The 276,198-nt window shown below is 50.8% G+C and overlaps 21 protein-coding genes across 32 annotated transcripts; 5 read left to right on the forward strand and 16 right to left on the reverse strand.

Annotated features, from left to right (window-relative positions):
- Positions 1–24,201: 24,201 nt before the first annotated feature.
- On the reverse strand, positions 24,202–26,488 carry MAFA (MAF bZIP transcription factor A). The gene has a single exon (XM_038129818.1). It carries the CDS (start codon positions 26,449–26,451, stop codon positions 25,585–25,587), a length of 867 nt encoding a protein of 288 aa, XP_037985746.1. The 5' UTR covers positions 26,452–26,488; the 3' UTR covers positions 24,202–25,584.
- Positions 26,457–27,448, forward strand: LOC119698180 (translation initiation factor IF-2-like). Of its 2 annotated transcripts, none has more exons than XM_038129820.1 (2): positions 26,457–26,742; positions 26,910–27,448. In XM_038129820.1, exons 1-2 carry the CDS (start codon positions 26,460–26,462, stop codon positions 27,431–27,433), a joined length of 807 nt encoding a protein of 268 aa, XP_037985748.1. In that variant the 5' UTR covers positions 26,457–26,459; the 3' UTR covers positions 27,434–27,448. The 2 variants fall into 2 exon arrangements, with proteins under 2 accessions (XP_037985748.1, XP_037985747.1); XM_038129819.1 differs by having other exon boundaries at positions 26,866–27,437.
- Positions 27,449–30,314: 2,866 nt separating this feature from the next.
- On the reverse strand, positions 30,315–157,925 carry ZC3H3 (zinc finger CCCH-type containing 3). 2 transcript variants are annotated; one of them, XM_038127143.1, is made up of 13 exons: positions 157,771–157,925; positions 154,326–155,634; positions 152,483–152,676; positions 107,398–107,548; positions 72,648–72,841; positions 61,942–62,023; positions 60,251–60,406; positions 58,503–58,572; positions 53,588–53,719; positions 41,484–41,662; positions 39,746–39,954; positions 31,709–31,783; positions 30,315–31,564 (listed from the first exon to the last, which is right to left on the reverse strand). In XM_038127143.1, the coding sequence occupies exons 1-13, from the start codon at positions 157,814–157,816 to the stop codon at positions 31,533–31,535; spliced, it is 2,829 nt and encodes a 942-aa protein (XP_037983071.1). In that variant the 5' UTR covers positions 157,817–157,925; the 3' UTR covers positions 30,315–31,532. The 2 variants fall into 2 exon arrangements, with proteins under 2 accessions (XP_037983071.1, XP_037983072.1); XM_038127144.1 differs by lacking the exons at positions 30,315–31,564; positions 31,709–31,783 and adding an exon at positions 32,195–37,003.
- A 9,446-nt stretch (positions 157,926–167,371) lies between these two features.
- LOC119697887 (1-phosphatidylinositol 4,5-bisphosphate phosphodiesterase gamma-1-like) lies at positions 167,372–186,063 on the forward strand. The gene is made up of 32 exons (XM_038129254.1): positions 167,372–167,920; positions 173,477–173,626; positions 173,736–173,829; positions 173,936–173,983; positions 174,717–174,801; positions 174,932–175,012; positions 175,104–175,138; positions 175,574–175,646; positions 175,741–175,842; positions 175,923–176,041; positions 176,118–176,203; positions 176,391–176,511; positions 176,602–176,770; positions 176,962–177,081; positions 177,260–177,367; positions 177,462–177,649; positions 177,837–178,037; positions 178,157–178,276; positions 178,548–178,731; positions 179,002–179,079; positions 180,229–180,332; positions 180,537–180,633; positions 181,580–181,646; positions 181,934–182,097; positions 182,213–182,309; positions 182,415–182,639; positions 183,261–183,409; positions 183,608–183,722; positions 183,840–184,001; positions 184,614–184,702; positions 184,803–184,987; positions 185,068–186,063. Exons 1-32 carry the CDS (start codon positions 167,701–167,703, stop codon positions 185,117–185,119), a joined length of 3,888 nt encoding a protein of 1,295 aa, XP_037985182.1. The 5' UTR covers positions 167,372–167,700; the 3' UTR covers positions 185,120–186,063.
- Positions 186,064–188,770: 2,707 nt separating this feature from the next.
- On the forward strand, positions 188,771–200,921 carry LOC119698025 (ubiquitin carboxyl-terminal hydrolase CYLD-like). Of its 3 annotated transcripts, none has more exons than XM_038129474.1 (15): positions 188,771–188,819; positions 190,760–191,226; positions 191,308–191,592; positions 191,804–191,873; positions 192,514–192,734; positions 193,252–193,405; positions 193,746–193,884; positions 194,495–194,605; positions 195,003–195,094; positions 195,828–195,894; positions 196,907–197,039; positions 197,299–197,407; positions 197,556–197,674; positions 198,225–198,444; positions 199,185–200,921. In XM_038129474.1, exons 2-15 carry the CDS (start codon positions 190,771–190,773, stop codon positions 199,367–199,369), a joined length of 2,361 nt encoding a protein of 786 aa, XP_037985402.1. In that variant the 5' UTR covers positions 188,771–188,819; positions 190,760–190,770; the 3' UTR covers positions 199,370–200,921. The 3 variants fall into 3 exon arrangements, with proteins under 3 accessions (XP_037985402.1, XP_037985404.1, XP_037985403.1); XM_038129476.1 differs by having other exon boundaries at positions 188,777–188,819; positions 190,755–191,226; XM_038129475.1 differs by lacking the exon at positions 188,771–188,819 and adding an exon at positions 188,887–188,987.
- A 242-nt stretch (positions 200,922–201,163) lies between these two features.
- On the reverse strand, positions 201,164–207,850 carry NAPRT (nicotinate phosphoribosyltransferase). Of its 2 annotated transcripts, none has more exons than XM_038129478.1 (13): positions 207,630–207,850; positions 206,597–206,679; positions 205,980–206,062; positions 205,387–205,517; positions 205,194–205,309; positions 204,350–204,543; positions 204,048–204,188; positions 203,812–203,896; positions 203,602–203,682; positions 202,637–202,739; positions 202,402–202,559; positions 202,115–202,222; positions 201,164–201,997 (listed from the first exon to the last, which is right to left on the reverse strand). In XM_038129478.1, exons 1-13 carry the CDS (start codon positions 207,814–207,816, stop codon positions 201,938–201,940), a joined length of 1,530 nt encoding a protein of 509 aa, XP_037985406.1. In that variant the 5' UTR covers positions 207,817–207,850; the 3' UTR covers positions 201,164–201,937. The 2 variants fall into 2 exon arrangements, with proteins under 2 accessions (XP_037985406.1, XP_037985405.1); XM_038129477.1 differs by having other exon boundaries at positions 206,552–206,679.
- A 1,183-nt stretch (positions 207,851–209,033) lies between these two features.
- EEF1D (eukaryotic translation elongation factor 1 delta) lies at positions 209,034–224,296 on the reverse strand. 6 transcript variants are annotated; one of them, XM_038129033.1, is made up of 11 exons: positions 224,190–224,277; positions 221,200–221,210; positions 218,576–219,717; positions 216,753–216,876; positions 215,029–215,100; positions 211,883–211,951; positions 210,663–210,759; positions 210,466–210,569; positions 210,022–210,258; positions 209,247–209,441; positions 209,034–209,135 (listed from the first exon to the last, which is right to left on the reverse strand). In XM_038129033.1, exons 3-11 carry the CDS (start codon positions 219,715–219,717, stop codon positions 209,097–209,099), a joined length of 2,079 nt encoding a protein of 692 aa, XP_037984961.1. In that variant the 5' UTR covers positions 221,200–221,210; positions 224,190–224,277; the 3' UTR covers positions 209,034–209,096. The 6 variants fall into 6 exon arrangements, with proteins under 6 accessions (XP_037984961.1, XP_037984962.1, XP_037984959.1 ...); XM_038129034.1 differs by lacking the exons at positions 211,883–211,951; positions 218,576–219,717; positions 221,200–221,210 and having other exon boundaries at positions 224,190–224,296; XM_038129031.1 differs by lacking the exons at positions 215,029–215,100; positions 221,200–221,210; positions 224,190–224,277.
- A 261-nt stretch (positions 224,297–224,557) lies between these two features.
- Positions 224,558–227,804, forward strand: TIGD5 (tigger transposable element derived 5). Its single transcript, XM_038129541.1, has one exon. The coding sequence runs from the start codon at positions 225,010–225,012 to the stop codon at positions 226,762–226,764; it is 1,755 nt and encodes a 584-aa protein (XP_037985469.1). The 5' UTR covers positions 224,558–225,009; the 3' UTR covers positions 226,765–227,804.
- A 1,186-nt stretch (positions 227,805–228,990) lies between these two features.
- Positions 228,991–232,463, reverse strand: PYCR3 (pyrroline-5-carboxylate reductase 3). Of its 2 annotated transcripts, none has more exons than XM_038129543.1 (6): positions 232,326–232,463; positions 231,411–231,475; positions 230,973–231,152; positions 229,779–229,931; positions 229,595–229,687; positions 228,991–229,344 (listed from the first exon to the last, which is right to left on the reverse strand). In XM_038129543.1, exons 1-6 carry the CDS (start codon positions 232,405–232,407, stop codon positions 229,162–229,164), a joined length of 756 nt encoding a protein of 251 aa, XP_037985471.1. In that variant the 5' UTR covers positions 232,408–232,463; the 3' UTR covers positions 228,991–229,161. The 2 variants fall into 2 exon arrangements, with proteins under 2 accessions (XP_037985471.1, XP_037985470.1); XM_038129542.1 differs by having other exon boundaries at positions 229,779–229,991; positions 232,326–232,462.
- A 553-nt stretch (positions 232,464–233,016) lies between these two features.
- On the forward strand, positions 233,017–235,924 carry LOC119698268 (protein brambleberry-like). The gene is made up of 8 exons (XM_038129994.1): positions 233,017–233,282; positions 233,433–233,517; positions 233,597–233,944; positions 234,022–234,192; positions 234,278–234,377; positions 234,952–235,321; positions 235,599–235,669; positions 235,779–235,924. The coding sequence occupies exons 2-8, from the start codon at positions 233,454–233,456 to the stop codon at positions 235,903–235,905; spliced, it is 1,251 nt and encodes a 416-aa protein (XP_037985922.1). The 5' UTR covers positions 233,017–233,282; positions 233,433–233,453; the 3' UTR covers positions 235,906–235,924.
- Positions 235,925–236,013: 89 nt separating this feature from the next.
- On the reverse strand, positions 236,014–241,468 carry GFUS (GDP-L-fucose synthase). Its single transcript, XM_038129995.1, has 11 exons — positions 241,212–241,468; positions 240,219–240,368; positions 239,188–239,302; positions 238,853–238,981; positions 238,703–238,776; positions 238,374–238,507; positions 238,190–238,254; positions 237,950–238,016; positions 237,799–237,878; positions 237,569–237,668; positions 236,014–236,548 (listed from the first exon to the last, which is right to left on the reverse strand). Exons 1-11 carry the CDS (start codon positions 241,451–241,453, stop codon positions 236,493–236,495), a joined length of 1,212 nt encoding a protein of 403 aa, XP_037985923.1. The 5' UTR covers positions 241,454–241,468; the 3' UTR covers positions 236,014–236,492.
- Positions 241,469–245,459: 3,991 nt separating this feature from the next.
- Positions 245,460–245,808, reverse strand: LOC119697973 (feather beta keratin-like). The gene has a single exon (XM_038129394.1). It carries the CDS (start codon positions 245,806–245,808, stop codon positions 245,500–245,502), a length of 309 nt encoding a protein of 102 aa, XP_037985322.1. The 3' UTR covers positions 245,460–245,499.
- Positions 245,809–248,567: 2,759 nt separating this feature from the next.
- On the reverse strand, positions 248,568–248,876 carry LOC119697853 (feather beta keratin-like). The gene has a single exon (XM_038129191.1). It carries the CDS (start codon positions 248,874–248,876, stop codon positions 248,568–248,570), a length of 309 nt encoding a protein of 102 aa, XP_037985119.1.
- A 2,877-nt stretch (positions 248,877–251,753) lies between these two features.
- On the reverse strand, positions 251,754–252,088 carry LOC119697957 (feather beta keratin-like). The gene has a single exon (XM_038129367.1). The coding sequence runs from the start codon at positions 252,060–252,062 to the stop codon at positions 251,754–251,756; it is 309 nt and encodes a 102-aa protein (XP_037985295.1). The 5' UTR covers positions 252,063–252,088.
- A 2,736-nt stretch (positions 252,089–254,824) lies between these two features.
- Positions 254,825–255,133, reverse strand: LOC119697668 (feather beta keratin-like). Its single transcript, XM_038128708.1, has one exon. It carries the CDS (start codon positions 255,131–255,133, stop codon positions 254,825–254,827), a length of 309 nt encoding a protein of 102 aa, XP_037984636.1.
- A 2,967-nt stretch (positions 255,134–258,100) lies between these two features.
- LOC119697774 (feather beta keratin-like) lies at positions 258,101–258,675 on the reverse strand. Its single transcript, XM_038128997.1, has 2 exons — positions 258,615–258,675; positions 258,101–258,424 (listed from the first exon to the last, which is right to left on the reverse strand). Exon 2 carries the CDS (start codon positions 258,407–258,409, stop codon positions 258,101–258,103), a length of 309 nt encoding a protein of 102 aa, XP_037984925.1. The 5' UTR covers positions 258,410–258,424; positions 258,615–258,675.
- Positions 258,676–261,133: 2,458 nt separating this feature from the next.
- Positions 261,134–261,442, reverse strand: LOC119697664 (feather beta keratin-like). The gene has a single exon (XM_038128697.1). The coding sequence runs from the start codon at positions 261,440–261,442 to the stop codon at positions 261,134–261,136; it is 309 nt and encodes a 102-aa protein (XP_037984625.1).
- A 2,648-nt stretch (positions 261,443–264,090) lies between these two features.
- On the reverse strand, positions 264,091–264,459 carry LOC119697832 (feather beta keratin-like). Its single transcript, XM_038129147.1, has one exon. The coding sequence runs from the start codon at positions 264,457–264,459 to the stop codon at positions 264,151–264,153; it is 309 nt and encodes a 102-aa protein (XP_037985075.1). The 3' UTR covers positions 264,091–264,150.
- Positions 264,460–267,171: 2,712 nt separating this feature from the next.
- On the reverse strand, positions 267,172–267,480 carry LOC119698031 (feather beta keratin-like). The gene has a single exon (XM_038129485.1). It carries the CDS (start codon positions 267,478–267,480, stop codon positions 267,172–267,174), a length of 309 nt encoding a protein of 102 aa, XP_037985413.1.
- A 3,382-nt stretch (positions 267,481–270,862) lies between these two features.
- Positions 270,863–271,171, reverse strand: LOC119697803 (feather beta keratin-like). Its single transcript, XM_038129087.1, has one exon. The coding sequence runs from the start codon at positions 271,169–271,171 to the stop codon at positions 270,863–270,865; it is 309 nt and encodes a 102-aa protein (XP_037985015.1).
- Positions 271,172–273,880: 2,709 nt separating this feature from the next.
- LOC119697865 (feather beta keratin-like) lies at positions 273,881–274,189 on the reverse strand. The gene has a single exon (XM_038129208.1). The coding sequence runs from the start codon at positions 274,187–274,189 to the stop codon at positions 273,881–273,883; it is 309 nt and encodes a 102-aa protein (XP_037985136.1).
- Between the last annotated feature and the right edge of the window lie 2,009 nt (positions 274,190–276,198).

Genomic DNA, 276,198 nt, shown 5'->3' on the forward strand with positions numbered 1-276,198 from the left:
CCAGGTTGGACAGGGCTTGGAGCAGCCTGGCATGCTGGAAGATGTTCCCTGTGGCAGGGGGTTGGAATAAGGTGTTCTTCAAAGTCCTTTCCTACCCAAACCATTCCATGATTTTAAGGTTTCCCCTTTTGCTACGTTGTCCACTGACAAGGATCTTCCCATCCCACCCTGAAATAAATTCCCTGTGGATCTGAATCTCATCGTCTGAGGCCATCAGACTTTCTTGAATCCTTTAAACCCTGGAAATTTTTGCCATCATTTCTTCTGGCTGGGAAGGTGGGATAAGAACTTCCAGAGGGGTTTTGGCAGTGGGATTGATCCACATAGAAATCAGCAGACATTTCAGATATCCCAGAATGCCCACGGAACTGGGCTCTGGGGTGAGGCTGGATGAGAACCAGGGAGGCAGGGAGACAACTTCTAGCAAGAGCAGGTGGTTGAGGGAAAAGGATTTTGGTCTGGGTCCAACCCATATCCCTGACCTTTAAACTCGTCCCTTTCCAGGGATGCCTGGCCCCTCTCCATGGAGGGGAATTCTCCTTCCATGCAGAACAGGGTGATTTGAAAGAGAAGCCCCGTGCTGGTGTTCAGTGAGATTGCCGCCAGCTCCTGGTGGGATGCACCAGCCCTTATGGGATGGGGAAAATCTTCCTTTGCTTTGTGTAGAGAAACTGAGGCAGGAGATAATTTTCCATTTCCCACATCCACATTTTCCTGCCAGGTGAAACTTCAGGCAGCAAAATCCTCCCTAGAAGAGGTTGTGCCCCAACAGAGCGGGAGGAGTGGGAAACCATTCCCAGGATGGCTCTTGGGGAGAGGTCTTGGAATTGCAGAGGACACGAAACACCAGGTCCCGCTCTGTGGATGTGACCTCAATCTTCTGGCTCCAAATCCCGAAATGCAACTTAATAGGAGCTATTTCTGCCCCTAAGCACCAGTAACTTAAAACTGGACCCTGGGCTGGCTCAGGCCCTGATCCCTGCCAGGTTTTCCCAGCCTTCCACAGATCCCACTCAATGAGTGCTCCCAGGAAAAGAGTTTAAGTCCCATCTTCGATGGGCACAGAATCATGGAATGGTTTGGATTGGAGAGGACCTTCAAGACCATCCAGTCCAATGCCCTGCCATGGGCAGGGACACCTTTCCCCAGACCAGGTCACTCCAAGCCCCATCCAGCCTGGCCTTAGACATTCCAGGGATGGGACAGCCACAGCTTCTCTGGGAATTCTTTTCCAGCCCCTCAACACCCTCACAGGGAAATATTCCTTCCCAATATCCCATCTATCCCTGCCCTCTGGCAGTGGGAAGCCATTCCCCCTCATATCATTCCATGTCCCAAGTCCCTCTCCACCTCTCTTGGAGCCCCTTTAGGCCCTGGAAGGGCTCCAAATTCTCCTTGGAGCCTTTCCTTCTCCATATGAACACCTCCAGCTCTCCCAGCCCGGCTCTGGAGCAGAGGGGCTCCAGCATTTGAAGCTTCTCCATGGATTCCTCTGGATCTGCTCCAGCCACTGTGATGTGGGATCCCAGGGCTGGATGCAGCTCTGCAGGTGGGGTCTCACCTGAGCGGGGCAGAGGGACAGAATCCTTGCCTGTCACTGGACACCAATTTCAGCTGGACATTAATCCAAAACAGACACATCCTGGAACAGGACTCCTGCCTCTCCCATACCGAGAATTGCAGCTTGGTAGGAAACTCCCCATCCCTGGAATTGCCCATGGCCAGGTTGGGTGGGGCTTGGAACAACCTGGGGTGGTGGAAGGTGTCCCTGCCCACGGCAGAGGGTTGGAACGAGGGAGTTGGAGCATGATTCCATGATTCCATGAAGCAGAGCAGTGCAGGGAGGAGACTGGGACTCCTTTGACCTGGAAAGATCCCTGGAACATCCCCCCTGTGGGCTCCAGCCCATTCCAACAGCCTGACTCCGCTACCCTTGGAATTAGAGGATGCAGTTGACCCTGGAAGACAAGAAGAAAAACATCCCAGAAAAGCACCAGCTGTGTTGGAAGCAGCTTCCTAAATCAATTTCAGGAAGAATATCCTCATGGAAGGGGTTGTCAACCATTGGAATGAGCTGCCCAGGGAGGTGGTGGAGTCCCCATCCCTGAAGGAATTCAAAATCCATGTGGATGTGGCTCTGGGGGACATGGTCAGTGGTGGCCTTAGCAGGGCTGGGGGAATGGTTGGAATCAGTCTTTTCCAACCTAAATAAATCCATGTTTCCCTGACTTCTGACCGGATGAACCTGAATTCCAGATCCATAAATCCTGGTGGAGACTCAGGAGTAAAAAGCTCTTCACTGCTGCGTTTTTGAGATGAGAAAATGGAGAGCAGAACAACAGAAAAGTCTCGGTGTCACTCAAAGTTCTTTTATTCTGCATCAAAGCAAAGCAGGGGATTTTTGGAGATTGCACTGTCAACACAAAAAATTATGGGGAGCATTTTTCTTCCTTTTATAATTATTTTCTTCCCTTTGCCCCTCCTTTGCTGATGGAGAGAAGAAGGAAGGTTGTTTTTCCTTGTTCTGGGGGACAAAGAATTAAAAAAAAGAAAACAAAGGACAGGTACAGAGACAATCCCTGGCAGTGTTCAAAGGACAAAGTTGCTTTTTTGTTTGGGATTTTGCACAGAAATTCTTCCCTTTCACCAGCAGAACTCAAATCCAGGAGCTTCCCTGGCTGCTGCTGGGATTGACTCCAAAGGCAGGTACTGCCTGATGTGCCCTGGACTGCACTGAACCTGTATTTTTTATGAAATCATGGAATGGTTTGGGTTGGAAAGGACCTTAAAGATCATCCAGTCCAACCCCCTGCCATGGGCAGGGACACATTCCAGCAGACCAAGTTGCTCCAAGCCCCATCCAACCCGGCCTTGGGAACTTCCAGGGATGGGGACAGCCACAGCTGCTCTGGGAATTCCATACCAGGGCCTCACCACCCTCCCAGGGAAGAATGTCTTCCCAATATCCCATCTAACCCTGCCCTCTGGCAGTGGGAAGCCATTCCCCCTGTGCTGTCACTCCATCCCTTGTAAAAAACTTCTTTCCGTATTTTTTGCCACCTCCTTTGGGTCCCGGAAGGCCAGAATTAGGTCACCCCAAAGCTTCTCTTCTCCAGGCTGAACAAACCCAACTCTCCCAGTTTTCCCTTCCGATCACCTTGGTGTCTCCTCTGGACTCGCTCCAACAGCTCCATGTCCTTCCTGTGCTGGGGAATCCAGAGCTGGAGGCAGCATTCCAGGTGGGATCTCACCAGAGAGGAGCAGAGGGGCCCAATCCCCTCCCTGTTTTTGCACGAGGATGTGTTGGGAATTCTCCTCTGAGGAGCCATTCCAAGGACTTAGGAGAGGCTCCCCTGGAGGTCCCATGAAGAGAGGAGAGCTGTGGCAGGATGAGCGCAAAAAGACAAAATTTTTTAATTACAAACTCCCCGCTCCTCACTGGGGTAGCTGTGATGAACAAATTCCACCCTTTTATTTTGTTAACAATGCGCATCCTCATCCTGAGAAATTCAAAGCCAGAACTCGGATCCCTGTCAGGCTGCACCTGACTCATCCTGGAGCTGTGGGAATCTGGCTCTGTGCTGGCATCTGGGCTTGATAAAACTTCTCTCAGAGTAGAACCAAGTCTCCAAAATTCAGATGCAAAGCTTCACCAGCGGATGCTGGAGGTGCAACTCATTAACGAAGCGGGTAATTAGCGGTGGCAAGAAGGAGGCAGCGCTTTAATTTCTATCCCTGCAGCTTTTGAGGATGTTGCTGTTCATGGGATGGTCCTGAGGAGCCAGGAATGGGTTCAAGGGAAAGCCCATGTTGAGGGAAAATGACACAAAGAAATGATTGCATGGAATCATGGAACATCCTGAGCTGGAAGAGACTCACAGTGATCATCCAGACCAATTCCTGGCCTCCAGGACATCCCAAAAACCCCACGCTGTGCCTGGGGGCCTTGTCCAAACACTCCTTGAACTCCATCAGGCTTAGGATCGTGATCACTGCCCTGAGGAGCCAATTCCAGTGTCCAACCACCATCTGGGCAAAGACATTTTCCTAATACCGAGCCTAAACCTCCCCTGACCCAGCTTAGACTCAGAGCCGCTTAGTGAAATGTCCATCACTCGGTGGGGTTTCACTAAAATCACCCAAATCAGCATCATTCATGCAAAATTTTGGGTGACTTGAGGTGTCCTACAAACCTGGGGTGAAGATTTTGATAGCAATTCTGATCTCTCAAAGTAAAGCATGTGAGAATTTAGCGCCTAAAGCTGAGCAAAAATCCAGTTCTGTGTCCAAACTCCAGGCTCATGCCCAAGCCTCTCCATGAGGGGACACTCCAGCACATCCAGATGTTCATCCAAAGCCACCTTTTTGGCCCTGGAATTATGGAATGAGACTCATTAAAGAGGGAATTCATTCCATAAACCCATTCCGTAAGCTTGGAAAGCCAGGACAAGGTGGAATGACTTCACAGTGCCAGAGGGCAGGGAGAGATGGGATATTGGGAAGGAACTCTTCCCTGTGAGGGTGGGGAGGGGCTGGGATGGAATTCCTAGAGAAGCTGTGGCTGCCTGATCCCTGGAATTGTCCAAGGCCACATTGGACAGGGTTTGGAACCATGTCAGGGGGTTGGACCTGGATGATCTTGAAGGTCTCTTCCAACCCAAACCATTCCATGATTCTGTGGTTGGATGGAGGGATGGATGGATGGATGGATGGATGGATGGATGGATGGACGGACGGACGGACAGGAGGATGAACAGTCACATGGAAAGATGAGTGGATTTTATACTTTGCAAAGTATAAAATACCAGGAATAATTCCCCTTCTCAAAGATCCCACCAGACAAACTCCATTAGAAAGGGTCATTGTCCCACATCGTTGGTGCATTTAAAATGACAGCCAGGCTGCTTGACGGGGTCCAAACTGTTCCCACATTTTATCCAGGAGCTCCCATTCCCACCCAGCAGCCCTAGGGAGCTCTGCCACTGCCCCTGAGTTCAGGTTACGCCTGGGATGCCACACCCCTGAGTGGAGAGGGTCCACATCACCTCTCCAAGGATATCTGTGGAGCAGGAGAACACCTTGGGGAGTCACTCCAGCTTCTCTTGGAGTCATCTGGGAGAAGCAGGAATTTTCAAGTGTGATTCATCTGCTTTCCTGCAGACATCAAAGTTCACAGGAGATGAATTGACCCTCCAGCAGGGACTGCTTTTCTCTTTGGAAGCAGAGGCAGCCACGATGAGCACAGAAATCAGCTTTTGGAGGGATGATTCCCTCCTGGAATCTCCTTTTTTAAAAAGAACCAGTCACTGAAAACACTCATCGCTTTGAAAATCCCCCAGGAGAAGAAGCCATTAAATTTCATTGTCACCCCTGTTCGCACACAACTTTCCTTCAGACCCTGGAAAACTCATCTCCAGAGGAGATCCTGCCTAGGAGAGGAGTTTTGTCACCTCCCCCTCTCCCACCAGGTCTTCATGTGGGGAAGAAAAGTGTCCCAGCTCCATGGCAAAGGGATTGAATCCCGAATTTTTGCTGGCAAATGACATTTATCGAAGCCCCTACTTCCCTTCCTGGATCTGGATCAAAACCCAGCAGCACCTGAACTCCCATCTCCTGCATCCCAAGCTGACAGCATCACCGAAATCCCACCTCTCTCCTCCCTGGAGTGATGCTCGCCCCAACAGGAGACAGGAGATAATCCTCCCCAAATTATTCACGGTGGCAGGAGCTGGGAAGAGCAGGCGGGAGGAAACAAGGGAAGGAGAGAAGGGAAAAACACAGACGACAAGCTTGTCACTTGACTTCTTAAGCAAAAGCCACCAAACCGTGCAGTCAGGCACCGAGTCGGGTTTCTCCCAATTAAATTTAACAAGTGACGCCCCTGAATCTTTCATGAGCATTCAGAAATTTTAGCCCATCTGTCTTCACGCTCCCACACGACTCTGGCTCCTGCTCCCGCTTTTAAACGCCCCGAGCCTCCAGCGATCAAGCCCTGCCCGTTCGTCCCGCACCGACGGCACCCGGGGGACTTCAAACCCGGCTCGGGAGGTGGAGGTGGCCGCGTAGCCGGGCTGGAGGTGGCCAAAAAAGGAGCCACCGGCCCGGCACGACTCGCCCGATGCTGCCGCGCCATCCTCGGGGGAGGAGTCGCTGCATCCCCCGCGCGCGCGATTGTCACTTTAATTATCTGTCGCCCCGCGTCGCGCCGGCAGGGTCCCCATCCTGAGTCAGGCTTCAGAGTGGCTCCCGGGTCTCGGCGTGTTTTGTGTGCAGCGGCGGCTGCTTTCAATTAAAGCTCCGAGGTACCTGAAAGAGGCTCGTGGATGCCGGCGGGGGCGAGCGCCGAGACGGGGAGAGGAGGGGAGTGGAGGGAGGGAGGGAGGCAGGGAGGGAGGAAGGAGGATGCTCCCGGGTTAACCCGGGGGGCAGCAAGGCTGGAAATGCTGGCGTGGGATGGTGGAAGCCGTGGGGACCTCATCCCCACGGGACAGGGAGAAACATCAGCGTGTTTGGTCCCAGGATGTTTTTTCGGGGTGGAAGATCAGTGCTGCGGCTGCCACGGGCCGCCCCATCCTGCTGCTTCAGCAGCAGCGTGATGCCACCAGCACAAGGCTGGCAGATGTGGCGCCAGAGCTTCTTGATCCTGAGATAAAGGGATTGGGAGCCCGTGGGGAGTCCTCTGGGATTGCAACCGCAGCGTCCTGGCCTCGCCTCACCCCTTGTGGGTCTGTGAAGCAATCCCAGAATTGTAGAGTGGATTGGGTTGGAAGGGACCTTAAAGGCAATCCAGTTCCAACTCCCCTGCGTGGGATATGGGAAGGGATGAATGTGGTGCCAGCAGGTGACAGAGCAGGATCCAAACCAGCAGGTGGAAGTGGCTCCAGGATTTGGGACACAACTGGTTGTTATCTGCATCTTCCTGTTGCCGCATGTTGGATTCACATTCTCTGGGCCATAAGCAGCCACTGGACCCCTCAGAGCTACCATTCTGATTTTTTCATGAGTGTTTTGGTCAGCTATTGCTGTCCTTGTCACACTTGGAGTGACAGCACCTGGCCTTCCCCTGGAGTGCTCCGTGCAGCACTGCAGGCAGGGCAGGACAGGTTCCTTGTCACCAGCAGGCAGTTTCCTAAACATTTTACAATTTAAATTGGATTCACAGCACATGTTCACAGTCTGAATCCACCTTGGTTATTTCTGGATTGTGTTTTTATTGCCAGACTCCATAATTGGAGCTTTCACTCCTGGTTTTGTTCAGCACAGGAGCTGCTGGACCAGGGGATGGTTTCTATGCCCAAGCAAAGCAATGTTCCTAGGAATGTGGGTCATTTCCCAGGTGGAAGGAGGTGTGATGGGAGCAGCTTTTCCCTCAGAGGAGAGACCCCTGCCAGCTCTGCCAGCTCTAGGTTTGATTAGAAATAAATTCCTTCCCAGACTGGGGTGGCTACTGGATTATTTCCAGTCATGGTGAGCCCATATCCAGAGGTGTTGCACCAACATCCCTTTCCCTGTTCCTCCAGCTCTGCACAGCTTTCCAAACCCTCTGGCAAACCCACTGCAAACCCATCACGTCTCACCTGAGGCCTCACAGTTCCTTTCCCTCCTCTCTTACAGAGAATCCATCTTTCCTGCTTGTCCAGAGGAGGCACAAACCTTCTCATCCCGAATTTCCCCCAGCTCTGGGGTTGAACCATCCAGTCCCCGTTCCCAGCCTTCCACTTTGACACAAGCTCTACTTCCTGATCCCTTTAGTGGCAGGAGCTGCCTGCCGGGAAGCAAATACATGAGCACCTCTGCTGTCCCACAGGGAATGAGACAATCCTGGCTTCCAGCTCCTGCACAGCTTGGGAAAGGCGACGCCAGGCCTCGGGAGGACGCAGCCTCGCAGGCGTCGAGACACGAAACCGCCTGATGTGTTCCAGGGGAATTCCTGAGCCAGGACAATCCTCCTCGGGCACAGTTTCCCTTTGTTTGCATCCTGCCCGATCATTCAACTGCTGTTCCTGCCTCTTGTCCTGCCCTGGGGGCTGCCAGGATCCAAAGGCTCGGAAAAATCCCTTCCAGATAAGCACCGACCTGCAGGGACCTGGGTAGGCAGACAGCTGGGAAGGCAGATGGAAAAAACGGTCTCGTGTGCCTGGAGGGCAGAAATCCCCCTGGGGAAAGGGGGATGATTAGGCTGCACTAACGAGAAGCAAAAGGTAGAGATTTCACAGAGTTTTCTCCATTGGCAGGGAGCTTTTCCCAGAGGATCTCCATGAAAACCCCACAACAGCAGCATTTCCATGCCAGCCACCTCGAGGGGACAATCCCGCCAGCCCTACTGGGGACGGAGCAGGTGATTTAATGGCTCTTTTAGCATTTCCCAGCTCTCAGTTTCTCCTCCTCAAAGCTGAGCTCATGTTCAGGGACCAGGCTCCGGCTCCAAGTCCCATCCCAAGCCGGCAGCACTCGGGGCTCCTTTCTCCAGAGTGATGGAGAAGGCAAAAATCCAGCCTTTGAGTAAGGAGAGGGATTAAGAAGTTTCCCCAAGCTCAGCTTGTTCTGTGATGCCCCACGGAATTTCTTTGTGCTGCCTCCTGCCACCAGCAGTTGCTGCACTGAATATTCCTGAAGATTTTGCGGACACAGCCTTTTCTGAGGATACAGCCTGATTCCATCCTCATTCTTGGAGTCCCTTGTGGGAATAAGCAAGGTCCTGGAGCCCTTTTTTGCTCAGTGGGGATGAGAAACCAGCTCTGGCTGCACTGGATCTTAAGGCTCTGCCCCACAGTTTTGAATTCCTGACCTTCTCATTCCCAGTCCTCAATCCTTCTCAGTCCAGGATAAGGACATGGGCACTTCAAGTCCAGACAACTCTTTAATCCAAGAGTTATCTTGCTATCCCTGATGGAAAGAAATCCATGTTCCTCAACCCACATCTCCTCCAGCTCCTCTGAAAGAGCCCGTGGGAAGCCTCATCAGGGAGCAGAACCCTTAAAATTCCCAGTAGGAAAAAAAAAAAAGGAGGGGTTTTTCAGACTGGCACCCCTGGATCCACAGCCAACAGTTTTCCACATCTTGTAGGAGTTTTTATCCACCAGGAATTCACATTCCCTTAAACCAGTCCTTCAGGTCATCTCCAGTGACCTCATGGAAGCAGTGAGCCACAAAGATGCTCCGAGAGCTCAGGTGTGGTGGGTCAGCCATGGATCCAGAGCTGTCCTGATGGTCCAGAGAGATCCAAAGGTTTGGTGTTTCTCCCAGTGATGGGTGGGATCTGTTGGGGGTGAGATTTCCCTGTGGTGGGGGTCCTGTGGATAGAGATGCCATGGGAATGCTGCGACCTTCTGAAGGAGGTTTGCAGGGCCATCAGAGCTCGGGAATGTCACCGGAGCAGTCACACCCTTGAGGTCGGTGCTGGAGGAGGTTTGGGCTGTGGGAGTTTAAACAGCAGGGAAACACGAGAATTCCTTGGGGGAGAGGAAGAGGAAGAGTAAATGTTGGCAGGGAAGCGAGAAGAGCAGGGTGATGAGGAAAATGGAGGATTGAAACCTTTGAAATCCATTTTTTTCCAGACTCTTTTAGCGATTAGTGCTCAGGGCCGAGGCCACTGCTCTGGCTGCATCTCCATCCTGATTATTTCATAAGGCAAAAGCACCTGGAATGCCCTGGAATGGTGGTTAAAGGGGCTCTGAAGCATTAACACTGATGAGAGCTTGGTCTTAATTAATTCTTTATTATTCTCTCGCAGGCCAGCAGTGGGTTCGGAGCGCCGGCCAAGAGGGAGCCGAGGTCATTCCAGAGCCAAGGAGAATGACGCGCCGGACAAATCCCTGGAGCCACAGCAGTGTTCACGTGGAGGAAACATCTCCAGCAGTTGGGGAATTGTTTCCTTCCTCCTCCTCCTCCTCCCTCCACCTCTCTGCTGAGGTTGCCAGGAGGGGCTGTTCCATCCCAATATCCCATCCAACCCTGCCCTCTGGCAGTGGGAAGCCATTCCCTCTTTTCCTTCCATTCCAAGCCTCATCTGCAGCTCTCTTGGAGCTCTTTAAAGCACTGGAAGGGGCTCTGGAGCCTTCTCTTCTCCAGGCTGGACATTCCCAGCTCTCCCAGCCTGGCTCCACAGCAGAGGAGCTCCAGCCCTTGGAGCATCTTCATGGTCTCAAAAATTCCTTTTTGTGGAAGTTTTAGGGGCCCTTAGGAGCTACATGGCTCATTTTTGGGGTGGAGGTGGTTTTAACCCCCATGCTTCCCTCTCCGGCACAGTGGAGCAGAACCAGCTGCTGATCCTATATCCCATATTCCTTGTTCCCACTCCACAGCAAAGATCACCCAAACTGGATCCAAACAAAACCAGGAAAAGGAGCAGGAGAGGAGCTGCTGAGTGCTCACTGTGATGTAAAATCGGCCGTGGCTGCGTAGGCAAAACTCATCCCACAGAAAAGATGCGCATCAGGGAAGCAGAGCTGCCCCTGGACACTGCCCGTGTTCTGGGGGGAGGATTCACATCAAGTCCTTTCTAGAGGAAACTGCCAGCCTTGACAGGTGACAGCTTTGACCTCCCCTGACAATTGCCCCAATTTGCTCAGCTCTTTGCTTTATGGACTCTGGCCAGGTTTGTTTTAATTTTTTTTCCTTTTTTTTTTTTTTTCTTAAATATTTTCATGGCTATTTTTATTTTAGTTCTTTTTTTTTTTTGAATTTAGCTCCATTAGAGTGATGACCCTGATGGCTTTTTAGACACACACCACTTGTGTCACCACGTGGTGCAGAGAAGACTCCAGTACAAAAAGTGGCCGCTTTTAAAACCACCAGCAAATATTCCAGTCCCTCCACCTCTGTTTTCCTCACAATCCAGGCTAAAAATTTGATATTTCAGCTGTGGTGGCTAAAGACGCCTTGGGGGTTTATCTCTTACCATTTTATTTGCTTATCAGGAGATCTGCCTTGTTTTTCACTTCCATAGATTTTTTTTTTAATTTCCTAGAAACTCTGGTGATGAAAAAAAAAAAAACCATATAAATAATAAAAAATAATAGATATAAAACAATATAAAATCTGTTTAAACTGCAACTTTCTTGATGCGGCGCTTAAGAGCTGATCCACTTTTCTGCATCCTCTGATGAATTTTTTGGGAGCAGATCAAAAAGGTTGAGATTGAGTGCTCCCGATAGCCTTGGGTGCCAAACAAGTTGGGAGAGAAATACACACCTCCCAGATGCTGGAAAAACATCCAGGCTGCCTTTGAAAGTGATGAATTTTTTTTTCCCTGCTTTTCCATATCCTCATGGATTTATTCCTTCTCGCTCTTGGAAGTGGTGACAAAACTGTAGGGAATGGGCTTTTCTCCGTGGGCTGGAGGAGTTGTGAGGACTGAGGGACAAGAGGAGCTTGGTGGGGACATGTGGTGGCCAACAGCTCACTGTCATCCATCCATCATGGAATCATGGAACGACTTAGGTTGGAAAAGCCCTTCAAGCCCTCCAAGCTCTGCCAAGGTCACCACTGACCATGATCCCAAGTGCCACATCCACATGGATGTTAAATCCCTCCTGGGATGGTGATGCCACGGCCCTGAGCAGCTGTGCCAAGGCTGGACAGTGCTTCCCATGAGGAAATTTTCCCTGATATCCAGCCTAGACCTGCCCTGACACCGCCTGAGACCGTTTCTGTCCCTTGTTCCCTGGGAGCGGAGCCCAATCCCCACCTGGCTCCACCCTCCTTTTCAGGAGAGGGAGAAGGTCCCTCCTGAACCTCCTTTTCTCCAGCTCCAGCTCCCTCAGCCACTCCTGGTGCTCCAGACCCTCCCCAGCTCCTTCTCTGGACATGCTCCAACCCCTCGACACCTCCCTGATGCCCAGATCCTCAGATCTCCCTCCCTGGAAAGACTTCTGCCCCAAATCCTGCTCCAATATTCCCCACTCTGCTGGTGCCCTCAAGTCTGTCCCAAACATCCCAGGAGGATTTGCTGCTGGCAGTGCAAATTTCCTCATTTTTAAGTGCTTAAAACTCTTCCCAAAGCCCCAAAATTTCCTGTTGCTCTGGCTTTGCCCATAGGGCTGTGCTGCCAACCTATCCAAGCATCTTCCAATGTTCCACCCCCATCCCAACCCCATTCCACCCACAACTGGTATTCCAAATTCCCAAAGGTGTGATAATTCCCTATGATATCTCCCAGCAGAGCATCCAGCATTTCAATGGCCACAAAATCTTTTTTTTTTCAGCCCAAATTCACCCAAACCTGCCCCATCTGGCCCTTCTGCCTGTAGGATTTCAGGCTCGCCAGGGATTTTTCCATGGGGATCTGTGTGGGGGAAAGGGGGATGTGTGGAGGATTCCTCCCGTGGCTTGGGAAGGGTTAAGGCTTGGAAGCTGGAAGATGCCACCGAAGGAGACCAGTGACCCACTAACAGCCCTTTGCATCCTGAATAATTCCCAGTCTCAGGTTTCTGGTGAATCCCAGGGGAAGGGAGAGATTGGGGGGGGAAAATGCTGACACTGAGGAAAAATGAAAAATAACAACAAAAAGGACCAAAAAAAAATAATCAAAGAGAATAAATCAGAGCTGATTACACCGGGACACAAAGGGATCGCAGGAGAGAGAGAATTCCCCCCCTTCCCTGCACCTTAGCTGCTTCCAACCCCTGTGGAGAGCCCGTGTCCATGGAGAAGGGAGCACAATGCAAAAACAAAATGAGTGGGGCCAGCAAGGATTGAGCAAATCCCTCTCCAGATCCCGTTTTCCCACCTGCCCCTAACCACAACTGCTGTTAGGATGTCAGGGAAAGCATGTTGGAGATCTAGGTGATGGAAAATAGGGGTGAAAGAACAGGCACATGTTGGTCCTTGCCTCAAAAATCTCTTGGAAAACGTAATATGACCCTCAGGAATCACCAATCCACCCCACACATCCCTATTAGCAGGGAAACTGAGGCACTGGGACAATTTATTCTCCAAGAATGGGATCAGAGGTTCTCAGCGGGAGAAGATGCTCCTCCAGCCTTCCCACTGTTCCCACCGAGGCTAAACACTGCCTTAGGGCAATTTATTATCCTATTTATCCGCGTGACAGGCCTCATCCAGCTTCCGGATGAGGAATGTGGGATGTCAGGAGTGGCACATGGGATCCCACGCTTGGAAGGGAGGTCCCCATCCAAACGGGTTTCCCATATTCCATAACACCTTATTCCCTTCTTCCGAGCATCATAGGGAGGGTTTGGGACCAGGATGATGCTGCTCGGTCCAGAATGTTCTCCCTGATGGAAACAACATCCAAAGGTGCTCCAAGAGCACCAAGGAGAAGGGATAGGGATGAAGCTGCATGGAGAGGGGTGCCAGGACAGCACCGCTAGGATTGGGGAATTGACAGCACCTCCCCTCTTCCCTGCTCATCCATGGGAGGGGACACATCTGTCCCCACAGCCCCAAAAGCTCCTGGGGACGAGGAGCATTCCCAGCCGGCAGCGCGGGAGCCACCGGAGCTGATTTCCCAGGGCGCAGGCACAGCTGCGAGCGCCGGGAAGCTGCCAAAGTCCAAGGGAAAAAAAATCCTGATTAATATCGTCCTCCGGTGGATCCCGCGCTGCAGATGTGCGGCCTGCTGACTCGGCAGCTCCCAGCAAGGAGACCTGGAGCCGGGAAAACCGACGGGAGCGAGTGTGTGTGTGTGTGCACGGATCCGAGTGTCACAATGCTCCTGGGGGACAACAAAGCGCAGGGGCAAGGCAAGGATGTTGCCCTCCCGTCCCATAAATTCCCATAAGGCAAAGAGTTGTTCCATCCTCTACTGTTCAGTGGCACTCACCGTTTTGGCAACAGCATCCCGACCTCAGCTCCCTGTGGAAAGGCCTGGGATAAGCTGCCTGTGGGCTCAGGCAGGTGGCAATGAAGCCGCTTAATCAGCTCCTGAGCTGGACACTGTCCTGATAAGCACAAAGGCTTTTATTCCAAGTATTTTCTTTTTGAATTTTATTTTAGGAAAGGCTGAAACTCCTGGCACTCATCCACAATAACACTGGACAGCTGCGGGATAATCCACACTCATATTACCCATTCCTAATTAAACCGGAGAGCCTCCTTCCCTGCTGAGGTGACCCATTGGAAATTAATCAGTGGGGGACCAATACCAGAGCGGGAATCAGGGAGAAAGACGTTGCCTTCCCTGATTAGACAGGGAGGAAAAGTCTCCTAGAAAACAGGAATCGACTGCCGTGCGCTGGCCCGGCACGTCATCGATCCGTGTGGTCGCATTTAGGAATTCTAATGAGCTTCCACGGAGGCAAAAGGAAATAATTTGTGTAAGAAAATGGGGTGTTATTTCTAGGAAGAGGTGGTTCAACACCAGCTCAGAAATTTCATCTCTACGGTGGTCGGGTGCTGGCAGGAGGTGTGGTGACCAGGAAGGAAGGTGATGGTCCATGGACACAGGGCTGAATTCCCAGCTGGAGATGGGATTTGGGAAGGCTGCCTGGTGCAGAGCCTATGGGCTGCTCTGACAGGACATGGAGGGGCCAAGCAGGACACACAACTTTCCCAAAAAGGGAAATGTGGGGGAAAACCTCCATCTGAGGCTCCATCCTTCCCATCCAGCCACCTCCATCCCATTACCCGTTCCTCCCACAGCCCACCCGCCTCCCGCTGCTCATCCCTCCAACCCAAACTCCTAAATTCCATTGCCTATTCCTACACCACAACCACTTCCATCCATCCATCTATCCACCCATCCACCCATCCATCCATCCATCCATCCATCCATCCATCCATCCATCCATCGCAGAACAACCAACCCCAGCCCTTTGCCCATCCCTCCAACTCAACCACATTCATCCCTACCACTGCCCATCCCTTCTCGTAAATCTTCCATCCCAAAGCCCATCCCTCCCATCCAACCACCTCCATCCCTCCCATCCAACCACCTCCATCCCAAAACCTATCCCTCCCATCCAAGCACCTCCATCCCACTGCCCATCCCTCCCATCCAACCACCTCCATCCCAAAACCTATCCCTCCCATCCAACCACCTCCATCCCTCCCATCCAACCACCTCCATCCCAAAGCCCATCCAACCACCTCCATCCCACTGCCCATCCCTCCCATCCAACCACCTCCATCCCAAAACCTATCCCTCCCATCCAACCACCTCCATCCCAAAACCTATCCCTCCCATCCAACCACCTCCATCCCAAAACCTATCCCTCCCATCCAACCACCTCCATCCCTCCCATCCAACCACCTCCATCCCACTGCCCATCCCTCCCATCCAACCACCTCCATCCCAAAACCTATCCCTCCCATCCAACCACCTCCATCCCTCCCATCCAACCACCTCCATCCCAAAGCCCATCCAACCACCTCCATCCCACTGCCCATCCCTCCCATCCAACCACCTCCATCCCAAAACCTATCCCTCCCATTCAACCACCTCCATCCCAAAACCTATCCCTCCCATTCAACCACCTCCATCCATCCCTCCCATCCAACCACCTCCATCCTTCCCACCCAACCACCTCCATCCCAAAGCCCATCCCTCCCATCCAACCACTGTCACTATAGGACACGAAATGAACGGCACGTACAACACAAACATGTGTTGTTTTCAAGGTGAAGAAAAAAGGGGACGTTTATTTTCTGACTGTAACATTTATAGTTTTCTAAAAGTGACAGTGGATTGGAGGGTGACAGTGCCCCCTCTCCAATGGCACTAAACAAACCAACAATCCATCAAATTTCTCCTCTTCTATAAAAGAATTCAAGACAAGAAATCATTCACGAAAAGTGTGTGAGAAAGTTCGTTACAAAAATACAAACATCAAAAAGCTTAGAAAATAAAAAATCAGGGTGACAAACCACCTCCATCCCTCCCATCCAACCACCTCCATCCCAAATCCCATTTCTCCTTGTGATTCCTGAAGGGCCCAGCCCACACAGCGGGGCCACCACGTGCCCCCTCCCAGTCCCACCACCCACCTTCTACAGAGCACAGGAGAGGAGCACCAGGGGGACGAGGCGCCAGATGTGTCCAGCTGTTGCACAACTGGGCTCATGCATCTTTAACCACTGCCCCAAACTCTGCCGGCTGAGCATTGATGACGAGAGAGAAGGAAGCCAGAGTGGGGTTTCCGTAGCCTCCCCAGGACCTCCACACCTGTCTTCCAGCACGGATGGCTCCATGAATATTTCATCCCTGACCTTGTGCCTTTGGCAGCTTTTGCTTGGTTTTCATTGCAGTTTTTTTTCCCCCTCCTCCTCTGCTCTCCGTCCGATGCTTCCCCATCCTGCACTAACGACCCATCCCAGGAGATCCCTGGGACCCCTGCGCTGCTTCCTGAAATATTTATGGAGCAGGAACCTCTGACCAGAGAGGCAACTTTGTAGTGCCAGCATGAGCATGGCCCCCACACGTGGAGTGGTGGAGGATCCTTCCCTCTTCTCCTTCCTCAGCCTGTCCCAGAAGAGGGAATATGAGGAGCCATCCCCAGCAAGAACATTTTTAGGGATAACATCAAATGAGCTCCTAAATGCAATTAAAAATTAGCTCCCAAGCATCTCCTCTGTGCCCTTGGAGTGAGACAAGAGGAGGGGAGGGGAGAAATAAGCAGCAGAGCCTTTTTTTTTAGGGATTATGGATAATCAGAAAGAAAAAGTATTTTAATTTTGGTTAATTCCCTCTTTTTCCCAGTGGCAATGCTGTCCCTCTGTTGAGGCAGAACCTCAGTGGTCACCACACTCTCCAGGGATGGAAGACCTTGATCAGGTCACCTGGGGCCTTTTTCCTCTCTGTGGTCGTGGCTTGTGTCTCCTTTCCCAAATCCAACAATTTCTGGTGTGCTCTGGAGCTGCTCTGGATCATCACCTTCCCAAAAATGAGCCGAGCCCAGGCTGGGTCCTCCTCTTCCCACTATTCCAGGATTTCTTGCCGGTATCCCAGCCAGGAGCAGGAAAAGAGCAAAACTCTCCCCATTCCTTTCCCAGAGCAAGCAGAGGGGGCAAATCCCAACCCCACGGCTTCCCACCCCTCTGGGCAGCTGGAGAACATCGACCCACCTGAGCAACACGGCCCTTCCTTAAAACTTAATCAGCAGCCGATGAATTTTTCACGAGGACAAACAGGCCAGGTAGACGGGGTCCATCTTTTATTCATGAGCAGCTGGGGAGGGAAGGCTGTGGGCAGGGAGATGCAGGCTCAGTCAGGTCGTGGACATCTCCCAGAGAAGTTCTTAGGGCCAAGAACTCCATGGTGCCGGCTCCAGGGATGAGGCAGCAGGGAAACCCCAGGGAAGCAGCGTGGAGTGGGATGATCCCAAGGCTGGGGTGCACTGGAAAAACTCCTGCCAGCGCAGGAAGAAACCCAACCCAAAGCTTCAAATTTGGGCTAAAGCTGAGCCAAAAATTTGCCTGGATTTTCATGGGGATAGGTTTTGGACTATTTTTGGGCTTGCTGGGGAATGTGGTCACAGGTGCTCCCAGCGCTTTCCCCACTCCACTAATCATGTCCACATCAGGGAGCCCATGGTGTTTGCCGCGTTCTTGGAAGAACATCCCTTAAATCCAAACCCTGCTCTGAGTCAAGCAAGATGGAGCAACACTGACCAGGACCATATCCTGACCTTCCTGCTAAGCAAAAAACTCTCCCGTGTCCAACCTTGGAACAGTCCCTAAATCCCATTTCCAGCCCATCCCCAAACCCATTTTGCATCCAAAGTCCAGGCAGGGCAGGAATCACGTGCTGGTCTTACCTGGTTCCATCCACATGTAACAGCCATGAATCCCTCTGTAATAACAAGTTTAATTAAACACAGCCCGGCCACAAAGCCTGGCCTGACATTTAACTGGCACCTGAGAAGATGCTAACGAGAAAGACGTTAATTATCCAGCTTATTAGATGTCCGCATTATTAACATAACCCTGACGGAATTAACTTGATACAAACTATCCCACAAATATTAATTGCCTCAAACTTCCTCGTAACTCGGAGGTATTAATAAGGCAGTAATTATGTATGGATTGGAGAGCTGGAAGTTAATGACGTGGCAATTTGATTTGTCTCGGAGAAACGCGATAAACCCAAGGAAGTGTTCTCCGAACAATCAATGGATATTTAATTAACGGACAGGACCTGTCGGCATAAATCGGAATTAAACGCCCGCGACGTCTCATTCCAAGCGTTATGACAAAGGTTCCCAAGATGTGGCAGCATGGAATGGGTCTCTCCCATGCTGACACTGCTGGCGACATCATCTCCAGTCTCCATTCCATCCAATGCATGAGGTTCCGCATAAAATTGTTGGAATGGCTTGGGTTGGGATGGACCTCAAAGATCCTCTCGTTCCAACCACACTGCCACGGGCAGGGATGCCTTCCACCAGATCAGGTTGCTCCAATCGCATCCAATCTGGCTTTGGAAACTTCCAGGGATGGGGAATCCATCGCCTCTCTGGGAAACCTTTTCTTCTTCTTCCTCTCTGGTCCAAGGAATCCTCGAGCTGCACAGAGTTGATGAGAGAGGAGCACTCCCATCCCCCTCTGCTGTTTATCCTCACTCCCACCTCCATCCCAATCCCAGATCCACAAACACATCCCCACCAGGTGCCCTTCAGCAATGGTCACTTGGGAAAAGGGTTAAAGTCTCAAAGATCTGAGGTTTCCCACTGCCAGAGGGCAGGGTTAGATGGGATATTGGGAAGGAATTCCTGGCTGGAAGGGTGGGGCAGCCCTGGCACAGGTTGCCCAGAGAAGCTGTGGCTGTCCCCATCCCTGGAAGTGTCCAAGGCCAGGTTGGACACGGCTTGGAGCAACCTGGAATAGTGGAACATGTCCTTGCCCACAGCAGGGGGTGGAACTGGATGACCTTTAAGTTCCCTCCCAACCCAAAACATTCCATGATTCCACGCCCAGGCCATTCTTTTGAATCCACACACCACGGCCAAAGTGAAAACTCCAAATAAATCTCCATCCATGCCTCAAATCTGTCCTGACGCCAGCAGGTTTTTCCTCCCACCCAGCTGATGGAAGTGGTTGCAACACTCTCTCCTGTTGTGTTGCACCCTCACGGGGATGGGCTTCACACCTCTGGAAGTGGGCCCTGACTCTATGGTGAGGAAGATGATGGTCCAGTGCCATCATTTCCATAAATTTCAACTGCTCCAGCAACCAGACAGGCAGGATGAGCCCCACGAGAGCAGGGAATGAGCCGGTACTTTGGCACAGCCCTCCCAGAAGGAGTTGGCAGCACATTCCCTTCGCATTCCCAGCCTCCTTCCCCCTCTCTTCCAACCTCTCTTCCCTTCCCTTTATGTAAATGGAAAATAACAATTAGTTTATTTTTGCTTGTGCAAATTACAGCTCCCAGGGAGCCGCCAGCTGCCAGGGCTGTGCCGGAGCCGCGCTCCAGCCTCGGCCTTTTCCATGAATAAATAACCTGGTGGGGGTGGGAAGATGCTCCCTCTGCTTTCCCTCCACTCTCATCCATGGAAAGGAGGGATTGGAGGGGGGTTAAAACATGGGGAACCTCTGGGGTTTATGGTGTGGGTAATTAAACACTGAGCTGATGATTTAATTGGGAGCTTGGCAAGGAGGGATACAGAGTTGTGGGGATGGAGAGGGGAACAAGGGCATTCCCAGGCATTGGGGATGGCGACTCCAAGGAAAGCTGCACTTCCCAGACAGCTGAGATAGCAAAGGGCATTGGCTGGCAGGATCTGATCAGGTCTGGATCTGAGGACTGACGCTGTCCTGGAATGTTTCCCACTTGGCAGTGAGCTGTTCTCCCAGCACAAACATGGATGTGCATCCTGCATCCCACAGCTTGCATCCCGTATCCCACCTGCTTTATCCCACCACCTGCACACACACATGGAGTGATGGGTATGAGTTGGATTTCCTGGGATTTGCTGGTGTTGCATCCTCGGTGGAGTTTATCCAGTCAGGGAAGGGTGGGCTGGGCAGTGCCAGGCTCCTTCTGGGTCCTCACGATCCAGAGCTTCCCTTTCCTCCTGGATCAAGGGGCAGTGACAACCAGCACACAGCCTGCTGCAGGGAGCATCCCATATCCACATTCCATATCCCATCTCCTACGACCCATATCCTGCATCCCAATTCTCATGTCCTTCATCCCACATCCCGCATCCCACATCCAATATTCTCCATCCTCGCATCCTGTACCCTATATCCCGTCTGCATCTCACACCCAAATGATAAATCCTGTATCCTTGCATCCTGCATCCCATATCCTTCATCCCAATACCTGCATCCCACACCCAATGTCCTGTATCCTCACACCTGGCATCCCTCATCCTAAATCCTGCATCCTACTTCCCCCATCCCAGCTCCTGCATCCCATATCCTGAGTGCCACTACCTCCGTCCCACATCCAATGTCCTGTATCCTTGTATCCCCTTCATCCCACATCCAAAGTCCTGTATCTGTGCATCCTGCATCCCGCCTCCTGTATCCCATATCCCTCCTCCTGCATCCCACACCCATATTCTGCATCCAACTACCTGCATCCCAATTCCAGCAGCAGCAGCAGCACCCCTGTGTGATGCAAACCCACCCAAACCCAAGGAATTTGGAATAAAATCCCAGCTGTGGTGCTGTACATGTTTTGCAGGGGGGTTTTCCATGTCCTGGATTTCAGGAAGGACCTCATTTCATGCTGAGTTTAGGGATGACATCAGTGGAACTGGGATGCGCTGGCTGGGGGGAAGGCAGAGAGCTGGAAAAATTCCAGCCTTCAGGATGAGCTGTGCAGCGCCAAAGCCATGATCCCGTGGCAGAGCTCTGTTCTATCAAGGTGATAAATGGGGATAAATTTATTTTATATAAATATATTTTTATATAACACGGGCAGGGTGGTGTTTGTGTCCTAGGGATGCGGGAATATTGAGGAGGCAGGCAGATACAGAGCATGGAAAGGAGGGAATGTGCAAAAATCCAACTCTGGCTGAGACAGAATATAAAGATCCACTCAAGCCAAAAAAATTCCGGCTCCAAACCGAGCCCAGGCTCTGCTCACAGTGGCTCAGCCCTGAGCTCAGAGCCAAATCCAAGATTTTCTTTTGTCCAGGATTAAATTGGCTGAGATTCGAATTAATTCCTGCTTTTTAAGTGAACATTACTCCAAATTCCTCCATGCCCAGCAGCCCAACCTGCTTCCACCCCAGGACTGAACTCCAGGACTGGAGTTCTCACCTTATGGGGATGTCAGGATTTGTGGAGATGTCGGGATTTGTGCGAACACCGGAGGAGTTTTGGGACAAACCTGTGAGGTGGGAGCATCAATAACTGAGGAGGAAGGCACGAGGGACGCTTTGGAGATGCCGCATTGATTGTCTTCTTGTGGTTTTCCATCTGATTCCAGAGATCCCGGCAATTCCTGCTTGGAAATGACATGGAACACCCTGCACCGCTTCAAGGGGACTTTGCCAGGGGCTGTGATCAATCCCGAGCATCCATGGATAAGGTGCTCCAGGGTACTGTGTTTTTGGAGGTGAACACCCCCCAGAATCACTCCTCTGCCCCGTGGAAAACCCACGGGCTGGGAAGCTGGAGGAATTCCAGCCATTTCCCCGCTCAGCAATGCCCACTGAGCCAGCAAGTAAAGCTTGGAAATGGGGTTAAGGAGCTCTGCAGGAGGGGGACAGGAAGAGGACCCCCAGGGCTTGTCCCCATCCCAAGTGCCAGGCAGCCCTTGGAGCATCCTTTTGGATTGAGACGCTGTTTCCACCCCTGGGAAAGGCTGAGGATGGAGCTGAGGATGCCCAGGATGAGCAGCAGGACTGCAGCTCCTCACAGGAGGGACAGAGTGGCGTCCTGAGGTCCTGCTGCAACCCCCAAAAAGCAGCAGGAAGATGGAGAAAGAGGCTCCAGCCCCACTCAGAGATCAGGGAAAAATGAAGGAAAAGCTTTGAAACCAGGTCAGAGTGACCCCAAACGCCACACGTCCTCCTGCAGCAGACGCGGTGGCACCTGCGGATGTCCGCAGTCCTGCGGCACACGGGTGACACACCACCCTGTCCCGCCACATCCCCATCCCAAAACATGGGCCAACACACTTGGAATGCACACACATGATCCTGCAAATATTGCAGCATCCCAAAAAAAGCTGCAAACCCAAGCAGGGACCACCCAGACACCCCCCAGAGCCCAGGGTGCAGGGGGGGGCTCAGCCCCAAAAAGGAGACGAGTCATAAACCAGCCAAATTTAGGCTTGAACTAATTTAGTTTTTATTATTTATTCAGCAAAGCCAAATCCCAGAAAGCCAGGAGCTTCAGGAGCACGGAGAAAGTCAGGATGGTGGGGCAGAAGGGTGCAATTCCACCCTCAAATATCCCAAAAAAAACTGTGGGATGGGGTCCCCCTCCCCCATGGAGGACCAACATTAATGGGTGGTAGCAACACCCTGTGTCCTGCTCCAGCTATTAGGGGATTTCAAGGAGGATTTGGGAAAAAAAAAAAATCAGTGGGGAACTAAAAAAATAAATCACAGTGGCGCACAGAACTGGGGATCCCTTCGGGATAAAGAGGAAGGGATAATACCAGGATTGCCAAAATAATCTGGGATCTTTCCCAGGTTGTTGCACCCCGAAATGAAACCAAAAGGAGAGGGCAAAGGGGAAAATTGAGAATCCTAAATTGCTGTCTTCGCTCTGCCATGGAAGTGGGGAAAAGATTCCGGAGCAGGAGACGATCGCGGTCACCTCACGGGCACCGCGCTGTGTCCTGGGGTGACACCCCATGGGACAGCGCTCCCACAAAACCCCACACAGACCCCAAAGTCAGCTCTGCTTTTCCCTGTGCAGCTGGGAAAAGGGGCAGTGACCCCCAGGAAGTGCCAACAGGGAATGTGGATCCAGGAGAGAAAGATCCAGGAGTGAGGATTGAGACAGCGGGGACTGAGATCCCCCAGCCTGGTTCGGGGAAGGTACCAGCCCCAAATACCTTTTCCTCCCCAAATTCTTATTTGATCATGACCCGGCAGCTGGATGTGTTCCCCCCCAAAAAATATATGCCAAGAGAAAGGGATATGGGGAGGAAAATTAGGGAATTACCCACCAGGAAGCTGTGATTCACCTCCAAAAATTTCGGGGACGCAATGTCCCACGAGCAGCCGCACGGGTTAATTTTATTTAGAGCCAGGTTTGCAAAGTTTCCCTGGATCTAAATAAATACAGGAATAAGGGGTGAATCCCCCACCTTTCAAATCCCCCTTTTTGTCCAGCCCTGGGACAAATGTGCATCCCAGCTCCCATCCCAAAATCCAAGTCCGATACTGAGCCGAGCTCAGGCTGCTCAAAAATCCTCTGGTCACACAGTAAGACACCAAAAAGCCAGAAAAAGATGAAGAAAAAGGGGAGTGAGGTGTGGGGGTGCAGAAAAGGCAAGACCAGAGGGTTGTGGAGTTGCAGGCACCCCAAAAATCCAAGGAAAAGCCATGGGGTTACACGAGCACAGCGGAGATTTATGGAAGCGGCAGGAGGGAACACGCCACAGCTTGGGGACCTGCCACGGCTGAGCTTGGGCAAAAACATAGGACAGAAAATATGCCTAAATATTTAAAAAGCACATAAAATTCCCCAAAAAATACGTTGTACCAAGGGTTGCGTTGGAATTTGTCCCGCTGAGTCCGGGAAAAGCTGCAGCCGCACTTGGGGTTTGTGGCAAAGGGAGAAACAACCTTAAAAGCAGTCCCAAAAATCCACAAAATCTCAGTAAAATACCAGCCCAAAAGCTTGGATTAGGGGAGGTGTGGGCTTGGTTTGTTAAGGGGTCCTTTTTTAATTAAAAATTCAAGCGGGAGAAGCCGAAAGAGGAAAGAAAAATGGTTTATTACCACTGAAAATCAAGCCAGCGGCTCATCGGGACGGTGTCGGACAAGCTGGAACCAAACGGGATCCGGTGACTTTCCAGCAGCTGCGGGGATGAAGGTCTCCAGGACCCTCCAGCCGGGAAAGAAAACCAAAAACACCCAGAACCCGGCTGAAAAAAAACCAAAACAAAAACAAAACAAAAAACAAAAGGCAGGAAAAGTGAAAAGCCAGAGTTCAATGAGGCAGAGGCGACGCTCAACACAGGATTTATCTCAGCGGGAGCTTGGGGAAGGTTTTGCATCAGCACCGGGAATCAAAGGGATAATAAACAACCCCCAAAACAAAACCCCGATGATGCGGGACCCCCCCCCCCCCCCCCAAAAAAAAGTTGAGAGAAAACCCGACCCAGGCTCTAGTTGAATATAAGTTTTTATCTTGATGCAACATCATTAAAACCGTCACAAATCGAAACAACAGGTCGTTAAAAACGCTTCGCACGATCAGTCCCTAAAATGCACCAGGCTCCCAAGCTCGCTTTGTCCGCAGGACCCTTTTGTTCACCCCCCCTCCCCAAAATTTGTTTTTTTAAATTTTTTTCTCCTTTTTTAAATAAGCAACTCGTTTTAAAAAAAACAAACAAACAAACAAACCCGCCCCGCTCCTCCGCGCAGGATCGGTCCCGCTTTCGCTCCAACGATTGCACGAATTCTTAATCCTTTTTTTTTTTTTCCTCTTGTTTCCACAACAAATAATGTGCATTTTCTTGCCGTCTGGTATTTTTTTTTCCTTTTTCTCCAAACATCGAGGTTAAAATAAGATTTTTCCGTTTCCCGAGGGTTAATAAATAAATCTGGTGCATAGTGAGATAGCAGCCAACCGTTTGCAGTCCATATATTACTATATTGCCTTTCAGGTCACCCTAAAATTGTTACCTCTTCCCCTCCCGCCCCTCCCCACTATTTTTAAGAGCATAGATAATTTTAAATCTCTATAAAACAGTATTATTTCACCCAATCGATTCCTGTATATAGTGCATTCGGCTTCTTCCCAACATCGTTAAATTAACTCGGATATTATTTGCATGCTATTACATACAAACTTTTAAGACTCGTGTAATTTTTTTTTCTCTTTTCTAAAGGATTTTAGGGTTTTTTTGTTGCTTTTTCATTTTTTTTTTGTTCGTTTTCTTTTTCTCGTAAATCACCAAGCAAAATATAGGCTCAAGGAAAAAAAAAAAAAAAAAAAAAAAAAAAAAAAGAAAGGAAAAAAAAAAGGCAAAAAACGAACTAATATTCTACATATTTACAAGGGTGAATAAGTTAAATGTGGCTCAGGTTTGCCGGCCGGGAATGGGGGGTGGGCGGAGGGGGCCGGGCAGGGCGCAGCGCTGCCGGGGACCCCCCCGGCCGACCCGTGGGGATCCCTCGAAGAATAAAAATCCCAGTGGAGGGGAAAACCCGCAGGAAAAGGTGGGGAGAAGCCACCTGGATGGCGCTGATGCTCCCGGGAAGGGGGGCGGGTGGCCGTACACGTCCCGCATGCAGGGCTGCCCCCCCACTCCCCCACCCCGGGACCCCCCACCCCGAGTCCCGATGGGTGGGTGCGTGGTGGGAGGGAAGGAGTTCAACTTCCCCTCCCCAAAATTTCAGTGGAGACTTCATAATATTAATTTTTTTTCTTTTTTTTTTTTTTTTTTTTTTTTTTTCTCTTTTTAAATATAAGCGGCGGGTTTGCTCTCCCCGCATGAGGACAAAAACCAAAAAAGGGGATCCCACCCCATCCCACCAGCCCGGCTCACATGAAGAAGTCAGCGGTGGCTTTCGGGGCGGCGGATGGGGAGGGCTCCCGCGGGAAGCCCCGGCCGGCCAACTTCTCATATTTTTCTTTGTACAGATCCCTTTCCTTGGCCAAGCGGGTCACCTCCTGCTTGAGCTGCTCCACCTGGCTCTGCAGTTGGCATTTCTCGTTCTCCAAGATGTGCCGCTGCTGGACCCGCTTGTAGCGGCAGGACTGAGCGTAGCCCCGGTTCTTCAAGGTCCTCCTCTTCTGCTTGAGGCGGATCACCTCCTCTTTGCTGAAGCCCCGCAGCTGCCGGTTCAGCTCCCGCACGGACATACTCACGAGCTGATCGTCGGAGAACCGATCCTCCAGGCGTAGGTGGTGATGATGATGATGGTGGTGGCCGGGATGGTGATGGGCGGCCGGCGGCAGCTCCTCACCCCCGAAGGGCTGGGGTCGGAAGGGCTCGTACCCTTGGTGGTGGTGATGATGATGGTGAGGGGCACCGATCAACGCCTCCACCGCGTCCTCCGGCGTCAGGTTGAGAGCTTCGGGGTTGAGGTGATGCTGGTAACCCGACATCCAGTACAGCTCCTCCAGCTGCTGTTTGGAGCCCAGGGAAGCGGCCGTGGTAGCCGGGGGGCCGGGGGCCGGTTGCCCACCGGGGCTGGGAGCGCAGAAGCTGGGCGAGGAAGGCACGGAGGAGCAGGGCGTGCTGAGCGGGGTGGACGACAGGGAGCCGGCGGGCAGACGGTGGCACAGCCGCTCCGCCTCCGCCGGCTCCTTCTTCACCTCGAACTTCATCAGGTCGAAATCGTTCACGTACTCGATGGCGAGGGGGCTCGTGGGCAGCTCCGCGCTCATGGCCAGCTCCGAGGCCATCTCAGTCCATGGAGGGACCGGGGGGGGAGCCCCCGGGCACCGCCGCTCACCGAGGGTCCCGCGGGCTCCGGGAGCCTCCTCCGAGCGGGCTCCGGCGCAAGCGGCTGCCCAGACCGGGCTCCGGGACCCTCCGATGGGGCTTTGCCGGGCTCCTGGAACTCCCGACGGGACTTTGCGGTCGGATTCAGCCGGGCTACGGGACCTTCAAACGGAGCTCTGCAGTGGCGTTCAGCAGGGCTCCGGGACGCTCCGACCGGGATCCGCTGCGGGGCTCCGCCGGGCTCCGGGACGCTCCGATAGGACTTTGAGAGGAGGTTTAGCGGCGTCCGAGGTGCGGCTCTGCTGCGGGGCTCAGCCGGGCTCCGGGACCCTCCGCCGGGGATCTGCTGCGGGGCTCAGCCGGGCTCCGGGACCCTCCGCCGGGGCTCTGCTGCGGGGCTCAGCCGGGCTCCGGGACCCTCCGCCGGGGCTCTGCTGCGGGGCTCAGCCGGGCTCCGGGACCCTCCGCCGGGACTTTGCGCTGCGGTTCAGCCGGGCTCCGGGACGGGGCTCCGGGACCCCCAGCCGGGGCTCCGCTGAGGGCTGCGGGGCAGCCACCTCTCTCCGTCGGGGCTCGGCTCCGCTCCGCAGCCGGGCTCCGCTGCTGCGCTCCGGGACCCTCCTCCGAGCGCCACGGCTCTGCGCTCGGGCCGGGCGGGCTCCGCCGCTGCCTGCGGCCGGTTCCCAATGGCGAGGAGCGGGCAGCGCCCTGCCCGCCCCTTCCTGCCTCCCCTGGCACCTGCCCCGGCCCCACCTCCCCGGGCTCCGAGCCTTCTCCTGCCTCCTCCTCCTCCCGCCGGGACACGGCGCCCTGGGGGCGGGGGCCGCTCCCCTGCCCGCCCCTACCCGTGACCGGCGCCGCCGCCGCCGGGAGCTCAATGGAACTCGCCGCTTTTTATACGGGGAAAACGAGGCACGGCCCCGCCTGCTGAGGCGAGGCTAAGCGCTTCCAGCCTATCGGCACCCCGAGATCCCGCTTGGATTTTCATATCCCCATGGCAACGCCCCCGGGGCAGCTGTCAATCTCTAGAGGCGGGGAACGGTCCGGGTACCCCCTGGACCCTCTCGGCCCCCGCATCCCGACGTGGCGCTTCAGCTCCCACCCTCCGCCCCGAACTGAGTGTGGAGAGAGGAGAAACATCCTAGAAGTGCTGGTTTCCTACTGCCCAAAAAGGGGAAATATCCAAAAAGGAGTTACTGAGCCTAAACCGGGTTTGGTGCCGCCTCGCTGAAGGACCACAGCGGCGGAATGCAGCCCCTTCCTCACCTCAGGAGCACCCCAGGATCCTTCCCGGCGCACTTCCATCCTTGAAGAAAGACAAATAAATATGATTTTGAGGATTTTTCGGGATTTTCCAGCGTCAGGCCGCAGCCACGTGCACCTCTGTACTCCAGTGCTGCCTCTGGTTTCGGAGGTGGCATCGCACCTAGCGCAGGTGACATCCACACCTGACACATGAACGGGAGTGTCACCAGATGGAGGACCAGGACTGCCAGCCCAGCACCTGGAAAAGGTGCCCCTGGCACCCAGAGGCAGCAGGTCAGGGTTTTTTTGGGGTGCTCATGCCCCCCCTGCATGAGGCCCTGGTTGGGATGTGGCTGTGCTGCTCCATCCGCAACCCCATGGCTGCTGCGGCCTGGGAGGAGCAGGACTGGGAAACTGAGGCACGGGGCAGTTGCCACAGAGTGGTCCCACCTAATCCCGAGAGATGAGCAGGTTCACCCCACAGAGGCTGGCAACACCCACCCCCTCACCCCCTGGGGGTCCAGGATTGTCTCTGTCACCCGCAGGATGCATCCTGGGTCCCTCTGCATCCCACCCTACTGTGTCCCACTGGCAGCTCCTCGGGATGTGGGGGGTGACATTCCCCTCATCCCGTCAAGGGCTGCTTGGGGACTTGGGGACAGGGGACACTGCTCTCCATGGCTGCTAACTGACCCTTTGGATATAGGGTCAAACAAATGCAAAAAAGACATTTTTTGAGGATGAAAACCTTTATCCCACTGCAACTCCAGCAATTAAAATCCCACATTATTGCTTATGCTGGATCTGGCCTCTGGGGAGGGTCCATCTTTCTGCTGCTAATTGGGTCAGGGCAGAGGGGGCATTTATTCCCCTTGGGAAGGGTCATGGATGCAGGCAAAGCCCTAAACATGACCCTTATTCCCTGGTGATCCTGGATGTTATCCCATATTGGACACAGATAGCCCACTTTGGAGTCCCCAGACTTGGGCATGACTTGAGGGAGGGGGCAAAGAAGCGGACAACAAAAAAGCTTTTTTGTGTGGTGGTTTTAACCCTTTTTGCCTTCTTGTGTCACCCTAAATCCATCATCATCCCATCTGTGTAGCAGGATACTGGGATCCTGCACTGGGAAAAGATGGGGCACCACCTCCTTTCCCCTGGCACCACAATCCTCCCTAGAGCTGCTCCACCCTGGGGGCACCTGGCCCCCACCAGCAGCTGCCACCCAAGCTGGGACAGGAGCCACCAAGGGATTAGGGCCGGGCCGGGCTCCAATGGGGCCGTGGCTCCCCAGCGACACCCCCGGGGTATTTTTAGGAAATGCCCGTGGCATGTCCCCAACCCTCCCCGCCACGCCAGGCCCGTCAGCTAAGTTTACTCACAGGCGGTCAAGTGACATAACCAGGTTGGTGGCCTCGGCATGGTGGCAGGATGGCGTCACCTTTCACTTTTAGAGCTCGTGTGCCCCATCCACTCCTTGGAGCAGGGCCGGGTGCCCACCTGGGCCTGGCTCAGTTTCCCTGGATGGCACACGGCTCCCAGTTGGGGTGTTGTTGGCTTGGGGACAGTGACCTCACCCCACGGGAGGGTGGTGTCCACCACGATGCACCCCACGGAGAGAGGGTGGCACCACCTTGGTGATGCTCCAGCAGCACCTGCCCCACAACCCAGTGTTGCTGCAGGGTCAGGAATTTTGGAGCAGAGGGGGGAAATCATATGGAGAGGCTGGGAGGAGGAGGAGGAGGAGGAGGAGAAGGTGGAGAAGGAGGAGGGCAGGGAACAGCCACCCCGATGACAGGCAGGAAACTGATCCCGGCGGGTGACGTTCACCCGGCACCTGCTTCCCCGGCAGGGGACCAAGAGCGGTGCCAGCAGCACCCGCCGCAGGAAGGATTTTCCGGGAAATGTTTATGGAGCCCTCCAGAAACTCCAGCCTGTGCCAAGCTCCCAGTCGTGGCACCCCCAGGGAATGTCCTTGGCGGGTCCCCGAGCGCAAGAGCACACCCCTGTCTTCACAGCGAGGATGGATAAATCCCACTGGAACCCTCTGCCGAGGAACTGAGGAGGTTGGAGACAGAGGGAGAACCCACCGGAGTTCAGTGACACCTCTCCAGGGGCCGCCTTTATCCCTGCTTGGAAATTAATCACCCCCAAGCAGAGCTTTAACGACAGCCGGCTGGAAATTCCAATCCTCCCCGGGAAGGGAGCAGCGGTGCCGGTGGGCACGGCTCGGAGAGGAGAGGAGCCGCTCATTGCTTCGTTTAATTAGTGCAGCACAAGGATTATCCTCGTTAGGGATCCAGGGAAAACCAAAGCTCCTGGCCACCACTGGACATCCCTGAGGATTCACAACAGCACCAGCTCCTCCAGGGTGGTTTTTAGGGAATTTAGTTAGGTTTTTTTTTTTTAGGATACCACCACGTGAAGAATCATTGTTTCTGGGTGAAAAGTTTTAATAATTAAAAAAACCAAGGATTTAGGGATCAGAGTGACTCCTCCACTGGATTTGGATGGATATTTGATGGGATGTTCATGCACTGCTGAAAAAAGAGGAAAGCCACAGGGAAGCTTCTCCATCCCAGGGGAGGAAACTCTTTTATTTACATATCAAAACACAGGAGTTAACAAAAAACATTTTCATATCAACAAAAAACACAACGCTTTTATTAAAAATCAACTCGTTGGACACACCCTAGGGCACAAGTGACATCCCAGGGTGAGGATCTGCTGTGCCTGGGGGATGTTGTGGATTTGGGATGGTGACAAAAACCCTCCATGGGGGTCACTTGGTAAAGGGAACCCCCCCTGTGGGGACCTGTTTGGGGGATGAAGCCACCGCCCATTGGCATTTCCTACCCTATCTCTGATCACATCTTGATCCTGCATTCCCAGGGAACCCTAGTTCTTCCCAAATCCCTCTGATTCCTTTTCCCTACAGGATTTTGCCTGAGGGGCTGTGGATGAGCAAATCCCACAAATCGCGTCTGTGTGGGGGAACAGCAACTGCCACGCCAAGGGATTCCTTGGGAATTAACTGTACCTATGGATGCGAAACCCCATTGTTCCAGTGTTCCTTCACTCTGTTCCTGCTTGGATTTGGGGAGTCCCCAAAAACCCCCAAACCCTGGAGAGTTGGCTTGGCTTTCCCAATGGAGTCCAAACCCCTGCTGGGATAGGGAAAGGAGGGGGTCGGGTGCAACTGGGCCATGGGAGACCCCAAAATGCAGATTGTGATCTCAGCACCACTCCCAACGCATTTCCATGAGGGATGCTCTCAGCTCCAGGAAATCTCCTCCCAAAAGCAAGGGGATGGAGCGGGATGGCCTCTTGGAATGGTGGGATCAGGGCTGTGGGAGCTTTACACCCATTACATCCCAGCACAGTGACTTGTCCCTAATCCATCCAGACCTGGATGTGGGAATGTCACCTGACGGCATTAAACCATCTCAGGTCCCCCTATCCAGTGGCTGGGACAGCACCGGAGGATGGATGGGGATGGGAAGCTCTTCCCAGCCCCACAAGCATCCAAGGAACTGGCAGGACTTGCCTTCAACAAACCAGCTGAAAAGGTCATTTATTGGTCAATTCAAAGATTCCAAACAAAGCTGCTTCCCTGCAGGAATGAGCGGTGCATTCCCACGCTGCCACACGACTCCGTGTCCCAGTGACATCCCGGAAAAGCGAGAGGAGGAGGGGGGGATGCCATGTCTGGACATGGCATCCTGAGGTAGGTGCCAGGTGGTTCCCTGGCTCTCCAGTTCCTGAGCGGGTCGGCTGCCACAGGATTGGGATGGACTCACAGCCGGGGCTTGATCTGCAGCCGTTTCCCTGGAGGGAAGGAAGGGAATGGTGATGGTGGGAAGAGCTGGATATTCCCAGGCTTGTCCTTGCCTGGTCATGGGAGGGGGTTAAACCACTGGGAAATCAGGAATGTGGGTGGTTCTCCACCCTGGTAACACCCACTGGACTCACCTCTGCCACCCACAGGGGAGTTCTCGGAATCCTGCAGGGATGCCCTTGGGAACATTCTCCTCCTTTTGGTGTTGCCTGGGAAGGAAAGGAAGAAAAGAGGAGAAAGTCATTGAGGTTGGCTCAGGTCACCGTGGGAATACCCTGGAATACAGGTGTAGGTGTGCCCTAGGCTCCTCTTCTGCTTCACATCCCCCTTGGCCTTGTCAAGGATGGAGGTGGCTCATTCCCCAAATCCCTGAGCATCCTCAGCTCCCTACAAGTGGCACTCAGAGGTCGCTTCCCACCATGGAGCAGCAAATCTGCTGCAAAATTCTGAAGTTATGGGTGAAAAAGAGAATTAAAAAGGATCCAAACCTTCCCACTGGTGAACATCAGAACCTGCTTTGGTGCTGGGATGGAGCCGGGAAGAGCTGAGCACCAGCAGTCATCCCCCCAAGCATTCCCAGCATCCATTTAGGATGCTCCAAGTAATGCCTTCCACTTGCCGGAACACAGTTCTTCCTCCAAAGAGGCTTCTGGATGCTCATGCTGAGCCAAAACACCATGAAGTGCCTCTGGGAGGTGACCACCTTGTAGGACAAGTCCAGCATCGTCCCACGGACCAAGGTGGACAGAGTGAAATCCTTCTCCATTCCAACCACAATGCTGGGAGTAGCTTCCTGCAGGTTCTCCTGTTTCCCCTCTCCAAAGAGTTTGGAGAGGTGTTTGTGGGCATCCACGTACCAGAGTGATGAGTGGGAAGGAAAGTGGTGGCCACTTGGCCACCAAGATGAGGGTGAAAAAAATTGGAGGTTTCCTAGAGCAAAAAGGACCCACAGGTTTAGTGGGAAAAGTTCCCTTTCTCTTGGGATTAATGGAGGTGGAAAAGGTCACGGAGAAGGTGGAGGGAATCCAGCCCAAACCCCCTCCAGATGTTCTGTTGCCCGTGCTCCTGCAAAATCCTGCATGGCACTTCCCAAACAATGAACCCAACCTGGAGGTGGGACCAAGGACACCTTCGAGCAGCCCTGAGAGCCCAAAGGAGGAAATTTTTTGGGGCAGGGGGAGCAGGACAGGTGAGGACCCAACAACGGGGAGTCTCCAAGAGTTTTCCTTCACTTTCCAACTTGGATAAACAAACTTGCTGGGAGTCGAAGTCGCGCTGGCAGTGATTCATCGCTCTGGAGTTAATTTATGGAAAATAAAGAGGGCTCATTTAGCACCTTTCCACCCTTAATACAACTCCCATACATCAGCAGGATGCACGGCAGACACGGCGGATCTGGATATTCCTCACCGGCAACGCAGCCGAATCCGGCTGGGATTTGGGAACGGTGACCTGGAGCAAAACACCCTCGCGCCCCCACCCTCCTAATTTTTCCCTTTGGCATCCAGCCAAGTGGTTTTTCCAGCCTGGGATCTGTGAATCCCAGCCTGGTTGCTGGAATGAGGGTCCGGAGCTGCTGGTTGTCACCTCAAGGGGTCAAAATCAGCAGCTCCACATTCCTGCCCCGTGGTGTGAGTTCAGTAGGAATGGTGGGAATGGCTCAATTCCCTTTGGATGAGCCAGGGAAAACTTTCTTAGTTGATATCCATGAGGCAGCTCAAAGCAGGTGTGATTACGGAAGTAGAAATATGGATTCATTTTTTGGGGAGAAAAAGAAAAAAGGTGATTTTTAAATCAACCTCAATTAACTTCCTGACTTTGGGAGAGCGTGCATGGGGCCAAGATACTTCCAGAGCATCCATGCTTGATTTCCAACAGATTCCTCGAAAAATCAAGGCAGGAAGGAGAAAATAAACTCAAAATAGGTCATGAGAGAGCAAAACTTGTTCCGTTTTTCCCACTGGATGGAAGGAAATGGAGGAAGGATGGCACAGCCAAGGGGTGAACACCACATCCCAAAAACCCCCCTGGAGGGAAAACCTGGATCAAACGGGGGTGTCACTCCACCCAACCCTGGCAAAGGAAAAGATATTTTTCCAGTTTTGTGCTTGGGAGATCCTGCAAATGGCGTGATCAATCTTGGGTCGCATCTCCAGCTCCTTCACTCTCTCCCCCCGCCGCCTTTCCCGGCATTCCGGGAGCGGCGCAATCCATCTTCCGAGGAACCAGGTATATAATTTCTAGTTAGCGAAAGCAACCCCTTTTTCATTCCAAAGATTGAACAGCTTCCGAAGGACAAGAACCGAGGCCGGATCACGAGCTTTCCATCGAAACCCAGGCGGTTTTCGCTGAGCTTGTCAGGCTCGCCGGAGAATTAGGACTTTCCAGCACTCTTCCTCCTGATGGAAATCAACATTTATTTTGCCTAAGCCTAAGAAGGTGTCAGGCAGACGGAGAAACTTGCCACTCTTCTCTAGGAAAAAAGAGGGGAAAGAAGGAAATCTAATAGAAATATATTATCAAGTCTGAGGAGTGGACAGTGCAGTAAATCACACTTCAGGTGGCACCATTAGATTTTTCAATAAAACCTGGTTTTCCCCCAGCCGGAGCCGAGCGGCTCCAGCTGCATCCAACAGGGAAGTTAAAACCAAATTTGTTGCATCCAGATGCTGATCCGAGGGGGACTGGAAGAGATTTCAAGGTGGGGAATCCTCTCGGATGAAGGGTGAAAGGAGGTGGGTCTGGGCCTGGGCCCCAAATCCTCTCCCTGCTCATCATTCCTGATCCATGAGGGATTAAGAAATTGGATTTGTCCACAAGGTGGGGAGGTGGAAGGCAGCTGGAGATGCCCCACACGAGGGGTGAAGATTCCCAAACCCCAAATCAGCGAGATACAGGGAAAGATAACTCCCTTGCAGCTTTCTAAACTTTACCATCCAGCAGGAGAAAAGCTGGAATTCTGTTGGTTTCCTTTCCTCAACAACCTCTGGCCTGATGGAATGTTTGGTCTCCGTCGTTCTCCTGATGCCACCAAAGGGTTTCATCCTGTCCTGCATCTTCCTCCAGGAAGGTTCAGAACACTGAGATGTATCCCAGAATTTCCCTGCAGGATGCTCAAGGTTGAACGCCATGAGGAGAAATTCCCTCCAAACACACTTTCCCTACTTATTCCCAAAATAAAAATATCCCTTAACCCTTTCCAGGACACCTTAGGGGAGTCCAGAGGCTGAATCTGCCTTGGAAAGGTCTTTTACTTTTGTTGCCAAAGTGCTCCTGGAGAAACCTGAGCTGGGAGATGCTTTTTAAATATTATTATTATTATTACTACTACTATTATTAAATAAAAATCAACAACAAAAGATGGGGTGTCAAGCCCAGCAGCAAGGGCTACATCCCAGAATTTTCCACCAATGTTTTTTCATATGGAAAAAGCATATGGGGAGGGTTGGATCTCCTTGGCTCCATCCTGCACTAAATCCATGCGGTGACAACCTGCACTAGAAACTCATCCTGCTGCTCTTCCACCCAAACCTTCTGCCACAGGCGGATGAGACCCTAAAAACTGAGTCTCAATGTACCTATCCCTCAAGCAGGACAACACGGATCCATCAAATTTCTCCATGGAAAAGGCTGTCAGGTATTGGAAGGGGCTGTCCAGGGAGGTTTGGAGTCCCCATCCCTGGAGGTGTCCAAGGAATGACAGGATGTGGCACTCAGGGCTCTGGTCTGGTGACAAGGTGGGGATTGGTCACAGGTTGGACTTGATGATCTTGGAGGTCTTTCCCAACCTTAATGATTCTGTGATCCTTCCATCTCCATCCCCTACATCCACCAGACACCTTTGGGCTTGGGATATCTTCAGCCTTTGGGGTGCCACAGATGACCCAGGTGCTGCTGGAGGCTGGGTTTGGATCTCCTCATGTCCTGGTGGCTCTGAGAAGCTCCAAAAGTCAGAATCATCACTGTGAATTAATTTCCTGATTGAAAAGTGTCCCATTTAGGACCTGCTAGGTCTCACTCCTTTGCCAGGATTGAATTTTTTTCTTCCATATTGATTGTTTTGCCCATTTTTTCATGGAATACTAAAATGGTTTGTATTGGAAGGGACCTTAAGGACCAATTCCCATGGGCAGGGATGTCTTCCACTAGTCTGGGTCGCTCCAAGCCTCATCCAAGCTGGCCTTGAACACTTCCAGGGATGGGGCATCCACAACTTCTCTGGAAAACCTGTGTCAAGGCCTCACCACCCTGGAGATGTTTGTGACCACACAGAGAAATCAATTCCCTCTATTTTATCCCCATTGCTTCCTCCCAAGAGGAACAAACTGCACCAAGTCCTGCTGGAGTCAAAGCTGATGCCAGCTCCTGTTATCCCAGGACAACCCCCTTGTGTCCAAACCTTCCATCCCCAACCACGCAGATGCTTCATGGAAAGCTCCAAGGCATCTTCTGCCACCGACTTGACTGATCAAAGGCTTGGCTGCCTCACCTGGCTACCAAAAAAAGTTCTGGAGCAAGGATCTGCTGGCAGAAGAAGCACTGAAGGAGATGCTGAAGGCGATGAAGATCCCATGGGACCCAAACCTGACTGGCCATATCCACACGGAGGGTGGCAGCACTGCTAAATTAAATTGAGGTTGTCCTGTGCAGGATGAGGAGTTGGACTTGAGAGTCCCTTCTAAATTGGGACACTCTCCAATTCTCGGATTCCTGGAGCTGGGAATGGTTGGATCAAGACCCGCCACCAAGGCAGCAGTGACAGTGGCAGTTCCGTGCCCTGTTGGGGTCATCTCTCAACCACGGCGAGAAAAGAGGCGAAAATCCACATTCCCAAACTTATCCCTCCAGAAGCAGGAGCCGTAAACAAACCCAGAAGCCGCCGCCGCACCTCCCTGAATTCCTTGGAAGCCGAGGCGGTTGAGCGTGCTCAGCGGAGCCGTTAAAAAAGACTGGAGCGAGCATCTTCCATTAACGTTACGACCGTGAAATATGACAATAAAATGACGGCCGTATGGTCCCAAATTTGCAGCCCGCCGAGCTGCTCGGGGTTTATCGTCACTCAAACGTGCAGAGAGCTGTAAAATGTTTACAGAAAGGGTCGTTTGCGGCTATAAAATCCTCTTTTCTCTCCTAAACAAGGCTGAGCGGAGCCATTTACAAAGCCCGCAATGTTCATCGGGGGAGAGGGGAACATCTGTTCTCTCCAGGAGTTTGCAGTGATCTTCTCGAACAAATTAACTAAAATGGGTGCTTTCTAATTAAATTAGCACTCGATTGGAATGGTTTGCATTGGTGCAATTAGCGCGGGGAGGCCAGTTAGGCTCCAGCACAGGCGATTTAACTGGAAGGTGAAATATGGAAAAGCCCATTACCTGGAAAACAGGAGTCGGATGGGTAGGGAAGCCTGTTCTCCCTCTGGCTCCATGCTCCTGGGTGGATAACACAAGGTGAAGGATGGGATGCCACCAAAGCCACTCTTCCCATTTGGGATGCTCAGCTGGGAGCAGTTGGCTGTCCCCGTGCTGCACGGATTGGCTTGTTGGAGGATGCTTGGAAAGCACCAGCGCCCTCAAATTACAGAATCCCGAAATCATTTAGGTTGGAAAAGACCTCCGAGATCAACCTTTACCCAATCACTAGCTTGTCAACAAATCACTCTTCCAACCCCAATTTCCAGGCTCCTCTGGAGGGCTGGGAACACGACAATGGCTCTGCTCCATGCACACAGAACACATCCCTCCTTTCCAGTCCCCTTTCCCTATATCCTGAACCCAGACCCCCACTGAGACCCTGCAAGCTCACGCTGTTGCCCACGCTGGTCCTTAAAGGTCATCTCCAAACTCCCTCCCTGCCCCTCCCGTGTTTTCCCTCGCTCCTCTTGCATTTCCCAGGATTAAAAGGGCATTTTCTCCAATTGCGACCATTTAACCAAGGAATTCATCCCATTCCTTAATAACAACCTGTCCTCCTCCTTATTTACCACCCCAATAATTTGTGTGTCAACTTCAGGCTGCACAAGCACAAACCCAACGTTATCGCTGGCACAGCTCCCCAGATCCCACCCCCAAATTCCACCACAGACTCCAGCTATTTCCTAGAGGAAAACAGCTACACAAGGACTCATCCTGACCACCTCCTCAGCTCCAAACTCAATCTCAGGATCACCAAATATTCCGAAGGAATACAGGAATATTGGAAGGGATCCACAAGGGTCATGGAGTCCAGTCCAAGTGATGTGGCCACCAGAAAGCATTTGGTCCTTTAGAAGCATCAATCCCATGTCCTCTTGGGATGGTGGCTAGGGCTCCTCTTATCCCATTGGATTTGGGGGTTCCCGGGTGGTGGGATTAAGATGAGACCCAAGGATGGGCAAACCCATGGAGCAACATTCCCATGTCCAGACTCGGCACTCCACCACTTTGGCAGGGAAATTGCTTCATCATCAGATGATTTTACAGCCATCTGCAATTCCTGCCTGGTTTTCCTTTCCTACGGATCCTCCAGCACCTGTTTTCCCAGTTCCATGAGCCTCCCTGGGCAAAAGAGCACAGAGAGATGAGTGCCCTGACCTCGTACCTGCCAGCCTCACCCAGCCTTCCTGATGACATTCCCAAATGAACCAGCTCCTCCTCCTCATCCTCCCACCCAAAATGCCTGGAAATCATCCTCCCTTGGATGCACACACTAGAATTAAGAGGAAAAGAATGCTCTTGCTCCTGAGTAACTCCCAGCTGCCAAGTGTATTCCAAGGTACTTCAACAGTCTTCTTGTCCATGAATTAATTGTTCCAACTTCATCATGGAGACAAAAATCCCAGTTAAGTTGCTGCTTTGGGAACACTTCCTGAGATCAAAAGGGAGTTGAACCAGGGCCAAGGAAAAGGAAGAAGGGGCGAAGAAATCCCTGGAAAGGGAAGCTGAGTGTTTCACTCCGTGTTGTGGAGAGGAACATTCCCAGCTGGAATGGTCCCTTCCCTGTGTCCACCACGCCGTGGTTCAACAGCACCCGCGCTCATCTGTGACTTCGGGAATATGTTGCTAATCCTGGGAATTCTCTTTCCGACAGCGTTAAGGCATCTCAGCCCTCCCTGGCTTGAAGCAGCTGAGCCAGGCACAGCCCCACAGATCCTTATGGGTGATCCTGTAAATGCTTCAGCTTGGCTTTTGCAATGGAATTCATCCCTTATCCCAGTGGGATCCTGCTACGGCTGCACGGAAAGCAGGGATCAAAGATGGGAAAGGCTCACACTGAGCCAAATATTGCGCCAACAGAGCTGGCAACAGGAATTTCATCATTACTCCCAACAAAATATTGTGACTTTGTACCCATTCCTGGATGGTACTCTGGAGATGAGGCTGTGCATCCCTCTGGAGAAGGATGGGAGAGGAAAAGTGAAGTGTGGAACATCATCCACCCAAAAAACTCCCATTCAGAGCTAGGAAGAACCAGGCACAATCCTGGCCTCACCATCTCCATCACCTCTGCTCCTGGGGGTACATCCCTGGAGCACCTCAAAATCCCGTACCTTTACGGATTTCCCCATGGAAGAGCTGAAAGAGGAGAGAAGGAACCAAGGAGAACACTGGAGAAGCAGAAGCTGCTTGCTCTCACGTGTCAGTATTCCTAAAAGGTCCTGCTCATCCTAAACCGCATTTCCCAAAATTTTACTGACTTCCAAAGTGGATAATCCCAGACTAACAGCTCTTCCTTCAAATTTCCAACCTGCAAACACTCCACCCCACCTCCCACTGGAATGTTTTTATTGGAAAGCTTCCAAGCTATTTCCTGCTGGGAAACAGGTGTGATGGATGGTCCAGAGGTTCTCCAGAGGCAGAGTATCCTTGCATCCCACTAAACACCTTCTCTAAAGGGCAGCGATGTGATTCTACCATGGAAATGAGACTGTATTCATCCTTGGATAATTTACAGGATAAGGAAGGAGTTGATAAAATAAGGGGACCAAGTCCTGACACACAATTTTGGGAACAGACACAAGGATTTGTGCCCAGATGGGAATCCTGACTGCCATCCCAGTTTGGACTCCCAGTCTTAACTGGTTTGGTGACTCGCAAAGAACATGGATCCCATCAAAACCCATGGAGAACAGCAGAGAATAACTTTTTTTTTCTTGGAAAACCACAGCAGCTCCAAGAGGAGGACGTGATTCCTACCCGGTTCATCCTCTGGCTCGTCCTCATCCCTCTCTTCTTTGCAGCCCAGGGAACCAGGAGATTCCGGGGATCGGAGGGAGATGAAGGATGGCAGCTTTTGCAGGCAGCTGCTTGGCTTGGGCTCCTCCTCTTTCCAAAACTTCACCTCTTGCTCTGCACTGGAGGGTCCGGGAACTTCCCCATCATCCTGGAGCTGAGCTGGATCATTCCTGCAGGAATGGGAAAAATAATAAGGAAAAGTAAAACAATCCCCCTTGGCAATGCTGGACAGGGCATCATATGCAATGGAAGAGGCTTGGAGCTCCCCTCCAAGGCCATGCTGTATCCCCAATATCCCTGGAGCCAACACGGATTCAGCTGGAGTTTCTCCCTCCCCAGCTGGATTCCCTGTCCTGCACTTCCCTGCAAGGTTCCCAGCTCCTCAGATCCTTGTGGAGGTGCTCGGCTCCCGTTTGTGATCAAGCAGAGGGAAGGGAACATGGAAGGCGTGGGGAGTTGGGATGGCTTGGAGGTGTCCTGCTGGGCTTGGCTCATTCCCAGCCCTGCCACTCTCTTCCAAGCTAACTTGACACTCCAGCTCCTTTGACATCTCCCATGACGGTGCCAATAAAGGAAAAAAAACCCTCTGGAGCAGCTTCCAAGCTGGGGCGTGCTCCCTTCCCAGCGCAGGACGCCAGGAGCCTCCCAACCAGCCAGGCCTGCACTCATTCCTCCTTCCCTAAAAAGAGCAAGGAGCTATTTTACACCTCGTTCACACCGGGAACGTGAGCTGGGTGTCATTCCAAGGCTCTTCTGTCACCAGGGATAAGTTCGGAGAACCCGCGGAGCTGCTCGTCCCCCTCTGCTACCTTACAAGGCAGGGCCAGGATGAGGCCCAGGCCCAAACCATGGAGGATTCCAGGAGCATGGACCAGCCTGGCAAAGCTCCCAGGTCCCTCCCTTTTCATCCCACCTTCACTCCCACCTCCCGCTGCAAAAAGCCATGGAGAAGTCACGCACCCAAATCGATCCTTCCTCATCCCACTGAGCAGGACTTGGAGATTTCCATTTGGCTTTAGTTTTAATTCCATTGGGATGTTGCTGTCCTGCATGCAGGACTTGAGAGTGAGGGCAGAGGATGCGCCAAGCTCAGTAAAATCCATCTCCCTGTGAGGATGAGGATGGACTCATCCATCATCAGCCTGTGGTTCCATCCCGGCACCCAAAAACATCAGGGAGAGCTCAGAGAGCTTCCAAAGATTAACCAAGGGCCCAGTCCAGCATCAAACTTCTCCAAAGCCTCTTATCTCTCTGTCCATCCCCATTGCTGATTCTCCAGCCCCTCCATCCCATGGAGAGGGCTCAGCTCTGCTCTCCAACATGGATATAAGGAAGAGGGATGATGTTTTCCAGTTTCCCACATAACTATGGATAACCTGGACCGACTTTCAGCAGCGGAATCTCCATCAGGACTCCTCCATCTCCAAGAGTAAGGTCTATAAAAGCCTCGAAATTACCTGGAGGTGCTAAACCTCTGGATGGCAGATTCCTAAGGGTGAATCCACTCTTTCCTCTCTATCAGCTCTTCCTCGAGCATGGACGCTGCCCATCCCAGAGGTGGCTCCATCAGGAAACACCACCGTGACCCACACCAACACAAAATAAACCAGGATACAGACGGAACACGCCTGGAAGAGGAAACATCTGGAGCAGGTTGGGAGGAAAACTGTTAAATGAAGCAAAATTAACTCTTTCCTACCTGCCTGATGCCTCCTGGGTCCGTCTCCACTTGGAAGGGGGGTTGTTGTGGTCTCCGTCACCTCCAACCTGCTGTGGGTGACGTCTCTTCTGAGGGTGCAGGAGTTTGCAGCGGGCACCCTTGGGGCAGACACCTTTCTTGGCAAAGTCGGGACAAACCAGTGTGTGCTTTTTCTTGCACTGCCAAGGAAAGAGGAAGCAGAGTTGGAAAAGGCAGGGAAAACCCGTGGGAGCACGGGAATCCACACTTGAGCTCCTTCAGGTGGCACCAGAACCTTATTAAAGGGAGAGAGGGATGTGTTGGTGCTTCCTTCTCCGCATCAAAACAATATTCCAAGAAAAAAATACTACTAAAAATAACATTTTGGTCTGGTACATTCCATACCTGCCCAGGGTTTGACAAGTGCTTGATTTTATGGATTCAAACCACCAAAGCCTTAACAGCAGTGATTTACCCCTGGAGAAGTCCCAAGGAGGTTATTTGGGCTGGAGAAGCTGGTTTTGGAGACCACACAGGGTTTTGTTGTCCCGGACATGCTTGGGACTTGGGAAAGAGCAGGGAACAGCCAGAACAAAATCCTTTTAGGACTTATTTTGGGATTGCTGCCTGAACCAGCCTTCTGAGGAAGATGGATGAGGGCTGGAGCTCAACCTGCTCATCGCAAGGCTTGGTTGATGCTCTCCCATCCAGGGAAGCTCACTGTGGCCATGGAATGGGGCTGTTTAAACAACAGCATTGAAATGTTTATCCCCAAAAATGCTCCTGCACTCCCAGCTCTGGATTTTGGCAGCTCCCAGCAGCCACCAGTGGTTCTGGTGGGAACGAGGTGTCATCAGTGTCCCAGAGCTTCCCCACAAGGTCTTCTGCTGGGAAATGGCACTTTTTGGCAGTGGGAAAGGCAGGAAGAGAGGCAGGCAGGGAAGAGGAGATGCCTTCAGCTAGGATTTCTATCTGGGTTCTTGGGAATGAAGGTGGGAGGAAGGAAAAAGAACAGCCTTTCTCTAATCTCTGTTCCTAGCAATCCAGAGAGCTCATTCCAGCATATCCCAAGGGATGAAGGGTGGGAGCAAGTCCTGGACCCCTCTTAGTCCCATGTGGACCCACTCCCACCCAGGATGTTCCATCCCAACCAGTTTGGCTTTTGCATCACATTGTGACATCCATGGAGAGACAGCCCAACACACGTGGCACAACCAAAAATTCCCAACTCCAACATCCATCCTCTTGTTGACCTTCTCCAGGAGAAATGTGTGTCCTTCCACACTCGGATGCCCACGCATCCCATTCCTCCGTGCTATACACACTAAAATTTTGGGGAAAATGAGATAAATCCATAGGGAAAGAAACACGGGGAGCGTTTCAGCACCACCATTCTGGCCCGTTTATAAAAATCCACCTTGCCGACAACGGGGGATGGAGGTCAGGTCCTGCCCTTTTAATGCAACTTTACTTTGGAGACACGGGAGCAGCTCCTCGTGCTGACCTTTGGGATTAAGCGGGATCCCTGCCGAGCTCTCTCCTTGAAAAGCAGAAGGATTCGGCAGCTCCGTCGCCTGGGGCTGAGCGCCGAACTCAGCGGCGGAGCAAGGAGCTCGTGTGCTGGAGGCTGGGGATGGTGCTGAGCAGCAGGAGGGCTGGGATCCACATGGATACATGGATATGGGCTCGATGGGGGCGACAGCTCAGTGACAGTGCTGCTTTTCCATAAAAAAAACATTTAAAAGTCCAATTCCTGTGATTTTGCACCTCTTACTTCAAGGAGCTGGAATGGGAAGTAACTCTACAACCAACAGGCAACCTGGAAGTAGAGTCAGGTCTGAACAGTGCCTGGCTTTGCCATTACCCCCAAATCCTGTGTTTTATAGGAACATGGAATCATGGAATGCTTTGGGTTGGAAGGGACTTAGAAATCATCTCATTCCAACCTACTGCCATGGGCAGGGATTCCCTTCCACTATCCCAGGCTGCTCCAAGCCCCACCCAACCTGGCCTTGGGCACTTCCAGGGATGGGGCAACCACAGTTTCTCTGGACAACCTGTGCCAGGGCCTCATCACCCTCACTGAGAAGGATTTCTTCCCAATATCCCATCTAACCACGCCTTCTGGCAGTGGGAAATAATTTCCCCTTTTCCTGGTACTCCATCCCTTGTCCAAAGTCACTCTCCAGCTCTCTTGGAGCCCCTTTAGACACTGGGAGAGCCTCTAAGGTCCCCCTGGAACCTTCTTGTCTCTAGGCTGGACATTCCCAGCTCTCCCAGCCTGGCTCCACAAGATATTTTCTTCATTTTCTCATTTTACCTGCAGACAGGATACATCCTGGACCAAAGAAAAACACTTGGAAAAGGCAGTGACCAGACAGAAATTCAAACACAGGAATTTCTCCCAAAATATCAGCAAGCAGAAAAGCAAATCCCTCAACCTGATAACTTCTTTTAAAATAAATGGGACAAAATTAGGGAGGAGAAAAAAATAAAGGAACAGCCCATTAGGGATTGAAGACTGGGATGAATGCATGGTCAGACCTTGCAAGCCCACCTGGAAGGGACAATCCCAGTGGAGCACAAGATTGTGGGAATGGACCTTGATGCCAGGTCCTGGTCTGACCATCCCCAGTTCCCGGAATCACAGAATATCCTGAGTTGAAAGGGACTCCCAGGGATCAAGTCCAAATTCTGTCTCTGCCCTGGATGATCCCTGAAAAGGATGTGAAATCCTCTTCTGTAAAGGAGTTTCCAGCACAAAATCCACTTGGAAAGGAGAAGAGCAGGAAAAAAAGAGCCCTGACCTCAAAAAGCCACATGGACGCATCACTGCTACATCGAGGAATTATGCTATTTTGGGAAAAGGCCAAGAAACGTGGCTGTTCCTTCCCAGTAAGGCACCGATTACGGGGTGGGACAGTGCCATGATCCCGACTGGGCACCGGGATCGGGATGTGCCACCTCCCCAGTGCTCCACCCAGCCCCAACCTCCAAGTGAATCCTTGGAGCAGCCCATGTTTATTGGCTCCACGGTAAAAAGATACTTAATAAAGAAAACAAACCGTGTGCGGCTAATCCTGGGGCCGCGTCCCCAGCTCGGGTTTCTAATGGCTTTTCCACACCGTTCCCAGCGCTCCAGCCCTTCTTCCGCAACGCCCCGTCCATCCTCGTTGTCCCACAGCTGGGATGGTGAGGCTGGAATTGCCTCTGGAGGCTGGAAAAGCCCCTTCTGTTTATTTACAGTAGCTCTCCTGCTCCTGCCAGATCCAATGCGCTGGGGCTGGGTTTCCACAGGGAATTTTGCTGCCGGCCACGCGTCAGCTGGGGTGAAGCCGAGCGGGGCTGTGGGGTGGTGCTGGGGGCCATCTGATCCCTGCCACCTGTCGGGGTGGCTAATTATACCCCCCCGGGACCCCCGCCAGACCACAGGTTGGGCCATAAAAAGGGAAAAAACTCTGGTCCCTTCCACCAGAGAGATGAGAAAACCCCAGAGAATCCCTAAAAAGCCACAGGGAGGAATCTCACCCCACTCCGGCTCCTCGCCAACATCCCCATGGGCATGTCCCAATCCCAGTCTCCCCGCTGTGGGGTTCCCCCCACAGCCTATCCAGCAACAGTGCCCAGGCTTGGGATGGTGCCCAGCTGGCAGATCCTGTGTCCAGGACTCCTCCTTGGCTGCCAGGGCAGCTTTGGGTGAAATTCCAGGTGCTGTCAAGGATCCACAAGGCCTTAAATGGTCCAAAGGGGCCCAACATGCTCCAGGAGCGAGACAGGGATGAGGAGGTTTGCAGGGCCCAGCCTTCTTTAGCACGAAGCTGGCAAATGAGGAGGCAGCAACTGGTGGAAAGTCCTGGCTCAGTCTTGGGAATGATGTTAATGAACATTTTCCATGAATAAGCTTGGCAGGAGGGGATGGAGGGTGGGAGGAAGGTGAAGCTGGGTCACTGGGCCAACCAACAACCAACCCACTGACCGTATGGGGTGGGGAGGAGAGATCCCACCCAGACTCACATTCCTGGCTCCTGGGCAGCAGTTTGGCCAGGCTGAACTTCTCAAGTATCTCCAGGCTTAATCTCACCCCCTGCTCCTTTCCCAGTGCTGCAGGACAGCAGGTGACAAGGGCTGGACTTGGATGATCCTTGTGGGTCCCTTCCAACTCAGAATATTCAGTGATTCTGCGAAGAGATGACGAAGTGCTGAAGCACTCTTCCCATCTCCTTGGGACCTATGTCCATCCCTCTATCCCATCATGATGGACACAAATCCCACCAACCAGACCTTCAGGGGAAGGGGAACATTAAAATCCCCAAAACTCAGCTGCCTCAACTCCAAGTGCTTCCTACTTTTTTAAGCCCTCCTGAGCATCCATGCAGCTTTTGCCGAAGCTATTCCAGGTATCCCTATGGCCAAGCAGCGGGATTAACGGACTGGATGGATGTCAGGCTGTTTTAATGTCCTTCTAAGTGGCTGTTGGGAAGTGATGGCTGGAGGTGCTGGAGCTGTTTTGACGCCACTCTGAAGTGACAGCCAGTAAATGGCTTTTTTCCGATTGCTTTTTTATAATTGGGTGCAGATGGAAACAGCCTTTAAAACAAAAAAATCCCGGCTCCCTGTCATTAAAACCTGGAGGACAATACATCCGAACATCATCCAGACTGGAATAATGATGTAGAAATTTAACCGATGTGGTTATCCAAAGGAATTTGCTCCAAAACAAGTTTCTGCCCTCAAAACAGTTTGCCCAGCAAAATGCCTGCAGCAAAGGGATGACTCCTGATGGTCATCTCCAAATGATCAGAGGAATTTGGGATCTAAAAGTTCTCCAGAATCCACTGCAAATCCATAAACCCTCTCACTTGGTATTTTCAGGAAATAAAACAATATTTGAGCTAAAATACCTCTCAAGCTGGAGTAAGACCAGGATGCTGTTTCAAAAATCATTGGGAAAATCATACTTAAGAAGCAGGAAAGGAGATGGGAGGGAATCCCTGCTCATGGCAAAAGGTTGGAATTGGATGGTCTTTAAGGCCTCTTCCAACCCAAATCAGTCTGCAATCCCAGGATTCTGTGGAACAACAGCAATACCCACTTGGTGTCATCTGCAAACTTGCCAAGGGGGCATCCAATCCCATTATGTCGTTAATAAAAGGCATTAATTAGATTGGTCCCAGTACAGATCCCTGAGGACACCACCTGTCACTGGTTTCCACTGGAAATTGAGTCACTGACTTTTTGGACACCCAGAAGGTGAATTCTGAACCTGGCATTCATCCTTTAGTGGCAATGCCTATGGAATTCAACCATCCCCTGCACTGCTTTGAGGAACCCCTCAAAATTTCCATCAGGGACCTCCACAATCCCAGCCATCCCACACGAAAGCCACAACAGAGCCACTTTCACGTGGTCTACCCATGGATGGTAATTCCCAACCCCCAAATCATCACCGCTGGGTGTGGAGAGAGGCAGACACCCACTGGACACTTCCAACAGCATCATTTCCATGAGGAATCATGGGGTTCCACCACATGCCTGGTTCCAGGTAGCTCAGGGCACCACCAATGGGATCCTGGGGTGCCTTAGGAAGAGCAAGTTGAGGGAGGTGATGCTGCCCCTCTCCTCAGCGCAGATGGGGCACATCTGGAGTGCTCTGTCGAGTGCTGGAGACATGGAACTCCTGGAGCAGGTCCAGAGGATGACAACGAGGATGATGAAGGGACTGGAACATCTCTGCCAAGGAAAGGCTGAGGGAGCTGGGGCTGTTCAGCCTTGAAAGGAGACACAGCTAAGAGGGGACCTCATCCCTGTCTGTCCCTGTCTGCAGGGAGGGCTCCGAGCATGGACCAGGCTCTGCTCTGAGGGGCCCAGCAACAGCACAAGAGGAACAGGGAGGAACTGATCCCAGGAAATTCCACCTGGACATGAGGCAGAACTTCTTCCCTGTGCAGTGACCAAGCCCTGAACAGAGATCAGAGAGGGTGGGAGTCTCCCTCACTGGAGATATTCCAGAACCTTCTGGACACAATCCATGTGCTCTGGGATGTCCCTGCTGGAACAGGGAGCTTGGACCAAATGCCCCATAGTGGTCGCTTCCAACCTGAGCCATCCCAGGGTGATCCTGGGAATCACCCACTGCTCACAGGAAGTGGGGATTTTCTGACAGAGAACAGATCAGATCAAGGGGAGTTTCCAGACAAGAAGCAAAACCCCAGTCTGCTGGGTTTTGTGTTCATCTCTACAGAAGTTCAAGATGAAATCAGGAAGTCTCTGCCTCATCACTACACTCCCACTTCAGAGCTGTGATTCTGTGGCTGCTCTTCTCCCAAACTTCCCAATTTTCACATTTTGTGCCCCACCTCCTTCTACAAAGATATTAAAGTGTAAGAAAGAGGAAATCTCAGCCTGGGATTTATCTTGGTGCTGTTATCAACAATCCCAGGCTATTAAGCAGTTCCAGTGAATCCTGATAAGCCCCATCTTTAACGCAAGGATCAGAATTCCGTTGGAGATGCTACAGTTAAATTAAAGGAGCAATAAGAACCCTCATTATCCCATTACAAACCATGAGATACAACTGGAAACCCACAAGATTTCCATAGAGATACGAGGATAGGATTGACCATGGAAGAATCCTGATCAGTTTTAAACCTCTTCTGAAGGCTACAAAGTGCTTCCAATGGGAAGATCCCATCTGGGATTTGTCATTAATTATCAGCAGCATTCAATGCCCAGAGGATGTGGACAAGGACTCAAGATCCCCAGCAAACCAATGGGATGAACCTGGAGAGATTTCAGCCAGCTCAAATCCATCCTTGACACTACTGATGACCTTATAAACAGCCTCACTACCAATCCTACACATACTTTATTTTAAATAAAAATTCCGCTGCTCATCAGTTTGGTGACTGAAGATTTCTGCTACACATTATGGGGGAAAAAAATCCCAAATCAAGCTCAAAGAAAACATCTGTCAGCCAGAGCCAAAATTAAGGATAAATAAAATTAAGTTGCTTTTGTAGTTGATTTTCATACAGCTGCAGTGGACTGTAAAAGAGCTATCAAAGGCAGAGCTCTCCATCAGCTATTTCCAAATTATTACAGAATCAGGGAATTGTTTAGGTGGGAAAATCCTGTTCCTCCAGCACTGCCAAGGCCACCACTAAGTCATGTCCACAAGTGCCACTTCCACAGGGCTGTTAAACCCCTCCAGGAATGAGGATTCCACAACTTGCCAGGTCAGCCTGTGCCAGGGCTGGACAACCTTTTGTGCAAGAGTTCCTCAAGGAAAAGCCAAGTTGGTTGGGAGTCAAGCTGGGATCAAAGGAGGGGAAAAAAAGACCCAGAAACACCAAGACCTGATGGCTATGAGGAAAGAAAAATGCTGGTTGAACCAGAAAAGTCAGCTGAGATCAGAAAGCATGAACAGTGTTGAACTTCACCTTTCCACGAAAAAAGATTAAGGAAAACAAGGATCCCAGGCTGCTGCTCTCCATCACTGGATAATTAAGAGAAAACCCCACAGACATTTAAAACTTACTCTTGTAACACAACTCATGTGGTTTTCTCTAAAGAAATATGTTAAATTGAATGTATCAGACACACAAAAACATTATGTTTCTGGTGGGAAATCATTGAACTTCCACCAGAAAAAGAAAAAATAACCAACCAAATACACAAAAAACCACACAAGAACGAGGTTTCAGCTGAGAAAAAATCCCCACATTTTGATTTTTTACAGCAAAATCCAGCAGCTCCCACTGCAAAAAAACACCAAGCTCCACCTGGGGGAGGAAAATTATTCTTCCCAAGGAAGCAGCACTTCCTCAGGCAGTGCCCCTGTCCCATATTTTTTACATAGATAAGGCAGAAATTAGAGCTTTGGTGAAAGCTGTTGGTCCAGTAAAAAGATGGATTTTAGGAATAAGATGAGCTGGGATGAGCGGTCCCAGCACAGCTCAACCCTCCTGCCATTGCAGGTCCCCATGTCAAGCCTCACCATCACAAGGCTGGTTGTGCCAGTTGGGATTCCAGAGGGATGGGAACAGATTCTCCTCTTATCCATGATTTATTCCAGTACATCTCCCCGTGCCTTTCCAGGGAAGCTTCGTTGTTTAATCTCACTGTGTCTCACTGTTTAACAGCTCCCATGAGGGAACAATTTACCCACAGGCTCCCAGGCAGCCGATGGAAACAATCCGGAGAGAGGGATTTAATGCGGCTCTGGCGCTAATGGGCATGGAGTGGGGAAGATTATTTAATACAAAACAATTTTCCAGATGCAGCAATGGAATCATTGAGTGGTTTGAGTTGGAAAGGACCTTAATGATTTCATTTCAAACCCCTGCTGTGGGCAGGGACACCTTCCAGTATTCCAGGTTGCTCCAAGCCCCATCCAACCTGGCCTTGGGCACTTCCAGGGATGGGGCAGCCACAGATTCTCTGGGCAACCTGTGCCAAGGCCTCAGCACCCTCACAGGAAGGAATTCTTCTCAATATCCCATCTAAATCATTCCTTCTTCATATTTTGTGCCTGGAAAGCAAATCCCAAGGAAGATGCTCCTTGGGATCACCTATGGATGAGCTCCCAGCTCCAGGCTCTCGGCCTCACAGAGATCCCAGCCCATGGTTTGCCATCAAATCTGGTTTGGGTTGGAAAGGTCCTTAAAGCCCATCCTGCTCCAACCCCCTGGCATAGGCAGGGACACTTTCCACTATCCCTGGTTGCTCCAAGCCCCGTCCAACCTGGCCTTGGACACTTCCAGGGATGGGCCGTGCACAGCATCTCCATCCAATGTCTCCTCTTGCTTGTCCCTTTCTCTGGGGTCACATCACCACAGACACTTCACTCACTGGTGCTGCCTCATCCCCCACATCCACCAGCCTCATCCCACCCTCTCCTAGAGAATTCCTCCTCCAAGCCCCTGCACAAGGCCCCATATGGGAGGAGGGATGTGGAACCACAGAGGAGCTCTGACTGTAGAGCAGCTCACAAAAACATCTCCGGAAAACCCTGGGAAGAACCTGCAAGAGGCCCCATTTCTCCCTCTCTTCCCACTTCCCTCTTGTGGCTTCCTCCAGTGCAGGTGGCCAAGCCCAGAGGGACCTCCCAGGGTGCCAGGGAAGGGCAGAGAGCTCCAGGAAAATTTGGACCGAGATCTCCAAGGTGAAAATCACTCCATGGCCTTAAGGGACATGTATAACGTTGTGTTTAGGGATGATCCCTTTAGGAAGCACAAATGGTGGAGGGACTTCCCAACCCATGACGATGGAACCTGTAGGAATGCTGGAAACTAAGGCCCTAGCTCCGCCCTTCTGGAAACAGAATCCTGGAATCATTCAGGTTGGAAAAACTCTCCAAAATCATCAGGTCCAACTTTAGATCAATTCATTAATATTGGGGGCAACATTCCCTTTACAAAGGATGTGATCATGGCCTTGTACAGGAGCAGTCCCCTGTCCCCAAGGGTGGATTTAGACCCTCTACAATCCACATTCCTGAAAAGAGGACTTGGGAATGCAAAATTAAAGCTTTCTGACTTAATTTTGAATTCCTGGTGAAGCCAGAGCGGGTCAGTCCTGGCATTATTTGTACAAAGATCAGCTGGAATTACAGTCCATGGAATGGGTCAAAGGTGGATCAACTCGTCCTGAGAATCCTGCAACACAACCTAGGAAGTCCTTAAGAGACAAGGCTGCCAACGACATGTCATAAATTATGGATAATAATGGGCATTTTTGATGGAGGTCTGCTAACAATCAGGAATTTTGTTTGTCTGGGAGGGCACAAAGAGGAAAACGCAACTGGAAGAAGAGCCCAGCGTGCCAAAAATCAGCACAAAATCACCTAAATTCCTAATTATGGACCAGCCTCATCGGAGTTTACCCACCCAGGATGCTCCACCAGAGTCGCACACCTTCGCATTCCGTGCTCTTTGTGCTTCAAACCAACATTGCTCGGACAGGGAAAGGCAGAACGAGGGAAGATTTACTCCCATCCTAAATAATTCACAAGAAAAGGGACTGCGCATCTTTAACAAGCCATCGTTTTATGAAGCAAGGTTAACATTTTTCCTTGATTCAGTAGAATATTATAAACTCTCCGGGGTCCATTTGAGGACTTTCTACTTGGAGCAAAGGCACGGACTCAGCACTTTTTATATTATTTAGAGAATAAAATTAACCCTTAATGGCCCAAGCTGGAATTTCTCCTCCCCAGTTAAATATGGCCCGCTCAGCAATTTCTCCCCATATATAATTACAGGCTGCTATCCATCATCTGGAGGAGAATGCTTTCCCGACATTCCAAAAGTGACGCCGTAAGCACTTTTCCTAATAGAATAAATATTCTAAATATCTCTTTTATATTTTCATTTAAATTGGAATATTTTAAAAATAATTGTCGGGACCCTGCCTGCGTGGTTGGCGCTGCGCTGGAGGGAGGTGGCAGGATGCCTGTGTTTTCCTTCTGAGGGAATGTTTATCCTGCATCAAGTCCCCCTCCACGCACTGCCACAAAAAGTAATTAGGCTTAGACTAATTTATTAGAGCTTCCCTCCGCTACTGCTGATGTCCTGCTTTCCTTAAAACTCTCACTTTTGGCTTTTTTCCCTGGTTTTTGCCTGGTTTTTGCTCTTTGGTGGTTTCTCCTCGGGAAAGGATGGGGAAAAGACCAGATGGGGTTTAGTGGGACTTGACAGTGCTGTGTTCAAAGCTGGGCTCAATGATCTTAGAGGTCTTTTCCAGGCTAAATGATGCTTGGATTCCATCCAGCGTTGTGTTTGGATTCTGGGACAGGCTGGTGGCCACGCTGGTGGGATCTGAGTACCTATGGCTTCTCCTGATGGGCTGTACCTCTGCAAACAAGTGATACCAGGATGGAGAAAAGGAGGAGAAGAGAACTCTGAGACACCTAAAACTCCTCTGGACAGCCTGTGCCAGGGCCTCACCACCCTCACAGGGAAGAATTTCTTCCCAATATCCCATCTATCCCGGCCCTCTGGCAGTGGGAAGCCATTCCCCCTTGTCCTGGCACTCCAGGTCCTTGTCCAAAGTCCCTCTCCAGCTCTCCTGGAGCCCCTTTATCCCCTTAGAAATGGTTCTAATGTCTCCTCAAAGCCTTTCCTTTACCAGGCTGGACATTCCCAGCTCTCCCAGCCTGGCTGCAGAGCAGAGGGGCTCCAGCCCTCGGAGCATCTCTGTGGCCTCCTCTGAACTCACTCCAGCAGCTCCACATCTTCCTTCTTCTGTTGGATCCCGAGCTGGAGGCAGAGGGGTTGAATTCCCCCCCTTCCTGCTGTCCAAGTATGAGCAGAAATCCCATACCATAACCCATAACCCATTTGGAAAACAGCAAAGAGGAGTCAGGGCAGTCACTTGGATTCCCAAGGGAACACCAGCATGGTCCAGCCTCTCCCTTAACCACGACACAGAAAGGTGAGATCCTGTGTGTTCCAAATTCCTTTGGAACAGCAAATGGCAGCTGGCTCCAAGCCCTGGTCCAGGAAAACTGCTCCCACAATTTCCATGTTACATCGGGTACTAAAAGCTCATGGGTGAGGTTGCAACTCTCCCCAGGGTGCACATGAAGTCCATGGAGGACTTCACCCACAGATCCAAACCCCAGGACCTGGAGGTGGCTCCATGAATCCCCCAGACGCAGCTGGATGCTGAGCTGGCTGAGCAAGGCTGGTCTTGCTCCCAAAACTAAGCCACAGGATTTAAGGCTCAAGTTTAAACCCATCACAGAGCCAGAGTGGAAAACAAGCATTAACGCCTATGGATTTTCTGGGTAAAACAGGGAATCCTAAATATTTTCCAACATTTTTCATCTGTTTCAGTGAGGGGTTTTCAGGGCAGGTGCTTCTAGCTCAGACACTGACAACAGGAACACCCCATGGAGGCTCTTACCAGGGAAACACCAGCATATTGATGAGCTGAAGCCTTTGATTTCTTTCCCTTTTTTCCCAACCCAACCACTTGGCCAAAACCCTTTGGAAAAGCACAGGACTGTTGTTCATCACATCCAGGTGCTGGGCAACTTCCAGCTCTTCCCTGTGGTGCTGTAGCTGGTGCAGGACGCTGCTCGTGGCTTTGGCCCGCAACAGCTGGGATAAATCCCTCTTTACCTTTTCTCCCATGGGACAGTATCCTTTGAGGAAATCCTGGCACACTTCTGCCTTCCTGGACACGTAGACATGGCTGTAGGGGCAATTGCTGTTGCTGCAGATCCCCTTCAAATAGTAGGAACACACCGGCATCTGCAAGAGGAGGAGAAATCCATCAGCAATTCCCTAAACCCGTGACTCGGAATCACTGCAACCCCCAGACCTGAAATAAAAGCGTGACAAGCATAAAATAAATAGAAATCTTTTGCCAGCCACCGATCCCAGAGGTGTTTTTAGCTCTTCCATTGGTCTCCTACAAGGCAGCTCCCTATTATTACGTGTTCCCGGTGTTTGGATACGCAGGGAGGGAAGGTGCTTCCCTCAGCATCCTTCAGGAACCAGGAAGAAAACTCCCTCTGGACAGCGTGGGGAAGGGATGGGGAAATGTCATAAATTCTGGGAACACACCTTTTGCAAGGAATGATGCAGTGATGAAGATGGGAACAGCAGCACAGGGAACACACCCAGCCCGGCTGCAACATCCCACAGGGAATTCTCAGAGAGAATCCCTACGTCCCAGAGGAAATTTTGGCCATCACAAAGGCTAAAACAGTATACTGGGAGTGCTTTACATTTGGCTCTTCCGTGGATACAGAGCTGGCTGGAAGGGGGTTTAATTAACGCTCCAAAAGGTGGTTCCTAGAAAGGGGGGAAAAAGCACCTCCGCAAGGATTTTGTTGGGGGCTGCATCATTCCAAGGCATTCTCTTGGAATTCCCCAGGGATGTGATGCCTGTCCCTACACACTGGGGCAGGCAGGGATGCTCCAGGAGGGAGTGAAATGAGGAGGAGAGCAGCTCCTGCCCTGAGCATTGGAGAAGGAGAGCAGTGGGATACACAGAGCAGATCCCTGATCCCGCGCTCCTGCATTCCCGAGTTTCCGCAGCACGACAGCTGACGGGGAAAACTGACGGAGCAAGGATTCTCCTCATCGTCCTCAAAGCACAAACTTCACCTTCTGCCAGCTGTTATCATTAAAAACAAATTACCAGCCTGCTGCCATATTTCAGCATCCTTAACTCACCAGCAATCACAGGCAGCTTCCCACTTCCTGCCCCAAGCAGGCAGCTGCCACCTGGAACATGGGCTTCCCGAATGTCCGGCTCCTCCTGCTCCTACATCCCGAATTTCCTCACTGCTTGGCGTGGTATTGATCTCCCCATTCACCAGTAGCATCCTGGTCCCACCAGTTCAAGCATCCCCAAGTAATATTTATAATCCTGCAATAACCACAGCCGGGGCTATCCAGAAAAATCCCTTATCCCTGAAGGGCACATTAAGGGTTGAACTAAATTGCCTCGCTGGAGGCCGAGAGGAAAGAAAACAAAGGGTGCTTTAAAAGAGGAGAGTTTATTTTTAATTGTCTTTTAACTGCAGACATTAACATAAAGGACAGGGCTCTGGGGCGATCTTTGGCAGTGCTGGTGGTGTGACCGTAAACGATTCCCTTAATGTAGTTTTTGATATAGAGCCCAAATTAGCTCTAATAAAAAGGGATAATAAAGGCAGCTCTCCGACAAAAATAAACTCCTCCTCGCTGTCAAGCCCGAGCCATTATCAAGAGGAAGCAGCGCTCTCATTTCAATTAACCTTGTTTGCACCCCAGCACGTCCACACAAATAACAATAACATTAATTCAAGGCACTGGGGCGCTGCGGCCGCCTTCGACAGCTTTGACTCTCTACAAGCTCTGGAGGCAGCAGCTAAATGAACCCGAAACTCCACGTGAGCCTCCAAATTGCTCACAACTGAGTTTTGAAGCTCTATTAGGGAGAAAAATGCTGATTCTTTCCGAGTTCCTCAAGGGGAAAAGCTGTTGGAACAGCAGTGGGCGGCTTCTTGAGTCCCGGCCTCTCGCAACCTTCGCTTCCTTCAGATTTCCTGGTTTCTCCCCATGGCTGGGATGTTTCAGTGGCTCTGATCCACTGTGGAAAAATTCCCTCTGTGTCACTTCAGCGGGTGCTTTTCATCAAAGGCTCTGCCTGAGTCTCCTGTGGAGCAAAATTCTTTAAACTGTGAGGCCCTGGCACAGGTTGCCCAGAGAAGCTGTGGCTGCCTCACCCCTGGAAGTGCACAAGGCCGGGCTGGACAGGGCCTGGAGCAACCTGGGATAGTGAAAGGTGTTCCTGCCCACGGCAGAAAAAGAAGAACTTTCCCCCTTCCCCAGGCTCTTTCTTCCATCACCAGAGGGTAACGGAAACCACTGGAGTTTGGATCTGCAAAGCTCAGTGACAATCTGGAGCCATCCTCCATCCTGGAGACCATTCCCTGCCTGGAGCAAGGGGTTTGCTGCTCTAGGATGGGGAAAAGCTCCCTGCTGCTGTGACAGCTGAATCCATGCAGTTTTCCATAGAAAACAGTGATTCTTCCCATAGAAAAGGGTGATTATTCCCATTTTTCAGTGGGGACACTGAGGCATGGGAGTGCGCGAAGGCTGAGAAACGGTTCTGTCCTGAAACCAAGAGCCAAGCCCTGCCCTCCTTTGATTCTTCAGCTCCTGGACTGGATATTCCATCCCAGTGAAATCCCACCGAGGTGAGACACACAACAACCTGTGATGAGGAGGTTTTGGGGTGTCCCTCTCCAATAACCACACAGTGAAATCAATGGGACCAATGAAATCAGGAATGCCCAAACCACCACATCATCCCATGGGAAAATATCATGGATCGCATTAAAACCTCAACTCAAACAACCAAAAACCAATGAGGCACAATCCTTCACCTGAGGAAAAGATGGGATTTACTCCAAAAACTCCACAAGCAAAAGGAAAACTGCTTCCTTCCTCTGCTGAGAGCCTCCACCTGCTATTCCCAGCCCTGATAAATGAGGGAAAAGCCACCTTTGCCAAGAACCACTCAGGTTAATGGGGAGCTCCAGGACTTGGAAAGTGAAGTTGCCTCTCACTTTAGGAAGCAGCATTCCCATGGCAATAAATCACCCTGGAACAAGTTTGAACTCCATGGAGGAGGTTGTTTCTCTTCCAGCCCTTGCTGATGACAAGGTGGCAAACAGGGAGACCTTTGAACCACCCTCAGGTTGGTTAATCCTGTGAAAAATAATTCCCCTTCCCAACAGAGCATGGCAGGAAAAATGTGCTCCAAAAGCTTTTCAGAGCCGCTACTGCCTGCTATGATTTTGGTTTGTTAATTAATGATTCATCTTGAGTTTAGGTGATGCTTCATTAGCTCAGGATAAAAGTGAGATGGGCTGAGGTCACTGCATCCCATGGGATCCCCATCCCAGGGATTCTGTCCCCAAAATGCTATTGGCAAACAGCTCCTCGACATGGTCACTCCTTTTAAATTCAGTTTTATTACCACGATATCACTGTTATCCTTCTCAAACTGGTGAGGTTGAGAAGAAACTGCTAAAGGTTGAGTTTTCCATCATTCTCCATTTATTCACCCAAAACAGAGCCCAGAAGCCAAATCTGGAGGTCCTCCTTGAGGGACCAAGTGCTCCTGAAAGGGAAACTGAGGCCACATTTCCACTGGGAATTTAAACATGCCAAGGAATATTCCTGGTAGAGAGACCACAAATTCATCCATATCCAACTATCACATTCTTTGCTGGATAAACCACCAACTGCAATATCTTCTTGGGCGACTCCAATTCCCAAGTTTCAGCTAGGTTTTTTGCCCTGGGACCAAAAAAGACCTCATCACCTCCTGAAATTCCATTTAATTTGGAGTTTATGGCTCTGTGGATGAATTTTAACCCTTTGCCTCAGAGGTGCAGGCAGAGGGTTGCACTTTGCTTACTTGGATGACAAGAAGTAGCTGGCCTCACTAATTACAATAATTTTGGATAAACCAACAGCCAATCCCACTGCAAAGCTTCCTTCATTCTTGGCTTTATTTTTGAAGTATGATGCTGTTACAGGATGAAAAAAAAAAAACAACCTTTTTGCATCTATCAATCCTCATCCCCATTCCTGCTCTGACACACCACGAGCCAGGGAATGCAGCTGTCCCCGTCCCTGTTTTATGTACTTGTGATTAAGTGACTCTGAAGAGAAATCCATGTAAAAAACATCTGGTGCTCCACGTCTCATTCCGAGCGACTTCCCAGATAACTTATGAGCTCCCCACGGACAAGGAACATGCCTCAGGCACCTCAGCTTCCGTGCTGGAGTCTCCAAAGCTACATCCAAGTGGAGATCCCAGCCACTAAACACAGACTGAGGTGCTAAATCATCATCGATAAACCCAAAATAAAAACCCTGGATTATTTTTCCACCTTTTTTTCTTTGTTATAAAACCATGGAACTCCAGATACACCAAGAAGGTGGAAAACAATGAACTCCAGAGTTGTTTTGCCACGGTTTCAACCTGATTTTGCTGCTTGGCATTTTAGAATTGATTCTTACTAATTTATACCTCCAAGTTATGCTTGTTAAAACATCCTCTGACCCCAGCAGAGAGGGATTTCCAGGGAAGTATGATCTTATGGAAGCAGGGAAGGATTAGACACAAGTAAATGAACTTGATGATCTTGCAGGTCTTTTTTAGACCTCTAAGACCTCATAGGTCTTTCCTAGATCTCAACCATAGGGTGGGGAGGCCCTGGCACAGCTTTCCCAGAAAAGCTGTGGATGCCCCATCCCTGGAAAAATTCAAGGCCAGGTTGGATGGGGCTTGGAGCAACCTGGGATAGTGGAAGGAGTCCCTGCCCATGGCAGAGGGGTAGGAATGAGATGATCCTGAAAGTCCCATCCATCCCAAACCGTTCCATGGCTCTGTCACAATTCAGGAGCCTGGAGAGCTCAGCAAGGAAACTCCAAACTCCGTTGGAAGCACTCAAGTGAGGAAGAACCTTCCCACAACCACCCCTTTGCACACAGAGCCACATTCCCGTTGGGAAGTCACACAGACCTTGTCCTTGGACACCTTGTGGGAAAACGGACAGGTCCCATCCGTCTTCTTGCACGTGCCACGGAGAAACCTGGAGATAAAGCAGATGGAGCAGGTTGGACACGAGGCGGGTCACAAAAACCACACAATCGCTGCTGAGCTCATCCATAAACCCATTTCACACCCTAAATTAGTACAGATCCCCCTTGTTGGAAGAGCAGCTGATGATTCCTGATGGATTTTATTCTTTCATCACATTTGGCTGCTCATCAGTGGGCAGAGCAAGGCTTGTATCCCAAAATTCAGACACGATGCTCCCGGAAGGAGAAAAGTCCTTGCTAGAGCCCTGATTATTCCAAGTTGCCAAGAAAAGCTGTGGATTCCCCATCCCTGGAAGTGTTCAAGGCTAGGTGGGACAAGGCTTGGAGCTCGGATAGTGGAAAGTGTCCCTGCCTCTGGCAGAGGGGTGGATTGGATGACCTTGGAGGTCCTTTCCAATCCAAACCATTCCAGGATTCTGCGATCCCATTCCAAGAAATGCTGGATGAAGCTCCAGGTGAAAGTGGCCAATGACCAGGAGGAACAAAGACAGGCTCAGAACAGGAACCAAGATCCCAAAGCACATGAGGATGTCAAGAGTTTTTCTAGGAGTGACTGGTGTGAGACCAGATTAACAAAATTTAAAAATTATAAGGGAAAGCTAAAGAATGGGATTGGAGATAAAGGAGCAAGGATGAGGAGACACAAAACTGGGAGAAATCAGTGTTGTCCTCCAATGATCCTGGGAAATGAGACAGGTTGGAGACCCAAAAGACTTCAAGGAGCACAATTCCTAAGGTAGGCAAGGAGTTATGGGATTTGTTATGGGAAAATGAGTGAGAAGGAGTAAAATCAGTTAAAAAACCAATAAATCACCTTCCCCTCCTCTATTGTCTCCCATTGGGCTTTGAGCAACTTCCAACTGATTCCAGCACAGCAGCAATTTTATGGAAAAAATTACTCCAGAAGTTCATCAGTAGAGTTGGCTCTTCTGCACTTTTTAAATGACTCATAATAGAGTTTAATCAACTCTTGGGCAGGTCTAATGAACTGCTAACACAGATCAGTTCTCCTGGAATAAATCACCGAGTCTCAGAGCTGCACGACGTCACAAGCTGAGGGATTCAAACCTGCTGGACTGATCCAAATGGATCTGAGGGGAATAACCTGGAGTGTGGTCAGGGCAGGGGCTCAAGTCACCCAGCCGAGGAAAGAAGGCTCCAAAGGGACCTTAGAGCCCCTTCCAGTGCCTAAACAGGCTCCAAGAGTGCAGGAGAGGGACTTGGGACAAGGGACATGGGAGAATGGCTTCCCACTGCCAGAGGGATAGATAGGATATGAGGAAGATACTTTTCCCTGTGAGGCTGGTAAGGGACTGGAATGGAATTCCCAGAGAAACTGCGGCTGCCCCATCCCTAAAAGTGTTCCAGGCCCGGATGGAGAGGGCTTGGAGCAACCTGAGATAGTGGAAAGTGTCCCGGCCCGTAGCAGGGGTTTGGAATACAACGATCTTCGATAACCCTTCCAACCAAAACAATTCCATGATTCTCTGGCCTCTTCCTGTCCTCCTCCTTCCAACCCAACAGTGCCGAACCTACACCTGACCAAGAACTCCCATTCCTGTTGTCCTACAGCTGTGTTATCAGTTTGTTTCCCTTAGGAATACCCCACAAGGAAGCACCAAAGCCACCCAATGTCCCAGTTCACCAGGATTCCATGTCCATCCCTACCTGGTGCAGACGGCCACTTTCTCTGGATCATGGATGTAGGGGCAGCTCTCGCCCCGATTGCACTTCCCGAAGCGGTTGTAGTACATACAATATTCCTTCTTTTTCTTCTTCTGCTTGGCTTGACGGATGATGGCCAAGCTCCTCTGCACAGCACGGCTGAGGGAGAAAGAGGGACAAGGTCAGGGAAAATCTCCAGTTCCAACACCACACAACAACATGAAGAAGACACCTCAACATTACCTGAAACCACACAGAAGCCCATCTTTGGAGAGTGAAATATTTGGAAGTTCAGGCTCATAAGCCCTTAAATATTTTCAAATTTTGGCCGATTTTACCCCAAATCATTAAAAATCTGCAAGGTAACACCAAAGTGACCAGTGAGATTCCTTCCCACCACCATAGCTCTGATTCTCTCCGTGGATTTTTTGAGCGTGGAGAGGGTTTCCCACACTTTTGGGGAATATGGAGAGGAAGGAAACATCCTCTCCTTGTGCAGCACAGGATGCCAAGGCTGAACGACTTGGAGGGCTCTTCAGCACATGTCCCACCAGCTGGGCCTGATGCTATTCATCACCTTCAAGTGGGCACCTGCTCACGAACCTTAAAGAACGAGCACCGATGTGATGGCCACAGGAACAAAAAATACCACCAAAGAGCAGAAAAGCTCCTTCTTAATTGCCTGGTCCCACTAGAAGCTGCTTAAGGACTTCACAAGTTGCTTAGCACATGTTTTCCATGAGCTTCCAGGTGGAGAGGGAATTATCCAGCAGCTCTTGGGCTGTGTGGGACCAGGTGGAAGAGGGGAAGTGTTGAGATCTGGGTGAACACAAACCATGGGGGGCTCATCAGATCTCCCCAAGTAGATAATTTGGTGGTGGGGCACAGTCAGCTCTGGTTTGATGAGGACAACAGTGCATTATCCATAAAAAAACACAGGTTCAAGGAACTTATTTTCAGAGGAAATGCACATTTTTACCTCTGTAATTGTTGTTGTCTGCAAGGTCCTGGGTAATCCCAAGCACAAATTTGTTGGAGAATGGATTGAGAGCAGTCCTGAGGAAGACTTGGGGGAGTTGGTGGATGACAAGCTCCACATGATCCAGCCATGGGAGCCCAGAATGTTCTGGGCTCATCCCACAGCATGGGCAGCAGGAGAGAGGGAATTTCTGCCCCTCAGCCCTGCTCAGGTGAGATCCCACCTGTGGAGCTGCCTCCAGCTCTGGGGTACAACAGCAGAGGGATGGGGAGCTACTGGAGCAGATCCAGAGGAGGTCACAGAGATGCTCCAAGGGCTGGAGCCCCTCTGCTCTGGAGCCAGGCTGGGAGAGCTTGGAATGTCCAGCCTGGCTGTCCAAGCAGACCTTAGAGCACCTTCCAGTGCCTAAAGGGGCTCCTAGAGAGCTGGAGAGGGACTTTGGACAAGGACCTGGAGTGCCAGGACAAGGGGGAATGGCTTCCCACTGCCAGAGGGCAGGGATAGATGGGATATTGGGAAGAAATTCTTCTCTGCGAGGGTGGGGAGGCTCTGGCTGAGCTTAAAACCACCTTGAAGTAGAAGCTGTGGAAAAGCAGCAGTCAGAGCTTCACCAAATCATACTCCTGTTCAACAGCTGCTCCTGAAGCTCTTGATTCCCTCCTGAACATAATTCCAAACATGGAGCCCATCATTCCTGCTTCACATGAGTACAGACCTGGCAATGTATCGGCATGTTGAGGATCTGCTCAGGCTTGGTGTAAAGACCCCAGGACTGGGTGTGGAGTGCAATCTCAATGCTGGAGAGAGAGAAAAACATGGATCATTGCTTGGAATCAAGAAATTTTGCAGGAATTCACACAGCCCTCAGTACCTTAGGTCCACAAAAATGATTCGAGGGATGGAGACCCTTGGCTATGAGGAAAATCTGGGAGATCTGGGGGTGTTCAGCCTGGAAAAGAAAAGGCTCCAGGGAGAACTTGGAGCCCCCTCCATTGCCTGAAGGGGCTCCAGGAGAGCTGGAGAGGAACTTTGGACAAGAACCCGGAGTGGCAAACCAGAGGGAATGGTTTCCCACAGCCAGAGGGCAGGGAGAGATGGGATATGGGGAAGAAATTCTTCCCTGTGAGGGTGGGGAGGCCCTGACACAAACTGCCCAGAGAAACTATGGATGCCCCATCCCTGGAAGTGTCCAAGGCCAGGTTGGACAGGGCTTGGAGCAACCTGGAATACTGGAAGGTGTCCTTGCCCCTTGCAGAGGGTTGGAACTGGATGATCTTCAAGCTCCCTCCCAACCCAAACCATTCCATGATTCCATGATCTTATTTAACCCAAGGCATGGAGCTCCCAGAGAACCACGGGACAAAGATGCCCTTCAGGGACTTCCCACCTCTGGAGCAGCCCCAGCAGAAGTGCTCCCTGCCAGCCCCAAACACAGCAGGAATTTTTCCCCTCAGCATTCAAACGTGCCAGAACACTCCTCTAACCAAACCTCATGCTTTCACCATCAATCCAACACATTTCCACGCTTGGCTTGGCCGCTCCCCACAGCTGGACAGGGAAGCCCAGCGCCACTCCCATCCATGCACGCATGGAATCAAATCATCCTTGACCGGTGCAGGGAAGAACGAATGGGAAAGAAAGGCTGGATTTCAGTTTTCCAGGTGGGACGAGAGCAGCTCAGTCACTCACCTGCCAGCCCGGGCGTGTTGGGAAGTTGAGCGAGTGGAATTTGATTGCGCGGCAGCACGAGCTGTCACTCGGCTGCCGGCGTCGGCGAAGCCCCATCTGTTCCCTCTGCACATCAAATTCCATCAACGGGGCATTTCAGCCACCACCGAGATTTTTTTTTTCCCCTGTTTTATTAATTCCTCCTCGTCCCAACTTGTGGGAGCATCTTTTTTTTGTGCTAGAATAAATATTTGCCAACTCTGGGATGCTCTGAAGACGCTGCTGAAGAGTCTTCATCAACAGCAAGGTTGAATTCCCAAACAAAGTGGGGAGAAAGCTCCAAATTAAAATCCATTAGGATAGGGCTGGAGCAACCTCAGCCCTCGGGAGATCTGTATAATATTCCTTAAAGCTACACCAGGAATCAGCTCCTGAGGGCAGCAGACAATCTCTCTAAATATTTAATATTTGGGGATAAAAGTGGATACACAGGGAATAACAAGTTTGGAATCACAGAATTGTGGAATGGTTAGGGCTGGAAGAGCCCTTAAAGGTCATCTTGGCCAGAAAGGAGGAATCACTAATGAGACTGAGGATAAATAAAGGGGTCAACAGCCTCCTGCCAGTGGGTTGGAATTTTTAAGTGGCAATCAATGGAATTATTTTTTGGGGTTATTTTTCCCCAGTTTTCATCTTCTAGTAAGAAGCCATGCAATAACATGATGTGCATCTCCCATTTGAGGAATTAACTCGCATCCCAGAGGGAGTTTAACTACCCAAGAGCTGGTCCCATCCATGACAAAATCCATGGGAGATTCATCCAGGTCTGGCAAAGCACCTGGAGGCTGGCAAAGAAAACCCCCCTCCACATTTTCCCACTTCCTAAGTATTCATCCCGTGTGCAAATCCTCCCCAAACTATTAGAAAATCGCCCATTTATTTCTCCAGGAGGAGCCAAGCCAAGAAAGCTCCATAATTAAACATTTCCCCATCAATTGGGATTTATGGAGAAAACTCAGGCTCTGTCATGAGGGTATTTTTGGAAGCTCTTGCATCATGGAAAAAAAGTTTAAATAAAAGCAAAAGCTTTGTGTACATCCAAGTAACAAGAAGGGGCTGCAGGAGAGGGGATTAGGTGTTCCCGACTTCTCAGAAGGTCCAAGGAGCCTAAATTTGGATTTTTAGGGTGGTTGTCAACTCAGAATTCCCAACTGGTCACTACAGGAGATTTGCATTAATAAATACATTGATAAATATATATTCCTGGCACTGGAGGGTGTATTATTGAATTTGGGGTGAAATTGGGACATCAAAAGACACTGGGAAAGGGGATAAGGGTTAAATTCCAACATCGGGAGCCAAAATTTGCTGCAGTCTGGCCTAAATTAAACAAAAAGCTGAAACGATGCCCGCAGGGCTCAACTTCGGGAGTCTCATTTGGTCCAGACAAAACACTGGGCACATCCCAGTCCCAGATCTGTCCCATTTTTCTCCTCAATCACTTCCCATCCGGGGAGAACATCGGGACACAGCAGTGCTGTCGGATCAGTAGAGCAACTCCCACATCCTTGGCATTGCCCAAGTCCCTCACTATGGAAATTTAAAGTGGTACCACAGCAAATTCCTCCCATGCGCACTCTCCAAGGCAGCAGGAACAGAATGGAGAGGGGGAAAAAAAGCAGGAAAGTTAAGAAGAGCTGCCACAGAGAGCATCAAGAACTGCACACTGAGGGCTTTTGAAGTGATTACACCCAGCACGGCAGCATCAGCCAGGATATTTTCCACCCTGTGGAAGGGACAGGTGGATTTCTCTCCCCCTTTTCCTGATGATTCAGTCGCTTGGAAGAGCATCATCCGTAAGGAAACCCACAGCCCGTGCAAACAGGGCTGCTTCTCTTAATGCATCATCCCAGCCCGACGCTGGCAGCTCCGGCGGCTCCGGTGGCTCGCGGTGAGAAGTGATTGTTGTTCCCAATCCAGCCGGGAGACTCCGCGCGTCTCTCCGGAGAGAGCGGGAGCTGTCATGTTCATTAAATGCATGATTACAGCTATGATTAATAGCGGGGGCTACAGCCTAACTCCTTCTTTTTTTTCCCTGCTCTTAGGGAGGAATCCACAGCCAAGCAGCCCCGTGGTGTTTTCCGCAGCGTTCGGCTCGACGTTTGGAATTCCAGTTTTTGACGGAAAAGGGGGAAAAAAAGGCACAATTTATCCTTGTCAAACAAAAAAAATGCTTAAAACAAGCGGGTTGGATGCTGCACCCCTGCACTAACGATAAGTTTATTAGGACCTTGTCATATCCTTAATCCTAAAACTCAGCTCAAGCGGATCCAGGTCCATCTCCAGCATCCTGGGGTTTTTTTTCCATAACCCCAAAACACAGCCTCAAGGCTCAAGGTCCTTCTCCTCCAGGGAAAGGTTAGCAGAGATTTCCCCTGGCAGCCCAGGAACTGCATTGAGGAGCGACACTCAGTTCTTTCCAGCATTCCTACATGGATATCAGGATGTTCCCATCCAAACCAACACTCCAGCTCAGCACCCCATCACCCAAGAGCCAAACAAACACCTCGAAAACAACATTCCAAATATTCCTTTGGGTTAAAAATTGGCTGCAAATATCACAGTTAATTATCACCTGCTTAATTATTTAGGAGGGACTTTATTGCTCCAAGGCACAGCCCAAGGATCAGGACTTCATCTCATGGAAAGGCCTGTTGGAGCATCTTATCCAATAATTACTTTTTAAATGGTGGAAAAGCTGTGAAAAACTGAAAAAAAAAAGGAGAAATCCAGAAAAGGGAGAAATCCAGAGTTAGGATGAGCCAGGACCAAGGGATGATGGGCAAGAGGGTGAGAACACTGTTAGAATGACGAGTATTGAGTATCAAGCCCATTGCTTCCCATCTACTTCCACAATCCCCAGTCAAGGATAATTTGTGGAAATCTTCCCCATGGAGGGAAAAAAATCAGTAGAAAACTGAAATAGGCAGAAAAAAGGGAAGAAATTCAGAGTTGGGGTGTGGTACGGCCAAGGGATGGGCAAGAGGGGGGGAACATTGTTGGAATGATGACCGTTGAGTAACAATCCCCCTGCTTCCCATCTACTTCCACCATCCCAAGTCAAGGACAATTTATGGAAATCTTACACGCAGAGGGAACCAACCTGGGGTTTGCCTGGTTGGCAACAACAGGCAGGTGATCAGCTCTGCTGGCCAGTGCTCCAAATTTGGGATGAGCACAACAGGGTCATCCCATTTTCTGCTCACCAATCCCATGGTTTTGGAATTGTTCAGTACCTTATCCCTCCTGAGCTCAGTTCTCTGGCTAATTGAGTTCAATTCCTTGGGTTTGGGATTCCTCAATCTCTTATCCCTTTTGAGCTCAATTCTATGGCCCCTTGAATCTCAGTGCCTTGTCTTTGGGATTACTCAATTCCTTATATCCTTGGTCCCTTTCAAGCTCAATCCCTTAGTTTTGGGATTCCTCAATCCCTTGGCCCCTTCCCCCTCAATTCCATGATTTTGGGATTGCTCAATCCTTTTTTATCCCTCAGGTGTCAGTATCACCACACAACCTCTCCTCAGCCTGTTCCCACACGACCTGGAAAAGGCTTCCTTAAACCACACTGGCTCCTTTAATAGTTTCCATTATCATCCCACCTCTCCCACCGCAGCCTCCTTTGGAAAGAGCCGAGCGATTCATTTTCCAAGTCTCTCCTTGGCTTTATTGCTGAACCGAAAGTTTTGAGGCTGCACTTGGGAAAATTTATTTCTTTAATTATTATTCATTTAAGTGGGTTCCGCGGATTTCGAGGATCAGCACTCGCAGCTGCTGGGGGTCATTTATTTCCCTCACCGGACAGCACAAGTCCTCATTCCGGAGAAGACAACAGAAAAAGAAGGGATGAGCTGCCTCTAAACAGGCAGAGATTTTCCCATTTTCCTGCCCAGCTGTCCCCACATTCCATGGGTGTCCCTGAGTCAGGTGGTCACAAGTGTTTTATTAACAAAGCAACTTTAATTAATGAATCAGCTTCAATTAATGAAGCAGCTCCATGTTGTATGAGCAAATGTGGGCCAGGAGCAGGATGTGATCCCTGCAATTCCAGAGTTGAGGAATTGAGCTCATAAAGTGAAAGGGATTGAGCAATCCCAAAGCCAAGACATTGAGATTGAAGGAGCCAAAGGATCGAGCTCCAGAGGGATAAAAGGACTGAACAATCCCAAAATCAAGGGATTGAGAGTGAAGAGGCCAAAGGGACTGAGCTCAAAGGGGCTGAGGGATTGAACAATTCCAAAATCAAGGGATTGAGATAAAAGGGGCCAAGAGATCCCACAATCCCAAAGACAAGGCACTAACGCTGAGGGGGCCATGGAGCTGATCTGAAAAAGATTAAGGGATTGAGGAATCCCAAAAACAAGGGATTGAGTTTAAAGAAATTGAGGGACTGAGCTCAAAGACACAGAACAATTCCACAAACAAGGGATTGAGATTGAAGGGGCCAAGGGATCCTTTAATCCCAAAGACAAGGGAGGCATTGAGATTGAAGGTGTAAAGGAATTGAGCTCAAAAGGGGTAAGGGATTGAAGAACCCCAAAATCATGGGATTGAGATTGAAAGGATTTCCCAATCCCAAAGAAAAAGCCTTGCGATTGAAGGGGCCATGAAACTGAGCTCAAAAGGGGCCAGGGGATTGAGCAACCCCAGAGAGAAAGAACTAATCTGAAAAGAGGAAAGAACTGAGGAATCCCAAAGGCAAAGGATTGGGTAAAAAAGGGGCCATGGGATTGAGATCAAAAGGGGCCAAGGGATCCCGTAATTCCAAAGAAAAAGCACTGAGATTGAGGGAGCCAGGGAAGCGAGGTCAGAAGAGGTAAGGGATTGAGCAATCCCAAAACCAAGGGAATGGCTTCCAAAGAGGACAAGGGATTTAAATCAAGATGGGTAAGGGACAGAGCAAGGCCAAAACTAAGAGAATTGAGACTGAAGTGTCTGAGGGATAAAGCAATCCCAAAACAAGGGACTGATCCTGGAGAAGTCAAGGAATTGAGATCAAAAAGAGGCAAGAGACTGAGCAATCCCAAACCCAAGGAATTCACCTCAAAGGGAGAGAGCACAAAGGGATCCCAGTACCAGCAACACCAAAACCAGTGGAAACCTGAGGAAAGCAACATTCCAAACTTCCCTGCTCTCACACCTTGGTGCATTGCATTGGTCTCTCTCCACTGAAGTCCTCCTTATCCCTCCAGTATGATCCCAACACACTCAAGGTGTGTTGAAGACAGAAGAAATTTCATGATGGTCAAAAAAGAAGCTTGGGATGTTCCCATGGACATGGGGAAAAGACAAAGCCTGGCACACCAGAGCAAATCCTCCCTAATTCCTCTTAAAATTAAAAGCAGAGACAGATGATGGGTGGTGGAAACATTCCAGTCCTGAATCCCTCTTTTCCTTCTGTAAAAAGGAGGGGCTCCGAGGAAGGAGCAGCATTCCCGCAAGCGCTGGGCCAACGGCAGCGCTGAGCATTTCACCATCCTTGAAAAAGCTGGAAGCACATTTCCGTGACATTCAGCACTTCCAAAATTAGTTGGTAAACAGGGAGGCCAGAGAGCACTTTCTTCCAGCTCTGTGGAGATTTCTGAGTGTGAAGCTCGCCCACTGCAGCCCAAATCGTGTTCAGGAGCATCCATCACCTGTCCCCAGCCTGATCCAGGGGAGGAGGGAGCCCAGAGATGCTCCAAGGGATGGAGCCCCTCTGCTCTGGAGCCAGGCTGGGAGAGCTGGGAATGTCCAGATTGGAGCAGAGAAGGCTCTGGGGAGGACTTAGAGCTCCTTCCAGTGCCTAAAAGAGCTCCAGGAGAGCTGGAGAGGGACTTGGGACAAGGGATGGAGGGACAGGACACAGGAAATGGCTTCCCACTGCCAGAGGGCAGGAATAGATGGGATATTGGGAAGAAATCCTTCCCTGTGAGGATGATGAGGCCCTGGCACAGGTTGCCCAGAGAAGCTGAGGTTGTCTCATCCCTGGAAGCATCCAAGGCCAGGTTGTGTGGGGCTTGGATCAACTTGGGATAGTGGAAGGTATCTCTGCCCATGGCAGAGTGTTGGAATGAAGATTATCTTTAAGCTCCTTTTTAACCCAAACTATTCCATGATTCCATGACCTTCCATCTCGCCAGCTGATCACCTTTGCAGCAGAGAGGGGAAACTGAGGCAGGAGGGGATGTTACACAGCAGGATGAAGACAGTAAGTGCATCCGGATGCAGGGAAAATCCCCCCCAGTTCTGGAAGGCTGTTTTAATTAATAATTTACTTCTCTGGGATCAGAGCCACCATCACAATGTGTGGGAGATGCCTCAGCTTGGGAGGACTAAAAACTCCACTGAAGTCTGCACCTTTGGGAGCTCAGCAATCCTGGGTATCTCCAAGGCTCTGGAATCTATGGTCATGGAGAAAATTCGAAAACCCCAATAAATAAAATCACGTTCTTCAATGGGCCGGATGTCACCTCTGGAGTCCCCAAAGCCACCAGCCTTTCTCCAAACAAGAGCTAAAACCTCAGCACGAAGAAATCATGCAGGTGAGGATTTGCCCATGGAAAATTAGCCTGGACATTTGGAAAACCCTGCTGGAGCCAGCCCCAGCTCATGGAGTGCAATTCCTCTCTCTGCAGCGGCGGCGGCTCGTGCAGAGATTGGGGTCAGGGCTGGTTTCCGGACAATGTCAAACCTTAATTTGCTTTCTGCTGCTTTCAATCTTGTATTTCCCCTTCTGTATTTCTTTGTGAAACTCTACATCACCCAGGACCTTTTGCTTCTCCCCCTGATTTCATGGAAATTCCTCAAGAGTCTGGAAAACGCTTTAGCAGCTGGAGAAAGAAATGAAGGAAAGATTCCTTGTGAGCAGAGAAACCTAATTATTCTGCGTGTTTAATTAATTGCCACATAGCCAATGCTTTCCACACCATCCCAATGCCGATTTTCCAAGACTTCTGCAAAGTGAAAAAATACATGGGTGGCGAAATACCAGTTATCCCAAAGGGAAAGAGCCTTTCCATGTGTGATTCCACATCTTTTTCTTGCACAGGGATGAGCACAGAGTGTTTAAGCTCTGGGTTTTCTTCTCCATCCTTCCCCAACTAATTAGTTATGCCACATGCAAGATCCCTATCAGGCTGGAAAGGCAAAAAAAAAAAAGTCTTTTTATTTCTGTATTTTATTTGCAGTTTTCCACTGACACATGTGGAAGGTGCAGAAATCCTTTGGGAGCAGAGCCACACATGGGATGAGAGCAAAATTCTCAGCAGCTGCAAAGGCTGTGGTGATGCTGTGGTTGCTTCAGGGAGCCTTTTATTGTTCAAACTACCTCCAAAAATTTTTCCTGGGATTGCCGTGACACTTTCCTTGTCCCCAAGCCATGTGCCCTCCTCGTCTCTCCAGCCCCAACAAAACCAATTCCAGAAGAGCCATGGAAAACTGCTCTTCCCATTGCTCCTGGTAGCCTCAGGATTGATCCCAATACAGCACAGGGATGCAGAAAGCGCATCCTCAGGATCAAATCTTAAGTCACTAGCAGCATCCATCAATAAATCACTTGGGAATGCTACGATGGTGTGGATGGATCAGCCCCAGCGCCCGGCATCAGATTTTGTACTGTAGAGATAAAACCCCAACCCTATAAATCCTGGGAAAGAGCAGAATTATAACCCACTGGAAGTAAACTCCAAGCTATTAAACTGTCAGGAGCATTTCCCGTCTCTCCGCTATTCCAAACACACGGTGCCTGGCACTGAGAGGGAAAAGGAAAAGCCGTTTTTTTCCATCTTTTAAATAAACTTTGTCAAGTGTTGAAAACACAGAGCGTTGAGCAAACGTTCGCAGCCGATGAGAACACACAAATCTTCCGCCCTGCCAGGCCCAGTTATCCTAAGGCAAGAGGAATCTGTGGAATCCATCCTCGGGAAGGAGGATGAATTATGGGGAGAGATGAAAGATGACATGAAAATACTGATTCACAGCAGTTCCTCGAGTTTTGTGGTTACAAAGCCAGCGTGCTATGTGGAAGGGGGAAAGAGGCAACAGCAAAATAAGGAACACCTTCAAAATAATAATTAGATGGGATTGTATTTATGAGGGAATAACCTTGGAAGGGATATCCCTCCCTAAGTGGGACTAATTAAACTCAATTTTCTGAACTGAGACCTCACTAGAAGATGTGGTTTCAGTGAGAAAGGAAAAATGGGGGCATCACATCTCTTCCATGCCCTGTCACCACAAAAGCCCCCAGGAACCGCCCCCAGAAGCAATTCCAAGGCCTGAATCTGCAGAAATCCTCCCATCATACATTTGGCTTAATCCCTCTTCTAGAAATTTGCCTCTAAGTTGGTGTTTCTCTGCTTGGTCCCAATCCAGTGATGGATATTCATAGCCAGGTTGAATCCATCAGCCTTTGCTGAGTTGCCCAAATGAGACTTTGCTTATTTGTCTATTTCCAGACAAATTTAGAAACTTCCTCGCACTTGGATAATTAAAAAAATTCACCTTCTTGCTGGCAGGCAGGACCTTTTCCACACATGTCCTCCCCAAAAAGAAGTTCATGAAGCTTGTTCTTAAAAAAAAAAAATCTTTAAAATAATGGAGATTTTAGAGCCAAATGAGTCCAGCATTTCATCATCATTGTCCTTGGAAAGTTCTCCCACCAGTTTAAGCCCCTTGGGTTTTGTTTGCTCCACCTGGCAATGGAAAGATCCTTCCTTTGCTTGGCATCTCCAGATCTTCCCCTTCTCCAGTCCTTCCAGCCATCACTTCTCCCCAGGACTCTTCCTAGTGGTCCAACTCTGTCCTGAAATCCATCCCCTGCACCATCCAAAACCAGCCCTGTCCATGTCCTGGGTTTCACCTCCTTTCTTCCCTTCCTGTAGGATATCTTCTGCTTTTTGTGATATCTTCAACGCCTAGAGATGGTGCTTAAGGCAGAACCACCCTCAAGCTGGTTTTGTGCAGCAAATTATCCTGATCCAGAGACTGGAAAATCCCAGTACCAGTAGCAAAGCTCTTGGAAAAAAATCCAAAGTTTTTTTCTACAAACCCCTGAGCTGCTTTATGGCCACTTTTTCTGAGTCTCCAAACTCTGATCCACCTTCTCCAGTTTAACTATCCCTAAAAATTCTCAATAAATAGTTAGGGCGCAAAAATATTTGAGACCAAGAAGAAATTTTTAAAATATTTTAAACACAGTTAAAATCTGCTCTTTTTTAAGAGTCACACTTGAGGCGTCAAACACAGGACATGCTGAAACACAGATTTAATAAAAGCCATGATGTAAAGCTGGGAATTCATCACAAGGGGGGCATCATTCCATGGTTTTCTGCAGAATGATCTTCCCAAATTCTTAGGTCAATATTGAACGTAATTTGATGAGCATCTCAAGCACATTCAACTTTGTGGTGCTGTTTGAAGTTATCCAAGACTTTGCTTGTTAAACCAAGTTTAATGGCGCATCTCCACAAGCCTGAACTAAGTCTGGCTTAAGAAAACCTCCATTCTCCTAAACTTTTAATTTCTCCAACATTATTTCCCCTTCGGAGATACTATAAAGCAAGAACAGCACTTGGCACCATGGGATGTCCACCACCTTCACATCCGGAATTCTATGAGGCCAGAGGACGAATCGCAACCCACAGGCTGGGAATAAACAACTAAAAACCGAATTCAATGGATTTTGGACATGAACTGGGACAAATTCCTGCTCACCTGCTCTGATGGGAGTTTTGGTGCTCAGGTCCCTGGCCCGGACAGGGCTGCTGGAAGTTTTGGAGAGTTTGTTGGCTGACACCCGGTACATGACACCACCGATGCAGCGGAAGCCTTTGTTCCTCCAGCGCTGTTGGACGAGCTGGGATTTGCCACCTTGCAGTGAGGCTCGGGTTTGGTTTAACAATGGGGATCTGCAGGAAAAATAAAGTTAAAGTCAGCTCAAATTTGGGAAAATGTCACAAGGAGGTGTTACTTCATGAGCAAACCATGGGATCGGAGACTCATGGAATGGTTTGGGTTCAAAGGGATCTTCAAGATCATGTCATTCCAACCCCACTTCCAAGGGCAGGGACAGCTTCCTCTAGAATGGAGGGGGTGTATGGAAGAACCAGGGATGTTCTTGCTGTTGATAGAAGAAAAGCTCTGATTCCTCACGACTGACACCAAAAAAATGACCTTCAGGGACTCTACCCCAACTTCTCCCACCCCTGCTTGCAAATCCAGCCCCAGCAGAAACAAGGAAATGTGGATGCAATATCATGAGAGAATCAGCAAGGCGGGACCTTCACTGAGCTTAACCAAGTTTTATGGAGCTCTACAAACTTTGACATCCCTGGAAGTACATCAAAGCCAGGTGGGATGGGACTCTGAGCAACCTGATCCAGTGGGTGGCATCCCTGTCCATGGCAGAGGTTTGGGACTAGATGGTCTTTAAGGTCCGTTCCAACCCAAAACATTCCCTGAGTCTGTATTTTTGGTATTGTTATTCCTATTACAAATCAGATACCACAACTTTAATATTTTTATTCTGCCCCCAAATCTGGCTCTTGGAAGGATTTTCCTCAATCCCTGCATGGGAGAAATCACCCAAGAGCATTTCCATCCCTCACCTGTCACCTGGAACTGACACTGGACCTCAGCAGGGCCTAGAGGGTGGGGCTGAGGACCTGTTCCCACCTCCTTAACTCTCCCTAAATTCACTAACCCTTTATTGAGGCAGCGGGATGGAGATGGATCGGGAATTGTGATCCAGTTACTGTTGCCCATAACATTATTCTGAAGGACCAGTAAGTTCTGAAGTAACACCTGAGCGATAAATGTCACAGAATCCCAAAATCTTTTAGGTCTGAAAAGACCTCCAAGGCTATGAAGTCCAACCTGTGACTGACCACCACTTTGTCAATTAGATCAGAGCACTGAGCGCCATGTCCAGGCATTCCTTCAGCACCTCCAGGGATGGGGACTCCATTCCACCTCGCTGGACAGTTCATCCCAATGTTTACCAACCCTTTCCATGAAGAAATTCCCTCTGATGTCCAAACTGAACCTTCGGCACAGCTTGAGGCCATTTCCTCTCATCCTGTTGCTGGTTGACAGGGAAAAGAGGCCAACCCCCACCTTGCCACATGTCCCAGAGAGGCTCCTCTGTCCCCCAAAATTTTGTCCACTCCATGACCTGGTACTCCCTGCACCATCCCACCTCCCTCCCGACTCACAGCGCAGCCTCCCAGCTCGTTCCTATCCATCCCCCATTATCCAAACAGAGCCACTGCAGCCAAATCAAATCTCCTCCAATATCAGTCGCCTTCCTCATTTAGAGCTAATCCAAACAGTAATTTGTTTATGCAAATTAGAGCTCTAATTTTGTATTAGCCCAAACTATGCTCATAATGCTATTAGCAGAACGTATATAAACCGCGCATTACCGGAGAATATCCGTAAATTAAGATCCCGCTATCCTATCAGCGGAATGCAAACCCCGATGAGCATTTCCTTTAAATGAACATGTGCTCCAAAGAAAAAGAGAGCTGGAAAATGGAATAGTTACATTTCCTAATGCTGAGCGTGACAGCCTATTCATTCCGGAGGGCTGTTGCCACTGGCTACCGAGCTCGGAAAATTTGCTGCCTGATTTTTGTGGAAGGGGATGGGAATTCGATAAATTCCTCGTTTCAGTTCCCCCAGGGTTTCCTCCTCACGGGACTGCTCCGGAGAGGAGCATCACATCCTAGTGACTTGTAAAGGAGTCATGGAGGTGGCATCGTTGGGTGAAGGTGGCGATGGCATGAGGGACACTTGGGTCACTCATGGATCACGCAGCATATCCCAGAAAACTCCAGCAAGGCCAAGGATGCATCCAGCAGTGGCTGCAAGGCCTGAAGAAAGGTCTTGTGGCTGTATCAGGGCCAATAAAAATAATATCAAATATCAAACAGCTGGGAGGGTGACGGAGATGATTCTCACCCTCTACTCTGCTCTTCTGAGATCCCATCTGGAGTTTTGTGTCCAGCTCTGGGGTCCCAGCAGTAGAAGGATGTGGATCTGTTGGAGCAGATCCAGAGGAGGCCATGGAGATGCTCTGAGGGCTGGAGCCCCTTTGCTCTGGAGCCAGACTGGGAGAGCTGGGAATGTCCAGCCTGGAGAAGAGAAGGACCCAGGGAGACCTTGCTGTGCCTAAAGGGACTCCAGGAGAGCTGGAGAGAGACTGTGGAAAAGAGATGGAGTGCCAGGACACAGGGAATGGCTTCCCACTGCCAGAGGGCAGAATCAGATAAGATACTGGGAATTAATTCTTCCCTGGGAGGATGGTGAGGTGCTGGAATGAAGTTCCCAGAAAAGCTGCAGCTGGCCCATCCCTGGAAGTGTCCAAGGCCAAGCTGGACAGGGCTTGGAGCTCTGGGATAGTGGAGGGTGTCCCTGCCCATGGCTTCCATAGAACTGGATGAGCTTTAACCTTCCAACCCAACCCATTCCAGGATTCTAAGAAGGTATCGCAAAACACCACCATGGTTGTGACAAGACCCAATCCCAGCCCCATCCATCTCCTCCTCCTCCCAGAGATACATCCCTGGGAGGACCCCAGGACGCTCCATTCCTGCATTCACAGGCGCTGTAGTGCCAGTGGATTTGGGGCTCCTTTTTTCCCAGCTGAATCAGTCTCTTTAAGGACTTCTGTAATTCCATATATATTCCCTATATGTTATCTCTGGGTAATACATAGAGATATCCACACACGTCTATTTCCATATAGATACACACATAATTGAATATATATACCCCGAGTGTATTGAAATACAAGATCTATATATTATATAGAATAACAAATATTGATGCTTCCATACATAAATCTATATATTATCACCTGTATTCTCTGGGCCTCCTATATCCATCAATTATCTCCAGATATTATTGAATATATGCACTGAATGCATATATTGAATTATATATGTTCAATAACATATAGATATTTTCTATATATATATTCATTAATACTTAGAGATAATTTATATGAGGGCTAGATACCATTTTTATTCTTAGCATTTCATATTATTCATATATTATTGAATTACATTCATTCACTAATATATAGGTAATACATATAATATATAGATATTGTTTTCTATGTATTATACATTTCATATTTTCCTTAACTCTAGTAGAGGGGAGGGAAGAAGTCAGGGCTTCATCCAGCATTCCCCACTCTGGTTTGTAGGGAAAGGCTGGGATGTGACACAGCTCTGGAAGCAATCAGGGCATGGATATACAGATCTACAGATCTATAGATACACTATACATATATAAATATAAAAATAAAAATAAATATAAATATATAAAAACTATTTGCAGACATATATATACACATAGGATAAACATATTTAAATAAATATTTTATGTATTTAAAAGACATTGTATCTATATATCTATATATTATATGTAGATATATTCATATATATTAAAATATTCTATATCTATAGAGATACATTCAATATCTATTGAATATAGATTTACATGAATGCCCTAATAAATTTTATTATCACATAGACACACATATATGAGATAATACGTTAAATGAAACCTTTTTTGGCTCTAATGTCAATAAAACCCAACCCTCCCCAAACCCTGCACAGCCCCAGGGGCTGCTCACACCACCTAAGCCTGACTCACTGGTTTAAGCATCAGTTTAACACCCAGCTGGTTGAATCCCCAAAATCCTCAGGATATTTATTTTCCTGCCTTCCTGCTCTCAGATCACCAAAGTGGTCACACACCTCTCTCTTCTTTAGAATTCTTTAGGGATGGCAAAGCTCCAAAGTGAGGGAGCCTCCAAATGCAGACCTGGTATCAGAACATCCCCACTGAGGCAGGGAGTTGGAACAGGGTGATTTTTAAGGTTCCTTCCAATCCGTTCCACGAATCTATGATTTTTTTCAAGGATTTTGACAAACGACATCAAAACTCATCTCATTCCCCAAAGGGAGTGGGGCTGAACCTCCTCTAATTTAGAGTTGTTGTATTTTTGAGGGAGACAAGTGGCCTCTGGGTGGTCTCCAAGCAAAGCTTCTGCAGGACATCTGCTCAGGCTGCCAAAGTCCCGATGGCCATTGGACTGAAGCCATGGAACCATCCCAGAATTGTTTGGGTTGAAACACATCTTCAAAATCACCAAGTTCCAATCCCCCTCCACGGGCAGGGCCACCTTCCATTAGAACAGGTCACTCCAAGCCCCATTCAACCTGGCCTTGAACACTTTCAGGGATGGGGAGTCCCAACCAGGAGCTCAGTTTGAGCTCACTGGAGGTTTGGCTACCTCCATTTCCAACTTCTGGGTGGTGCAAATGCCCAAGCAGTGATGTCCCCTCATCCTTTTATATATATAAAGTAATACTTATTAGAGTATTTACTGTATTTATTATTAATTATATTAGGCAGGATATTTATTATATTACAGGAGCCTTAAGAAGTTTAAAATTTAAGGGAAATTATGTTTATATGGAAAAACTGCACCCACAGAGAAGAGCAGGGAGGGAACTAAACTTCCCAAACTTCACTTACAGGAACCCTTTATTTCCCCCTGAATCCAAGTTCTAGCTCCTAAGTGCTTGTGTGGCCCCAACACAGCCACCAGTGTGTGTGTCCCCCTCCCTCTTAGTGACATCCAAGCTGGTGGTGGCAGGGAAAAGCCACCGGCGAGGGCACAGAGCCGAACGCCCATCGCTTTTCATCGGCGGCGGGATCCCAGCTCTCCGTGGAATTGTCACCCTAATGGAAAGGACGGCCTTTGGAAATGAACTGTATTGACAAAAGAGGATAAAATTAACGAGATAATAGCCGGGCCAAGGACCTGAAGAATACACTGGGCCCCTCGACACGAGGGCCTTGTAATTCCCTTTCTGCCGCGCATCCCGCGGATCTAAAGAGTCCTCCCGTCCATCCACAAGGCCCCGCTCCGGCAGGAAATTTCATTAACGCTGGAAAATAGGAAAGGTATTAAGCGTGGATAATGAAGGCTAGAGTGTGAACAGTGCCTTAAGATAGTCTTCTTTCTAGCCTTTGTAATGGGAGGCATGAACTTTCCCTTCAAATCCATTTCTAATCCATTTGAAATACTACAGCAAATTATCTCCCCTTCAGCCCAAGAGCGGCCGGCCAATTTACTCCGAATAGAAGTGACAATGCTCCGGAATTTATCGCCATAACCTTGACTACACAAGGTTGAGGGTTGTCTTTCCCCCACCCCTAGGGTGGACAGTGGAAGAAAAATTTTTAATGAAGAGGGGGTGGAGGAACGACATAAAAATGTTTAAAAACGGCAGCGTAGCTGGCGCAGGTTCAACGTCGACTACGGGGAAAATCAGAGCCTGGAGCAACCTAGGCTAGTGGAAGGTGTCCCTTTCCATGGCAGAAGTTTGGACTAAATGATCTCTAAGGTCCCTTCCAACACAAAACATTCCATGATTCTGGAGCATGAGGTTCGGGCTCTTCCAGTGCATCTCTCGAAGCAGCAGCAACTTTGCCTCACTCAGAATATTTCATGCTGCTGCTTAGTAGGTGCTCGTGTTGACCAAGTCTGATTTCCCATGATTAAGCACCACCCAGCTGTGTCCTTCCGAGGATTCCAGAGGCATTTAGGTGGGAAAAGTTCTCCAAGATCATCCATTCCAACCATTCCCTCAGCACTGCCAAGGCCACCACTAAGCCACGTTCCAAAGTGCCACATCCACACAGAGGTTAAATTCCTACCGGGATGGGGATTCCACCACTGCTTTGGGCAGCCTGCCCAACCTTTCCATAAAAAAAGGGTCCCAACATCCAAACTAAACCCCTCGTGGAACAAACTGAGGCTGCTTCCTCTTTTCTTGTCCCTTGTTCCTTGGGAACAGATCCTGAACCCCACCTGGATGCACCATCCTGTCAGGGAGTTGTGGAGAGCCAGAAGGTCCCCCCTGAGCCTCCTTTTCTCCAGGCTGAGCCTCACCAGATCCCTCAGCCACTCCTGGTGCTCCAGGCCTGTCCCCAGCTCCATTCCCTTCTCAGAATGGAGCTCCAAACCTGCTCAGAATGGACTAAAACCAACAAAATTTCAGCCAGGAGCTAGCAAGTCATCCTGGGAAAATAAATTCCCTCTTCAAAGAATCTATATTTAAGATTATTATATTATATATTAATCTAAATAAAAAGAAAAAAAAAGGGGAGATTTCCAAGCCAACACGGAAAACTAAGCTTAAAAACAAGGATGAGTCACTCCAGCCTGCTCATCAACACAAGACCACGTGATCCAAAAACCCCACCCAAACCCCTGAAAAAATTCCCCTATACTTGAAATGTAACATTTTTAGAGTATTTGATGTCTCTAAGTTAAACACAACCCCACGAGCAGAGCAGGAACATCCCAGCGGCGTTTCCAGCCGGCTGAAACGGAGAGGATTTCCTGGCACTGGCGGCGATACAAGTGGCTCTTAAAGAATGGTTTTCTTTTACTACTGGATTTCTTCTTTGGGCTTAGCTTTTTCTTTTTTTTTTTTTTTTAAAGTAATCCTTACATAGTCAGAAATCACATTTGCATGCTGGCATTTGAATCCCGAGGAAAGAGCGGATCATTGCGGGGGCAATGGTTATGGAAAGCAACAGGGAGAGAGGTGAGGAAGGAGGGAACTCGTCTGCCACAAGCCTGGAAGATGGCAATGAAAAATCCTCATTCAGGAGAAAAAAAAACAACAAAAAATCACATTTTCCTCAGTCATTCATCATTCCTTAGCAAACAACACAGGATTTAGGGCTAGAAATGCTCCTCAAACATAGCAGGAATGCTCCAAGGCACCCCTTGGAAGCTTCTCCATCTCCTAGCCTCACCCATTAGATCCCTGAATACCCCAAACCTACAGCTAAAAGCAAGTAATTCCACTAAAATGTTTGATTTATGGGATTTTTATCAACATTAATGTTTTCTCCTTAAAATAACAAAGGTCAAACCTCAAATAAACACTTTCTACATTAAGATTTAATTTACTTAAAGAACCTGGTTGGGATAATTCAAATCATTCAGTCCATTGTTGATGATATTTGAGGTTGGAAAAGTGATTGGAAATTAAAAATAGAAAGGGATATGTCTTTTCCCACATACATCCATAAATACAGAGGATCCATTAGTTTTAAATACACAGTGATGGGCAAAAACACATTAATTTACCCATAAACAATTCCCTCCTTTCAATAATTACTTCTAATTATGAAACAAACACTTAAAAAAAACCCCTATTTTAATTTGGTTCAATTGAATCTGAATTTACATTCAAATGCAGCTTAATGTTAATCTCGAGGAAAAAAAAATAATAATCCAGCCCAGATCTCATTTAGCATTTTCAAAACCTGGGAAAAATTATGAATTTCAATGAGCACCTATTAAGCTCCCTAATTACCTAAATAAAGACGTACCTTCTCAATAAATCCCCCCGACCTGGAAAGGAAAATAGTTGCAAATAAATGTAATGGTTATCAACCAATGAGAACAGAGATTCCTCCACAAAAAAACTCCAAAAATTCAGAAACATGGCATTACACTTGCAATGAAGTGTTGTGGAGGAGATTTTTGTGGTTTTCCCCAGTTTCCACATCCCAGAGAAGGATGTCTCTTGCCAATCCTTATGTAGATCGCATAACTTTTCAAATAATTCCACTTGGAAAGACCCAGATATCAACAAAATATCCTGATCTTGCAGCGGCTTCTCAAAGGGCTGCAAAAGTTACAGGCAACTTTGGGCTCAACTGAGAGGGAACATTCCACAAAATCATGGGATGGTTTGGGTGGGATGGGACCTTCAAGGTCACCCAGTTCCATCCCCTGCCATGAGCAGGGAACACCTTCCACTATCCCAGGTTGTTTCAAGCCCCATCCAACCTGGCCTTGGGCATTTCCAGGGATAGGACAACCACAGCTTCTCTGAGAATTCCATTCCAGCTCCTCCCCACTCTCAGAAAAATTTTTTCCCAATATCCCATCTATCCCTGCCCTCTGGAAGTGGGAAGCCATTCCCTGTGTCCTGTCCCTCCATTCCTTGTCCCAAGTCCCTCTCCAGCCCTCCTGGAGCCCCGTTAGACACTGGAAGGAGCTCCAAGGTCTCCCTGGATTCTTCCCTTCTCCAAGCTGGACATTCCCAGCTCTCCCAGCCTGGTTCCAGAGCAGAGGGGCTCCAGCCCTTGGAGCATCACCGTCACCTCCTCTGAATTTGCTCCAGCAGCTTCCCACTCCTCTGCTGGTTGACCCCAGAGCTGGAGGCAGCTCTGCAGGTGGGATCTGACCTGAGCAGGGTGAAGGGGCTGAAATTCCTCCCCTCCTGCCGCCCACGCTATGGGATGAATCCAGGACACAGAGAATTTTTGGGTTCCAGCACACGTGGATGAAGCACATTCCGTTTTTAACCAACCAACACCCCCAAATCCTTCTCAGGGCTGCTCTCAATCCATTCCCCATCCAGCCTGGGTGTTTCCTTGGGACTGTCCTATCCACTTGCAGGACCATGGCTTTGGCCTTCCCAAGGTTTGCACTGGCCCAGCCTGTAACAGTCCCTCTGGATGCCATCTCTTCCCTCAAATGTCATTATTCCCTCCCACTGGATTTATTGCCATTTTCCTCTGGCAGCCATTCAGCCCCATGCTGCCATTCTGTTCCATCTCTTCATTGTGTCCATGAAAAGCCAGAGCTCTAGAAGGCACTTGGGAGTGCTCCAGCTCCTGCAGGGATCATGGTCCCACTCGAAGCCAGAGAAAGCCCTGAAATCCTGCCAAAACCTTCCAAAAATCACAAGATCCAGTAACACCTCGAGGAGCTCAGAGCAGTGGGAGAAGAGAGCTCTTTTCCCTACTCCTCTTTCCTAAATCCCTACTATTGTTTGTAACCCAATTCATTCCTGCGGGAGATGGAGAGCCAGGATACAAACCCAGCTCCATGTGCCAAGCACGAAAAACAGGGAAAGAATTTGCCTTGTGACTGGCCGTGCCGAAGGATTGGTGTGGCAAGGTAAGGAGGGCAGGGATGGAACTGTCCTGGGAGAGCTGGGAATGTCCAACCTGGTGAAGAGAAGGCTCCAGGGAGACCTCAGAGCCTCTTCCAGAGCCTAATGGCGATCCAAGAGAGCTGGAGAGGGACTTGGGACAAGGGATGGAGTGACAAGGAATGGCTTCTCAGCGCCAGAGGGCAAGGAAATTTGGGATATTGGGAAGGAATTCTTGGCTGTGAGGGTGGGGAGGCCCTGGCACAGGGCCTTCACACAACCTTCTCTGGCACAGGTTGTCCAGAGAAGCTGTGGCTGTCTCATCCCTGGAAGTGTCCAAGGCCAGACTGGACAGGGTTTGGAGCAACCTGGGATAGTGGAAGGTGTCCCTGCCCATGGCAGGGGGTTGGGACCTTCAAGATGCCTTCCAACCTGAACAATTCTTTAAGCTCGTGACAGGGCCTCACCACACTCACAGGGATGAACTTTTCCCCAGTATCCCATCCAATCCTGCCTTCCTTCCTCCACCACTGCCCCGTTCCAGTGCTTGACAACCCTTTCCATGAAGAAATTCTCCCTGATATCCAAACTAAACCTCCCTTGGCACAACTTCAGGTCATTTCCTCTTGTCCTCCCCACTCCCTGACAGCCCAACTCCAAACCACCTCCTTGGTTTCCTTCCAGCCCTGGGCCTGATCCCACCCACAGCAAGCCACGGGAGGATCCTCGGAAACGATTCCAACTTCTCCAGCAAAGTTTGCGCTGTGAAAACACCTCCCTGGAGATGAGACAAAAGCCCCTCTGGAGAAGACAATTTCCCAACATAAAGCTGTTTTCAAGGTAGGTCAAGTCTCAGCCCAAACCCCCCTGCCAAGGTCCCGTTAAACCGCTTAGGCTGAGCCTGAGAATGGAAATGCTGACGGTCCCTAATACTCAGCTTTCCATCCCGCTGCTCTAATGCTGGCGGCGGATCAGTGATTACACCGGGAAGACCGGGAACTATTGTCCCGTTAATTAGATTCCTTTTACCCCCATTAGCTCAGGCGATTGGACAAAGTTCATTAGGGTTTAACTCTGATTAGCTGAAATGGAGCTCGTGGCGCTCCACGCAGGTGTTGCTGGATTCAGTGGCTCTGTTTGGGAAGCTCCAGGACCTGTGTCCACGTGGATTAATCCTTAATCCCTCCCAGACAGTGTCCTACCACCCTCAGTGATGGGCTAAAACCAGAGGGAAAGCGAGAGCAGCTCCTAGACCTTCCCCTGTCCTGGCACAGAAGTGATATTCCTCCCTCTGCTCATCCCTGTAAATCCCATTTCAGAGCTCTGGATGTGCTCCAAGCACTGGAATATCCCAGGAAGGCTAATTGCCGAGGATCATTCCAATGCTGCGTCTGTATCCCGACCCAAACGGTTCCAACTCTGAATATTTATCACAATAATCACTCAGACACAGAGCCAAATCCCACTGGAGGCTTTCCCTTCTGCCTGCTTTCCAAAAATACCTGGGATAATTGCTTTTTCCAAAGATATTTTCCCTTTAAATGCTCCTTTCCTCACACAGGAAACAGCAATAATACTATGAAGAGCCAGAACAGCTGATACATTTTAATTAAAGCAAATATCTCGGACAAGGAGCAGGATTCCATGGAAAAGTAGGAACAGCATGGAAGAGGTTAAGGAGTTCAGTGGCGCTGTGCTAAAGGGAATTATCTGCTGGGAAAACACCAGCTACTGCCTGCCTCTGGAAAACCCCATGCCCACAGCTTGGACTGAGGATGGATACACATCCACAGACGATGCATTTTGAAAACGAAATTTAAATTTGATTAATTAATTAAATTTTAAATTAAATTTAGCTACAAAGGCAGAGAAAACAGTGTATTAATGATTTTTTTTTTCCCTTAATGAATTGGTTTTCCTGACTTTATATTAAACTTAAGGAGTAAATAGGAAATTCAGATGTTGACTCCAAACTTGTTTCTCCAAACTTTAAGCATGTGGTTGTGTACCTGTCTGGTGGTCTCCTTACCATTTACAAGCTGATCCACAAAACAACTGGAACAGCGCTGTCAGGTCTGATTCCTTGGTGTGAATTCTCAGCATCCCTGTAATTCCATGATCCAGTAAATATTTTATATCAACACTGTCTACACCTGGATAAGTATATGGAATCATGGAATCATTTAGGTTGGAAAAGACCTCCAAGATCATCAAGTCCAACCTGTGACTGATCCCAAACTTGTCACCCAGACCAGAGAGCTGAGTGCCACATCCAGGCATTCCTTGAACACCTCCAGGGATGGGGACTCCACCACCTCCATGGGCAGCACATCCCAACACTTTCCATGAGGAAATTCCTCTTGATGTCCATCCTGAACCTCTCCTGGTGTAGTCTGAGGCCATTTCCTCTGGTCCTGTCCCTTGTTCCCTGGGAGCAGATTCCAACCCCCACTGGATCCACTTCATGTCAGGGAGCTGTGCAGAGCCAGCAGGTCCCTCCTGAGCTTCCTTTTCTCCAGGCTCAGCCCTCCCAGCTCCCTCAGGCTCTCCTGGTGCCCCAGATTCTTCCCAGCTCCATTCCCTTCCGTGAACACATTCCAGCCCTTCCATGTCTGTCTTGTGAGGGACCCAAAATTCCCGCCAGGACTGGAGGTGTCCCAGCACTGCCAGAAGAGGGGGATGGACACTTCCCTGGGCCGATGGACACAACATGACTGCTATAAGCCAGGTGCCACTGGCCTCCTTGCCCGCCTGGTCTCAGGTTTAGCCACTGCCACCAGCACCTCCAAGTCCATTTCCATCTCTCCAGCCCTTTATCCACAAGACTGGAGCATTCCATGGGGCTTGATCCAAGTGCTGGATCCAACACTTGGCTTTGTTGACCTTCACACCGCTGGACTCGGCCCATCCACCCAATTTCCATCCACATATAAAATACATAATTATCTATATTTTATAAATGTAGACATGCATAATTAATAAACATGGATCTATAAAAATTTGGATCTGCTTCCAAGAGAAAGAGGAATATAAAAAAAAAAAAAGGTCCAACACTTCTGAGCGCGTCAGTCCATCAGATACTCACCAGGAAGACATAAAGGAACTCAGCTCTGACTCGGAATATATGGAACGGATAAAAATGATTCAAAGGCCCCCATCAAGGGGCAGGGGGTTGGTTCTTTGTCCTAATTGCATCGCCTACATTCCAAAGGATATCGCTCCATTATTAAAGGGTCGGGACCATTTTATGTGCTCGCATCTCTTCAATTGGAATTTGGATCAATGGATGCATTACAAGCTTTGCCTTTAAGAGCCTAATAAACAACAAGATGGAAAGGAAAATTTGCTAGAAGATGACGCTTTTAAAAATCCATTTCCAGGGGAGAAAACGGAACGTGGTGAAGGGGGGTGCGACTGAACCAAAAAGCTGGAAATAAAGTTGAAAAGGTCAGGATAAACCTGAGAAAAAAAGGGAATTCTGTACCTCTGCCCCATTCAGATGAGACCCCTCCTGGAATTCTACATCCAGCCGTGGGGCTAACATCAGGAGAATGGGGAGCTGCTGGAGCAAATCCACAGGAGGCCATGGAGATGCTCCAAGGGATGGAGCCCCTCTGCTCTGGAGCCAGGCTGGGAGAGCTGGGAATGTCCAGCCTGGAGAAAAAAAGGATCCAGGGAGACCTCAGAGCCCCTTCCAGTACCTGAAGAGGCTCCAGGAGAGCTGGAGAGGGACTTGGAACAAAGGATGGAATGCCAGGACACAGGGAATGGCTTCCCACTGCCTGAGAGCAGGGTTAGATGGGATACTGGGAATAAATCCTTTCCTGTGAGGATGGTGAGACCCTGGCACAGGATGCCCAGAGAAGCTGTGGCTGCCCCATCCCTGGAAATGTTCAGGGGTGGGTTGGATGGGGCTTGGAACAACCTGGGATAGTGGAAGGTGTCCCTGCCTGCCCATGGCTGGGGTTTGGAATGGGATGATATTCCCTTCCAACCCAAACTATTCCATGATTTTATAATGTGGATGCTTTGTTGAGATAGATAACAGGCTACTTTTATAAAATAAATATAAATAAATAAGATAATTTATCAGTAGAGAAAATAAATGTGTCTATAAATAAAATAATAAGTAAAATAATAAATAAATTTAAAGCCCTGGCAGCATTTGCACTTCCAAACAGCCCAGAGATGCTTTTAATCAGGGATTGTGGGGGAAAATTTGGGCAAGGGTTGGGTTTTGTAGGATTTTGATGGCTCCATCAAAATTTGGCATATTGTGTTTAACATGTGTCCAAAGAAAAAACAAATTAATTCTTGCTCTCTCATTAAGTCCAAATTAGCCCTTCCCACACCAGACTCATACAGAGCTGTCTCCCTCTGCTGACACCAGACCCAGAGCAATCCCCAAACTCCCAAAAACCTCACAAAAATCTCCAGGACAACCAAAACACGGGGAAAACTTCCTAAATGAACCCAAAACTTGCCTCCAGCTCTCAGTACCGACCCAACCCTCCAGATGGTGGGATGCAACTTCCAAGGTGACTTCCTTGGCATCATCATTCCCCTCTTCCCATTTTCCCATGGAGAAGTGGATGGAAAAGGATTTTTATGATGCCCCAGGGCATCATTACGTGCTCTGGAACCCCTCTCACCAGCAGGCAGGTACCACCAGCACCTCAGTTCCCACTGAGGGTTTGGTCCTCATGAAGCTGCTCAGCCTCCACCCCCACCCCAGGACTCCCAAATTTCTCCATGTGGAGCATCTCCACTCCAATATGTCCACAGAAAATCCTAAATTGTCACCTTCTGAACCAAAGTTGGATCTAACACCTGACTGAAGGGAAAAAAGGAACAACCGACCAGATGAGCTTCTGAATTCATAAACAGTCAACCCCGGCACAAATGGATAAAGCAACAGCTGGAAGAGCTGGGAAGGTTTCTGGCATCCCATGCTACACAAAAACCAGAAAAACACTTTTCCTGGGACTCCTGAAGAGCAGGAGAAGTTGTGAAGTTCACCATTATCCAGAGCGTGGGGAAAAACACGCCCTCACAGCATTTATCCTGAGTTGATTTCCCTGCTTTTCACAGATGGGAAATAAAGGCAAAGCTTCCCCTGGGAAGAACATCACGGACAGCCACAAGCAGGGAATCTGCTGAGGGTTCTCCAGGAGCTGGGAGTTGGCCACCTCACCACATGCCCTGCACAGATTTCCATCCACATCATTAGGAAATGTCTTTTCCCCCCTTATCCAACCCCAAATAATCATCCTAGAAATCCCTGTGACAAGAGGACCATAAAAAACCACATCCCAGGTCGGGACTCCGGAGGGAAGAAATCAAATCCATGACTTCAACATTCTGGATCCCTGTAATCAACTAAACCACTAAAACTGATAAGACCCACTCTGGTGCTGTCCCAAAGATGGGCCATGAGCTGGGAATGGTGTGAATTGTGGGAATTGCTCATCCAACTGTCCACAACGGAGCCAACTGCAATCCAGCTGGACCCAAGACCAGCACCAATCCCATCCCACCGGCAGGGAGAGGACGGAAAGCAGAGCCTGGAGAAGAAGACAGCGAGATGGCCGTAATTTATACTCTCCTGCCTCTACTTTATGGCTTTCTTAATTCGGCTCCTGCTACTATTAATGTAGTTAATGTTGAGATTATATCTATTTTCTGGCGTCAGGCAGTGATTTATCCAAGCCATTTTTCCGGAGCCGGCTCCCACGCTGTTAAATCAAGCGACTGCCAATTAAGTGCTGACTGGGGAAGTGGATGCAATCTTAACAGAGATCTAACCACAAATTAATCCGAGCGTTCAAGTTCGCAAGGCCGAAGCGCTGAACCGTGCCGAGCTGGGAAAACAGAAAACAAAAACAACCCCCAAAACAATGGGAAAAAATAAAATCCACCACTGACTTGGAGAAGGAAAGAAGGAAGTCACCTTTCCCAGTGGGATGGTGCTCATCAGTCAGGCTTTGGGGGAAGGGGGGGGGTCATTGCTTTCAGGCCATAACCCAGCAATGAAAACCAGGCAGCAGGAGGAGCATGGATTGGGAATCCTACAGTGGGTTTGGAAATATCTATTTGGCAGACTAAAAGCGGGAATGGGAGCTCGTTGATCCACCAGCAACTCCAGGTATCCCAGAGTTCATGCCAGATCATGTTGTCTCCAGGTCTGTGGGAGAGTCCAACCACCTACCCAGAGTTAATTTTTGATGTGAAATCATCAGAAAGTCCTGGAATGGTTTGGGTTGCAAGAGACCTCAAAGATCATCTCATTCCACCCCCTCTGCCATGGGCAAAGATACCTTCCACTAGACCAGGTTGCTCTAAGCCTCATCCAACCTGATCCTGTACACTTCCAGGGATGGGACAGCCAAAGCTTCTCTGGACAAATCTCAAATTCCTCTGGATGACCCAGTGCCCCAAGACAGGATGTGCCATGATCAACAACAGCAATGCCCAGAGGTTTTCAGGAGACATCACAAAATATTTGAGGCTGGAAGTCTGGCCCAACCCCCTGCTCAAGCGGAGACATCCAGAACCAGTTGCCAACTACCAGGTCTAGATGATGGCTTTAATCTGGCAGAGGGAAGGATTAGATGGGATTAGGAAGGAATTCTTCTCAGGGAGGGTGGTGAGGCCCTGAAATGGGATTCTCAGAGAAGTTGTGGTTGCCCCATCCTTGAAAGTGTCCAAGGCCAGGTTGGACGGGGCTTGGAGCAACATGGGATAGTGGGAAGTGTCCCTGCCCATGGTAGGGAGTGGAATTCCATGATCTTGAAAGTCCCTTCCCACCCAAATCCTTCTATGGTTTTTAAATACCTTAAGGGGAAGATCTCACACCAAAGCTTGAGAGGTTCTGGGGTTCCCCAGTATCTTGGTGGGACTGGCTAGGCTCCACCACCTCGGATGCATCTGGATACCAGCTCACATTTGCACATCCCTATGCCAGGAAGGTGCTAAAATGCCCATGGAGCATCTCCATGGATGTCACCGTCTGCAGGAGGACACAGCATGACCACGTTCAGGAGGTTCCCCTCAGCAGGTGGCCACCAGGAACCACAGAAATTACTCCAAACCTGTTGTCCTGCTTTCAGAAAGAGGTGAAACAGCTCTGCTCCTCCCCAGCCTGCGACTCGACCATTAGAAATCCTTCTCTGCATCCGTGATTTGCCTTGGGAGCCATAAGGAAGAGCAATACACGACACTGAGAGTGATTATTAATAATGGTGAGGAGTCGTTGAGATAACAGCTCATGATAAGTGGGGAAACGTTTTTATGGTCCTTGAATACTGAGCAGGATTTAAAAAATAATTAAAAATAAAAGAGTAGGACAAATCCAGCCCATACATACAGGGCAGAATGAAAATTCTGAAGATCACAGTGTTACAGCCACCCCAATGGCCAGGGATTAAATCTAAGAACAAGAATAAACAGGTAAAAGGCTGCAGTGTGTCCTGACAGGTGAAAAGGGACCTTTGGGGAGGACGGGAGCAATTCCTGCCAGCTGCAGAAATCCAATCTGAGGGAAACACCATTCGGAGCTCCAATCGTAAATACTCAACCAACGAGGACAAACAACTCTGTGCCTCCATTTCGATAAAAGGAACTTGTCCCTGAAGAAGAGAAGGCTCCAGGAAGAACACAGAGCCCTTCCACTGCTTAAAGGGTCTCTAGGAGAGCTGGAGAGGGACTTTGGACAAGAGATGGAGTGACAGGACACAGGGAATGGCTTCCCACTGCCAGAGGGCAGGGTTGGATGGGATATTGGGAAGAAATGCTCCTCGGTGGCACAATGGGAGTGACCACCTGTCTTGGCAATGCAGAAGGAAAATCTCCAGCTTCCTGCTTTGCCTTGGGAATCCCAATGTGGTTCCTTGGCATATGAGACAACCCACACCACCAGAAGGCAGTGATGGGAATGGGATTATACAATAAACCCCAGCATTTGGCCATGCGTGCTGCAACCCAAAAATTCCCCCATGTCCTGGGCTCATCCCACAGACTGGAAAACAGATGAGGGAAGAATTCTGCCCCTCTGCCCCATTCAGGTGAGGCCCCACCTGCAGAGCTGCCTCCAGCTCTGGGGCCCAACAGCAGAAGGATGTGGAGCTGCCGGAGAGACTCCAGAGAAGGCTGCAGAAATGTTCCAAGGGCTGGAGCCCCTCTGCTCTGGAGCCAGGCTGGGAGAGCTGGGAATGCCCAGCCTGGAGAAAAGAAGGATCAAGAGACACCTCAGAGCCTCTTGCAGTGCCTGAAGAGGCTCCAGGAGAACTGAAGAGGGACGGGGATGGAGGAGCAGGACACAGGGAATGGTTTCCCACTGCCAGAGGGCAGGGATAGATAAAATACTGAGAATAAATTCTTTGCTGTGAGGGTGGTGAGGCCCTGGCACAGGATGCCCAGAGAAGCTGTGGTTGCCCCATCCCTGGAAGTGTTCAAGACCAGGTGGGATGAGGCTGGAAGCAACCTGGGATAGTAGAAGGGAATCCCTGCCCATGGCAGGGGCTTGGAACAAGATGATCTTAAAAAGTCCTTTCCAACCCAGATCATCTGATGATTCCATGATTTTTCAAAGCAATTAAAAAATCCCAAAGTGGTTGAAGTATACACAGGGACTCCAAGGGGATCTGGGGAAGCCTTTACCCAATTTGTGCCAGTCTCCCATGGAAGCTCTGCCCTGCTCCAAAACTCCCAGTGCTTCCCATGAGCTGCGATGCCACACAATTATCTCAGCTTTACACCCAAATTAAGTCCTCAAATACCATCAGGGAATACTTCAAGCAGGACTTCAGAAAGTCCTTATTAATCTTAGCATTAAAATAATACGCATTCATCTCCAGCAAGAGGTGAGCCAGCAACCTGATGAATACATTACACGAAGGTTTTGCATTAAAAAGGATAAATTCCTTGAATTTAGCTGACAAAAACCCACTCACACAAAGGGATTCCAGGTCACCTTCACCACGACATCCTACTGCAACCAATTCGTGAGATTAGCTCTGAACCACTGGGGGAGAAAGAGGCTGATGAGTTTGAATTATGCAGGCAGACTAAAAACTATTGATTATTGCAATGTTTGGTTTACTACCACCCTTAAACCTGGCCTAAAAGCGGTATTTGAACCAGTGTTTAATTACGCAAGTTGGCTCCACAGCAGTGGAGTTTTTAGCTCTTCCTTTTCCAGTTTGAAGCCTCATCCAGGTTCTTTCCGATCACATAACGAGCTATTTTTGGGGAAATCCACCACAGGTTAAGTGCTGCACAAAGCGTAACGTGAAGAACATCTTGGCCCTGAGATGCAGTGTCATAACTCACCCTTGGAACCAGGTCCTCGGCCAAATCCCCTGCTCCACTGACAATGTGCTTTAAATCACATTTTAACATTGATCCAATTAATACAGCTCTTGCTAAACCAGACAATTTCCGAGTCTCCTCCTGAGCACTGCATTCTTGGTTGAGTTTAAAAGTGGTCAAGAAGTTGAGGTCAATCCCAACTCTTCTCTCTTTTCATCTTGATGGCACCTGAAACCACCTGAAGGTGGTTCCTTCCCCAGTAATTAACCCCCAAAAGTGACAATTCTCAACTGAGGGGATGCTCCCTTAGGTATGATTTGTTTTATTTCTTTCAAATCCCATCAGAATATCCTGGATCTGCCCGTGTCCCGCTCTCCATGTCCTCAGGGCAAACAGGTTGGAGAAGGAACTTGTCCTGATTTTCATGATCCTGACCTCTTGTCCTACCAGTGAGGAGATGCCAGGAGGAGCACGGCAAGGAGCTCACACTCCAAAGGGCTCAACAGGAGACAGCGGGGATGGAAAGGTCCAACAATGGGAAGGGAAAACTCCTGAAATGGGCTCATCTATGGATGGGTAACATCCCAAGCCCACAGTCCAACCTCTGCCAGCTCTGGTGGCACCAACTGCATTTTCCCAAAGCTTATTTAACCCTATCCCTACACAGATGAGCTCCAACACCTCCTCACAATGTTGAAGCAACACTTTGTGAGTTGTCCGAGCTGATTCTGTGGGAAGTCTTGCCATGAGAATGCCCAACACAGATGACCTCAAGTGACCACAGCTAACGAGACCCTCCCACCATTGGAATTTCACCCATCTCCCTCTCCCCACACCTCTGATCCTGCTTCTCTCGACTCATGTAAACAGATCTTTGGAGCTCAAGCAACATCCAACAACCCACTGGCAGGAGAAGCTGCTTTGAGCAGCTCCATTTATCCCAGCTGTCATTCCGTCTCTGAAAAATCAGAGGAAGAGACCTCAATGTCTCAAAATGAAAAAAAAATCCCCACATACAAAATCCTTTGAAAGCGGCTCCAAATTAAGAGCTCCATCGAGGCTGTCAAGCCCCTGCGAGCTGAGTCTACAGCACCTTCCCTGGGAAGAGGGAGCTCGGCCCATTTATTTGGATGATGAAAGCAAAGGGATCTAAAAATTGCACTCCTTCGCTAATGAGCAGCCGAAGGGATCCGTAAGCATAATTCCAGAGGCTGGTAATATTTTATATAATCGGCAAGTGGTTTAAATTGAAAAGCCCCAACTGAATCAATATTTACTGCATTGAAACGAAATGAATAGTAATAAGTCACTAAGCTCCCTGTCCTGTTTCATAAAATAAAAAATTATAAAAATGAGCACAGGCGCGGAGCGACCATCGCATCAACTTTTACGGCGCTCGGGGAGTTGTAACCGACTGTTCTCATCAAATCCAAATTGTAAAAAACCTGCCTGAGGAAGCCTCACTTCAGCAGCGCCGACAGGGAAAAAAAAGAGGGGAAAAATAGGAGGCGAGAGTTTCACCAACGCAGGCAAAAAGGCTCCCAAAGCTGGGCAAGCAGAGCATTCTTGGATGCTCCACAAAGTGCTTTCTACTGGATTTCACACAGAGGATTTGCCACAATGCCCAGCCAGATGAATCCCAGCCCCCAGAGGATTCTGCCACAGCTCTGGATGCAGCCAATGCAACCCCTGCCCTCCCTCACGTTTGCAAGGTGGTTGGTGTCACCTGTGCACAGGTGGGAATGATGCAGATCCATGAGGAGCTGCCCACCCTGGGATCAAAAAGAAGGTCCAGGGTAAAATTCGTCGTGCCTAATTCCCTGTGACACAGGGATTAATGTCAAGGATTACAAACAGAGGCAGCACATCTGGTCAATCCTATTGGATTGAAACAGAATGCCCGGAAAGGGTGTGGACTTCCCATCCCTGGAGTGTCCAAAGCCAGGTTGGACAGGGCTTGGAGCACCCTGGGATAGTAGAAGGTGTTCCTGCCCTTGGCAGGAGGTGAAACTGGATGTATTAAGGGGTCCTTCCAACCCAAATCATTCCATGATTCCATGACTCTAATCCCACAACTTCACATGTTGTACAAGGAAGTTCTTTTCCCTTCCTCCTTATTCAGCAGCTTTTTAGTCTTAAAAATCCATGAGTTCAGAAAAACAAGACATTGAGGAGCTGGAGAGTGTTCAGAGAAGGGAATGGAGCTGGGAAAGGGTCTGGAGCACCAGGAAGTGCTGAGGGAGCTGGCGAGGCTCAGCCTGCAGAAAAGGAGTCTCAGGGGGGACCTTCTGGCTCTCCACAATTCCCTGACAGGAGGGTTCAGCCAGGTGGAGCTCAGGATCTGTTCCCAGGGAACAAGAGACAGGACAAGAGGAAATGGCCTCAAAGCTGTCCTAGGAGAGGTTCGGGATGGACATCAGGATGAATTTTTTCATGGAAAGAGTTATCAAGCTCTGGCACAGCTGCCCCCAGCAGGGGTGGAATCACCATTCCTGGAAGGATTTAAAAGCTGTGTGGACATGGCACTTGGGGACATGGTTTAGTGATGACATTGGCAGTGCTGAAGGAATGGTTTGACTCAGTGAGGGCTCACCCAGCCTCAATGATTCTGTGATTCCACACCCTGATTTGAGTTGAAACAGCATTATTTTAGAAGAAGAAAAGACCAGGAATTTGTTAGAGGGAAGGAACAGAAAAACATTCCCTGTGTCTCCCACAACTCCCACAGAGTTCCTTCCCATGACACAAATAATGTTTCCCCCTTGCCCCCTTTTATCCCTGCGTTTAAAAAGGAATTTAAAGCAGCAGAGACATCACCTTCAACACTCCCTGCTTCTCCTTATTGAGCCATAAAACCTTTTCCCATATAAAATATCCTGAACTGGAATAGCTTTGGGATTTCCCTGGAGATTCACCCCTCATTGCCTAGGTTTACATCCTCTTTTCCACACTAGAGGATGGCAGGAACACAGACCTGGATTCACTACCAACAATTCCAGAAGCAATTATTAAATCTCCACTAATTTGGGGGGGGGATTAAAGGAAATTATCTGCAATCAAAATGTTATTTAAGCTCGGAAAACCATTCCTGCTCACGGACAGGTGGCCGCAGGATCCGTGCCAACTTCGGGAATCCCTCTGCTCTTTTTCTCCCACTTTCCCAGCTTTAACAGCTGTGACCTCTCAGACCTCCCCGTATCCTCCTGCAAATCCTCCTTCCAGGCCAGCCTGGAGGGCAGCGGGAGCTGCAGATGCTGCGGAGCCCAACTGGCACCTGGGGATGGATGGATGGATGGACTGGGAACAGGGAAGCTGCCGGATGCAGATGGTCGGCTTTGCCGGTGCCAAGGGCGGTGGCGGATCCAGCCTCATGCTGAAATCCACACAGAGGTGCCAGCATCCAGCTTGGGAAGAGCCAAGGAGAGGCTGGATGGTCCTGCATCATCCACACATTCCCTAATGGAATAAAACCAAGGTTTGGAAGGGAACACAACGGCTTCATCCCAAAGGAAGCTCCGTCAGACAGAGAATTTGGGTGTAGAAAGAGGAAATCTCAGCGCTCTGCTGGGGAGAGACCAGACCTGGTAGGAGGGATATTAGTCGGTATTAACGAGCTAATTCCAATTATTTCCAAGGCAGCAGAAGGAAATAAACACCCAGGGACTGAGAAAGCTGATTACATAATCCCAGAATAATTTGAGTTGGAAGGAACCTTAAAGATCATCTCATTCCAACCCCCTGCCATGGGCAGGGAACCTTCCAGTAGATCTTCCAAACATTATGTAGGTTCTGGATATGAATAAATAATTATTTAGGATTTTTTCTCCATGTTTAGTACAAACAGACACTTACACTCAACAGGAAATTTCATTTACTCAGCCCAAGAGTGAAATTTGACCCATGGGAGAGATGTGCAAATTCCTTCCTTCCTTTCCTTCCTTCCACTGCATAAAGCCCTTTCCAGCTCCTGGAAAACAGATCCTGATGCCCAGTGAAGCTCTCGGGGATCTTATTTAGGATCCCTCTGCAGTTGCCAATCCAGGAGTTTTCTCCAGCTTTTTTAGAGTATTTTATACTTCTTTTTGGGGGGGGATGTTCCCATGCAGGGCCAGGAGTTGGATTTGATGGTCCTTCCAGCTAAGGATATTCCCAGATTTCTCCCACCAGGATGAAACAGATGGATCCATCCTTCGGCCTGAAAGGAGCCTAAATGTTTACTTAACCAGGACAGAATTAATCAGTGGAGAACGATGCTCCAGCACTTGCCAAGTGACCTTTTTTGCCCCCAAAAACCGGATTGCTCATTCCTGAGCTCTGAGACCTGCCCGGGCACAGCCCGGAGCTCAGCCCAGATGCTGGCACCAGTTGGACTCCGCTCAGCGCAGCAGCTCACAGAAAAGTTTAAAGGAATTTATCCCAATTTTATCCCAATTTTATCGGGATAAGAAGTAATTCAGGGAATTTGTGCCTTGTGGAGCTGCCATTCAGCCATGCTCTGCTTCCCTCTTCCTCCTTTTTTGGGTGCTTTTTCTTTTAAATCCCAACTTTCACACTGGAATTGGCACAGGAAAACGTCAGGGTTCGATCTGCTGAAAGCTTGGAGAAGTTATGACCCTTTGTAGGAAAAACCATCTGGGAAAAGGGCGGGGAAAAAGCAGCTCTGCCATTACTAATCTCTTATTAGAGTAGATATTTAGGAATTAAATACATTCCTCACTCCCACAGCTGTCACTGTCAGGTGAAAAAACAGGGAGTGTGTAAATATCCAGCACTGGAAAATATACTCTGAATGGGATGCTGTTAGCAGGCATAATTAACCTTAAAAAAAAACATTTCCAAAGGGTCCAAACCACTTCAAAATGAGTTTTAAATACAGCATGTGGCCAACTTGGAAAACTTTACCCACAGGGAAATTTCATCTGGCCAAGCTACTCCATTGCTGTTGAAGCCTGGGTTAGAAAAGGTGAATAATATCCCACAAAATTTATCTTACTTAAAATTACAGCTGGTGTTTGGGCAATTTGGATGGAGGAAAGGAAAAGCTGAACTTGGAACTTCATGGTCCCATGAGAGATTTAATCCTGGAGTACCTGGGTAGGAATAAATGGATGCCCTGGGACAGAGGGAGCAGCATCAAGAGGGTTAAAGGGTTTTAGAGACAGGCTCCAAATCCCAACAGAACCATGCTCAGTCCCTGGGGGACTCTGAACAAAATGAATCCCAAGACTGGACAAGGAAGGATCAATCCTCTGCTTCTTTCCTGGGGCATCTGTTCTGGCTGCCTGGAGCCCATGCCAGACCCTGAGCACTAATTCCCAAAAAAACACCATTACGGCCATAATTAACACTTTTTATGGAATCATTGAATGGGGGAAGGGGGTGGGAAGGGACCTTCAAGACCATCCAGTTCCACCCCCTGCCATGGGCAGTGACACCTTCCACTATCCCAAGTTGCTCCAAACCCTGTTCAACCAGTTCCAGCCTAGCCTTGGGCACTTCCAGGGATCAGGCAGCCACAGCTTCTCTAGGAATTCCATCCCAGCCCCTCACCACCCTCACAGGGAAGAATTCCTTACCAATATCCCATCTAACCCTGCCCTCTGCCACTGGGAAGCCATTCCCTGTGTCTTATCCCTCAATATCTTGTCCAAATTCCCTCTCCAGCTCTCTTGGAGCCCCTTTAGGCACTGGAAGAGGCTCTGAGGTCTCCCTGGAGCCTTCTCTTCCCCAGGTTGGACACACCCAGGTCTCCCAGCCTGGCTCCAGAGCACTCAGAGAATTTTTGACTTTTTTCCACCATAGGATGGGCAGGACCATCTCCAATCTGGTGTCCCAGCACCTGGAGATGGCACCCAACATTGGAGAAGACCTCTTGAGTTACCCGAGCCCACATTTTCACCTCTCCCACCTGAGTTCCTGCACCAGATGATCCATCCCCGACCCAGAACTGCTGATCCACAGCTGCAAACTCCCAACTTTTAATCCCTCTAAAGCTCCTTGTTAAGGATGTTCTGCTTTTCTCTGACAGCTGCTGGACTCGGAAAACACAGAAAGGCCTCACAAAAGCAGAGGAAAAGAAATCCTGGCTAATGAAAACTGCTCCTGAGCAAATCCTCCTCGAGCCATGCCTGCAGGTGCTCTTAGCCTACTAGAAACACTCAGGAAAACATATTAACCCAAAATTCCTTGGGAATGGAATGGTGGGTGCAGCCAGGCAGGAAGACATTGCCTGGAAACTCATTGAGGAGTGGCACCACTATGTGACACAACAGAGGTGATGACCTCCAGCCCGGTTTTAGTGCCTATGGGATCTTTCCACTTGGTTTGTGCAACCCTGGGGGCTGGGAATGCTTGGGGGGCACCCTGACAGAACTGGGACATGGTTCCTCACCCCAAAACACTCATGAGTCCCCTGCACCTCTCCAAACAAGCATTTCCTGGAATGCAGAGTCTTATTTTTTTATTTCACTTATCATCTCAGCTCATCTTTTTCCATCCTTTGGTTGCAAACTCCATCAGGGTTCCAGAGTCTCCTTGTCCCTGACCCATGGCATCCCAAAAGGAGTGGGGACCCTTCAAAGTAGATCTAGAGAGGCAACCTGGTGCTGAGGATCCGAAATTCACACTGCAAATCAAACACATTACAATAACATCCCTTGCTTTGGTCCAGCCTGGCCTTGACAATCCAAAGTCCACCAGGAGCTGGTGAACATCCTTGGGAATGGTTTCATCTACCAAGGGTTGAGTTTGAACCTCCAAGACTGATCTGTGAAGCCCAGCAACTGAAGATGTCTCACTCAGGAGACCAATTTTGAGACTCTGTCCTGACCCAGGTGAAAATCCCACTGAGGATGCCGCCGATTCCAGTCAGGAACGGTGGCACTGTGTTCTCCGACGGTAATTTTGCACCATCAAATTTGGTTTGGGATGGGGGAAAATGAGACAGCAAGAAGATATTCCAATTATGTTATCCAAGTTATGGACTGGATGACTTCCGGATGATTTACATCCAACTTGGGAATCTTAGAAGGAATTGTTTCACAAAAAAATAGTAAAATTGGAATGGGCTGCCAGGGAGGTGGTGGAATCACCATGCCTGGAGGTGTCCAAGGCAAAATTGGAGGTGGCACTCAGTGCTCTGGTCTGGGTGACAAGGTGGAGATCAGTCTCAGGTTGGACTTGATGATCTTGGGAGGTCTTTTCCAACCTAAATGATCCTGGGATTTTGTGATCTCATGCCAAATGGCACAGCAAATCCAACATCTCATGCAGGAAACCAGTGCCATGTGTGGGGGCTCTCAATGGATTGAGTTGGAAAAGCCTTTCCAGATCATCAAATCCAACACAGCTCCAGCACGGGATGAAGCTGCAAGATTTCCCAGGAAGAAAAGGTCCAGGTTATGGAATGCTGGGCTCCTGAACAAGGATGCTCCAGGCTCCAGGGAACAGCTGATCCAAGATCCACACAACATCCTGCTGAGTAAATAACCCCTCACTGTCCCCGGGATCGGACGTGGCAGTTTTCTTTTTAATGGAATCCATTTGAAACGCGACGACTCCATTAACCAAAATTAAAAAAGGAAAATCCCATTATTCCTAAGGATGTTCATGTGCATTTAGAGCTGGTCATTAACCCCTAAGTCCTGCTTTTATTTTGGTTTCATTACTTCCTCCGAAGTGGAGCTCGATTACTGCGGCTGACCCAGGAGGAGGGAACGGGAGCGCTTCCCCCTACCACTGGCAGCCTGGAATGCTTGGAAAAGCAGGAAAAATCCAACCTCCCAGCATAAGGTTGCCCGGGAACTGGGCAGGACTGGGAAGACTGGGAGGATGGGGGTGGTCAGGGCAGAAAGCAGGAGTGGTGGAGTCCCTGAATCCTGCTGGAAGCTGAACAACTTGGATCTGCTGCTGAGTTTGCCGGGTGGGAAAGCAACCAGCTGGGAGAGATGTTTGGGAGAAGGACGAGGGGGAAAAAAAAATGGAAAAAAATGAAAAGTGGATGAAGAAGGAAAAAAGAAAAGGGGAAAAAAAGAAATGAAGGAAAATATTAAAAAATATTTAAAGGGGAGGAAGGAAATTAGATGATAAAGGAAGAGCAAAAAATTGAAAAGGGAAAAATGAGAAAGAGGGAAAATGGAAAAGAAAGAGAAAGAGAAAGAGAAAGAGAAAGAGAAAGAGAAAGAGAAAGAGAAAGAGAAAGAGAAAGAGAAAGAGAAAGAGAAAGAGAAAGAGAAAGAGAAAGAGAAAGAGAAAGGAAAAAAAAACGGAGGAAGGGGAAAAGGGGAAAAATGAGAAAAGGGGAAAATGGGAAAACAAGAAAGAGAAAGGAAAAAAAAGGAGGAAAGGGGAAAAGGGAAAAAAAAGGAGAAAGAGAAAAAAGAAGAAGGGGAAAAAAGGAAAAAGAAAAAGAAAAGGGAAAAAAGAAAGAAGGAGATTAAATGCAAAAAGAAAAAAGGAAAAGTTAAAAGAGGGAAACAAAGGAAAAAAGGAAATGAAAAACAGGGAGAAGGCAAAAGAACAATGAAAAAGAAAAAAAATGAAAATGAGAAATAGGAAAAAAGGTAAAAAAGGATGGAATTGGAAAAAGAAAAAAGTAAAGAGGAAATAGTAAAAGAAAAAATAAAGCAAAGGAGAAAAAACAAAGGAAAAGGGAAAAACAGAAAGGAAGGCAGGAGATAAAAGGAGTAAAGAAAAAAGGGAATAGGGAAAAAGGAAAAAGGAGAAAAGGAAAGGGGGAAAAGGAAAAGTGAAAAAAGGCAAGAAGGCGAAAAAGGAAGAAGACAAAAAAAGGAAAAGGAAGAAGGCTGAAAATTAAAAGGGGAAAATCTAAAAAAAGGGAAAAGGAAAAAGATGGCAAAAGCAAACAAATTGAAAAGGAAAATAAGGAAAGGAAAAGGGGAAAAGGAAGAAGAAAAAGAAAATAACAAGAAAAAGGGAAAGAGGAAAAAAAGAAAATAAAATAAAAATGGAGAAGAAGAAACAGAAATAAGAAATAAGAAATAAGAAATAAGAAGGAAAGGAAAAGAGAAGAGAGGAGTGACTTTTCCCCAGTATCCGTCTCTCGGGAAGGAGGGGAGCACCAGTAACAGGGAGGATTAATCCCCAGCTTTGCCCCAAAGAGGTGCCATTGTTTTTTTAAAGCCTCTAAACCAGTCCGGAACAGAAACTGGATTATGCTGGGCCAGATGTCAGGGCTGCTCCGAAACAATCCGGGTTGTGCATCTCATCACAGCCTCATTAAAGGGATTAAAAGTATTTCCTATAGAAACAAAAAATATGGATTTCCAAATGGGAGTTACTGTTCCCTCCTGCCTGTAACAGCTCCAATCCCAGCAGATGAATTTCACTTTAATGAGATGTCATTTTGGAGAATGGTTTAACATCCCTTCAAAAAAAATCCGAGGCCTAAAACCTCGTCAAACCACGTCGGGATTATTAAAAGAAAATTTACCACACAGACAAAATAAAATCAAACAAAATAGGAGCCGCCAATTCGCAGAATCCATGACACGGCCGTTTTTAAATGTGATGGAAAAGGCTTTCCAAGTTATCTGCTTAACCACAGGCTTTCTGTTTACTTCTCACTTTCATGTCAAATGAATTTGGGAAGAAAAAAATTGACAGGAACTTTAAGGCCATTCGTCACATTCCGACTCCGTTCGCAGATTAACGCGGCAAAAGCCGGGAAGGCGGAGGGGGGATTTTATCATCTTGATAAAAGGAAATTAACTCCCGGTGTCCCAACCTCTGCCCTCTGCTCATGATTCCCTTGCCTCCATTCGGGAATATCCCAGAGCAATCACCACCCAGAGGTAAAACCCCACTGGAGCATCATCCCAATTAAATAAACAACATAAAAAGCTGCGCTTGAAACCTCCCAAAACTGGGAGACTGAACCACTTGCACTACTTAAAGTAGCATCTGGCTCAGAACATCCGTCCAGTTTGCGCTCCAAACTGGTCTGTGAGAGGTTGGGATCCCACCTCTTGGACACTACAAAGTATAGACTGGTGGAAAAAATAAATGGATCGAGGAGAAAAGACAGCATTTGCTGAGATCTTTAAAATGCCCATCCCTGTCTGCTCACAATATATGGGAACGTCGATTAAAGCCTCTCCCGTCGGAGCGCTCGGCAATTTTCTGCCGTGGAAGCCGACGTTAACAGTTTTCCCTGTTTTCTCTGCAACTTTTGAGATGACACCCCAGAAAATGTAGATTTGCTCCATCCACTGTGAATTACAGCCCCACACTCTGCTCTCTGTTCTCAGCTCCAACCGCTGACCTTCCAGGATCGTGAACAAAGAATCCCGGAACAGTTTGGGTTAGAATGGACATTAAAAACTATCCAGTTCCAACCACGGACAGGGACATCTTCCACTGTCCCAGGTTGCTCCAAGCTCCATCCAGCCTGGCCTGGAATACTTCCAGGGATGGGGTAGTTACAACTTTCCTGGGCAGCTTGTGCCAGGGTCTCATCACCACCCCAATCCAACACTGGGTTGTACAACGAGCAACCAAAGTATTCCAAGCGCTTCCCAACAGCTCCCAGAGGAGTCACAGATGTTGGGTGACCCCATCCCATTTCCTGAATGGATGGACTTCTTAGGGACCCTCAGAGTGCAACCAAAAAGCTCAGAAGTGATGGAATTAGTCTGGTTTAACCCATCACTGTCCATCAGTGGGATTATGGTGGATGACTTGATGCAGACCCTGACTGCCCCAGTCTCCAACACAACAAGAGGAAGATGGAAAGGATGAGAAAGCTTCCCCGGAATTCCCAAGGACATGTTCTCCTCCCCAAAAGAGAGGGGATGTATTGAGTTTTAGCCTTCATTTCATCCATGGCAAGTCAACCACACCGTTCTGTGAGAATGAGTCACAGGAACTGGAATGCATCCAATGGGAAACACAGGACTCTATTCTGTAACCAAGATTCCCATTCTCACTGCGATTCCCATGGATTTAGGGAAAAAGAGTTAATTACACACTACAGCACACCAGGACTGGCACCGGCAGCTCCAACCACTTCGGAATAACATGGAAAATAATCTACCACAGCAGGAAAGCCAAGTGCCCTTCCCCACCACATGATCCTGTTGTCTCAAGGCAATGAAATCACTTCCACAGGGAAACTTGTAACAGCACTCAAGGAATGCCAGAAAAATTGAAAGGAAAATTGGGAAGGCTTCCCTGGGAACGGACAATGGGGGCTGCATGAAATGGACAGTTCCATCCATGGAAGTGTTCAAGGCCAGGCTGGACAGGGATTGGAACAAGCTGGTCTAGTGGAAGGCATCCCTGCCCATGGCAGGGGGATTGGACCAGATGCTCTTCCAAGGTCCCTTCTAAGCCAAACCATTCCATGATTCTCTGAACTGGATCATGAGCTGGGTCAGCCACTTGGCAATTGGCGTCTAAAAGATGTTGTTAAGGGAGCAAAAGAAAATTGCAAACCCAAAACCACCCACTGTGAAGGAAAGGAAGGGATGGGACAAGGAGGCTGGCGTGTCCAAGTGACCTGGAACACAATATCCCAACCTCCTGCAGAGGATGACTGGAAGGGATGGTGGTTCCTCCTCCTCTTCCTCCCCTCCCCTTTCCCAAGAAAGTGGTCCTTGCACCCACCAATGCGGCTGAGCCCCATTTCAAAACCTGCATCACCCACTTTATCTTTCAGCTCGGATCCCTAAAGGCTTCAGATCTTTGAAACCTGGGGGAGAAATCCTTGTCATCACCACATCACAGAATCACTTAGGCTGGAAAAGACCATCAAGTCCAAACTTTGACCAATCGCTACCTTGTCAACCAGACCAGAGTGCTGAGTATCACATCCAGTCATTTCTTGAACACCCCCAGGGATGGTGACAACTGTTTCCATCTTAATCTGTTCAACACGCTCCAGGCCACGGAACAGAACAAAAGAGAAGAAAATGAAAGGAAAAAAGAAAACTAAACTAAACTACACGAGCAAATCCTCTACTGACGAGTTCCTTTCTCCTGAGCTGGCATTTCTCTGACAAATGTTGGATTATCTTGTTCTTTACTTATTTATAGTGCTGGAGGGGTAGGATTCTCCCTCAAGAGGCGCCGCAAAGTTTTCAGGAAGAAATATCAGAGTTTCCCCAGCAGTGCCAGACACAACTCATTATTTGCAGACAGGTGACTTTTGTTTTCCACACTTGCAGCAGGATTTGAGAAGAAAACTCTTCAAAGTGGGTCAGTGTTTCATTCCCCCACTGGGGGTCTATAAGCTCAACTCAACGGGCTCTCTGCTCCCAAAAACATCTTAAAATTGGTTCTGGCTCTCCAGAGGGAGAACTGGAGTCTTCTGAAGGAGTTTATAGAATCCTAGAATATTCTGTGTTGGAAGGGACACACAAGGATCATCTAGTTTAACTCCTGGTCCTGCACAGGACACCGCAAAAATTTCACCCTGTGCCTGAGAGTGTTGTCCAAATGCTCCTTAAGCTCTGAAAGCTTTGGGACCACTTCCCCGGGGATCCAGCTTCTCTGGGAAACCTGTGCAAGGGCCTCACCACCCTCACAGGGAAAAACTTCTTCCTTATATCCAATCTAACACTATTTATTTTCAGTGGGAAGCCATTCCCCCTTGTCCTGTCACTCTGCAAAAATTCCCTCTCCATCTTTCCTGTCAGCCCCTTCAGGCACTGGAAGGCTACATTGAGTTCACCCTGAAGCTTCTATTCTCCAGGCTGAACAATCCCAATTCTCTCAGCCTTTCCTTGTAGGATAGGTGCTCCATTCCTCTGATCATCAACCCCAGAAGTCTTCTGCTGCCTCTAGTCTGTAACACGCGGGCATCCCATTTTTTTGGTAGCCACATCCACATGGACCATGGAAAGATGTTGGAAGCAGGAGAAGCATCACTCGCAAATCTCAGCACAACACTTCATCCACCCCAACTCCTTCACGCCAAATCCCTCGCCCCTTTCCCAGCAGAGGGAGGCTGTGAGGAGAGAGGACATCTCCCTCCAGGATTTTTAAGAGATGATCAACCTCAATGTCACCAGGAGCAACCGAAATTTAAGGCCAGCAAATCGCAGCCCTTGTGAGCTGCGCTCACAGCAAAGCCGCGGGAGATAAGGGGGAGGAGTGAAAAGGAGAATCAATAAATCTTAACCTCATTCACAATGATCTGGAGCTCTTATTAAGTAAATTAATTTAAGTTAATTTAACTCGATCATGACTCCCGATCACAGTGATTTAGTGAGGGGGAAATTGCATTAGGAAAGGCCACACTCACCAGATAGAAGAACGGAAGAAAATTAGATCCACTTAGCAATGTGAATTAATATGGAAATAGCAGGTGTAAATTTCACCTTATCAAGAGAGTGAAAATTATCTTCATAAATTTGGAGAAATAGGCCCCGAGTTGCTTATAAATCTATTTAAAACAAAAATATTACAAAAAGTGGAGTAAAATTAATTTAAAATATACTCCCACCTATCGCCTCGAAGAAAAGTCAGCAGCAGGGCCCAGTTTTATGCAACCCAGCAAGAAGGGGAGGATGGAATTCGTTCCCAAGGGATTGACATCAGATATCTCCAAGCAACTCTCCCTGTCACTCATTTCCCAAAGCCACATCCCTCTTCATCTTAGTCTGGTGATCTGGGGATTTACTGGCAAAAAGAGTGACATCCTGGATGTCCCAGCACAATAAAATCCTGGCACATTACTCCCAGATACCCAAAAACCTGGACTTCATGGGAAGAAATTGCTCCTTGGTGCCAGCTGGGAACCAGCCTGGGAGTAGCACTGGAGGGCAGCACCACCAGTTGACATCCCACTGCTGGCTTAATGGGAAGAGCATATCAAAAATATCAAATTATCATAAAAACATTATAATTATTGAAATGAAAAATAGAAATATTAAAAATAATTGACTAGTCAGTATAAAAAATAAAACTGAGGTGACTAAAGGGTTGTCCCACCGTCTCATCAGAGCTTCTCCTTGTTTTGTGTAAATTTCTAGAAGAAATTTTACACAGAAGAGCAAAGAAAATCAGGAAAAAAGCAGATCCTCGCATCTTGCTTGTGACAGATCCAAGATAGGAACGATGAAGCAAAAAATCCTGTAAAAACTCCAGGAGAAGCATTTGCCATGTGCTTCCTCCAGACAGGCCGGATGATTGATCACCCCCAACGAAGGTAATTGGGAGATGGAGATTTATGGCTTCTTTAAAACATAATTGTTTTAATTTGCTGATGGCATTTTATCAAGATTTGTCTGAAGCAGCTGTAAGATCTAAACTACACCAATTTAATGAAGTCGGAGATTAATACAGAGAAAATGATCCTACAAGTGGGAGCTCCCAGCCAATCGCGGCAGAACGACGTCGTTCCTTGGAAAATCACCGCTGGGCTGAGCAAGAGCCACCACACAGACCCCAGACCTTCCTACTCTGAATTCCATGCTCAAAGCTTATCCCTGCCGTGATTCTCAGCATGGATCCTCCATCCATCAACCATCCAGACCTGGAGTAACAAGGTGTGAGGGAAGAAGCTGAGCCCAACAGCTGGAGGATGTGTTGTTTTCTGTTAATTAAGGCTCAAAGTCACAGAATCATTTGAGTTGGGAGGGACCTTCAACACCATCTTGTTTCAAACTTCTGCCATGGGTAGGGACACTTTCCACTATCCCAAATTGCTCCCAGCCCCATCCAACCTGGCCCTGGACACTTCCAGGGTGGTAAGGCCCCGGCACAGGTTTCCCAGAGAAACGGTGGCTGCCTCATCCCTAGAAGTGTCCAAGGCCAGGTTGGAACAACCTGGGGTAGTGGAAGGTGTCCCTGCCCATGGCAGGGGGATGGAACTCAAGGATCTTAAAGGTCCCTTCCCACTCAAATGTCCTGTGATTCCATGAAACTGCAGGATGATGGAGCAGGCAAAAAATTACATGGCTTGCTTCTGGAAAGGGAAATGCAGGAATTTGGTCCCAAAGATGTGCAAATGGAGGTGGCAGCCCAGAACAAAACCCGTGAATCTCAGGGATGATGCCCAGGTGGGAAAATATCACAAGCAAAAGTGGAATGTGAAGACAAAGGAGGAGGTGGTGCAAGTAAGGTTGACCATGAGCCCAAAAGGATCCCAGTTTCCATACTGGAAGAAGCACTTTGAGACCAGTAGAGCACAGGAGATGAGGAGTTTCTCAACCAAGAGCTTGGAAAATACACAAAATAACTGACCCAACCTTTTTTTACCAATCTCTCTGATTGTCCCATATTTTGCTTCATCACCCTGAACTCTTCCAAAACCAACCCTTGCTTCAGGTACCAATCTGGGAATCCCAAAATTCACTTTTAAAGGGAAATATCAGGCAAAGTCAGGCTTAAAAACAATCACCACAATTTTGGTCCCTCCACAGCTCTACCATAAGAGCCACCAATCCTCAGGGCATTGATGGGGAATGACTTTTGCAGGAAACCACCTGGAGCAGGGAGAACAAAGCTGGAGAAGAGCAGAGCAGACTCTCTTTGCCCAAAATACTGCCCGTGACTCCTGGCATTTCAGTGGGAGGACAAGCAATTCCTGACCTAAAAATAGCCAAAATCTGTATTTTCACCAAACCCATCGCTTCTAATCGCACCTTGTTCTAAAGAATCAATTATTTTAACAACCTTTCTGCTTTACACAAGCTCCAGGTCTTGTCTTGGCCTCTGAGACACTCCATGGAAACATCTCCACCTCTATGGATTTAGGAATATTCCAACTCAAGGTTACAGCACCTTCAGTGCCTTCTCTAGGCAGTGACAAAATATTTCTGGATGTTTCACCCATCCAGATAATTGGAAATAAAAGAGTTTGGGACAGCACCTACATCCTAGTGGAAGTCTGGAGCATTCAACATGCTCCCCTTCATCACCAACATCCACACGTTTATTCATCCTCTTTTCAGCTTATTTAACTGCTCCATGGAAACAATTAATTCCAAGAGGGAATACATAGGAAGCCAAAGGCATAAGCTGTTGGCGCCAGCTCAGGATAACACAATTCCTAATATGATTTTACACTTTAAGTCAATAAACTCAGAGTAGACCAAACAAAGAGAGAAATTAAACAGTGAAGATGCAACACAAAAACACGGAGCCAACATGAGACCTCCCATGGCTCCCACATACCAGCTGCATTCCAGGGATGGCAGAATTACCTGGATGCCACAGGGCGCCTGGTTTTCCAGGTGGGAACGGGGCTGGTGAAGGATGATAAGGCTGGAGACACCACATTCTTCTTCACGATCCTGTAGCGTGTCTTTATCACCTTGTTGGCTGGGGGGCTCCTTACAAAGTGGAAGTTGGATCCTAGGAGAAAAAAACATGGAAAAACAGGCCTGAAATTCAGGTGTGGATGGGCACAGGAGGGATCTCGCTGACATTCTCACAGAAACCCTGGAATTTTTAAGGTTGGAAAAGATCTTTAAGATCGTCAAGTTCAACGGCCATTGGTCCCACATCCAATTTAAGTCATATATGCAACATTTTAGCATCTGGAAAAAGTGGTGAAGTTTCAGGAATGGAACCAGTACGGCTGATGGTAACAGAAAGGTCTTGATGTGCTTGGGACTGGCTTCACCAGCCCATCAGCAAAACACGACCACGGGAATCATGGATTCACCAACAACACCTTGATCCCAACATCCACACTGGAAATAAATGTATGCCTTTAATCCTTGGTATTTTCATAATACTTCTAATCCCCAGAAGTGTTGAAGTCCAGGTTGGACAAGACTTGGAGCAACTTGGGATAACGGAAGGTCCCATCCATGGATAGGAACTGGATGAGCTTTAAGCTCCCTTCTAACCCTCCCAATTCCCAGATTCTCTGTGTTGCAGGATGATCTACATCCCGGGTTATCCTGCAGAATGTTTCATGCAATTAACAGTTCTATGTTTGACTGTGGTTTTCCCCCACAAGCTGTTGTTTGGTTGTTTTTTTTTTCCCAAGCCTTTAGGAATGCACCTAATTGCCCGACTTTTATAACATACAGCTGTAACTGCCCAGATAATTAAAGCTGACACTCCATGCTGAGCCTTGGTCTCTGGGTTTTACAACTGATTTAAAGGGCCGGCTGTTTTTCTTGGAGATCCTCTCATTAAAATTATGGAGAGGTTGGGAGGGGAAAAGTGGGAGCATTATTTCCACTGAAAACGTTCAACTCATCCGCATGTTTATCTCTGTTAGAGGAGGGAGAATAAGGTGGATTCCCAGGTAAACCAGGAAAAATGAGGAAATACATTTTAGACCTGACACCATTCCCTAGAAAGGAGGGAATGGCTCCCCCATCGCCCTGGAACAGTGGCAACATCAATTCACAGCTTTACAGTTTCATACAGGGAATATTTTCCTTCTTGAGCATTCCCAACAAGATGATGACTTGTGTTGGCTTTGGGAGGGATCAGGCAACACAAATTTCCATTCAGAAATTCAGAAAAAAAGTTATAACCCCTGGTGATGGAAAAAGGCAAAAACCAGGCTCTGCCATGACAGAAAAATCACTGGAATTTTTTGTGGTAAAGATGACGCTTGTAACGTTCCGTAATCTGAACCCATGGGATAAATCATGGAACTGAAGGATCTTCTAAGTTCTCTTCCAGCAGAAACCATCTGATGATTCAGTGACTAGAGGAATTGCAGCCACTTTAGAGGTAAGGCACTTCAGAGGTCACTTTAGAGGCGAGGCAAGAAAAGAGAGAGGAAAGAACATGGAAAGCAAACGGGATCTCACTGCTCTTTCCCTGTCTCAGGATTTTTTTTGGTAGCAGATCAAATTCTTCAGTGCAGTGACCAAACCTCTGTGTGGGCTTTTAAAGCCTTTGCAAAGCTGAAGCTCTAATTACAATTAAAATTGCTCCCAAGCACCAGCAAACTTGGAACTTCTTCCTTCAGGGAACTGTATTTAGGACAGGAAAATGGGGACAACAGAAGAACAGAGGTGCTAACCCCTGCAGGAACCAACACCACACACATGATGAAATTCCAGCTATGGTGATGGCGGGACTGACCTGAAATCATGGACTCATGGAATGGTTTGGGTTGGAAGGGACCTTGAAGACCCTCCAGTTCAACCCCCTGCCATGGGCAGGGACATCTTCCACCATCCCAGACTGCTCCAAACCCTGTCCAACCTGGTTTTGGACACATCCAGGGATGGAGCAGCCACAGCTTCTCCGGGTAATGTCTGCCAGGGCCTCGCCACACTTGCAGGGAAGAATTTCTCCCTAGTATCCCACCTAAATCTACCTTCTGTCAGTTTTGTCACCCAGAACATGTGGACACACCCAACCTTGCACGGATAAGAGCACCAACCACGTACCCAAAGCACTTCCACCCCACCAGGGAAGGGATGAGAGCCACAACATACATCCTCCCCAACCAGCAACAGCACAAGTTGCCCCTTTCCCTCCTCCACTCCAACCTCACAGAATAACTAAGCCGGGAATTTACTGAATACATAATTAACATCTTTTTGCCCCCACACAAGCTTGAGCTGCCACCAATCAACCCAGAATTGCATCAAACTCCTGCCTGACAAGAAAGAGAGATCCCAAATCATTGCAGGCGTCCCCCTCCTCCTCCTCCTCCTTCCCCAAAACAGGCTGGCACCTGGTAAACTCTATTCCCAGAGGTAATTGGATGGTGTATTCATTCTGAAGCTGCTCCTTGGAAAGTGCCTGATGCGCGACTCCAGCATTAACCACCTCCTCAAAGAGCCTCTCCGAAGAGCTCCGTTTTCTATTATTACTTGCTAGCTGAGGGGTTTTGTGTAGATAATCATGTTATTTAGACAGGATGTTGGTTTAATTCCCTTCATTACAGTCTCCCAGGGTTGTAATTTTTTCCTCTCCGCGTGATGTATTCCCCGTGGCACATTTCACTCAAATCAAACACTTCACGCTTTTATTACAAACAATACCCCAGCGTCCCCCGTTATCAGCCCGGCGCACACATCCCCACTCCTCGCCGCGATCCAGAGGTCACTTCTAATGACTAATCGATCTCATTAGCTTTCCTAATTAAAAACTTTACTACCGCCATGGAAGACAAACTACAAAAAAACTGCTTGCATCATATTCGAATGGGATATGAGCATCATTTATCAGCCAGGGCCGCGCGCTGCTGAGCTCGGGGCTTTCTGTGGAGCGGCGAATCCCGTGGGCGCCGCTCGCGCCTCCTGTTCCCAGGGAAAAAAAAACCATCCTGGTGTAAACTCCAAATGTAGAATTGTTAAGGTTGGAAAAGACCTCTAAGGTCATCAACCCAGTGCTGCCAAGGCCACCACTAAACCATGTCCCCAAGTGCCACATCCACACGAGCTTTTAAATCCCTCAAGGAATGATGATTCCATCACTTCCCTGGGCAGCCCAAGCATCTCTTCGGTCAAGAAATTTTTCCTAATATCCAAACAAAACTTCCCCTGGTACAACTTACAGCTGTTCCCTCTTGTCCAATGCTGACCTTGAGATGGGGAATTTGTTACCAAAACCTCTTACAAGGGTGCTTCAGGCAGGTAGGATGCAGGAGATACCAGCACACGCATCCCTTAGGAAAGAGGTTGGATGCAAGGGTCCTTAGTTCTGCTCTTATTTTCCTGAGAGAAGTACCAGGAATTGGCCCCCTGGGGAAGTTGAACAAGAAGAGTTCACTCCTGGAATATTTCACCTGGAGAAGGGTCTGGATAAACCTTCTTATAAAGGAGGCTTAAAAGAAAGGTGGGAAATTACTTTGGACAAGGTGATGGGTGACAGGACAAGGGGGAATGGCTTTCCACTGCCAGAGGGCAAGGTTAGATGGAATATTGGGAAGGAATTCTTCCCTGGGAGGGCAGGGAGACCCTGGCACAGGGTGCCCAGAGAAGTTGTGCTCGCCCTATTCATGGATTGGATGAGACTTGGAGCAACCTGGTCTAGTGAAACACGTCACTAAAAACCATGTTGATGTGGCACATGGGGACAGAGTTTAGTGGTGGCCTTGGAAGTGCTGAGTTAACATTTGGACTTCATGATCTCAGAGCTCTTTTCCAACCTTAATGATTATTCCATGATTATGCGATTCTAAATCCATGAGGCAAGAGGAAGATGATGATGCTCAGGATGGATTAGGGAAACCACAATAATGATGGAGTAAATCCTGTTCAGATACTGATGGGAAAAAGGAAGTTAAATAAGCAACGGGAACTTCAGGAGGGCAGATTCCCAAATCCAAGAGATTACTGCTGCTTTAGGAACAGGATATGGGATAGAAAAGCTCCCTGTACGGGCACAGGAATGGGGAAAAGAACTAAATTAAGTCATGACCTGGGTGCCACCAGGTGCCACTGTCAATCCTTGGCCACCACAACCCCTCCGATGTGTCTCCATCAGGGCTCAGCGCCGAGCTGTGCCATTAATCCCGATCGGAGGCAAGACGGGAAGCACTGAGTGACAGGTACATTGATCTTCCAGCACTTGGAAGTGAGATGGGAGCAGGGACGAATGCAAATTGGGGAGCAGAAGCTGAACCTTGGATATGCTGCCAGGATTGTCCCCAGCACCAGGGAAAACCTCAGAGATTAAAGGGATGCAGCAGAACCACCCCAAGGAAAAAAGCAAAGCACAGACCAAAAACCTCTGATAAAACCAAACTGCTCTTTCCAAACAGGCATGAGGGAAAAAAATAAAAGGGTTAAGGACTATTTGGACATGAGTGAAGGAGCTACCAGCATTTCCCAGATCCTGACAGGGGGTAAAAAACTCCCACTTGGAACCCAAAGCAGCTCCAAAATGAACTGAAAATCTCTGCCAAAGCGTTTTCTGGAAGCAAACCCTTCCCAACAGGAAGATTTACCCCTTGCCACGGGATTTTCTCCAGGTCTGGACGATTCAGCCTAACCCAACGTTACCCTCAAATCCCAGAAGGAAGAAGACACTCAACCAGACATCCCAGGTTGCAGCAGGACCATAATACACATCCACTGATGCTCTGGCATGGTATGGGATCCAACCTCCCTGTTTTCAATGGGAAAAGGCATCCCTGACTCAAAACAATTTGCTGCTAGCTTCCATTATGTGGAGCTTGGGGTGACCAACGTCAAGGCATGGAATGAGGCCCCCACATCTGCTCCTTGTAAAATCCCTGCAAGACCATTTCCTAATGGATCTGATCCTTCCACACTGTCTCCCACCTCGTGGATGAAAGGAAGAGGGTGGAGGAGCTTTTCAGGATTTTAGTAAGAAGTTCTGAGGGCAAATTTGGGGGCAGCAGAGGAGTTTGCAGCCAGGAGCAACCTTGAGAGCAGAAGCACCACAGGAAGCTCTGATGGCCAGGATGGATCAGCCTCACTCCCCCTGCAACAGCAGATTACAGGGAATGCGAATCCCAATCACTGCCCTTCACATCAACCGAAAGCCAGGTTGCTCCAAGCCCCACCCAACCTGGCCTTGGACACTTCCAGGAATGGAGCAGCCGTAGTTTCTCTGGGAATTCCATTCCAGCCCCTCACTACCCTCACAGGGAAGAATTATTTCCCAATATCCCACCTGTCCCTGCCCTCTGGAAGTGGGAAGCCATTCCCTCTTGTCCTGTCACTCCATTCACTTGTCCAAAGTCCCTCTCTGGCTCTCCTGGGGCCCCTTCAGGCACTGGAAGGGGCTCTGAGGTCTCCCTGAATCCTTCTCTTCTCCAGTCTCAGACTTCAGCTCATCATGGGGTGCAGAGGTGGGAATACACTCAAACCGCCCGGGGATTATCACCAACACCACCTGCTTCCCTGGATGAGAGAAACTGTGGATGGGAAGGGAAGAGCAGAGGAGGGAAAAACTAAGAAAGATGAAGAGAAGTTGGACTAAAACCAGAATCATGGAATGGTTTGGGTTGGAAGGGACCTTTAACACCATCGAGTTCCAACACTCTGCTGTGCAGAGACACCTTTCACTAGACCAGGTTGCTCCAAGCATATGGAAATGACCTTCAACAGGGATAAAGCCATGGGAATCCCGAATAAAGTTCCACTACCGCTCCTCCACCCAAAAGCAAATGGTTCTGGTATTCCCCATCCCACCACACCTCGATGGCATCACCCCTGAGCCACGCGGCTCCGACACCTTTTGTCCCGGCTGCCAAATTGGCCAAGTCCCTGGAGTCAACAAAAGCTTTGGGATTACTGTAATGCTGTTAGGAATTCAGTGTGAAAGCAGACACCAGTATTAGGGATGATTATCCTGGAGCAGGTTCAATATGTTCCCACAGAATGGCACAGCAAGAGGTTAATTATGTTGCGACTGGAATCAGCTTCCAAAAGGACCATCCTTGGGTTTAAGAGGGGAATTTAATTTTCACACTCATTCAGTTCCCAGCTCTTTCAAGAGCAACGGCTCTTTATGCCAGCGTGTAAATGATGCTTTATGATCACAAACTGCTGCTTAATAGGAAATAAATCCAATTGATCCAAACTGCTTTACCTGGGACCCAGAGCACGACAGCTGCTCCGGATGTCACATTTTGAGAGGACGGGAGAAGGGCAAGATTTGGAGCTGAAACATTTTAGAGAGCTCCAAACCCACAGGAAAATTTGTTTAGCATGGCAACTGCTTTCAGCTGGGAATACTTGGGAAATTAACACCAAATCTGCTTGGCTAATTCCATTATGTCAATCAGACCACAGGAAAAGAGGAAGTTCATGGAATCCACCAGGAGCGAGGCTGCATTGGACACTGGCACTTGGAGATGAACTGTAAGGAAACACTCATTTTATCAGGCAAAGTATTAAATTCATGGAATTGTTTGGCTTGGAAGGGGCCTTTAAGACCACCTTATTCCGAGACCCTCACCACAGGCAGGGACACCTTCCACTAGAACAGGTTGCTCCAAGCCTTGTCCAACCTGGCCTTCAACATTTCCAGGGATGAGGATTCACAACCCCTCTACGCAAATCCACATATCCTGCTCAAATAAATTCTGTGGGTCTGGGTCTGCATCCAAAATTCTGGGGTTTAGGTGAAAAATACAGAATTTTTGTTTCCAGGAAATACAGAGTGGGAAAACATTACCCAGCTTGAAGAGAAGAATTCCAGCAGCAGGAAAGGGAGGGATTCTGCCCCTCTGCTCCACTGGGGTGAGACCCTACCTGGAATTCTACATCCAGCTCTGGGGTCCAACAGCAGAAGGATGTGGGGCTGCTGGAGAAGGTCCAGAGGAGGCCATGGAGATGCTCCAAGGGCTGGAGCCTCTCTGCTCTGGAGACAGCTGGGAATGTCCAGCCTGGAGAAGGGAAGGTTCCAGGCAGACCTTATTAGAGCCTTTTAAAAATCCAAATGTTTAGGAAAGCCCCACAACATCTGGAGATGTCATGGGGGAACAAAGTGATGCCTGAGCTGTTGAGAAGAAAGAAGGGGAGCGAGGAGAAGAGCATCTGGAAAAGCTGGGGATGGCACAGCCAGGAGAAATCCGACAGCAAGGAAACACTGGCAGTGAGCGTGACAGGAGAGAAGCAGAAAGAAAAGCAGCAGACGTGAAAGTCACGGAGCTACAAGAAACTCCCTGGAAAAATGCTGCTGCAAGAGACACTCAGGATCAGCCTCCCAAAAGGCTGAGGACCTGTACTCCCTTTCCAGCCCACTGGTGCAATCCCAACTTCCATCTGCAGCTGGGATGCTGCACAGGATGGATTTTAGTGGATCGGGTTCAGTGGATGTGGTGCCTTTGGGGTTTGGGTGTTCCCAGAATACCACAACATCCAGCATGGAATCATGGAATGGTTTAGGTTGGAAAAGAGCACTAAGATCATTGAGTCAAACTGTTCAGCACTGCCAATGCCACCGCTAAACCATGTCCCCAGGTGCCAAATCCACGCATTTTCTGAATCCTTCTAGGGATGGTAACTCCAACTCTGCCAAGGGAGGCTACTCCAACACTTGACCACTTTTCCATGAAGAATTTTTTCTTCAATGTCCAATCTAAACCTCTCCTGCCACAACTGGAGGTCTTTTCCTCTTGTCCTTTCCCTTGAGCCCGACCCCCATCTGGCTGCACCCTCCTGTCAGGAAGTTGTGCAGAGCCAGAAGGTCCCCCCCGAGCTTCCTTTTCTCCAGGCTGAACCCCTCCAGCACCCTCAGCTGCTCCTGGTGCTCCAGACCCTTCCCATTCTTTGTGGAATACCATCCCTGGAAGTGCTCGAGAATGTGTGGATGTGGCAAATGGGGATGTGGATTAGTGGCAGCCCTGGCAGTGCTGGGGGAACGGATGGGACTCGATGATCTCAGAGGTCTTTCCCAACCAAAGCCATCCCACATTTATCCAAATCCATATCATTTTCCAAAGGGGTCTGGGTCACTTCAGCCCCACCAGACCCTGGCAGCAGGTGATTTGGGAAGCCTTAGAAAATAATGGGAAGAACTGTGCCTTTGACTCAGCGCTACAATTCCAACACCAATATTCCAACTACAACAGAAACACCAGCAAATATTTTGGTTTATTCCCTCCAATCCCAAAATACAGAGAGAGGCAGAGACAGAAGGGTCCAGTAAGGTCTTGATGGGGACAGGAGGACACATCACCAACCTCCCAGTAACCCCAGTAACCCCACCAGCTCTGTCACTTCCTCATCCCCACTGCCAAAAAGCCCCAGGATAGCCCTTCTAAACATCACAGGAGCAGGAAGAGCCTTCCAAGGATGAGGAGACCCCACGTTATCCACCAAGATTGGCAAGAGGAGGTCACACTGAAGGCCCTGAACACCATTTTCCCAGCTCCAGCCTGTGTTAAAGAGCCTGAATGGGTCTCTGGAGCATCGGCCCTTGTTCAAACACAACCCTTATTATTATTATAACAAAAGAGGGTGGTGGGTTTTCCTTCCCCCCTTCCCTCAGCGAATGATTATTAATGTGTTTCCAGGAGCTGGATCCATTCCTCTAAATGAGAGCGGGATGGCAGGAGGAAAGCTGATAAATGCCCTCCTCCCCCCGGCCTCGCGGCAGGAGCTGCCAGGGGTGCTCGTTCTAACAAGCTGCAGATGGAAGACAACTGGAATAACAAAGTATGAATTTTTATGAGTCTAATAAATCACTCCACTTTTCCTGCTCTTGATCGTTTCCAGCACTTCAGACACCAGAAAAACCCTGGCTATAATCAAATGGGTTCAGGGATCTCGTGTTCACGCCTCACCGTGGCACGGGGAGAGGTGGCTCTGCCTCGGGAAACGATGGGAGCGCTCGGCAGGCTGGAATTCCATTTGCATTCATGCTTTAGGATTGACTTCTCTTTTTTTTTAATATATATTTTATTTAAATTTAACAAGGAAAAATTTGAATCTCTTAGGTATTCCCCACCCTCAAAGCCACTTATCCAACAGAAGGCCAGCTTTCAGCTTTCTAAGCATCCACTTAAAAAGAACCTGACCCGACTCTGGCATTCAGCAGAGGAACTTGGATAAACTCAGGGAGATGGGAGGAAAACTTTGCAGGCAGAAGGTTCATTAAGATCTTTTTAATTCTCCTTTCTAAACTTTGATATAAAGCAGGTGATGGACAGGCTCAAAATCCATCCTTACAAGAAACAAAGAGATTCAACTACAAGTTGTAACCACTGAGTAGGTGCACACGGGTTTGCCAAGGGAACTGTTTTCCAGAAAGCCAGAAAAGTATCACATCCATGGAAAGAAAGAACCAGGACATTATTTTCCTTAGCAAAAAACCACTCTTGAAACCTCCTAGATAGAGGAGAATGGAGCTGAAGTCAGACACACCGCAATGGTTCCCTCCCCATGGAATGAGATGAACTTCAAGGTCTCTTCCAACTCAAACCATTCCATGATTCCATGTGCTAAAGAAAAGGAGAACCATTGCCCCACATCAGTCTAGAGTCCCTCAAGATGAAGCACAGCTCCAGGATTTTTGAAATCTGAAATACAAAACACTCCTTATAATCACAGAATCATTAAGGTTGGGCAAGACCTCCAAGATCATCAAGTCCAATTTGTGATCGATCCTCACCTTGTCACCCAGACCAGAGCACTGAGTGCCACATCCAATTATTCCTCGAACACTTCTAGGGATGAGGACTCCACCACCTCCCTGGGCAGCCCTTTCCAATGCTTAACGACCCTTTCCACGATGAAATTTTTCCTGAAATGGAGTTAATGCTGCAGCACTCCCAGTCCCCCAGCGCCCACATTGACAGCGAGCCCCTATCTCAGTATCACAAACCTCAACACTTCACCTCCCTGAAGGAAGGACGCCAAGTTAACAGGGAAACCTGTTGTTTCCATCACCCTTATCCTACCCTAGTCTTTAATCCATCCAATATGTTCTTTTCCCCTGCTTTTCATTTGCTTTTCCAGCACTGTACTGCATCAGGGAGGGAATTCATCTTTGACAAACATTTACCGATTATCAAATCACAACTGCAGCCGCCGACAGGGGCAATAAGTCACTTTAAGCAGCCGCCCGTATTCCAGGCTCAGGAGTTTGGGCAGCTCCTCGATGACAAATCACTCCTGTCAAAGCCGCGTGTTCCCGGCCGCTCCGGAGCCGTGTTCCCTGTTGTTCCACGCTACCTGGTGTTTAATGACAACACTGTCAGACTAAGACGAAGCCGCTGCGCCACCGACTGCCAAAGCCCCATTAGAGGGAAGATTGAGACCCTACTCTTCCCAAACTCACTCAAGCAACACAACCCACGAGTTTTTATAATTACGGCGCGAGAGCCATCGATCCCGCGCTGACATCCAACCTATCCCTATGAAATGGGAGTAGTTTGCTGGCTGACAGTTGCTATAGATTATTGTGGGTGGGTTGGTTGTTTTTTTTCCCCCCTTTTTATCCATCGCTCGGCAAAGCTCGGGATGGATGGGAAGGAAGAAGAGGAAAACGCGTGCGGTCTTTTCAGTGCTGTTTCTATCCCAGCTCTTTCCCTTCAAAGGAACTTCAGAGAATCCCAGAATGGTTTAGGTGGGAAGAGACCTTGAAGATCATCCAGTTCCAAAGCCCTACCACAGGCAGGGACAACTTCCACTATCCCAGGTTGCTCCAAACCCTGTCCAACCTGACCTTGAACACTTTCAGGGATGCGGCAGCCACAGCTTCTCTGGGCAATCTGTGCCAGGGCCTCCCCACACTCCCAAGGAAGAATTCCTTCCTTTTTTCTGCTCTAAATCTCCCCTTTCGGTCAAAACTTTCCCCCTCGAGGAGGAAGAACGTTGCTGTTGCTTTAAAGAAAAGTGTTCATCTGCTTGAAGCTGTTACAGCATCCGTTAAGCTCCTATAAATAAGGAATTTCACAGCCTAAGCTGTGCATGAGCATTAGGGCATGTGGTTGATTTCCTTGGATTGCCCATTTGGGTGATCCAGCTGGATGGGTTTGGCACTCATCCACTTCTCCCACCTCCCTAAAGACCATGGCTTCAGCTGTGCTGGAGGAGAAAGAATCCAACGGCATTCCATACTCAGCATGGGGTTGGATGGCACCAAGAGGCACCCAAACCCTACCCACCACCCCATTCCATGGGCAGAACTTAAGAAATTGACCACTAGGACTTAAATGGGATCAGAGGACCCAAAACCACCATTCCTGCATCAGAGATGGAATTTTCTCAAAGGTCTGATCCTAAAAAACATCCTTTTCAGGATGGGGTGCAGTGAGAGGGAGCTTAAATCATGGAAACACAACGCCAAGACTTTTCCTTAGACTAAATCCACATGGAGGCCAGGGTCACTGAAATTTATGATGCGGAAAACAGGATTACAAGAAGGAAATTCCCACTGGCTACCTGAATGGCTCAGGGGAGCCAATCCTCCTTAGAAAATCCCGAGTAAGCACCAGACTTGGGAATAATTTTGATTCAAGGTCCTCTCAGGCACATGGTGGAATTCATGGGGTGTCCTGTGCAGAGCCAGGAGTTGGAATGGATGGCCTGTGTGGTTCCCTTCCAACTCAGAATATTCCATGATTCCTTTCAGCCATGGTTTTGAAGTATAAAGGTACAAAGATGAGCCCGCATCACTTTTTTAGGAAAAGAAGAAAGCTTTGGCATTGGTGGCTCCTCAGCTCCCGAGGTCAACAACATCATCATAAGGAAAACTCAGACCTCCAAGTCACCCGATTCAAATCAACTCTGCTACATCCAAGGCTGCTAATGAAGAAGGGAACAAAGCAAAGAAAAAATTCCATTTTTGGTGGAAAGCAAATGCTCTTTTTACCCAAAATGTCCATAATCCCATCTCTACCCTCTGATCCAGTGCTTTACATTCAGGTTTCTACTCCTGAATCCCTGAGCATCATCCTGGAGCATGTGCCATCCCATGCTGGAGCATGTTGTGCCTCTCCAACAGCAAGGCTTGAAGCAAATGGCATCTGGCCAAGGCCAGGTTGGATTGGGCTCGGAGCAACCTGTATTCATGGAAGGCGTTCCTGCCCATGGAAGAGGGCTGGAATGAGATGATCTTTGAGGCTCTTTCAACCCAAATCACTTTCCCTCAATCTCTTCCTGTGACTCCAAACCTCCAGGGGCACTTGGATTCTATTCCAACAAAAACTTAATTTTCCAAAGGCTGAGTGATAGGTGAGCAGAGCATTCCCTTTGGGATCACCCAGGGGTGTCAGTGTGAGAGGGGGAAAGAACAACAAATCTCCCTTTTCCAACCCCCCACAGCTAATGAGCTGCTCCAGACACGGGGGGAAATATTTGATAAATTTTCATTTCCTTTCTGAAGCTATCAAATAATCTTTTTATTGACAGCGCTCCAGGGTTTTTCCCATAGTGTCAGGGAAAAGGGCACGTACTCTTGCTTGTTATTAAACCAAATACATATTTTGGTGGGAAAAACGGCTACAATCCACCTCTTCCTCCAAAAAAAATCCTCCAGTTATGAGTGCTGCAGAATTCCCTACATCTCACAAGCCATGTCGGAGCCTGGTTCATGCCCCCTGACCCAGAAGGGATAATGGAGGGAAGATAAACCCAGAATTGTGGAATAGCTGAGGCTGGAAAATACATCCAAGATCAAGTCCAACTGTTAACTCAGCATTGCCACGTTCACCACTAAATTACATTCCCAAGTGCCACATCCACACATTTCTGCATCACTTCCAGGGATGGCGATTCTATCACCATGCTCCAAGGGATGGAGCCCCTCTGCTCTGGAGCCAGGCTGGGAGAGCTGGAAAAGTCTAGCCTGGAGAAGAGAAGGATCCAGGGAAACCTTGGAGCACCTTCCAGTGCCTAAAAGGACTCCAAGAGAGCTGGAGAGGGACTTGGAACAAGGGATGGAGGAACAGGACAAGGGGGAATGGCTTTCCACTGCCAGAGGGCAGGGATAGATGGGATATTGGGAAGGAATTCTCCGTGAGGGTGGTGAGGCACAGGTTTTCCAGAGAATCTGTGGCTGCCTTATTCCTGGAAAAACTCAAGGTCAGGCTGGATGGGGCTTGGAGCACCCTGGGATAGTGGAGGGTGTCCCTGCCCATGGCAGGGGATGGAATGAGATGGTCTTAAAAGATCCCTTCCCACCCAAACCATCCCAGATTCCATGAAGACACAAGGCAAGGGCACCAAGACATTGCCTCAGCACAGCTCCAGCCCCTGGCAACAACAATCACCCAACAAACAACATCCTAAACCGAGAAACAGCTGGATTTTAAAAAGGACCATGGGCTAAATCACTTTGGATTTCCTGCTGGTTCACAGCTTGATGGCTTCTTGTCCAAAGGTCAGAAATTCCCTCTCCGAAATCCCCCTGGAATAGACTCTCTATAAAAAGAACCTCACAGCAAATCCCACGTGCGAACCATAAAGCCGTAATCCCTGGAGCTCCAGGGATTCTGCACATGCCACTGGGAGTGTGAACAGCCAGACTCCCAGGCTGAATCTCAACTGCAGTAATGCCTCCCAAAGTTTTCCCATTGGCTCCCAGAAGATCCATGCACTGGCTATTTCTCAAGACCTCAGGATTTAATCCAGTAGAGCAAAGCTTTCAGGAGGGATTATGACCAAGGAATCAAAGATTTCCAGGATGGCTCAGGAGCTCCACAAAACCAGGCACAAGGTTTTACAAAGTGTCCATATATTTTCTTTTACAATAACCCAAAGCAATCCATGGTCTTGGGGAATTTATGTCCCATGCGCGGGAAAACTTGATCTTATGTAAATGAAGACACATAAATTAAATGACCAAATAAAACCACTGGAAAATTCAAAAGGAGGAATAAAGGAAATCTTGTATCGCACAATTTTAGCACGATGGGGTAGAGAGTTTCCACTGCCAGAGGGCAGGGTTAGATGGGATATTGGGAAAGAATTCTTCCCTGGGAGAGTGGGGAGGGGCTGGGACGGAATTCCCAGAGAAGCTGTGGCTGACCCTGGATCCCTGGAAGAGCTGAAGTCCACGCTGGACATGGGGCTTGGAGCAGGATGTTGTAGAGAGCCAGAAGGTCCTCCCTGAGCCGCCTTTTCTCCAGGCTGAGCCCCCCCCAGCTCCCTCAGCTGCTCCTGGTGCTTCAGACCCTTCCCAGTTCGGCTCCTTTCTCCAAACAACAAGAAACCCGAGGTCTTTCCCATGAGCTCTTCAGAGCCACCAAAGTGACAGAGGAAAGCACCAACCCCCCTCCCCAGCTGCCCCAATTCCCACAGGAGCACATGGAAAAGGCAGCAGGATTTTAGGGAAAGGCAGCAGGGACACCCTATTAACCTTTCTCTCACAGGGTTCCTGACATGTCCACACCGACGCCAGGCCGTCACAACTCACATCCCGTTATTTGGCCAAACTCAAACCATCTCCAAGAAAACAGTTTGGAAAACTCTGTCCCCACAACCCCCCCCCCCCTTCCCTTAACTCCTCGGAGCGCAGCGGCACAAAACGCCTTTCCTAATGTTTCACACTCCGAGAGCTCCTCCAGCCCGTGCTGTAATCCCCACAAAGTGCTTCCCAAAACAGCTGCAGCTCTCCTTAATTAGTCTCCGCGGGCAACGGGCATTAACGATTCAGTCAGATGAACGACTATTTCTGTGTAAACCCCATGCGCTCTCCCTGGAAGTCTCTCCATGCATCCATCAGGAATGGCTCTGTTGAGCAGTCGAGCGCTGACCTTTTGGCCAAACCCTTCTGGAAAAGCCACATTAGGAGGAGGTGACCACCAGTGGCTCCGAGGTGGTGTCTCCATGAGGAAAGCACTGACCAGCTCCAAGGTCAGCGGGAATTCAAACCCACCTGCAGGTCTTGGGAGAGACATGGTCAAGACAAGGAAGCAACTTCCAGCCCCCGAATTTGGTCCACGGTTCATGGATTTGGGATAAACTCTTAAATTACAGCAAGAGCTTGCTGCGTTTGCTCCAGGGCTCCTTTAACAGGAGCTGCATTCCAAGAAACTCAACGTCTTTACTCAGGCAAATGGGGCTCCAGGGTCTGAACAGAAGGGAGCGGGAAGATGTTTATCCCATCAAAGCTTTGTCTTGACTCAGCGATTCCAGGGAAGCCTTCAGCAAAAATAACTCCTTGAGCAGGAGCAGGTTCTGCAATAAAACCCAGCCACCGTGTCCACCTAGTGCCTAATCAGGGACCAGGTTTTAAAAGTAATTATAATAATTAACAGGAGGGGAAAAAAAGCTGAGAACTTGGGAATCAGATGCTCATAGAAAAGATGGGGTGGAGGAGAAAACAGCTGAGCAGGTGGAGATTTTACCACAGGTTTTAAGGTGTTCAAGGCAGAAAATGACTGAATCTCACATTAAAATGTTCCTTGGATAGCTGTGTCTGACAGGGAATAGACTTAAGGGTCAAAGGGATTTGTGCACCAGCCAAAACACCCTCTGGGATTCATAGGATATCCTGAGCTGGAAGGGAACCGCGAGGATTAACGAGTCCAACTCCTGGCCCCACACAGGACATCCCAAAAAATCCCCCTCTGTGCCAGAGAGCCCTTTCCAACGGCTTTGGCAGCCTTGGGGCCATGACCTTTCCCTGGGGATCCTGTCCCAGCACCCCATCACCCTCTGGAGGAGGAACCTTTTCCTGATACCCCACATAAACCTTCCCTGACACATTTCCAGCCATTCCCTCAGGTTGTGGCTGTGGTCACAGAGAGCAGAGATTGGAGCTGCCACTCCTGAGGAAACTCAAGATCCCAATGATTCTTCCCGCAGTCTCCTCTTCTCCAGGTTTTTCCCCTCCAGGCCCTTCATCGTGTGCCTTTGGGACAGCTTTAGATCCCTATTTCTGGGATTACACGTTCCAGCTGTTTTTCTCCAGGAGCTCAACATGTGCTGTCCCCAGTGTCCCCCCAACTCCTCCTCCCACCAGCTCCAGCCCAAGGAATGAGTCTTCCAGAGGGGGCTAAACATCCTCGAGGATAACAAAAGCCAACCAGCTAAGCAAAATCTTCCTCCAAGCTCAGCACAAACCTCAGCAAGAGGCTTCTCCAGGCTGATTTTCTCCTCTTGATGTACCTGTGCACATCCCAGAAGTGGCAGGAAAGTCCCCAGACACCCCTCAGCTCTTAGGGAAAGAAAAGTGCTTCCTTCAGGGTGGTGGCTCCCAGGAATCCACTGAGCCAGTGCCGTGTCTCCGAGCAATTTGAGGCTGGAGAGAGCCAGAGGAGCAGCACACGGCACACCTCCTCTTTTCCTTCGTCTCCAGTTTTTTCCCTTCCTGCTGGGCACAGACATCACACGGGAGGTGCCTGCAGGATCTGCTTCCCGCCCCAAGGAACATGGGGAGGGGCACCCCGGGAGCAGCACCTTCCATCAGAGCTTCATTTGCAGCCAGAGATTTTCCAGCCCCTCCAGGAGCTCCTCTGGATCCAAGGGCGACACAAACACCAAGTGGCGCCGCAGGCTCCCGGGAAGTTCCCAAAGTGGCTCTCAGGTGGGGAAAAATATCCCTATCCTGCTGAAAACTCCAAACTTCTCCATTAACTTGCCTCATCCCAGAATCCCTCTGGATTCCCTCATGGATAACACCATCAATGTCACCAAAACCTCTCTTGGAACGAATCCCAAACCTCCCCCTCGATTAACACAAGTGGACATAAAACAACCCAAACCAACTCGAGGCTGTTTCAAATCATAAACCACCTTTGATTTTTTTTTCCTATCCATAAAACCTGGGACAATACGGAAGCCCAGGAGGATGTTTATCCATAAAGTTGGAGTGGAATATCAATATTTATCTGATGGAAATTTAAAACGAGCCGGGAAGTGATTATTGATAGAGGGATCAGGAATTTTCACCAAACTGAATGAAAGCAATGACAGCACCACTGCCAAAATACACCTTATTCCATAAATACTCTATTCCCAGCTTCCACAAAAGGAAATCCCAGAAACCTGGTGTAGTGGAAAAGGCTGGAATGAGGTGGTCTTTAAGGTCCATTACAAAACCATTCCAAACCATTCTGGGATTCAAAGTATTTACAGCATTTGCAGGGGGAAAAAAAAGGGAGAATGAGGGTGGATTTCCAGGGATAATTTCTGCGGAAAACCTCTGGAATACAAATGGGAGCTGGAGTGGGGGGCTCAGTCTGGAGAAAAGGAGGCTCAGGAGGGACCTTCTCACTCTGCAACTCTCTGACAGGAGGGTGGAGCCAGGTGGGATCAGGATCTGCTCCCAGGGAACAAGGGACAGGATGAGAGGAAACAGCCTCAAGCTGCGCTAGGAGAGGTTTAAGTCGGATATTGGGAAAACTTCTTCATGGAAAAGGTGGTCAGGCACTGGCACAGTTGCCCAGGGCAGTGGCAGAGTCCCCATCCCTGGAAGAATTTAAAATCCCTGTGGATGTGGAACTTGGGGACACAGTCAGTGGCGGCCTTGGAAATACCTGGGCTCCAAAGTTTTTTCCAACCTTAATGATTCCATGATTTATCTCGTGGATTTTGCATTTTGCCACCTGATATTTGCACCTATCTCCACACTGATTTGTCCCTGAGGGCTCCAGCCACCACTTTTCATGGAAGGAAGGAGAAATTCCTTTCTCCATGCAGCTTCCTGGGAGCAACCAAGTGGGAGGATTAGGAAGGAGGGAATCAGGTGGGGAAACTGAGGCAGTGTCCAGGATACTTTGCTGGAAAAGAAAAGGAGACATCAGTGCTGCCCTGACTTCCCAGGATTTCCCTCCCTTCAATTAACACCTGATCCCTTCTCCAGGAATTCAGGAGAGAGGATAAAAGCAGGATGTCAACAAAAGAGCAGCACTTTTCCAGCAGGGGTGCTGGAAATGGTTGGAGTCTCCAAGATAATTGTGTCCATGTGCAGGGTGGGAAAGTGGCTGGAGTCAGGTTTCAGTCCAGCCGTGAATTCCCAAATTATGGGGCTATTAATACATCCCGGGATGCTGGGACACGGCCATGGCATGCCAGCTGTGCCTCTGGATTGGGAACAACTGCGTGCTGGAAGTCTGGACCCAGGACTGTGTGGCCCTTTCCATAAAACCAGACCCAGCCCCAGCACTGATCCCACCGATCATCACTGATCCAGGGATAGCTCTGCCCTCCAATTCCCAAAATTCATCCTTAAAAAGTGGTTAATAATCTGGATCCTTACATGGAATTTCACTAAATCCATGCAGAAAAACCTCAAGCTGAAGTCTAAAAGAGCTTTAGCCCTGGCCACATTCCAAGTGTCTCAGGATCCAGGGACTGCTCTGCTCTCCACTTCCCAAAATTTCATGCTTTGTAAGTGATTAATCTGGATCCTTACATGGAATTTGGGGTTAATTCTGCTGCAAATCCCTGCAGGAAGACCTCAAACTGAGGTTTAAAGGAGCTTTACCCTCTGTCACATCCCAGGTCTCAGATTCCAGGGATCATTCCACCCTTCACATCCAGAGATTCATCCTTAAAAGTTTGGATCATTTTGGATCAAATTTTTACACAAAATATGGGATTAATTCTCCTGCAAATCCCTGTAGGAAAAGCTCAAATTCAGTTTTAAAGGGGTTTTAGACCCTGTCACATCCCAGGTCTCAGATTCCAGGAATTGTTCTCTCTCCATTTAAGAATTGCTTAATCTGGATGATTACATGGAATTTGGGATTAATTCTGATGCAAATCCTGGCAGGGAAGAGCACAATGGGGAATTCTTTGCTCTTCCCTTAGGATACCTCAGAGGAATTTTTTAACACAGCCCTCAACATCCCACTTTCCCTCATTTAAAAGCAAGAAAACCAGGAAGCAGAACGACAAACAGACTCTTCCTGGAGCAGACAGAACGATGAACAGCAAAAACAAGGATAAAACTCAAAAAATTCCCCAAATCACCTTTTTTTTCCTTTCCAAGCTGCTTTAACACTTCCTTGACTGCCCTAAATCCTAAGCAATCTCATTCCCATTCTCCAATCTCTGCTTTAAAAAAAAAAAAAATCGGAATAAACCAATTTTTAATAAACCAAATAAATCAAGGAATTCCTTGATTTATCCAAGTGTTTAAGCCCACTTAAACTCCTGTACCACCAAATTAACGCCCTCAAGAATCCCGGGAACAAGCTCCCGAGATTCCTTTGCATCCCCCCCTTAACTCTTTCCCGAAGGGAGGGAGAGTGAGCAGCGGGAAAAACCGCAAAGGTTGGAGCTCTTTTCCAAGTCTCCTAACGAATTTCCCGGCTCGCCGGGATGACAGATCACCGAAGCTCCAGATGGATTGCTTGGAAAAGTGAGATGGTCGTGTTTGGGCCCCGACGTCAGCACATCCCATCAATCTCCGGGGAGTTCATCCCCACCTGCCCCCCTTCCCTTTTCCAGACTTCATTCCCACTTCATTACTGGATGGAGTGAGCCGGGAGTGTCTGATTTACTGGATACTTCCTGAGCTCCGGGGAAGGCACTGGGAAAATGGGAGCGGAGCTTTGTATTCCCAAAGCAGCACCTGCCCTGTTGATATTCCTTAAAAAGCAGCACAAGGCAGCAGGGAGGAAGGGATTCATCCTACGGAATGATGTGGTTTTCCGCTTCCCTCTTTTTGGGTGGTAAAATCCTGAGAGAAATGCGCTCCCTGGAAGGACAATACATCCCAAAGGGACTGCCCTGCTCCCCTGGGAATCTCCTGCTGATCCCATTCTCCTACACCAAATGCTTGAATGCAAGGACAGCCCAGTTTTCCTGGCTGGACAACACATCCCAAAGGCTCTGCCTTGCTTTTCCAGGAATCTCCTAGAAATACAATTCCCCTAAATCAAACACCAGGAGCCTCAACATGGGAGAGCCCAGTTTTCCTGGCAGGATAATACATCCCAAGGGGTCTGCCCTGTTCCTCTGGGAATCTCCTGGAGATCCACCCTCCTACACCAAACACCAAATGCCTGAATCCACAGGATAGCCCAGTTTTCCCGACTGGACAACAAATCCCAAAGGTTCCGCCCTGCTCCACCAGGAATTTCCTGGAGATCCCACTCTCCCACATGAAATTCCAGGAGCCTCAAGTCACAGGAGGAGCCTGAAAATCTGCAGGAGCAGATTTACCCTGTGGAAACTTTGCAGGACATCACAAAACCCCACCTTAAATCACCACCAGAGCGGATTTACATCATCAATTCAGCCTTTTCCCAAAAAAAAAAAAACCTTTATCCTGATTCCCAGAAAGGAGCTGGACAGCTTTTCCCACTCTTTTCCATAAATCTGTGCCCTCCCTGGATAAGCCCAGCCGTGCTGAAAACGGATTTTTGGCACTCTGTGACATAAAGGTGCTGCTCCTCCCAGCTCCCAGGTAATTTCCTGGTCAGCATCCCTTTATCCCACCATCTGCTGGAATGATTACGAGCTGGAAAAATCCTGACCCAGCAGGAAAAGTGGAGAAGGATGAGGCAGAGGGAAGCAGATGCAGCAGGATCGGGCTGGAGCGGAGTTACAGCACGGAGCATGTGCCTCAACATTCCCCTCTCCGGAACAAAATCCTCTTGGATATGTATAAAAGAGGGGAAAAGAAGGGGAAAAAAATTCCCATCATGAGGATATTTCATGGAAAAATGAGGGTTTGGAGGTTGCTTTTTTATTTTGCACAAGGAATTTTATGTCATAAAAAGGGAATGTTCCCATTTACTCAAATTATAATAGAAGGGAGTTTGGGATTTTTTAAAATCCCAAATTTTTGTCCGTGAAAAGCCAGGAATGCACATCCCATTTTTATCCTTTACAGGGATCCCCTCACTCCTTAATTTGGTCACTCTGGCACAAAGCTCTCTGCCAGAAAATCCAAGACAATCCAGGTCGGCAGGGACCGATCGGAAAAGATGGATTTGATTTTCCAACGGAGCTTTTTGCGCTCTTGTTCTGCTCCAGAGGGTCCGGAGGTGATACCACCCCATTTCCTCCCCTTGTGGAGCAATTAAAGCAGCGATTAATTAATTAATTGTGGCTAAGGACAGGGCGAAAGTTTTGGGAAGGCAGGGAAATGAAATAATCTTATCCAATAAAAATTCCCGGTAAACTCACCGTTCTTGGGAATCAATTACCGAGACAGAAATCGGCTTCGTGTGGGAAACATCCCAGAGGCAGCAAAAAAGCAACACCAGCTCTGTCCCTAAGGCAGGAATCCCACACGGAGTGGGAAAAGGTAATTACAGGAGCACTGGAAAACAGGATTTATTCCCAAAGGGGTTTTTAACAGAGCATCATTTTCTCAGCGTCTTATTCCGCTCTCACTCCCAATAGTTCAGGAATAGTGGGAATGAAGGAGTTAAAAAAAACAACACAGTGTTTAAATTCAATTCTTGCACCTCACAGCTTATCCAGGATATCCCAAATTATCTAGGATTCATGAAGACCTCAGAGGGTTTAACAGAAGAGGAGCTGGGATATGCCTCACTTTATTAGGGATTGAAGGGCAGAATTAGGGATTAAACCCAAATTTACCCTGAAAGCCCCACAAAAATGAAGGCAGGGCACGACTGCCGGGGAAATTCCAAGCAGCTCTGGCCCGGCTATGATTCCTGCTGAACACAGGGATATTTTGCTGCTTCTTGTAACTCTCAGTTCGTTTTTCCCTATGGGAAAAAAATCCTTTCTCCAGGAAAACGGCAGAGGCATCGTGCCCCCTAGAGGGTACCGTGGCAGGTCCTGGTGTCAGATCCTGCTTCTCCATATCCCAACGGGAAAAGACGAAGGGAAAAATCAATTTCTTCCCACAGATTTCCACACCTGTGCCTGAATATGCTTTGTAAAGAATTGGAAAAGAAAGGGAGAAATGCATCCAGGAATTATAAACTTTGCAGTACAAGGCTTCAAATTTTATCCCCCCAAATTTTCCTTTCCAACTGGGAAATTGGTGTAATTAAACCCCAAACCAAGGAATCCAGGGAAAAAAATCTATCCCAAACCAAGGAATACAGGGAAGAGATCCCTTCTTGTTTTGCTGGAGCAACACATACGGAATTAAGCTCTCCAGGCAAGCTGGGCTGAGTCCAGTTATCCCTAAAAATCATCCCAAAAGGATCCGTTTGGGATGTGGTCTTGCTCAAAGCCTCAGGGGGGGTTTATTCACCAACCCATCTCCCATTCCCAAGTCTCTTCCCGCATTTCAACGCTGGGAAAATGCTGAGTCCGACAACACAGCTGTGATTAAACGGGAAAGTGGAAGGGGAAAAACAGGGAAAAGCCAAAAGGAATAGGTTTGAAGCGAGAGAGTGGGAACAGATGGGAGTCAATGAGGCACAGAAATACAAGGAAAAGGCTGCTCCTGCCTCAGGGAGCTGCCAAGGTGAAGGATCCATGCCGGGAAAGGGATAGAAAGGGAATATCCTGACACGGGATAGAGCTTGAGGAGCATCCACAGATGGGGAGGGGGATGTTTGCTCCTCTTTGAATGTATTGTCTGGAAGGGGGGGCTTGGGGAAGGGGGGGGGAGTGTTTTCCTGGTGTAATTTAAGGAGCCAAAAATCCCAGATTTTGCGCAAGGCAGCAGCCCTGGTTTATCCCAAATCCCAAACCATGCTTTCCATGGGGCACAGGAATGTCCTGCTCCACTGTCAGCAACACCTCTGCGACTTCACCAAGCTCTCAGGACACCTTTCCCAGCTGGTTATTCCAAGAAAAACATGGAACTGGGAAGATGAGGACACAGCAAGCTCAAAGAGCTGGGTAGCCTGGAGCTGACATTCCCACAGGGAACAAGATGAGCCTTCCCTCCAGGCTTCCTTCAGCTGACTCCCTCAGGCTGGTTCCAAGATCCCTGGCTCTTAATTAAGCGTGGCTAATCAGACACCTGGAATTATCCAGCCCTGTCGCATTCCCAGCAGGAAAAGGGGAGGGAAAATAAACCCCACTCCACTTGTTTCACCACCAGCCTGAGCTCAGGGACAGCTGCAGATTCTGACCAGGAGCTTCCCATTTGTTTGGGAGCTTTGGCAAAGGTCCAAGGGGGAAAAAAAAGGGAAAAGGGATTTTCAGCTGTGGGTGTGTATTGGAATAACACCTTTGGGAAGTGGCACCTGGGAAGTTTTTGGCACTGCAGGGAGCAAGGTGGCACCAGAGCCAGACTGGAACATCCAGACTCCAAATTACAGGATTATGGAATGGTTTGGGTTGGAAAGGACCTTCAAGATCATGGAATTCCAACCCCTGCCATGGGCAGCAACACCTTCCACTATCCCAGGTTGCTCCAAGCCAAATCCAACTTGGCCTTGGATACTTCTAAGGATGGGGCAGCTTCTCTGGGAATTCCATTCCAGCCTCTCACCAGCTTCCACGGAGGAATTCCCTCCCAATTTCCTATCTAACCCCTGCCTTCTGGCAGTGGGAAGCCATTCCCTGTGTCCTGGCACTGCATTCAATGTGAAAAAAAGAAAAAGGAGCTCTTGGATTGAATACAATGGTGACAAAACTTCCAGGGATTTTCCCCAACACCAGCTGTGCTTTTTGAAGGAGATGCACAGGATCCTGGAGAAGTTGTGGAGTCCCCACATCCCTGGATTTTTTCCAGGCCAGGTTGGATGGGGCTTGGCGTACCTAGAATAGTGGAATGTGTCCCTGCCCATGGCAGGGGGTGAAACTGGATGAGCACTGAGGTGCTTTCCAACCCAAACTATTCCAGGATTTTAGGAAGGTGAGGGTCACCGAGCTGACAGCGAGCAGGGATTCTATCCCGGGAAAAGGAGAAGGGAGCACAGCAACAACACCCATCTCCCATCACCTCCTCAACTCCTTCCCAGCCCTCATGGAATGACAGACGAGGGAAGGGGGGGTCAATCCACAAGGAATCAGAAGAGCCAAGTGGCAAATCAACAGCAGAATCAGGATGAGATCATCTGCAAAAATTACCCCGGGAGGTGTTAGGAATCGAATCCCACACCATTCCCTGTTGGCCTCAAGAGCCCCTGATCTCCCACCCTCTCCAGCTTGGGATGCTTTTTTAATTTACGGGAATCACATCTTGCCTGGAGCTTTCCATGACGAATCCCATCAATTCGACGCATCCGAACCGAATCTTAAAATTGGAAAGGCACCTGTGAAAGGAGCGAGGAGCTTCCCGAGGCCGCGGAGCGGAGGCCGAGCCAGGGCCGACGTTCCTGGCGTGAGTCAGATGCCAAGCTGGATGTTTCCGTAGGGACTCGACAAATCCAAGCGCTGTCCCGAGCCAAGGGGGGTAAAGATAGATCCAGCACACCAGGACAAATCCGCGACTGGAGCTCCTCTTGTTCCCAGTTTTCCCCGTTTTTCCTCGTGTGCTGTCTCCCTGTTCTCCCTCACAAGTGATCCCCCCGCTTGGGAGTATTGGGAGGAAAGTTGGGAATGGGATAAGGTTACTCTATCCCGAGGGAGGGAGAAGTGGCTTGCTCACAGCTGGCATTCCCTCGTTTTCTCACAGGCAGCTAATTGGGAATTTTCATCACTCCCGCTGTTATATATGGACACAAGAGATGGAAAAGGGAAAAGATGATGACTCGGAACAGGTGTTTTCATTAAGGATTTCAGCGGGAATATTTCCGCAGCCTGCCGAAACCAACTTCCAGGAGTCAAACCCAAGGCATGGCCCGGAAAAAGGAGCAGCTCAGGACATTCCTGATTCCTTTTCCATGGGCTGATTCTGGAGATGAGGGTTGAGACAATCTCTGGAGATGTACAAATGTCACTCAAAGGAATAAGAACTACAGGTGTCACCTCACAAACCCATGGGATGCTTTTGGAATGTTCTTTTCTGTTCATGGATACAAAAAAATTCCATTAATTTTCCTCCATTGGAAAATAATAATATATGGAATAGCATATGGGGGAAGTAAGTCTTAATTAGCAGGAATTCCAACTCCTCTAAGTAATCCTAGAGAAGAGAATGATCTTTCCTCTCCTACATGTACCTGCACTCTGGTACTTCACACCTGCAAATATTCTTGTTACACGGAAAAATTGGATGGAAGAATATCCTGGAGCATCACAGCCATGGAGGTGGATCATTCCAGCCCACTGAGCCCAAGGACCTGCCAGGACCACGGGATGCGGAGTCATAATCTTGGTTCTAATTCCAGCTCTATCCCAATCCATGGGTATCCTGGAGCAAGTCCAGAGGAGGTCATGGAGATGCTCCTAGGGCTGGAGCCTGGCTGGGAGAGCTGGGAATGTCCAGCCTGGAGAAATTAGGCCTCCAGGGAGACCTAAGAGCCCCTTCCAGTGCCTGAAGGAGCTCCAGGAGAGCTGGAGAAGGACCTGGGACAAGGGATGGAGGGATACGGCACAGGGAATGGCTTCCCACTGCCAGAGGGCAGGGACAGATGGGATATTGGGACGGAATTCTTCCTTATGAGAGTGTTGAGGAGCTGGAATGGAATTCCCAGAGAATCTGTGGCTGACCCTGGATTCCTGGAAGTGTCCAAGGCCAGGTTGGATGAGGCTTGGAGAAACCTGGGATAGTAGAAGGTGTCCCTGCCCATGGCAGGGGTTGGAACTGGATGACCTTCAAAATTCCCAAACCATCCTCGGCCCTTCCTGTGGATGAGGCTGGGCTTTATTTTCCTGGATTGCCAAACTGACAGTTGGAAATAAATCCAAAATTTTACTAAATCAGGACAATTATTCACAGGAGGTTTGTTCACAGGACCAAATCCAGACACACATATTCCCACAAATGCTGAACATTCCCAGTGTCAAAGCTTGGCTGCAATGCAATCAGCAGCATTCCAAGGAATCACAGGAATCACTACTTTAACCTCTGCTCCTCCACGGCATAAAAATTCCCTGAAATCCCACAAAAACCCAGGGAAGCGGCACTTATTATTTTCCATTACAGGTATAAAATACTTGGAGCATTCCCAACAATTCCCAAGAGCTGCTGAACAACATAAGGATTCATTTGTCCCCAGGAAGTATCAGGGAGGGAAGGGAGCAGTGACCCAGAATCTGAGAGCAAATAAAGATAATAAAGTGCATTTTAGAGGGGTGAATTTCCAGCTCCTGCACTTAAATCCAGCAGGGAATGCTGCAAGGAAGAGCAGAAGGAAAAGCAGGTTTACAGGAGGGAAAATAAGGAAGAGTTATGGGATTAAAAGGAAATGCTCCATTAATATTTCTCCTTAAATAACAACAGCCATAACTCAGCCTATTCCAAGGGGTGACAACGTGACACTGGAACTGGAGATGCTCTTGGGAGTAACAAAACGACTTCCCGGGATAGTCTTTGGAGCCGGAATTGAATCGGAGATGAGATCTCTGTATTTTAATGGGATCACTCCACTGGCAGCTGCTCAGCATCCCGCAGTCATTGTCCGGGATCCCATCCCAGGAGGTGCCAAACAAATCCAAAACAAAGAGCTTGAACGAGTTGATTTTTCCTAACAATGCCATAATTGTTGGGATAACTAATTAATGCCGGCTGCAGCCTGGAGCAGAGCCCTGGCTGTGCTAATTATGGAATTTTTAATCCATTCCCTCTTGTTTCACCCGTGGAAGACAGCAAGGAGGGAGAATTGTGGAGATGCTGCTGCTTCCCAACTCTTGTTTTCCATGCTGGCTCCAAGTGATGCTCCATGACCAGGATACCAGGAACATCCCACAGGTGGATATCTCATTTTTCTCTCTTCCTTGGCTTTCACCTTAAGCCTTTTACTTCCCACATGCAATTCCCGTTCTCTCAGGACTCAACATTTAAGAATTTCAGGGATAAACTGCCAAACCACCACCTCATCTTGTCCCTTTCTCTGGAGCTGTGGAAGAAGCAACCAAAAATCCCACAGGAATGGGATGATGAAGGACTGAGCACAGATTCTCACGGAATCCAAACGTGTATTTGCTTCCAGACATGGAAATTCAGAGAAAATCCCAGGAAAGAGACTGGCTGGCAGTAGGGACAGCTGGGAAAAGCAGCATTTTGGCCACACCAATCCAACAGTTCCCTAATTCCCAGTTAGAAAGGGAAATGCCAGCGTTGCTCCTTCCAGTCGTTTTTTTCTCACTCCCACACCAGCAGCTCTTCCCATTAAGTACTCCAAAATCCCTCCTTAACATCCCTAATTATTTAATTTTTACCCCAAATTTTCAAAGGGAAAGCTGGGCAGAGAGAGGAGATGCTCAGCCATGGATCACATCCACATCCAAACAGATTTTAAGGATTGTAGGACGTGTCACCTCGGGAGATGGGCCCTGGCATGCACTGAATCCATGGAGCACATCCACACAGCCCCGGATCTCCTCCGTAAATGTTTTCCAACACTTGTGACCCAGCTGTAATCCAACCTGGACCACCTCAAGCTCCTTTTCCTTCTCATTTATCCCAATTTCCCCTTTCCCAAGATGGGATCCTTTGGATAGCAGATGGGATACACGTAATGTCACGCTCCGGATTGGGATTCTCCCATTGCACGGAGCCGATTAAGGGCATATTCCTAAGGAATTCTGGAGGTCAGTGTTACAATTCAGACAAACAGGGGAAGTCATTCTGAGGTGCTGAATGATTTAAAACAGAATTCCTTGCCCAGTCATTCCCGGGTGCCACCTGTCGGAGTTTAGAGCCTGAGAAAATACCCAGGAATGAGCAGAATCCCAAGGCCCAGCTCCGCTCCACCAACTGCCGTAAGGAAGAAGCTGCTAATGGCTCCTCACTTGCTCCAGGGATTATGTCATAGCTCAAATTGTATTCCCAAGGAATGGGGTTACCACATTCCAGAGGAACGTGCTGGATACACACAGCAGCTTCCCAGGGCTGGAAACAACATGGGCGGCACAAGAGCACAGGAAAGAAATATCCCAGTGGACACACAGGGAAGTTTGCTCCAAGGATATCCCTCTGGCCAAGGCTCTCAATTTTCAGATTTCTGGGAGAAGGGACACATTTCCCTTGGAGAAGGGACACACTTCCTCTGGAGACTCCAGGACGAAAACGTCCCACAGGAAAAAAAAAAAAAAGAAATTCACAGAATCATGGAATGGTTTTGGGTTGGAAGGCAGCCCCAAAACCATCACATTCCAACTCCTGTGCCATGGGCAGGGACACCTTCCACTATCCCATGTTACTCCAAGTCCTGTCCAATCTGGCCTTGAAAAGGCCAAAAAGGTAAATGATAGAGCAGAGATTCCTTTAATACCCTTTTCCAAGAGATTCCCACATTTCCAGGTGCAGATCTGCCGTCACAGACACAGCTCTGGCTCACTGTGGCCCTCTGGTACTTCACAGCTGTTTCCAGGGCCACCCCGCATTCCAAACACATTCCAATCCCTAAAACCACACCTTGTGCTGGGATAACGAGATCCCACCAATCCTCAGATCCGACTTCCCAGATTAAAACCTCTCCCTAAATTCTATGATTTTAGCACCGTATTTTAGACTAATCAACTTGAACACAAAAACTTCCAAAGATCCCAAACCACGACCAGTCCACAAAAAGCATTCCCATGAAATCCTGATTAAAACAAGATTTAGGACAAGATTGAGGCCAATCCATAAACCTGGTTTATTTGGAGAGTCAGCACTTCTCAAATCCACCCGATTGCACCGTGGGGACTTGGAGCTGCCAGGGAATGTCACCTGTCAAGGCCACTTAGAGGAAGAGCACCTCATCCTTGATGTTCCCATCCCGTAAATATTTCAAACAAAAACCAATTAACACCACTCCAGGCTGGAAAAAAAGCTGCTCCGCTTTTCTCCCTCGGAAATAAACTTTCCAACTCGGAGAAAACTGGAGGGGAGGAAAAAAAAAAAACAGGCTTTGATGCTTTTCCTTTCCACTTAGATCCCTCTGTCACTCCTGAGGGAGAAGGGTGGCAACTCCAGGTTTCCTCTCATTCCTTAAAATCCTGGTCACAAAATATCCTCAGGATCTTTCTCACTGATCCAGCTCTTCCCAGCACTGATCCTGAGTCCCTCCTCTTCATGGAATCGATAAGGTTGGAAAAGCCCTCTGAGGTTAGTGAGTCCAAGAGAAGGGAATGGAGCTGGGAAGGGTCTGGAGCACGAGGAGCAGCTGAGGGAGCTGGGAAAGAGGCTCAGCCTGGAGAAAAGGAGGTTTTGGAAGGACCTTTTCCCTCTGCAATTCCCTGACAGGAGGGTGAAGCCAGGTGGGAGTTGGGATCTGCTCCCAGGGAACAACGATGGGAGGAAACGGCCTCAAGTTGCACCAGGGGAGGTCCAGCTTGGATATCAAGGAAAAAAATTTCCAGGAAAAGAGTTGACAAGCCCTGGCATGGCATTCCCAGGCCAGTGGTGGAATCACAATCCCTGGAAGGGCTCAAAAAAACTTGTGGATGTGGAACTTGGAATGTGGGCTGGTGCTGTGTTAATGGCTGGACGCGATGATCTTAGAAGCCTTTTCCAACCTCAATGATTCCATGATTTCTGTGGCCCTCATCCACTTCCCATCTCCAAATCCTTTTGATTTTCTCCCCATTTTCTTTTGCTTGATCTCTGATCCTGCAGGAATGGGGATGTAAAGGATCACCAGCCACACCCAGGAGGGAGTGAGAGCACAGGGAACATAATTTTGGAATGCTTTGGAAGGGACCTTAAAGCTCATCCAGTTCCACCCCCCGACATGGTCAGGGACACTATCCACTATCCCAGATTTCTCCAAGACTGATCCAACCTGTCCTGGAACGCTTCCAGAAATGGGACAACCACAGCTTCTCTGCAAAGCCTGAGCCAGGGCCTCCCCGCCCTCCCAGGGAAGAATTCCTGCCCAATAGATGGGATTTTTGCTCAGATCCCACAGCTCTGGGATCTGCCAAAGGTTATTTTCCCAGATCTCACAGATCTCTCTTTCCCAGATCTGCTCCCATCTTCCATGCAGGGAAACCCAGGAACAGCAGTAAAATCATTTATCCCAAGGTTACGGAGGTCCAGCAGCAGTAAAGACTCTTTGGTTTTAATCAAATCAAAATGGATTGGAAGGACATTTCCCAGGTATTCCAGGGACTGCTGGTATTCCAATTTAAGAGTATTTCCAAATGGTAAACCCCTTTCTAGGCCACCAGAAATTCCAGAACTGGAAAAGAAATCCCTCCTGTCTCCCACTGTCTTGGCTGAATCCCCATTTGATCCCAGTTGATTTGAACACAAAAGCTTTTGTTGGTGGTTTTGTGGGAATTTCTTCTGTTTCCCTTATTTTTTTTCCATAATAAAAATAAAACAAATCACCCCAAACTTCATCCATTCTTATGCACTGGAAGGAAAAATCCCATCCAGCCTTTTCCACTCAGCTGCCACATCCAATTATTCTCTCCAGGCCATGTGTCAGGAACCATCTCCTAAATATATGGAATACTGAAGCAGCAGGAGAGTCAGACTTCTAGCTTTCATCCCACCAGTGACCTGAATGAACTGGAAGCTGACTGGCTGGCAAAGCTGGAAGAAAAAAAAAATTCCCTGAAAAATCTCTGCCATTCCTTTATTTTACTCTTCAGTAATCCACGGGATATCCAAGAGCATCTGGAGCTGAAAATCATTACTCAAGCCCAAATTCCAGGCTGGATGGGGTGCAGAGCAACCTGGGATAGTGGAAGGTGTCCCTGCCCATGGCAGGGGTTGGAATTCCATGATCTTTAAGGTCCCTTCCAATCCAAACCATACCATGACTCTGCGATGCTAAATTCCTTCTGACTACTTCTTATCCAGGTTTACAGGAAAAGCCAACCACTAAAAATCCCTCAGGAATGTCAGTGATCCTTTTCATAGGATAATACATCCTTGTCTAGTGAGAAACTGGAAGTTTATGGAATTTCTCCTTCTCCCAACACAGCCCATTCACAACCATCAACTCCAGAATTCACTTAAAAATTGGGAAAATACCTCAATCGTACAGGATTCAAGATTTGGGAAAAGTTTTTAAAACATATTGACAACAAGCACACTCCTGTTTTGAATTCCAAGGATAATGCTGGTCCATTAAGTAACCCAGCCACTCTGCTCCCATGAATATTTAAAGGAGAAAAAGCAAAGCATTAGGGAATGAGGGAGCCTGGAATGCGCACTAAGATCCCTGGGAAGAGGGCACAGGACAAAGGAAGTGTCAGCACAGCCGAAGTGGCCGCTGTGACGTCCAGGATTGGGTTTTAAGAGGATGGAATGGGAAGGGAAAAGTCTTTTCCGACACCACTTAGTGTGGAATGAGCCCTTCGGAACAGGCAGTGACTGACACGCGATGGGAAGTGGATCCATGGTGAGAATCCATTAATGGAAATGCAGCAAAGAGGAAAATGTCCTTTCAGTTGAAAGGGAAAACTAGCTGGGAATTGTGGGGATGGAATAACATAGCAAAAAAAAAGAAATTGGAATTGATGTTTCCTACCATGTCTAACCAGAAATATCTGGGAACATGTTAAGGAATTATATTAAAAAAAACCAAACAAAACAAACAGGAATAAATCCGAATTATTCCTTCCAGTGCCTAAAGAGCTCCAAGAAAGCTGGAGAGGGACTTCGGATAAGGTCTGGAGGGACAGGACTCAGGGAATGGCTTCCCACTGCCAGAGGGCAGGGATAGATGGGATATTGGGAAGAAATTCTTCCCTGGGAGTGTGGTGAGGAGCTGGAATGGAATTCCCAGAGAATGCTGCCCCTGGATCCCTGGAAGTGTCCAAGGCCAGGCTGGAATGGAGCTTGGAGCAATCTGGGATAGTGGAAGGCGTCCCTGCCCATGGCAAGGGGTGGGATTGGATGGTCTTGAAGGCCCCTCCCAGTTCACACCATTCTGTGATTCTGGGATACTCCAAAACAGAAATCAAATTCCATGTCCAAATTCCCAACCATTGCTGTCAGGCACAAGGGTCGAGGCAGAGAGCGAGAGCAAGAGGAACAACACAGAGCAAAGTCCGGAATCATGGAATTGAAAGCTGGAAAAGAGCTCCAAAATCATCGAGTCCAAACCTCAGCCCAGCACCACCACTAAGTCCACCACTAATCCCTGTCCTCAAGTGCCAAATCCACAATCCACACATTTTTTGGATGCTTCCAAGGATGTGACTCCCCCACTCACCCAAGAAGCCCATTCCAATGCTTTACAACCCTTTCCATGAAAACCATTTTCCCAATATCCAAACTGAAGCTTCCCTGGCGCAACCTGAGGCCATTTCCTGGGGTCTTGTCCCTTATTCCCTGGCAGCAGAGCCCAACTCCCACCTGATTCCACCCTCAGGGAGTTGTGGAGAGTGAAAAGATCCCGCCTGAGCCTCCTTTTCAGGCCAAGCCCCCCACCCCAGGTCCCTCAGCTGCTCCTGGTGCTCCAGACCCTTCCCCAGCTCCATTTCCTTCTCTGGATATGCTCCAAACCCTCAACGTCTTTCTTGTTATGAGGGGCCAAAACTGATCCCAGAATTCCAGAACTGATCCCAGCTTCACTTCAGAGCCCATGACATGAGACAACATAAAACAAGCTCCTGCTTCCATTAAAAAACCCAGGGAAACTCCAGGCTGGAGATTTCCAGCCTGGCAGCAGCAGAGGTTTCCCATCTCGATTTCACTCTGGAATTTTTCACTACATTTTACTGCTGGGCTTGATGCTGTTCCTGCAGCATCCGTGTGGGAATTAAGGACGTTCCATTCAGGAATGTCTCTAACTCGAGACACTAAACAGCCCCGGAGCAGGGCACAGTGTTCCCTCAGGGAATGACAGCAATGCTGGGAGCTCCCAGGAGAGGAGCTGAGGATTCCCTGTGCTAAGCCAAGGCACGTGAGAGCTGGGCCAGAGCAGGGGGAAGGAGCAGGGATCCCACTAGGCAGGGAGAGAGCGGAAAAAGGAAAATAAAGGGAAAAAATTCAGGCATGGGACCCTGAGGTCTAAGTTACCGATGAGTCCAAGGGGCTGGAATGTCTTGGATGTTTCCAGAAAGTGAGGGAAGCAAACAAAGCCGAGGAGTTTCTACGGGGCTGGAGACAGGCTGGGAGAAAAGGGAAGACTCTGTGGAGACCTCAGAGCCCCTTCCAGTGCCTAAAGCAGCTCCAGGAGATCTGGAGTGGGACTTTGGATAATGGATAGACTGCCAGGACACAGGGAATGGCTTCCCACTGCCAGAGGGCAGCGTTAGATGGGATATTGGGAAGAAATCCTTCCCTGTGAGGGTGGCGAGGCCTTGGCACAGGATTCCCAGAGAAGCTGTGGCCACCCCATCCCTGGAAGCATCCAAGGCCAGATTGGAGCAGCTCCAGGTCCTGGGGCTGTGTCCACTCCCAGCCCATTTGCCACAGGGATGCTCCAGCCCTGAAGGGAGGCAGGAATAACTCCCCACGTAAACACAACCTCCTTTTGGAATTATTCCGGCAGCGGAGCGGCTGTTGGGAATCGCAAGCACTGGCACCTGTTTATCTCGAGGGGCCAGGCAGGGCTTGGGAAGAGATAAACAAGGATATCAAGTTTAGGACACTTTTCCACAAAGCTGCTTTCCCCACGTTGTGTCCAGGCCATGGAATGTCTGTCACCCACACCCTGCCCAGCCCCAAAAGGAGAGTGGTGACAGTGGGAGAGTCGCTGGGGCTGGGCATCCCCCTGCTCCGGGGGCTGGAATTGCTCAGGAGCAGGGATCGCTTTACCGGCATTGTATGTCCCAAATACAACATTGTTTTCCTAAACCCCCTTGGCTCAACAAGTGTTTGTTCACTTCATGCCCTGTCCTCACCTGTCCTTTGCAGGCCCCATCTTCCCCGATCCCAAAAAACAGGATGTGCTACAAAATCCAACCAAGCAGATGATTCCCAAGCCCTGGAAACAAACTGCAAAGTCCAATCTGCCTGGGTGGATTTTATCACTGATTCCTCCATGTCCAGAGGCAGCAGGAAGGGGCAGGATCCCTGCGGAGTCGTGATCATGAAATCATGGAATGGTTTGGGTCGGAAAGGACCCTAAAGATCATCTCATTCCAACTCCCTGCCATGGGCAGGGACACCTTCCACTATTCCATGTTGCTCAAATTCCCATCCAAGCTAGTCTTGGACAATTCCATGGATAGGGCAGACACAGCTTCTCTGGGAATTCCATTCCAGCCTCTCACCACCCTAACAGGGAAGAATTCCTTCCCAATATCCCATCTATCCCTGCCCTCTGGCAGCGGGAAGCCATTCCCTGTGTCCTGTCACTCCATCCCTTGTCACATTCCCAAGGTAATCCCAAAATCCACTGGGATCATCTCTTTGTATGCTTCTTGAACTGGGATGGTCTGAAGCAGCCACTGGTTACCAGCATGGACCCACCAGTGCCACAAAGAGGGTTAATGCCACCTGGAATTCTGTGATTCCTGTGGTTTCGGGACTCTGGGTTTACTGGGATCTGAAATCCTTTGGAAACAATGAATCCAAACTCTCCGGAAAGAGATGAAGAAGTTGATGGGAAGGTCTTTCCAAACCCAACGATCCAACAAAGGCCATCTTTTCCTGTCTAAGGGAATCATGGAATGGTTTGGGCTGGAAAGGACCTTAAAGCCCATCCAGTTCCACCCCCTGACATGGGCAGGGACACTTTCCACTATCCCAGGCTGCTCCAAGCCAAATCTAACCTGGCCTTGGACACTTCCAGGGATCCAGGGGCAGCCACAGCTTCTCTGGGAATTCCATTCCGGTTCCTCACTACCCTCCCAAGGAAGGATTCCTTCCCAATATCCCATCTAATCCTGCTCTTCCTCAGCTTATTCACATTTATCCATTTCTTTAGGGCATTTCATCCTTCAAATATCCCACTGGGGACCCAGCTTCCCCTGGATGTCCGAAATGTCTCCAAAACCACCACTGACTTAGACCCACAATTCGTGGAGCGATATTTCCTTGATTAATTATTATTTAGACTCTTCATATTTAGGAAAGCAACTTCATTAACCCCACGGACGGGAGGGTTAAAATTAAGAAAGAAATAAAAATCCAGCTGCCATATTGAAAGTCCATTAAGCCAGGAAAGGACCCAACTTTGGTGCTTCTAAACATCAATTATTCCGGAATAATTAATTAGCAAAGCTCTAACAATACATAAAATCACTCGCCTCTGACTCTTCTGATAATTTATGCAAGATTAAAGTATCGCTGCGGTTGCCTTTTCTGGTGCCTAATTCAGCATTTTCTTTTTCCTTATGGAAGCAAGACTCCAGATTTAACTGCTCTAATGCCCTTTTACAGTGTTTGCTGTAGTAAAATCTAACAGCCACTCCGGCAGGCGAGCCGGGAAATGATGGATCACGGAAGCTCACGGAAAGGGGAGCACCGTAAAATGCCCCAGTTAATGTGGAGAGAGCAGAGTAAATCTTGTTCTAAAAACAGAGCGGGATCTCTGATGGACTCGTTTCACCCCATCAAATTCCCTTTTGATTTGCTTCCTGATAAGGGAGGGCTCCACTCCTCGATTCCTGATAACAGGGAAAGCATTTGGAAGTCATCGCTGCTAAATTAAGGTCACCAATCACTGCAAACACCTCGACCCAGCCAGGAACCAACATTATTTGGGTGGCAGGTTGGGCTCTTCGTCAAAAGGAAAGAATTCCTTGTTTTTTTAAATCCCAAAAGGAGCATTTGACACTGATCCACCTGAGCCCTGGGATTCAAGCACATTTTCCCACCCCAAAGCTGGATAAAGAATGGATTGGGAGCAGCTCCAAGGAGAAGGATTGGGGTTTTTGGTGGATGAAAAACTGGATGTGCCCCATCCATGCGTGCTCAAATCCCAGAAGTCCCCCATATCCTCGGTTCATCCCACAGGGTGGGCAGCAGGAAAGGGGGGAATTCTGCCCCTCTGCCCCACTCAGGTGAGACCCCACCTGGAATTCTGCATCCAGCTCTGAGATCCAACATCAGGAGGATGTGGAACTGCTGGAGCAAATCCACAGGAGGCCATGGAGATCCTCCAAGGGATGGAGCCTGGCTGGGAGAGCTGGGAATGTCCAGCCTGGAGAAGGGAAAGATCCAGGGAGACCTCAGAGCCCCTTCCAGTGCCTGAAGGGGCTCCAGGAGAGCTGGAGAGGGACTTGGGACAAGGGATGGAGGGTCAGGACACAGGGCATGGCTTCCTACTGCCAGAGGGCAGGGATAGATGGGATGTTGGGAAGGAATTCTTCACTGTGAGAGTGGGGAGGCCCTGGAATGGAATTCTCAGAGAAGCTATGCCTGCCCTATCCTTGGAAGTGTCAAAGGCCAAGGTTGGGGTTTGGAGCAATCTGGGATAGTGGAAGATGTCCCTGCCCATGGCAGGGGATTGGAACTGGATGATACTCAAGGTCCTTCCCAAAGCATTCTGTGATTCCATGGGGAAAAAAAAATAGTTTGATGGCACATCCCACCCACTCTCCCTTCCCTGGGCTCTCTCTGCCTCATCCAAGGACAAGATGTCCCAGGACATTTGCCGGTGCCCTGAGGAACAACACGGAGTTTCCCATCGCAACCAACACTGGAGTTTACAGCCCACACTAAATCTCCAGGAATTCCCGTGCCCTTTTCCAACAGAGAGTCCCCCCAGGGCAGCTTAAGGGCCGATAACACATGGGATCAGCTTTGGATGCAATCCCGTCCACACCTCCACACAAAATCCCCACTTGACACCACTCCAAAGAATCCAAAATAGAAACGGCTCCCCGAAAACCGCACGCGTGGGGATTATCCAGAGGCACAGGGGAGGAGGAAACGTTCCTTGAACTCAGATTTCCTGAGGGATGACAGCAAAATTCCCGTTGACAAGCGAAGTCAGGGCATTTCCCCACCCCTCAGGCTGAAGCAGAAACTCCAGCAAAGCTGCTGGAACAGCAGAGTTTTGTAGGACTCAGGAGATGCTGCCGAGTCCACAAATCCCTTATTCCAGGTGCACTCTGGCATCTGTTCCGTATTCCAAGGGGTTTTTGCTCATTCCCAGGGCTTTGTAGAGCACACAGAGCAATCCAGCAAGTCCTGGAATGAACAGCTTAACTCGGCTCAGCAGCCAGGGAGAGGAATTTCCCTCCGCCGCTTCCGAGTCGTTACAAGGAAAATCAAATGGGAAGATCTCCATGAGAAAATTTAAAAACTAAGGGTGTAAACCGGGATTTGGGAAAGAACTGGAAGCAGAAAGCAGAACAGAGAAACCTACACAGGTTTTACGGGGAATTGAGCATCTGCCAGGGCGGGATTTTGGGAATCCTGACAGAGCAGTGGAGGATACTCCGATCATCCACGCCGGCATCAGTAATTCCAACTGTGACCGTGCTGGGAATACCATCAGACAGTTTATTAAGTAGGAGAAAATAGCAAAAGGAAGGGAAAAAAAAAAAAAACCAGGGAAAAGGGACTCATTGTCACTTCTCAGGCTATGGGTTTTTTAAAGTGCCTTAACCCATTTTTGTTCTCCTTATTTTTATTTAGGACCCCAAGGAAAGACAAGCAGAGGGATCAGAACTGAAATTCCAACCAATTCCAAGCAGCAGGTCCAAAACTGCTTTAAAAGCTTCCTTTTTGGTTGGATTAGGAGACTCCTAGACGTCCCCTCCAAGCCAAAGCATTCCATGGACAAATAAATACGTATTTCCAAGATAAAGATCTGTTTCCAAGAACATGGAGAGACAGGATAAGGGGGATTTGCTTCAAACTGGGACTAAGTTCAGATGGGATATTGGGTAGAAATTCTTCCTTGTGAGGGTGGTGAGGTCCTGGCTGCCCAGAGAATTCGTGGATGCTGCATCCCTGGAAATATTTAAGGCCAGGCGAGCCCCAGGAGCGAAATGAGGAATTTAGAATCTATTGCTCTGTTTCCCTTTTTTTTTTTTCCCTGTCTATTTTAGTTCCACACCATGCCATCCCTGAAAAGGTTTGGAGTCTTACACAAAGCCCCCCACAGACCTGGAAATATCAAGGGTCAAACCAATGGAAGGATCTCATCCATCCCCAAAGCCAAATATTTTTCCTATTAGTGTATAAATAGACTATTCCCCCAAAGAGCTGCTGGCTACCAACAGAACTTCCCAATCCAACAGAGCTGGAGCTGCACAGGAGAGGCACTAAAATAGGGACTGAAGTAAAAATATTGAGGTAAAACTACCTAAAATAGGGATTGAGAGGTGACTTTCATTAAAACATGGAATGGTTTGGGTGGGAAGGGACTTTCAAGGTCATCTCCTTCCATGGGACACATTCCACTGGACCAGGCTGCTCCAAGTTCCATCCAACCTGGCCGGGAATACTTCCAGGGATGTGGCTTCCACAACAAATTGAGTGTGCAGGTCGAATTCCACAGGGAAAGAGACACCCAGGAATTGTCACCTTCAGGATCCCCATTTCCCTCGAGATGTTCCCTCTGTCACAGTCACCAATTTCCCCGATCCCAAATCCCACATCTACATGGGAACACTTCCTTGAGCAAGGCCCATCCCCTCGCTCGCAGCAGGCTGTTATTTTTAAAAGAGGGCTCTGCAAAGAGAATTCCCAATCCTGGCTCCACGCCTGCAGCTCCTCTTGCAGCTCGGGACGAGTCACCTGGAAATGCCAAGTCAAGGCGGAAACCCAAAACCGTTACTTACGACCACTGACGTAACCGGGGCCGGCAAAGAGCCAAGAATGTGAACTTTTCCCAATTCCTGAAGGAGTGAGGAGCCACCTCGCCAGCCACGCTCCACCCCTGGCTCCCAAGGACAAGCCAGAGGGAAGAGAGAGCTGGCAATGGAATGATTTCTGAGCAAGGTCAAACCTAGGTGGGACAGAGGAACGACAGAGAGCGGCGACCTTGGAAGGGTTTGGATCTGCTGGAAGGAACTTGGGAAGACGGGAGTGATGATGGAGCAAAGAAAAAGATGTGATGAACTGCGAGGAGTTCTGTGTGTGATCCAAGGGCTTCCCTGAGGGAAGGGATCAAGAGCTTAACTCGGCCGTAACGCGATCAGAGGCGTCGCCTCAAAGAGCAACAAAACCTCACGCAACTCAGAAGAAAAATAAAATAAAAACAAAATGAAACACCAAACTAGGAAAAAAAACCTCCAAAATTCCCTCAATTGCTGTCCCACTGGGAATAAACCCACTGGAAACATCAAGAAAAAAAAAAAAACAGGAGAGAGTATAAAATCCAGGGCTGAGATTTTCAGAGCTGCCAGAGGGATCCAAACACCCGGTGTCAATAAAATTATCAGCAGCTGAGCATTCAGATGCCACCCATAACTTGCTCCTCACCATTTACACCCCCTTTACTCGCCCAAGTAATGCAAAGCAGCTCCTGCCGCTTTTCCCTCCAGCATTTTTCCAAGCAAACACTCCTCGCCCATCCCACCCCCCTCATGTCACATCCTGTGGAGCGAGGATAGAAATGAGGGTTTAGGGAATTTTTTGGAGGGTGATTCTGGCAGTAAAGAGTTGGAGAAGCTTCTGCACATGCAGAGTGAAGCAGGTTTTCTGAATCCTATGGAATTTCTCTTTAGGAAGATGGGAGAAAAAAACAGGATTCCTTCTGTTTGGCAGTTTCAACAGTGGGGTGGCAAACACAGGAAAAGCAGGAAGCTGATAACACAAACCACTGGCTTATCTCAGTTTGGAGCAGGAGAAAGGGGAAGATAAGCAGGGAAGGAATGTTTTCAAGGGAAGCGACACAAATTCAGGTTGGATGTAGTGGATCTGACAAGGATGTGCTCCCAAATTACTCCTCCTCTGTCCATGGAATTGCAACAATTCCCCATCTATTTAAGCTGAAAGAGGGAAGGTTTAGTGGGAAATTGGGAAGGAATTCTTCCCTGGGAGGGTGGTGAAGATCTGGAATGGAGTTCCCAGAGAAGCTGTGGCTGCCCATGGATCCCTGGGAGTGTCCAAGGTCAGGCTGGACAGGGCTTGGAGCAACCTGGGATAGTGGAAGGTGTCCCTGCCCATGGCAGGGGGGGTGGAATTGTTTGATCTTCAAGGACCCTTCCAACCCAAAACATTCTGGGATCTAAATTCCACGATGAAGCACCCACCTCTCCCAGGAAATAATCCAAAAGCTCTTTAGAAGTTCCTTTAATACCCAGACCTGGAAGTCACAGCAGGAAAAGGGAGCCAGGCTTTGAACTCAGGACAGAGCAAAATAAGTTGATCTTTGAGATCCCTCCCATCCCAAACCATTCCACGATTCCAAGTTCACCTCAAGCAGGACACCACCGGTCTCACACGGAGCCATCCAACCCGGCAAGCACCGAATTATTTAAGGAACAAACACAACACAAATATGGAAAAGTCCCCGGAGAATCTCCCTCCTGCTTTCTCCATCTCCTGCTTCCAGCCAGCTGTGACCGTGCCGAAGCAATCCCGGAGCAGTCCTGCCTGGAAGGGGACATTACAGAGGTGGAAAAGACACGGAGGAGCCTCTTTGTAATATTCCATGATCCCCCCGGGCAGAGCAGCAGAGCCGGCGCTGCTGAACGCTGCACTTTTGGATTCAATTAAAGTGATTATCTGTTGTGCCAAATAAATTGTGTCCAGCATCTATCCTGCAGGATTTTACACCTCCAGCCTCATTATTCCCTAACTGTTTCCTCCTGTTTATGCTCTCTCCAATTAAATTGCTGATAATATGAGCCAAAATAAAAAACGAGCGCACCTTGTCCGGAGAAAATTGATTCCCTTTTTTTCCTGCACCGGGCGATTGCCAGGTTTTATATACTCTGTTCCTGGCGATCATTAGTAATTCAATTTTCTTTTTATTAGCCCCCTTATCTGCTGAGCAATATAGTGGCAGAGCTGACCTCTTTCGCACGGGTAAATGTTTAAAATCTTTTCCCTGATTAATTTTGCCAGTTAAGGAAAAGAGGAGAAATGATCCGGCTCTTTGCCATCACAATGAATAAAGCTTAATGTTGATTGTGATGGAATTTCTAATGCCAAGGAAATTGATTGAACGCAGCAATTACCCCGCAATAGGAACTCCAGGGAAATGGGATGGTTTTCTCCCCGGCCGTAGCCTTTTGGTTATTTAAAACAATCCAATTTGCAAGGATAATTATATATTAGTGTTTTATCTGCCACCGGGAATGAACATGGGAATTTTGATACTGGCCCGGCATTAGCAGGTTATTGCTGCAAATTACTCCAGATCTGCTTTCTTTCACATAAAGACGAAATTAGGCCATCAATAACCAGAAAAAGGTGGACTGAGGAGATGGGAGAGGCACGAGTGCCCTCTGCAGGGCTGTGCGCACTTCCCAAAATCCCCAATTCTCCAGGAAAAGCCCCCGATTCTCCTGCAAAAATCCCAGTTTTCCCACACGTACCACACAGTTGTCATTCCCGTTCTCCTTGTCCATACATTTGACACATCTCTGATGTTAAAATGAATTAGAAAAAAAATCAGGAAATCTTCCTTTGAAGCACTTATTCCTAGTTTTTTCCAAGGAAAAAAATCCTGGGAATAAGAAATGGCAGCTCGGATGCCCAAGCAGGAGGAGCCAAGGAATGATGAGGAAAAGTTCCCAACTACCAGAACTCACTTGTCTGTCATCAAAAAATAGGTTGGGAATAAGCCTCATCCTGCAAGAAATCCCAGATAAAGATAGGAAAAAGCTGTTGGGAAAGCGTGGGATTCCCCTATCATCTGGCATGGGACTTTTAGGATGGGAAAAGCAGGAATATCCCACTGTCATCACACCTGGATCAGTCAAACATCACTTAAAAGTTGGCGTTTTCCCTCAGAACTGGTGAGAAAAAGATGCCATCCCTGAACTTTTGGGAATATTCCATCTTCAGTCTGGAGAAAGTGGATAAAGGATTCCCAAGGTGATGGGACAGGACATGGGCAAAAAGCTCATTTGGCATCTGGACTGGCCGGGAGAGCTGGGAATGTCCAGCCTGGAGAAGGGAAGGATCCAGGGAGACCTCAGAGCTCCTTCCAGTGCCTAAAGGGGCTCCAGGAGAGCTGGAGAGGGACTTTGGATAAGGACCTGAAGTGCCAGGACACAGGGAATGGCTTCCCACTGCCAGAGGGCAGGGATAGATGGGAGTTGGGAAGGAATTTCTCCCTGTGAAATTGGGAAGGTGCTGGAATGAATTCCCAGAGAAGCCGTGGCTGCCCTGTCCCTGGAAGTGTCCAAGGCCAGCTTGGATGGAGCTTGGAGCAACTTAGGATAGGTAAAGGTGTCCCTGCCCATGGTGGGGATTGGAATTCCGTGATCTCCAATGTCCCTTCCCACCCAAACCATTCCATGATTTTATCCAAAACACAGGCACCTGAGACCTTGATGATCCTTGCTGGTCCTCCAGCTTTTCCCTGGATAAGGAGAGAAACAACCACCACCTTTTATCCCTCTTCCATCACATCCCTGAGGATCCCACAGGCAAGGGAGGCAGCCTGACCTACAACTTTCTCCCTGCTCCACCATCCCATTGGAATATCTTCCATTTGGGACACATTCCAATATCTGAGCTGTTATTAAACATCCCACTTAATCAAGTATTTTGGAATTAATCGGTAAGAGCTGCAGGTGGATCTCTCATGGAACAGCCCATATAATCCCAAGAAAATTCCTGCCAATCTGCCACTTTCCACTGGCTCTCTGATCCCTAAATAAAAGCAACTCCCGCAGAGGGAAGTGGACAGAGCACTGGAAAACACCAATCCCAGTTTAAGACTCAGCAATGGCTGGAAGAGCTTCCCTATTGATGAGACCAAACAGATCCATTTGGGCACAAGAAGGGAACTGGAAAGTCAGGAGACAGACCAGGACTTGGGAAAAGCAGGAGCAACGTCTTCGTACAGCCCACAGAGCTGTGCCACAGATCCCAAAATCCTGTGGAACAGGACAAACAGGAAACCAGCCAGGCTGTGTCACCACAGGCCCCACATCCATGGGGACAGAAGGGGCGGATCCAGCTTTTCCAGCCACGCTGCCGTGCAGGAAGTTGGGAACATTCTTCCCGTCTGTCTTTCCCTCCAGAAATGGATCCACCTCCCTGCTCCATTCCTACCCCACTCTGCTCCCAGTGCATCCCTGTGACCCCATTTACTTCCCTCATACCTGTCCAAGGAGAAATGGAAAATGCCGGAAATTCCACCCCTTCGAGGTGATTATTATCCACAATATTTTTGCTGGGATTAATACCCACACTTTGCCCCAAAAGAAACCAAAACAACCTTCCCAAAACCTCTTGGATAACACGGGAGCCAGGAATTCAATCCACAAAACTCCACTTATTCCCAGCTCCCTGTGGAACCAAAAACACTGGCACCACATCCATAATTACACATTTACAGGGAGCATGGGTGTTGTCCCAATCCCTGTGAGTATCCAGGACCTCCCAGACTTGGGAATATCCCCGCCCCATCCACCACCCAATAATCTTTTCCTACTAAACCTGCGGGAAAAAAATAACAGAGGAGTCCTGGAGCACACAGAGGAACAGCCCTGGAATAATTCCACAGCTTTCCAAACCCAAAGTTTAAGAATATTCCAACACATGAAGCCGTAAATCCTCAGCCTGGGATTGAAGCTCTCCAAGAAAAATCTTGGAAGTGCAAAAGAATCCAAATCCAGAAAGTCAATTTTAATCAAAGGGAGCAAATCCAAAATTCACTGAGGGAATTGCAAGGAAATCCAGGCTCTTCCTGAATTTCTCTGCAAAGGATAAGGTGCCACACAGAGAAGCATCTACCAGGAAAGGCTGGATAATTGGATCCACTTTTGGAGAGGAAAATGAACTCCCTGCTCTCTCAAGGTCACTTCCAGACCCATTCCTTTTTCTTTCTTCCATTCTCCAACCTTCTTTATTTGCCAACTTCCCAAAGCATGGAGCAAAATCACATTCCTGCTTTATTTTCTCATTCCTATCCAGCTAAAATCAAGATTTCAGTGTGGGAACATTCCCTTCAATCAAGGAACCGGGATTCCAAACAAGCTGATATCCCTGGAATCATCACTGCCTCAATTCCCTCCGAGGTTAAAATGCTGTAGCAATCCCAAATTGCTCCGTGTCTCCAGAGCTTTCTGTCTTTTCATGGAATCATGGAACGATTTGGGCTGGAAGAACTCAAAGATCATGGAATTCCACACCCCTGCTATGAACAGGGACACCTTCCACTATCCCAGGTTGCTCCAAGCCCCATTCCAGCTTCCCATGGTCACTTCCAGGGATCCAGGGTCAGCTACAGCTTCTCTGGGAATTCCATTCCAGGGCCTTACCACCCTCCCAGGGAAGAATTTTTTTCCAATATCCCATCTAACCCTGCCCTCTGGCAGTGGGAAACCATTCCCCCTTGTCCTGGCACTCCAGTCCTTTGTCCAAAATCCCTCATCCAGGAAAACTCAACAACATCTCAACAGAGCTGTTTGAACACCAAATAATCCCAAAATATAACTGGAGACAAATCCCAGCTACATCTGATCCAAACCCCTCTCCCAGCTCCAGCAATTCCCACAGGGAATTTCACAGGACCACAGGAAAAACGTGCCTCATATCCACCTGAAGCAACTGAACCCCAGTTGGGGGAAGCCTTTTATCCACAAAAATATCCCTAGGGAACAGAAGAACCAGACTTGGAGCCATCAACATCCCAACAACATTCCAGACACGTGGAGGTGCCAGTCTGAGCCCTGAGTTCTGCTCCAAGGCAGCAGGACATGGATGCAAATTCCCTGTTCCCAAACATGATGGATTCAGTATTCCATTAATTTCTGGCGTTTTAAGCAAATTAGATCCAAAACCGGACACCACACTGGGATACAGGTGAGAGATTTGTGTATTCCTGCCTCTGCCAACCTCTTCCTCCTTGGAAAACCCTCCTGAAAATCCAAGGAAACCCCAGGAAAAGCAGGAAAGTTTTTTTTTTGGTGGAGATGCCAGAAGGACAACACAGACAGGGAGTGAAACTTCTCCTCGGTGTTTGCTCCAGGACCAACAACACCTCCAGGAGGACTCAGCAACACATTCCCAAATCCAAGAACCCTTGGAATCACTCCACCGAGTCCAGAGAGCCCTTGGAATGCCTGTTCCTACCTTCCTTGGTGGCTGCCTGTGTCCTGGTCGCCGGCATCCGGCAGAGCCGGTGCTTGGAAATCTGCACCAGGCCCCGGGGCGAGGAGCGCTTCGCCGTCGCTGAAGGTTTTCCCCGCATGGAATTTCTCCTCCGGAGGTGGAAGCGGCTCTTCAGAGCTGTGGTGGGGGAGACGTTCTTCTTATCCGTGGGGGAACTGGGAAAGGGAACGTCACACGGTTAGGAGGGAGCAGGGAAGTGACCAAAACACTCCTGGTGTTCTTCCCCAGGGTTCCAAGAGGAGTCAAATCCCATCAGGATTCTCCTCTGGCTGAGGGGGGAGGAGAAGCTCTGAAGAGAAAATTCCAAGGAAATGGGCAAATGTGAGGAATTCCTGGCAAGGAACAGATGGAGAATGAAGCGTTTGACAGTCAAACTTGCTCACTGCCTTCTGCTCAACAGATGTGAGGGATTGAATCATGGGATAATGGAATGGTTTCGGTTGGAAAAGATCTCTGAGATCATCAAGTCCAAGCATTTTCCAGCAGTGCCAAGGCCACCACTGACCATGCCCCCAAGTTCCACATCCACAGGGATCTTAAATCCCTCCAGGGATGAGGATTCCCAATGCCTGACCACCCTTTACACAAAGGAATGTTCCCAATATCCAAACTAAACCTCCCCTGGAGCAGTTTGAGGCCGTTTCCTCACACCCCGTCCCTTATTCCCTGGGAGATCTTGATCCCACCTGACTTCACCCTCCTGTCAGGAAATTTAGGGAGCCAGAAGGTCCTCCCTCAGTCTCCTTTTCTCCAGGCTGAGTTCACCCAGCTCCCTCAGCTGCTCCTGGTGCTCCAGACCCTTCCCCAGCTCCATTCCCAACTCTGGACATGCTCCAGATCCTCAATATCCTCCCCGCAGGATCTGAGGAGCCTCGGCAGTGCCCAGCAAAGGGGGATGATCCCTTCCCTGGTTCTGCTGGAATTTACCAAGGTGTGGGAGGTCTCCCTAAACTGCCAAAAAATCCCAAACATTCCCAGCTTCTCCAGGCTGCTCCAGAGTGTTTTTCCCAGCTGAATCCACCCACTGATAGTTTTCCAGGCAAAGCAGGAGGGCAAAGCAAGGGTGGAAACCTGCTGGGAAGCACTGAAGGGATGTGGGAAACAGAAGCAGGAATCAACACAACAGCTACGGGAATTTGAAATTAAATCAAGGAAAATGCAGCTTCCTTTGCTGAGTGAGGAAATGCCGGTGACCACAGGGATTCACAGAATCCAGCTCTGGATCACCCAACATCAGGAGGAGAGGGAACTACTGGAGCAAATCTAGAGACCACGGAGATGCTCCAAGGGATGGAGCCCCTCTGCTCTGGAACCAAGCAGGGAGAGCTGGGAATGTCCAGCCTGGAGAAGAGAAGGATCCAGGGAGACCTCAGAGTCCCTTCCACTGCCTAAAGGGGCTCCAGGAAAGCTGGAGAGGGACTTGGGAAAAGGGATGGAGAGACAGGACACAGGGAATGGCTTCCCACTGCCAGAGGGCAGGGATAGATGGGATTTTGGGAAGGAATTCTTCCCTGGGAGGGTGCTGAGGGGCTAGGATGGAATTCCCAGAGAAGCTGTGGCTGCCCCTGGATCCCTGGAAGTGTCCAAGGCCAGGTTGGACGGGGCTTGGAGCAGCCTGGGATAGTGGAAGGTGTCCCTGTTCACAGCAGATGCATGGAATTCCATGATTTTTAAGGTCTTCCAGCCCAAACCACTCCATGATTCCATAAATCCTCCAGCACACAACAAACCTCACTGGAATTTCACCCACAGCCACAACTTGACACGAAACCCACGGACACAAAATCCAAAACCAACAACTCACCCCACATTCCCTTTCCTCTTGATGATTTTTGTCCGACTCTTCACTTTGTAACTGGACAGTGCAGCCTCTCCAAAGGATTTCACCCCACCGGGAACAACGGACGCCGCGGTCGGAGCCGCGGGGACAGAGACGGTTCGAGGGATATTTGGGGCTGGAGCCTTCCTCTGGTCCTCAGATCTCCACTGGAATGCTGACTTGGAAGTGGAAGGCAAAGTCTGCAAGCTGGAGGCTTTCCACTTATATTTACTGGGAGAAATGCCCAGCTTGGATTGCAATCCCAATTTCTTTATCTTCGCTCCCAAATCCGCTTTGGGGGAGATTTTAGCACCTTTGTCCACTCCCCCAGCGCCCTTCTTGGAATTTTCGGCTCGAGGGCTCGCCCACCTCTTCACAATCCGAGAGCTTTTCCCGGGGTTCGCCACCCAGGTGTAGTTGTTTTTCCTGAATTTCTGAGATTTGCTGGAGATGGGTGCTGAGGCAGCTTTTTGGAGAGCTGGAGCTTTGGGAATTACGGGAAATCTGCTCCTCACCAGAGTAGCCTGAGCAGGTCGAGACAGCGTCTCGGCATTCCCAAAGAGTTTGGGATGTAGGGAAGCATCCCGGACTTCCTCACCACTCGGCTGCCCTGGAGAGAGTGGTTCTGCCTTGATCCGTACCGAGTGCTGGGCTGGCTCCTGACCTGGAAATTCCAAAGGTTTTTGTGGCTCCGACTTCAGCGCCACGGCACTTTCACTGGTGCTTCCAGAGGCAGAAAGCACCTGCCCGGCTCCGCTGCCAGGCAGGCACACAGTCCTCGAGGTGGAACTGAAGGAAATGGATAGGGAAGGTCTTCTCTCTTCTTCCCGGAGAAGAGATTTCTGGATGTTTCCACCCGCCGAAGGAGCCACCGCCACTTCCCGCCTGGAAAACTCTCCGTAAGGACGCACATTTTCCTGGCCAGCCCTTTGTGGCATCTGGATATCCACAACGATGTTCCCATCCGTGGTGAAGTCCACGTGTCTCTCCGGGGACGATTCCGGTGCCTCAGGAGTCTGGCTGTCCCCAAGGCTCCCAAAACCCTGGGAAGTGCTGGAAGCACTTCCAGCATCATATCCCGATCCCGGCAGCCGGTTGTCCAGGGAGTATTTTTTCCTCCAGGAGTGAGTCTGGCATGGGTGGAAATTCCTGCTGGGAGCCTGCTGGGGGTACCTGGTGGAAAAGGCTCCTCTCCTGGTGTAGCCAGGCTGGCAGGGGTTGCTCCACCTCGGAGGAGCCGATGGCGCCGGACGCGGGACATTCCCGTGCATGTTCCTGTGGCTGTTTATGAGACCTGTGGGAGAGAAGGCAGGGAGTTAATTCCCTGATCCCGTGGGAATCTGAGAGCAACACGGAGCTGCTCTTCCTTGGGCTGGAATTACATCAGCACTCGGGTTTCGGATGATGAGCCAGGGTGGAAGGAAAAGTCATGGAATCACGGCGTCCAGGAATGGTCTGGGTTGGAAGGGACCTTCAAGAACATCTGCTTCCACTTCCCTGCCATATCCCCGGATTCCACAGGTTGCTCCAAGCCCCATCCATCCTGGCCTTGGACACTTCCAGGGATCCAGGGACAGCCGTAGCTTCTCTGGGAATTCCGTCCCAACCCCTCACCACCCTCCAAGGGAAGAATTCCTTCCTAAAATCCCATCTACCCCTGCACTTCGGCCATGGGAAGCCAATCCCTGTGTCCTGACAGATCCTGATCCCACCTGAACTCCACTCTCCTGTCAGGGAATTTTTAGGAAGCCAGAAGATTCCTTCTGAGCCTCCTTTTCTCCAGGATGAGCCCCCCAGCTCCTGCAGCTGCTCCTGGGGCTCCAAACCCTTCCCAAGTTCCCTTCCTTGCTTTCCTCCAAAGCAGCAACAAGGAAACTCCAAGGCTTTGCTGTTGTGTCCCTCTGGAAGCCAACATCCCTGTTAATTCAGGAATTTCTGCCCTTGTCCAGCCTCAGCATTTAGAAAACCTTTCCCATGAGTGATTCCCTAAGGAATTTGGAGCCTGGTACTTCAGGCAGAGTTTTTCCTTCACCGAGGTCACGGTGCTGCCAGGAGAGCTGAGTCAGCACATTCCTCATGGAAAAGCAAGGATTGTTTTCCTCCCTCCCATCATTCCCTCACGTAGGAGCTCCTGGAGAGGTAAATCCCAAGTCCTGAGAGGAGGCTGTGGCCTCACTAACGAGGAAAATTTACTTTGAAGGACAAAAATAGAGGGATTTGGTGTAAAATAAGCTCTGCTGCTTTCCAGAGCTTGGGAAGGGCACATGGATCCACATCCCACCTCTGTGCTCCCAGCCTGGGGCTGTGGGACAGGGAAAAGCCCCTTCCCAAGGCCAGGAGAGTCCCAGATCCTGCTGAGAGCAGCACTGTGGGAATTCCCTGGTGTGGGGACCCCAAAATCCCCCAGCACTCCACGGGCTCTGTTCCCTCCCTGCCTGGGTCTTCTCCTTTTCCACCTTTTCCCAGCACTTCCTGGACCACTTCCCTCTTCTCCCAGAACTCTCTTCTCCCCTTTCCTTCCTTCTCCCAGCACTCTGGAATCCTCTCCATCCTCATCACACTCACACTCCCCCCAGTCCCCCCTAAAATCCAACATCCCGCTCTTACCAAAGACTCCCCAGGTCCCATCACAACCTGTCCCTGTCCCGCCGCAGATTCCCAAACTTCCCTTAAAACACTGCACCGCCCCCCAAGATGCCCAGATTTCCCCTTATCCCTCCTCCAGGTCCTCTCACATTGCTCCCAGATGCTCCATGTTTCCTGACCCCGGCCTCTTTTCCTCGTCCCTCCCTCCCTTTCTTCCCCGCTCCCCTCGGTGTCCCCTCGTTTCCCGGTGTCCCCCCGATTCCTTCACACCCTGGAGCACTCGGATCTCCCAGCACAGCCTCTCCCACTCCCGATTCCCTCCAATTCCCGCACCCTGGAGCACTCGGATCTCCCGGCACAGCCTCTCCCACTCCCGATTCTCCCGATTCCCGCACCCTGGAGCACTCGGATCTCCCGGCACAGCCTCTCCCACTCCTGATTCCCTCCAATTCCCGCACCCTGGAGCACTCGGATCTCCCGGCACAGCCGCTCCCACTCCCGATCCCCCCAATTCCCGCACCCTGGAGCACTCCGATCTCCGGGTACAGCCGCTCCCACTCCCGATTCTCCCGATTCCCGCACCCTGGAGCACTCCGATCTCCCGGCACAGCCGCTCCCACTCCCGATTCTCCCAATTTCCCCCCAATTCCCGGACCCTGGAGCACTCAGATCTCCCAGCACAGCCGCTCCCACTCCCGATTCCCCCCAATTCCCGCACCCTGGAGCACTCGGATCTCCCGGCACAGCCGCTCCCACTCCCGATTCCCCCCAATTCCCGCACCCTGGAGCACTCGGATCTCCCGGCACAGCCTCTCCCACTCCCGATTCCCCCCAATTCCCGCACCCTGGAGCACTCGGATCTCCCGGCACAGCCGCTCCCGTTCCTCCATTCCCGCAGCGCTCCCGCACGGCCCCGCGGCGCCGTGACGTCATCAACCGGCGCGGCCCGACGCCAACGGACTCACGTGAGCGCTCCTGCGCGGTCACGTGACGCCCGCGACCGTTGCCGGGCAACGGGGACGGGCCAGCGCGGCCTAAACCGAGCCCGGGGCTGGGCCTGAGACTGGGCCTAACCCAACCCGGCCTGGCTGTCCCTGGCCTCTGTCCCCAGCCTGGGATAGTAGCCCGGCTGTCCCCTGTCCCCATCTCAGCCTGGTCCAGCTGTCACCAGACCCTGTCCTCTGTTCTCATCTTAGTCTGGACCAGCTGTCCCAAAGCTCCTGTCCTCAGCCTGGGCCACTGTGGCTCTTCTCACCCCCAGCCTCTGTTCCTACCACAACTTCATCCAGCCATCTCCTGTCCCCATCCCAGCCTGGCCCAGTTGTCCTCATTTCTCCTGTCCCCATCCAGGTGGCCCAGCTGTCCCCATTTCTCCAATCCTATCCCATCCCAGCCTGGCCCAGTTGTCCCTATTTCTTCTGTCCCCCTCCAGGTGGCCCAGCTGTCCCCATTTCTCCTGTCCCCATCCAGGTGGCCCAGTTGTCCTCATTTCTCCTGTCCCCATCCCAGCCTGGCCAGGTTGGCCCTATTTCTCTTATCCCCATCCCAGCCTGGCCAGGTTGTCCCTATTTCTCTTGTCACCATCCCAGCCTGGCCAGGTTGGCCCTATTTCTCCTGTCACCATCCCAGCCTGGCCAGGTTGGCCCTATTTCTCTTATCCCCATCCCAGCCTGGCCAGGTTGTCCCTATTTCTCTTGTCACCATCCCAGCCTGGCCAGGTTGGCCCTATTTCTCCTGTCACCATCCCAGCCTGGCCAGGTTGGCCCTATTTCTCTTATCCCCATCCCAGCCTGGCCAGGTTGTCCCTATTTCTCTTGTCACCATCCCAGCCTGGCCAGGTTGTCCCTATTTCTCCTGTCCCCATCCCAGCCTGGCCAGGTAGGCCCTATTTCTCCTGTCCCCATCCCAGCCTGGCCCAGCTGTCCCCATTTCTCCTATCCCCATCCCAGCCTGGTTGGTCCAGCTGTCCCCATTTCTCCTGTCCCCATCCCAGCCTGGCCAGGTTGGCCCTATTTCTCCTGTCCCCATCCCAGCCTGGCCAGGTTGTCCCTATTTCTCCTGTCCCCATCCCAGCCTGGCCAGGTTGGCCCTATTTCTCCCGTCCCCATCCCAGCCTGGCCCAGCTGTCCCCATTTCTCCTGTCCCCATCCCAGCCTGGCCCAGCTGTCCTCATTTCTCCTGTCCCCATCCCAGCCAGGTTGCTCCAGCTGTCCCCATCTCCCAATGATGAGATGGCTGCAGCATTTCTCCTGTGACTGTTGTCCCAAAAAAGGTTCTTCCACACAGGGTGCAAGAGCTTGATCCACAAACTGAGCCAAAATACTGGAATTATTTACAGTTCTGCACAGAAAAGGGAGAGCTGGTTTTTCCTCCTCCTGGCCTTGGTTGTTTCTCCACCTCTTCCTGGTCCTTTAGTTCCATGTTCAGTTGAGTTTGGGTGATATTTTATCCCAAATTTCTTCTTCCCTCCTTTCTCCACATCTGTAGCTCCTGAGGCTTCACTAATGCTGCAATTTCCGAGACATGTGAAACACAATTTATCTACTTGGAAACTGGAAATCTTGGAGCCAGGCTGGGAGAGCTGGGAATGTGCAGCCTGGAAAACAGAAAGCTCCAGGGAGACCTCAGAGCTCCTTCCAGTGCCTAAAGGGACTCCAGGAGAGCTGGAGAGGGACTTTGGATAAGAGATGTGAGGGACAGGACACAGGGAATGGCTTCAAACTGACAAAAACAGGGTTAGACGGGATATTGGGAAAAAATCTTCTCTGTGAGGGCAGTGAGGTCCTGGGATGGAATTCCCGGAGAATCTGTGGCTGCCCCATCCCTGGAAATGCCCAAGGCCAGGTTGGATGTGGCTTGGAGCAACCTGGGATAGTGGAAGGCGTCCCTGCCCATGGCAGGGGTTGGAATGGAATGATCTTCAAGGTTTCTTCCAACACAAACCATTCCAGGATTCTGGGATCTCCTGTATTGAGGTAAACCTGGTCCAGCTGTCCCCAGCCCCTGTCCCCAACCCTGGCTGTCCCCATTCCCTGACTCCTGTTCCCTGTCCTCTTTCCAGCCTTATCCAACTCTCCCAGCTGTCTCCATCCCCCGACCCCTCTCCCATCACCAGTGTCCTCCCACAGCCAGGCATGAGGGGGAGATTTTCCTGGTGATCCAAAGGAAAATCTCCAGCAAGGAAATGTTAATTCCACCCATCAGCCTCGTGATTCCCTATTTCCCACTCTTTGGCTGTCATTTTTAAAATGTTTCGCAGGAAAACTGGTCCCAAAACTTCAAATTTACTGTGGAAGTGAAGAAAATCCTTAAGGAGCTGGTTTTCCACATGATTTCATTCTTCCCCAAGGGAATAAACTCTGTAAACAAAGAGAAGCAGAGCCTCAAGTGTGTGAAGGAGATAAAACTCCAGCCTAAAATTATTCAGGGAACAAAAAGGCGAGCCAAGGAGCTGGAGCAACACGACACCAGGATGGAACATTTGGAAAAGCAACCCATTATCAACCTCAAATCCTTTAAAACAGATGCTGTCCCTTGGGATATCTCACTTCCCAAAGCAGCCAGGGAGTTCTGCCTGTCCCAGCTCTGATCAAATCACATCTCTGGGATGAGCCCATGATTTCCCTGCTTGAAAACGGAAATTTAGTAAATAATTTTTGGTGTTTTGTGGTGTTTTAAAGTGGAATATGGGAAGAACGAACTTGTTGGGATTAACTATTTTGGGACAAAAAGCTTCAAAATACAAAGAATTTAGGGCAGTCTGACCCTAAAACTGCTAAAAAATACTCCAAATCCTCTCTTTTTTCCAAGCCTCGCTCACATGGGAACAGGCTGGGAACCAGGCAGGCAGGAATGACAGATCTCCTCCCTTTGGGCGGCCTTAGATCAGTTTCAATCGATCCCAAATCCCACCCAGAGTTTCATAATGGCTTTTAACTGACAGGAATTGGCACTTGTGCCAAAAAAAAAAAATCATCCTCCACTCCCAGCTGCTCCTTCCCTCCCTTGTGCTGGCACAGGGAGTCGAGTGCTTTGCATAAAAGAGCTCAGAACGAGCTGCTCTGAATTAAAATTAATTCAGCACACGTGGAAGAAAAGCTCATTTTTAACCCAGGGAAGCCGTGGATCCACCACTCCCACAGAATCCAACCTCGGGAAAAGGAGAACTCAAAGCTGTTTTACCAATTTAAACCAAATTTGTAAGGACAAAATGCAGAGTTTGGAGGATCTTGGACCATTTGGGGTCATCCTCGGATGTTTTCCATCGGGAGGGCTTTGGGATGGGGGTATCCAGAGATGGAGAAGCAGCATTTAAAGCATGAACTGGATCTTCTCCAGGCAATAGAGAGGAGCATCCTGCCTTGGGACAAGCAGCTGGCAGAAATCTCCCCTGGGATTTTTGCAGAGGGCAAAGGACAGACGAGGATGTTAAAATATTAAAATAAACCTTTTTTTTTCCCCTGGCTTTTCAGCCCATTCCTATCACAAACAATATATCCAAAAAGAATTCATGGCACTTTTAATTCACAGCACTAAGTTTCTATGGCATTTTGGAAGTCTAATTTATTTTTTTTTAAAGAGGGAAAAAAAAAAACAAAGCAAATGCAGGGTTTTGAGTGTGAGTAAACATCCCAGGGAAGGGAACACAGGGAAGAGGAATTAAATTGTCTTGTTCAGCCCAAAAATAAATCTTTTAAATGTCCTAAAACATTATCCCAGTGCAGATCCAGTGACAAGTATGCCAGAGGATCCCTGGATCCTGAAACACCCAGTACTGCCAGGGATCCTTTTGCAGGAACAGCTTGTGTAGGACATCATGGAATGGTTTGGATTGGAAGGGACCTACAAAGTCATGGAATTCCACCCCTTTCCATGGGCACAGACACCTTCCACTATCCCAGGCTGCTCCAAGCCCTGTCCAACCTGGCCTGGAACAATTCCAGGCCAGGGGCAGCCACAGTTTCTCTGGAATGTCTTCCAGCACTTTTGAGTTTCTGGGATTGTTGTGTCAAGATTTCAGGGAGATGCCTTAATTAAAGTGTAAAAAAAAAAAAAAAAAAAAAAAAAAAAAGGGAGAGAATCCAGGAGGAAGTGGAAAAGCAAGAGAGTGAAGGTTTAAAACCTGTGCAGTCCCAAGGTCAGTGGTTGTTCCCTGCATCCTTTTCCTGAAGGACTGGAAGGAGTCTGGAGGTGAGTGATCCATTCCCTGCTGTGCCAGCACCATCCATGGCTTGTACTCATGGGATGTGATCTGGCTGCAGGACTTTTCCTTTTCCTTTTCCTTTTCCTTTTCCTTTTCCTTTTCCTTTTCCTTTTCCTTTTCCTTTTCCTTTTCCTTTTTTCCTTTTCCTTTTTCCTTTTCCTTTTCCTTTTCCTTTTCCTTTTCCTTTTCCTTTTTTCCTTTTCCTTTTCCTTTTCCTTTTCCTTTTCCTTTTCCTTTTCATTTTCATTTTCCTTTTCCTTTTTTCCTTTTCCTTTTCCTTTTCCTTTTCCTTTTCCTTTTCCTTTTCCTTTTCTTTTTCTTTTTTCTCCTCTTTCTCCTCCCTCTCGTTCTCCTGTCCTTCTCCTTCTCCTTTTCATTTCTCCTTCCCATCTTTCTCTCCTCCTCTTCCTCCCCACCCTACTTTTCCTTCTCCTTTTCTTTGTCTCTTTCTCCTTTCCCTTCTCCCGCTTTTTCTTCTCAACATTTCCAGGGATGGAGCATCCACAACTTCCCTGAGCAGCCCAATCCAGCATCTCACCATCCTCACAGTGAACAATCTCATCTTTATCTCCAACCTAAACCTCTCCCCTTTCTGTTTAAATTCATCACCCTTCATCCTGTCCATCCAGGCCCTACTAAAAACCCTTCCTCCCATTTTTACAGAAATCCATGGACACAGCCCCAGCTCCGAGAGGAGTTCAGCAATTATTTACTGCTGAAGAAATTTGCTTCTTCTACAAAATGTTTTTTCCTATTTTAACTCCAATGGGGAAAAAAAGAAAAGGGCTTCCCAAGGGCAAACAAACTCTCAATTCACATTTTTTTTTGCTGATAACAGCAAGACTCCAGAGCGGGGCTCAAGGGAAGGAGATGTCTCCTGGATTAGATGGAAAACAGAGAGGAAAATGTCAGGAATGGGAGAAAAAAATGGCTGCAGGATCCTAAAGGAAAAGCTGCTGTCATTTATCGAGTAGGTGCTGGTTTTTTTGTTGTGGTGTCTGGTTTTTGGGGATGTTTCTTGCCTCCAGTGGCACTGCCAGGGCAGGAGCTGCACACAGGCCTGAATCCACGTGTTTGGGAAAGGGAGAAACCAGAGGGATGATCTCTGTGCTACCATGTCATTGTCATTCCCAGTAGGAATTATTTTCCAAGGTATTTCAAGAGGGGACGGAGAGCAAATCCTCTTCTTTCTCCTCTATGTTCACCCACTGAATCCAGGATGGCTCATTTGGCAATTCCATGGAGGCCCAGAAGGACCAACCATGGATCAAAAACCTCAGCTACTAATCAATTAATCCAAAAATGTCGTAAATCCTCTGCTCTCTGGGGGAATGGGATCGTGGGGGCTGTGACATCCCATGGCAAGATGAGTTTCCTTTGTAGGACCCAGCTCTGGGGTCCCCAACAGCAGAAGGATGTGGAGATGCTGGAGTGAGTCCAGAGGAGACCCTGGAGATGCTCCAAGGGCTGGAGCCCCTCTGCTCTGGAACCAGGCTGGGAGAGCTGGGAATGTCCAGCCTGAAGAAGGGAAAGATCCAGGGAGACCTCAGAGTCTCTTCCAGTGCCGGAAGGGGCTCCAGGAGAGCTGGAGAGGGACTTGGGACAAGGGACTGGAGTCAGTCAGACAGGACACAGGGAATGGCTTCCCACTGCCAGAGGGCAGGGATAGATGGGATTTTGGGAAGAAATTCCTCCCTTGGAGGGTGGTGAGGGGCTGGGATGGAATTCCCAGAGAATCTGTGGATACTTCCCCATCTGTGGAAGTGTCCAAGGCCAGGCTGGATGAGGCTTGGAGCAACCTGGGATAGTGGAAGGTGTCCCTGCCCAAGGCAAGGGGTGAAACTGGATGAATTTGAAGGTTCCTTCCAACCCAAACCATCCCATGATTCTGACAAGACTCCACTATAGCCTGGCAATGGAAACAGGGCTCTTCCCTTGCCAATTCCGAGGGATTGAATCAATCCACCAGGCAGAATTCCCAAAAATATTTGTTCATGTGAAAACATCTGTATTGATCCAACTTCAGCTGTGAAGGGGAGAGGACTTTGCGCCCCAAGTGCTTGGGCCTTGGACTTTTCCCTGCTTGGAAAGGTTGGGAAAAAATCCATACGCTGCCAATTGTAAATATTTGGATTGGGAATACGGTTTGGATGTTCAGCACTGTCCAGCAGAGCTCTTCCCAGGAGCATGTGGCCATCCAGGGATCTGGTTTTATCCCAATTTAATGCAGCTACACCACCAGCTGCCATTGCAAAATTCCTACCTTGCAGGACCTGCCGCTCCAGTGTTGCTGTCAAAAACCATTTGCAAATCCTTTTGGTTTCAGGAAATTTCTCAACAGCACCAGAGAGAGGGGCAGCAAACTTCCTGACAATTTGAGCCGTGGCTTTTGCTGGACAAGCTGAGGGGAAAGCGCCATCAGATGCTCCTTTGCAAGCCCTGGATGAGAGGGAAGGATATTCAGGAAGAAGGAGATGAATTTTTGAGACCTTTCTGGGTTTTTGTTTCACCTGGTTCCTCTCCCAGCTGGATCTCTGGAGTTCTGTGGGCAGCACCACTCAGCAAAACAGAGGTTGATGCACATCCAAAAGTCACAGAGGGAATTCAACTTGCTTGATTCCTCCTGGGACCAATTTTTCCTGACATTTCACCCACTGGAGCTCCCTGTGTATTGGTGGGGCACCTTTGGATGGAGCTTGGCACATCCATGGCTTCTCCTTGTCCTCCCAACAGCTCCACGCTTTCCCAACGCTTCTCCTGACCTGCACAGATGAGTCACATCCAGGTTTTTAAGAAGTTCCATGAATTTTTGGTGCTCAGAAGCACCAGTTTGGGGGCACACCACTATTCCTGAGGGCCACATGGAGACTCCAGCTCCTCTTCCAGCCTCCAGCCTCTGGGAACTCCTTTCTTCAAGCTTTGCTCTGGAGAGGCTAAAATTAAACCAGTGATTCCATTGCTGACTGAAAACAGAGCATTCCTTCCCCACCCACGTGTTTTGGATGGACATCAGAAGCCAAAACCCCGGCTGCTCAGCCCCATGTGGAAAAACAATCTTCTATTCTGATCCTCCATCCACTGCAGCTCGCTCCAATTGGGATGTTCAGTTCCCAGCCTGGTGTTCAGGGGGGCTCTGAAATGGGATTTGCCTGGAAATGGGAAACATAAACACAAGCAGCCACTATCTCTGCAGCTTATTGCCCTGAACAAAAGCTTATTCTGCTCCAGAGGAGGGGGGAAACAGAAGTTAATTCATGGATAAACCAAGGAAAATAAAATCCCTTCACGATCTCCTTTCCACCCTGTATGTCCCCAAGTTCTTTGGGAAAATGGAGATTTGCAGGCAGCCAGTGGAAAGATAGAGATATCTCTCTCTCTCTCTCTCTCTCTCTGGAATTCCAACCTTCATGGGGGTAAAATCCTAAATATCCCAATCCTCACTGAGCCACTGCCAGGTGGTGCAAACCTGCTCCATGGCCATCAAGCCCTACTGGAGTCATGGAATCACAAAACAATTTGGATTGGAAGGGATTTTTCAAGGGCATCCAGTTCCAAACCCCTGCCACGGGCAGGGACACCTTCCACTATCCCAGATTGCTCCAAGCCCCATCCAACCTGGCCTTGGACACTTCCTGGGATCCAGGGATCTAGGTTCAGCCACAGCTACTCTGGAAATTCCATTCCAGGCTTTACCACCCTCCTAGGGAATAATTCCTTCCCAATATCCCATCTATCCCTGCCCTCTGGCAGTGGGAAGCCATTCCCTGTGTCCTGGCACTCCGCCCCTTGTCCCAAGTCCCTCTCCAGCTCTCCTGGAGTCCCTTCCAGCACTGGAAGGAGATCTCAGGTCTCCCTGGATCCTTCTCTTCTCCAGGCTGGACATTCCCAGCTCTCCCAGCCTGGCTCCAGAGCAGAGGGGCTCCATCCCTTGGAGCATTTCCATGGCCTCCTGTGGATTTGCTCCAGCAGTTCCACATCCTCCTGCTCTTGGACCCCAGAGCTGGAGGAAGCTCTACAGGTGGGGTCTCACCTGAGCAAGGCAGAGGGGCAGAATTCCCTCTTTTCCTCCTGCCTACACTGTGGGATGAGCCTGGGACATGGATCTCTGGATTCCTGAACCTCCATCACTGGGATCCCCAAGTTCTTGAGCGTCCATCACTGGATCAGCATCTCCTGTAGCCTCCATCACTAGGATCCTAAATATTCCCCAGGAGAGCCCAGCATCACAAAAATCCCCTCCTGGTCCAAATTCCCAAAGCCTGGAGCCAGGAAGGAATTCCCTGCCTACCCTGCATGCCCCTGGTCCCCCCTTGCCCTCTGCCTTCCCCAAGTCCCTGTACAATTCCCAGAGCACCAGCTGGTCTTTTCCCATCCAGGATCCATCAAAGGGACAAAACAAGGGCTGTGACACCAATCTCTGTGCCCTGCTGCCTTCCCCCCCTCTCTCCATATGTTCCTTCCCCACCCTCCCCATCCCATCCCCTTCCCATCGAGCTGAGTCTGGACAAAACTCATGACAGAAGTGACTCCAATCCCGATCCCTCCTGGAGCTTCATTCCCAGCTCAGCGTCACAGCAAGGACAGCCAGGAACAAAACCCACGGCAGCTGCTTTCCTTTAACCCCTTTTTTCACAAAAAATCCCCCCACTTTTCCACCCAGGCAGCCCCACCCTGTGCTGGGATACCTCCCCACACCCCAAATGCGATTCCCATCTGGAATTCCTCTAGATGTCACCCTCAGCCATCTTTTCCACACACACACACACACACCACTCCCGCCCCCCTCCCCCGGCTCGCATTTTCCTTTCTCCAAGATCCTTTTTTTTTTTTTTTTTTTTTTTTTTTTTTTTAAATTCCTTTCTGATCTCTTTCCGGCCATGTGTGATTGCAGTTTCCTCCGGGCGTCCATTTCATCAGCCCGAAATTAAGGAGCAGCAGGGAAAAAAAAAAAAGGGGCGGCGGGCGGGCGGACGGTGGGAACCCCCTCCCCTTCTCCCCCCATCCCACCTCCCCACCCACCACCGACCACCCCGACCCCGCATCCCACATCCCTTCCCACCGCCATCCCGCTGCTCCCCAAACCTTTCCCAAACACCTCTCGACACCCCATTCCCAACCCCGGCCCCGCTCGGCCCGGAGGCCGGGGAGAGGGAGGAAGATTTTTTTGCCACCTCACCACCATCACTTTTGGGGTGACTTGGCTTTTTTTTTTTTTTTTTTTTTTTTTTTTTTTTTTTTTTTTTTTTTGGTGGGGCTGGATTTTTTTTCCCTCCCCACATCCAAAAACTCATCCGCGAGCAAGGCCGGCGTTGTCTTTTCCCAGCGCCAGGGCCGGATCCAGCCTTGGTGACACGAAGGTCACGGTACCTCCAGCCCGGCCTTTTCCTCCCTGCTGTCGCCAATCCCGGCTGCGTGTCCTGGCCGTGCTCCGCTCGTCCGTAGAGGAAACCCACGCCCGGGGCGATCCTAGAAAATCCCCAGGGGGAAGCTTTCGGCCCTTTGGTTCCGTCCTCTCCTGCATGAGACAATCCCGGCTGTGCGGCTCCGCCGGGCGATGGCCGAGCAGTGAAGATGTCCATGGCCAGGCACAACAGCGTCAATGGCTTCTTGGAGGACACCAGGATGGAGCCGGGGGACATGGGCAGGATCCTGCGCTGCCTGGAGATGGGCACCGTGCTCACCTTGTTCTACCAGAAGAAGTCGCAGAGGCCGGAGAGAAGGACCTTCCAGGTGAAGCTGGAGACGCGCCAGATCATCTGGAGCCGGACGCCCGAGAAGGTGGAGGGGGACAGTGAGTATCGGGGGGACAGGGAGGATTGGGGGGACAGGGAGGATTGGGGGGAACTGAGAGGATTGGGGGGGCAAGCGAGTATCAGTGGCAGCGGTGTTGGGGGGCTGGGGATGTGCTGCTGGGATGCTGAGCTGTATTGGGGTGACTGGCTGGGGGTGTTCTGGGCGTCTTGGGGTGTCCTGCCACAGTGGGGTAAAAGAGGTTGTGGGGTGCTTGGATGTGTTGGGATGCCCTACTGTAGTGGGGGGACTGATTGTGGGGTGCCTGGATGTGTCGGGGTGCCTGGGTTTTGTGGCATGTCCTGCAGTGGTGGGGTAATTGGTTGTGGGGTGCCTGGGTCTGTTGGGGTGTCCTACAGTGCTGGGGTAACTGGTTGTGGGATTCGTGGTTGTGTTGGGATGTCCTGCCACGGGGAGACTGCCCGTGGGGTTTGTGGCCATGTCAGGAGGTTCCGCTGTGCTGCGGTGCCTGACTGTGTGGTTCCTGGCTGTGGTGGGATGTCCTTCCATGGTGGGGTGACTGGTTGTGGGGTGCCTGGATGTGGTGGGATGTCCTTCCATGGTGGAGTAACTCGTTACAGGGTGCTTAGTCTTGGTGGGATGTCCTACAGTGGTGGGGTGACTGTTTGTGGGGTGCCTGGATGTGGTGGTGTGTTCTACCATGGTGGGGTGACTGGTTGTGGAATTCCTGGCCACAGGGGAATGTCCTGCCACGGTGGGATGTTCACCCCCTATGGAATGTCCTACCGCTGTGGGATATTCACCCCTATGGAGTATCCTACCTTGTCAGGGTGCCTGGCCACGGGGTGATTCCCATAAAAAGCAGGAGCTGCTGGGCTGAGCATCCCTCACCTCCTCCATCCCACCTTGGAAGTTGTTCTGTGGGATCAAGCTGCTTCTGTTTCATCCCTAGGGATTTATATCCTCCCTGGCAAAGAGGGAAAAGAATGGCCATCCCTGTTCCTGCTCATGGTGTTTTTTTTAACCCCAAGACCCCACTGGAGCATACGTAAAAATCACCCTTTCATGTGGATTCACCGGTGGTTAGGAGGTTGCTGGGATGTTCTCCCAACAGTGGGAATTGTTAGGGCTCCATGTCTTGGTGCTCATTACCTCAAAGCTTTAATTGAGCTAAAAAAATCCAGTTGATGGAACCTGGGATTGGGGTGCTGTGGAGCTACACCATCACCTCATCCCACATCCCTGTGCAGGGAAGGAATTCAGTTTTGGGATATCACCTCACCTGGGTGACGGCAAAACCCATCCCGGAGGTTTGGGAGGTACCTTTTTCCTGGAGAGGCTCCTCCAAAATCACCAATGACCCCCCCCACACACACAAAAATCACCACCTACTGCTGATTCTGTGCAAGATCCAGAAAAATCCCCTGGAAGCTTCAGCTCCTGCTTGGAGGTGCTGATCCCAAGGTGAAATTCCAGCTTTGAGCCAGGAAAAGGAGGGTGGCACTCAGAGCTGAGCACTCCTGCATGAGCAGGATCTGTGCTTTTCCAGACCTTATGGATACAGAAGCAGATCTGTGGGAGAAGAAGGTGATGGGAGGAAGGGCACCCAGTTTTGGAGACGTATTTTAGGTCCTCATGGAGAGGAACTTGTTATCCAGTCACGGAAATAATGCATTTCCAGCTCCTTGTTTTTTCCGGAAGCTCCGTGCACTGCCAGGTCAGGATCTCAGGTTGCTCAGATGCTGTGCCTCAGTTTCCCCTCCGGAGCCTTAGGATCTGTCTTTTCCCATACAACAGCTCCATCTCCCCCATGGGAATGAGTAGGCATCCTCCAAGGTCATCCAGAAGGATTAAAAAAGGATGAAAGTCCTTCTGGAAATGTGCAATCCTGCCATCCCATCCCACCATTCACTTTTCCTAGTCTGGAGTGGGAAAAATCCCCATCCTGGTGCTGGGCTGGAGCATCCTCACCCCCTGGTCCATCCCTCTCTTCCCACTCTCTGTGATTTTATGGAAGTATTGGGATCTCCCTGAACTCACGCCTGCCCAGACCATTTTAAATCCCCCCCTTCAAGCCAGCAGCCTGCTTGGAGAGGGATTAGTGGGAAGTGCTGATGTCTCTGTTAGGGGCTGTCAGGGCCAGGACACGGATCCTGGCTCTCCCCTGGACCCCCAGGATAATTACACGCTTTGTTAAGCAGCCTCTGGACACGTGTCCATGTGTCCATGCCTGGGATCGTGTCCATGCCTGGGAATGCCTGGAGCATGGCCTCCAAAATAAACCTCATCCTGGAGGGCTTCCAGCTCGTTGCCCTCAGCAGACCCCAGTTCCCAGCATAAGGAATCTGGTGGAAAACAGCCCCCAAAAAAGGATCTTTACAAAAAATTAAAGGAAAGGGCGACAAAGGCAGAGTGAAAAATCCAAGAGGATTTCGGAGGGGTGGTTTGATGACACCTCCCAGCCTTGTTAATGGCAAATAATTGCAATTAGGACTTTCTTGGGAGGAGAAAATCCAGTTGGGATTTATCAGTGTTGGACAAGGAGGAAATACTTTATTCCAGGTTTTAAACCACACCACTGGATCCCGGCAGGATATGATCTTCCAATTTCCCTTGTCCAGGAGGGTCTGAGCTGCCACATCCTGCAAGAAGGGATGACCCAGGTGCCCAGGCCAGCAGGAATTCCCAGCACAACCATTCCCTCCAACCCTTTTTCTTCCCTCCTAATGCCTGAAAAAAAATCTCCCAGGCTCTCAGCATCCCTAAAATCCCACTGGGCAGAACCTGCTCCTCCATTATCTCCCCACCATTCCAAATCTTTTTTTTTTTTTGCACCACGCTGCTCGCTTTGCATTAGAAAAGAAAAGGGATTTTCGCAGCTGGAACCGACTTCCAGAGTGTTTTAATCGCCCAGGACAATGGAGACAATGCGGGGAGGAGTTTGGAGACAGAGTTCTGACAGGATCGAGGCAAATCCGCTGCAGATGTGGTTTCCAGGAAGCTGCTGCTCGGGTGTATTGTGCAGCCCCTCGCCGCTCCCTTTTCCCCTGTTTTTTTCATGGGAATGGGCTATTTGCCCTGGGGGAGAAGGATTTCAGGGTGTTGGTGGATGAAAAACTGCTGCTGGCAGCCCAGAAATTCCCCATGTCCTCGGGTCATCCCACAGCGTAGGCAGCAGGAAAATGGGAATTCTGCCCCTCTGCCTTGCTCAGGTGAGACCCCCACCTGCAGAGCTGCCTCCAGCTCTGGGGTCCAACAGCAGGATGGAGATGCTGGAGTGATCCAGAGGAAGCCATGGAGATGCTCCAAGGGATGGAGCCCCTCTGCTCTGGAGCCAGGCAAGGAGAGCTGGGAATGTCCAGCCTGGAGAAGAGAAGGATCCAGGGAGACCTCAGAGCCCCTTCCAGTGCCTTAAAGGGGCTCCAAGAAAGTTGGAGAAGGAGTTGGGGAGGGACTTGGGATGAGGGATGGAGGGACAGGACACAGGGCATGGCTTCCCACTGCCAGAGGTCAGGATTAGATGGAATATTGGGAAGAAATTCTTCCTTGTGAGGGTTGTGAGGCCCTGGCACAGATTGCTCAGAGAAGCTGTGGCTGCTCCTGGATCCCTGGAAGCGTCCAAGGCCAGGACTTGGAGCACCCTGGTCTAGTGGAAGGTGTTCCTACCTATGGCAGGGGTTGGAATGAGATGAGCTTTAAGGCTCCTTCCAACACAAACCATCCCGGGATTATGAACAGCACCCAGAGTTCGGGTGCAAGGCCAGACCCTGGAGGAGTTAAATCCAAGGAGTAACAGCATTGCAACTTGTTAGCAAAGCCATGGTAGCCACTGGCTTCTCACTGCTCCCTGGCATCCTCTGGATGGGCAGGTTTGTGGTCCAGTGGCTGCTTGTTAACCTATAAACCCATTTTTATTCCCAAAATCTGCCTGTTCTTATGGAAGAGACTTTGCTCCGAGCCACAGGAGCCATTCAGTTACAACGAAGTTTCTTGAGGTCTTGTCCCAAAACAAAGCTCGTGCTGGGGTGCAGAGCTCCTCTGTGTCACTTGTGCTAAAATCCCACCCTGATCCATGAAATTTGGCTTGCGGTCATCCAGCAAAAGAAAGCTGGATAAAGCCTCCACTGTTTTCTGGACCTTTTCCGCCAAGAAAAACTATTCTTCCCCTCTTTTCTTGCTTAATCAGCCCGATTCCTCCCCCATCCCTTATTCCTCCCCGCATTCAGCTTTTCTTTCCCCTTTGGATCCCCCCTTTGGATTCAGCCGAGGGTTTCCACCAAGGCACGTCTGCAGCCTTCCCCACCACCACATCGGAAACGCAGCCGGGCTGGAAATTCTCCGGGAAATGACCCATTTCCTCGGCAGGACAATACCCCTGGCGAGGTGGTCTGGCCACCCTGGGTCACACAAAGCCCTTTCCGGTGTTGGTGGCTCATTCCCAGAGGACAAACCTACCCAGGGGGTGATGGTTGTAGTATCAAGAACAATTTTGTGTGTTGTTCCTAATATTATGTTATTATTCTTGCTCCCAGTGGGATATGTCCACTGGGAAAATTGGAAATGTCCCTTGGTGGAGTAGCAGTGAGGAAGAGCGTGGTCCGGAAACCCAGCCCTGCCGCCACCGTTGGAGCTTTATTTAGCGGGATAATGAGGGAGCAGAGCAGCAGGAAAGCAACGCCCTGCGGTCCCGGCTGCCGGGGCTCCAAATTGCCACTTTTGGGAAGAGTTCTCCAAGGAAAACATGAGCTCAGCCTATCCCAGCGCAGGGTCTGGCTTGGGGAGGACAAGGTGGCTGGAGATTTGCTGGTTGGGATGGGGTGGGATGAGCCTGGAGGATGCGTGGCAGCCACAAAGCTGGGAAAAGAGTGGGCAGCGCTTTCGGGATGCCACATCCTGGGGACACGAGTTCCTGGAGGACACACAGGGATGGGGGCCATCAGGCACATCGAGGCAGGGCTGCAGGGACACCCTGTCCTTGGGACACAGATTCCCTGGATGAGACTTTGCCGTGGCATCCGTGGTGCTGTCACTCAGCTGCAGGAGCACTGCAAGGACCTCATCCTGGGGACATCCTGGGACACAGATCCCTGGAGGACACAAGGCTATGACACCCTGGTGCCATCCCACTCCAATGGGCAGTGCCATGGAGATACCCCATCCTGGGGACACGATTCCCTGGAGGACATGTGGCCATGGCATCCATGGTGGTGCACTCAGCTGCAGCAGCACTGCAGGGACACCCTGTCCTGGGGACATCCTGGGACATAGATCCCTGGAGGACGCAGGGCCATGGCACCCTGATGCCACTCCAGTGGGCAGTGCCACAGGGACATCCCATCCTGGGAACATGGTTCCCTAAATGGACATGCCATACTCATGGTGCCATCACACATCACTGGAGGACGCTGGGGAAATGTCACCCTCAAAGACACGTGGCCACAGCACCCATAATTCCATCACACATTCCTGAGGGTATCCCATCCTGGCAACAAGGTTTTCCAGAGGACACACGTTCTCCTGGAGTTCCCACTTCCCTGAACCACTCACATGAGGCTGTGGTGGCAGGGGACAGTTTCATGTTCCTCTCTCCCCGCAGTCGACATTCGGGAGATCAAGGAGATCCGCCTGGGGAAAAATTCCCGGGATTTCGAGCGCTATCCCGAGGACGCTCGCAAGCTGGACTTCACCATGTGCTTCATCATCCTCTACGGGATGGACTTCAGGCTGCGGACGCTCAGCGTGGCCGGTGCGTTGGGTCCCTCCCCATTCCCTGTGTCCATCCTTGGGGTCTCACCCCCTTCCCAACATCCCATCATCCCCATCCCAACCTCATCGCCCTCCTCTTCCTCCATCAGCTTTCTGCGAGGAGGACATCAACCTATGGATAACGGGGCTCAACTGGCTGGTGGCTGACACCCAGAGAGCCCAGACCCCACTGCAGATCGAGAGGTGAGGAAGGACCAGCAGATCCTATGTCCTGGTCCCTGTTTTGGGAAGAAAACCTGCCCTGGGCTCTTTGGGATTGAGCACTCTCTGTCCATCCTTTTCTTCCCAGGTGGCTACGGAAGCAGTTTGATGGGATGGACCGGGCCAGGGAAGGCAGGTGAGCCAGCAGCACAATGGGTTCAGCTGGAAAGAACCATATTCCCCCTGTTGCATCCCAAATCTGGAGGTTGAGCCAGGCTGGGGGTGAGGTCTGTGGGACAAGGGAGCACCAGGGTTTTTGGGATGCTTGAGGACACCAAAAATGGGAGACTGGGTGCAGGTCACATCCTTGTGACTGTGAGGACCACCGGGACCCATCCCCGATGCCACATCTTCACCAGTGCCAGTGGGGCCAGGCCATTAATGCAGCCCATAATTATCTTCCCAAGACAGGAAAACTCCAAAACTAAGGGAATGTGGACTTAAATTATTATAGGAATGGGAATGGGCATCACCTCCAAGTAGGATGATGTCTTAGGAGTGCCCAGTTGGTTCTTGGATGCACTTCCTCTCCTTGTCCCTTTTCTCACACTCGTGCCAGACACCACGTAATTAATCGCAGAAACATGGAATCATGGAATGGTTTGGGTTGGAAAGGACATTAAAAATCATCTAGTTCCACATTCCACTAGACCAGGTTGCTCCAAGCCCCATCCAACCTGGCCTTGGACACCTCCTGGAATGAGATATCCACAGTTTCCCTGGGTCCGGTGCCAATACAGGGTTCCACAGGCCAGGAGGGTAGGATCCCTATGCCAGGCACCAAGATTTGGGGTGGGACACTTGGTGCTGGGAGCTGAGACTCATCCAGGGATCTGACAGTACCCTGACTCTGATTTTCCCTCTGGCAGCATCACAGTGAAGGACCTGAAGGCAATGCTGCCCCAGGTCAACTACCGCGTTCCCAACATGAGATTCCTGCGGGATAAACTCGTGGTAAGGACCCTCTGGACACCCCTGCTATGAGGGAGATGCTCTTCAACCTGCCCCACGTGGGCTGGGGCCACCGTGGTGTCCCTGGTTCCGATCTAGTGGCCCCACTCTCATCCAGCCCCGTCTCCCACAGGAAGTGGAAGCCAGGAATGAGATGACTTTCTCCCACTTCATCCAGTTCTACAAAAACCTGATGTTTGATGCCCAGAAGTCGGTAAGATCCATGGTTTGGCCTCCAAAATGTCCTCATCCTGGTGGGAAGTGTCCCCCTCCAGCTAAGCCTGGACCCTTTCTCTGCCTTCCAGGTCATTGAGCAGCTGGAGCTCTCCTTCCCCTTGCGGTGAGTTCCCAGCTCCCATCCCAATCAATATTCCAAGAGTTGGATCCGTAGAGTGGGAAATACAGCCAGGCTGTGGGGCAGAGCAGAGTGGGGATCGGAGAAGGGATGGGAATGGTGATGGGAAAAAGGATGGGAATACGGGTGCAGAAGGGATGGAAGCAATGATGGGAGCTGGGATGGAAGCAAGGATAGGAGAAGGAATGGGAGAAGAGGTGGGCAGGGATGGGAGATGGGGAGGCTGCCAGGGATGTAGGGACATGTCACCCTGCCCTCCTGCCAGTATCCTCGAACATTCCAGCTGGTGCCGGCCTCTCCCAGTCACAGGGTGGAGGGGCTGGTGGGAATGGGGGTCATGGGGAGGCTGAGCTGCAGCTGGGCCTCAACTCTGCCATGGGATCTATCCCAATTCCTTCTGGTGGCTGCTCCTTGTCCCAGGAATGTGGACCGCCCTGAGCTGTGCCAAGTGTCCCTCTACGACTTCCAGAAGTTCCTGCTGCATGACCAGAAGGTGGGGCTTCCCTGAGAACTCTGCAGCCTGAGGAACCCACATGGGATGCTCCAGCCCAGTTCCCCCGCTAACAACAGCCATGTTTGTATCCCAGGAATCCTGGGCCAGTGACGTGGGCGTGGTGCGGGACTACATGTGCTCCTACCTCAAGGAGAGCTCCAATGAAGCGTCGGATCCCTCCTTCCAGCTGGATGAGGTGGGTGGCCCCACACAGTGTCCCCACAAGGATCTCCCCGGCACCATCAGGCTCTGACCTCTCTGCTTCTCCCCCCCTAGTTCCTCACATACCTCTTCTCCAAGGAAAACATGGTGATGGATGCTAAGTACGAGCGTGTGGTGCCTGAGGAGATGAACCACCCCTTGTCACAGTACTGGATCTCCTCATCCCACAACACGTAAGGAATTTCCCCCGCATGGGCGTTCCTCAGGGGCATCCGTGAGCATCCCATCATCCTTGTCTCTCCTCTGCAGGTACCTGACAGGAGACCAGTTCTCCAGTGAGTCCTCCCTGGAGGCGTACGCCCGGTGCCTGCGGATGGGCTGCCGCTGTATCGAGTGTGAGTCCCACCAGCCCTTCACAGGGACCCTGGAACCCCTCATGTCCCATCAAACAGACCATTCCCTGCCCTCATCCCATGCCACCAGGGCAGAGCATCTTTCCCTGTCATTTGGGTGCTCAAAAAAATGGTTCCCGGCATGTAGTTGGTGGCAAACATGAATTAACCAAGGTGTTTTCCTCCTCAGTGGATTGCTGGGATGGCCCGGATGATCTCCCCATCATCTACCACGGCCACACGCTCACCTCCAAGATCAAATTCCTGGATGTGCTGCACACCATCAAGGAGCACGCCTTCGTCACCTCTGAGTAAGCCCCAGCTCCCCCAGCAATCTCTGAATTCTGGGAACCTCTCCCTCACCTTCATGTGAGGCCACCATTCCCACCTGCTTGCTCCAGGTTCCCCATCATCCTCTCCATCGAGGACCACTGCAGCATTGTCCAGCAGAGGAACATGGCCTGCCACTTCAAGAAGGTTTTTGGGGACATGCTCCTCACCAAGCCAGTGGACATCAACGCCGATGAGTTGCCCTCGCCCACCCAGCTCAAGAAAAAAATCCTTATCAAGGTGTGGAGCAGGCAAAACCCCAAAACCCCTCTTGGCAGGAGGGACACAGATGGTGTTGGGTTCTACACCAAGAGGTGGTCAAGGGGAACAAGGGATGGTGGGAAGACACCTGTGGGAGGTTGATCCTGAGGGTTGGGAGGTCAGTGTGACCCATAGCCACCACTGAGCTCCCCTCCCTGGGTGTCCCCCAGCACAAGAAACTGGTCGAAGGGAACCTGTACGAGGAGGTCTCCACTGCCAGTTACTCAGAGAACGACATCAGCAACTCCATCAAGAATGGAATTCTCTACCTTGAAGACCCCATTGACCACGTAAGGGAGGCCCTCAGGGGCTGAGTGGGATCTGTTGGACAGTGGGGTTTGGGATGGGCTCTCTTAGACCACTGCGATGCTGTGAGAGGGAAGAAAGGGATTAAAAACCCCTTCCCAAAGCTCCATCCTTCTGTGTCATCCTCTTCCTCACCCCACCGATGCTCTTCCTGTTTCCTAGACCTGGAGCCCTCATTATTTTGTCCTGACAAGCAACAAGATTTACTACTCAGAGGAGACATCCCGCTACCAGTTCAACGAGGATGAAGAGGAGGTGGAGCAGAAGGAGGTGCGTGAGGGGCGGGACGCGCCCACGGGGCGAGGCGACAACTCCGTGGGGAGGGTGACAGGGTGACAACACCCACTTTGGGATGAACTTGCAGGAGTTCAACAACAACGAGCTGCACTTCACGGAGAAGTGGTTCCACGGCAAGCTCGGGGGTGGCCGTGACGGGCGACAGATTGCGGAGAAGCTGCTGCACGAGTACTGCACCGAGACAGGCGGCAAGGACGGCACCTTCCTGGTGCGCGAGAGCGAGACCTTCGTGGGCGACTACACCCTCTCCTTCTGGTAGGAGCTCCAGCAGGGAGGCAGGATCCACCCTCCCTGGGTGACCCTCCAGTCGGTGCCTGGTTTGGTGGCTGGAATGGCTTTTTTTGGGGGAAATGTCACCTTTTTGTGCAGCTCGTAGACCCCAAATGTAGGATGGTGGAGACGTGGACCCAGATTGACTTGGCTTTCTCCACTCCCATGGCAGGAGGTCCAGCCGGGTGCAGCACTGCCGGATCCACTCGAGGCAGGAGGCCGGGGCCACCAAGTTCTACCTGACGGACAACCTGGTCTTTGACAGCCTCTACAGCCTCATCTGCCACTACCGGGAGGTGCCGCTGCGCTGCAACGAGTTCGAGATGCGCCTCACCGACCCCGTCCCCCAGCCCAACGCCCACGAGAGCAAAGAGTGAGAATCTTTCCAATCCCCATCCCCTCAACCCCATGGGTCCACCAGCCTCCTCCAGCCCCAGCAGGGTGTGGAGAGGCTGATGCCAGCCCCCCAGCCTCCATGTTCTCCCTGGGCAGGTGGTACCACGCCAGCTTGACGCGTCTCCAGGCCGAGCACATGCTGATGCGGGTCCCGCGGGACGGAGCATTCCTGGTGCGGAAGCGCAGCGAGCCCAACTCCTACGCCATCTCCTTCCGGTGAGTGGGGCCACCACAAGGCAACTTAGGCTTGGCTAAGCTGAGGATTTGTGATAACCTGTCTGTTGTGACCCCGAGCTAGGTGGTAGGGCTTTGCTGTGGTGACACGGTGGGACACGTGATGGTGTCATGAAAGGGAAACCCTCTCCACGACACCCTCGGGGTGTTCACCTTGGTGGCATTCCCAAGCATCACCTCCCGCCTGTCCCCATCATGGAGCCAGGATTCACCCACCCCTCACCCATCCCTTTCCTGTCTCTCCTGGCCCCAGGGCGGAGGGGAAGATCAAGCACTGCCGCATCCAGCAGGAAGGGCGGCTCTTCATGCTGGGCAGCTCGGCCGAGTTCGAGAGCCTCGTGGACCTCATCAGCTACTATGAGAAGCACCCCCTGTACCGCAAGATGAAGCTGCGCTACCCCATCAACGAGGAGACCCTGGAGAAGATGGGCACCACTGTGAGTTCTCCCAGCAGTGGGGATGGTGGGGGTTCCGTGCCATAGGAAACCAAGCCCCATCCTCAGCTCCACCATCTTCCAGAGTTTTGGTTGGAGCCCAGCCAGAACCGGCCAAGCTTGTCCCACTGTCATCACCCAGCATGAAAACGCCACCATAATCCCCTTTTCCAACAGGTTGCAAGGGGATATTAGATCCCACTCAACCTCCTCTCACCCCCTCATAGCCCCTGCCCACGCCCAGGTGACCCCCTCAGGTATTTCTCCTTGCAGGAATTGGACTATGGAGCCCTGTATGAGGTGCGGACCCCCCACTTCTACGTAGAGGCCAACAAGATGCCAATGGCCAGGGTAAGGGGCCAAGCTGGTGTCCTGGGGAGGTGGTGGGTGGTGGGATATGGCAATTCCAGTGCTGGGGTTCCTGGGCACTCCCTCCCCCAGATCCACACCTCCCAGCACCGCTGACCAGAGAAATGGTTGAGCTGTGCTCCGTTTCTTTGACCCTCAAATGATGCTGGAGCTGGACCCAGCCAACATCACCATCATTTGGGGACATTCCGAGCTTCAGTGACATCATTGTCACATTGTGGTGGGGGACAGGGCTGGAGAGACCCCAGCCTGGAGCAGGGACCTGGCAGAAGTTTGCCCAAGAGCAACAAAATCCCTTTGCACTGGAAACCCTTAAAAAGCAGGTCTAGGGTCAGTTCCCAGGTGGTACAGTCTCCATCCTCAGAGGTTTTTGGGACTTGGTTGTTCTTGGAGATGACTCAGTCTCCATCCTTGGGGGTTTTTGTGGCTGGACGTATTTTGGAGTTGACCTTGGAAGAGGCTGGTCTGGAGCCCTAAGGTTCCTTTCCCATGGTCCAGCACTGCTGCTGCCTTAATGGTCCCTTTGCAGCAAGGTAAGACCACACACAGGAAAACTTAACCCAGAGGGGTTTTTTCCAGGGCATGTGGTAATATCAGAGGATTAACCCTTCAGTGCACCAGGAGAAACCACTGGGGATCCCCAAAAAGGAACCTGATCTGCTCTGAATGTGCTGATCTTGCAAGACCACAGGCGCCTCCAGCCCTCCTGTCCCCTCTAACTCATCCCACTGCCCTGAGCAGTTTGGAAGCTGGAGAGGGACTTTTTGTCAGGAACAGCAGATAGGTCAAGGAGTTATGGATACAAAAGGGAGGAAATTCAGGTTAGATGTTAGGAAATAGTGTTATACTGTGAGGGTGGTGAGACACCAGAATAGAGAAGCTGTGGATGGCCCCTCCCCTGGAAGTGCCCAAGGCCAGGTTGGAGCATCTAGTGGAAGGTGTCTCTGCCCATGGTGGGATGGGTGGAATGTGATGACCTTTAAGGTCTATTCCAACACCCAAACATCCTGTGATGCCATGATTTAGGGTCGGGATCCCCCACACTCCACTATGGGGGCTCGAGGGGCTGGGCTGAGTGGGGCACCAGGTGCTGGGTGGTGACACACATGTCCCTCTTCCTGGTGTCCCCAGTGCACGGTGAAGGCTCTGTATGACTACAAAGCACAACGGGAGGACGAGCTGTCATTCTGCAAGCAGGCCATCATCCACAACGTGGACAAGCAGGACGGCGGCTGGTGAGGGCGGTCACTTGGGTGTCACCGTGGGCGGGAGATGGAGGGGAGGCCCCGGGTATTCCCACAGCGGGTTTTAACTCAGCCTCCTTCTTTGTCCCCCCACCCCTTCTCCAACCACCCCCCGGCACCGCATGCAGCAAGGACACCCCTGTCCCCCCCTCCCCAAAATCTATCCGCTCGCCTTGATCCTCTCACCCCTTGCAGGTGGCGGGGGGACTACGGGGGCAAGAAGCAGCTCTGGTTCCCAGCCAACTACGTGGAGGAGATCGTCGGCACCCAGGCGCAGGAACAGGATGAGGCTGTGAGTGCCACCTCTCTGGGATCCTGGGAGCGAGGACACTGGAGGCTCCCAAGAGCCTTGACCAAATCCAGACCCTTTTCCTGAGGCTGCGAGATGCTCACGATCCTGCTCCACCTTGGATCCTTATCCACAGGCTGGGGGATGCTCATGATTCTGCTCCAGCCTAGACCCTTATCCAGAGCCTGGGGAATGTTCCTGGCCCTACTCCAACCTGGACCTATTTCTGGGACCTGGGAAATGCTCCTGGTCCTTTTCCAGCACATATCTTTATCCAGAGGCTGTGGGATGCTCCCAGCCCCACTCCAGCTTGGACCCTTTTCTGGAAGCTGCAGGGTATTCCAAGCCTTGTACAAGCCCTGATCCCTATCCAGTGGCTGAGGGATGCTCCTGGTCCTCTCCAACCCAGACCCTTACCCTGAGGCTGGGGGATGATCGTGCTCCTGCTCCAGTCCAGATTTTTATCTGGAGGCTGAGGGAGGTTCTTGGCCCCACTCCCACTTAGGCAATTTATTAGAAGCTGGAGGATGCTTGCAGTCCTGTTCCAGCCCTGATCTCTGTCTGGAGGCTGGGTGATAATCTTGGCCACACTCCAGCTTGGATCCTTTCCTGGAAACTGGAGGCTGCTCCCAGCCTTGCGCCAGCCCAGACCCTTTTCCAGAATCTGGGCGGAGCTCCTGGTCCCAAGAGTTGGGGGATGCTCTTGATCCTGCTCCAACCCAGACCTTTATCCAGACTCTGGAGGATGTTCCCAGCCCTGTACCAGCCCAGACCCTTATCCAGAGGCTGGGGGATGCTCCTGGACCTACTCCAACCCAGCTCTTGGGGTGATGCTCCTGGATGTTTTTCCCCTTTTTTTCCTCAGATTTGTCCAGTTTGGAGGGGTGGGTGGTGGCTGCTTGTAACCCACAGGCCTCTCCCATTCTACCTTTTCCTTCCTCTCTTGCAGTCATCGGAAAACAGCCCCCTGGGGAACTTCCTGAAGGGCTTCATCGATGTCCCATCCTGCCACGTCGGTGAGTGTCCCTACTTATGGATTTGGGGGAAATTTGGAGGAATTGGGATGTCCAGATGATTCAGGGGACATTTTCCCTTGATTCCAAGGGCGTGTTTCAGTATGGAAAGCTGAAGCCACACATTGGAAAAAATGGGATCCTCACAGGAGGAGGATCCTGATGGATGGTGGGGTGCCAGGAGGGGCTGGTGGGGGCCTGGGAGCGGGACCGCTGAGGTTTCGTTTGCTCCACAGAGCCATCCGTTGGGAATGTCTTCAAGTAAAGCCCCCCCTCTGATGTCCTTATAGTTATCTCCAAAGACGGGAGGAGCTCCAAACCATTTGTCTTCACCATCCATTCCCAGCAGATGTCCCACGCAGCCCAGTCGCTGGACGTGGCCGCAGACACGCAGGAGGAACTCAGCGAGTGGGTGGCCAAGATCCGGGAGGCCACGCAGAACGCCGACGCCAGGGTGAGGGGATGCAGAGGATGGGCCTGGATGGTCCCTTTCTCTTGGAGATTGTTCCTAACATCTCCAAAGGAAGAGTCTAGGGGAAGACTTGCAGCTCCTGTTTTTCCTGGTGCAGATGCAAGAGGGGAAAATCATGGAGCGGAGGAAGAAGATCGCCCTGGAGCTCTCGGAGCTGGTCGTGTATTGCCGGCCGGTGCCGTTCGACGAGGACAGTAAGTCCTGGAGAAGTGGGATAAAGGCATGAAGTGTGGAAAGAGACAGGTGGGAAGAATTATCCAGGTCTCATTCCTTCCCTGATGGCCACTTGGTGCTTGCAGAGATTGGCACGGACAAGGCGTGTTACCGGGACATGTCCTCCTTCCCGGAGACCAAGGCGGAGAAATACGCCAACCGCAGCAAGGGCAAGAAGTTCCTGCAGTACAACCGCCGCCAGCTGAGCCGCATCTACCCCAAAGGACAGCGCCTGGACTCCTCCAACTACGACCCACTGCCCATGTGGATCTGTGGGAGCCAACTTGTGGCCCTCAACTTCCAGACGCCTGGTAAATCCTGCTCCTGGGGTTGTTGTTGGGCTCATCCCTGAAGGTTGTCCCAAAATTCCCATTCCCAATGCTTCTGCCCTGGGTCGTCTTGTTGGAGGTGGTTTGGGTGATCTCTCCAGCCTTTGTCTCCATCCTCATGGGAGCACGAGTGGTTTGGATGCTCTTCAAACTTTGTCCTCACCCTGATGGAGACACAGGAGGTGGTTTGGATGATCTTTCCAAGCTTTGTCCTCACCCTGATGGAGACACAGGAGGTGGTTTGGATGATCTTTCCAAGCTTTGTCCTCATCCTGATGGAGACACAGGAGGTGGTTTGGATGCTCTCCATCCTGTGTCTCATCCTGATGGGGATGCAGGGGGTGGTTTGAAAGATGTCTCCAACCTTTGTCCTTATCCTTGTGGGGACAAGGGGGGTTTGGATGCTCTCAAGTCTTTGTGCTCATCCTGATGGGGATATCTCCATGCAATCCTTGGGTGATTCATGCAAAACTCAGCTGCATCCCTCCTCCAACCACAACTGGGGGCTCCTAGTTGGGTTTGCAGGGTAGAACCTTCTAAGCAAGGACCTCGAGGAGGTCCCTGAGCCCCACATTCAGATCTGCTCTGTCCCCACGGCCACAGACAAACCGATGCAGCTGAACCAGGCGCTCTTCATGCTTGGTGGCCGCAGCGGCTACGTCCTGCAGCCGGACATCATGAGGGACGAGACCTTTGACCCCTTCGACAAGAACAGCCTGAAGATTGTGGAGCCCATCACAGTCCAGCTGCAGGCAAGTGTGCAAGGACAGCAAGACCACCTCGAGGTGGTCACCATCAAGATGGGAACTCCTTCCTTGTTTTTGGGTCAACCAGGAGTGGTTTTTACTTGTTCCGGCTACATATTTGCTCCATGGAGCTTGTTGCTCTTGGGAGTTCTTCATCCAGTGTGGCCAGACCTCACCCTCTTCTTTCTCCCCTTTCTCCCACAGATCCTCGGTGCCCGGCACCTGCCCAAGAACGGGAGGAGCATCGTGTGCCCCTTCGTGGAGGTGGAGGTTTGCGGCTCCGAGTATGACAACAGCAAGAACAAGACGGATGTCGTAGGTGAGAGACCACACGGGTGATGTCTCCACCCTTAGGGACAACCCTGACTCTGCCCTCTGTCGTCCTCTTGAGAGGACATGTGGGTGATGGGGCCAGGTTTTGTGCTCTCTCCCACAGCTGACAACGGCTTCAACCCCGTCTGGCTCTTCAAGCAGTTTGTCTTCGATATCAATAACCCCGAGTTTGCCTTCCTCCGCTTCGTGGTGTATGAGGAGGACATGTTCAGTGACCCCAACTTCTTGGCACAAGCCACCTTCCCTGTCAAGGGCCTCAAAACAGGTATGGTCTTTCCATCATCATCATCATCTCCATCATAGTCATGGAATCACAGAAGGGTTTGGGTTGGAAGGGGTCTTTAGAGGTCATCTCATCCAACCCCCCTGCAATCATCATTATCTCCATCATTATCATCATCATGATCTCCATGATTAAGTCATGGAGTCATAAAAGGATTTGGTTTGGAAGGGACCTTTAAAGATCTTCTAGTGCAACCCTCCTGCACAATTGTCATCATCATGATCTCCATCCCTGAGTCATGGAATCATAGAAGGGTTTGGGTAGGAAGGGGCTTTTAAAGGTCATCCGGTCCAAATCCCCTTCAACCATCATCTTTATCATCTCTGTCATAGATCATGGAATCATGGAAGGGTTTGGGTTGGAAGGGACCTCTAAAAGTCATTGAGTCCAACTTCCCCTCACTGTCATCATCATCATCATGACCTCCATCATTAAGTCATGGAGTCTTAGAAGGGTTTGGGTTGAAAGGGACCTCTAAAGGTCTTCTGGTGCAAACCCCTGCAATCATCATCATTATCTCCCTGGGGTCCTGGCCATGGTGAGGGGCTTGGACCCTGCTGTGGTGCTGAGCTCGTGTTGTGATGTTGTGTCCAGGCTACCGGTCGGTGCCGTTGAAGAACAGCTACACCGAGGACCTGGAGCTCGCCTCCCTCCTCATCCACATCGAAATCATCAACGCCAAGGCAGGTGGCCCAGGCGGCTTGGGAAACCTGGAACAAGAGGAACCAACTCTTTGGGGTGTCCTGCCCACCACACCAGCCTCACACCCTTGTTTTGGAGCAGGAGGAAGATGAAGAGAACCTCTACTCGTCCATCCAGCAGCTCCGGGACCGTGCCAGCGAGCTCTCCAGCCAGGTCTCCAGCTATGAGCGCACCAACGGCTGCGATTCCCGCTACCAGCAGCGCCTGGATGAGCTCCGGGCAGCCCAGGAGCGGCTCATGGAGCTCACTGAAGTCCGCAACCGCAAGTGAGTTGTCCCCTCCCTGTGGCTTCGGGAGGTCCCTCTTGGGGGAGGGTCCCTAAGGCCACCACTCTGCTCCCCACCAGGTTGATGGAGAAGAAGAAGAGGGACCGGCAGATGGTCACCAAACGCAGCTGAGCTGGAGGGACTCGAGCTGAGGAGCTCCCCCAGCCACCTCCTCTCCTGCCACAAAGGGAGGTGGGGTGGCCACATCCAGACCTCCCACCATGCCCAGGGCTGGGTGACAGCAGCGTGACAAATTCGGGGATGAAAGGGGACCTTGGGTGGCTGTGCCTGTGACGGGGTTGAGGCGGGAGGTGGAACGCTCTGGCTTCAATCCCAGGTGCCTCCAGCTTCATCCAGTGTTCCCTGGGGCTCGTGGCCGCATCCTTGTCCCCACGAGGTGGCCACAGTGGCTCTTCCTCACCCAACGTTCTCAATGTCCCACCACCCAATGGCAGCCCCGTGACTGATGGGGAAACTGAGGCACAGGGGCCCAGCTAGCCCAGGATGGGGCAGGACCAGCCACCTCCATCCTGGGCACAGGTGTCAGGACTGGCTGGTGGTAAGGCACCAGGATGGGGACACAGGGGACACTTTTGGGGGGGTTAGGGGGGGTGTTTTGCTCCCCTGCTATAAATACCTGTATTTTCTTCTTTTATCCAGCGTGTACATACGGCGTGGGGGGAGGGAGTGTCTGTACCAGCCACAGTATTAGGGCACAAGGGGGACCCCAGAATGTCCAGAGGTGTCCCAGCATGGGACCAAGGGAGCAGGGGACCAAGTCTGGGGCTGTCCCACAAGGCAGAGTGGCCTGTGACAGAGTGCCCTGAGTAAGCACCTGGTAAATACAGGCAGCAAGGTGGCCCCAGAGGGGACAGGGATGTCCCCAAGGTGACATCCAGAGTTGTCACCAAACTCTGGGAATGGGGACATATCCTGCCAGTAAAGCCAGCTGAGGTGGTGGCCAGCCTGGCGGTGGCTGGGGACATCTTGGGGTGTCCCCTGGGGTCGGGGTGTCCCGGCAGGGGGGACCTGTGTATTCTTTGTATGAAAATAAATCTATTTAGCCAATATTTATACCCTGCTGCTGTGACCTGGTGTCCCCTCCCAGCTCTGCTGCCACCTCGATGTTCCCAGGGTGGGGGATGTCCCCTGGGAGGTGGCTTGGTAGTCCCAGATCCAGTGTGTCACCCTTGTCCCAGCAGCAGTGGGGACACTTGGGGGTGTGTTGTGGCAGGCAGGGCCACCCAGGAAGGACACAAGGCAGAGGGACACAGGGACAATGGAATTGGTTGTGGGGACACATGGCCATGGGGGCATGAGGCCATGGGGGCACAGGGCTCTGGGGACACACAGCTATGCAGGATCACAGGGCCATGCCATGGGGACACACATGGGTCCATAGGGATTTGGGTCCTTGGGAACATACACATGGATCCATAAGGACATGGGGACACACATGGATCCATAGAGACACAGGGCCGTGGGGCCGTGGGGACACACACACACATGGATCCATGGGGATTTGGGTCCATGGAGACACACACATGGATTTATAAGGACGCAGGGACATGGGTTCATGGAAATGCATGTGGATCCATTGGGATTTGGGTCCATTAGGACACACACGGATCCATAGGGGCACTGGTCGATGGGAACACAAGTTTACAGATATGTAGAGATTTGGAGCCATGGGAATACACACATAGATCCACAGGGACATGGCACCATGGGGGCACGCACAAATCCATAGGGATTTGGGTCCATGGGGACACACACAGATCCATAGGGATTTGGGTCCATGGAAACACATGTGAATCCATTGGGATTTGGGTCCATGGGGACACACACTCCAGGATCCATAGGGCTTTGGGACTGTGGAAATACACGTGAATCCACAGGGATTTGGGTCCATGAAAACACATGTGAATCCATTGGGATTTGGGTCCATGGGCACACACACACCCGATAAACAGGGACTTGGGTCCATGGCGATGCAGATTCAGGGATCCATAAGGCTTCGGGTCCATGGAAACACACATGAATCCACAGGGATTTGGGCCCATGGAAAGGCCCATTAGAATTTAGGTCCATTATGATACATGCAAGTCCACAGGGATTTGGGTCCATGGGGACACACACTCCAGGATCCACTGGGATTTGGGACCATGGAAACATGTGAATCCACAGGGATTTGGGTCCATGGAAACATATGTGAACCCATTAGAATCTGGGTCCATGGAGAAACATACAGATCCATAGGGACATTGGCCCATGGGGGACGAAGATTCACAGATCCATAGGGATTTGGGTCCATGGACACCCCAGATACACAGACTTGGATCCATGGGGACACACATTCCAGGATCCATAGGGATTTGGGTCCATGGGGACACACACAAATCCACAGGGATTTGGGCCCATGAAGAGACATGTGAATCCATTGGAATTTGGGTCCATTATGATACACACGAGTCCACAGGGATTTGAGTCCATGGGGACACACTCCAGGATCCATAGGGCTTTGGGACTGTGGAAACATATGTGAATCCACTGGGATTTGGGTCCATGAAAACACACGTCCATGGGGACACACACAGATCCATAAGGACATTGACCCATGGGGACACACACGAATCCATAGGGATTTGGGCCGATTAGGACACACACAGATCCATAGGGATTTGGGTCCATGGAAACACATGTGAATCCATTGGGATTTGGGTCCATGGGGACACACACTCCAGGATCCATAGGGCTTTGGGACTGTGGAAATACACGTGAATCCACAGGGATTTGGGTCCATGAAAACACATGTGAATCCATTGGGATTTGGGTCCATGGGCACACACACACCCGATAAACAGGGACTTGGGTCCATGGCGATGCAGATTCAGGGATCCATAAGGCTTCGGGTCCATGGAAACACACATGAATCCACAGGGATTTGGGCCCATGGAAAGGCCCATTAGAATTTAGGTCCATTATGATACATGCAAGTCCACAGGGATTTGGGTCCATGGGGACACACACTCCAGGATCCACTGGGATTTGGGACCATGGAAACATGTGAATCCACAGGGATTTGGGTCCATGGAAACACATGTGAACCCATTAGAATCTGGGTCCATGGGGACACACACAGATCCATAGGGACATTGACCCATGGGGACACACACAGATCCATAGGGACATTGACCCATGGGGACACACACGAATCCACAGGGATTTGGGCCGATTAGGACACACACAGATCCATAGGGATTTGGGTCCATGGAAACACATGTGAATCCATTGGGATTCGGGTCCATGGGGACACACACTCCAGGATCCATTGGGATTTAGGACCATGGGGACACATGTGAACTGACTAGAATTTGGGTCCATTAGGACACACACAAGTCCATAGGGATTTGGGTCCATGGGCACACACACTCCAGGATCCATAGGGATTTGGGCCCATGGAAAGACATGTGAATCCATTGGTATTTGGGTCCATTAGGATACACACGAGTCCGCAGTGATTTGTGCCCATGGGGACACACACTCCAGGATCCTTAGGGCTTTGGGACGGTGGAAATAACGCGAATCCCAAGGGATTTGGGTCCATGGAAACACCCCCCGCCCGCCGCCCCTCACGCAGTTCCCGCCTTCCCCCTCAGGACGGCCGGCAGGGGGCGGGGCCTGTTGCGTCGCCACGCCCCCTTACCCTCCTTGTGATCCCGCCCCTTCATTCCTATTGGTCGCCTGCCTCCCCCTGCCGCTTCCCATTGGGTGGCGGGCCGCGCGCGCGCTCGGACGCGGAAGTGCCGGGGCCGGAGCGGCGGCGGAGACGGTGAGGGGAGGGGGGAGGGGTCGAGCCCTGGGAGCGGGGATTTATTCCCATCAATCGGAGGAAATTGGGAATATTCCGGTTTAAACACCCGTGTTGCACTTGGGGTTGATGAGGGAAAGGGTTTATTGCCGTGTTTCCGCGAGGAAAATGGTTTATTTGGCGGTTTTGGTGAGGAAATTAGTATATTATTGTGTATTTTGGTGGAGAAAAGCTATTTATTCTTGGGGTTTGGCGAATAAAATTATTTATTCCCTGGTTTTTTTTTTAATGAGAAACATGGTCTGTTCCGGCGTTTTGATGAGGAAAAGAAATCAGTTTTGTTTTTTTTTTTGAAAATGAGGAACATGATTTATTCATAGTTTTTGATGAAGAAAGTGGTTTATTTTTGCTTTTTTCTTGAGGAAAAAAAAAGTTCATATTGAGCTTTTAAGGAAGAAAATTGTTTATTTGTTTTTATGAGGAAAATTTATTTGCTTATTTGTTTTTATGAGGAAAATTACTTATTCTCGGAGGGTTTTGATGAGGAAGATGTTTTATTCTTGGGGTTTGATGAATAAAATTGTTTATTCTTGCTTTTTGATGAGGGAAGTTGTTTAGTCTTGCGGATTTTGTGATAAAAACGTGTTTATTTTTTGCTTTTTATGAGGAAAACGGTTTATTTATGTGGTTTATTCTGGAGCTTTCATGAGGAAAGTGGGCTTGATGAGGAAAGTTTATTGTTGATTATTTTATATTCTTATATTCTTTTCTTTATATTCTTGGTTAATTTATGAAAAAATGTATTCTTGGGGTTTTGGATAATTAAATAGTTTATTATTAGGAACTTCATGAGAAAAATCAACTTATTTTGGGCTTTTAGTGAGCAAAATGGTTTCTTTTAATTTTTATTTTTTTTTAATTTACCCTTTCTTAATGTTGAAACAAAAATTTTGGATCCTGCTTTTCCATCGAAAGAGAAGATAGGTGAAGACAAAAAGTGGAATTCAATGACTAGATTTTAATTACTACTGGAATTTAAATACCAGAATGTAACCACCGGAATTCAACTGGAATTCCACCAGTCAAATTAACCTACTGGAATTTTGACTACTAGAATTTTCACTTGTCAGAATTGAACTTAAAAATAAGCACCAATTTATGTTCCAGCTTCCAAATACTTGTATTTATTTTAATATAAATTATAAATAAATATTTTCTATTTAATAAATAAAAATTAAATATAATAAATAAATTACATAATAAATAAATATTTCCTAGGAAAGCTGGAGATCTTTGAAACCTCAAGGGGTGATTTGCATATATTCTGGATGAATATTTGAAATATTCATGAATATTCATGAGCTGCAGCAACACCGAGGAGCGGGAATCCCTTTTCCAAGGAATTTTAAAAGGCGGGATCGATCTTTTGCCTCTCTCCCATGAGTAAGGAAAGAAAACCTGGGATTTAATGAGGCTGGACAGTGTCAGAACAGGTTGGACCAGCTGGAGCAGCCTCTCCATCCCTGGAATTATTCCAGGTGTGGTTGGATGGAGCTTTGAGCAACCTGGGATAGGGAAAAGTGTCTTGGAATGAGATAATCTTTAAAGTTCCTCCCAGCCCAAACCATTCCATGTTTGTTTTTTGGGTTTGTTTTGGTGAAATCTCATCCTGGGAGGGTTTAGTGGAGAAAGCAGAGCTGGACTTTTCCCATGGGAACACAGTGAGGGAGCAGGGATGAGCAGGAACGTGGGAAGCCGGGCTAGATGGAATTTTGAATCACCACGAGGGTGATTAAACACCTTGGACAAAGGGAGCAGGGAAGCTTTGGGAGACGCTCAAACTCAGCTGGGCGAGGCTTTGAGCGCGGGGTCGGATCCACAACCTCTTCCAGCCCCCGGATTCTTCGGGAATTCTTCGCCCACACTCACAAATCTCCGTTGCTGTGACTCTCCCAACCCAGGGGAATCTGCCATGTCCAACCTCCCGCCTCTGGCAGTGGACAGGAATTGCTTCTACATCCTGACAGAGGACTGTGCCTATGGAAGCAAGTACTTCCAAGCTGGGAACTTGTGCTTCTGCAGCGAAAGGAGCTACCTGCGGAATTTTGCCGAGGATGGGCCTCCAGCTTGCTTCCTGAAGGTTGTCATGCTGGATGACAGCTCCACGGTCACCATCAACCTGGAAATCCTGCAGCCCGTGCGCCAGGAAGCCGCCGGATTCCTGCTGGCCATCGGGAGCCACAGCGAGCGCTTGGATTTTTTCCTGGAGAGGCTGAGCCTGGAAGGAGCTCTCCGAGCTGTGCCGGGTCAAAACGTAATGGTGGAGGTGGAGAGGGAATTTTTCCCTGGAGTCGTGCGCTACATCGGGAGCATCTACAAGCCCAGCTTGGCTGTGCTGACTCCGGTGTTTTTTGGGGTGGAATTGCAGGTAAGGGGGACCCAAAGCAGAGAATTCCTCATTTTTCCGTGAAATTCCTGTGTGTGACATCCCTTCCTGGTGTGTTTTCAGGGAGAGGGGGAAAACAGAGGGAGAAGCGACGGATCCTACCACGGCACCGAGTACTTCAAGTGCAAGAGGAACTGTGGGATCTTCCTGCCCTTCAGCAAAATCCAGTTTATTCCCACATCAGGCAACGATTATGGGAAGCAGAAGCCGGGAAAACAGGACACGGACGAGGTGGTTCCCGTGAAAGTGGGAGACGCCGTCAGCTTCTTCGTGGACGAGATCCCCACCAAAGGAATTGCCATGGCAGTTTACAGGGAAGGGAGCCAGTGGTTTGTGAAGGTTTGCCCGGTAAGAGCAGCTTTTCCATGATTTTTTTTTTTTTTTTTTTGGGATTTTAAAGAAAAAAATCACTTTATGGTTGGACATGAAAGAGAAGTAGAAGGAATATCCAAAAAGGGATGTGAGGTTCTGTGCAAAATTTGTTTTAAAAAATCCTTCGTATTCCAAGTGTTCAGCTGACGGGTTTTTCCCTAGCTGATGGATTTTTCACTCCTTTCAGGAAGAAGAAGGAACGACTGACATTTTCAGGGAAATCCCCATGGAATCTGTTGTGAAGGAGAGCTTGCAAAGTAGGTGATCTTTGGATGCGTCTCTCCTGATCCCATTCTGGGGGAGTTTGGAATTCATTCCCTCTCTGCAGGGTACTGAGGAGCTGAAATCCCAATAAAACCTACAGCTTGTCTTAATGGACCGGGATTTATGGAAAAATCTCAAGTTCCACACAAAGCTAAAGCTGAATCCCATTTGTCAGGAAGGAGAAGCTGATGGTAGCAGAGAATTCCTTCAGGGAAGAGGCACCACTGGTTAAAAAGTCTTTAATTCAGCTGTAAAAGATGGATCAGGAGCTTCATCCCAGTGGGAAAGGCTCAGGTGCCAGCAGCAGTGGTGGGAATTGTTGGACAAGACAAGGAATTAGTAGAAAAATTAGGAAATAACCCCCCTGCTGCCAATCCAGTAGCCTGGAAAGGGCTGGATTAGTTCCAGGGCCAGCAAGAGGTTGGAATGTGAAGCTTTGAGCCGGGAAACAAGGAGCAGGATCATTCCCTCTCATCCTGTCAGACCAGCTTGGACACACTGGGAATTACACCTTGTGTCCCTGGTGCTCAGCTTCCTGCTTGTGTGTGTAGCCTGGAATTTCCGAAATAGACCTGGAATTAGATCCAGAGGATCCAGTTCCCAGCTCTCCTGATGTTTTGTGTTGCCCATCAGGTTTTTTCCCAACGTTCAACTCCGACGTGGGCTTTGAAAAACCAAACCCAATGAAACGAGAGATCAGCGAGAGCAGCGAGGAGGGGGAAGGTGGGAATTCACCCCTGGAAGTGAATTCCATGGTCCAGATTACCTTGGACAAGGGGAATCAAGTTTCAGGAATCATCCGCTGGTTGGGCTACCTGCCCCAAATCAAGGACAAAATGGCTGGAGTTGAACTGGTGAGGCTGGAAAGCTGGGAAAAGACCTGGGAGTGCTGCTGTCAGTGGCTGAATATGGAGGGTGGAGTTTTGGGATCCCCAGGTAAAGGGGCTGGAATGGCGCTGGGAAGGGTCTGGAGCACTAGGAGCAGCTGGGAGGGCTCATCCTGGAGAAATGGAAGCTCAGGGAGAACCTTCTGGATCCCTGCAAGTCCCTAACAGGAGGGTGAGGCCAGATGGGAATTGGGCTCTGCTCCTAGGGAACAAGGGACAGAACAACAGGAAACAGCCTCAAACTGCTCCAGTGGGCATTTAGGTTGGATATTGGGAAAATTCCTTTATGGATGGGGTTGTCCTGCCCCAGCACAACTGCCCAGGGCAGGAGTGAGGTCCCCATCCCTGTGGATGTGACACTTGGGGACATGATCTAGTGGTGGCCTCAGCAGCATTGCATAGCTAGACTGGATCTCGGACCACTTTTCCACCCATAATTCCATAAATCACGCTCTCAGGCTCGTCTCTGGTGCTGTTTTCCCAGGATGAAGACAAGGGGGTCACAGCTGGAGAGTGGCTGGGCAAGTCCTACTTCCACTGCGCCCCGAAGCGCGGCCTCTTCGTGAGGCTGAATTCCTGCCAGCCCGACGTGCGCTTCCAGAGCTTTCCCAACTCTGACCTATCCCTCGGGGATTACAGTGAGTCCTCTGGGAAGCAGGAAAACGGGGCAGTGTTGGGAGAAGGATGTGAAGAAACCTTGTGGGCAGCATTTCTTCCCTTCCTTCGAGTGTTGTTTTTTGGTGTTTATCCCACACCACATCTTTGGCTGGATTAACAGCTGGACTCAGTCATAGAGGTCTTTTCCAACCTAAATGATTCCTTAGGGAATATCCCTAAGAAAGATTGTGATTTATGAAAAGCTGGATTGAGAAGCCACCTTAGGTCTGAGAGTCGTGGACTCACCTCAGACTTTTGAGGCATCAAGGAAGGGCAGAGCTGACCCAGCTGAGAAGGTGAAGGCAATTCCTTTTCTTGCAGGAGGACAAGAAGTTCTTCCAGAGGGTCCAGAGAGTTTTCCTCCCCTCAGGAATGAGGCAGCAGTCCGTGTTCTCCAAGGGCGGATGAAGGGCATCCAAGGCCATTGTAATTCCTGCTACATGGATGCAGCTCTCTTCAGGTAAGGACCTGCTTGGGTGGTGCAGGCTCCTTAAATGAATGGCTTTGTAATTGAGCTAAGCCCCAAATTTCAGCACTTCCCTGGATTTCCAAGGTGGCTGGAAGTTTACCTGGCGTAGAGCAAGATGTAACTGTGTGGAGATGCAACCTCCATGGTTTTTGACCTCCTTCCCAAATCCAGCAGGTTTTTTCAGCCCTGAAGACCCCCTGTACCCCTGTGTCTGTCATTCAGGGTGCTGAGAGCTCGTAGTTTTCCGGATTTGGACTGTGCTGACTCTGTCCCTGGAAGTTCTGGCTGGAATCATTCCAAAGAACCCACCCAGGAGGTCCCAGCTTCCCTGCTTGGAGAGGAAAAGACTCAGTGGTGCCCTTCCCTGAGCAGTTTTGGCTGCAAAGTAGGAATTTCCTTCTCCCTGAGCTGTTCCCTTGCTTTATCCTTGTTCATTGTTCCAGATGTGCCTCACTGTGCAGGTGTGCTTCCCTCACCTCCCTGTAATTCCATGCATGGATTGTTGGGCATCAAAGCCATTGACTGTCACCAGCCACCACATTTTGGTTCCAGCTGTTGCTTCCAAACCCTCAAACTCAAACCCATCCCACTCTTCCCACAGCCTCTTCTCCTGCACCTCCGTGCTGGACTCCATGCTCTTCATGCCCTTCCCACTGTGCGACAGGAATGTCCAGGGAATTCTGCGGGAAGAGATTGTCAATCCCCTCCGTAGGTGAGCGTAGGGAATGCTGGAATTTGTCCCCTTTGCCTTCATTCCTTCCCTGCTGCCCTAAAGGTGGTACCTGGCACTGAGGGAAACCTGGCAGCTACATCCAAAGGTGTTCAGGGCTAGGAGGAATGGTTTTAAACTGACAGAGCATGGGTTGAGATGGGAAATTGGGAAGGAATTTTCCACGTGAGGGTGGTGAGGGGGTGGAATGGAATTCCCAGAGAAGCTGTGGCTGCCCCATCCCTGGAAGTGTCCCAAGCCAGGTTGGATGGGGCTTGGAGCAACCCGGTCTCATTGGTGGCACCCCTGCCCATGGCAGGGGGGTTGAACTGGATGAAGATCCCTTCCAAGCCCAGCCATTCCATGATTTCCCTCACCTGCAGCTGGTTGTTGTTCCCAGGACTGGCTTTGTCGGGGCCAGCAGTGTGATGCACCTCCGGGAGCAGCTCACGGACAAGGGCCAGTGCTCCAGCTTTACCAACGCTGAGAAAGGTAAGGAACTCCCTGGGGCCCTTCCCCAGCTGCTTCCCTGTGTTTTGCCTCATCCAGGCACCGGCTGGCAACTTCCCTTGGTGCTTCTCCCAGGAATGTGCTTTAATTAGGTGCCGACGTTAATTGGTGTAAAAATTCACTTTTAGAATTTTTTCAGTTTTTAAATCTCTTGTACCCTCAGTGCCCCGTCCAGGGCCTAAAGGGGCTCCGGGAGAGCTGGAGAAGGATTTTGGACAAGATATGGAGGGACAGGACACAGGGAATGGCTTCCCGCTGCCAGGGGGCAAGGACAGATGGGGTTTTGGGAAGGAATTCCTCCCTGTGAGGTGGTGAGGAGCTGAATGGAATTCCCACAGAAGCTGTGGCTGCCCCATCCCTGGAAGTGTCCAAGTCCAGGTTGGATGAAGCTTGGAGCAACCTGGCACAGTGGAATGTGTCCCTGCCCGTGGCAATGGCTGTAATTCCATGATCTTGAAGGTCCTTCCCCACCCAAACCACCCCAGAATTCCATGGAAGTGCCGTCTCTGAAGGCTGCTTGGCATCTTCCATGTTCCCTTTGGGATTTTTGCCTTAACCATGTGCTCTCAACCTTTATCCCTAATTGTCCCCTAATCTGAGGAGGAAATTCCAGGCCCCTGGAACGCTGGCTCATGTTTACCTGGCAGCTCTTGGATGCAGCTGGACAAGGAAGTTCCTGGCGTGGTCTGATCCATCCTTTCCTCTCACTTTCCAGATCCTGAGGAGTTCCTCAATCTCATAATGCAGCAGGTCCTGGGAATTGAGCCACTATTGAAACTCCAGTAAGTTTCCACAGCTGAGGGATACAATTCCCAGGGCCAGGCTCATTAATTTTCCACCTCAGAATCCCTGGGCGGATGGGGGTCACTCGTCCCTTTCCACCAAAGTTTTTTGGAATCATAGCTCTGAGGTTTTCCTTAGAAACAGACTCTGATCCTGCTTGTTGGGATCTTCCCATCCAGGCAGAGACACTTCTGAGCTCTCCCAGGAGGGTGCTGCCTGTAGAAAATTGGGATAAAAACCTTGTGCCATCCTCAGGGAGAGCCAGAAGGGGTTTGAGAAAGGTGATGTCTGACTTTGGGGCAGATCCAGCAGTTATCCATCAGCCTTTGGATGAATTTGGGATGTGTCCAGGCTGCCAAGCTGGCTCAGCTCCTGCAGCCTCTCAAAACAGGCAGCCCATGGATGCAGTCCCAGTTTTTTGGGGACTCTACAAAGAGGATGAGAGGCTGGAGGAAGCCAAAAATAACTGTGCTGTTTGTGAGCACAGAAAGGGAATTGTTGGATTTCTGTGCTCCTTTGTGGGGCTGCCGCTCGAGCCGCGGATCGTGGAGTGCTGGGAAAGGCTGAGCACAAAGAGGACTCTGTGCTGCAGCTCCCCTGCACGGGGTCATCCCAAGGAAATCCTTTCCCTGCTTTCTTTGGGGATTGTGGGAGATCTGCACACGAACTCACCTTGAGTTCGGCTTTTTTGATGCGTTTTTTAATTAATCCTTCATCGAAGCATCCGTTTGTCAATTTAAATACTAAATTTGCTTAATACTGAATTATCTTTTAGATTTGTATCGAGGGGAAATGGAATTTTGCTGCTCCAAAGGGATAATAAGGCTAAAATTCCTTCTTGCCTACTGCTCTCCCCTAGCATAAATTTGGTATTTTTGGGTGGAAAAAGGGCTTTCTGTTGCACCAAACCACCCTCAGTGCCTTGAGCCCAGGAGCTCTCCCAGGACAAACTCTGGGAAACTCCCAATTTTTGTGTCACCACATCTCCAATCCCGTGAGCTCTCCTTGCAGGTCAGGAGGCCAGAAGGAGCAGGAATGTTACTGCTACCAGATATTTATGGATAAACAGGAGGATTTGGTTGTTCCCGACGTGCAGCAGTTGGTGGAACGCTCCTTCCTGTCCTCAGATCTGAAGCTGGTGGAGGTGAGTCCAGTTTCCTTCTGCTTTCCTGCTCTTCTTGCTTCCCAAAATACCTATGAGGCCTTGGATGTTTTATATCCAACACTGAATCCAGACATGACTTAGGAAAAGGCCTCTGCTTTCCCTGTTTCCCTTTTGTCCTGTGAATAATGACAGCAAATTGAAACAAAAAAAAATCTCTGGGATTTGGCTCTTCTGGCAGGATGACTCCTTTCCCTTTTTTTTTTTTTTTTTTTTTTTTTTTTTTTTCTTTTTTTCCCAGATCCCATCTTGCTTCATTATCCAAATGCCACGTTTTGGGAAGGAATATAAAATGTTCAGCAAAATCATCCCTTCCTTGGAGCTGGATATAACAGATCTGCTGCTGGACAGTGAGTGATGATGATGGGCTGTGAGCAACCAGCTCTGGGCTCTCTGGGGTGGGATTCTTCTTCCTTGAGTCCCAGTTTTGGCAGGACAAGCTGGATTTTAGGTGGGATCTGGAAGAGACGCTCCCTCTGAGCTCTGTTTCCCTGGCAGGTCCCAGGGAATGCTGCCTGTGTGGGGATGTTGCCACTCTGGAATGCTCTGAGTGTTTCAAGGACAAAGTGTTTGCAGCCACGGGCATGAAGCAGTTCTGCAGCTCCTGCTCCAGACAGGTATTCCATGGCTATTCCCAAAATCCACCTTGGAAGCTGTCAGCGGGATGGACCCTCCCAAAATCCCCACATTTCCATGCAGCTGCTCAGCCCTTTCCTGAGGGTCATTCCCATCAGGAGCTGTGAAACCTCTGCTTGCACAGAGCCTAAATAATAATGGAATAATAGAAGAACCTGGATTGGGAAGGACCTTGACACTCATTCCAATTCCACCCCCTGGATGTTGCTCACTATCCCAGGTTGCTCCAAGCTCTGTCCTACCTGGCCTTGGACAAATCCAGTGATGGGACATCCACAGCATCCCTGGACAACCTACTCCATAAATAAGGTGCAATCCTGCAGGAATTGAGTGCCGATCCCTCCCTGCTGCTTCTCCATGAGCATTCCCCCAGTTTCTGCCTCTTGCAGGGTGACAAGCTCCCTTCTTAGCTTCCTGCTGCCAGGCTGTTCCCACAACGCCACTCCCAGGCAAGCAGGGACCACGGGAATCACGTCAGCAGGGAATAAATTTGGAATCTGACCTCTGCCCCCCCCTGTCCCCTCTCCTCAGGTTCACTCCCACCGCCGCCGCAAAGCGCACAAACCCAGGAGGCTGCACATTCCCAAGGAATTCCAGAGCTGGAGCGACCGGGGCTGCCAGCAGGTGCCACGGGAGAAGCTGGAGCTGTTTGCAGTGCTCTGCATCGAGACCAGCCACTATGTGTCCTTCGTGAAATACGGCCCTGGCAACGAGCACTGGATGTTCTTCGACAGCATGGCCGACCGGCACGGTGAGGGAACAGCATTGGGATGTGGGAATGGCATGTGGGAAGCTGCCTGGGCCTGCTCAGTCCACCTTTTCCTCTCAAGTTCCCCTATTTAGGCTTTCTCTGGATTTGGCTTTCCTTCAATTAGATTCCAGAGGGGCCAAAGGGGTTTTACCAGGTGGTTCCAGCTTCTGGTTGTGGTCAAACAAGGGATTGGGGATCCTATCCCAGCTGGCTCAGCTTGTGGGCACAGATTGCTTCTCCTGTCCTTCCCCACCGTGCTTTTATCACAGAATCATGGAATGGTTTGGGTTGGAAGGGACATTAAAACTCATCCAGTTCCAACCCCTGCCATGGGCACCTTCCACTATTCCCAGGTTGCTCCAAGCCATGTCCAACCTGTACCTGGACAATTCCGGGAATGGGGCAGCCACAGCTCCTCAGAAAATTCCATTCCAGCTCCTCACCACCCTCACAAGGAAGAATTCCTTCCCAATATCCCATCTGTCCCTGCCCTCTGGCAGTGGGAAGCCATTCCCTGTCTCCTGTTCCTCCATACCTTGTCCAAAACCCTTCTCCAGCTCTCCTGGAGCCCCTTTAGGTTGGATGGTTTCCCCTCATCCGGCCTCTTCCAGTGCTTTTGGCCTCCACATCTCCCGGCTGAGGCTCTGCATGACTCTAGAGTGTGCTGGGATCTCCTGGAGCTGTAGGAACTCATCCCTTTGAGATCTGGTTTGGGACTTTCCTCCTCCTTTCCACCTTAGGCGGTGAAAACGGCTTCAACATTCCCACGGTGACGCTGTGCCCGGAAGTTGCCAAATACCTGGACTTGCCCCTGGCTGTGCTGGCCCTGGAGCAGCCTCGGGACATGGATGGGGTGGCCAAACGCCTCTTTTGTGACGCCTACATGTACCTGTACCAGAGCAGGAAAATGGCACTTTACAAGTGACACCGTCCCGGGCCGATGGCACGGAGCAACGTCAGGAATGGGAGCTTGGATCATCCCAGAAGATGGAAGCAGCCAAGTCTGGATGCTCTGAGCTGCCTCTTCTCACCTCTCTTGGTGTCAAGCTATCCAAGTCAGGCTGGGTTTGTTAAATCCTGGCTTTATCCAGTGGTAGTTGGTCCCTGGGCACAGCTGGATTTGGAAGTATTGATGCTCAAATTCATTCTCGTTCCCCACATTCCATAATTCTCCTCCTCTGGGTACTCCGCAGCTGCAGCATTCCCACATCCTTGTTTCCCTGCCATCCCTTCCCTCCAAAGCTGGAGACCAGCAGAAATCAAAACACAAGGAATTATCCACAGGTTTACCAAGAAACCACAACCTTTCCTAAAACATCCTCACCCGGATTTATGGAGTGAGGAAAATCCCGTCAGGATCAATTTCCCTCACCTGTGTCCCTCAATTCCCTGCACTTCCCTTATCCAGCACTAACTGGCACTTTTTTTACCCACCATCCCTTATTTCCAGTCATGGATATCCTGAGCTGAAGCTACGCTTTAAAAATAAGACACTTTTCCAAGAACAAAACTGGAAGGAGGATGGGAGCAGAGGAACAACATCTGGGCTCCTGCTGCTTCCTCTTTTCGGCAAAACCTGCACAGGATTCAGTGTTACAACCTCACTTTCAGCACCTTCTGTCCCATCTTTGCATCCACTTCCAAGTTCTGGGGTCAAACACCAGAATTCCAAGGGCAAAAATAGAAAAAAAAGAGCACTCTGGGATTTTCTGCAGGAGGTTTTGGGGTTTGGGTGGGAACGGGTGTTCCTTAAGTCAAATAAATTTGTAAACTTGGGGATTCGCTGCTATTAAGTGGGAAGTTGTACTGGAGTCAGTGGGATGCCCAAATTCCCAAAAAAACCTCAAGGAAAGCATCCAGGAGTCCCAGATGTGCAGGTTTAACCCTGTTCCTGCCCTTTTCCTCCCCTCTTTAATGCAGAGTGGAGTAATTTTAACAAAGCCTGGAGCTTTGGAGCCGTCCTGGTGGCCTGGGGTGCATGGTTTGGGATCTTCCTGGCATTCCAAGTGTTGCCAGCAGCTCCTGGAGGGATTCTTTCCCTCTGCTCAGCTCTGATAGGTCACACCTGGAATACTGGGTCCAGTTTGGAGCTCCCCAGTACATGAGAGACAAAATCCAAGGAAAAACCACGGAGATGATGAAGGGACTGGAGCATCTCCTATGAGGAGAGGCTGATGGAGCTGGAATTGCCCAGCCTGGAGCAGAAAAGGCTCAGGAAATCTCCTCAATATCCATAAATACCTGAGGAGAAAGTGCAGAGACACCCAGGAGCTTCTCTGCCCACCAAAATTCCAAACAAGATTCCTAAACATCAGGAATTGCGTCTTATCCATGAGGGTGACAAATGCTGGCACAGGTCACGCTCCTTGTTCTTCATTCCTCCTCTCCCAAAAACTGAGGAAAATATCTACTCAGGTGCAATGGATTCTTTATCTTTGGTGCTTTGCTTAAAAAAAAAAAATCTATTTTTTAGCAAACTGATCCTGGATTTCCTGGAGTTTTCTTTTCCTGTCATTAAATGGGATGCAATGCTGTTGGAATTCCCAGAAATCCAAGGCCATCAGGCCATGCTTTGTTAATCTCTTAGTTGTTTTCTTCCCTGTAATTTCTGCCAAGATCCAAACCATGGACGGACAGGAAAGCCACAGGTTTGATCCCTGGGGATTTCCCTCTCACCTTCCCATTCCCAAATGGAGCTTCAAAGGATTTTTCACTGGAATTAGGGTCAGAGACACGGTGCGAAAATGCCTTTATTTTAAATTTTTTGCTTAGTCTGAAGCTCAGTGTGGGTTAGAGCCACGTTTCCTGTGGGAACAGGGGTTGGAGAGTGCAGGTGGCAACCTGGAGCCGGGATCAACCTGGAGCCAGCCTCCACATCCCAGGGAACTGGGCCAGAATGGAAAGAGTTGGAATGTGGCCACAGAGATGAAGCTTAGAATTGCCAAAGTGAAGAGTGTCTGCCATAGGTATCCCAAGAGGGTCCCAGGTCACCCTTTTGGTGGCACTCCAGATGTTGTTCTAGTGCCACCAAGGAGCTTCAGGATGGGGAGCCACCACAGAGGGCACAAGGCTGGCAGGGCCACCAAGGTGGACACAGGAGTGGCAGAGCCACCAAGGAAAGCACAGGAGTGGCAGGGCCACCAAGGAAGGCACAAGGCTGGAAGGGCCACCAAGTTGGACACAGGAGTGGCAGAGCCACCAAGGAAGGCACAGGAGTGGCAGGGCCACCAAGATAAGGCACAAGGCTGGCAGGGCCACCAAGCTGGGCACAGGACTGTCACTTCCAGGGGATGCAGGGACAGCTCTGCCGTCGCCATCCCTGTGTTCCCAGCTTCCCTACTGGGACCCCAGGGCACTCTCCCAGTTCCTGCAGGTTCCTCGGGTTAGCACCAGGCAGAGGAAAGGTCTAAGTTAGAGCCATTAATTCCTAACGAGGCACCTGGGCTTCCCAAAAAAGAGCGGAGCAGGAGCTGGGGATGGGCAGGGACCCCCTTCAGAGGCTGCCCTGGCGCAGCTCCAGGAAGAGCTGGTGCAGCCGTTCCGTCACGGCCACCTGGGAATGGGAACAAGAGGGGTCAGGGAGCAGCTCCACGGTGGCTTTGCTCAGGCCACCAAATCCGGTGGCATTCCCAGGCGTGTGCCGGTGGGATGTGGGAAGTGCTGGACGTACCAGGTAGGGCTGTGGCTCATGGAGCCGGCGGTGAGCGGGGCTGAGCAGGTTGAGGGACACCTGGGCGTGGGTCCTCACCTCGGGCAGGCTGGGCAGGGGCTCACACACCTGCAGGGATGGAGAACCATGTGGGAAGATCCATGTGGGAAGCCACAAGCCAGCACCAATCCCAGCGAGCCACTAGGTTGGCACCAGAGCTGTTGGCAGATCTCAGAAGCCACCACCGCCCTTGAACCATCCTCCAGCATGGAAGAGGAGACCTCCCAGGAGACGGGACCACCCCTGACCTGGCCATCCTTGAAGTAGGTGCGGTGGAGGGGCTCCACGGTGGCAGGAATGACCTTGGTGGTCTCCTCCAGCCGCCCCAGGACACGGATCCCCAGCTCCTGCCCCGCGCTGGGCGACGGCTCCTCTTCCAGGGCCATGAGGTCCATGAAGGGGTGACCTGCCAAAAGGACATCAGGGAGAGAATTACGGAGCAGGAGGTTCCCCCGGGACTCCGGGAAGGGTCTCCAGACTCACCAGCAGCATCGTAGAGCCGGTAGATTGTCTTCATCCCTGGGATTGTCATCTTCTCCTCATCCTCTGTGAGCTTCAGGCACGGGGAGCCATTGACCTCCACCAGCTGTGGGAGAAGGGAAGGGAACCTGTGACCCCTCTGGGAGGCAACTGATGCAAATCAGCTGAAAAAAGACAATTGAAAAACCCTAAAACCACCCCAAAGTTGGGCATTCTGCCTCCTCCTGCCTGTGGAGAACTCGGGGCTTCTGGTGGGTCAAGAATTGGCCATGACCCAACACTGGCACCCAGAACTTCCCTGTCTCCTGGGCTGATCCCACAGCATGGGCAGCAGGAGATGGGGGAATTCTGCCCCTCTGCCCCACTCAGGGGAGACCCCGCCTGGAATTCTGCATCCAGCCCTGGGGTCCAACATCAGGGGAACGTGGAGCTGCTGGAGCAGGTCCAGAGGAGGCCACGGAGATGCTCCAAGGGCTGGAGCCAGGCTGGGAGAGCTAGGAATGTCCAGCCTGGAGAAGGGAAGGCTCCAGGAAGACCTCAGAGCTCCTTCCAGTGCCTAAAGGGGCTCCAGGAGAGCTGGAGAGGGACTTGGGACAAGGGGTGGAGGGACAGGATGAGGAGCAATGGCTTCCCACTCCCAGAATGCAGGGCTGGATGGGATACTGGGAAGGAATTCCACCCTGTGAAGGTGGTGAGGGGCTGGAATAGAATTCCCAGAGAAGCTGTGGTTGCCCCATCCCTGGAAGTGTCCAAGGCCACGTTGGATAGGACTTGGAGCAGCCTGGGATAGTGGAGGGTGTCCTTGCCCATGGTGGTGGAGGACCTTCAAAAATCCCTTCCAAGGCAAAATCATTTGTGACTCTGACTCCAGTGGGGCTGGATGGCCATGGAGCAGGCGTGGACCACCTGGGAGTAGCTGAGTGAGGACTGGGATATTTGGGATTTAGGCTGCCTCATTTAGGCTTTACCTTGTAGACACAGCCCAGCGATGGCTGCAGGGGACACGTCACCAGGTTGGTCCCGATGCCGATCATGTCGATCTCGCTCCCCTGAGGCAGCAGGGAAGACAGGGACCATCAACATGCCAGCCCTGCCAGCACCAGGGACAGCCCAGGTGACATCCCAGCCCCGCCAGCACCACCCAGGTGACATCCCAGCTGTGCCAGCAGGTTCCTCACCTCCCTGCTGAACTCCTCCAGGCTCTGCTCGCTGATGTCGTTGCTGACAGCGATGGGGATGGTCCCAAACCAGGGCACCTGGAAGCTGCAAGGAGCAGGATTCGGGAGGATCCATGGATCTACCCACAGTACCCAAAGCCATGAGGGCTCCCAAATCCCGGCAGCATGAGGAGCTGGGTGCAGGTGAGGAGGACAGGGATCAGTGACATCCATCCCAGAGCTGGCGTGGGACTCACTGAGCTCCGCAGGCTCGGAACACTCCCCGGATTTCCTTGGATTGCTGGGCCAGGTCCCCACTGTCCAGGCGCACTCCAATGGCCTGGTATCCCAGCTGGTGCAGTGCCATGGCCACGGCACAGAAATTGGGCAAACCACTCCTGGGCAAGGAAAGCATTAACGGCAAGTGGAAAATGGATCCAGGGTGGATCCAGCATTACTTCCAAGCCCTGTGCCGGCCAACATTCCTTCTTTAGGGCCACCAGTGAGGAGGGACACATCCATCCCCTGTGCCACGGTGGCAAAGTCCTGGTGCCCTCACCTCCTGACACAATAGGTGTCCAGCAATCCCTGGAAGTCACACGGGAAGGTGACGGCGTAGGACACGAAGGCGGCCAGCTCGCCCTGGTTGGCCTTGCTGGGAGGAGTCTGGAGCAGGTCACAAACCCGCGGCAGCCAGGACACGGCCAGGCCTGCCAGATCCACGGGATCTCCTCCGGCCCGAGGCAGCAGCTCCTGCCAGGGGAACATGGGATTTGCACAGCCCGTGGCATCATCCAAGGTGCCAGGAGTGTAGGAACGTGGGATTTGCACAGCCCGTGGCATCATCCAAGGTGCCAGGAGTGTTGGGAACATGGGATTTGCACAGCCCGTGGCATCATCCAAGGTGCCAGGAGTGTGGGAACAGGGGGAGTGTTTCATTCCCCATCCATCCCACTCGAATCCTTGTCTGCGTTCTCATCCCACCCCTATCTCATCCCACATCCCATTCCCACCCCTATCCACATCCTCATTCCCATCCCATCCCCATCTCCATCTCCATCCTACTTTACCCCAATTCCCACCACATCCCATCTCCGTTCCATCTCCTCCCATCCCTAACTCCGTACAAACCCCATCCCCATCCCACTTCCTTCTGCCCATCCCTATCCCCATCCCAATCACACCCATATCCCATTTTCATCCACATCTCATCTCCAACCCCACTCAATCCCTATCCCATCCCAAACCATTCCCATCTCCATTCCTATCCCCCTCCACATCCCCAACCCCATGAGATCCCTATCCCGTCCCCATCCCACCCTCACCTGCACTCCGATCCCTATCCTCATCCCACCCCCATCCAATATTCATCCCCATCCCATCCCATCCCAGGCAGAGCTCACCCGTGGCTGCACCTCCTCCAGGCACCTGAAGGACATGATGAAGGAGTGGGCGATGGTGCCGCGCACGGGAATTCCGTACAGTTTTCCCGCCAGGATGTTGCTGGTGCAGTCGAAGCCTGCGAGGAGGGACAGGGAGGACACCCAGGTGATGGCAGGGCCGTGGTGGCACCGGGCACCGTGGGGTGGGACTCACCCCCGATGTAGGAATATCTGGATGCCGAGAGGGCTCCATCCGGTCCCTGCGCGCGGCGGAGCCCCATCTCTATGAGCTTCATGTCCGGGCCGGCGAGGAGACGGAATCTGGCAGCGTTGGTGGCCACCAGGCTGGAGGACAAAGGGGACAGGTCACACAGAGCCAGCACAGCCAAGGGGAAGGGGCTCCAGGACGCTCCCTGCTTGGACGAGGCAGGGATCACCACGGGACTCGGTGACAGGGATGTGGTGGAGTTGACCAAGGGGACTTGGGGGAGAGGGAGATCCTAGAGGTGACCTGTGGGAGACCAGGACATCTCTCAGGAAAACCTGGGGGACAGGGAGACCCTTCAGGGGACCACAGGGTGGGCTGGACATGGAAAGCCCTCAGGAAAACTTAGGGGGACACTGGGACACCCTCCAGTAGTTAAAATTCAGCTGTTAGAATTCCAGCAGTTAAATTCCAGCAGGGGACTTGTGGGATCAGGGTACCCCCAGGACTGGGGTGTCCTTCTGGATTGGGGGGTGCTGCACTCCCTTCCCTGCCTCCCTCCACATTCCAGGGGCTTTGGGATCATCCCCATCACAAAATACCTGGCATAGTTGATCAGGCACAGCAAGGTGGTCTCCAGCAGCTGCACCACCAGGAGCGGCCCCTTCACCTGCAGGAACGGCACCTGCGGGAACAGCGGTGACATCCCGGTCCCTCGGGAGCTGGGAGGAGCTGGGAAAGGCAGGAATGGGGTTCCAGGGGATCCCAGAGTCAAGGAAAAGGGAAGGCCTGAGAGAGGTGGGATGGACAGGAAAGGGGTTGCAGGGGGATACTGGTGGAGGAAAAGGGAGTACAAGGGGATTCCAGCGCCAGGGAAGAGGGTGCAAGGGGATCCTGTTGCCCAGGAATGAGGGTCCAGATTGTCCCTGTGCCCAGGAAAGGAGTTCCAGGGGCTCCCTGGAACGTGTGAAGGAAAAAGGAGGGTCACAGGGTGGGGACACGAGGATAGCCAAGATGGGAGTTCAAGGGGTCCATGGTGTTGAGGAAAAAGCGGGGGGGAGGGACTGGGAGGTGGGAATGGGGGTCCAGGGGCTCTCAGGGTCAGGGAAAAGGGAAGCTCTGGGAGTTGGGAGAGGTGGGATGGTCAGGAAAGAAGATGGAGGGGGTGTCCCACCCTGGCAAAGACGACAGAGCCCTCGGGAATGGCGGTGACGGTCACCTCGGAGGCATCCAGGGTGGCCAGGTAGTCAAAGAAGGCGTCGTCTATGGTGCTGGGCAGGACAGAGCGCAGGTACGCGACGTCTGTGGGGACAGCGCGGTGACGCCAGGCACGAGGGACACAGGGGGAGGTGGGGGGGACACCAAGCCTCCCATGGACAGCTGAGTGACAGCAGGTGGGTGACAGCACCCCCAGCACGGAGCGTGACAGGGTGGGGTGGCCCAAGTCCCCTCTGAGGGACATCTCTGGAGGGTGTCCCAGTGTTCCCCCAAGTTTCCCTGAGGGCTCTTTGTGTCCACTCCTGCCCTGTGTCCCCTGAAGGGTCTCCCTGTCCCCACAGGAGTTGTCCCCATCTGAGAGTTGTCCTTGTCCCTTTATGAGTTGTCCTGATCCCCTGCAGTCCCCCAGGGGTGACTGTCCCCCAAGTCCCCCTCAAGCGCTGTCCCTCTTCCCCACCACAGGTCCCCAGTCCCCCAGGTCCCTCCGAGAGACACTCCTGTCCCCATCAAGTCCTCTTGAGGCATTCCCGTCCTCCCCAAGTCCCCCCGAGGGGTTCCCCATCCCCAGATCACTCTGAGAAACGTCTCTGCCCTCCTCAGGTCCCCCGGGATGCTGTCCCATCCCTTACAAACCTCCCTGAGTTGTTCCCCCATCCTCCTCCGGGGGGGAATTTCCCTCCTTCCCCCACATCCCTCCCACCCTCCCCGCTATCCCTTCCTCCTCCTCTGTCCTTTCCCCTGGAGTTGTTCCAAAGCCTCCCTGGGAAGGTTCCCCTTCTCCCTCTCCCACCACTCCGCCCCACAGCGCTTCTCCCGTCTCTTCCTCATCCTCCCCGCTTGTCCCCTCCTGTCCCCACTGTCCCCTTGAGTTGTTCCCCCCTCCCTCCCTCCTTCACCCTCTCCTCTGTCCCGCCCTGCTCCCTGGAGTCGCTCCCCACTGGGACGCTCCGCTCGCCCACCACCACTCCTCCCTACAACCCTGTCTCTTCCCCCCACCCCGTGTCCCCCTCTTGTCCCCCGCTGTCACCACGCACCGGCAGCGGAGAAGCGGAAGGCTCGGAGCCCCCGCAGCCCCTCGGCCAGCCCGGCGCCGAGCGCGAAGGAGCCGCGGAAGGGCGGGCGGCGGAAGAAGAGCTCGGCGGCGGCCGGGGCGCGGTGTCGCCCGGCCCGCCAGTGCCCGTAGGCCATGGACACCTGGTACAGGTCCGCCAGCGGCGCCATGGCGGGGCGGGGACAAGGGGACAGGGGTGGGGACACGGGGAGGAGCGGGGAAATAGGAGGGATACGGAAGCGAGGGGTTGGGAGCACGCGGGGATGGCGACGCGGGGCAGCAGGGATGGCAGCACAAGGGGGGACACGGGGATGGCAGCACAAGGGGGGGACACGGGGCAGGGTTGGCGACACAGCTGGACACGCGGGGTGGCAGCGCACAGTGGACATGTGGCGCAGGGATGGCAGCACAAGGGGAACACCGGGATAGCAGCAGAGGGAGGATACAGGGACAGTGGGAGACGTGGGACAACGGGGACAGGGCACCAGGGATGGCAACAACAGGGGTGACACTGGGATGGCGACAGACGCAGGACACTGGGCACAGGGGATGGCAACACACGCAGGACACGGCACAGGGATGGTGGCCCATGGGGGACACAGGGGTGGTGACATGACACACATGGGACACAGAAGGCACACGTGGCACCACCAGGGACTCAGGATGGCAGCACACAGGACAAGGGACACTCCGAGCAGTGCTCTGGGGGTGGCAGGACCCTGTGAGGGACGTGTCACATATCAAGTGACTGGCCCCGCCAGGACAAGGGACAGGCTTGCAGCAAAATCCCATGGAGCTCCCCGTGCCCCTTGGACTCTGGCACTGGGACAGACCTTGTGTTCCCAAAGTCAGGAATGTCACTTGTCCCCTCGCAGCACCATCCCATGGAGCTTCCAGTGTCCCTTGGTGGCCCCAGACCTTGGACTCTGGCACTGGGACAGACCTCGTGTTCCCAAAGTCAGGAATGTCACCTGTCCCCTCACCAGGCCACATTCAGCTAAAGTGACCTGGGCAGGGAGTCAGTGGGGGAAAAAGGGATAAAATCATCCCAAATCAGCAAATTCCTGGATGCTTCCTGGTTATTCATCCTGGTTGTTTTGTAGGGAGTGACTGGGGTCTCTAAACCTTGGGAAAAGTGACTGGAAACACTGAGACCTTCATTCCAGCCCCAAAATTCAGGTCCATGTCCTGAGATCTTTCCTTCTGTGAAGGATGGGGAAATCATGGAATGGTTTATGTTGGAAGACATCTTAAATACGTCTCGTTCCAATCCCCTGCAATGGGCAGGGACACCTTCCACTAGCCCAGGTGGCTCCAATATCCCAAAATCTCCCATCAATTCCCCCTGGAAAAGCTGCACCCAAGGGAAAAAACCCACGAGCCAAGGTGCACTCCCAACGTTCATCTTTATTAATTCCAGGTTCGGATGAGTGGGATACAGTTTTCCCTTCTAAATCTTGTTAAAAGCAGCAATATCCACGCTCTGCACCTGGAAGGGGACAAAAGCTGGAGTCATCCAGGTGTTCCCAGGAAAACACACCTGAGTTAACCCCCCTCCCACGGGTTCCAGGCCCTTCCCACATCCCATTCCAAGACTTACATAGTCCTCAAACTTGGTGATCTCCTCCTCCAGGATGTCTGTCCCGACTTTCTCGTCCTCCACCACGCACTGGATTTGGAGTTTCTTGATGCCGTATCCGACTGGGACCAGTTTGGAGGCTCCCCACACCAACCCGTCCATGTGGATGGAGCGGACACACTCCTCCATCTTGGCCATGTCGGTCTCATCGTCCCACTGGAAAAGTGGGAATTGGGAGCTTTTAGGGTTTTCCTGGAGATCGTCAGCAGCTCCAAGGGGTATCCAGGTGACACCTCTGGGAATGTCACAACTGATCCAAAGTGCCCTTTCTTGGCTGGAGAAGGCTCCAGAACACCTCAGAGCCCCTTCCAGTGCCTCAAGGAGATCCAAGAAAGCCGGAGAGGGACTTTGGACAAGGATGGAGTGACAGGACAAGGGGAAATGGTTTTAAACTGGAATAGGTTAAGATTAGATGGAATATTGGGAAGAAATTCCTCTCTGGGAGGATGGTGAGGCCCTGGAATGGAATTCCCAGAGAAACCGTGGCTGCCCCATCCCTGGAAGTGTTGAACTCCAGGTTGGAGCAACCTGGGATAGTGGAAAGTGACCCTGCCTATGGAATGAGATGGGATTTAAGGTCCCATCCAGCCAAACCCATTCCAGGCTTCCACAGCAACAAATCCCACCTCACTCCGAGCCCTTGTTTGGAATTCCACAGGCACCGCCACCACCCACTTGGACCAGAAAGGATTCCCAGCCCCACTCCTGGAGCTCCCAAATTCCAAAGGCCACTCACTGGCTTCACATCCAGCAGGATGGAAGACTTGGCGATGAGTCCCGGCTTCTTGGCCTTCTTCTCCGCGTACTGCCGGAGCCGCTCTTCCCGGACTTTGGCAGCTTCCTGGTCTTCCTCCTCATCATCGCTCCCAAAAAGGTCAATGTCATCATCCTCATCCTCCTCGGCAGCAGCCGGCTCGGCTTTCTTGGCCGGGAGCTCCACTTTTTTGGAGGGAACGCTGAACGGTTCCACTTTCTTCACCAAATCCGAGTTTTTTAAGGGGAAAAAGAGGGAAAAGATTAACGTGGAGTTGGAGCAGAGCAGCCAAAAAAAGCTCAGGAATGGGAATCTCTACTGCTCAGGACATGCTGTGGGATTTATATGGATTTTGTGGACGTTTGTCTGCATGGATCTTTGGTTATAATTCCTAGAGAAAAATTCCAGCATTTTTCCAAGGCTCACCTGGGTTGGAGGAACAGATGAGGGCTGGTGGGAAGTTGAGGATTTCTCCAGAGCGTTCAGGCGGCTTTCCAGCTTGAAAATGGCCATCTGGAGGTCTGCAACAACTGGGAAAAGGAGGGGGAAAAACAGGAAAAATGACCTTCAATTCCCAGTTGCATGTCAGGTCTCCTGCCAGGACAAGGAATTCTCCCACTCACCACTGCGGAGGTTCTGGTTTTCCACTTCCAGGTGGGAAATTCGGGACAGGAGCTCATTTTGGTCACCAGCAGCTCCAGAGGAGGTTGTGCTTGCACTCTGCAACGAGGAAAACCAGGATGAAGTTGAGTTGTTCCCCCTCCTCCTGAAAAACCCATGAAGCAAAGCAGAGTCGTGTCTCCAGGGAAGAGAGGAAGTTCAGGAGCTGAACTAAAACCAAGGATGTTTTCTCTAAATTATGACAGAAACTAATGGAGCAGCTCTGTAAAATGAAGCATGGACTAAATCCCAAGGAATTTCAGCTGGCACCAAGGAGCAAAGGATAAAATCACTTTTCCCACTCTCAGATCCCAAAATGCCACTAAAACCACGTAACATTTATATAAAATTTCACACCAAGCCCCTTAAAAATCTTGGGAGTCCCTTGGTCTCTTCTCCCAACCCACTGAGGGACAGCAATGACCTGCCAAAGGTAACACTGGGAAAGCTGGAAAGATCCCAGGAATTTTACACTCCCACCTTCCCCAGCCCAGCCTTTAATTCCTAACAATTTCAATCTGCTTTAGCACATCCACATATCCTGAGGGAGTAATTATTCCAACTCTGGTTTCAATGGATTTTTTTGACAGCAAAAAAAAAAAAAAAGAGCTTTTTCTTTTCTTTTCTTTTTTTAATGCTAAGGAGGTTTCTTATCCATCAATTCCAGGCAACAAAGGGAAAGAAAATAACAGGATTTGCCCTTGAATTGTCATTTCTAAGTGAAGAGAGAATAATTTATTCTCTTTTATTCCAGTGTGGAATCTCGGCAGTCACATAAAAAGGAAAGAGGGAAAAGCAGGGATAAGATGAAGAATACAAGGCACAAGGAAAGGTCTGAATCACGGAATGGTTTAGGTTGGGATTTTAAGGATCATCCAGACAATGTCCTGCTACCCCGAGCTGTTCCAAGCCCTGTCCAACCTGGCCTTGGACAGTTCCAGGGATGAGGCTGGGAAATATCAAAGGGGCAGGAAAAAATTCCATCTCCGATGCCTCAGCTGTGGATTCAGGCTCAGGAAGGTGAGTGCAGATCCCTGGACACGGAGCTGGGATGAGATCCCATTATCCAGGTTTATCCCAGCGCCAAAGGACAAACCCTGAGGAAGGAGAACTTGCTCCATCCTCGTCCCACCAAATCCTCTCCCGTTTTTCCACAGGCTCCATCCATGCAGGGCTCACTTACAGTGGAGCGTCCCGACTGTTTCTTGGGACGGGCACAAGGAGCTTCCTTGCTCCGAGCAGGGGTCTTCTGCTGCAGGGTGGGAAAAAGTTTGGGAAGATGGGAAAAGGTTTCGCAATTCCAGAGGGAACTCAAGCGCAGGGAAGAGCCGCATGCAAGGGGAAGTTATAGAGCAGTGGGAAACAGCTTTGCACCGCAAACATTCCCCCAGGAATTCTGGGATCTTCTCCAGGAACACCTCAGTGTCTGCAGGGAGCTCGTGCAGCGCTGTGGGCTCATCACACCATGCCAGCCCTGATTCTCCAAGGGTGGAAATCATGGAATTACAGAGGTGGGAAAATCCCCCTGAGCCCGTTGAGTCCAACAGTTCCCCCAAGGCCACCGCTGAGCGCGTCCTGAAGTGCCACATCCACAGGGATGCTAAATCCCTCCAGGGATGTGGACTCCACCTCTGTGCCAGGGCTGGACAGCCCTTTCCATGAGGAATTTCCCTAATATTCCAGCTTAATTTCCCCTCTGGTGGTTTCCTCTCATCCTGTCATTCCCTGGGAGCAGACCCTGATTCCCACTTGCGAATCCTGTTGGGGATTTGTGGAAGTGAGGAGGTCCCCCCTGAACCTCCTTTTTTTTCCAGGCTGAGCCCTCCCCCAGCTCCCACAGCTGCTCCTGGTGCTCCAGACCCTTCCCAATCCATTCCCTTTCCTGGAAACATTCCTGCCCCTCAATGTCCTTTTTGTCACGAGGGCCCAAAACTGATCCCAGCGTTGGAGGTGCCCCAGCAGTGCCAGCACAGGGAGAGGAGACTTCTCTTCCCTGTCAACAATAATTCCTCAAAAATAAAAGAAAAAAATAGGGAAGAGCATGGGAAGAGCAAGGGATACCTGTCCCAAGCTGAAGCAATCAAGAGATCTTAACTGGAACCCATAACACAATGCAAGAGGCACAACCATGTCCCAGATCCTCAAAAATTATGGAAAAATTGCCTTTATGGGACTGTGAGATCTTCCCTGAGGAGAGGATGCTCCAGGCTTTGGGAATGTGGACACCATTCCTCCATTACAGCACACAAAAACCATCAACTCTTCCAACTTCCAGCTCCACACAAGCATCCGTGAATTTGATCAGGGATAAGAATTCAAAATTCCAAAGGTGGGGAGCTCCACGGCATCACTTCCCTCCCCTTCCTCTTCACTCTTGTATAAAGCCCTCAAACCCTTGATTTTCAAGCCATAATTTTTGTGCTGAGCCCACCTCAAAGCTGCAGCCCGTCTCAAATACTCTGGACAGCTGAAGTGCTTGGGAAAGCTGGAATTGTGCATAAACTTAATCATCCCAAGAAACCAAACGCCTGGCAATTATGAAGGGCACAAAACAGGACTTTGGAGGAACAGCTTGGTGTGTCAACATCTGTTATTCCCTGAAGTTTGAATCCCTAAAATACATTTTAAATATCAGAGACAATACAATTTTTTTCTCTCGTTCAGGTGGAATTTCCTGTTCTACATCCTGCTTTTCCTCCTAATCGAGGAACTCCAGACTCTCATCCTTATTCCAAGTGCTCATTCCTACATTTTATGACACAATCCCAGCCTGAAATTCCGAAATTCCCAGCAAAAAGGCACTAAACTCCCATTTTCCCACCTTTTCACAGCCAGCTCTTCCCTTGCCACATCCTAAGACCCGTGACAGTAACTCTGGAGGAAGGGAAGACAAAAATCCTGGATTTTTGCTCTTCCCACTTTTCTCTGGATCACACAGGGTAAATGTGGGGTTTGGGAATGCCAGGAAGAAGTTTAGGAATGTCCCAAAGTCCAGCCTGGTTATCCAACATTAACGATGATCCTTGAGGGATATTCCAACTATTTTTCAGCCATGCAGAAGATCCAACCCCTTTCCCAGGAACAAAAAATATCCAGCAATTTTTTACATCCAGCACTAATCCCCAAAAATGTCCCTAAACAATTTATATCCCAAAATCCCTGTCCTGGCTTTGGGCTGTTGCTTTACCAATCCCCTGTTACAGCACCTGGATGATCCAAACTTCTGGGATTCCCTCGCAAAAAAGCTCTTTAACAGGAGTCAGGAAAGAAATTCCTCATCTTTGGCAAAACACTCTGGAAGATGAGGATGAGTGATCACACTTTCAGGTGATTCGGGTTTAGATTCCCTGCCCCTTGCCCAATTCCAAAAGTTCTTCCCAAAGGAACTTTTAACCCTGTTTGGGATGGGGGTCTCCTTTAGCAATTTTTTTTTTTTTTAATAAAATGAGCCAGTTCAGGAAATTTTTTCCTTAAGCTGTTGACTGAAATCCTGATTCCTTATATTCATCCCAAATGTCTGGCTCCTTTCTGCTGGTGTAAGGAGGAATATGGAATATTCTCCTTGGGAAAGGGGGAATTCTATGTTATTCCCTGATACTGGACTGATCAAAGATAGAAACTGAGGATGCTTGGGAATTATGAGGCCTAATAATGGATGGATTCCTTTGGGATTCCCACTGCAGAGGCAGGAAATCAAGACACCTGGGCTGTATTCCATGGATTTTCCTTTCCCATGAAACCACTAATTAGTACTTTAACTTTCTCTAACAAAAATGAAGATTTTTTTTTTTCATGCTCTTGTCTGCACTCAGCACAAAAACACCTCCACAAAGTACATTCCTGAGCTCCTCCAGGATGCTCCAGCCTCAGAGCTTGTAGCCAAGCTGAATTCCCTGGATGCAACAGATGGAAAACACAACTTTTTTTTGGGTTTTGTCTTTTTTTTTGCACATCCTCTAAACTGGAAGCAAAACAGGGAAGAGAAGGTGGCAGCTCAGTGTATCCCAAAAAAGGGCCACACGCTCAGCGAGTTGGAACCTGTCAGTTAAGACCCATGGGAATATCCCACCAGGAAAAAAAAACAAAAAAAAAAAAAAAGGGAAGGAACCAATTTAGGGAATTCTTTTAACTCCAATCCAGTTTTGGCAGCACTGCGGGTGAGCAGCGCGAGGGGACGGGGCAGAGCTGGTGGCACACGGCGCCGCACACCTTGGTCTTCTCCTCTAGCTTCCAACCAAGAAGCCAAATGATCTATGGGATTAGAATTCCATAAAAAGAAAAAAAAAAATGGGATGCAGGCAGCCAGCTGGTGAGAGCTTGGGTACTCACTCCGGCCAGCGATTTCTGGATATTCTCCCTGGCTCTGGCAATGTCGCGGAGGATCGTGCTGGCTCCGTTCTCCTGCAAACAGCGCAGAAAGAACCAAGAGTTTCTTTTTTAAAAAAAAAGTATTAAAACATTGGGAAAAAAAAAATTCATCAGGGAAGTTACAAAAAAAGAACAATGAAAGGAAGGATGAGCGAGGGAATTGGGAGAATTGGGAATCGTCCTTTCCGTAATTCAGTGATTTTTGCTGTAAGGATTGGGGCTAAATCGGGCAATCCCTGGTCACGTGTCCAGAAGGATCATCCAGTCAAAGAGCTTTTAAATTCCCTATAATTACCCTGAAAAGTTTGGGATGCTGCCAGAAGGTTGGAGTGACTCCAGAACTCTTTAAACACCCAGCCTCCGGCAGGATTTTGCCATATTATTACCTGAGCAGGAAGTGACAACCCTGACTCTGCTCTACCCAGAGAGGTGGGACCCAGAACACCAGGAATTTTTTCCCTATGCTCCTGCTGCCCTGCCTCAGCCTGGATTTCAAGATTCCCTCCCTGGAAATTCCATCATCCAATTCCCTCCTTGCCTTTCCCAAACTGCAACCCCCACCAGCAAGATCCGAGATGTGAAATTCCCCACAAACCCCCAAATCCTGAGTTAAAACAGAAAATAAAGGACAAACAGCCTGGACACATCCAGGTGGGCTCCACTTCCTGCTACTTCCAAGGAGGTTTTAAGAATATTTTTCCATGGGGGAAGTGGCTGATAAACTCCTCCAAACATCCTTCAAACCACCTGTCCCAGGCTTCACTGGAAGCTCCTGATGTGCCTTGAAATAGTTGAACTGTTCCAAGAGGTTTTCACTCCAAAACCTACTTCCAGCACTCATCCAGAACTCCCAATTTTTTTTTATTCCCGGTCTCCCAGGTGCTGTGCCAGCACCTAAGCTAGGATGGGCAGCAGGAATAGCTGGAATGTGCCTAGAAATTATAATTTCAGCAAAAAGCTTCCCTGTGATCACTTGGAAAGAGGCACTGAACACTCAGCATTCCAAAGGCACAAGCAGTTAGGAGCAGGAAGAGGTTAGGAAAGCTCTGAACCTTGGAATAGGAATAATTCTGGGATAATATTAAAGCTGGAAATATTTCAGCTCAGCAGGATCATGCTTCCCCCTCCACCTTCCCCTCCCCGACTCACCGGTGCCACGAACAGAATCTTCCACTGGAACACCTGGAATATTTCCAGGAGCACAAACAGAGGGATAAAAAAAATCCTCCCCCCCAAAAAAATCCTTGCAGCTGTGGTGTTTCCATTCAAACTTTAGGTTTGTATTCCCTTGGAATATCCCAAAGGACTGCTTCAAAATGGAGGCAAAGCAGCATTTTCCCCAGATGAACGGGGGCAGGGATGCTCTTTGCCAATAAAATTGGGGATTTCCAGCTCAAACTGTGCCTCCACAGATCCCAGCAGCCTGGAAAAATTAAGGATTAACTGCTGGAAGCTGGGACTAGTTCACCTGTTAGAAGGGCACCTGATCTCCCAGTTCCTTGGGATCAAATCCTTCAGATTCCACAGAAAACAGTGGGGAAAAAAAAACCCAAATGGGTCTTAAACAGCTTAGAGAGCTCCAGGAAGACTTGGGGTAAAAATGGCACAGAGAGTGGAAATCCCACAAATATCCAGGTAGATTACGTCCTTTGACTTACTCTGGAATTCCTGGGATTGGGAATTACCTGCTGGCGGGAGGGGGCACCCATGGGGCCGTTCATCTGCTCGTAGAACCTTCGCTCGGCGTCGTCGTACTTGAACTTCTCAAACCAGATCTTGTCGTGCAGGAAGTAATCCACAGCCATTTTCCTGGGAAAAGGAAGGGGGAAAACATCCACAAAAAGTGAATTCCTGCAAGGATTGAAGGTTACCAGCTCGTCGGGAGCAGTTTCTGTGCCTGCAGCTCGGCTTGGCTGCGGATTTAAGTATCCAGGATCCTCTTAAAAAAGCAGGACAGATTAATCACCCACCTGCCTGACCTGGGTGTGGAGTGGGGATGGGATGAATCAGCTGATCCAGACTTTATTCCACAAAAAAAAAAATCCAAACCACCAGGATTTTCTAGTTCATGCTGAGGAAAATGTCTTGAGTAGGAGAATGAAAAGGGAATTGAAATAATGGAATGGTTTGAGTGGGAAAAGATCATAAAAGATCCCTTAGTTCCAACTCCCTGCCATGGGACACCTTCCACTATCCCAGGTTGCTCCAAGCCTCATCCAACTTTTCCCTGGATAATTCAAGGGATGGGACATCCACAAATTCACCGGGAAATCTTGATTAAAAAAAAATCTGCAACACTTGGAGGGGACAGACCTGGCACTACATGGAAAAACAGGAAAAAATACCCCAAACCCTGCTGGGAAATGGGGGGTTTTTATGGAGCAGCTTCCAAAGGTGGGTTGAATTCTGAATTTGAAGGGAAACAGAGCCCTCAAAAAAAGAGGAAAGGAGGAAGTGCCCTGAATTCCAGCAAGGGACAGGGAGAGAGCCAGCAGAAGTTTGAGGAGGTGGAGAGCAGCACAAGAAAACCACAACTGGAGCAGGCCCCACAAAGCCTCTCCTCGCCATCCCGAATCCCATAGTTTTCCATGAAACACTTCCAGGGAAGCCAGAGATGGTTTTCCTGAAATCAAATCCCTCCTTATCTCATTTACCCACTTGGAAGAGACCGGGGGCCACCAGACACAGGAGCTGCAGCAAAACCACTTTCCGTACCTAAATCTCCAGGAGCTGCTAGAATTCCAACCAGGATCATTCACAGAAAATCCCAAACGCAGACAAAATTTATCCCACGTTTTTACAGAAACATGTGGATTTTCCCAAATATCCAGTTATGACCAACTAAAAAGGAAAGGATCCCAAACAGGACCAGGTGAAAGGTATCTGACCCTAAATCCCTTGACACAAAGATCCTAAAAGTTTTCCAACAAATCCCAACAAAATTCGGGGATCAGAAGTGTCAGAAATAAGGACTGATACTCCAAGAGCCTTTTTTTTCCCAGGAATATCCATCTCTACCTTAGCTCTGCCTTTGGAGAAGATCCAAGGGCATTCCAAAAATTACCAGACTGGATGTAAACCCCCTCAAAAAACCAAACTACAGCACATACTCCCACCAGAGTGATTCCCTAGATTGTATTCCAGTCATTTCCAAACCTTCTTCAAGCTGGATCCTGGTTACGATGTTGATTTTCATATGGAATGAGAGGATGGAAAGGAGGATGGTGATGTATCCATGCAAAAAGGGGGATAATGAGCTCACTTCCCAGCCCTGCCTTTAAACATTCCACCTCCAACTCCACACAAACACAGCCTTTATCCACCAGAATTCCTCAGGAGAAGGGGAATTCCTTGAAGGATTTTTTCCCCCTGCTCCCTGCCCACCAGGATCATCTCCAAGTCCACCCAGTCTTCTCCACATGCAAATTCCTTCTGGCTCCATCCCGACCCGGCTGGGTTTTTTTTTTTTTTTTTGCATGGGTGTTACCCCCAAAGAAACTTCTCCTACTTCATTTCCGGAGCGGGAATGCTCGGAGCAGCTGGATGAGAAGGATTTCCTGCAGCAGATTCCTGGATCCCTGTTTTCTCTGCTGCTCTGGCCGCTTCCAGGGCAAAATATCGGGATTCAGCCCTGTCGTAGGTCACTTTATTCAGCCACACGGATTCGCTGTCCTTGTGCAGGAAAAAGCAGGTGGGATTTTCCTTGGGAATATCGGGGAGCTCAGGGTTGGTGGCGGCGATTCCCGTTTGCTTCCCAGGGTTGTGGTTCTCGGATGCTTCCGGGCAGCCGCGTTGCTGCTGCTGGGTTTTATCCGAGGGGTGCCCGTCCAACATCTTCTCGTAAAAATTCTTCTCGGCGTCATCGTAGAGAGGCTTTTCCAGCCACACCTCGGATGCCAGAACTTCCCAGTTGGAAATCTGCGGCTTCCCGTTGACCGTCTGCTGGTCGGAGCCGGGCAAACTGGGAACGGAGGCCACGGGAGGGTTGGGAATGCCGGGAGCCAAGCCTGGCGTGGCGGGAGTGGGCAAGGCCGTGCCGTAGCCCTCGTCCGGCGTTCCCAGCCTGGAATTCGCCCACACGGATGGGATGGCCAGGGCGTTGGGAGGAAGGAAAAACTGGGATTTCTCCATGAACGCCCTCTCGGCCTTGTCGAAGTCAAACTTGTTGATCCAAACCCCTTGGACAACGTGGTGACAGGCAGCCAAGTTCCCGTGGGAACACGCCGGGAGCATCCTCGCCTTGGGAATATCTTGGCTGGATTTCGACCTGGCCACGGCAGGAGATTCCTGAGCCGTTTTTCCAGTCTCGGGTGATTCCCAACTCTGGGAACCCGCCAATTTTATCCTGTAGGCGTTCTCGGCGCGGTCGTACAAGGGCTTGTCAAACCACACGTGCTCCGCCGACATTCCCGCCAGGATGGCCTCCAGCTTGGAATCCTGGGCTTTGGGTTTCGGGGAGCGCTTCCGTTTCCGCTGTTTTTTGCCATTCCTGGGTTTTTTCGGGTCCCCCTTGAACTCCCCCTCGATGGAATCCTCGTGGCAGATCCCGTTGACGGCCTCGGGCTCCGGCGCTTCCCGCTCGGCTTCGTCGTTCCGGTGCTTTTCCAGCCAAACTTTGTCCACGGAGCAGGGATTTTTCCGTGTCCTCATCTTCCCGAAAATAAACGGGCAGCATGGAGAGATAAGCACAACAAATGTAGCGGCAGCAGAGCAAAGCAAGGACATGCAGGAGATGTTTTTATCCGTTAACATTCCCAGGGAAAAAAGCGCGAATATTCCATTTATTTCTCCCTTTTTGGGATAAGTTTGAATTCCAAGGAATTCAACGTGGCCAAAACCGCCTTCCTCCTAAAATATTCCTGCCAAGAATTCCCCCCTTTATTTTAAGGCAGGAAAAAACCCACAGGATTTATTCAAACTGTTGGGAATTATAGGATATTATTCCAAGTTAGTGGATTAGTAATTAATTCTTTGTTATTTATTCCAAATTAGGCAAAATTTTGGGAAAACTGCCTCCAATTTTTGAGGTTTTGGAGGTTGTCGTTTACTCCTGATTGGGCTTCCATACCAAAAGGCAGCTGCTGAAAAACTGGGATTGAATTTTGGGATATAATCCCAAGTTATTGACAAATTAAATTTGTCCAGGAGCTGGAAATCTCGTGATTAATTCAATAATTAATAAAAACTGACCTGTGGCAGATTGCCAAATAAAATTCCCAGACAGGTGAAATATCCTCCAAAGTTTGTAATTCCAATAATTCCTGGAAGATTTTGGAAGCCTCAAGTCCAAGGCATAACTTGAAAATTCAATTTAACTTTCAACTGTCATTTAAATTTAATTTAAAATTCATTGATTTGAATTTAAATTTTATTTAAAATTTACACATAAATGCTTTTTTTTGGGTCTTAAAATTTCCATTTAAATTTATATATTCATAAATTAAAGTCTTACTGTTAAAGATTTAAATTGATAAGAGTTTAAAATATTAAACAGATTCCAATTAGACAAATTATTAGAAATGGCAAAAAGGGATTTTTCTTTTTTTATCCCAGGAGTTGAGAAACTTTGATACAGCTAAAAATGCTTAAAAATTGAGATTTCAGTTCAGAATTTAAAGAAAAACTTTAAAATTAAAGCTTATTGAATTTATTTTATGGAGCAATAAATTCATGTTAGGACCTTTACACAGCAATAAATTTATTATAATAAATAATGAATAAAAAAAAATTTTGTGGGGTTTTGCACAAAAAAAAATTCTACAATTGATTTCTTTTTAAATTAAATTTAAAGTTTGAATTTTAAAAATAAATAAAAAAAGAAATTTAATAATGGGGGAAAAATATTTTTGAAAAGTGATTTTCCTCCACTTTTTAAGCAGCTCCAAGCCCTTGGAATTGCAGCCCTCATGGATGAGGTGAATTATGGAGCAGGAATTCCATCCCAAGGAACTCCCAGGAGATTCCCTCCCATTGACAGAGCTGAAATTAATTTTAAAAAAACTCTTTAAAATTAATTATTCCCAAGAAAACGCTGCAGGAATTTGTCTAAATAAATATCCCACTGGTGCTGAAATTCCTGGATTTTCCAGAATTCCCAAAAAAAAGCCCACACAACAATTAGAAGGTACTTACTTTTTTTGCTCCTATGACAGCATTGAAAAAAAAAACACAGGATAAATTTAGAGAAAAATTCCAATTTCTATGGATGCAGCAGCTCCTCAGACAAATATTTCAATTAATAATTAATGGGTTAATTAATTAACATATTTAATGAAGTTTGGAGCAGATTAACTTTTCAGAACTCCACGAAGTTTGTGAACCAACACCACAGAAAATTAGTTTATTTTCGTTTTAATAACAAGGAAAGGAACATTATTGTGATGTTATCCAAAAGGAATTTTCCCATCCCAGCAGCCTGAGAATTCCCAACCTGCCATCCCAATCCTGGCACGTGTTGATGGAATTCAGGATCCCAATTTTTGGGTGATTCCAAACATTCCTGCAGCACCGTTTTGCTTCCATGAGCAGCCAAACCTTATGTTCAGTCCTGAAAAACCCCAAATTTCCAAGGAAATTTAGCTTCTAAACAGGGAAAAATTGGGAAAAAAAAAAAAAGTAATTTCTTCTCTGGGTCCAGCAGTTTTCCTGGAAGAACCTGGGAAAAAGGAATTTTAATCACACAAACCACCACCTTTTAACATTTTCCACTCAAAACTGCCATTTTTACCTCCACAAAGTTTTAGGATTAGGAACCACGCTGCGACATTGGGAATGTTCTCCACTGGGAAAAGTCACAGCCCAGAAATTCAGGATGAGTTCAAAGCCATCAGGGAAATCAAAATCAATCAAAACACTAACACTTACATCTAATATTTTATTAATTTAAAACTAGATTTTCTGCTGGTTTCAGTCCCTAAAATCGGCTCTTCCTAAATTCCTGCTGGTTTCATTCCCTAAAATTGGCTCTTCCTAAATTCCTGCTGGTTTCATTCCCTAAAATCGGCTCTTCCTAAATTCCTGCTGGTTTCATTCCCTAAAATTGGCTCTTCCTAAATTCCTGCTGGTTTCAGTCCCTAAAATTGGTTCTTCCTAAATTCCTGCTGGTTTCATTCCCTAAAATTGGCTCTTCCCAAAGGCAGACCCTTATCATCACCTTTGCTACGAGACAAAGCTCCACGTTCCAGGAAAACGCCGCGATTCCCATCCCTGATCACCTAAAAACCTTCCTGCTCCAAGCTGAAAATTCCTGATGAGACAAATCATGGATACGGGAAATTAGCAGAAGGGAAAGACTTGGGAAGCGTCACCTTCAGGAGAAACAGAGGGAAAAAAAAATAAAGAGTTGGGAATGAGCAGCTCAGGTGGGGAAAAAATCCTCCCTGAAGGTCAGGGAGAAATGGGACACACCTGGAAAATGGAAAGAATTCCAGCAAAACAGCTCGGAAAAGGGAATTTCTCATCCCTAAGGACTGTGATTATCAGGATCCAAATCAATCCCAAATCATCTCTGACCTGGATGCGACAGAACAAATCCACACGGGATTTCTGGGAACGCCGACGCGGCAGCCTCAGCAAGTTTAGTCAGGGATGTAATCCTTCAAAAACCCCATGGAGCACAACAGCAGCCTCTGCCCATTCCCAAAATAGTTTGGAAATGGATCCCTCCCCTCCTCAGCACCGAGATCAAAAAAACAGGGAGAGGACAAACCCCACCAAGGTGACGGAAATTTGGGAACAGCAGCACGAGGAGAGAGGGACAGGTGAGATAAGCAGAGCCCAGGTGCACCTAGAGTTGATTTTCCAGGTTTCCCAGCTCCAGGATAAGTTTGGAAAGGCAGCCAAGGGGGTTGGGATATGATGATGGATCAGCTGCTCCGTGCCAGGACACGGCAGCAGCTCCAGTTTCCCTTTGCAGCAAGTGACTGGACAAAAAAAATCCCAGGAATTGGGGGAGGAGCAGATCCTCAAGGCACCTGGGGAAGTGTAGGATCCCAAAATTCCCTTCCTCGCCGGGGCAGGAATAATCATTGATCCCTTTCCCCACCACCCCCAGTCCAGACTTGAAGAGGCGAGGCTTTAATACACCAGGAACATTCCCAAAAAACAGAGAATAGGTCCCCACAATCTGCGGAAAACCACAAAGGTTTAGGGAGACCCCCAGCATGAGCCCACTCACCCCTTACCTGTAACAGAGAGTTCCTAAATCCTGGGAAAGGAAAAGGACCACAAGGACATGGAGAATCCTAAAATCCCCCCTTCCCTGTGCCTGGCAAAGGGAAAGGGATCTCCCAGATATTGAGGGGGTCTCCCACATCCTCTTTTTTGGGGTGTGAGGGGAGGAGAGACCCCACAGGGAATGTGGAGGGGGCTTCCACATGCCCCTTCCCAGAACTATTAAGGGAAAAGGAACACAAAACATTGGGAGTGGGGAGCGACATCACAATATTCCCTGGGATTTTGAGTGAGGAAAGTAATCCCAAGAAACAAGGGCATCCCCAAATCCTTTCCATCAGGACTCTTAGGGACTCCCATGACCCCCTTTCCAGACCTACTAAGGGAAAAGGGACCGAAAACATGGGGAAAGGGAGGTCACCCCAGTATTCCATAGGACTCTAGGCATGGAAAAATTATCCCAAAAGCCAAGAGCACCCCAAATCCTCTCCCTCAGGACTCTGGGGGAATGGAATAGACCTTAAAGACAATGGGAGAACCCCCTTAAAGTCCCTTTTCTGAGAATTTAACAGGGCGAGAGACCCCAACATCCAAGGAAGGGCCCCCAAAACTCCCCTCTTCCCACCACTGTGAGGGAAAAAGACCCATTCCCTATGAGGATACCCCCAAATCCCTCTTTCCGCAGGAAAAGTGCGCTAAAGAGAACAGAAGGGGTGACAACAACCTCCTTCTTGGGAATTCTAAGATGACAAAGGAACCCTACACACTCTAAAGGGCCCCCTAAGCCCCTTCCCCCCACATTTCATGAGGGGCCCCCCCACCTCCCGCCTTAGAGGAATAAAGGGCGTACCGGAGACCCCCAAAACTCCCACTACCGAGGCTCAGGGAGGGGGATAAAGGACCCTAACTGAGGGTATAATGCTTCCTAGGGGCTGGAAACCAGGACTCACCGGCAGCTTTGACCCCCTTAAGGCCCTTCCGCTCCCTTCGGCCGCCGCCGGGATAGAGAGGGGCGGCGTGCGCCGCGCGGAGGGTTATGGGGGAGGCGCGTACCACACGTGGCACGCGGGGGGGGGTGACGAAGGGGGTGCGCTGCGAGGAGACAGCGTGTCACAGGCACACCGAGGGGTCTGTCCCCCTCACAATAAAAGAGACATGTGGAACATTACGGGGAGGGAGGAAGCGGGATGCGCGAAGCGTCCCTCTGTAACTATTGGGATGAGCTTCCCCCCCTTTTCCTTGCCAAGTTGGATTCGTCCTTGCACCTCCGCTAGCGCCCGTGGGTTGTACCACTTTGCGAAAAGGGAGATGTGACACCTCGCTGCTTCCCCCACTTTGCTTCCCTGCCTCCCCCAGGATGATCCCCTATATTTCACGGGGGGAGTTACGAGGAGGAGGAGGAGGAGGAACTTCGCGCTGTGCGTGCGGCGCGTTGTCTCCCTCCGCGCACTTCTTCTCCCTCCCGTGAAAGCCAAGTGGAACAGCTCAAGGGGGAAAGCGACGTGAGGGGAAGGAGCCGCGGAGCGGCGCGATTCCCCCTTTTCGCAAAGTGGTACAACCCACAGGCGCTGGCGGAGATAAGAGGAAGAATCCAAGTTGGCGATGAAAGGGGGGTGAGGGGAGCGGCGCAACTTAGTGGCTGTGGTGGGGTGCGCGCATGCGGGGGACCGGAGCGGAGACAAAGGCGCCGCCGCGCCCCCCCCACCCCATCCCCGCATTCCTCCCCGGTTATAACGCGCCCCCCATTCCCATGGACGCGGGGGTCGCTCCATGCCCGCGGGGGAGCCGGAGGAGGGCGGGGGAATGGCGGGAGGGCGGCGGGCAGGAGGAGGAGGAGGTGGAGGCAGCAGCGCATCACCCGGGGGGGTGTCGGTGAAGATGTCGCTTCGCCGCGCCTACTCCATCAAGGACAAGCTCCAGGCCATCGAGAGGGTGAAGAAGGGCGAGCGCCAGGCGTCGGTGTGCCGGGCTTTCGGGGTGCCGGGGGGCACGCTCCGAGGCTGGCTGAAGGACGAGGCGAAGCTCCGCTGGTTCCTGGAGCAGCTCGGCGGCGAGGTGGGCACGCAGCGCAAGAAGATGCGCTTGGCCAACGAGGAGGAGATCGACCGCGCCGTCTACGCCTGGTTCCTCGCCCTGCGCCAGCACGGCGTGCCGCTCTCCGGACCCCTCATCCAGGCGCAGGCGGAAGCCTTCGCCCGGCAGATCTACGGGCCCGAATGCACCTTCAAGGCGAGCCACGGCTGGTTCTGGCGCTGGCAGAAGCGCCACGGCATCTCCAGCCAGCGCATCTACGGCGAGGGCGGCCTCCCCGCCGAGCCCGAGCGCGCCCCGGCCGCCCGCGCCGAGGTCCTGCCCGATGCCGGCGGCTACGGGGATGAGCAGATCTACAACGCCAACATCACCAGGCTCTTCTGGAAGCTTCTCCCCGGTGCTGGAATCACGGCGAGGCGTCCGGCCCGTGGCGAGCGCGTCACGGTGCTGCTGGCCGCCAACTTGACCGGCTCCCACAAACTCAAGCCCTTGGTGGTCGGGGGTCTCCGCGATCCCGCCAGCCTCCGGCATCACAACCAGGAGAAATTCCCGGCTTGCTACCGCTACAGCCCCGAGGCCCGGCTGGCGCCGGCGCTTCTGCGGGCTTGGTTCTTTGAGGACTTCGTGCCGGGGGTCAAGCGGTACCTGCGGCGGAGCTGCCTGCAGCAGAAGGCCGTGCTGCTGCTCAGCTCCGCTCCATCCCGCTCTGGATTGGGGGCTGAGGATTCTCCACCGCTCCAGACTCCGGATGGGTCCATCCGGGCGCTGTTCCTCTCCAAGGGTCCCTCCGGGAGCGGCTTGGCCGGGGCAGGAGGCCGGATCCCGGCGCCGCTGGAGCAAGGGGTGGTGTCGGCCTTCAAGCAGCTCTACAAGCGGGAATTGCTGCGCTTGGCCGTGTCCTGCGGCGGCCCCGGCAGCCCCGCGGACTTCGTGCGCTCCTTCCTCCTCAAGGACATGTTGTACCTGGCTGGCCTCTCCTGGGATCTCATCCCGCCCGGATCCATCGAGAAGTGCTGGCTGCTGGGGCTGCGCGCCGCCTTCGAGCCCCAGCCCGGCGAGGAAGAGCACGGGGACACGCCGGGAGGGGAGGAAGGCGCAGGGGACAGCAAGGTCTTCAGTGACCTGACCCACCTGGCCGCCTTGGCCTTCAAGCGCTTGGCTCCCGAGGAAGTGTCCGACTGGTTGCACTTGGATGACGCAGCTCCAGGTGCGGAGGACGACGACGATGGCGAGGAGGACGCCGAGGAGGAAGGCACCGAGGGCTGCGGGGCGGAGGAGGATGAGGAGGAGGAAGCCGCTGGTGGCAAAAGGGGTGGGGAAGGAGGGGATCCTTTGCTGCCCACGGCTCGGGAAGCCATCCAGGGTCTGGAGACGGCGCTGCGCTGGCTGGAGGGACAGGACCCCCGGGAAGTGGGGCCGCTGAAGCTGGTGCAGCTCCGCTCCCTCATCTCCATGGCCCAGCGGCTGCGCCGTGGCCGCAGCCCCCAATCCTAAGGCAAGGGCAGCTGCCACTTTTTGGCTACCAACCCCCCCCGGTTGGCCACAGAGCTGGGGACACCCCGGTTGTCCCAGGGGGATGGCAGTGGAGGTGCCACTTGCCCCTCTGTGACCGTGACTCCCTGGGGATCAGGAAGCCCAGATGCCTGTGGGTCGCAGCTCAGGGGATTTTTGTGCAACAACTCGAATTCCTGGGTTGTTCATTACCTAAATATATTTAGGAGGTGCTATTTTTTACATCCCTTGTGGCCCCTGGTCACTGGCACTGCCAGAAAGGGGGTGGATGCTCCCCCCAAATCGCCCAGTTCCCCCAATTCCATGGGGAGACGGGGTGAGGGAAGGACCTGCTCAGTGTCCATGGGATAATGGGGGGATGTTACACTGGAAAAATCCCCAAATCCCAGAGCAGGGTTGAGGTGGGCACAGCCAGGTGGACATGGGCCACTCCTGAGGTGCTGCAGGGGAAATATTCCACCTTGGAAGAGGCTGGCGATGCTCTTCCCACTGCCAAAACAGCATCCTGTTAAACCAGGATGGTTTGGGGCTGGTTTAAGATAATTTCCTTCAGGCGCTGGACTGGGAAAGGGACACTTGGGCGGCATCCATGAGAGAGAGTCACCTCCATCATTCCCATCACAGCTGGGAACACCTGGACCACGGAGACCTGCTGAACCAGGTGCCATCATCCGAGCATCCTCGTGGAGCTGAAGGCTCCAGGGATGGGGGTTGAGGTGTTCCTCACGGGGTCTATGGGGTGGCCAGGGCTGGAGGACACATCTGGGTGAGTTGAGGTTGGAGCAGGGAGGGCTTCTGGCACTGTCTTGGAATACTGGAGGCATCTGATAGGAATTTAGCAGCTCCTGGCCTGATTTGGATGAAATTTTAGGGTGTTTAGCTGAATTTCTGGAAGAGGGGAATGAAATTAACTCCTCAGTGCTGCTGTGCCCCATGTCAGCGGGCGGGTGGGGGTTTTTACTGGTCGGTTCTTTGTCTCCTCGCTGCAGAGTTTATGGAAATTAAATGGATTTTTATTCCCACGTGGAGGTTGTCATCTGTGAACTGTCACGTGGAGCCGTCCCAGAGGGATTTGGGGTGGCACCAGGGGGGGATCTTCATGGGGTTGTGTCCTCTCAGTGTGGCCTTCTCCATGCCAATGGGGTGTAATCATATGAAATCATGTTTCTGTTTATTTTTATCATCTTTTGCACCAGAATCACCCCATGGAAAGATTCTGGAGCTTGGGACGCAGCTCGTTTCAAACAGGAATTTGCGAATGAAAGAAAGTTTCAGTTGTGTGACAAAAATGTTGCAAAGATCAGCAGAAGGTGCCGGGCCGGAAGTCTTTGAACTGGTTTGGAGGGGTGAGAATATAAAATTAAGGAACTGTTTGGGTTGGAGGGGACCTGCAAGGCCATCAAATTCCAAACCTCTGCTGTGGTCAGGGACACCTTACGTTATCCCAGATTGGTGCAAGTTCAGTCCAGCCAGGCCTTGGACACTTCCAGGGATGGGGCAGCCACAGCTTCTCTGGGAATTCCATTCCAGTTCCTCATCCTCCCAGGGAGGAATTCCTTCCTAATATCCCATCTATCCCTGTCCTCTGGCAGTGGGAAGCCATTCCCAGTGTCCTGGCATTCCAGGCTCTTATCCAAAGTCAGGGCTCAGCATCCAGATGTTCCCACCAGCGATGTTTTGCCTGGGAAAAAAACCTTTTCATCCTCAAAGCAGTTCCCAAATCATCTCTAATTGCATCTGTGCAGGTGCTGGGAGGCAAGCAGAGCTTAATCAGGGCATGGAAAAGGCTCAGATCCTCTCCTGATGGGCAAGTTTGAGTTTCCACCGCCTCGATATTCCTGGAGATGGGAGCAGGTCAGGGCTTCCATCCCATTCCCTGGTGCCAGGGAGGGATCGGGGGTGCAGTTTTTTTGGCCGGTTGAGCTCTTGCCCATGGTTCTGGAATGTGGCCTCTGACCATAGGGATGCAGCCATTCTCCCAGCCCCAGCAGGGTTAAACTGGGATCACCTCATTCCCGAAAGTGCTGCACATCCCACCCCAGCCTCATCCTTGGTGACCTTGGCGCCAGCACCACCCCCAGTGAGCACGGAGCCAGCGTGGCACCAGCTCCATCCCTGGAAACCACGGATGTCACCTCCGCACGGAAGTGACTCCGTGGTGGCTTCCACAGCCCCCCTAGGGCCACAGGGACCACAAAAAGCCACATCCCCCGTTGCTCTGGCCACGTTTATTTGGTTCCAGCCCTGCTGAGGTAACACGCGTCCACACCACCTCCCACCCTCATCCACGTCCTCCTGAAGACGTCAGGATCATCCTTCTCCTCAGAGGAGCTCGCTTTGGTCCCCATCACCCCTCCTGTCCCAGAAGGGGCTCGTCCACTAGTCCTTGGCCATGTCACACGCCCGGTTGGTGGCCGCCTCCACGGCATCCATGACGGTGGCCCGCAGCGCTCCCTTCTCCAGCTGGTGCAGGGCGTAGATCGTGGTGCCCCCGGGCGTGCAGACGTCCCCCCGCAGCTTCGCCGGGTGCTCCCCCGTCTCCAGCAGCATCTTGGCTGCACCCTGCGGGACACCAGGACACCGAGAAGGTGAGGTTTGGGATTTCCTAAATTCCCTTTTCCATGGCACCACCATCCCAACACCCCCATGGCGAGGGACTGTCCCACCGCCATGCCCTTCGTCCTTCCGGTGGCTTCGTTTTTTGCTTCCAAGAGGGGAAACTGAGGCAGCACCTCCTCCCTCATCCCTAATGGGTGTTGTCCCAGGGGCAGGAGGCAAGGGAGGGCGATGCCAGCGTGCGCCAAGGACTCACCAGCAGCGTCTGCGCCGCGATCCTGCTGGCCAAGGCGCCCGGCATTCCCATCTTCACCGCGCCCTCGGCCAGCGCCTCGGCAAACAGGTACACCTGGGAAGAGGGGAGCATCCAGGGGTGAGCCTGGAGCAAGGCGGGGAGACCCCCAAATCCCAGGACAGCGTCCCCTGTCCCGCTGGCTTACGTAGGCCACGCCGCTGCCGCTGAGCCCGGTGTGGATGTCGATGTAGGATTCAGGGACCTCCTCACAGAGGCCGCAGGAGGACAGGAGGCTCTTGAGGAGCGCGGCTTCCTCGTCACCCGCGTTGCTGCCCCGAGAAAAGACCATGGCCCCTGCCTGCACCACGCAGGGCAGGTTGGGCATGATCCGCAGCACTTTGGTCCAGGGCGGGAGGAGCTGGGAAAAAGATGGGGATGGGAGAAGGGGTACCAGCCCTGGGAAGAACCCAAGGGTGAGCGGAGACACCGGTGGGTGTCACCCATCAGGCTGGCGGAGAAGTGAGGAGCACGGGGAGGGAGCTGGAGGGGCAGCTGGGTGGGGACAAGGCCACGGAGGTGTGTCCTGCATGGGCCTGGGTGCAAATGGTGGAGAACGGAGAGGAGGAGGAGGAAAGGAGGAAGAGGAGAATGAGAGGTGAGAAAGAAAGAAGAGAAAAAGGAGAAGGAGAATGGGAGAAGGAGGAGGAGAAGGAGGAGGAGAAGGAGAAGGAGGTGGATAAGGAGGAAGAGGAGGAGAAGAAGAAGAAGGAGAAGGAAGAGGAGAAGGAGGAAGAGGAAAAAGAAGGGAGAGGAGGAGGAGAAGAAGGAGGAGAAGGAGGAAGAGGAAAAAGAAAGGAGAGGAGGAGGAGAAGAAGGAGAAGGACCAGGATGAGGACAAGGAAAAAGGAGGAGAAAAGGCGGAGGAGGTGGATGAGGAGGAAGAGGAGGAGGAGAAGAAGAAGGAGAAGGAGGAAGAGGAAAAAGAAAGGAGAGGAGAAGGAGAAGGAGGAGAAGGACCAGGATGAGGACAAGGAAAAAGGAGGAGAAAAGGCGGAGGAGGTGGATGAGGAGGAAGAGGAGGAGGAGAAGAAGGAGGAGGAGGAGGAAGAGGAAAAAGAAAGGAGAGGAGAAGGAGGATGAGGACAAGGAAAAAGGAGGAGAAAAGGCAGAGGAGGTGGATGAGGAGGAAGAGGAAAAGGAGAAGAAGGAAGAGGAAAAAGAAAGAAGAGGAGGAGGAGAAGGAGAGAAGAAGGAGGAGAGGAAGGGGAAACAGAAGCAAAAGGAAAGGAGGAGAAGGAGAAAAGGAGGAGCTGGAGAGAAGGAGAAAAGAAGGAGAAGGAAAAGGAGAGGAGGAGAAGGAGAAAAGAAGAAGGAGGAAAAGGAGAAGGAGGAGTCTCACCCGCTGCAGTGTCTGGATGGTGACACCAGCCACCAGTGACACGACGATGTGGTGGGACCCCACAGCAGGACGGATCTCCTCCAGGACACCCGGCAGGATGTGGGGTTTGGTGGCCAGGAAGACCAGGGTGCTCCTGTGCACCACTTCCAGGTTGCAGTGCGTGGTCCGGCAGCCCAACTCCTGCCCAGGGACAGGGAGAGGGATCACAGCCCAGCACCCCCAAAAACAGCATCCCAAAACCAGCACCCCCACAATAACGGCATGTCCGGAGGCAGGGACGCGGCCGGGGGACCTGCTCTGGTCACAGAGACACCAGGCTCTGCCTGGATCTCACCCAGATCTGGGGAGGATGAGCCAAACCCCAGCGTGGGGGAAAGGGTGCTCTGACTCCACAGTGAGGGGCACCCCAAAGTCTCCCACCCCCTTGGCCCCACTCACCCGCCAAGCATCCAGGTTTTTGTCCGAGGGAGCACTGGCCAGGACGTTGCTGGCTGGAACCTTCCCTTGGGGGACACAGGGAGAGTGGCCAGGGTGGCCCCAGGGTTTGGGGGGACACCCCAGCACAACCCAGACACCCCCAATTTCCACCGGGCTGTGATTCCCACAATCCCAACACGATCCCACAGGGGGACATGGGGCAAAGGGAGCTGGGGATGGATCCTGCTGTGGCGGCTGGCACCATTTGTGTCAGGGTGCAGTGACAATGGAGGTGGCCCTGACTGGCACAGCTGTCCCCACACTGTGCTATGGGACAGGGACAATCTGGGACACACGGGGAGCAGGGACAGGGCTGTGCCCTCACTGTCTGCGGGACAGGGATGTCAGGGAGAGAGGCAGGACAGGGCTGTCCCAATGTCCCCACACTGATCTGGGGGACAGGGACACCAGGGAAGAGCAGAGTCCCTGGGGAAGAGTGGCAGGAAAGAGTTGTCCCCATGTCCTTCCAGTGTAGGACAGGAACCCAGGGAGGGGCTGGGACCTTGGGAATAGGCCAGGACAGGGCTGTCCCCGTGTCCCTCCAATGGAGCACAGGGAGCTGGGGAAGGGCTGGGACCTTGGTGACGAGCCAGGACAGGGCTGTCCCCACGTCCCTGCACTGGAGGAACAGGGACACGGGGGGGGGGCTGGCACTTTAGGAACGGATCAGGACGCCACTGTCCCCATGTCCCTCGACTGGACAACACGGAAGGGAGTGCAGGGAGCATCCAGAGCAGCGCTGTCCCCATGTCCCCCCGCACTTCCCCGCGCCACAGGACGCGCAGGGACGCCGGGAAGGCGCCAGAGCAGGACTGTCCCCATGTCCCCTCCCCTGCCCATGTGTCACGGACCCTCCTGTCGCCCCCCATGCCGTACCCGCCTGCAGCAGCCCCCGGACGAGCCCCCCGGCCATGCGCCCGGCGCCCACGAACCCGACCCAGAGCTCGGACGCCTCCATCGCTACCGAAGCCACGCCCCCGGAGCCACACCCCCGGCGCCGATTGGCCTGATGCAGCCACACCCCGCTCTCCTATTGGTGGATCCGCCTGTAAGGGGCGGGGCGAACGGGGTAAAGAGGGGGTACTGCGCAGGCGCGGGCGCCACGTGGTTCGCGCAGGTCCACGCGTGGGGGTCCTGGAGGGAATTCCGGAACCTTTTCCAAAACCTTTCCAAACCCTTCCTAAACCTTCCCCGCAGCGCTCGGCAGAGCGCCGGCACCCCTGGGGCCACGAGGGGGGTCTCCACCACGGGGGTGGGGGGATTAAATTTGGCGTGGGGGAGGTCCCCAAAGTTGTGCGTGGATGTGGGAAGTGCTTCCCACTCTCCTGGCCCCACAGGTTTTCCCACCCGCCGGCATCCACGCGTTTGTGGGGGGTGCTCCTCACCCACCACCATCCCTGGTACTGCGGGAGGTTCCCTTGGTGGGGTGGGTCCCTGAAATTTTGGGAGGGGGGGTGCTGTAATTTTTGCATGAATATGGGGGCTTTCCCCCACCCTCTTTTCCCCACAGGAGCCCCTCCGTTCCCATCATGCTGCTCCAGGGCTCCTGGGCTGTGCTGCTCCTCTGCGCCACTGCCGGGATTTTGGGGTGGCTGGGCCTCGCTGCCACCCCAGAGAAGGTGGGGATCCCCCCCAGAGCTGGGGTTCCCCCCACAAATCCCCCTCAAGAAAACCACGGGTGACAGCCGCTTCCAGAATGAAGCCACATCCCAGGAGATGTCACACCTGGACTCCCTCTGGCTGGGAAATTTGGATCCTGGGATTCCCCATCCCGGGCAGCCTCTTTGCTTGGTGTTGGGATGGTTTTTGGGGGGGTGAAGGCCAAATTCTGGGGTGAGTTCACACCTCTTTCCTTATTTTACATCCCCAAACCCCCTCCTCTGTCCCCCCCATCCTGTGCTGGGAGCACCCAGGGGTGCATTTGGGGTGTCCATGGGGAAAACCAGCATTCCCCCGTCATCATCCCCCAAATATTCACCTCAGGAGGAGCTCTGGGAGACCTGGATGAGATCGGTGCTGGATGAGATTCCCGTGGCCCAGCTCATGCAGGACATCGCCCACCGGAGGGGTACGAGCCAGGATTGGGATGCTGCAACATTCCCATATCCCGCTTTGGGACTGATCCAACCTCTTTTCCCACCCCACAGGGAATGTGAGCAGCCGTGGGGCTGCGGAGCTCCCACGTGGACACCAGGTTTTCCCATCCAACCTCCATCAGGAGCAGGAAAGACCTCAGGATGTTCAACCCCAACCAGGTGGGAATACTGCAAATCCCATTCCCAGGTTTTTTCACACCAGGGTGCATCTTCCCCAGCTCATCCCACTGCTGTTTCCGTCTTTTCCGTATGCAGAGAGCATCCTGGTCCTTCAGGAGGTGATGGAGAAGCTGCAGAGGGTCAACCAGAGCCTGGAGCTGATGCTGACAGCCTTGGAAGATGCACGAAGCCGGCTGGAAAAGCACCTGGAGCACCTCAAAGCCATCCCTGACCTGGATGGTGAGTGGGAATGGGGGCTGGAGGATGGATGGGAGCTGGTGGATGCCAACGCCAGGCTCTTCTTCCCCATCCCACAGGTCAGAGCCAAAGCGTCACCTCCTCCTGCATCCCACACGGCTCATACTTCCCGCTCCTGGTTCTCCCACTGGTGCCGGCGTCATTCCGGGCCATCCTCCTCCTCCTCTTCCTCGCTTCCAGCGCCCTCGGCATTCCAGCAATCTCCACTCTCCTGGTCCTTGCTGCGGCAGGTGGGGACAAGTGTGGGGACAGCGGCTGGGGACACACCACCCTGGGGAGGGCTCTGTCCTCTCCCACCCTGTCGTTTTCCCTCAGGGCACTGGCTGCTGGCATCCGCCTGCCGTGGTGCCGGAAGGATCCGGCCAGTGGCTCCCCGGGAAAAGGCCCGGTACCGGCTCACCTCCACCCCGGAGAGGTAGGAGATGGTTGAGGAGGTGGCATGGAACCCTTGGGAGCTGCTTGGTGTCCCATCCTTGGTGTCCCACCCTAGATTTTCCAGCCTGAAGTTCTCAGGAAGGGACAGGACACATCCTGGTGGCTTCCCTGTGGCTTTTGGACACCTCATCCCAACTCCTTGTACCATTTCCGTTCAGATGTTCCTTCTTGGATGTCCCATCCTTGGTGCCTCACCCTGAATTTCCCATCCTGGATGTTCCACCCTGGAGCCATCTGGCAGAGGTCTCCAGGAAAGGACGGGACATATCCTGATGGCTTTCCTACGGCTTTGGGGCATCTCATCCCAACTCCATGTCCCGTTTCTGGTCAATGTCACATCCCTGGGTGTCCCATCCTGGAGCCATCTGGCAGAGGTCTCCAGGAAAGGGCAGGACACATCCTGATGGCTTTCCTATGGCTTTTGGGCACCTCTTCCCAACTCCCTGATGGATTTCTGCTCAGAGAAGGGTGTGGAGAGGTGCATGTCTCCATGGTGGTGGTGACACAGAAGCCACCAAGGTGACAGGAGTCCGGTTTTCCTTCTCCCCACACAGGGAATGCGACATGGAGCTGCTGCAAGAGGAGCTGGACAGGATGGAGATGAGCTGCCTGCAAAATGAGAGGTGCCCACAAGGTGGGAGGTGTGGCAGCTGTAGGACACGGATCCAAAATCCACAGATCCACATCCCCATCTTGTGCTGGGACGTGTGTCATCCCAGAGTGTCCCCAAGCTCTGCCAGGGCACGTGCCACCACCCCAGAGTGTCCCCATACTCCACCTGGAGGGTATCCCAATCCTTGCCATGTCCTTGCAGAGCCCTCACACCCGGAGCAGCCCCAAGAGGTGGCCGGGGACATTCCCAAATTCACAGGGCAGGCGTCACCCGTCCCCGGTGGCCAGAGGACACCACCAAGCTCGTGTGAGGTAAGGTGCTGGGTGGGATGTCCCCACGTTGGCGTTGTCCCCCAAAACCTGCTCTTGGGGGCCAGCTTGGGCCTCCCTGAGGGTCAGGTCCTCCAAGGCTGGGGTGTCCTCACCATGGTGGCACCTCTGGGTGTGGGACAACCCCTTGGGGGACAGACAGGGCTGGGGACATGACATACGGGGAGGAATTTGGGGTGGAAGAGGGCGTCCTGAAGGATGGCCAAGGCACCCCAGGGGACAAGGGACATCTGCAGGAACCCCCTTCTTCCCAAACCAGGTGACACTGGAGCGGGTCATGGATACTGGGAAGCTCTGGGAGCCCAAACCCTGCAGCCCGAGGACCAACATGTGAGCACCGACCACCCAGAATGTCCCTTCTCCATGGCTTGCTGTCACCTCAGGGGGAGACCCCGCTGCTGGTGGCTTCCTGGGGTGCTGATGGGTGTCTCCTCTGTAGGTCCCCGTGCCAGGGGCTCACCAGGGCTGGGCGGCGGTGCCGGAGGAAAGCAATTCCCGGGCTGGAATTCTGCCACTTCCACACCACCGGCAGTAGCTCGGCCACGGATTCATCCCCCCGTTTTTGACCCTCTACCCCCCTCCCCGAGGGGTTTTAACCCTTTTTATGGCTATTCCAGATCCTGGTGGAGAGCATGGACCCTAAGGATGCCACTGGATGTTCATTATACCACCAGTTTTATGCTATTTGCATATATTTTAATAAATGCCACGTTTACAGCTGGAGTCTTTCCCGTTCCTATCCTGAGATAGGGGGCTGTGGGATCATCCCCATGCGCCAAGAGGAGCAGCAAATTCCCAGCTGCCATTTCCATGCCCTGGATTGCCGATTGCCTTCCCTTTATCACACCTAATTGCAGGTAATTAGTGTAGCTCATTAACAGCTCAGAGCCACCACCCTCTTGGACACAGCCATGGTGAAGGCTCCAGTTGGCTCCTACCACTTGATTTGGGATCTTTTTGGGATGCCCCAACTTTCCTCCCCGCTGCCCTGGGCGTCCTGCGCCGCTCCCAGCAGCGGGGCAGGAATGTGGGAGCTGCTCCCATTTTTACTTTGGAAATGTCACTGTCACCCCCCCAGCCCCGTCCTCTGCCCCAGCAAAGGACAACCCTGAGTTGAAGAGGATGATCCCGGTGCCAGGTGGTCCCGGTGCCGTCACTTCCTGGCGTTGGCATAGTTGGCGTTGAACCAGGCACAGGTTTCCTTCACGGCTGGGGAGGGAGAAGATGGGATGGGTTTGGGGATTGGGAATGGATTTTGGGAAGGGATTTTGGTCAGAGAATCATAGGATGGGTTTGGGGACTGGGAATGGATTTTGGCCAGAGAATCATGGGATGGGTTTTGGGACTGGGAATGGATTTTGGTCATAGAATCATGGGATGGGTTTTGGGATTGGGAAGGGATTTTGGTCAGAGAATCATGGGATGGGTTTTGAGACTGGGAAGGGATTTTGGTCAGAGAATCACAGGATGGGTTTTGGGACTGGGAATGGATTTTGGTCATAGAATGATGGGATGGGTTTGGGGACTGGGAATGGATTTTGGTCACAGAATCACAGGATGGGTTTTGGGATTGGGAATGGATTTTGGTCAAAGAATCATGGGATGGGTTTTGGGATTGGGAAGGGATTTTGCTCAAAGAATCATGGGATGGGTTTTGGGATTGGGAAGGGATTTTGGTCAGAGAATCATGGAATGGGTTTGGGATTGGGAAGGTATTTTGGTCAGAGAATCACGGGATGGGTTTGGGTTTGGGAATGGATTTTGCTCAAAGAATCATGGGATGGGTTTTTAGACTGGGAAGGGATTTTGGTCAGAGAATCATGGGATGGGTTTGGGGGATTGGGAAGGGATTTTTGTCAGAGAATCATGGGATGGGTTTTGGGATTGGGAATGGATTTTGGTCAGAGAATCATGGGATGGGTTTGGGGACTGGGAATGGATTTTGGTCAGAGAATCATGGGGTAGGCTGGGGAAGGGACTTTATTTTAGGTCTTCTCATCCAACCACCATGCAAGGAGACACCTCCAAGAGACCAGGTTGCCCCACGCCCCATCCAACCTGACCTTGGATATTTCCAGGGATGGAGAAACCACCACCTCCCTGGGCAACAAGTGCCAGCATTTCACCACCCTCATTCCTCATCCAGAAAGGATGGACCACCTTGATTCCACCAAGGCTGATGGCACGGGGTAGGACCCCCGGTGTCTCCTGGAGACTCCCCCATCTCACCTTTCCTGAAAGGTGTGAACTGGAATCCGGGCAGGTACCGCCGGAGCTTGGCATTGCTGGCTGTCTTCTTGAACTGCCCGTCGGATTTGGTGGTGTCAAACTGGGATGGGAAGGATCAAGGAGGAAAAACAGGTCTTGCTTTTGCTCCTTGGGTGGGAAGGATCCTCTGGATCATGGAATCTCCCAGGGGAGCTGGTGGGAAGAGGGGCTTAGCCTTTCGTGAAGGATACAACGAGCTCTCCCCTGAATTCCATGGCCTCCACGATGGCCTCTGCCGCTTCCCGGATGGAGACTTCATCTTCTTCTCCCACTGTGGAGAAGGGAAGGATCATGGCTGTTCCCTGATGGAGAGGGGACTCCTGGGGGACAGCCAGGGCTTACCTGACAAAATGATTGGTTCCACCTCATCGTATTCCCGCAGGACCCAAAGGAAAAGTCGGGCCAGGTCCTGTGGAAGAGCAGACAACTCCTGGAGGGGTCACTGATATCCCCCAGCCCTCCCATCCCAAGGGGACACAACTCTGGGGATGGCCCAGGAGAAGCCAGGGGGGCTCAGACCCCTCTGGGGTCCTGCCAGTGGGTCCTCCAGCCCCATTCCCTGCTTCCCAAGGCCACACCTACCAGGGAATAGATGAACTGTCTCCTGGGCTTGCCCGTTCCCCAGACGGTCAGAGCAGAGCCGGACTCTGAAGGAAGAAGGAGCCATGACCACCACAGCCACCTCTAACCACCCCACAGAGCAGGTGGGAAAGAAAAAACCCCTGATTTCTCCCCAGAAAATCCCTGGAAGTCCTGCCACCCTCACGTTTGGCCAGGTAGACCTTGTGGATGAGCCCTGGCAGGACGTGGCCGTCCTCGATGTTGAAGTTGTCGTGGGGCCCGAAGACGTTGGTGGGAATGACGGCGGTGAAGCGCCGGCCGTGCTGCTCGGAATAACCCCTGGATGAGAGCAGGGAAGGGATGGTGGGTGGGCTGTCAAGCCCCTTCCTCCAGCACTGATGTGCCCCCAAAAAAGCCCCAGCCAGCAGCACCTTCACCTGCTGAGCCCAGGTATCTCCCCAACTCCCACCTGGAATTCCCACTGGATTCCCCTTGCCTTGAAAACCAATGGCTGCTCCCATGTCCCTAACTCACCTGTTTTGGACATCAATCATCCTCTTGGCGTAGGAGTAGCCAAAGTTGGAGCTGTGAGGCGGCCCGTTGTGGATCTGGGAATATCGGAGCGGGTAAATTAAGCAGGGGAGGGACTTTCCCTGGATTTTGTGTGGGAATGGGGATTCTCACCATGGTCTCGTCGATGGGATAGGTGGTCTTGTCTGGGAAGATGCAGGTGGAGAGGCAGGAGACCACCTTCTGCACCCCTGACTCGTGGGCAGAGTGCAGGACGTTGTCGTTGATGTGGATGTTTGTCCTCTGGGAAAAAGGAACATTTATCAGGATCGTGGGGGTCAGGGATCCCCAAAACCCTTCACCAACAACTCATAATAACTCCAGAAACCCCTGGAGCTCTGGTTTGGCTCTGGGAGCAGAGCAAACCACATCCCCGTGTGCCCATGTCCCAATTTAGGGAGCACAGCACCCACAGGGATCCCGGCAGTGCCGATTCCGTGGGTGCTCACCCAAAAATCCAGGTTGGAGCGGATGTTTTTGAAGAGGCCTCCGACCATGGCGGCCAGGTGGATGACGTGGGTGGGCTTGTGCCTCTCAAACAGGGCTTTGGTCTCGGAGCTGCTCCTGGAAATGGGAAATTTTGGGATTCAGTGGGGTCAGCGGAGCAAACTGAGGTGTTTCCCAGGAAAAACCCAAGCCTAGGAGAAGAAATGTTGGGGTTTGGTGGGGGCAGACTGGGGAGTTTCTAAGGAAAAACCTAATCTTGGGATGGGAAAATTTGGGATTCACTGGGGTCAACAGAGCAGATTGGGGTCTTTCCAAGGGAAACCCAAATTCTGGGATGGAAAATTTTGGGGTTTGTCAGGGCCAACAGAGCAGATTGGGCTGTTTCCAAGGAAAAATCAGATCCTGGGATGGGAAAATTTGGGATTCAGTGGGGTCAACAGAGCACATTGGGGTGTTTCTGAGGAAAATCTCAATCTTGGGATGGGAAATTTGGGATTCAGTGTGGTCAACAGAGCACATTGAGGTGTTTCTGAGGAAAATCTCAATCCTGGGATGGGAAATTTGGGATTCAGTGAGGTCAACAGAGCAGACTGGGGTGTTTCAAAGGAAAACCCAAATCCAGGGATAGGAAATTTTGGGGTCACCAGAGCAGATTGGGGCGATTCCAAGGAAAAACCCAATGCTAGGATGGGAAAATCTGGGGTTTATTGAGATCAACAGAGCAGACTGAGGTCTTTTGGAGGAAAAACAAAATCCTGGAATGGGAAATTTTGGGGTTTGTCAGGGTCAACAGAAAAGATTGAGTTGTTTCCAAGGAAAAATTAAACACTGAAATGGGAAAATTTGGGATTTGGTGGAATTGACAGAACAAATTGAGGCATTTCCAAGGAAAAACCAAGTTCAGGGATGGGAAATTTTGGGTCAGCAGAGCAGACTGGGGCGTTTCCAAGGAAAAACCAAGTCCGGGGATGGGGTTTTTTTGGGGGTTGATAGAGCAAATTCTGGGGTTTCCGAGGGAAAAACCCCAACTCACGTCAAGTCAGCGTCTCGGGAGGACACGAAGATCCACTCCTCGTCCGGCCGCCCCTCTCCGTCGGCCACCACCTGCTCGATGGCTCTGCCCACCAGGCCGGTGCCACCTGTCACCAGGATGCGCTTGGTCACCTCCGTCATGGCCAAAACCCTGCAGGGAGGAGCCGGGGGGTGACAAACTGGGACCACCTGGGCACGGCCCACCCTGGTGTGGGCACCCACGAGCATCACCCGCAGCCCGGGCAGCTGGGATCGGGGTTTTGGGGGGAAATTTCGGCGTTTCTGGGCGAAAAGGGGCGTGTTTGGCTGTGACGGGGCTGAAACTCCTCAGCTGGAGGCCACCTGGGCCAGGGCCAGGCCTGCCACGTGGCACTGCCCGGCCTCTGGAAAGGGAGGGGCACCTGCACCCCCAAGGTGTGTGCCCCAAATCTCCTTCTGCCCCCCCAAATCGCCTCCCACACCCCAAATCTCCCCCTGCACCTCAGGGGCTGCACCCCAGATCTACTCCTGAACCCCCAGTCTTGTGTCTGCACCCCAAATCTCCACCTGCACCCCATATCTCATTCTGCACCCCAAACCTCCCTCTGCACCCCAGGTCTCCACCTGAACCCCAAATTTCCCCCTGCGCCCCAAGTCCTATGTTTGCAACCCAAACCTTCCCTGCACCCCAAATCCCAGCTCGGCACCCAGGATTGCATCCCACGCCTCCCCTGCCCCTCAAACCTCAGCACCGCACCCCAACTCCCAGCTCTGCACCCTGTCCTACCCCTCCCACCTCCCCCGCACCCCAAATCCCACTCCTGCACCCCCATCTCCCCGCACCCTCTCCCGTCCCGTAGCGCGTCCCCCCTCCTCTACCCAAACCTCCCGTCCCCCTGCCCTTCTCACTGTCCTGTCCCCCCACTTTGGGGACCCCCCTCTTCTCCTCCCCACCGGTCTGGGGGGCCTCCTGTCCCCCCAAATGTCCCTTAATGGGGTGAGGGGCGCGTCTCACCCTCGGCTGGATTCGGGGCCACTCGGGTGCGCTCGGATCCGCTCGGCTGAGTTCGGCCGCTCTCGGCTCGGGGGTGGCTCGGCTGGATTCGGAGTCACTCGGGTTAGCTCGTTAGGGGCTCGGCTGAGTTCGGCTTCGCTCGGCCCGGTTCGTCTCGGCCCGGTGAGGGTTCGGCTGCGCTCGGCTTCTTCCGCCGCCGTCACCGGGCGCTGCCGCTTGGCTCGTCGGGAAATGTAGTCCATGCCCGGGAGCAGGGGACGGGAGAGGGCGCAGGGGAGAAGATTTTGGGAAGGGAAGGGGTGCAAGGAAAGAAGGAAGGGGTACAGGGGAAGAGAAGTGGGTGCGGGTGGGGAAATGAGGTGCAGAGAGAGGGAAGGAGGTGCAGGGAAAAGGAAGGGGGGAAGGGAATGGAGGTGCAGCGACTGAAGGGTGGATGGGAAGGGGGTGCAAATGTAGGGGAAAGGAAAGGAGAAGGGAAGAGGGTCCAGGAGTTTTAAGGGGGTTCATGGGAAGGGGTGCAGAAGCAAGGAAAGGGGTGCAGGAAAGGAAGGGGGTACAAAGAAAGAAAGGGGTTTCCTAGGTGTCCCCCCCAAAGGGGCTCATCAAAAGGGATTTTGATGTGAAAACGTTTTAATCACTTTTAATGCACTTAAGCCGAGATTAAAAATGAGCAGAGCTTTCCTGCCTGTGGGGGATGGTTTTGAAGGAACACGTCCCCCACCCCCACGTCCAGCTGGCTTTTCCCTCAGGATTTTTGCGAGGCAAAGGCAGGGCTTTGCTCCAAATTAAAATTTTGAAAGTGGAATTAAGGGAAGACCCAGCCAGGAATTCCCACGTTCCTCCCGCCAAAGCCCTGGATAACCCCAGTGTCAAGGAGCAATAAAATGTCAGGTTTTCAATCCTTTTCTCTTGGCTGACACCTGGAAATGTGCCCTTTGGGAAAGTCTCAGGGAAGGCTGAATCCTTGGGGACCTCCTTGCTGGGAGTTGGGGAGGGGGGTTATTTGCATATTAAAAGATGTCACCTTGTGCCTCTGTCCCCTGGAAGTGCCCATCCCCTCTCCCAGCTGGCTGACTCCCAGCTCCAAAATCCCATTCCCAGGGGTCTTGGTGTTGTTCCCACCTGATGTTTTCCGGGATTCCCTGGCTGATCTCTCACCCACGGAGCCAGGGATGGGCACTGAAGCTCCTTCTCCATGCCAGCTAATTCCACGTCTGTCCTGCATCCTCCACGAGACACTGAGGTTTGGCAAGAAGAAGAAGCCTTGTGCTGATGTTGGGATGAGTCAGATCCAGCTGCGTCCATGCTTCCACCTCACTCCGCGGCAAAATTATGGAATGAAAGGGTTTGGGTTGGAATAAAATCATCCCATAAATAAAAATCATCCCGTTTCAACTCCCTGTCACCGGCAGGGACACCTTCCACTAGATCAGGTTGCTCCAATGTGGCCTTGAACACTCCCAGGGATGGGGGGGGAAAGCCAAGGAAGTTTTTCCATGTGCTGGTGGGAGAATAAGATCATCCTGCTGCCTCCTGCAAGTTTTGGGAGACTAATTAGGGATAAAACCCGTGTTTCAGCCAAGGAATTGCTGGGAGGTGGCGCAGCCAAGAGCTGCTGTGACAGCACTCGAATAACCACGGTGTTGCATTAAATGTAGTAATTTTGGAGCTTAAATATGCTAATTCTGGGGCTAATTACCAAAGAAATGTTGGAGCACGAGGGAAGATCACAGGGGAAAGGGATAAAGTTGCGGCGACCACATGGGACGGACTCGTTTGTTAATGAAATATCACCCAGGCTTCTGATGTTATCTAACACGGCCTTGGGATTTGAGGATCAAAGCCTGGAGCAGACCCATTAGCTCATCTGGGCTGGGCGTCTGCGTGACACGATCCAGAGGACATCCCAGGACCTTCCAGCCGGCAGGATAAAGCTTGGGTGGCTTGGCCAGATCCTGTCGGAGAACCGCTGCTTCATGTGAGGCGTTGTTTCCGTAATGAAGCTTCCTTGTGGGTGACCTATTTCTCTGGAAAGGGCCCGGTTTTGGGTCCAGCCCCACTCCCTGCTCAGCCCTCCCCATGCCTCCTAGGAAAGTGGGGCAGATGGGGATGAGATTCCCAGGCACAGCCTATCCCAGGTGGAAGCTGTCCGAGGATGGTGCTTTACGGCTGCAGCCAAGCTCCAGGAGCCCAGGTGAGACAGCTCTGAGCATCCATTCCCTGCTAAAATTCCAGCTTTGTGGCTCTTTTTTTAGGGAGCAGCACACCAGCAGTGACCCTTTTTCCAGGCCTTGTCCCACAGGATGGCCTTTGCCAGTTTCCATAGGGATTGGGGGTTGCTCCCCACAATGTGCAGCCCTTTGGCAGTGGGAATTATCCAAAAGCACAGAGGGGAAAGACTGGGATGGGGGTGATGGCCACAGATATTCCAAGGAATCCCATTCGTGGGATTGGGAGCAGCTGCCGCAGAAAGGATGAACTTTCCACCATCATTTTTGGATTTGGTCTTGTCAAGTCCAGCCCTCTGGAGGAGGGAGATGAACCTGCCACTGCTCCATGATGGGGTTTGGGGTTATTCTGGGAGTGGGATCTTGGCTGGGTGGGTGTGAATCCCATCGGGAGAGAGATGCCACCTCTTCCAGCCCATCCCATCTGCTTGGGGTCTCCTCGGATGGAGTGCATCCATCCACAAGAACCAAGGGACCTGGATTTCCCAGGGTGGATGGCAGAGAGGAATGTGGGCACAGGGCACTGTGGATGTGGATCTGAGCCTCCTCCCAATGTTCCCTGGAACCCACGTGAGCTGACTGTGCCCAAAAAGAGCGTCTCTGGCGCAGGTTTGGGATGAGGCAGACATCCCGCTGGGCCTGGCTGCTTGGGCATGTCCCAGGACCTTGGGAAGGTAAAATCCTGCTCTTGTTTCAGTCCAAGTGTTGATGTCAAGCTGGAAGGACTCCAAGGTGAATGAGTATGAGAGCACGGATTACTTAAATTTATCTTTTTATGGGTTAGACTTTATTTTAAGAGGAGCTGAAGTTGGTGCCTCAAGGCCAACCAGGGGAAACGCACTGTTTGACTAAATCGAGAAATAAAAAGGCCAAACAGTTCCAAACCTATTCCCTCTCTCCTTTCCCAGCTCAGCTGCAGGGGCTGTTTAGTTTTGGTTTTAAGGAAGGGCTTTGTTCCTCAGCAAACTCTTCCTCTTTGAACCTAGTCTGAATCCAGCTGTGCATGGACTTCTCTGCCTCTCTGGGCTCCAGCTGCTCCAGAGATGTTATTTTAATTTGCTTTTGATGAATATTTTAGTGCTGCCAATAGCCCTGGAGACTTTGAACTCATGTGTCAGCCCAGAGCTCACCTGTTTGCCGGGAGCCTTTGTACAGAGGAAAAAAAAACACATCAAAGGAGAAGAAAGAGTGAACGTCACTGGTGAGAAGCAATTTGGGGAGACCAAAGATCTTTATGACCCAAAAATCCATGCTGGAGTGTCAAAACTGGGAGGCGAAGAGGCAGGAAGGTGGCACAAGGGGCACCATCTCCTCAGCAGGGTCACAGGCTTGTTCCTGCACCTTGTTGCCAGGTCTCCATGTTGCACCTCAGGAATCCACACTGACTTGGTGAGAGTCAAGTCATAATGGGGACGTGCTGTGTGACCTCAGAGCAGAGGGTTGGTGGCTTGGGGTCACCAGGACGGATGATCCAGGGACCCTGAAGGGGGAGGAGGGTGCCCTGGAGGCTCCCTTAATGGGACCCTGCAGTGAGGAGGGAAAGGGGGATCTCCATCAGGGATCAGCTGAAGACCTCATAACAAGGTGAGATCCTGGCCTGGAGCCTCGCAGGGAGGTGGAATGGGGACTCTCCAGCCAGGTGGACAATGCAACAATGACCATCACCTGGGTCAGCTGAGGAACTCAGAGAAAGGGGTGTGACAGCCTGGAAACATTGGTAAACCAAGGCCCTTGCAGGAAGAGGGGACAAGAAATTTGGACCTTCCTTGTGTGGTTCTGGCACCCCTCTGAAAGTGAAGATAGTTTCAGGGTGACTGCAGCTATTTAGGTTGGGAGAAAAGTATCTGTGCTGTGCAAGACATCTGTATAAGAACACAAAGAATCTGAGACTTGGCTGCAGGAAAATTTTATTTAGGAAAAAGAATTAATAGACAGGAGCAGTGAGTGGAAGGGATCCAATGTGAGGTTCAAGTAGGGCAACCACCAGCTGAGGTGCTGTGCTTGCAGGAGCTGTTGCCAGAGGCCAGAGCTGGTGGTGTCAGGGGTGGTGCTGAGGGCCCTTAGCAGATGTAGCCGCCCCTTCTGCCATAGCAGCCCAGGCCTCCCAGGCCGTAGCCAAGGCCAAAGCCAAATCCGCCAGAGATGGGCTGTCCCTGGGCATTGAGCTCAGTGCCCAGAGCAGCGGAGGAGGTGGATCCGACGGCGGTGTTCTGGGGGAAGGAGGTCATGATGGGTCCTGGCAGGGTGACCAGCACAGGGGAAGGGTTGATGATGACGCTGGAGTTCTGGCATTGCAGGGCACAGGGCTCGTTGCAGCTGTTGGCCAGCGGGGTGGGTCCGCAGGGACTGCAGATGTTGTTGCAGGCCATGGGTGTGGTGTGGAGGGTGCCTGGAAGAAGGAGGTGGTAAAGGCAGGGAATGGAAATGGGACAAGGGGCAGTGTTAGAATGTGGAGGCTGCTGTGGGTCCATGGGGAGGCGTGAGGGCTGCAGAGGCTGATGCTGAGCGTGCTGAGAGAAAGGGGCTAGGGGTGCAGGAGCAGGAGGTTCAGGGACTTGAGGCTCACCTGGTTGATGGCAGGATCAGGAGAAGAAGCGTGTGAGGGAGGAGGCTCTGGGCTGTCTTTTATGCAGGTCCTGGAGGGGTGGGACAGCCTTGTCCCATGGCCTTGGGGCATTTTGCAGGCCTGGTGAGTGGTGAGGTGGGGAGTGTTTTCCATCCCACAACTCTGCAGTGTCATGTCCTGCTCTTGAGGACATGGCCTTGGCGGCAGCTTTTAAATGCAGGAATTAGAGACCAAAGGCTGCTGTTAGTGCTGTTTCTCTGGGACGGCTGGAGACGTGACCAAAGCTTTGGAGAAGTGGGATGTCATCATCGTGGCAGTGATGTGCTGTGGTTTTGTGGGTGGGTGTTGATGAGGGGCTTCATTCCGCCACAGCCACATCAGGCTCATTTGGGCTTTGCAGCTCTTCTGGGGGTGACAAGTGACAGGTCCCATTCCATCACATTTTCTGTTTCCCTACCATGTTGCAAAATCCCAAAACATCTCTATATTTCAGGCCATTCCCACTGAATATCGGAAAGAAATTCCTGTGCTTTAGGGATGCCTCCCATACTCCCCAAGCTCTTGTGTTGGTTCATCCATAGCTGGTAAAGAATAAGGAGAAGAAGGCGTGTGAGGAGCAGCTGCTGGAACTACAGACATTCACTTTTCAGAAAAAGAGTTTTGTCCTTGTTACTCTCTTGAGGTAACTGAATGGAAGTCATAATGTCAGTTTTGTCTGACACAGCCTTGCAAGTCATGATGTGAGGAGTGTTTTCTTGCACAGAAGTCTGCAGTGTCATGTCCTGCTCTTGAGGAAGTGTCCATTTGACCTTGGTGGCAGCTTTTAAGTGAGAGCTGGTATTTGGGAGGATGTGTTTGGAAGATGCGTGTCAGAAAAACCAGAATAGACAACAAGAGCGTAAGAAAAATGTGGGTGTCATCAGTGAGGTCATTCTGTGTCAATTGTGTGGGTTTTTTTGTGGGTGTGTTGTGAAGAGGGGCCCCATTCCACCACAGCCATGTCAGGCTGGTGTGGCCTTTGCAGCTGTGCTGTGCATGAGGAGCTGCCCCTTCCATCACAGTCATTCCTCCTTGAAAGCGCGAATCTTGGAAACCAAAGTCTGGTGTTGATGGTGAAAGGACTGAAGACGTGAGCAATATTTTGGAGAGGTGGAGTGTCATCAGTGAGGCCAGCCTGTGGAACTCATGGTTTTGTGTTTGTGGGTGAGTTGTGAAGAGGGGCCCAAAACTATGCCCGGTCCGTCCGGCTGGTCTGGGCTTTGCATGTGTGTCAGGTGTGAGCACCTGGAGTCTTCCATTCCATGTGGGCAGTAGGAGAGTTGAGTTGCCTCCTCAATGAGCTGGTAGTTAGTGGAGCCTCTGAGGCCCCACTTGGCTGTTCCACAAAGGAGAAGGATCTCGAGGCTAAGGGTTAAAGGAATCTCCCGCATTTCAAGAGTGAAAAATGTGAAGTTCTGCATCTGGACAGCAACAGCACTTGGCCACTGGGTGCTGCGGTGGGCAGAGAGTCTGAAAAGTGGCTTTTCTAAGCAGGCCTCTGTGGTGCAGGTGGAGAACAGAGAAACCTGAAGGTTGTCGTGGGGCTTTATTTTAGTGGGGCATCAGCTGTGTCCAAGACAGATTTCAGATAATTTTCAGCATGTAGTCCTGAGGGGTGGCCCTTCCTGTCTTTGGAGCACTGGTGAAATCCCATGTGGAGTGGTGTAAACAGTGAAGGGCTGGAGAAGCTTTGCTAGAGGAGAGACTGAGAGAGCTGGGACTCTGAGGAGACGAGGCTGGACAGGGGGCTGTCACGAGTGTGTGGGAGCCCAGCTGTTCTCAACATGGCACACATGAAGGGAGAGGAGGGATGTGCACAATTGAAAATAGATGGAATTCCATGGGCAAAGGAAGGAAGAATTATTTAGTGTGGGTGGTTGCTGAGTGTAAGAGACCATGTGGTTCCTCTTCTTGGAGATCCAAAATGAAAGTGCCCGTAATCATCGAAATCCTGCTCCTGATGCACCTGCTTGAGCAAGGGAAACATTAGGTCTCTGGAGTTCCTGCCCAACTGCATGATGTTATTTCTCTGTTCACTTGGAGGAATCAAGAGAGCTGCTGGGGAGAATTTTTGAAGTCTATGCTGGCCGAGAGTGACATTGACAGAGCTGTGCCCAGGACAGAGTTCTTGTATCAAAGCTTTCGGTAGATGAGAGGTTGGCCTTGTGTCATGTTTGGGAAGGTGCCCCCCTCTGCCCTGTTTCCCATGTCAGCGTTGGTTGTTGCTGGTGGGGACATATTTGCCAAGAAATGCTCTTTGCTCCCGTTCCATCCAACAAAATGGTTGAGTGCTGGCATCGTGCAGGATGGGGGTGTGCGACCATTGGAATTCACAAAGAAGCAGAAGCAACTCAGTTTGTGGTGCAAGAAAATTTTATTGAATTGAAAGAATACTGAGAAGGAAGGAGCTGAAGGAATCAGGCGTGAGGTAGAAGCAGAGAGGCCACCAGCCAAGGTGCTTTGGTTGCAGGAGGTGTTGCCAGAGGCCAGAGGTGGTGGTGTCAGGGGTGGTGCTGAGGGCCCTTAGCAGATGTAGCCGCCCCTTCTGCCATAGCAGCCCAGGCCTCCCAGGCCGTAGCCAAGGCCAAAGCCAAATCCGCCAGAGATGGGCTGTCCCTGGGCATTGAGCTCAGTGCCCAGAGCAGCAGAGGAGGTGGATCCGACGGCGGTGTTCTGGGGGAAGGAGGTCATGATGGGTCCTGGCAGGGTGACCAGCACAGGGGAAGGGTTGATGATGACGTGGGAATCCTGGCATTGCAGGGCACAGGGCTCGTTGCAGCTGTTGGCCAGTGGGGTGGGTCCGCAGGGACTGCAGATGTTATTGCAGGCCATGGGTGTGGTGTGGAGGGTGCCTGGAAGAGAGGAGATTGAGGAAGGGAGAAGTGTTGGGGATGCAAGGAGCGAAGTGTCAGCAGGGTGATGGAGTGTGGAGGCTGTTGTGGGGATGTGTGATGGCTGCCGAGGCTGGGGCTGAGCTGGCTGGAAGAGAAGGGCCAGGGATGCAGGAGCAGGAGGTTCAGGGGCTTTGAGACTCACCTGGTTGTTGGCAGGAGCAGGAGGAGAAGTTGTCAGGAGAAGCGTGTGAGGGAGAGAGGCTCTGGGCCGGCTTTTATGCTGGTCATGGAGGGGCGGGACAGCCTTGTCCCATGGCCTTGGGGCATTTGGCAGGCCACAGTTCCTGGTTGTCTCAGAGTGGTGAGTCCTGAGGTGGGGAGTGTTTTGCATCCCACAACTCAGCACTGTCACGTCGTGCTCTTGAGTCTGTGTCCGTCTGACCTTGGTGGCAGCTTTTGAATGCAAGTGTTAGAGACCAAGGGCTGTTGATGATGATGTGTTTTGTGGAGGGCTGTAGAGGTGACCAAAGCTCTGGACAGTGGGGTGTCAACAGTGAAGTCAGTCCCTGGCCCAGGTGTTCTGTGGTTTATGAGTGTCTTGTGGAGAGGGTTCTCATTCCCCCACGGCCACATCAGGCTCATCTGGGCTTTGCAGCTCTTCTGCGGATGATGACTGTCCCTTTGCATCAGTTTTTCTCCCTCCCTGTCCTGTTCCCTACACTCTAAACCTGTCTGTATGCCGGGTCTTTTCTGCTGGATATGGGCAACCAATCCCTGGAATTTGGGGATTCCTTTTATGCTCTGCAATGCCTTGTGTGGAGTGTTCATCTCAGCTGGCTCCGGCTGGGTCATATTGTGGGGTCTGATTGCTGGGCTCTGAGTGAAACCCATAAAGGAAAACTGGTGCTGAATAGGAAGAAGGCCTGAGGAGCAGTTGAAGGAACTGTGGACGTTTCGTTTTCAGAAAAAGTCGGTTGACCTTGTTGCTCTCCAGAGGTCCCATATCTAGAGTTATCCTATGAGTTTTGTCAGACACAGCCTTGCAAGTCCTGAGGTGGAGACAGTAGTCCTCCCCGCAGCTGTGCTGTGTCATGGCTCTTGAGCCCATGCCCATGTCACCTTGGTGTCAGCTTTAATTTGAGACTTGATATTTGGTAGCATTTTCCCAGATGATGTCTGTCAGGGAAAGCAGAATACACAACAAAAGCCCAAGAAAAATATGGATGTCATCAGTGAGGTCATTCTGTGTCAATTGTGTGGGTTTATTTGTGGGTGTGTTGTGAAGAGGGGCCCCATTGCACCACAGCCATGTCAGGCTGGTGTGGCCTTTGCAGCTGCGCTGTGCATGAGGAGCTGCCCCTTCCATTGCGGTCATTCCTCCTTTAAAGTGTGAGTCTTGGAAACCAAGGTCTGGTGTTGATGGTGAAAGGACTGAAGATGTGAGCAATATTTTGGAGAGGTGGAGTGTCATCAGTGAGGCCAGCCTGTGGAACTCATGGTTTTGTGTTTGTGAGTGAGTTTTGAAGAGGGGCCCAAAACTATGCCAGGTCAGCCTGGCTGGTCTGGGCTTTGCATGTGTGTCAGGTGTGAGCACCTGGACTCTTCCCTTCCATGTGGGCAGTAGGAGAGTTGAGTTGCTTCCTCAGTGAGCTGGCAGATGATGGAGTCTCTGAGGCCCCACTTGGCTCTTCCACAAGTGAGAAGGACCTCGAGACTAAGGGTTAAAGGAATCTGCCGCATTTCAAGAGTGGAAAATGAGAAGTTCTGCATCTGGACAGCAACAGCACTTGGCCACTGGGTGCTGCGGTGGGCAGAGAGTCTGAAAAGTGGCTTTTCTAAGCAGGACCCTGTGGTGCGGGTGGAGAAATGAGAATCCCGAAGGTTGCAGTGGGGCTTTATTTTAGTGGGGTGTCAGCTGTGTCCAAGACAGATTTCAGATAATTTTCAGCATGTAGTCCTGAGGGGTGGCCCTTCCTGTGTTTGGAGCACTGGTGAAATCCCATGTGGAGTGGTGTAACCAGTGAGGGGCTGGAGAACCTTTGCTGGAGGAGAGACTGAGAGAGCTGGGACTCTGAGGAGACGAGGCTGGACAGGGGGCTGTCACGAGTGTGTGGGAGCCCAGCTGTTGTCAGCACTGCACACATGAAGGGAAAGGAGGGATGTGCACAAGTGAAAATAGCTGGAATTCCATGGGCAAAGGAAGGAAGAATTTTTCAGTGTGGAAGGTCGCTGAGTGTAAGAGACAATGTGGTTCCTCTTCTTGGAGATCCAAAATGAAACTGGCCGTAATCCTCGAAATCCTGCTCCTGATGCACCTGCTTGAGCAAGGGAAACATTAGGTCTCTGGAGTTCCTGCCCAACTGCATGATGTTATTTCTCTGTTCACTTGGAGGAATCAAGAGAGCTGCTGAGGAGAGAATTCTTGAAGTCTGTGCTGGCATAGAGTGACATTGACAGAGCTGTGCCCAGGACAGAGTTCTTGTATCAAAGCTTTCGGTAGATGAGAGGTTGGCCTTGTGTCATGTTTGGGAAGGTGCCCCCCCTCTGCCCTGTTTCCCATGTCAGCGTTGGTTGTTGCTGGTGGGGACATATTTGCTAAGAAATGCTCTTTGCTCCCGTTCCATCCAACAAAATGGTTGAGTGCTGGCATCGTGCAGGATGGGGGTGTGCGACCATTGGAATTCACAAAGAAGAGGAAGCAACTCAGTTTGTGGTGCAAGAAAATTTTATTGAATTGAAAGAATACTGAGAAGGAAGGAGCTGAAGGAATCAGGCGTGAGGTAGAAGCAGAGAGGCCACCAGCCAAGGTGCTTTGCTTGCAGGAGGTGTTGCCAGAGGCCAGAGCCGGTGGTGTCCGGGGTGGTGCAGAGGGCCCTTAGCAGATGTAGCCGCCCCTTCTGCCATAGCAGCCCAGGCCTCCCAGGCCGTAGCCAAGGCCAAAGCCAAATCCGCCAGAGATGGGCTGTCCCTGGGCATTGAGCTCAGTGCCCAGAGCAGCGGAGGAGGTGGATCCGACGGCGGTGTTCTGGGGGAAGGAGGTCATGATGGGTCCTGGCAGGGTGACCAGCACAGGGGAAGGGTTGATGATGACGCTGGAGTTCTGGCATTGCAGGGCACAGGGCTCGTTGCAGCTGTTGGCCAGCGGGGTGGGTCCGCAGGGACTGCAGATGTTGTTGCAGGCCATGGCTGTGGTGTGAAGGGTGCCTGGAAGAAGGAGGTGGTAAAGGCAGGGAATGGAAATGGGACAAGGGGCAGTGTTAGAATGTGGAGGCTGCTGTGGGTCCATGGGGAGGCATGAGGGCTGCAGTGGCTGGGGTTGAGCGTGCTGAGAGAAAGGGGCTAGGGGTGCAGGAGCAGGAGGATCAGGGGCTTGAGGCTCACCTGGTTGTTGGCAGGATCAGGAGGAGAAGCGTGTGAGGGAGAGAGGCTCTGGGCCGGCTTTTATGCTGGTGCTGGAGGGGCGGGACATCCTTGTCCCATGGCTTTGGGGCATTTTGCAGGCCTTGTGAGTGCTGAGGTGGGGAGTGTTTTCCATCCCACACCTCTGCAGTGTCATGTCCTGCTCTTGAGGACGTGGCCTTGGCGGCAGCTTTTAAATGCAGGAATTAGAGACCAAAGGCTGCTGTTAGTGCTGTTCCTCTGGGACGGCTGTAGACATGACCAAAGCTTTGGAGAAGTGGGATGTCATCATTGTGGCAGTGGTGTGCTGTGGTTTTGTGGGTGGGTGGTGAAGAGGGGCCTCATTCAGCCACAGCCACGTCAGGCTCATTTGGGCTTTGCAGCTCTTCTGGGAGTGACAAGTGACAGGTCCCATTCCATCACATTTTCTGTTTCCCTACCATGTTGCAAAATCCCAAAACATCTCTGTATTTCAGGCCATTCCCACTGGATATCGGAAAGAAATTCCTGTGCTTTAGGGATGCCTCCCATACTCCCCAGGGTCTTCTGTTGGTTCATGCATAGCTGGTAAAGGATTAGAAGAAGGCGTGTGAGGAGCAGCTGCTGGAACTACAGACATTCACTTTTCAGGAAAAGAGTTTTGTCCTTGTTACTCTCTTGAGGTCATAGAATGGAAGTCATAATGTCAGTTTTGTCTGACACAGCCTTGCAAGTCATGATGTGAGGAGTGTTTTCTTGCACAGAACTCTGCAGTGTCATGTCCTGCTCTTGAGGAAGTGTCCATTTGACCTTGGTGGCAGCTTTTAAGTGAGAGCTGGTATTTGGGAGGATGTGTTTGGAAGATGCGTGTCAGAAAAACCAGAATATACAACAAGAGCGTAAGAAAAATGTGGGTGTCATCAGTGAGGTCATTCTGTGTCAATTGTGTGGGTTTTTTTGTGGGTGTGTTGTGAAGAGGGGCCCCATTCCACCACAGCCATGTCAGGCTGGTGTGGCCTTTGCAGCTGTGCTGTGCATGAGGAGCTGCCCCTTCCATCACAGTCATTCCTCCTTGAAAGCGCGAATCTTGGAAACCAAAGTCTGGTGTTGATGGTGAAAGGAGTGAAGATGTGAGCAATATTTTGGAGAGGTGGAGTGTCATCAGTGAGGCCAGCCTGTGGAACTCATGGTTTTGTGTTTGTGGGTGAGTTGTGAAGAGGGGCCCAAAACTATGCCTGGTCCGTCCGGCTGGTCTGGGCTTTGCATGTGTGTCAGGTGTGAGCACCTGGACTCTTCCATTCCATGTGGGCAGTAGGAGAGTTGAGTTGCCTCCTCAGTGAGCTGGCAGATGATGGAGTCTCTGAGGCCTCGCTTGGCTGTTCCACAAGTGAGAAGGACCTTGAGACTAAGGGTGAATGGAATCTCCCGCATTTCAAGAGTGGAAAATGTGAAGTTCTGCATCTGGACAGCAACAGCACTTGGCCACTGGGTCATGCTGTGGGCAGAGAGTCTGAAAAGTGGCTTTTCTAAGCAGGACCCTGTGGTGCGGGTGGAGAGCAGAGAAACCAGAAGGTTGCAGTGGGGCTTTATTTTAGTGGGGCGTCAGCTGTGTCCAAGACAGATTTCAGATAATTTTCAGCATGTAGTCCTGAGGGGTGGCCCTTCCTGTGTTTGGAGCACTGGTGAAATCCCATGTGGAGTGGCGTGAACAGTGAGGGGCTGGAGAACCTTTGCTAGAGGAGAGACTGCGAGAGCTGGGACTCTGAGGAGACAAGGCTGGACAGGGGGCTGTCACGAGTGTGTGGGAGCCCAGCTGTTGTCAGCACTGCACAGTTGAAGGGAAAGGAGGGATGTGCACAAGTGAAAATAGCTGGAATTCCATGGGCAAAGGAAGGAAGAATGTTTCAGTGTGGATGGTCGCTGAGTGTAAGAGACAGTGTGGTTCCTCTTCTTGGAGATCCAAAATGAAACTGGCCATAATCCTTGAAATCCTGCTCCTGCTGGATCTGCTTGAGTGAGGGGGATGGAAGCACTTGCTCTCCGTATTTCCTCCCAAGTTGGTGTAATTGTTGCCCTGTTCACTTGGAGGGCTCAAGAGAGCTGCTGGGGAGAATTTTTGAAGTCTCTGCTGGCCGAGAGTGACATTGACAGAGCTGTGGCTAGGACAGAGTTCTTGTATCAAAGCTTTTGGTAGATGAGAGGTTGGCCTTGTGTCATGTTTGGGAAGGTGCCCCCCCTCTGCCCTGTTTCCCATGTCAGCGTTGGTTGTTGCTGGTGGGGACATATTTGCTAAAAATGCTCTTTGCTCCCGTTCCATCCAACAAAATGGTTGAGTGCTGGCATCGTGCAGGATGGGGGTGTGCGACCATTGGAATTCACAAAGAAGAGGAAGCAACTCAGTTTGTGGTGCAAGAAAATTTTATTGAATTGAAAGAATACTGAGAAGGAAGGAGCTTAATGAATCAGGCGTGAGGTAGAAGCAGAGAGGCCACCAGCCAAGGTGCTTTGGTTGCAGGAGGTGTTGTCAGAGGCCAGAGGTGGTGGTGTCAGGGGTGGTGCTGAGGGCCCTTAGCAGATGTAGCCGCCCCTTCTGCCATAGCAGCCCAGGCCTCCCAGGCCGTAGCCAAGGCCAAAGCCAAATCCGCCAGAGATGGGCTGTCCCTGGGCATTGAGCTCAGTGCCCAGAGCAGCGGAGGAGGTGGATCCAACGGCAGTGTTCTGGGGGAAGGAGCTCATGATGGGTCCTGGCAGGGTGACCAGCACAGGGGAAGGGTTGATGATGACGTGGGAATCCTGGCATTGCAGGGCACAGGGCTCGTTGCAGCTGTTGGCCAGCGGGGTGGGTCCGCAGGGACGGCAGATGTTATTGCAGGCCATGGGTGTGGTGTGGAGGGTGCCTGGAAGAGACGGGATTGAGGAAGGATTAATTGTTGGGGATGCAAGGAGCAAAGTGTCAGCAGGAAGAGGGAGTGTGGAGGCTGTTGTGTAGCTGTGGGGAGGTGTGAGGGCTGCAGAGGCTGGGGCTGAGCCGGCTGCAAGAGAGGGTCCAGGGATGCAGGATCAGGAGGATGAGGGCTTGAGACTCACCTGGTTGCTGGCAAGAGCAGGAGGAGAAGGCGTCAGGAGAAGTGCGTGAGGGAGAGAGGCTCTGGGCCGGCTTTTATGCTGGTCCTGGAGGGGCGGGACAGCCTTGTCCCATGGCCTTGGGGCATTTTGCAGGCCACAGTTCCTGGTTGAATCAGAGTGGTGAGTCCTGATGTGGGGAGTGTTTCCCAACCCACAACTCTGCAGTGTCACGTCCTGCTCTTGATTTTGTGTCCGTCTGACCTTGGCGGAAGCTTTTAAATGCAAGTATAAGAGACCAAGGTCTGTTGATGATGATGTTTTTTTGCGGTGGGCTGTGGATGTGACCAGAGCTTTGGACAGTGGGGTGTCAACATTGAAGTCACCCCCTGGCCATGGTGTGCTGTGGTTTATGAGTGTCTTGTGGAGAGGGTCCTCATTCCCCTAGAGCCACATCAGGCTCACCTGGGCTTTGCAGCTCTCCTGGGATGATGGGTGTCCCCTTCTATCACATGCTCTCCCTCCCTGTCCCTTTGCCAACATTCTAAAGCTGTCTGTATGCCAGGACTTTCCTGTTGGATATGGGAGAACAATCTCTGTGATGCCTCCCCTGGTGTCCAATGTCTTGTGTTGGTTCATCCCTAGCGCTCATCTCAACTGGGCCCAGCAAGGTCACACTGGGGGGTCCCATTTCTGAGCTCTGAGTGAAACCTAGAAAGAAAAACTGATGAAGGATAAGGAGAAGACGTGAGGAGCAGTTGATGGAACTGTGGATATTCCCTTTACAGCAAAAATGGTTGACCTTGTTACTCTGTCAAGGTACCTGAATGGAAATTGTGGCATTGGTTTTTGTCCATGTGGCATGGACATGTGAGTCTTGGTGTGTGGACTTTTTTGCACGCACAATCTTTCAGTGTCATGCCATGCTCCTTAGGCTGTGTGCGTCTGAACTTGGTGTCAGCTTTTATGTGCGAGCTGGTATTTGGGAGGATTTGCTTGGCAAGATGTGTGTCAGAGAAACCAAAATATACAAGAAAAGCCCAAGGAATTATATGGGTGTCATCAATGAGGTTTTTGTGGCTCTTGTGTAGTTTAATTTGTGTATGTGCTGTGAATATGGGCCCCATTCCGCCGCAGCCAGGTGAGGCTGGTGTGGGCTTTGCAGCTGTGCTGTGCATGAGGAGCTGCCCCTTCCATCACTGTCATTCCTCTTTTCAAGTGTGAGTATTGGAAACCAAAGGCTGTGTTGATGGTACATGTCAAAGGGGACTTGAAGACATCACCAAGATTTGGAGAGGTGTGGTGTCATCAGTGAGGTCAGCCTGTAGAACTCATGGTTTAGGGTCTGTAGGTGTGTTGTGAAGAGGATACCCAAAGTATCCCAGGTCAGTCAGGCAGGTCTGGGCTTTGCATGTGTGCCAGGTGTGAGTGCCTGGACTATTCTATTCTATGTCAGCAGTGGGAAAGTTGCCCCTTCAGCGAGCTTCAGGTTATGGAGTGGCTGAGTCGCTACTTGGCTGTTCCTTCACTCAGAAAGACCTCAAGTCTAAGGGTTAAAGCAATCTCCCAAATTTCAAGCAAGGGAAATGTAAAGTTGTGCATCTGGAGAGAAGTGGCCCTAGGCCCTGGATAATGATGTGGGCAGAGACTCTGAAAAGTGGCTTTTGTGAGCAGGAGCCTGTGGTGCTGATCAAGAACAGGGAGAGCAGGAGGTTGCAGTGGGACATTAATAAAATTGGTGTCACGTGTATCAAAGACAGATTTCAGAAAATTGTTGTCATGAAATCAGGAGAGGTGGCCCTTCCTCTCTTTAGAGCACAGGTGAGTTCCCACATGGGATGCTGTGGACAGTTCTGGCCTTGACAGGTTAGGAGGCACAAGGGGTAGTGGACAAAGACCAGTTGAGGGCCCCCAGATACTTAAGGGCCTGGTGGATCTTTGCTAGAGGAGAGATTGAGAGAGGTGGGACTCTGAGGAGACAAGGATGGGCAAGAGTGACACGAGTGTTGGGGAGCCCAGCTGTTGTCAGCACTGCACACCTGAAAAGAAGGGAGGGATGTGCACAAGTGCAAATAGCTGGAATTCCATGGGCCAAGGAAGCAAGAATTCTTCAGTATGTATGGATGGTCCCAGAGTATAAGAGACAATGTGGTTCCTCTTCTTGGAGATCCAAAATGAAACTGGCCATAATCCTAGAAATCCTGCTCCTGCTGGATCTGCTTGAACAAGGGGGATGAAGTAGAGGCACTCTGCAGTTCCTGCCCTAATACAGGATGTTATTTTTCTGGTAATGGGGAGGACTCATGAGTGCTGCTGGGGAGAGAATTCTTCAAGTGTGTGCTGGCATAGAGTGACTTTGTCAGAGCAGTGGCCAGGAGAGAATTGTTGTGTCAGAGCCTTTGGTAGATGAGGGGATGGCCTTGTGTCACGTTCGGGAAGGTGCCCCCCCTCTGCCCTGTTTCCCATGTCAGCGTTGGTTGTTGCTGGAGGGGACATGTATGCTAAGAAATGTTCTTTGCTCCCGTTCCATCCAACAAAATGGTTGAGTGCTGGCATTGCACAGGGTGGGGGTGTGCGACCATTGGAATTCACAAAGAAGCGGAAGCAACTCAGTTTGTGGTGCAAGAAAATTTTATTGAATTGAAAGAATACTGAGAAGGAAGGAGCTGAAGGAATCAGGCGTGAGGTAGAAGCAGAGAGGCCACCAGCCAAGGTGCTTTGGTTGCAGGAGGTGTTGCCAGAGGCCAGAGCTGGTGGTGTCAGGGGTGGTACTGAGGGCCCTTAGCAGATGTAGCCGCCCCTTCTGCCATAGCAGCCCAGGCCTCCCAGGCCGTAGCCAAGGCCAAAGCCAAATCCGCCAGAGATGGGCTGTCCCTGGGCATTGAGCTCAGTGCCCAGAGCAGCGGAGGAGGTGGATCCGACGGCGGTGTTCTGGGGGAAGGAGGTCATGATGGGTCCTGGCAGGGTGACCAGCACAGGGGAAGGGTTGATGATGACGCGGGAATCCTGGCATTGCAGGGCACAGGGCTCGTTGCAGCTGTTGGCCAGCGGGGTGGGTCCGCAGGGACTGCAGATGTTGTTGCAGGCCATGAGTGTGGAGTATCTCTGGAGGAAAGATGGGTGAGGGAGGTTAGACCCATAGGTGTGCACGGGGTGAAGTGTCAGCAGGGTGAGGGAGTGTGTAGGCCGCTGAGGGACTGTGGGGCAGCATGAGGTCTGGAAAGGCTGGGGCGAGTGAGCTGGAAGAGAAGGTCCAGGGTTGCAGGGTCAGGAGGGTCAGGGGCTTGAGGCTTACCTCGTTGTCAGCAAGAGCCAGAGAATGTATGAGGAGATGTGTGTGAGGGAGAGAGGCTCTGGGCCGGCTTTTATGCTGGTCCTGGAGGGGCGGGACAGCCTTGTCCCATGGCCTTGGGGCATTTTGCAGGCCACAGTTCCTGGTTGTCTCAGAGTGGTGAATCCTGAGGTGGGGAGTGTTTTACATTCCGCAATTGTGCTGTGTCATGTCCTACTTTTGAGTCTGTGTCCATCTGACCTTGGCAGCTTTTAAATGCAAGTATTAGAGACCAAGGTCTGTTGATGATGATGTTTTTTGTGGAATTCTGTAGAGGTGACCAAAGGTTTGGACAGTGAGTGTCAACAGTGAAGTCAATCCCTGGCCCTGGTGTTCTGTGGTTTGTGGGTGTCTTGTGGAGAGGGTTCTCATTCCCCCACAGCCTCATCAGTCTCATCTGGGCTTTGCAATTCATCTGGGCTTTGCAAGTGTCTCTTTCCACCACGTTCCCTCCCTTCCTGTCCCATTGCCTACATTCTAAACTTGTTTCTATGTCAGGTCTTTGCTGCTCGAGATGGGAGAGCAATCCCTATGGTTTGGGGACCCTTTTCAGGTCCTGCAATGTCTTGTGTTTTATTTGTCTGTAGCACTCATGTCAGCTGACCCCAGCAAGGTCACACTGTGGGGTCCCATTGCTGGACTCTGAGTGAAACCTAGAAAGGAAAACTGGTGAAGATTAGGAAGATGATATCTGTGGAGCACTTGAACGACCTGGATACCTTCATTTTTCAGAACAAAAGTGTTGACTTTTTTACTCTCTCAAGGTACCTGAATCAAAATCTTAATACCAGTTTTACCTGACCCAGCCAGGCAAGTCATGAGCTGGGGACTCTTTTGGTCCTGCAACTCTACAATTCCATGTCCTGCTCTTGTGACCGTGTCCGTCTGACCTTGGCAGCGGCTTTAAAGTGAGAGTTGGCATTTGGGAGGATTTGCTTGGAAGGTGCGTGTCAGAAAAACCAGAATGAACCACAAATGCCTGTGAAAATTGGGATGTCATCAGTGAGGTCAACCAATGGGACAGGTGTGCTTTGGTTTGTGTCTGCATTTGAGAGAGGGACCCCATTCCTTGACAGCCCTGTCAGGCTGCTCTGGCCTTTGTGGCTGTGCTGGGCATTAGGACCTGTCCCCTTCCAGGGCATTACTCCCTCCCACCTTGCCCATGGATTTCCAGGGACATTTTTTCCTGCAGACACGGCTGCGACAATTTTTTCCCTTACAAAACATTTCCGAGTGCATGTCATACAAACATATGAGGAGCAGTCAGAGTTGATTTTGGAGGACAAAATCCTGTCTTAGCCACCTCTGAGTTACCTACAGAAAAAAAAACTTATACTGTGGGTGCTGAGGGAGCCATGGCTGGTGTTGTCCTCCACCTCTTAGCAATGTCTTTGGCACTGTCTCCCTGCTTCATCATCGCAGACCATGCAAGGATGTACAGGTGGTGTAAAGGGTCAGTGAGGTGGACTGCTCTATTTATGTATAGTTTAGACAACATGACCTGGGGCATCGTGATCCAAAGGCAAGCTGGAGTCAAAGCTCCAATGAAGTAGCTCAAGAGTTCTATCCACGAGGTCACCACTTTTCAACATGCTCAAAAATGACATGAGTCAGTGTCCGCAGGCCTGGGCCCCCCGGGAGAGGAGGCTCACAGACTTAGTGAAACAAGGCCAGTTCAGGGCTACCATGATATTTAAAGGGCTGGAGGATTTTTCAGAGAGGACTGAGAGAGCTGGGACTGACAGGAGACAAAGCTGGATGTGGGGTTGTTACAAGTCAGCAAGGGCACAAGTGAGAACAGATGGAATTCCATGGGCAGAGCAGAGAAGCCTTGTTTAATGCGCTCGTGTTCTCAGAGTGGAAGATGTGCAGGAATTTCTCTGTCCAGGGAGATGAAAACCTGAAGTGTCTATGGTTCTGGAAATCCTTCTCTGGGGAGCCTTCCTTGAGCAGAGGGGATGGAAGTCCTTGCAGCGCTTCTCAAGTTTCTCTGAGAGTGGATGGTATTGTGAGTGTTTGTGTGGTTTGAGAGTTCTGATGGGAGGAGATCTTGTCAAGGCTATGCTGGCACCGAGAGGCTTTGAAGGAGCAATGAGCAGGAGAGCATTGTTGTGTCAAAGCCTTTGGTAAGGAAGGTGATGTGTTTGTATTGTGTTCTAGAAGTTCCCATTCCAACTCTGCGTCCTGCTCCAGTCATGGTTATTACTGGTGGGGTTCTACTTGTTTAGGAAGGTGTTGTGTCCCTTTGCCGTCCACCCCATGGGTGAGGGTGTGAGAGCTTTGCAATTCAAATGAAGAGAAGACATGTTTGGCTTTGATGCAGGAAAACTTTATTGAGGCAACAGAATTAAAAGACAAGGGAGAGAACTTGAAGAGATCCAGAGTGAGGTGACAGTAGAGAGACCATCAGCAAAATTGCTCTGCTTGCAGGAGGTGTTGCCAGAGGGCAGAGCTTTTGGTGTCAAGGGTGGTGCAGAGCGCCTTTAGCAGATGTAGCCGCCCCTTCTGCCATAGCAGCCCAGGCCTCCCAGGCCGTAGCCAAGGCCAAAGCCAAATCCGCCAGAGATGGGCTGTCCCTGGGCATTGAGCTCAGTGCCCAGAGCAGCGGAGGAGGTGGATCCGACGGCGGTGTTCTGGGGGAAGGAGCTCATGATGGGTCCTGGCAGGGTGACCAGCACAGGGGAAGGGTTGATGATGACGCGGGAATCCTGGCATTGCAGGGCACAGGGCTCGTTGCAGCTGTTGGCCAGCGGGGTGGGTCCGCAGGGACGGCAGATGTTGTTGCAGGCCATGGGTGTGGTGTGGAGGGTGCCTGGAAGAGAAGAGATGAAGGCTAGCCATGGGTGAGGGGGTGTGAGGGCCATTGATTCAGGAGGCTGGGAGAGAGTGGAGGCTGTTGTGGGGCTGTGGGGATGTGTGAGGGTAGCTGAGGCTGGGGCTGAGCGTGCTGGAAGAGAGGGTCCAGGGGTGCAGGTGCAGGAGGGTCAGGGCTTGAGACTCACCTGGTTGTCGGCAGAAGCAGGAGGAGAAGGCGTGAGGAGAAGTGTGTGAGGGAGAGAGGCTCTGGGCCGGCTTTTATGCTGGTTCTGGAGGGGCGGGACAGCCTTGTCCCATGGCCTTGGGGCATTTGGCAGGCCGGAGTTCCTGGTTGACTCAGAGTGGTGAGTGCTGAGGTGGGGAGTGTTTTGCATCCCACAACTCTGCAGTGTCATGTTCTGCTTTTGACTCCATGTCCATCTGACCTTGGTGGCAGCTTTTAAATGCAAGTATTAGAGATGAATGGCTGTTGATGATGATGTTTTTTGTGGAGGTTTGTAGACATGACCAGAGCTTTGGAGAGTGGGTGTCAGCAGTGAAGTCGCCCAATGTCCCATGCGTGCTGTGGTTGGTGGGTGTCTTGTGGGGTGGGTCCTCATTCCCCCACAGCCACGTCAGGCTCATCTGGGCTTTGCAGCTCTCCTGCGGAAGACGGGTTTCCCCTTCCATCCCATTCTCTCGCTTCCTGTCACATTTTCAACATTCTAAACCTGTTTTTATATCAGGCCTTTTTTACTGGAGATGGGAAATCAATCCCTGTGATTTGAGGATTCCCTTTTTGCTCTGCAATGTGTTTTGTTTTATTCATCTGTAGGGCTCATCTCAGCTGGCCCCAGCTTGGTCATAGCATGGGGTCCTATTGCTGGGCTCTGAGTGAAAGGTGAAAAGGCAAACTAGTGAAGGGTAGGAAGACGGTGTGTGAGGAGCAGTTGAAGGAGCTGGGTGCATTCAATTTTCATTACAAAAGAGTTGACCTTTTTACTCTCTCAAAGTACCTGAATGTAAAGCATAACATCAGTTTTTCCTAGCCCAGCCTGATGTGTCATGCATTGGGGACTGTTTTTGTTCCTGCAACTCTACAATTCCATGTCCTCCTCTTTGTGACCGTGTCCGTATGGCCTTGGCAGCTGCTTTAAAGTGAGAGTTGGCATTTGGGAGGATTTGCTTGGAGGGTGCGTGTCAGAGAAACCAGAATGAACCACAAATGCCTGTGAAAATTGGGATGTCATCAGTGAGGTCAACCCATGGGACAGGTGTGCTTTGGTTTGTGTCTGCATTTGAGAGAGGGACCCCATTCCTTGACAGCCCTGTCAGGCTGGTTGGAGCTTTGTGGCTGTGCTGGGCATTAGGACCTGTCCCCTTCCGGGGCGTTTGCTCCCTCCCACCTTGCCCTTGGCTTTCTGGGATCCTTGTTCCTGCACACAATGTTTCCCCTACAAAGCAATTCCAAGTTCAGCTGGTACAGGGTGATGAGGAGCAGTTAGAGTTGAGTTTGGAGGGCAAAATCAGGTCTTAGTGACCTCTGAGTTACCTACAGAAAAAAAAGAATCTTAGTGTGGGTGATGAGGGAGCCATGGTGGCATATTCCTCCACCTCTTAGCCATGTCTTTGGCACTTTCTCCTACTGCATCATCCCAGACTATGCAAGGATGTAGAGATGGTGTAAGGGGTCGGTGAGGTGGACTGCTCGTTTTATATATAATTTAGACAACATGACCTGGGGCCTTGTGTTCCAAAGTGAGGCTGGATTCAAAGCCCAAATGAAGTAACTGAAGAAACGTATCCATGAGGCCAAAACTGTTCCGTATCCTCCAAGCTGATGTGAGGCGGTGTGAGCTGTTCTTAGATGCCCCGGGGAGTAGGCTCACAGACTTAGTGAAACAAGGCCAGTTCAGGGCTACCATGATATTTAAAGGGCCGGAGGACTTAGAGAGCTGGGGCTTCCAGGAGACAAAGCTGGATGTGGCGTTGTTACAAGTCGGCAATGGCACAAGTGAGAACAGATGGAAATCCATGGGGAGAGAAGACCACCCTTTCTTAGTGTGAGGATTGTCATAGACTAGAAGAGGTGCTGGAATACCTGCATCCAGTGAGATGAAAACCTGAAGTGTCCGTGGTTCTGGAAATCTTTCTCTGGGGAGCCTTCCCTTCGCAGAGGGGATGGAAGTCCTTGCAGCGCTTCTCGAGTTTCTCTGAGAGTGAATGGTATTGTGAGTGTTTGTGCGGTTTGAGAGTTCTGATGGGAGGAGATCTTGTCAAGGCTATGCCGGCACGGAGAGACTTTTCCAGAGCAATGAGCAGGAGAGGATTGTTGTGTCAAAGCCTTTGGTAAGGCAGGTGATGTGTTTGTATTGTGTTCTAGAAGTTCCCATTCCAACTCTGCTTCCTGCTCCAGTCTTGGTTATTACTGGTGGGGTTCTACTTGTTTAGGAAGGGGTTATGTGCCTTTGCCATCCACCCCATGGTGAGGGTGTGAGAGCTTTGCAGTTCAAAGAAGGAGACATGATTGGCTTTGGTGCAGGAAAACTTTATTGAGGCAAAAGCATTAAAAGACAAGGGAGAGAACTTGAAGAGATCCAGAGTGAGGTGACAGTAGAGAGAGACCATCAGCAAAATTGCTCTGCTTGCAGGAGGTGTTGCCAGAGGCCAGAGCTGGTGGTGTCAGGGGTGGTGCTGAGGGCCCTTAGCAGATGTAGCCGCCCCTTCTGCCATAGCAGCCCAGGCCTCCCAGGCCGTAGCCAAGGCCAAAGCCAAATCCGCCAGAGATGGGCTGTCCCTGGGCATTGAGCTCAGTGCCCAGAGCAGCGGAGGAGGTGGATCCGACGGCGGTGTTCTGGGGGAAGGAGGTCATGATGGGTCCTGGCAGGGTGACCAGCACAGGGGAAGGGTTGATGATGACGCGGGAATCCTGGCATTGCAGGGCACAGGGCTCGTTGCAGCTGTTGGCCAGCGGGGTGGGTCCGCAGGGACTGCAGATGTTATTGCAGGCCATGGGTGTGGTGTGGAGGGTGCCTGGAAGAGAAGAGATGTTGGTTAGCCAGGGTTTGGGGGGGTGTGAGGGCCATTGATTCAGGAGGCTGGGAGAGAGTGGAGGTTGTTGTGGGGCTGTGGGGATGTGTGAGGGCTGCAGAGGCTGGGGCTGAGCGTGCTGGAAGAGAGGGTCCAGGGGTGCAGGTGCAGGAGGGTCAGGGCTTGAGACTCACCTGGTTGTCGGCAGAAGCAGGAGGAGAAGGCGTGAGGAGAAGTGTGTGAGGGAGAGAGGCTCTGGGCCGGCTTTTATGCAGGTTCAGGATGGGTGGGACAGCCTTGTCCCATGGCCTTGGGGCATTTGGCAGGCCGGAGTTCCTGGTTGACTCAGAGTGGTGAGTGCTGAGGTGGGGAGTGTTTTGCATCCCACAACTCTGTAGTGTCATGTTCTGCTTTTGACTCCATGTCCATCTGACCTTGGCGGCAGCTTTTAAATGCAAGTATTAGAGACCAAGGTCTGTTGATGATGATGTTTTTTGTGGAGGTTTGTAGACATGACCAGAGCTTTGGAGAGTGGGTGTCAGCAGTGAAGTCGCCCAATGTCCCATGCATGCTGTTGTTTGTGGGTGTCTTGTGGGGAGGGTCCTCATTCCCCCACAGCCACGTCAGGCTCATCTGGGCTTTGCAGCTCTCCTGTGGAAGACGGGTTTCCCCTTCCATCCCATTCTCTCGCTTCCTGTCATATTGTCAACATTCTAAACCTGTTTTTATGTCAGGCCTTTTTTACTGGAGATGGGAAATCAATCCCTGTGATTTGAGGATTCCTTTTTTGCTCTGCAATGTGTTTTGTTTTATTCATCTGTAGGGCTCATCTCAGCTGGCCCCAGCTTGGTCATAGCATGGGGTCCTATTGCTGGGCTCTGAGTGAAAGGTGAAAAGGCAAACTAGTGAAGGGTAGGAAGACGGTGTGTGAGGAGCAGTTGAAGGAGCTGGGTGCATTCAATTTTCATTACAAAAGAGTTGACCTTTTTACTCTCTCAAAGTACCTGAATGTAAAGCATAACATCAGTTTTTCCTAGCCCAGCCTGATGTGTCATGCATTGGGGACTGTTTTTGTTCCTGCAACTCTACAATTCCATGTCCTCCTCTTTGTGACTGTGTCCATCTGGCCTTGGCAGCTGCTTTAAAGTGAGAGTTGGCATTTGGGAGGATTTGCTTGGAGGGTGCGTGTCAGAGAAACCAGAATGAACCACAAATGCCTGTGAAAATTGGGATGTCATCAGTGAGGTCAACCCATGGGACAGGTGTGCTTTGGTTTGTGTCTGCATTTGAGAGAGGGACCCCATTCCTTGACAGCCCTGTCAGGCTGGTTGGAGCTTTGTGGCTGTGCTGGGCATTAGGACCTGTCCCCTTCCGGGGCGTTTGCTCCCTCCCACCTTGCCCTTGGCTTTCTGGGATCCTTGTTCCTGCACACAATGTTTCCCCTACAAAGCAATTCCAAGTTCAGCTGGTACAGGGTGATGAGGAGCAGTTAGAGTTGAGTTTGGAGGGCAAAATCAGGTCTTAGTGACCTCTGAGTTACCTACAGAAAAAAAAGAATCTTAGTGTGGGTGATGAGGGAGCCATGGTGGCATTTACCTCCACATCTGAGCCATGTCTTTGGCACTTTCTCCTACTGCATCATCCCAGACTATGCAAGGATGTAGAGATGGTGTAAGGGGTCGGTGAGGTGGACTGCTCGTTTTATATATAATTTAGACAACATGACCTGGGGCCTTGTGTTCCAAAGTGAGGCTGGATTCAAAGCCCAAATGAAGTAACTGAAGAAACGTATCCATGAGGCCAAAACTGTTCCGTATCCTCCAAGCTGATGTGAGGCGGTGTGAGCTGTTCTTGGATGCCCCGGGGAGTAGGCCCACAGACTTAGTGAAACAAGGCCAGTTCAGGGCTACCATGATATTTAAAGGGCCGGAGGACTTAGAGAGCTGGGGCTTCCAGGAGACAAAGCTGGATGTGGCGTTGTTACAAGTCAGCAAGGGCACAAGTGAGAACAGATGGAATTCCATGGGCAGAGCAGAGAAGCCTTTTTTAGTGTGAGGGTGGTCACAGAGAGGAAGAGGTGCTGGAATCACTCTGTCCAGGGAGATGAAAACCTGAAGTGTCTATGGTTCTAGAAATTCTCCTCTGGGTAGCCTTCCTTGAGCAGAGGGGATGGAAGTCCTTGCAGCGCTTCTCAAGTTTCTCTGAGAGTGGATGGTATTGTGAGTGTTTGTGTGGTTTGAGAGTTCTGATGGGAGGAGATCTTGTCAAGGCTGTGCCGTCACGGCGAGGCTTTGAAAGAGCAATGAGCAGGAGAGCATTGTTGTGTCAAAGCCTTTGGTAAGGCAGGCGATGTGTTTTTGTCGTGTTCTAGAAGTTCCCATTCCAACTCTGCTTCCTGCTCCAGTCATGGTTATTACTGGTGGGGTTCTACTTGTTTAGGAAGGGGTTGTGTCCCTTTGCCATCCACCCCATGGGTGAGGGTGTGAAAGCTTTGGAATTCAAAATGAAGAGAAGACATGTTTGGCTTTGATGGAGGAAAACTTTATTGAGGCCAAAGAATTTAAAGAGAAGAGAGAGAACTTGAAGAGATCCAGAGTGAGGTGACAGTAGAGAGACCATCAGCCGATGTGCTCTGCTTGCAGGAGGTGTTGCCAGAGGCCAGAGCTGGTGGTGTCAGGGGTGGTGCTGAGGGCCCTTAGCAGATGTAGCCGCCCCTTCTGCCATAGCAGCCCAGGCCTCCCAGGCCGTAGCCAAGGCCAAAGCCAAATCCGCCAGAGATGGGCTGTCCCTGGGCATTGAGCTCAGTGCCCAGAGCAGCGGAGGAGGTGGATCCAAGGGCGGTGTTCTGGGGGAAGGAGGTCATGATGGGTCCTGGCAGGGTGACCAGCACAGGGGAAGGGTTGATGATGACGTGGGAATCCTGGCATTGCAGGGCACAGGGCTCATTGCAGCTGTTGGCCAGCGGGGTGGGTCCGCAGGGACTGCAGATGTTGTTGCAGGCCATGGGTGTGGTGTGGAGGGTACCTGAAAGAGAGAGAGAGGGTGAGACAAGGCAGGAGTGGGGGGGTGCAGAGAGCAAAAATTGTCAGCCGGATGATGCAGTGTGGAGGCTGTTGTGGGGCTGTGGGGAGGCGTGAGGGCTGTAGAGGCTGGGGCTGAGCATGCTGGAAGAGAGGGTCCAGGGGTGCAGGATCAGGAGGGTCGGGGCTAGAGGCTCACCTGGCTGTGTGAAGCAGCAGGAGCAGAAGGCGTGAGGAGAAGTGTGTGAGGGAGAGAGGCTCTGGGCCGGCTTTTATGCAGGTTCTGGAGGGGTGGGACAGCCTTGTCCCATGGCCTTGGGGCATTTGGCAGGCCGGAGTTCCTGGTTGGCTCAGAGTGGTGAATCCTGACGTGGGGAGTGTTTTGCATCCCGCACGTCTGCAGTGTCATGTCCTGCTTTTGTGTCTGTGTCCATCTGACCTTGGCGGCAGCTTTTAAATGCAAGTATTGGAGACCAAGGGCTCTTGGCGATCATCTTTTTTGTGGAGGGCTCTCGATGTGACCAAAGCTTTTTACTGTGGAATGTCAACAGTGAAGTCATCTCCTGGCCGTGGTGGGCTGTGGTTTGTGGGTGTCTTGTGGAGAGGGTTCTTATTCCCCCACAGCCACATCAGGCTCATCTGGGCTTTACAACTCTTCTGGGGATGATGAGTGTCCCGTTCCGTCCTATTCTCTCCCTCCCTGTCCTGTTGCAAACATTGTAAACCTGTCTATATGCCAGGCCTTTCCTGCTGGATGTGGGAAAACAATCCCCTGCTCTCCAATGTCTTGTGTTGTTGCATCCATTGCACTCATCTCAACTGATCCAAGCAGGGTCACACTCTGGGGTCCTGTTGCCAGGATCTGGTCAAACCTAGAAAGGAAAACTAGTCCAGGATAAGAAGACGTGAGGAGCAGTTGATGGTATTGCAAACTTTTCAGAAAAAAATGCTTGACCTTGCTACTCCGTTCAGGTACCTGAACGGAAATTGTAGCGTTGGTTTTGTGTGGCATGGACTTGCGCATTGTGATATGGGTAGTGTTTTTCTTCTCACAATCATTTAATGTCATGCCAAGGCTCTGTCCACCTCCCTTGGTGTCTGCTTTTAAGTGAGAGGTGGTATTTGGGAGGATTTGCTTGGGAGATGTGTGTCAGAAAAAACAAAATATGCAACAAAGGCCCAAGGACTTACACGGGTGTCACCAGTCAGGTCATTTTGTGGTACTGGTGTGGTTTAATTTGTGGGTGTGTTGTGAAGAGGGGCCCCATGCCACCGCAGCCATGTCAGGCTGGTGTGGCCTTTGCAGCTGTGCTGTGCATGAGGAGCTGCCCCTTCCATTGTGGTCATTCCTCCTTTAAAGTGTGAGTATTGAAACCAAATTCTGGTGTGGATGGTGTGTGTCAAACGGGACTGAAGAAGGGAGGAATGTTTGGAGAGGTGGGGTGTCATCAGTGAGGCCAGCCTGTGGAGCTTATGGTTTTGGGTTTGTGGGTGAGTTGTGAAGAGGGGACCCAAAGTATCCCAGGTCAGTCAGGCTGCTCTGGGCTTCGCATCTGTGCCATTTGTGAGCACCTGCACTCGTGCATTCCTTTTAGATATTAGGAGAGTTGCCCCTTGAGCGAGCTGGCAGATGATGGAGTGTCTGAAGCATCACTTGGCTCTTCCACCGCTCAGAATGACCTTGAGACTAAGGGTTAAAGGAATCTCCCAAAGTTCTAGGAAGGGGATGTGAAGTTCTATATCTGGACAGCAATAGCACCGGGCCCCAGACCATGCATTGGGCTGAGAGTCTGAAAAGTGGCTTTTGTGAGCAGGACCCTGTGCTGGTGGTGGTGGAGAAAAAAGAGACCATAAGGTCGCAGTGGGCCATTACTTCATTTGGTGTCACCCGTGTCCAAGCAGATTTCAGAAAACTGTTGCCATGAGATCTGGAGGGGTAGCTCTTTGTCCCTTTAGAGCACTGGTGAGATGCCGTGAGGAGTGGTGTGGGCAGTTCTGGCGTCCACAGGTGAAGAAGCACAAGTGCGTAGTGGACGAAGACTGGTTGAGGGCCACCAGATAGTGCGAGGGCTGGAGAATCCTTGCTAGAGGAGGGACTGAGAGAGGTGTGTAGAAGAATTCTTGGCCAAGCAAGGCCATGCTATTCTCCTGCAGGAATTGGACAACCCTGGCCAGCAGATTACAGAGTTATTTTGAACATCATGTACTGTCCTCGGAACAAGATAGACCATGTACTGTCCTGGAATAGATACATCAAGGAAGAATGAGCATTGTGCCAAGATGAAACCAGATGCCAAGCATGTTGTGGGAACTGCTGATTTTGCACACCTTAGCTAAAAATGCTTATAGCGTGACAACCAATCAGTAATTAACATGTGTGTGAATATAGCTACTTAACCAACGAGCATTAAGCATTAGGGGTTGTGGGACAGTGTATAGAGAAGGATAAATATGCCAAAGTTGCTGAATACAGTAGAACGGCATGTAGCCACATTGTTTGTGAGTGGTATTACTCGGCTGACTGCCTGTGGACCCTCTTCAGAGGTGGGATTATGAGGAGACAAGGCTGGACAGGGTGTGTCACCAGTGATGGGAACTCAGCTGTTGTCAGCACCGCAGAACTGAAGGGAAAGTGGGCACATGCACAAGTGAAAATGCATGGAATTCCATGGGCAAAGGAAGCAAGGATTTTTAAGTGGCTGTGGATAGTCGCAGAGTGTAAGAGACAAGGAGGTCCCTTTTCATGGAGGTACAAAACTGAACTGGCTGTAATTCTGGAAATCATGCTCCTGCTGGGCCTGCTTGAGCAGAGGAGATGGAAGAAGTTGCTCTCCAGATTTCCTGCTGAAGTGGATGCTATTGTTCTTCTGTTCATTGGGACGACTCAAGAGTGTTTCTGAGAAGAGAATTGTTCAAGTGTATGCTGGCGTAGAGGGACAATGACAGAGCTGTGCCCAGGACAGAGTTCTTGTATCAAAGCTTTTGGTAGATGAGGGAATGGCCTTGTGTCATGTTCTGGAAGGTTCTCCCTTCTCCCCTGATTCCCATGTCAAGCGTTGGTTGTTGCTGGTGGGGGCATATTTGCCAAGAAATGTTCTTTGCTCCATTTCCATCCAACAAAATTGTTGAGTGCTGGAATTGCCCAGGGTGAGGATGTGAGAAACCATAGGAATTCAAAAAGAAGAGGAGGAAACTCAAGTTGTGATGCAAGAAAATTTTATTGAATTGAAAGTATGCTGAGAAGGAAGAAGCTGAAGGAATCAGGTGTGAGGTGGAAGAAGAGAGACCATCAGCTGAGGTGCTTTGCTTGCAGGAGGTGTTGCGAGAGGCCAGAGCTGGTGGTGTCAGGGGTGGTGCTGAGGGCCCTTAGCAGATGTAGCCGCCCCTTCTGCCATAGCAGCCCAGGCCTCCCAGGCCATAGCCAAGGCCAAAGCCAAATCCGCCAGAGATGGGCTGTCCCTGGGCATTGAGCTCAGTGCCCAGAGCAGCGGAGGAGGTGGATCCGACGGCGGTGTTCTGGGGGAAGGAGGTCATGATGGGTCCTGGCAGGGTGACCAGCACAGGGGAAGGGTTGATGATGACGTGGGAATCCTGGCATTGCAGGGCACAGGGCTCATTGCAGCTGTTGGCCAGCGGGGTGGGTCCGCAGGGACTGCAGATGTTGTTGCAGGCCATGGGTGTGGTGTGGAGGGTACCTGAAAGAGAGAGAGAGGGTGAGACAGGGCAGGAGTGGGGGGGTGCAGAGAGCAAAAATTGTCAGCCGGATGATGCAGTGTGGAGGGTGTTGTGGGGCTGTGGGGAGGCGTGAGGGCTGCTGAGGCTGGAGCTGAGCATGCTGGAAGAGAGGGACCAGGGGTGCAGGATCAGGAGGGTCGGGGCTAGAGGCTCACCTGGCTGTGTGAAGCAGCAGGTGCAGAAGGCGTGAGGAGAAGTGTGTGAGGGAGAGAGGCTCTGGGCTGGCTTTTATGCTGGTTCTGGAGGGGTGGGACAGCCTTGTCCCATGGCCTTGGGGCATTTGGCAGGCCGGAGTTCCTTGTTGTCTCAGAGTGGTGAGTGCTGAGGTGGGGAGTGTTTTTCATCCCACAACTCTGCAGTGTCATGTTCTACTTTTGCATCCGTGTTCATCTGACCTTGGTGGCAGCTTTTAAGTGCAAGCATTAGAGACCAAGGGCTCTTGATGATTATATTTTTTGTAGTGGGTGGTAGATGTGACCAAAGCTTTAGACAGCAGGGTGTCAACAGTGAAGTCGCCCTATGATCCTGGTGTGCTGTGCTTTGTGGGTGTCTTGTGGAGAGGGTCCTCATTCCCCCACAGCCTCATCAGGCTCATTTTGGCTTTGCAGCTCTCCTGCAGAAGACGGGTTTCCCCTTCCATCCCATTCTCTCGCTTCCTGTCACAGTTTCCAAATTCTAAACCTGTTTCTATGTCAGGCCATTTTTACTGGAGATGGGAAAACAATCCCTGTGATTTGAGGATTCCTTTTTTGCTCTCCAATGTGTTTTTTTTTATTCAACTGTTGTGCTCATCTCAGCTGGCCCCAGGTGGGTCATAGCATGGGGTCCCATTGCTGGGCTCTGAGTGAAAGGTGAAAAGGCAAACTAGTGAAGGGTAGGAAGACGGTGTGTGAGGAGCAGTTGAAGGAGCTGGATGCATTCAATTTTCATTACAAAAGAGTTGACCTTTTTACTCTCTCAAAGTACCTGAATGTAAAGCATAACATCAGCTTTTCCTAGCCCAGCTTGACATGCCATCATGCACTGGGGACCGTTTTCCTTCCTGCAACTCTACAATTCCATGTCCTGCTCTTGTGACCCTGTCCGTCTGACCTTGGCAGCGGCTTTAAAGGGAGAGTTGGCATTTGGGAGGATTTGCTTGGAGGTGCGTGTCAGAGAAACCAGAATGAACCACAAATGCCTGTGAAAATTGGGATGTCATCAGTGAGGTCACCCCATGGGACAGGTTTGCTTTGGTTTGTGTCTGCATTTGAGAGAGGGACCCCATTCCTTGACAGTCCTGTCAGGCTGGTTGGAGCTTCATGGCTGTGCTGGGCATTAGGACCTGTCCCCTTCCGGGGTGTTTACTCCCTCCCACCTTGCCCATGGCTTTCTGGGGTCCTTGTTCCTGCACCCAATGTTTCCCCTACAAAGCAATTCCAAGTTCAGCTGGTACAGGGTGATGAGGAGCAGTTAGAGTTGATTTTGGAGGGCAAAATCATGTCGTAGTGACCTCTGAGTTAACTACAGAAAAGAAGAATCTTAGTGTGGGTGATGAGGGAGCCATGCCTGGTGTTGACCTCCTCCTCTGAGCCATGTCTTTGGCACTTTCTCCTACTGCATCATCCCAGACTATGCAAGGATGTAGAGATGGTGTAAGGGGTCGGTGAGGTGGACTGCTCTATTGATATATAATTTCGACAACATGACCTGGGGCCTTGTGATCCAAAGTGAGGCTGGATTCAAAGCCCAAATGAACTCAAGAAACGTATCCATGAGGCCAAAAGTGTTCCATATCCTCCAAGCTGATGTGAGGCGGTGTGAGCTGTTCTTGGATGCCCCGGGGAGTAGGCTCACAGACTTAGTGAAACAAGGCCAGTTCAGGGCTACCATGATATTTAAAGGGCCGGAGGACTTAGAGAGCTGGGGCTTCCAGGAGACAAAGCTGGATGTGGCGTTGTTACAAGTCAGCAAGGGCACAAGTGAGAACAGATGGAATTCCATGGGCAGAGCAGAGCAGCCTTTTTTAGTGTGAGGGTGGTCACAGAGAGGAAGAGGTGCTGGAATCACTCTGTCCAGGGAGATGAAAACCTGAAGTGTCCATGGTTCTGGAAATCTTTCTCTGGGGAGCCTTCCTTGAGCAGAGGGGATGGAAGTCCTTGCAGCGCTTCTCGAGTTTCTCTGAGAGTGGATGGTATTGTGAGTGTTTGTGTGGTTTGAGAGTTCTGATGGGAGGAGATCTTGTCAAGGCTATGCCGGCACGGAGAGACTTTTCCAGAGCAATGAGCAGGAGAGCATTGTTGTGTCCATGCTTTGGTAAGGAAGGTGATGGGATTTTGTCGTGTTCGAGAAGTTCCCATTCCAACTCTGCTTCCTGTTCCAGTCTTGGTTATTACTGGTGGGTTTCTACTTGTTTAGGAAGGTGTTGTGTCCCTTTGCCATCCACCCCATGGGTGAGAGTGTGAGAGCTTTGCAGTTCAAAGAAGGAGACATGTTTGGGTTTGATGCAGGAAAACTTTATTGAGGCAAAAGAATTAAAAGACAAGGGAGAGAACTTGAAGAGATCCAGAGTGAGGTGACAGTAGAGAGACCATCAGCCGATGTGCTCTGCTTGCAGGAGGTGTTGCCAGAGGCCAGAGCTGGTGGTGTCAGGGGTGGTGCCGAGGGCCTTTAGCAGATGTAGCCGCCCCTTCTGCCATAGCAGCCCAGGCCTCCCAGGCCGTAGCCAAGGCCAAAGCCAAATCCGCCAGAGATGGGCTGTCCCTGGGCATTGAGCTCAGTGCCCAGAGCAGCGGAGGAGGTGGATCCGACGGCGGTGTTCTGGGGGAAGGAGGTCATGATGGGTCCTGGCAGGGTGACCAGCACAGGGGAAGGGTTGATGATGACGTGGGAATCCTGGCATTGCAGGGCACAGGGCTCGTTGCAGCTGTTGGCCAGCGGGGTGGGTCCGCAGGGACTGCAGATGTTGTTGCAGGCCATGATTGTGGAGTATCTCTGGAGGAGAGATGGGTGAAGGATGTTAGACCCATAGGTGTGCAAAGGGTGAAGTGTCAGAAGGGTGAGGGAGTGTGGAGGCTGCTGAGGCACTGTGGGGCAGTATGAGGTCTGGAAAGGCTGGGGCTGAGTGAGCTGCAAGAGAGGGTCCAGGGGTGCAGGATCAGGAGGGTCAGGGGCCTCAGGCTTACCTAGTTGTCAGCAGCAGCCAGAGAAGGTGTGAGGAGAAGTGTGTGTGAGAGGGAGGCTCTGGGCCGGCTTTTATGCTGCTCATGGAGGGGCGGGACAGCCTTGTCCCATGGCCTTCGAATATTTTGCAGGCCACAGTTCCTGGTTGTCTCAGAGTGGTGAATCCTGAGGTGGGGGGTGTTTTACATTCCGCAATTATGCTGTGTCATGTCCTACTTTTCAGTCTGTCTCCATCTGACCTCGGCAACTTTTAAATGCAAGTATTAGAGACCAAGGTCTGTTGATGATGATGTTTTTTGTGGAGGTCTGTAGAGGTGACCAAAGTTTTGGACAGTGGGTGTCAACATTGAAGTCACACCCTGGCCGTGGTGTGCTGTGGTTTGTGGCTGTTTTGTGGAGAGGGTCCTCATTCCCCCACAGCCACGTCAGGCTCATCTGGGCTTTGCAGCTCTCCTGCGGAAGACGGGTTTCCCCTTCCATCCCATTCTCTCGCTTCCTGTCACATTGTCAACATTCTAGACCTGTTTCTATGTCAGGTCTTTCCTGCTGGAGATGGGAAATCAATCACTGTGATTTAAAGATTCCTTTTTTGCTCTGCAATGTGTTTTGTTTTCTTCATCTGTAGGGCTCATCTCAGCTGGCCCCAGCGGGGTCATACCATGGGGTCCCATTACTGGGCTCTGAGTGAAAGGTGAAAAGGCAAACTAGTTAAGGGTAGGAAGACGGTGTGTGAGGAGCAGTTGAAGGAGCTGGATGCATTCAATTTTCATTACAAATGAGTTGACCTTTTTTACTCTCTCAAAGTACCGGAATGTAAAGCATAACATCAGTTTTTCCTAGCCCAGCCTGATGTGTCACGCACTGGGGACTGTTTTTGTTCCTGCAACTCTACTATTCCATGTCCTCCTCTTTGTGACCATGTCCGTCTGGCCTTGGCAGCGGCTTTAAAGGGAGAGTTGGCATTTGGGAGGATTTGCTTGGAGGTGCGTGTCAGAGAAACCAGAATGAACCACAAATGCCTGTGAAAATTGGGATGTCATCAGTGAGGTCAACCCATGGGACAGGTTTGCTTAGGTTTGTGTCTGCATTTGAGAGAGGGACCCCATTCCTTGACAGTTCTGTCAGGCTGGTTGGAGCTTTGTGGCTGTGCTGGGCATTAGGACCTGTCCCATTCTGGGGCGATTACTCCCTCCCACCTTGCCCTAGGCTTTCTGGGGTCCTTGTTCCTGCACACAATATTTCCCCTACAAAGCATTTCCAAGTTCAGCTGGTACAGGGTGATGAGGAGCAGTTAGAGTTGATTTTGCAGGGCAAAATCATGTCTTAGTGACCTCTGAGTTACCTACAGAAAAAAAGAATCTTAGTGTGGGTGATGAGGGAACCATGGCTGGTGTTGACCTCCTCCTCTGAGCCATGTCTTTGGCACTGTCTCCCTGCTGCATCATCCCAGACTATGCAAGGATGTAGAGATGGTGTAAGGGGTCGGTGAGGTGGACTGCTCGTTTTATATATAATTTAGACAATATGACGTGGGGCCTTGTGATCCAAAGTGAGGCTGGATTCAAAGCCCAAATGAAGTAACTGAAGAATCGTATCCATGAGGCCAAAACTGTTGAACATCCTCCAAACTGCTGTGAGCCGGTGTGAGCTGTTCTTCGATGCCCCAGGGAGTAGGCTCACAGACTTAGTGAAACAAGGCCAGTTCAGGGCTACCAAGATATTTAAAGGGCTGGAGGATTTTTCAGGGTGGACTGAAAAGGCTGGGGCTTCCAGGAGACAAAGCTGGATGTGGCGTTGTTACAAGT

Source organism: Motacilla alba, chromosome 2 (assembly GCF_015832195.1).
Source record: "Motacilla alba alba isolate MOTALB_02 chromosome 2, Motacilla_alba_V1.0_pri, whole genome shotgun sequence".
In the NCBI taxonomy this organism is placed as follows: Eukaryota; Metazoa; Chordata; class Aves; order Passeriformes; family Motacillidae; genus Motacilla; species Motacilla alba.

Bases quoted from the DNA above. Each gene is read 5' to 3' on its own strand.
- MAFA (XM_038129818.1), bottom strand. From the start codon at position 26,451: ATGGCCTCGGAGCTGGCCATGAGCGCGGAGCTGCCCACGAGCCCCCTC.
- LOC119698180 (XM_038129819.1), top strand. From the start codon at position 26,460: ATGGAGGGACCGGGGGGGGAGCCCCCGGGCACCGCCGCTCACCGAGGG. The intron at 26,743-26,865 runs CTCCGATAGGAC...GGCTCCGGGACC, and splicing joins CTCCGCCGGGCTCCGGGACG to CTCCGCCGGGGCTCTGCTGC.
- ZC3H3 (XM_038127143.1), bottom strand. From the start codon at position 157,816: ATGGAGGAACGGGAGCGGCTGTGCCGGGAGATCCGAGTGCTCCAGG. The intron at 53,720-58,502 runs GTCTGTGTGACT...CTCCTCTTGCAG, and splicing joins ACAAGGTGTCCAAGGACAAG to ATGCCGGTGTGTTCCTACTA. The intron at 31,784-39,745 runs GTAGGAATCACG...TTTCCTTCCCAG, and splicing joins CGAGCCAGAGGATGAACCGG to GCAACACCAAAAGGAGGAGA.
- LOC119697887 (XM_038129254.1), top strand. From the start codon at position 167,701: ATGTCCATGGCCAGGCACAACAGCGTCAATGGCTTCTTGGAGGACACC. The intron at 176,204-176,390 runs GTGAGTCCCACC...TTTCCTCCTCAG, and splicing joins GGGCTGCCGCTGTATCGAGT to TGGATTGCTGGGATGGCCCG. The intron at 182,310-182,414 runs GTAAGTCCTGGA...TGGTGCTTGCAG, and splicing joins GGTGCCGTTCGACGAGGACA to AGATTGGCACGGACAAGGCG.
- LOC119698025 (XM_038129474.1), top strand. From the start codon at position 190,771: ATGTCCAACCTCCCGCCTCTGGCAGTGGACAGGAATTGCTTCTACATC. The intron at 193,406-193,745 runs GTGAGTCCTCTG...CTTTTCTTGCAG, and splicing joins CCTATCCCTCGGGGATTACA to GAGGACAAGAAGTTCTTCCA. The intron at 197,675-198,224 runs GTATTCCATGGC...CCCTCTCCTCAG, and splicing joins GCAGCTCCTGCTCCAGACAG to GTTCACTCCCACCGCCGCCG.
- NAPRT (XM_038129477.1), bottom strand. From the start codon at position 207,816: ATGGCGCCGCTGGCGGACCTGTACCAGGTGTCCATGGCCTACGGGCAC. The intron at 203,683-203,811 runs GTGAGGAACCTG...CTGCTGCCTCAG, and splicing joins TGGAGGAGTTCAGCAGGGAG to GGGAGCGAGATCGACATGAT. The intron at 202,223-202,401 runs GTCAGGGGTGGT...CCATCCCTGCAG, and splicing joins CCTACTTCAAGGATGGCCAG to GTGTGTGAGCCCCTGCCCAG.
- EEF1D (XM_038129033.1), bottom strand. From the start codon at position 219,717: ATGAGGACACGGAAAAATCCCTGCTCCGTGGACAAAGTTTGGCTGGAA. The intron at 210,570-210,662 runs GTGAGTGGGAGA...TCCTTTTCCCAG, and splicing joins AAACCAGAACCTCCGCAGTG to TTGTTGCAGACCTCCAGATG. The intron at 209,136-209,246 runs GTAAGTCTTGGA...GTCCCCTTCCAG, and splicing joins TCACCAAGTTTGAGGACTAT to GTGCAGAGCGTGGATATTGC.
- TIGD5 (XM_038129541.1), top strand. From the start codon at position 225,010: ATGCCCGCGGGGGAGCCGGAGGAGGGCGGGGGAATGGCGGGAGGGCGG.
- PYCR3 (XM_038129542.1), bottom strand. From the start codon at position 232,407: ATGGAGGCGTCCGAGCTCTGGGTCGGGTTCGTGGGCGCCGGGCGCATG. The intron at 231,476-232,325 runs GTACGGCATGGG...GTGTCCCCCAAG, and splicing joins CCGGGGGCTGCTGCAGGCGG to GGAAGGTTCCAGCCAGCAAC. The intron at 229,688-229,778 runs GTAAGCCAGCGG...CCCTCTTCCCAG, and splicing joins GCGGCAGCGGCGTGGCCTAC to GTGTACCTGTTTGCCGAGGC.
- LOC119698268 (XM_038129994.1), top strand. From the start codon at position 233,454: ATGAGATCGGTGCTGGATGAGATTCCCGTGGCCCAGCTCATGCAGGAC. The intron at 234,193-234,277 runs GTGGGGACAAGT...GTTTTCCCTCAG, and splicing joins CCTGGTCCTTGCTGCGGCAG to GGCACTGGCTGCTGGCATCC. The intron at 234,378-234,951 runs GTAGGAGATGGT...CTCCCCACACAG, and splicing joins CTCACCTCCACCCCGGAGAG to GGAATGCGACATGGAGCTGC.
- GFUS (XM_038129995.1), bottom strand. From the start codon at position 241,453: ATGGACTACATTTCCCGACGAGCCAAGCGGCAGCGCCCGGTGACGGCG. The intron at 238,982-239,187 runs GTGAGCACCCAC...CCTTTTTCCCAG, and splicing joins GCTCCAACCTGGATTTTTGG to AGGACAAACATCCACATCAA. The intron at 237,669-237,798 runs GTATCCTTCACG...TTCCCATCCCAG, and splicing joins AATTCAGGGGAGAGCTCGTT to TTTGACACCACCAAATCCGA.
- LOC119697973 (XM_038129394.1), bottom strand. From the start codon at position 245,808: ATGGCCTGCAACAACATCTGCAGTCCCTGCGGACCCACCCCGCTGGCC.
- LOC119697853 (XM_038129191.1), bottom strand. From the start codon at position 248,876: ATGGCCTGCAATAACATCTGCAGTCCCTGCGGACCCACCCCACTGGCC.
- LOC119697957 (XM_038129367.1), bottom strand. From the start codon at position 252,062: ATGGCCTGCAACAACATCTGCAGTCCCTGCGGACCCACCCCGCTGGCC.
- LOC119697668 (XM_038128708.1), bottom strand. From the start codon at position 255,133: ATGGCCTGCAATAACATCTGCCGTCCCTGCGGACCCACCCCGCTGGCC.
- LOC119697774 (XM_038128997.1), bottom strand. From the start codon at position 258,409: ATGGCCTGCAACAACATCTGCAGTCCCTGCGGACCCACCCCGCTGGCC.
- LOC119697664 (XM_038128697.1), bottom strand. From the start codon at position 261,442: ATGGCCTGCAACAACATCTGCCGTCCCTGCGGACCCACCCCGCTGGCC.
- LOC119697832 (XM_038129147.1), bottom strand. From the start codon at position 264,459: ATGGCCTGCAATAACATCTGCAGTCCCTGCGGACCCACCCCGCTGGCC.
- LOC119698031 (XM_038129485.1), bottom strand. From the start codon at position 267,480: ATGGCCTGCAACAACATCTGCAGTCCCTGCGGACCCACCCCGCTGGCC.
- LOC119697803 (XM_038129087.1), bottom strand. From the start codon at position 271,171: ATGGCCTGCAACAACATCTGCAGTCCCTGCGGACCCACCCCGCTGGCC.
- LOC119697865 (XM_038129208.1), bottom strand. From the start codon at position 274,189: ATGGCCTGCAACAACATCTGCAGTCCCTGCGGACCCACCCCGCTGGCC.